We start from the raw sequence: 288,358 nt of genomic DNA on the forward strand, positions 1-288,358 counted from the left end.
TCAAAGTGTTCCTAGGTTCTCCACTATATGGTTACTCTTTTTTTCTTCCAACAAATAACACACAATCTATGGGAAGATACTTTAAAAACATGGAAGCATACTGCTTCTCATCAATCTCCCCCTCTAAATTTAGAATCCATTGACAATGTTTCCCCAAACCAATCTTTTTCATGATAATTGAAAAATGGTGATTTTCTAACTCTATTAGTTTCTTTGTATTTATCAGTGGTCAATCTCTTTTAAGAAATAGCTTTCCTGCCATCTGTCTTTCTCTTTAGTAGAGAATAGTGGATTCTTTTATTCAATGAATGCTAATTTACTACCATTTCTATTTTGGTACTCTAGTTACCCAAGATATGGCTAATGAGAGGCCCTTTAAGCTGGCCCCTGTTGACATGTGTCCATTTTATTCCCTGAGCACTTCCTTATTTCTGGCACAACAAGGTATTTCAGGTTATGTTGTAGCTTCCCTCCCTAGTCCTGAAATCAGCTGTTTCTCAAATAAGCCTAGACTGATTTTCATGGGGAAAGGTATATAGAAATCAAAATCTGGGTAGGGAGTCTTTAATTTTGAAGTTAATTTCAATCACGAAATCAAGAGGACTATACACCAATTTTTAAAAATCATCATATTGGCCCTGGCTGGTGTAGCTCAGTGCATTGAGCGCGGGCTGTGAACCAAAGCATCACAGGTTTGATTCCCAGTCAGGGCACATGCCTGGGTTGCGGGCCAGGTCCCCAGTGGGGGCCACATGAGAGGCAACCACACATTGATGCTTCTCTCTCTCTCTCTCTTTCTCCCTCCCTTCCCCTCTCTAAAAATAAATAAATAAAATCTTTAAACAATTTTTTAAAAGTAAAGTTTATTTAAAAATCATATTTATGATTGATTTATCTATTTCTTTTCCCCCCTTGTGTTAAGAAGGAAGGACATTTTAAGCTTGAGTTTTTATTTTTCTTAGTTACTTGAATATAAATAATAATAGCTACAATTAATAGCAAAGAACACCCACTGCAACACCCACTGGATCATAAATCTCTACGTTGCCACTTGTCATATAACATATCCTCAAAAGAAATTTGTGATGGAAGACTCCACAGGTTTTGAAATACTACTATAAGGTAATCTCTGGAACCCTAAAAATACATGTAATAAAATACAGGGCATCTCATTGAATTCATTTTAAAGAAATTGAATCAAATCTCTATAGAATAACACTTTTTGCAGTCACATGCTTGTTGAAAAAGATGTCTTGCTTTTTCTAGTGGTATAGTATATTGGAAACTGCTGTGGTAACATTTTGCATTATTATTTTTATGTGATAAAGGCAGATGTACTACAAAATGTTTTAAGTGAGTACATAAACTTCTATTTTAACTGAATGAAACTGAATATGTACTTTTCCTCCTGATAACACAGATTTTTCAATAATGATATACTTCTGAAATAATGAAGACGAAATAAAGAAATCATATTTCTTTATTGATAGTATGATAGTATGATAGTACTAGGGGCAAGGACCAAATCCATTTCCTTGTTCCATGTGCTTAGTATTCATGCCCAAACCCACCATTACATGGGAATCACCTGGGTCACTTTGTAAAATCCAAATATCTCAGTACCAACCTGGACCACTTAAATAGCACATCTCACAATCCAGGGATCTGTATTTTCAAGATCTCCCCAGATAATTCTGAGACATCTGATCATCAAACCAATTTGGGAATTACTGAACATGGCAAAAATATATTTATACCAGGGTGTAAGTCTCTTTACATATACAAGTTGCTCAAGGACAGGATTAGTGCTTATAAATTTTTATAAGCCCAGCACCTATTATGAGTCTTGGATATAGTAAGCATTGACTACATACATGTTTATGAAAAGATTTTTTACTTCAAATTTATGGGAGGCTTAATGTTAGTTTGTGTAGGGGATATAAAGCCACCTTAGTGTTATTATATACTCATGTGACAGGAACCACATTGCACAGCAGGCTGAAAGATGAAAATAATTGAATCGGTGGACTGGTTTCTAATGCCAAATGTTGTTTTCAGTTATGATTTTGAACTCTGTGGACTCTTTCTATGCTCCTGAAAAATGAAGAATGCTCACACTTATAAACTGTCTGTCTTCTTTCACTTTCTACTAAATGTTCTACTTGATGCCAAAATGACTAGACAAAAAAAATCCCATAATAGCCAACATGTGTATGGTTTGAGACACTGGTTCTTAACATGTGGTCCAATGATGCCTGGGGTTTCCCAGAAGCCCTTTCCAGTGATTCATAAGATCAAGGCCTTTCCCTAATCAGAATAAGCTGTTATTTACCTTTCTCATTCCCATTCTCTGAGTGTACAGTGGAGTTTTCCAAGGCTACCTGATGTGTGATATTGAAACAAATTAATGAAGAAAAGATAGAAGATTCAGCTGTCTTCTATAAGTAGACATTAATGAAATTTATAAGAATGTAAAACTGTGCTGTTCTATTTTTGGAAAATGTAGTTATTATTCATAAAATGTTATTTTTAAATGACTAAATTAAAAATTTTTATTAAATTAAAACATTTCACTTTTAATTTATAATGTAAGTATTTATAGATATAGCACACATAAACACAAGTTGTTTGGAGTCCTCAATAATTTTTAAGTGTAAAGGGTTCCTGAGACCAAAAAGTTTGAGAACCAGTGACTTGTATTTTTACATGTTATTTAAAAATTAACTCAACCGGTTATTTAGTTTTATATAGACAAATATTGCCTAAAATCAGGATTGAATTTCACCAATTCTATTCTTAAAAATAGAAGTTTTTCAAAACTTATATATTGAAAATTTTACTTTTTTTTCCTTGTTCTGAGAAACAGTTGACCCAGCTACTTCTTAAGGTTCCATGAGTCCCCAAAATGTTCCACAGTAATCTATGACACAATTTGAAGTTTCCATCATCAGAGCTAATGAACATGCTGCCTGGGAAGGATAACATGCTAAGTGCCTACTAATAGATGGGGAAAGATTTCTTTAGCAGATTTCTCATTTAACAGAGAACAGGCTCCAAATGGAAAGACAAAAGATACATTTTGATAGCTGAGAAGCCAATCATCAGAGATTTCTAACTCCTGAGACAGGTAGATCCAGAGGACAACAGATTGAAAAATAATACTGCCCAAGGGTACGGACCTTAGTGCCCTTCAGGTAATGTGTGTGTCCCAGCTAAATACAGCATTTACTGCATTATTTGGGGGGTCTTAGCCTGCATCCCCACCTGCAATTAAATAAAAACGGTATCTATCCACATAGCATGCTTGTAAGCAAACACTGGATTGGATGTAAAGTGCTAATGCAGTGAACACAATAATTTGTTGTTCTTAGGTTAGTGGGGAGGGACGATTCTTGAGAAAAAAATGAAAGTTATTTTGCTCACTTCACAATTTAACTGATTATAGTGCTGACTTCCTTCTTTTGTTTCCATAGTTGTAGAATTTTCTACAGCTGTGCTAAGAAAATTCTTCAAGATTTTTAAATTTGAAAGTTCTCTCATATCATTAACAAAATATTTTCCTTCCATTTCCGTAGTGAGAGGATCCTTCTCCATCCTCATTTCTCATTGCAATACTGGAGAAAAACATATGAGTAGTTTAGGACTAAACGCTCCACCATATTAGTTTGCAAAGAGAAAACTTGAAAAAACCATACAGTAGAGGAAATGGTGAGGTTTATAAATTTAAAAAACTCAAGGTCAGGAAATAGGGAAATTTTACTAGAAGCCTAAACGTAATGTAGTCCAAAAGCAACAATTCTCAACTCTCTGTGGTCCTGTTTTCTTCTCACTGACTCCTTTTTGCTTAGCCAACACGTAAACGGGTACCCACGAGGTGACAGAAGGCACTGCACTTGTCTTTGGCTCTTACTAACTTTTGTGTGTGTGACGCGGAAAACGCCAGAAGAAGATTCCGAGAGTTTTCCCGCCTAAACACTGAGGGGGCGGGGCTGGTGCCGGGGCGGGGCCCGAAGCCAAGGCGGGGCGAATTGTTTCCCTCCCCCACTTACTCCTTCTCCGTGCCCCTCCCACAAGCTTTTCGCCACGATCCCGACAGGCCCAGCGGCTCGGAGAGTCACAAGAAGGTGGGCGGCGGTGGAGGCTTGTCTCTGCTATTTCTTCGTCTCTATGGGTGTCAGAGGTGGGAGGACTTGACGCAGAAGCAGCTGGCGCTTCAGCGTGGACGGGTGAGTGCTGAACTCTGTAGAGTATCCGGAGATAGCCATTATTTAGGGAAGACAAAATGGGAGAGGGTGCAAAACAGCTGTAAGTACTTGATCTCCGGGGCCGGACGTTTGTGAGCTGTGGGATCTGGCGACTTCTCAGGTCGGGCGGCCGTAGCTACCTCTCCCTGATGGGCTCCGTTTAGGGGTTTGAGAGGAGTCTTTAGTCCTTTCTGCTCCCTGTCCTCCGCTCTTCTCCTAACCCCGTCCCTTCTCTCTGTCCCGGGAGAACTTCTCCCAGTGCCGAGTTCCTAGCCGATGGATTCACTCGGAAGCCGACGTCCGTCTCCGCACGGGCGACGAGGCGACACAGGTAGATTTGATTGGTTCCACTGGGATTTATGGATGTAGTTGGAAATGGGTAGGGGAGTTTACAGTTAGACCAATGATGGGGAGAATTATTAATCACTGAAACGAAACAAGAATGGAAAGTTAGTGCAGACCCGAAGGAGCAAAACAAAGTGGAGGCTTCTTGGACTGTTGAGTTTTTATCTTTTACAGTGTCTTCCCGTTCTCATTCTCTCATTCCATCCTGGCCCACCATACGATGTTTCAGAGAAGGAGTCAGGCGTTCTAGGCTCTATATGAATGTTGGGAAGAGAGTTTGAAACAGACTCTTCTATTAGTTGCTATCTCTGTAATCTTCATAGTTATGAATGCTTTATCTTCTCTTTCAGATGCCTAAAATATATCGTAGGCATTTGAAATATAAGTAGAATAACCATTTTAGCGACTAGAGTAAAATATTTTATTCTCCCTGTGATACCTGGAAAGACCCATTTTCTTTCTATGATTTTATAAATATGTGTCTACCACAGTTTTGCGGGGGAGGGTGGGTTTTTGGATATACCTTTGTTTATGTTAAAGCATCCCTTTGGGTCGTGTGTGCAAGTGATCTTGTAGTAGAAGAAAGGCATTTGAGGAGAAACTAAAATAGTTTGGGGTTGATAGCTGTAGGAGAGTTAGTTTTCATTGAACCATATGACAAATTAGTAAAGTGTGAGCAGCTTGAGACATAGGTGTTGGTCGGAATGATCAAACTGCTGTCTTTTTGGTGTTGGAAAAGGTAATGAGTTTGTTGAGTATCACCTCTTACTAAAAACTTTTTAGAACCTAATGCTACTTTGCAAGAAGGTGGCTCTGGCCTCCAGCTACTCTTTATTGTCCCTGATTACCTTTTCCACTTAACATCATTCTGGCTACATAATTATGTCAAGAAACTGTCATTGACATCTAAATGTCCACAATTACTGAGGATTATAAAACATAGCGTAATATTGACAGAAAGCAAAGTTTTGAGAGTGGGTTGTGTCTGGGGAGAAAGGGAAAGAAAGAGTGATAGAAACTAATAAGAAATTTATAAGAAATGAAAGGACAAAAGCCTGTATTGCTCTCTTTCTTTATAATCCATACATTTACTATATTAAGATTTTTTACATTCCCAAGGGGTACACCTTGAGACTGACTTTCTTATAGTATTTAAGAGCAAAACAATAGTATGTAATTTCTCCCCATAATGCAATATTATGTAAAATAATTATAACAAAGATTTAAACTGACCCTTCAGATCTTATATTATTTAATTATAGGACTAATGTAATTGATAGTTATTAAACCTAATTTGGCCACTTTTAATCTTTAGTTTTACCTCAAGCAATTTTTACAATGGCTATAGCACTGCTGAATGTTAACCATTTCCCCATATAGAATCCTTTAATATATACCATTTTAAAAGAGAACTAACTTTTTTTAAGTTTACTCACACTTTTCCCCCCACTCAGAATAAAAATAACGTGCTTTTGTGCCTAGGGGAAAAGTTAATTCTTTTAAGATAGATGTTCTACTCACTTTGGTAAATTATGAGAAAATTGAGACATTAAATATTGATATATGAGCATATTTGAGAGGAAAACACAGGGACAGTATTTTTCAATGTTTTATATTTCCTATTATAAAAGTAATAGGTGTTCATTTTGGAAAAATGGAAATAATATAGAAAATATAACATTGGAAGTCAAAATCCTAATTTGTCTTTTCCCCTACCACAGGTACCACTAGTTTCCTTGCGTGTTTGGGAATAGTGGGAAAAAATAGTCTGAAGTCAGACTCCATGGGAAAGATGGTACTAATAGCACTAGGCTTACATCCTACAGCCTTAGAAACCCCAGAAGAGAGAGAACTTACTTTTCTCTATGATTCCAGCAAACTACTGTATGTAAGTCTTATTGGCCTGACTTCTGTCCTTGCCCATCCTAGAGATAATCTCTATGGCCAGAGTGATGGAATGCTTTCTGTGGCCAGGATTGGCTCTTGTTCCTACCCTGAAGTGGCGTGTGGGGGCTATACAGTTTCAAATCACATGAATTAGCGTAAAGGGCATGTAATTCCTAAAGGAGAATTGTGGTATTTCCCAGAGAGGGGAAATGGTTGCTGGACAGGCAAAAACAACAGATGTTAACTAAAGTAATTTAGTGTATGTGTGTGTGTGTGTATTTGTTTTTTAATTAAGAGAACTTGCTTTCCTTTCCCAATACAAATTAATTATATTTTACAGTTTGTATATTGATTTTCCCTTTTTAAATGTCTACTATTTTATTATAGAACTTATATTTAAATGCTTCAAGTGCATATGTTTATACTGTTATTACGTATATAGTAACCTTACTCTGTAGTATTCAGATTTTCTAACTTTAATATTATGTATATTTGGCCAGTTTGTTAAAATTGATTTTTGATCAATATTTTTACTCCTGTGGGCAAACTTGATTAACAAACCAGTTTATAAATAGTAAATAAAAATGTTCTAAATATTTAAGCATATGTAGTTAATACAACTAAACGCTTGATTCTTTTAATTCACATTCAAAAATCTGTTAACATAGAAACCACTTTGTTTTGTGCATTATATGAAAAATAATTGTCACTAGTAGCTGTGACTGGGTGTTATCTTTAAAACTGTAGTTAACATTAATGTATGGGTTTGTATCTTAAGTATTAATCAGATTGATTCACTGTGTTTTTAGAGAAAGTATAATTGAAGCAATATTGTTTACTCCACTGTCTTGTCTGTGTTTAAAAGAAATGCTAATGGCCCTGGCTGGTGTGGTTGGAAACATGGTCTATCCGTGAACGCAAAGGTCGAAGGTTTGATCCCCAGTCAGGGCACATACCTGGGTTGTGATTTCAGTACATAGTCCAGGCATGTGCAGGAGGCAACAGATCAATGTTTCTTTCTCTCATATAGATGTTTCTCTCCCTGTCTCCCTCATTTCCCCTTCTCTGTAAAATCAGTAAGTATGTCCTCAGGTGAAGATAAAAAAATGTTAATGGTTCAATTCAATGGACATTGGAACTTTAATTGCTAACATTGGTGGCGCGTGCTTTAGTTTAGACAGATCTATATTCTAAACCCCAGGAACTTCACTTCTGGATGTTGAGCAACTTACTCAGTCTCTCCAAACTTAAGTTTATTCCATTCACATGTAAATGATAATACCTATCTCATAGGGGTCTTGTGAAGATTAACTTAATTAATGTATGCTAGGTGTCTTGAATACAGTAGTATCTCATTAAATTAATTGTTAATAATAACAATAACAAAAAGTAATATTTAAGAAGATTTTATTTTCCCAGTTTCAGAATGTTTAACTGTAGGGAGTTTAAAATATAAAGATATCTGAGGAATTAACTATATGGTCCATCTTTCAGTTTGTCTTGATTTTAGCAGGTTTTTAGATTACAGATTGTATATAAAGCAATAAGCTAGAAAACTCTGCTTAAACAAAATAATTATTAGTGGACTTCCCAGGTATTTGAAGATTGCCCAATTTAAGTATGATAACCGTCATGCTAGGGGAATGTGTTGAGAGAATTTTACACAAACTCTGAGCTCAGTAAAGTTTAATATTAAATGGAAGGTACACTGTACAAGGGGACCTAGGTGTGGCGCATGTTGGAAGTTCAGATTAGAATTTATGGTAACTTTTGTTAATAGGCAGAAATTATAAAAGTGGATTTGTTTTTATTTTTAAGGAAAAGTTCAGGGTTAAGCTCCTGTGAAGGAGAAGTAATGGTTTGAGACTGATATGCTAGATACCTGCAGGAAGAAGAGATAACCATTTAGAATGTTACTTGAAAAAACAAAAAAAGGCAATTGTGTAATTGACCAACTTGTGAGAAGTTATTGACGTTAACTATAATTAATGATCTGGCATTGGAAAGTTAAATATTGCTGCATTGGGAGGACAGGGGGTTTAGCCCTGTTTTTGAGAGAGTAAACAGCTAAAAATGGATTAATCTTCTTTTTCTTCAAACTAAGAGTAATCAGGGTTTTGTGGTGTTGTTTTGGGTTTTTGAGGTTTTTTTTGGCAAATTGTAAACATTTCCCAGGCTAACGAATAGTAAGTTCAAAGTGAGTTTTACTGACTATGAGAAAATTGAAACTTTAATGTAATCTTTGAGAAACAGATCCTCATTATTCATGTCAGCTGTATAAGTAACTGGCATTTTTCTTCAAAGTGATTTAATGTTGGTTATTTAAAACTTAAAATACCTATCCTAATAACATTGTTTGTTCAGACTTGGATAATTACGTGATGTCTATTTGTAAGCACCAAGTTCTGAAGTACAATTTGTTCTGATTTTTCAAGTTTGTTCCTTGAGTATTGGAATTAAATCAACAAGCTATTTTTTTTTTCTTAAAAAAATAAACATCAGTACTTTGTCTACTCTTCTACAGGATTAAGTGAGTACTCTATACCACAGCACATAAATGGCATTAGGATATAAGCTTTAAGACATCTGTCTGGTTTAGCTCTTATGTCTCTTCCTTGCCTCCCTATTCCATCCCCCATGGTCTAAACAGAGTGAACTACTTTTTGACCCCCACCCGCACAAGCTATGTCTTTTTGTGTCTTTATACCTTCACACAGGCTGTTTGTTGTACTTTTAATGCCTCTCCATCCTGCCATCCTCCAGGTGGTATGCTACCATTCGTCTTTAAACTAGGTTACTAAGTTTTTTAGTTCATAAAACTTCCCTCCACTATCAAGTGTTTGTTGCTTTGTGGTTCCCATAGCAATTATTTTTACCTTTAAAAAATATTCTCATTTTGTAGAGCAATTATATGTATTTTCTATGAAACTGAGTGATTCTTGATGCCAGGAACAAGTCTTATTCACCATCATATCCTGAGCACCAGTCATATAGACAAGCTCAGAACATGTTTGGTGAATAAATGAGTAAATATGATATTTCACCTGCTTTAAAAATCAGAAGAGAAACAGGATATAATCTAATAGATTAAGATTGTACTCTGTAACCTTTCTCAGTCTGATACATTTAAAGAACTTACTTGGATACATCTAGAAAATTCCATTTACATATTCTACCACACATTGATAAGCATGTTTTTTTCTGTGTAACAGGTACCAAGACCCTGGAGAAAGAGAAAAATCATACTCCATTCCTCAAGGAGCTCAGAGTCTAGTGGAGACAGACAGATGAATTGATAATTATAATTAAATTTATGCTAACTGAAATTTACAATGTAATTTATCAGTTTCACTAGATACATTCCAGGTACTTGCTCAGTAGCCACCTATAGCTGGTGGTTACTGTATTGAACAATGCAGATATAAAACTTTCTATCATTGCAGCCCACTCTATTTGACAGGGCTGTTGTAGAACATTTTGAGTAAACTTGAATCTGCATTCTCTAGTTTCACATGATAGTTAATTTTCATTTCAACCACATTCCTTTTTAAAATAAAACTTGCTTTTATATTTGGAAATTCTATTTTTTTAAAGATTTTATTTATTTATTTTTAGAGAGAGGGGAAGGGAGAGAAACATCAATGTGTGGTTGCCCTACTGGGGACCTGGCCTGCAACCCAGGAATGTGCCCTGACCAGGAATCGAACCAGTGACCTTTTGGTTCACAGGCCTGTGCTCAATCTGCTGAGCTACACCAGCCAGGGCTGGAAATTCTATTTTTTAAAATTATCAAGTAGATTCTATGGTAATATATTTTAAATAAAGCAGCATTGCTAATTTTCTCAAGTCTTTGTGATAGAATTTAAGTAGTTTCAGAATTTGACTTTCAACTTCAGCATTGATATCATCTAACTTTCTATTCTAATAATTCCTGAGATGATAATGAAACATGATGGTTAGAGCGATGACTTTGGGATTGTAGAAACTTTCCTCTGTCATCTGCTGGCTATAACTTTATGCAAATTTCTTAGAACTGTTGAGCTTTGGTGTCCTTCTCAGTTATGTAGGATTAATAATAATACTTACCTCAACAGTTATTGGGAATTAAATAAGGTAATGGATATCAGACACTTAGCATAGTACCCATCACATGCTAGTATTAAAGAGAAGTTGAACAACCAGTTGTTTAAAAGGAAAAAATAACATTTCTGAGACACTTAGGAAATTGGAATGTGGACTGCATATTAGATCTTACCAAGAAATTATTGTTAAATTTGTTAAGTGTAACAGTGACATGATCATGTACAAAGAAAGTCCAGATTTTTTGGAGATACATGCTAAATACTAAAATATATAGCAGTGAAATGATATGATGTCTGACGGTTACTTTAAAATAATTCACAAAGACAAAGAGGAATAAAAGGGACAGAAAAATTGGTCTTAATTTACATTTCTGGTGAAGAAGGAATAACAGGGGCCATATTTACCTTCCTACCTGAAACAGCTAAAAAGGTAGACAAAGTAAACAAAAACAATGGTTTCCTGGATTTTGGGCACTGTGCAACAAAGGAGAGTGATTCCTGAAAGATGGGAAACAAATCAGGTGAGCTTTATGACTGGTCTGGCTTGCAGCTTGGAAAGAATTCCCCATCTGCAGAGCAGAAAGGGGGGAGCCCAGGCAGACCACAGTGGTCTCCCAGAATTGAGGGAGTCTGGGGAGGCCAAGGCTGCTGGAGTTTTCAGTGAAGAATCCTGAAGATTAGAGAACTGAAAGGAGGGAGAACTCCCAAGATTTCCAAATGCTTTCCCTCAAATATTCACCTATGAGAACTGATCAGTGCATATATGTGAGGAAACCCAAGGCTAGGAAAAAAGAAAAAAAAACAAACAGTTGAAAAGATTAGAGACAATAGGAGTTCCTGTAGACAGGGGCAAGAATAGTGTTTTTTCCAATCAGCCAGAGTGGAAAATATCTTAACATGTCATTATGTAGAGTACTGGGAAGGGTTTTTTCTTAGTGGTGACATGAACTGGCCTTAAACTATGTGCTGCTGTAGCCAGCCCAAGATTAAAAACAAGACCTGAAGGGGTCATGCTGTTTCCAAGTTACTGAATTGTGTCCTGAAACAAAGCCCAAGAATAGTTACAGGAATACAAAAATATCCAGCACCCAACAAGGTAAAATTCAGTGCCTGGAATCCAATAAAAAATTACTAGACATACAAAAGTGCAGGAATATTTGACCCATAATGATGAGGAAAAAATCCATCAAAACTGAAACAGAAGTGACACCAGTGATAGAATTAGTAGAGAGGGATGTTAATCCATTGTTTATAATTTACAATTGTATTCCGTATGCTCAGGAAACTAGAAGATTGAATATGTTAAATAGAAACATGGAAGATACTTTAAAAAGACAAACCTGCAGAGACAGAAACTACTATGTCTGAGATTTAAAAAAAACAACATTGATGAGATTAATAGCAAATTAGACACTGAAGAATAAAATTTATACCAAGGGTCATGAAATACACAAAATAATCTCAAGAGTTCTTACTAAAAGTACTTAATTTGACTCCAATCAAGCTTTTAGATGTAACTTCCAGATTACAGGAAATGAAGAGATTAGAGGAACAATTTAAACCATGCTACAAAGAAGCAATTAGATAAATTTAGAATTTGAGAAATGCTGCAATACAGTTGCTATTTCTCTTCAAAAGTTAGGATTGTGCTGTCGTACAACATGGTGAGTATACTTAATGTAATTGAATTATATGCTTAAAAGTGGTTAAAATGATAAATTTTATGTATATTATACCACAATTTAAAAAATTCCTATTTTAACCATTTTTAAGTGTACATTTTAAGGTGTTAAGTACATCTACATTGTTGTACAACCATTACAACCATTCATTTTCAGAACTTTTACTTCCTTTTCAAACAGAAAATTCTATATCCGTTAAACAATAACTCTTACCCCTAGTCTGTGGTATCACCACTCTACTTCTATTTTTATGAATTTTACTACTGTAAGTACCTCATGTAAGTTGAATCATAAAGTATTTGTCTTTGCAACTGGCTTATTTTACTTAACATAATATCTTTAAGGTTCATTGATGTTGTAGTATGTACCAGAATTTCTTTGTTGCAATTTTTTTTATTGTGCTAAAATACAAATAACATAAAATTTACCGTCTTAAGCATTTTAAAGTGTATAGTTCAGTGGTATAAAGTACATTCAGATTCTTGTAAAGTGATCACATTCATCTGTCTCTAGAACTATTTTTATTGTGCAGAAGTGAAATTCTCTATTAAGTAACTCTTCATTACTCCTTTCCCCTAGGCCCTGGCAACTGCAATTCTACTTTACATCTCTATGAGTTAGAGCAGTGCTCCCCAACCTTTTCGGCACCGGCACCGGGCATTGGTTTTATGGAAGACAATTTTTCCACAGACTGGGTTGGGGGATGGTTTCGGGATGACTCAATCTCAATACATGCAAGCTCACCTCCTGCTGGTCCTAATAGGCCACTGAGCAGAATCAGTCTGTGGCCTGGCAGTTGGGAAGCCCTGATTTAGAGGAACTCTAGGTACGTCATGTAAGTAGAATCATATAGTGTTTGTCTTTTTGTGACTGACTTGTATCATTTGGTATAATGTCCTTAAGATTAGTCCGTGATGTAGCATGTGTTAGAATTTCCTCCTTTTACAGCTGAAAAATGTTTTGTATGGATAAACCACATTTTGTTTATCCATTCATCTGTTGATGAACACTCGGGTTGCTTCCACCTTTTGGCTACTGTGAATAGCATTGCTGTGAGCATGGGTGTTTTGTTTATTTATTTTTTAGATTTTTCAAAACAATCCCCACTCAAGCATATGTTTATTTTGAGAGAGAGAGAGAGAGAGAGAGAGAGAGAGAGAGAGAGAGAGAGAGAGAGAGAGAGGAAGCGGGAAGAGAGAGAGAGACAGAGACAGACAGACAGACAGACATAAATGTAAGAAACACTGTTTTTGCCTCCCATGCGTGCCCTGACTAGGGATCAAACCCTCAACCTAAGCACGTGCCCTGACCGAGGAGCACACCCGCAACCTTTTGGTGTGCGAGTTGGCGTCCAATTACTTGAGCCACCAAGCTCAGGGCTGAGCCTGGGTGTTTTAATAACTTGTTTACTGGTTAAGCTTTTGGACTAGACAGTTTTTTTTAACTGTGGTAAAATACACATAATGTAATATTTGCCATTTTAATCACTTTTAAGTGTGCCATTCAGAGGCACGAAATACTGTCACATTGTTGTGCAACCATTGCCGCTAACCATTTCCTGAACTTTTTTATCATGCCAAACAGAAACTCTGTAACTTAGTCTCTCCCTCCAGCCCCTGGGATCCTGGTAACCACTATTCTATTTTCTGTCTCAAAGAATTTGCCTATTTTAGATAACTCTTATAGGTAGAATCGTACAGTTTTGTTCTTTTGTGTTTGGTTTATTTCACTTAGTATAATGTCCTTAAGTTTCATCTTTGTTGTAGGATGTATCAACATTTTATTTTAAAAATCTGAGCACCTTATTCTTATTTTATTTTTAATTTAATTTATTGAGGTGACATTGGTGAATAAAATTATATAGGTTTCAAGTGTACATTTCTGTGATACATGACCTGCATATTTTATGTACCCACCACCCAAAGTCAAACCTTCTGTCACCATATATTTGGCCCCCTTCCCTCTTGTATCCACCATACTGTGGATACTGTCTGTGTCTATGAATTTTTATTTCTTTTTCTTATTTGTTTATTTGTTACTTTTAGTTTTATATCCCCCACATGAGTGAAGTCATACAGTTGTTAACTTTTTCTGACTTATTTCGCTTAGCATGATACTACCAAGGTCCATTCACGTTGTTGCAAATGGCAGTATTTTCATTTTTTCTTATGGCTGAGTCGTACTCCATTATGTATAGGTACCACATCTTATTTATCCAGCCATCTGTCAATGGATATCTGGGTTGTTTACACAGGGGTATATATAGCTTTGTAAATAAAGGTTTCAAATTTTTTGGGTAGATACCCAGAAGAGGGGTTGCTGGGTCATATGGTAACTCTAGTCTTAATTTTTTGAGGAATCTTCATACTGTTTTCCAGAGTGGCTGTGCCAGTTTACATTCCCACCAGCAGTGAATTTCCTTTTTAAGGCTGAATAATGTTTCATTATATGTATACACACATTTTGTTTATCAACTTCTCTATTGATGGACATTTAGGCTGCTTTAATTCTTTTGAGTATATACCTAGGAGTGGAATTGCTGGGTCATATGGTAATTCTATGTTTGACTGTTTTCCATAATGGCTGCACTATTTTACATTCCCACCAGCTGTACACAAGGGTCCAATATCTCCACATTTTCTCCAACACTTGTTATTTTCTGCTTTTTTTTTTATTTTTAAGTAATAGCCATCCTAATGGATGTTAAGTGGTATCTCATTGTGGTTTTGATTTATATTTCCTTAATGTTGAACATCTTTTCATGTGCTTATTTGTATATCTTCTTTGGAGAAATGGTTATTCAAACCTTTTGTCCATTTTTTAATTTAATTTTTATTGTATTGTTTCCACTACCATTTAGTCCCCTATACAATCCTCTCCACAGAAATCAACACACTCTTGTCCATGTTCATGAGTCCTATTTCCTTTATGCTCAGACCCTCTGCCTCCTCACTTCCCACCCCTCTAGCTCTGTCATCTGCTCTACATCTATGAATCTGTCCCATTTTCCCTGTTAGTTCACCTTGTTCATTAGATCCCACATATGAGAAAATCATACAGTATTTATCTTTCTCTGACTGGTTTATTTCACTTAGCATAATTTTCTCCAGGTCCATCCATACTGTTGCAAAGAGTAAAAATCTCTTCCTTTTTATGGCCAAGTAGTATTCAATTGTGTAAATGTCCCATAATTGTTTTATCCATTCATTTGCTGATGGACACTTGGGTTGCTTCCATATCTTGGTGATTGTAAATAGTGCTGCAGTGAACATAGAGGTGAGTGCATATGTTCTTTTGAATTAGTGTCTGGGTTCCTTTGGCTATATTCCTAGGAGTGGGATAGCTGGGTCAAAAGGCAGATCCATTCTCAATTTTTTGAGGTATCTCCATACTGCTCTCCATAGTGGCTGCACCAATCTACATTCCCACCAACAGTGCAAAAGGGTTCCCCTTTCTCTACCTCCTTGCCAGCACTTGTTTGTTGATTTGTTGCTGATTGCCATTCTGACAGGTGTGAGATGATATCTCATCATAGTCTTAATTTGAATTTCTCTGATGATTAGTGATGTTGAGCATCTTTTCTTGTCTGTTGGTCATCTGTATGTCCTCATAAGTTTTTTTAAAATTTTGTATATTAACCCCTTCTCATATGTTTCAGCAAATATGTTCTCCCATTCTGTAGTTTGTCTTTTTATTTTGTTGATGATTTCCTTTGCTGTGCAAAAACTTTTAGTTTGATGTAGTCCCATTTATTTATTTTTTCTTATGTTTTTCTTACCTGGGGAGATATATCCAATAAAATACTGCTATGAGCTTTGTCTGAGATTTGCTGCCTATGTTTGCCTCTACAATTTATATAGTTTTGGGTCTAACATTTAAGTCTTTGATCCATTTTATATGTATTCTTGTGTACAGTATAAAAGGTAGTCTAGTTTCTTTTTTTTTTTGTCTGCCCAATTTTCCCAACACCATTTATTGAGTAAACCATCTTTAGCCCATCATATGTGCTTCAAATAATTGGTTCTCTTTTTAATTTTAATGCTGTTTTCTCTAGGCATGCAGAAGCTTTATAATTTAATGAGGTCCCATTTGTTCATTCTTTCTTTTATGTCCCTTGCTCTAGGGAACATATTGGTGAAAATATTGCTGCATGGAATGTCTGAGATTTTCCTGCCTATGTTTTCCTCTAGGACTTTTATGGTGTCATGGCTTATATTTAAGTCTTTTATCCATCTTGAATTTATTTTTGTGTATGGTGGAAGTTGATGATCAAGTTTCATTTTTTTTGCATGTAGCTGTCCAGTCTCCCAACACCATTTGTTGAAGAGGCTGTTTTTACACCATTTTATGCTGTTTCTTCCTTTGTCAAATATTAATTGACCATACAGACTTGGGTTTATTTCTGGGCTCTCTATTCTGTTCCATTGGTCTGTGTGTCTGTTCTTATGCCAGTACCAGGCTGTTTTCATTATAGTGGCCTTGTAATACAGTTTGATATCAGGTATTGTGATCCCTCCTACTTTGTTCTTCTTTCTCAAAATTGCTTCAGCTATTCAGGGTCGTTTATGGTTCCATATAAATTTTTGCAGTGTTGTTCTATATCTGTGAAATATGTCATTGGTACTTTAATAGGGATTGCGTTGAATCTATAAACTGCTTTGGGTAATATGGACATTTTGATCATGTTAATTCTTCCAATCTATGAATGTAGTACATGCTTCCATTTGTTTGTGTCTTCCTTAATTTCTTTCTTCACTGTTGTATAGTTTTCTAAGTATAGGTCTTTTACCTCCTTGGTTAGGTTTACTCCTAGGTACTTTATTTTTCTTGTTGCTATATCAAATGAGATTTTTTTCTTGATTTCTGTTTCTGGTATTTTATTGTTGGTGTACAAAAATGCCTTCAGTTTCTGAATATTGACTTTGTATCCTGCTGTTTTGCCAAATTCACTTATTAGGTCAAGTAGTTTTTTGGTGGAGTCTATAGGGTGTTTGTTCTATGTATACTATCATGCCATCTGCAAACAATGACAGTTTTGCTTCCTCCTTTCCAATTTGAATGCCTTTTATTTCTTTTATGCTTCTTATTCCCTGTACTTCCCCCCCATTTCTGCCCTCCCCATCCCCACTGAAAACCCTTCATGTGATGTCCATTTCTCTGATTCTGTTCCTGTTCTGGTTGTTTGCTTAGTTTTTTTTTCATTGTTTTTCTTTTCTTTTAGGTTCATTTGTTGAGAGTTGTGAATTTATTTTCATTTTACTGTTCATATTTTTTATCTTCTTTTTCTTAGATAAGTCCCTGTAACATTTCATATAATAATGGCTTGGTGATGATGAACTCCTTTAACTTGACCTTATCTGGGAAGCACTTTATCTGCCCTTCCATTTTAAATGAGAGCTTTGCTGGGTAGAGTAATCTTGGATATAGGTCCTTGCCTTCCATGACTTCAAATACTTCTTTCCACCTCCTTCTTGCCTACAAAGTTTCTTTTGAGACATCAGCTGATAGTCTAATGGGAACTCCTTTATAGGTAACTCTTTCCTTTCTCCTTCTTTTAGGATTTGCTCTTTGTCTTTAATCTTGGGTAACGTAATAATGATGTACCTTGGTGTGTTTCTCTTTGGGTCCAACTTCTTTGGGACTCTCTGGGCTTCCTGGGCTTCCTGAAAGTCTGTTTCCTTTGCCAGATTGGAGAAGTTTTCCTTCATTATTTGTTCAAATAAGTTTTCAGTTTCTTGCTTTTGTTCTTCTCCTTTTGGCAGCCCTATAATTCACAAATTGGAAAGTTTAAAGTTTTTCCAGAGGTTCCTAAATTTCTCTTCATTTTTTTTTTTGAATTCTTGTTTTCTTAATTCTGTACTGGTTGGATGATTATTTCTTCCTTTTTTTCCAAATCATTGATTTGAGTTTTGGTTTCCTTCCTGCCACTGTTAGTTTCCTGAATATTTTACTTTATTTCACTTTGGGTATCTTTCATTTGCTCTTTCATTTTGCGACCAAGCTCAATCAGTTCTGTGAGCATTTTGATTTCCAGGGCTTTGAACTCTCCATCAGATAGGTTGGTTATCTCCTCATTGCTTAGCTCTTTTTCTGAAGCTTTGCTCTGTTCTTTCATTTGGGCCATATTTCTTTGCCTGGGCTCACCTGTTAAGTTGTAAGGGGATGGAGGTATTCACCAGGGCAGGGCAACCCTCCTTGCTGAACAGCAGGGCTGTCTGTGGGGGAGGGGTCAGAGAGGGAACAATGCAACTCCCCTGCTGGTTTCTAGCCCCACTTTCCAACAAACTCTTCTGTGAGCCTGGGAGTTTCTCCCTCTGTGACAACCCCAGCCTGGTCCAGTTAGCTTTGAGTCTCAGTTTACCATTCAGCTAGCTCTGCCCACATGGTCCACAGCCTAACCATGGGTTCTCTCCATCCACCTATCTTACCAGTCTGGTTGGTCTGGTTAACTGTTTAATTCCTTGGTTGTTGGAGTTCCAACAACCAAATGCAGTTTGATTTTCTGGCACTTCTGATGGTTTATTGATTTTGGATTGGTTGTTACCCTTTTGGTTGTGTGAGGAATCGAAGGGTTTCTACCTATGCCTCCATCTTGGCTGAAGTCTCATTTATTTCTCTTCATAGTTGTTTGTATTGTGTTATTATTCCTATTTTATGGAAGCACCAGGTTGCTAAGTCTGAGATCATAGGTCTGACTGACTTCAAAATTAATGGCCAGTAAGATCAAGTTAGTAAGGTCTGGTATCTAGTGTAAATTAACTAGATTACCTTAAATAAGACACTTAACTTTCTGGGCCTCAGTTTAATAAAACAAAATAAAAAAAAGTGAAGGGATTAGCCAAAGAACATATATGCATAACCCATAGACATAGAAACAGTGTAGTGGTGGCCAGAGGGTAGGGCAAAGGGGTGTGAGGAATGGGGACATTTGTAATAGTGTCAACAATAAAAATAAAGTTAACAATATAAATTTAAAATATATACAATAATATAAACTTTTCTACATGTTTAGTAGCACTTTAATTTGTGATGTTCTAATTTTGGCTTTAATTAAATCCTAAAGTTTAAAATATATATATTTTTAAAGATTCTATTTATTTATTTTTAGAGAGGGAAGGGAGGGAGAGAGAGAGAGAGAGAGAGAGAGAGAGAGAGAGAGAGAGAGAGAGAGAGGGAGAGAGAGAGAGAGAGGGAGAAACATCAATGTGTGGTTGCTGGGGGTTATGGCCTGCAACTCAGGCATGTACCCTGGCTGGGAATCGAACCTGCGACACTTTGGTTCGCAGCCCGCGCTCAATCCACTGAGCTATGCCAGCCAGGGCAGTTTAAAATATCTTAATGTAAGCAAGGGAAAATCTTTTTTAAAAAGTACCTGAGTATGTAGAAGTTGGAATAAAGGTTAGAAAGGAAATAAAATATACTATGAAATATATACAATTGCTGTCATCCTAGGAGGTTTGTTTCTAGAGAGGACATAAATATAGACAGATTGTTATAAAAGAGTGTAAAAATGTCTGTTGCTGTGAATGCCTACAAAATTCTACTGAAATTGTTATTTATGCAGAAAGAGACTTTGGCAGAAATATACATTAATTTTGCAGATTGGCTTGTAGTGCTAATCAGTTCTTTGCTGTTGAAGGAGACTCTGAGTAACATGTCAGAAATCCACACTTAAGTTTTGATGTGGAATTGTTACTATATTTTAATATAGGTGCCCCATTTTCCACATCTGGAAATTGAATATAATGCAAATGAGAGAGTATTCATTGCAGCACTTGTAAAGTACAGAAATACCTGCACATGGAAGGTGGCATCTTTATTAAATATTGATTCCTTTATTCTGTCTTCACATATCATTTCACATGTCACATATCACAGTAGGATTTAGAGGTTTTAATTTAATAAGGAAGCCCATAAAGTATACTAACTCTGTGTTCTACAGTGCATATAATGCATTATTGTTGATCAGTATATATTTTTTAATTTATTCTTTCTAGGATCATTCTCAGCCTTTTGTAGAGTTGACCTTTAGCTAGGTCAACCAGTACTTTTGCTATACATTTTCATGTTAAAGCTTTATTAACAAAGCCAACATATTTAGCAATGAGTGAACTAGCAAATTAGCAAATTACAAATGAGAATGTGGTAATAGGTTTATATAAGCCATTTAGGTTTATTCTGTTGTTTGATTAAATTAACTCAACTCAATAACAGCTTTTTGAATGGTTGGGTGTCATTAGAAAAGAATTTTATATGTGTACGAGGTCTGTCCGGAAAAATTCCAACTGTTGTTAATATAACAAGAATGGGTTTCATGACATGAATGTAACCTGGTGGCCAAGGAGAGTGAACTGGAATTTGCATAGGTGACAGTAGTGACTTCACAGTACTAGTCAGTGAAGCAGTAGACACTGTTGAGTAAGGATGTGTACTTTGTGGCTGTTGCATTCAAAATGACTGAGTGAGTAGACGACGAATCTGCATCAAATTTTGCATTAAGCTTAAGCATTCCTCTGTGGAAACTATTTTTGTGATTCAGAAGGCTGCAGCTATAGGCAACTGGTGATTGGCAGCTTCATCATGATAACGTGCCAGCTCACACATCATGTTTTGTGCAAGGTTTTTTAGTAAAATGTCAAATTACTCAGGTGATTCAGTACTTTTACAGCCCAGACTTAGCACCCTGCGACTTCTGGTTTTTCCCAAAACTAAAATCACTTTGAAAGGGAAGAGATTTCAGACCATCAGTGAGATTCAGGAAAATATGACAGGACACCTGATGGTAATTGGGAGAACTGTGTGAGATCCCAAGGTGCCTGCTTTGAAGGGGATTGAAGGGTCATTATCTTATGTACAGTGTTTCTTGTATCTTGTACCTTCTTCAGTAAATGTCTCTATTTTTCATGGTATGTGGCTGGATACTTTATAGACAGACCTCATATATTACATAAATACAGTATATATCATATAGAGATATAGCATAAAGAAGACTACATGGGATCTTTGTACACTTTAAAAAATAATTATAAAAGTGAACTATTTAGCTAACCATTACCCAGGATACAAAAGAACAGTTCATCACCCCAGAGTCTTCCAGGTTCCCCTTCCTGATCATAGCCATCTTCAACCTCAGGAGATTAAAGTACCATCTGAAATTTTGGTAATAATCATGATTATGTGTATCACTAAACAATTTATTTTCCCTGTTTTTGAGCTTTATATAGATGAAATCTAACCATATATATATATATATTTTATGATTTCCTTTTCACTCAACATCGTATTTGTGAGACTTATTGTATGTTACTTGTAAAGCATTTTTGGGGGGATGTAAATATTCCTAAAACTTATTTCATAATTTCCTATCTTATTTTTTAAATATTGTTTTATTTTGAAGTAAGAAATATATAAAAAAGAAATGTTCACTTTAAAGAATAATTATAAAGTAAACTTCTATTTATTCATTATCCAGATTAGGAATTTGGACATCGCCAGCCCCCAGATCCTTCCACTCCCGTGTGTTTTGTTCCTATGACAATTCTCTCCCTTTTTTCAGAGATAACCCCTATTTTGACTTTTACAATGATCAATTTCTTGGTGTTCCTTTAAGTTTTACATCCCTAAACATTATGGTTGAATATTATCTTTTTAAATGTCATAAAAACAGAATACAACTGTATTTTCTTTTGTGTCTATTTTATTTTCAATTTTGTTTTATTATTATTATTTGTAAGATTTATCTTTGTTGTGTATTTTGTAGTTCATCTTTTTGTTAACATATTGTATTCTATTACATGAATTACTTTTTTTTTTAACTATTTAAATGTTGATGGAGCCCTAGCTGGTGTGGCTCAGTTGGCTGGCATGTCATTGGGTAAACTGGAAGGTAGTGGGTTTGATTCCAGTCAGAGTGTGTACAAGAAGGTGTCAGATCCATGTTTCTCTCTCACATTGATGTTCCTTCTCCTCTCTCTCTCTCTCTCTCCCCTTCTCCCTCTTTCTTTCCCTCTCCCTCCACCCCCCTCTTTCTCTCAAAAGCAATGACAAAATGTGTTTAGATGAGAATAAAACAGATATTAATGGACGTTTGGGTTATTACTAGTTTTCATTACAAAGAGTATTGTTATGAATACTCCTGTACATATCTTTTGGAATATGTTTGAATTTTTCTACAGTGAAATTATAGTGTTAAAGATATTCATGTCTTTATTTATCAAGATAATGTCAACTTTTCTAAAGGGATTGAGCCAATTTATGCTCTCAACATCAAGCATGAGAGTTGTCATTGCTCCACATCTTTGTCAGTGTAGGGTATTGTGGCCTTTTTAATTTTACCAGACTGTAAGTTGTGAAATATTTGATGCAAATTTTCATTTTATTATCTTGAGAATACTGTTCAGCATCTTTATAGATGTTTAGTGGCCATTTGGATTTCTCTTTTGCCCATTTTCCTTTTGATTTTTTTTCTCATTTTGAGAAACTAATATTATAGTCTGGCTATTAGTCCTTTGATGGTAATATGAGGAAGAACTCTTTTGTACCTCTCTGGACTCAACTTTTTACTTTCTTTTTAGAGTCTTTTAATATTGTCTTTTATTTTGTCTTCTGTGGTATCTTTTACCATGACATGCATTTTTTACTGACACTTTTAATATAATATACCTTTCAGTCTTTTATATGTAATGTTTTTTGGTAGTGTTTGAAAAAACTTCTCCTACTCTTATGTCATAAAAATATTCTCATATCAGCTTTACATTTTTTCCTTTTTCACTCGTGTTTAATTCACTTACAGTTGACATTTGTTTATTGTTAATCTGTGTCTTTCTTTATGCACACCTAATATCCCAGCTCCATTTATTGAGAAATACTCCTTTTTCTGTTGATTTTCTACCCCACCTCTGTTGTACATGAAGTATCTGTATTTATGTGGATCTGTCTTGGGCCTTTTTAATTTTTTCCATTGTTCTGTTGTACTGTGTCAGTACCACATTGTTGTAAGTATTAAGACTTCTAATGAGTTTTAATGTTAGGGTAGCTTCCACTACTTTGTTTTTGTTTGTTTGTTTGTTTGTTTAGCATGTTTTAGCATTTCTTGGCCTTTTATACTTTTGACTTATTTTAGGGTAGTTTATCCAGGAACACTAAAATCTCATTGGGATTCATTGGGATTGCATTGATTTTGTAGTTTAGTTTGGAGGAGAATTGCTGTCTTTACAAAAAAAGTGTTTTTCAGTTTATTAGCATGCTGTATCTCTACATTTATTTAGGTCTTAGACCTTTAAAGAGGTCTTTCAATGAAGTCTTGTGATTTCCTCAATAAAATTTTACACATCTTTTATTAGACTCATTCCTAGAACCTTTATATTTCTGCTTTTTATTTCTTCTCTTTTTACTTTGTTTTTATTTTAATTGTTGAGATAGATACTTTATTTTGTTCTTTTTTTTAATAAGTATTTAAAGCTAAATATTTTCTTTTCAATAGCACATCCCACAGGTATATTTAAGAACCAACTGTATTTAGATTTATTGAAGTATAGTTTACTTACAATAAAGTTTATCCTTTTTTTGTATTCTCTATGTTTTGAGAAACACAGTAATATATTCACCACAATAATCAAGATACAAAGCAGTTCCTTCTCCCCAGAGGAGATTGCCTTATGCCCCTTTATTTCACCCTCTTCACCTTACCCCCAATCCCTGGCAACCATTGATCTGTTTTCTCATGTGATTGTTTTGCCTTTTCTATAATGTCATATAAATGGAATCATATAGTATATAACCTGGCTTTTAAAGCTGCTTTAAATTTATCATATAGTAAAACTGACTATTTTTCTTAGTTCTCTGAAATTTAGTGCATGAATTTTAGTAATATATGTTCAGTTTACTACCACTGTGATCAGGATACATTAAAGTTCTGAAATAACCCCTTTATGCTATCCTTTTGTAGTCATACCATCCTTTACCTCTATTCTCTGACAACCACTGATAAACTCTCCATCTCTAGTATAAATAGAATCATATAGTATGTAACCTTTGAGACTGGTTTCTTTCACTGCGTATAATACTTTGAAATTCATCCAAGTTATTGCATGTATCAACAGTTTATTCCTTTTACTGTAGTTATATTCCATTATATGGGTATGCCACAGTTTGTTTATTGTTTCAACTGTTGAAAGACATAGTTCTTAGCAATTATAGACCTTTGGTAACGTTCATACAGGTTTTATGAGAATGAAATTTTTATTTCTCCAAAGTAACTACTCAGGAGTGGATTGTTTGATCTCATGGTAAATGCATATTAAACTTTATGAGAAAATGTCAAACTGTTTTCCAGAGTGACTACCATTTTGCAGTCCCACCAGCAACATATAAAGGATTCACTTGTTTTGTATTCTTGCTGCACTTAATATCGTCATTAACTTTTTTTTTAGCCAAATAGGTGTGTAGTGGTATCTTATTGTGGTTTTAATTTGCATCTTGATAATGGGTAATGAGGTTGAACACTCTTTTATGTGCTTGTTTTTATGAATTGAGCTGCTGTGAACATTCATTTACTGGTTTTTGTGTGAACATGCTTTCATTTCTCTAGGATAATTACCTAAAATTCAACTAAAATTTTCATAAATTGCTAAAGACCAATTTGAGGTATTTTTAGAGTATAGAATCTCTAGAAACCATAGATACAAGGAGAGTTTATACCCACACACAGGCTCTTCTCACTGGATATCAACCAGGAGTTCACCAGAAAGACTGGGGAAAGGGTGAGACAGAGAAATCCCCTCCCATGGATTCAGCTCATTGTAGGGAAGCATCCACTGCAATGAGAAAAGCAAAAATGTTATTTCAGACTCTTTCCCCCTAAATAACAAAAAAAGCCCTTGGACACTCGGGAAGGATAGCAAACCCTGTCACCCCAGAGTACGGGTAAAAATTCACTGAGTCTAGGAAAGGGGGAAAGTCCTCCAACTTTGTTCTTTTTCAGTACTGTCCCTTGAGATTCAATGTGATTGGTCTGGCCAAGATGGAGGCATAGGTAGATAAACTTTGCCTCCTCACACAACCAAAAGAAGGACAACAAATTTAAAAACAAAAACAACCAGAACTGCCAGAAAGTCAGACTGTGTGGAAGTCTGACAACCGAGGAGTTAAAGTAGAAATATTCATCCAGACTGGTAGGAGGAGAGGAGGTAGGCAGTTGGGGTGGAGAGGATGCACAGGAAGGTGGCGGCTGGAGGACCTGGCAGTCCCACATTTGTGTGCTGATAAACCAGGAGGAACAACTGGGGAGCGAGACAGACCGCACAACCCAGGGTTCCAGCGCAGGGAAGTAAAGCCTCAGAACCTCTGACTGAAAGTACCTGTGGGGGTTAAGTGGCTGGAGAAACTCCAAGCCTCATAGTAGAGTTCGTTGGAGATACCCACAGGGTCCTAGAACATACATAAAACCACTCATCTGGGAATCAGCACCAAAAGGGCCCAATTAGCTTGTCGGTAGTGGAAGAAGTGACTGAAAGCCTGCAGAGAGACTAACAGATGGCATTGTTCCCTCTCGGACCCCTCCCCCACATACAGTGCCAAAACGAAGTGACATGGGTTGCCCCACCCTGGTGAATACCTAAGGCTCCACCCCTTACTACATAACAGGTGCACCAAGACACAAAAATATGGCCCAAATGAAAGAAGAGATCAAACCTGCCACCAAAATACAACGAATATGAAGAGATAGCCAGCCTATCAAATGTACAGTTCAAAACATTGGTAATCAGGATGTTTGCAGGCATGGTTGAGTATGGTCGAAAAATAGTAGAAAAAGTGAAGGCTATGCAAAGTAGAATAAAGGAAAATGTATAGGAAACCAACAGTGAAGGGAAGGAAACCAGGACTCAAATCAATGATTTGGAGCAAAAGGAAGACTAGACATTCAACTGGAACAGAATGAAGAAACAAGAATTCAAAACAGTGAGGAGAGGCTTAGGAACCTCCAGGACAACTTTAAACATTCCAACATCTGAATCATAGGGGTGCCAGAAGGAGAATAGTAAGAGCAAGAAATGGGAAACTTATTTAGAAACATAATGAAGAGAACTTCCCTAATCTAGCGAAGGAAATAGACCTCCAGGAAGTCCAGGAAGCTCAGAGAGCCCCAAAGAAGTTGGACCCAAGGAAGCACATGTGAAGGCACATCATAATTACATTACCCAAGATTAAAGATAAGGAATCTTAAAAGCAGCACGAGAAAAGGGTATAGTTACCTACAAAGGAGTTCCCATTGGACTATCAGCTGGTTTCTTGAAAAGAAATCTTGCAGGCAAAAAGGGGCTGGAAAGAATTCAGAGTCATGAAAGGCAAGGACCTACATCCAAGATTACTCTCTCCAACAAGGCTATCATTTAGAATGGAAGGGCAGATAAAGTACTTCCCAGATAAGGTCAAGTTAAAGTAGTTCATCATCACCAAGCCCTTATATGAAATGTTAAAGGAACTTATCCAAGAAAAAGAAGATAAAAAATGTGAACAATAAAATGACAACAAACTCACAACTATCAGCAACTGAACCTAAAAACAAAACAAAACAAAAACAAATGAACTGAGCAAACAACTGGAACAGGAACAGAATCACAGAAATAGAGATCACATGGAGGCTTATCAGCGGGAAGGAGGAGGGGGGAAAATGGGGGAAAAGGTACAGGGAATAAGAAGCGGAAATGGTAGGTACAAAATAGGGGGAGGATAAGAATAGTCTAAGTATAAGAAATGGAGAAGCCAAGGAACTCATTGTATGACCCATGGACATAAACTAAGCTGGGGCAATGCTGGTGGGAGGGGTGGTGCAGAGCAGAGGGGAATAAAGGGGAGAAAAAGATAGGACAATTGTAATAGCATAATCAATAAAATATATTTAAAAAATAAAATGAAAGGGTATAAATAAAAATGCATTTGTAGAACAGATAACCTAAATTAATAGATTACTATTTATCAGCCTTAGTAATCACATGAGGCTAGTTTTTAGCCATTTACATTAACCTTTTTGCCAAATGACTATTGAGTTACAGTACATGATCTCACTTAATAATTTTTAAAGGACAAAATATTTTTTGAATACGCATTCTTGTTTTGTAAAGAGGAGTCACATTCCCATGATCTTTCTTTCTGAATAAATAAATTTTGCTGGCCAAACAAAAAAGAAATTCAATATGATTTTTTTTTTTAAAAAAAGGCTTTATTCTTAAAGAGCTGTTCTATGTTCACAGCAAAATTTAGGGGAACCAGAAACAGATTTCCCATATATCCTCTTCCTTCGTATATGCATAGCCTCCCTTTTTATCAACATCCCCTACCAGAGTGGTACATTTGTTACAATTGATATACCTGCTGACACATCATAATAGTCCAAAGTCCATTGCTTACATTACACTGCTCTCTTGGTGTTGCATGGTCTATGGATTTGGACTAATGTATATTGACATATATCCATCATTATGGTATTACACAGAGTATTTTACTGTCCTAGAAATCCTTTGTGCTTCCTCTATCATCCTTCCCTCTACCCCAGCCCTTGGAAACCTCTGTTCTTTTTACTGTCTCCATAGTTTTGCCTCTTCCAGAATATCATATAGTTGGACTCAACAGAATATAGCCACATCAGATTGGCTTCTTTCATTAGTACTATGCAATTAAGGTTCTCCCATGTCTTTTCATAAATTGATAGCTCTGTTTTTTTAGTCCTGAATAATATTCCATTATCTGATGTACCATATTTTATTAACCCATTCAACTACAGAAGAATATGTTGGTTGCTTCCATGTTTTGGCTATTATGAATAAAACTGTTATAAACATAATATGTGTAATTTTTTTCCATTGACATATGTTTTCATCTCCTTTGAGGAAATATCAAGAATTGCAATGGCTGGATCATATGGTAAGAGTATGTTTGGCTTTGTAAGAAACCATCAAGCTGTCTTCCAGAGTGGCTACATTCTTATCAACAATGAATGAGAGTTCCCATTGCTCCACATCCTCAACTATTTGGTGGTGTTAGTGTTTTAGATGTTGGCCATTGTATTAGGTACATATTAGTATCTTGTTTTAGTTTGTATTTCTCTGATGCCATATGATGTGGACCATCTTCATTGGCGAGGTGTCAATTCCATATGAGTTTTAAGGTGGATTTTAGGGTTTCCTTTAAATGCTAGAAGTTGTTTATTTCATTTTTAAAGAAGCCACATACATCTCCATCTCCTAATTCTCTTCCTTATCTACATTAGGTAAATCTTTTGGTCCCTGTTCAAATTTTTTTAATTTTCTGCCAACTAATACCAATGTTTTAAGCCTCACCTGAGGATATTTTTTTCATTACCTTTAGAGAGAAAGAAAGGGGGAGAGAGAGAGAGAAACATCAATTGGTTGCCTCCTGTATGTACCCCAACCAGGGACCAAACCCACAACATAGGTGTGTGCCCTGGCCGGGAATCGAACCCGCAGTCTTTTGGTGTACAGGACAATGCTCCAACCAACAGAGCCCCACCAGCCTGGGCCAGTGTTTTAATGTTTTGATTTAAAAAAATTTTTATTCACACAGGCTATTTAATTTTGTAATGGATGTTTATTATATTGCTTGCCTTTATTGTCTTTTGTTAAAAGATAACAAAGCAGGAATTGCAAATTTCTAGAAAGGTGACTTTGTGGGAATTAATTGCCAGATTAAAGTATTTGGAGAGGATAATGAAATCTGACGAGTGCTTACTCGTATAGTCTTCTTATAAGGTGATAGTGAGGGGTCACTTGTTAAGGTTACTAGGCAAGCAAATTGAAGGTAAAAGGAAAAATAATGAAATGTCTTTCTTGTGCCCTAAATGTCAGGTGTTAAATTCAGAGTAAGGAATTTCTACTACCTTTAATATATGAAATTTCTTAACAAATGAAGAGAATGAAGAAGCATCATTGTATTGTGTGACTGATAGAGTAATTAAAGTGGAGTTGAAAATGTTTTAGGCAACAAAGAGTATAGACTTGGAAGATAGAAAATCCTGGTTTTTAATCCCAGTTTAGTTACTTATCAGGAAAATTATATGATCTGATTTACATTTTTATAAATGCTTTATTTTGAGCTATAACTCACCTACCATATAATTTACATATTTAAAGTTTACAGCTCAGTGGTTTTAGTATATTCAGAGAGGTATGAAACCATCACCAGAATTTTCATTGTCCCAAAAAGAACTTTACCAATCTACTTTCTGTCTCTGTAGATCTGCCTCTTCTGCAGTTTCTGATGTGTGTTTTTAAAAGATTACTCTAGCAAGTGTATAGAATGAAGCAAGGAGTCCACTTAGGAGAGACTGTTGGAGAAATCCATGCTTGATAGGATGGGCCTGGCTGCGTATAGTGGAGAGAGAAGTTTTTGGATTAGCCTACTGTTTAGAAAACTGTGACTTAAAAAATAGCTTTAAAATAGTCTCTTTTGATAGAATATTTAATTTCTATATAAAGATTATCATTATATATAATATACAAAGTAATGATTTTATTCTTAATGAAAGGCTTCAGATGCTACGAGGAAGACCAGAGAAGCTTCACATACAATATGTGAGGGAATGTTTATCAGTAGAATATTGGGTATTCAAACCTCTGAAGCTTACAGTGTAGTATGGCTTTACAAAGTTCATGTCAGATTGGTCCTGCTTTTGAGAAAGGCTAATGTGATTAACTTAATAGTTTTACTCCCCAGTAGATTAGACTATATATTTAGGTTTAACAACTGATATCACACTCTTTGGATTAAGCAAGGTGTAACTGACATTCAAGGTCAAAATAACAAATTTATGGTTAAGAAATACATAAAAATTGCCCCATTTGTGAGACTGCCTGGAAATAATTTGTATATTAGTTTTCTAAATGACATCTGCCTTTAAAAATAATAATAATAATAATAATTTTTGTTGTTCATAGGAGCATTATCTACAATAGCCAAGATCTGGAAACAGCCCAAGTGTCCATCAGTAGATGATTAGATAAAAAAGCTGTGGTACATTTACACTATAGAATACTATGCAGCTATAAAAAAGGGAATTCTTACCCTTGGCAAAAGCATGGATGGACCTGGAAATTATTATGCTAAGTAAAATAGCCAGTCAGAGAAATACAAATATCTAATGAACAAAATTACCATATTTTGCCATGTATAATACGCTTCTATGTACACCCACATTTTTGGCCCAAACTTTCATGAAAAAAGTTGTTTATTTTAATTTGTTACTCAACTATTTATTTATTTATTTATTTATTTATATTTAGATGTTTGTTTTTTGTATTATGAAGGAATTTTAACATTTTTTAACATATTATGGTACAAGAAATTTTATGTGACAAATAGTTACAAAACACAAGAACAGACACAAATATACTACCCACATATAATGCACATCCTTATTTTTCCCTCAAAAATTTTGGCAAAAAAGTGTGCATTATACACAGCAAAATACAGTAACCGATAAACAGAATAAAACCAGAGGCATGGATATATGGAACAGACTGACAGATCTCAGAGGGGAGGGATGTGAGAGGGACTGGATAAAAGAAGATGAAGGGATTAGTTAAACAACATATATGCATAGCCCTTAGACGGAGAGGACAGTGTGCTGAAGGCCAGGGGATGAGCAGTGGGGTTGGGTAGAGGTGGGCCAAGGTGTGGGGGGAATGGTTTCTATAATAGCATCAACAATAAAAAAATAAAATAAATAAATAAAGCATGGTAGGGGAGAGTAATGGGGAAAAATTGGGACCACTATAATAGAACAATTTAAATAAAAATAATAAAAAATGAAAAGGGTTTTAAACTTAGACACGCATGCCTATATTGTGCCTATATTGTGTATTCTTAGAGCTACTTTAACTTTTCTAACTATTCATACATTTTCATCACATGAAATGGGTAGAAGTAGAGAATTTAATCAAATACCATGGAGAAAACAGAAACATTTTTAACAGAATTGCCACTCAAAGAAAAAAAAAGTGATACATTAAATGGTTTAACAGGTGCAAAAAGAAAATGCTTTCACAGGTGCACTAAAGAAATAAATTATTTTTATACTATTTTAAACTATCTAGAGAATCAGTGTTTTACTACATTATTTAAATTTTAATTTAAGCCAAACTTGACAGAGATGGAAAAATAAGACTACAATCTATAATAAATACAGATGCAGAAATCTTTAATGAAATACGTAGTCAGAATCTTAAACTCATGTTTTAAGAAATTTATTTACCATAAAATTGACTTATTTTTTGCATTGCAGTTCTGTAAGTTTTAACATTTGTCCAGATTTTTGTGGCTATCATCACTGTCTGTGTATAGAATGTCACCCTAAAAATCTCTGTGTAGTTCCTTTGTAGTCAAACATTCTACCTACTGGTAACCTCTGGCAATCTGATCTTTTCTCCATCAGTATAGTTTTACTTTTCCAGAATGTCCTGTAACCTTTTGAAACTGGCTTCTTTCATCATCATAATACCTTCAAGATTCTTGTTAAGCATGTCAATAATTCATTCTTCATTCATTGATTGATTGCTGTGTGATATTCCATTATGTGGATCCATTAGACTTTGTTTATCCATTCAGCTGTTATTTCCGGTTTTGATGATCATGAATAAAATTGCTATAAACGTTTAGGTACAGGCTTTTATATGAACATAAGTTTTAATTTCTAGGGTAAATAGCTAGGAGTATACCAGCTTGCTTTCCCACCAACAATGTATGAGTGGTACAGTTGCTCTGTATCTTTGATATTAAGTATTGTTGGTTTTAGTATTGTTTTTGTTTTTTAGACATTGTAATAGATATATAGTGGTAACTAATTGTGGTTTTCATTTTCACTTCTCTAATAGCTAATGATGCTGAGCATTTTTTCATGTGCTCATTCACCACTTATATATATTCTTTGATGAAGTATCTATTCAAATCTTCTGCCCATTCTTTAATTGGTTTGTATATTACTATGATTATAGGAAATTCTAAAAAATGCACACTCATCTCTAGGGCAGTGGTAGTACTGGCACTGTGCAGGCACTTAAAACTCTGAGAAAGGGGAACTCTTCTTTCTGACCAAAGGACTGTGGTTTCAAAAATGTGGGGAGAATTCCTATTGATTTTTTTTTCTTGTCCTCTAGCACAGTAGTTTTCAACTAAACCAGATTATTATCCCTTTCCCCCAGGAATATTTGGCAATGTATGGACACATTTTTGGTTGTCATAACCAAAATGGGAGGGGGTGCTACTGGTTACTAGTAACACCAACCTAGATAAAGGGAGAAGAAACTTTGGGATAAAGAAGAAAGGAGAAGTAAGGGTAGGAGATCTGAAAATCTTTGAGAGTTTTTGGCTCTTGAGAACTTTTGGGAGATGAAGTGATACTTCTGTGAATCTTTAACTTTTCCATCACAGAATCACAGAATGTTAGATGGAAAAGAATCTGGGAGACCATGTAACGTGATTCCCCTAATTGAATAGATAAGAACACTGAGACCAGATAGCATCCAGAGTTTAAATTTGAGTACCTGGGATTTAAATTTAAGACTTCTAAGTCCAAAGTATTGGACTTTTTACACATTATTGCTTCCTTCTCTCTTTTTGTGTTTAGGAGTACTTTCTGTTTACAAGAAGGCCAGGTGAGAGCTGCAGGCTAGGGAAAGATGAATGGAGGCCTTTAGATTACCATCTATGTTGACTTCTTGTCCAGCAGAACCTCTGTATTGGGATAAAGACTGGGCATTTGTGTTCTCTTTGTGTTCTGACTTTGTGCTAAAAGTGCCTTGGGATGATTTGAAGCTTTCATATATTATAGAAGAAGAGAGAAAGGAAGAAAAACAATGGAGAAAAGAAACAGGGAATAGGGTTGTGTTTCATGGGTCTAGTAGAATGCTCTGAAACCATTGTTTCAGACCCTAACCTATTTACAAATAAATTTTGATGTGGTATTATTTTAATATTTCATTTTTAGGTGCTAACTTTTTTCAAATCTGGTCAGAATAGTTCTGGTCTTTTCTCATACCGGCCTCAGGATTTTAGTATACTTATTCACTCCTGTAATGATTATATACATAGGAGGAAAATATTAATGGTTATTCTCTGTTTATGGATGCATTTAACTGATCTGTAGAGTTTAGCGGAGCAGCTTAACAAGATATTTTGAGAGCTGAAGTATTTTCTTTACCATTCTTACCCAGTGTCACATGTATGTTTTTATTTTGTTAGCTCCTCTATTGTCTGTACAAAATAGAAATGTGATAACTGCTAGTATCAGCTCCTCAAAAGGCTATAACTTAGTTTTCCATGTCTCTGACAGTCTCAACCAGGGTTCCTTAGCTGAACCACAGAACAACAAAAATTATTTCAGTGATTACTTTCTCAATTCTCCTTCTGTTTGCACAGATCTACCATTCTAAAGGTGTAAGAGAACAATTAGTTCATTGCCCAGTGGATGTCTTTATTCTCTCATGGAACACCTGTTGAGAAAGCCTGCGAGAGTTCAGTAACTGTGTTTTGTCATTAACTCACCACCATTGTCACATAGGGAAAATGTGGGTTGCAACTGGTGAAAGAGTGCACTGAAGGAGGACTGCAGGGATTTTTATCTGTTTTATCCTTTTTGGAGACATATTGTGAGCAGTCATAGGTGTAATTGAGTATTTTCTCAAAGAATATGAAACTTGCATAGTGATTGTAATCGACTCTAGGCAAATTATTATTTACAAGTGGAAAATACCTTATAGAAGGAAATACTTTTTTAAATCCATAGACTTTTTTTTTAGCAGTTTTTGATTCAAAGAAGAAAGTTGGGTGAAAAATAAGAGTTCCCATATACGCCTTCACTCTGTCTTCCAGTTCCCTACTCTTCTTTTTTTAATACTCACCCAAGTATTTGTTTATTGATTTGAGAGAGAGAGAGAGAGAGAGAGAGAGAGAAACATCAGTGTGAGAGAGAAACATCAATTGGTTGCCTCCCGTACACGCCTTGACTAGGGATTGAACCTGCAACCTAGCTTTGTGCCCTGACCGGGTATTGAATCTGCAACCTTTTTGGTGTTTGGGATGATGTTCCAATCAACTGAGCCACCTGGCCAGGGCTCAGTTTCCCCTTTTTAACCTTTTGATTTCATGTAATGCATTTTTACAATTGATGAGCCAATGCTGATATATATATTTAGAGATTTTATTTGTTTATTTTCAGAGAGAGAGGAAGGGAGAGGGAAAGAGAGGGAGAGAACATCATTGTGCGAGAGAAACAGCAATCTGTTGCTCTTATACGCCCCCAACTGGGAACCTGGCCTGCAAGCCAGGCATGTGCCCTGCCTGACAGGGAATCAAACTGGTGACCCTCAATCCACGGAGCCACACCAGCCCTGGTTGGTATATTATAAGTGATGTACATAATTTACATTAGGGCTCACGCTTTGTGTTGCACATTTTGTAGGTATTTTTTTATTGTGGTGAAAAATACAGAACATTAAATTTATCATCTTAACCAAATGTACAGTTTAGTAGTGTTAAGGGTATTCACATCGTTATATAACAAATCTCTAGAACATTTTCCTTAGAAAATAACTTTTAAAAATGTACTGCAGGTATAATATATATGAGGCTGGTAAAATTATGGATTTATTTCATTTTCATTTTTCAAACTTTCTGTAACATTAAAAGAAAATACTTCTATACTGACCAGCAGCTTACCTGGGAACCAAGAGGCGGCCTGGGGTTGCAACGGTCAGGCATCACCTCATTGAAAAATATGACTCTTAATTTCGAACTTGGAAACCTCACCTTTGCCAAGATGAAAGGTTATCTTCATTGGCCAGCTTGAATACATGAAGTTCCTAATGGAGCTGTAAAACTGCCCACAAAGAACCCATTTTCTTTTTGGAACTCACGAGACTGCTTTTGTAGACCCAAAGGGTATATTCCCTTACTCAGAAAATGAAGTATGGGAAACCAAATAAATGAAAGAATTTAATGAAAGTTTATGGGAGATAGGTAACAATCTGAAAGTGAAATTTTCAGGTCAACAGGCATCAGCTAAACAATCAAATGTGTCATCTGATGTTGAAGTTAAGAAAAAGAAACTAGTGTTTCAAAAAAAGATACTGACCATGAGGGAAAACCCAGAATGAGGATGTGACTAAAGCAATTGTCACATTAACCACTCAGAGCTGCTAGAAGAGGGAGAAAGAGAAAGGTAGAAATCAAGGAGGGAGGAGTAGTGAAAACAGCAACCGCATCTATTAATCTAAAAGTGAGTCCTAAGCAAGGACACCCTGCAGCTACAGAGGGCAAGATTCCAAACCAAGGTTTGGAATTGTTTTACCATTCCAAAATGGTAAAACAGACCTGTCCTTCAGAGAGTGACACAGTAACTGAAGAAGACAAAAGTAAGAAAAGTGTCAAGAGTAAAAAAAACAGCTTTAAAAGAGTGAAGAGGGTCAGAGGAAGAAGATAAGCAAAGGAAACAGCCAGACAAATAAGGAGCGGAAGAAAAGAGCTAAATCAAAAGAGGAAGATGATTGAGAAGAGAAAAGGTGGAAGACATTTTCAGTCTGCTGTTAGAAGGAATGTGCTGAATGGCCAACATTTGAAAGAAGCAGCAGATAGAACATGCAAGCAAGAGGAACCAATGGAAAGTGAGCACCAAACAACATGTAAAACTACTATAAGAAAAATCTCTCACATCTTGGACTCAAAGCATTAATCTAGTTACTGAATAGAAAACACAACGGGAGCAAATGAGATGAAGATCTTGAGAGAGACTCATTAAACTCATTTCACCCTCCTCACCCCCTTTCCTGGAAGAGCATTCCATATTCTAAATTGAGAACTTCATTAATGGCATTATTACTGTGTTTTGATTGTTAAATATCTTGTAAGGTACAAACTACATCCTAAGGTCAGCAGCCATCATGCCTCTTAAATTTTTTTATTTCAAGCTTAAAATTAAGTTTTGTGTTTGAAGATTAGAATAAGCTCAGATGAAGATAGTGACTGTACTTATTTTGTTTAGAAAATATAAAAACTCAATTTTGTTTTGGAGTTAGGTATTAAACTGGAATAGCTGTTATACCCCAGAGAATGGGAACAGTTGTGCCCTTCCCTTGACATTGCTTTGTTAAGTGTTTAGAATCTTAATTGTTTTAACCCTGAGAAACATAGCCTTATCAAGAAAATAAAACTGAAACTATAACCAAATTTTTATTTTATTTATATTTATCCTCACCTGAGGAGACATGCTCATTGATTTTAGAGAGAGGGCAAGGAAGGGATGGCGGGGGGCGGACATCAATATGAGAGAGAAACATCAATGAGTTGCCTCTCGTACATGCCCCAAGGGCACTGAACCCGCAACCTAGGCATGTGCCCTGACTGGAAATTGAACTCACAACCTTTCGGTTTACAGGATGACATTCCAACCAATTGAGCCACACCAGCCTGACTAATTGACATAACATTATATTTATTTCGGATGTACAATATAATGATTTGATATTTGTATATATTGCAAAATGATTACCATAACATCTAGTTAACATCCATTAGCATGCATAGTTACAGATTTTTTTCTCCTGATGAGAACTTTTAAGGTCCACTGTCTTAGCAACTCTCTAATATACAGTACAGTATTATTAACTGTGCTGCACATTACATCCTCAGGACTTGCTTATGTTAAAACTGAATGTTTACACATTTTGATCACCTCCACCCATTTTGTCCATATCTCACCCCCCACCTCTGGCAACTACCAAGCTATTATCTGGCTTCTTTCTTTCTTTCTTCTTCTTTATTTAAGATTTTTCATAGAAGTGAATCTTATACTGTATGATATTTGCCTTTCTCTTAGCATAATGCCCTCAGGGTCTACCCACGTTGTCAGGAATGGCAAGATTCCTTTCTTCTTTATAGCTGAATAACATTCCATTGTATATATCAATGAAAATATACCATATTTTCCTATCCATTCATCCATTGCTGGACACTTAGGTTATGGACATGGCTTGGCTATTGTAAATAATGCTGCACTGAATATGGAGGTATCTCCATGATATCTCTTTAAGATAGTGATTTTGTTTCTTTTGGATCAACACCCAGAAATGAAATTGCAGATCTCAACACATTAGCTCATCCTGGAGGTTTTAGAAAATTTATAATGGTCATCATTGTTTCTGTAGCTTCCTGGGTGTTATTTTTTAAATAGACTGTTTCTTTGGTTGATTTACTTTTTTTTTCCTCCTCCACACTTTGCTTTCAGTGCAGTTATTCAGGAAAGGAAATTGCCACTCTTTGCTTATTCCTTCACCAGCCATAAGTTTCAGGTTTTATTATTGCAGTAAAAAAGCTGTATGGGGCGGGTGTGTGTGTGTGTGTGTGTGTGTGTGTGTGTGTGTGTGTGTGTGTGTTTTGAGAAAGTGAACCATGGAGGTGCTTGATAGATGAAGCAACGTTCAGAGTATCAGAAAGTTGAGTTCTGTAGAATATTGACATTTTCCGTAGCATCTTCATTTAGCATGAATATGTGCAAAAGTTCTGTGTCAAACTTAACATTTCTGTGAGATGATTCTTGTTCCTACAGTGATTATTTTTACTGTTAGAGACTTGTATGACTTAAATTAACTTTGCATTCTCACCCAGATTATTTAAAATAGTTCTTTGCTGAACAGAGTTAGCTGAAGTGTGAGCTTTCCTCATTTGTTGTCAGTAATATCACTCTGAGGTATGAAAATGCATCTTTTCTAGACGTGAATGTTAATCTCTACTGTATTTTGGCAGTCATGCTGGTGTCTTCAGTGCAGAACTTTCAAGCTGATTAATTTCATTTAAAGTAAATGTATGCAGATCTTTTAAAAATTATTTGGCATAATTAAAGCCTAAGATATTTCCAGTAGCATATTCCATTCCTCAGATGAAATGACAAAGCAAAAAAAAACCAAGTCTTCTAAGATAATACAATCAGCCAAACTCTTCTGTTTGGGTAGAAAATGCTTATCTTTTTTTCTACCCTAAGTAAATCATCTTCCTAGGAGACTTTCTTGAGACATTTCCAACTTTTAACCTATTGCAATATTTTCTTTCTTTGAATCCCTGTTAATAAGTTCTTGTAGCTCTTACTTTTTTTCCTGTCTTGCCTTATGATGTGAATAGGCCGTATAATCCCTACCAGATTATAAGGTGTTAGAAGGTAGAGTGTGTCTTGCTTATTTTTGTGCCTTTTGCAGTGCCCTCACAATGCCTTGCTCAATAAATAGCGAATGACTTAAATGAAGTAATGACAGTTGGACATTTTGGATTATGTGAAATTTGCTTAAACCAGTTAGGCTAATGTAGGATGCTATGTCATTAATAACCATTCAGGATGGTTTACTTCTAACAAAAAATACAAGATACTTTTACATTTGGTTTTTCTGAAATAAACTCTTAAAGCCAGAAAAAACATAGCAATAAGTACTGCCTGTGCTTTGTATCTTCCAGAATAGAGTCTTAGTTAAAGCTGGTTACTTAGTTGAACCTAAGTTTTTTTTGGTATCTGCTCTAGTGTAATTGATTTGTGATCTCCTTGGCAAGTTGACAAGTATACATTAAAACAATTTAATAAAAAGGTACCATAATAAGTGGTACAGTATTTTAATTGTATAGAAATTCAGAGGAAAGAAATGAAGAGTGATAATGATTTTCCCTAACTCTTATGGATGAGGTGGAATTTCATTTGAGCCTTAGGGAAAGTTGTCCAAGAAATAGAACAGAAATTGTTTGTCATGCTAAGACACTTAGAAACAATGATAAAAACAATTCAGAAAATTCATTATCTTCATTTCTAGTCTAATAGCCTATCTATTATATAGTCATTACATTTATCATTATTTGGTATTATTTAACTTAACATATTTCTATTTAAATCAATAAATATTTGAATGTGTTTAATGTCCAAATTATTGTATTGGGTTTCATATATTATATTAGACTCAGTATTCATGTTTAAGCTTTAAGGCAGATACATAAGCCCAGTTAGTGAGCTCTGTGGGGTTTTTAATTATGAATATGAAATCAATTATGAAAATGTGTTAATTATAATAGTTCTTGTAGTCTGTACAAGGAATAACTTGGCCAGCTAATCTGAAACAGCTTAAGCCTGCCCTCAGAAATCCATATATCTTAAATACAGCAATAGCAGATGCTCATATTTTTGTTTTTCTCCTATGTTCATGGAAACTGTTATTTTTGTACATTGCACATCACTTGGGGATATCACACACCCTTTGCAAAGAAGCATTGCAAATATCATTGAAATAATTATACTTGTTTATGTTTGTATTACTCCCCAGTATGTACTTAATAAGTTGTTCCAGGTTGTAGATTTAGTAAAATAGATTAAGAAAAGGTGTATTCATCTGTGTTGTGAAACAATGAGGTAATTATGTCATTATATTGCAGTTGAATTGGGCATACTGTCATTTTTCATATGAATTTTTGACATGTTTACCATTATAATTCATTTATAATTTCAGGGATTTTTTTTCTGTATTCAGAAGGGTAAATATGACAGAATGATGTGTAATCTTGTTCTCCAGTAGAGTGTGAAGATGAAACACTTCTGGGATATTTCTGAGAACTTTGTTGCTGTTTAAATTAAAAGATTCTTTTCTGTAATATAATGAATGAATAATGTATTTAAGTATTTTGAAAGTATAACCAATCATTAGAAAGCAAAATGTTGGGTAGAAAAAAAAACCTTCTCGGGCCTTGACTGGTATGGCTTAGTTGGTTGGGTGTCGTCCAGCAAAGCAAAAGGTCGCAGGTTTGATTCCCAGTCAGGTCACATGCCTGGGTTGTAGGTCCAGTCCATGGTCAGAGCGCATACAGGAAGCAACCCATCTATGTTTCTAGTCATTTCACCTACTTCTTATATGTAGCCAACACCCCTCTAGCTGTTGACCTGGTGGTGGTTCTCAGAGTAGGTCGGTTTGCATATGTTCCGTGGGGGCTCTTTATATGACCTCTTCCAAGAGACTGGCTGTTTCTTTCGTCACCCCGACCCCCACTGGTTTTTACAGCCAGAAGTTACGAGGCTTTATTTTCCCTGTGCTGGAACCCTAGGCTATGCTGTCTGGCCTGGAGCTGGGATCACTTGCTCCCTAAGAGTCCCTTCTGGTTTTTATCTGTCATGCATGATGTGGTACCTCCCTTTCCTCTGGCCACAGCCACCACTGCCCAGGAGTCCCTTCTGGTTTTTATCTGCCACGTGTGATGTGGGACTGTCCTTTCCACTGGCCGCCGCAACCACTGCCTCACTACTGCTGCCACACTATGTCCTCTCTGCCCCTCCTACCCGTCTGGGTGAATATCCTTTAAATACTCAGTTGTTGGACTTCCATACAGTTTGATTTTCTGGCAGTTCTGGTTGTTTTTTGCTCTGAGGTTAGTTGTGATCCTTCTTATGGTTGTGTGAGGAGGTGAAGCATGTCTACATAGGCCTCCATCTTGGCTGACTATACTTTTGGCTTTAAAGGGAAGCTCAGAGCCAAGTAGGGGAAGAAAACTTATATATGAACAAATATGTTAATGGCCATAGGAAGATATGTACAAGGTACGAGATAATTTAAATTAGGAAGCAGGGAACTAAAGGGGTAGAGCGTGGATACTTTGATTTGAAAGTCATGCAACCAGAAAGAAATACCTGTTTTTCTTTCATTCTGCTTAGTGAAATAAAAGAGTGAGGGATTCTACTCTGGCCTCAAGATCATCGTCTAAAGGAAAAATATCACCTTCTGTGAAATGGAATGAGGTACCAGAGATGATCCTAAGTCTTTTGGGATGCCCCTGATATTTCTGTCACTTGATCAAAATCTATACCATGCTGAGGTTCAATACTAAAGAAAAGTCTTTGCTGACTAACCTGGTCTTTCTTAATTATTTAATTCTCAAACATCTATATCCAATATATTTATATGTACTCAGAATGGAAATGTATCATTTCAGAAATGTTTCATGTGTATCTTGTCCAATTAGAATGTAAAGAAAAATTTTTGGCCTTTTAGGTCTCTTGTAGGGCTGAATAGTAGGAACTTAATTTTTGTTGAATGGGAACTTCCCATTAATTCTCTTAGATGCTGGATTAATGAACTTTTGCTGTGGCAGTAAATGCCCCCACAAATTTGGGGGCTTATAATAATAAACATTTATTTCTCACTAACATTAAGTAGGTTGGCTGTGCTCAGCTTGCTTACCTGGCTCGACATTACTTGCCTCTCTGCTGAGGTCTGTTCATTGTAGAACCCAGGACTACCTGGGGCATTATCTGCTCTTGGTAGAGTGCAGGGGCGCAAGATGTCCAACAGCAATAGCTCTTAAAAGAATTTCATGGAACTGGCCCACAGTTTATTGGTCAAAGCTAAGCATTGAGCAAGGTACACACCCAAAATAAAAAGAAAAGTATTATTTGCCTGTGGGGTGAGGGTGGGAGAGTGAATGTTCATTGAACAGTATGACCTAATTCAGATGTTTCTGAATTAAAACAAAAAATTAAAGAGGTGACGTTGTAAGTATGAAACAAAAGAAATCTGGTGGGGAGGAGGGCTTCCAAGGGCCTGCGCATGAGAAAAGATTTAATTACACTTGAATTACTTTAACAAGAGTCGTATCAGCATTACGAAGTGTAGGGGGCAGCAAAGTGTCCTAGTTAAAAACTGGGCGCGTGAGTGTGTGTACTCTTGGTTCAGATTCAGGATCTACCGCTTCTAGCTATACAGTCTTCAGCAAGTCACTGTATCTTAGTATCCACATCTGTAAAATGGATGTGCCACTTATCAAATTGTTGCTTTTAAGCTCTAAATTCATCTTTCATTGTCTTATTTGTTTTATTGGATATTTCTCCCTTGCCAGCTTTTGAGCTTTGTCAGTAGTGGGACCAGAGGGAGACTAGAGAAGGAAGAGGTGTTACTCCCTGATTCTAGTGTGATCTTTATTGCATGTAGTGGCCCGCAGCAGCATGTGGGACACCCAGTGGCACTCGACTCCTAGGGAGTTCTAGTGGCAACACTCCTACATGCAGTTTCTGAATGAGTTTCATACTATGGCATCTCCCCATGGGCACCTTCCTGAGTTCCACTGGCATGAGTTCCAGCAGATGGCTTTACAGTGAGTTCTTTTGGTGTGGCACTTATATTTCTCAGATTTCCACGCCTGTGTCCTCACCACAAGGTCTAGATCTCAGCTATGCTGGGAGTAACCCCTTTATAGATTTATTCTCTTGTTGGTCAGCATTGGTCCTCAAAGTAGTAGCTGCTCTCCATATCTGCTGTCTGTATACCTCTTAGTATTTAGTCCCCTATTGTAATTAATAATGCTGTATATTAATTTTTCCCTGTGAAAATTACTATGTGGTTTCTTGTCTTCTAATTGTACCTTGACTGATATATCAGGTTTGTAAATAGTTCTCATACAATTGTGCTGAGTACTAAATGGGATACTTGGTATTGCAAAGTGTTTAAAATACTGTCTGCCACTGAGTAAGTACTTACATTTGTTGGTGAAGTTGATACGGTCATCATCATCAATATCATCACCACTGTCCTACCACTAGTTAGGAGTAACATTTCTACTTTTTGTTCACAGGATGTTTCGTCTTAAATCACTTTCTGCACTGGCAGAACTGGCCCTGGGTTCTCGATGGTACCATGGAGGGTCACAGCCCACTCAGATCAGGCGGCGACTAATGGTGGTGGCTTTCCTGGGTGCGTCTGCAGTAACTGCAAGTACTGGTCTCTTGTGGAAGAGGTGAGTGTTATCTGAGCATCCTTTTCTTATAGGTACTCTGAGTCTTCTAGTTGTTTCTGTTATCTGAAAGGAATTGATTTCTGGCTTCCTTTTGTATCAAAACTTTGTTCAAATCATTTGGCATTGGTAGTATTTATCTATGAAATCAGATGTTTTAGAGAATTCAGCTATTATTTCTAAGCAACGAATAGGAAGTATTCTGCTTCTAGATCTGTCTGTCTCCTTTGCTGAACATTTTAACCTACTAAATTAAATTATTAATTTACCAATTTCATGATTTTAATCAATTTATGATAATATAATAAATTTAACAATTTAACATGTACAACTCAGTGGTTTTAAGTATATTCCCAAGGTTGTTCAGTCATCACCACTGTCTGATTCCCCACAATTTTTATTGCTTCATGAGAAACTCCATGCTGTTCATCAGTCACCTTCCACTTTCTCCATATTCCCTGGCCCCAGGCAACTGCCAGGCTACTTTCTGTCTATAGATTTGCCTGAGCTGGACACTTCATAAGAGTGGAATCTTATGTAGTCTTTTGTGACAGTCTTTGTTCTTGTTGCATAATGTTTTCAAAGTTCATCTGTGTGGTACCATGAATCAGTACTTCATTTCTTTTCATGGCAAATTTATATTCTGTTGTATGGAGTGTATACCACATCTTATTTATTCATTTATCTATTGATGGCTACTTAGGTTGGTTCTAATTTTTGGCTGTTGTGAGTGATATTGCTGTGAACATGTGTGTACATTTTGGGGGGTAGAATATGTTTTCACTTCTGAAGGGTATTTACGTAGGAGTAAAATTTCTGGATCATATGGTAACTCTGTCTTTAACTATTTGAGGAACTGATATACTTCCTTCTAGTCTGACTAGTAGTGTATGAGTATGTGTGCTTGTGTGTGTGTATTGGGTTAGATCTCCTCATATGTAAAATTGGGATACTGATAGTACCTATTTCACAGGGTTCTTATGAAGATTAAATAAGTTATTTTTGTTAAATGCTTAGAGCAGTGCTTGGCACTTAACTTTGTAAAATAAATATCTTGTGTAGAAAATATTTGGCACATAGTAAGTTATCAATAAATGTTAGTTATTATTATTGCATATAATATGAGGCTGAGGAATGGTGAAGAAAAGAAAGAGAATATTAGCGGAAAAGACTGGCTTCCCAAAAAGGGTCGCAGTCCTGACATAAAAGATCTTACATACTGTGCTAAGGTGTTGAGAGTTTAATGTCTAGGCAGTGGTGAGCTTAGAGGTTTTGAAGCAGGAGATTGTTAATAGACAAGTTTTAAGAGACATTAATGTAGCAACAATAGTGGGATAAACTGTAGTGGGGAAAAGCTACTGACAAACACTAATACTAGTTTAAGATGATGAAGAGGGTATGTAGGACCCTTAGCAAGGAGCGGCTGGGCTTAGAAATAATGCCAGGTAAAATGGACAAGAAGGCGCTCTGACAGAGACAGAGTTCGAGAGAGAGGGATCTAGACTGAGGAACAAAGAAGAGGATGAGAGGTAGGGAAGAAAGAAGGAAAAGAGGAGTAGAAAGGGTACTTTTTGTCCTTTGGCTATAATAAGTAGTAAATGCTTAGCAATTTCCTGAGGGATTTTTTAAATAATGGAACTGTAGGGTCCTACGCAGGTGCATTTACAAGGGGGGAGCCCACAAAAACTGGAATTATCTTCTGAAGGGTGGGCCCCTCGTAATACAATCTTCCCCCACTAGGTGAGTGTTCTAGGAACCCATCTGTATCAGTGCAGCAGCTGGCATTGCTGTGAAAGGCTGCATTCAGGTTCAGTGAATATTTTTGAAGATGTAAACACATCTCTCCATCTCATGATGTGTTAATTATGAGCACACCTGCCCACACTGTGCTGAGTGTTTGACCAAAAACAGCATGCCTCCCACCCCATGCCCCACGCTCCCTATTTATTCGATTTTGCCCTGGGCAACTTTATTGTTTCCTGGATGAATAAATCCTCAAAGGGAAATGTTTTTTGGATATGGAATGGTGAAACCAAAAATGGCAGAAGCACTAAAAGGCATCAAAATCAACAAGATCAAAAACTGTGTGGAGCAGTGGATAAAAATGTCTCAACTGCATCAAATAGAAAGTACTTTGAAGGTGACTGACGTCTAAACTGTAAGAATAAATACACAATTTTTATAAATAAATTCTGTGTGTATGTGTGTGTTCCCCCTTGTAAAATTGCCTTTTGGCTTAGTCTGACTTCAAAGAAGACAAAAGACTGTATTTGAAGAAGTTGAGAAGTTGTTTCATGGTTTGAATGTTTAAGAAGATATTATTCCTTTTCACCCTCAGAATCAATTATACTATTCAGGTTAAACATTGATGAGCAAGTTAGGTTTTTTCTTTAACTTGTGTTTTGCTACTTTTTGTAATCATGTTCCCCCCAAAAGACTAAGAAGATGATTTGGAGTATTATGTAAAAAAAACTTATATATTTTTATTGGTACAGTATTTGTAATTTTTGAGCCCCAATATATCTAAATCAAAAATTTACATGTTGACAGCATCTCCCCTATGCTAGGATTTTGCTTTTGTCACAGATTTTAATTTCATGACAATTTCAAAGTTATAAATGTACTAAGTGCCAGGATTTTAGTTCTGTAAAATTATTATTCTTATGCCTTTGCTGTTCCATATAAGGAGTATAATGAAATGATCTATAATTATTCTCAAGTTTGGAAACCAAAAATAAAAGTTATTGAACTTTTCTTGTTTATGCTGAGATCAGGATCAATAGCAATGACTATCTAAATTAATTATGAGTTATCTTGTCAGAGGATATAGGCATATGGCTTGCCATTTAATTTTTAAATATTTTTCTATCTTTTCTTTAATTGTTAAATGAGCAGAAATATTTTTCCCTAAGAAGTGAAATTTAAAGTTCTCTTAAAAAGAAGATACAATAAAATGAGGATTGTTTAAGGAGCCTCTGTTACAACTTAAAGACTACCAACATTTGCATCATGGGAATGCTGGAAGGAGAAGGGAGAGAGCAAGAAATTGGAAACCTATTTGAAACAATAATGACAGAAAACTTCCCTAACCTGGTGAATAGAAATACAAGTCTGGGAGACCCAGACTCCCAAACAACATGAACCCAAAGAGGCCCATACCAACATACATCATAATTAAAATGCCATAGATTAAAGGTAGAGAGAATTGTAAAAGCAGCAAGAGAAAGCAATTAGTTACCTACAAGGGAGCTCCAATTAGTCTGTCAGCTAATTTCTCAACAGAAACATTTCAAGCCAGAAGGGGTGGGCATAAAATATTCAGTGTGATGGAAAGCAAGGACCTACAACCAAGATTACTCTACCCAGAAAAGCTATCATTTAGAATTGAAGGACAAATACAGAACTTCCCAGACAAGAAAGAGCTAAAGAAATTCATCATCACCAAACCAGTATTACAAGAAATGTTAAAGAGTCATTTTTTAAAAGGAAGTGAAAAAAGGTAAAAAATATGAATAATAAAAGTCAATAAATACATAGCTGTAAACAATTACTTTAAATGAAAATGGGTAAATGCTCCAATCAAAACACATATGGTGGCTGAATGGATAAGAAAATAAGACCATTAGATATGCTGTTTACAAGTGACTCATTTTAGATTGAAAGACACAAACTGAAAGTAAAGGGATGGAAAAAGATAGTTCATAAAAACAAAAAACCTGGGGTAGTAATATTGATACCAGACAAAATAAACTTTAAAGCAAAGGCCATAAAATGAGATGAAGAAGGGCTCCACAATTCCACTTCTGGGTATTTATCTGAAGAAACCCAAAACACCAAATTTGAAAAGACAAATACATTCATATGTTCATTGCAGCATTATTTACAATAACCAAAATATGGAAGCAGCTTAGGTGCCCATCAATAAATGAATAGATAAGAAGTGGTGCATATGTACAATGAAATATGATTCAGCCATAAAAACAAATGAAATCTTGCCACCTGCAATACCATGGATGGATCCAGTAACAGGGCTGTCAAATTCATTTTCACCAGGGACCATATCAGCCTCATGGTTGCCTTCAAAGGGCTGAATGTAATTTTAGGACTGTATAAATGTAACTACAAGAGCAAGAACTTGGCACTGCCGCTGGGTAGAAAGGTGCTGGGCTGGATAAAACAAGGTGGAGGGCCTTGTGTTTGCCACCTGTGCGGTAGAGGATATTGTGCTGAGTGAAGTGGGTCAGACAAGTGGGTCAGACAGAGAAAGGCAAATGCCAGATGATTTCCCTTATATGTGGAATCTAAAAAACAAATAAGTGCAAGAGAAAAGACTCACAGATACAGAGAACATTTTGATGGTTGCTTGATAGGAGAGGGCTTGGTGGGATGGTGAAAAAGATGAAGCAATTAAGAAGTACAAATTTGTAGTTACAGAAAAATCATGGGGATGTAAAGTATAGCATAGGGAATATAGTCAGTAGTATTGTAATAATTATGTATGGCATCAAATGAGTATTATATGTATTGGGATTATCACTTTGTAAGTTATATAAATGTCTAATCACTGGGTTGTACATCTGAAACTAATGTAATATTGTATGTCAATGGTAATTTTAAAAAATTTTTTTAAAAAGAAAGAAATGTGCATGGGAGCATAGACTTTAAAAGGAATGAGACTGTACCTGACTGGGTGGCTCAGCTGGTTGGAGTGATGCCCTGTATACCAAAAGGTTGTGGGTTTGATCCCTGGTGAAGGCACATACTTAGGTTGCAGGTTGAATCCCCGATTGGGGTGTGTACAGGTGATAACCAGTTGATGTTCCTCTCTCACATTGATGTTTCCCTCTCTCTTTCTCTCTCTAAAAGTCAATACGCATATCCTCAGGTAAGGATAAAAAAATAGTTGAGACTATAGGCCAGAAAATAATTTTAATGCCAGTAGAAAGAACCAATTTGCTTTGTCATTTTTCTTGCTTTTGCTCTATAGACTTTTCCTTTCGGTAACTTTGAAAAGGTATGAGGAGCTGGCAGTATTTCTAGAGTGGTTGTCCATATAGGACAGAGTACCTCATTCATGGCTTGCTCCCAGATCTGGAGGAATGTGTGTCCTTTAGATCTGGGAGTAGCTGTGAAACAATAAAATAATGTATATGTGGCTTAAAAAAGAAGGTACTATATAATTGTTAATTAAAACTTAAAACTTTAAAATTCATAAATTTCAACTACAAAAGAGCAATATGTTTGATCTAAAAAAGTCTAATACAGAAAGTGAAAGGATTAGCCAAAAAGCATATATTCATAACCCATAGACAGAAACAACAGTGTGATCATGGCCAGAGGGAAGGGAGACAGGAGCTAGGTGGAGGCAGGCCAAGAGGGGGAAAATGGAGACATTTCTAATAGTGTCAACAATATAAATAAAGTTAAAAATATATCATTGTGTGTATATAATAAATGTATACTATTAAATTGGAACTATCTAAAAATGGTCAAGGACTTTAACATTTTAAACTTTACAAATATAATATCTAAATCATTTCTAGATACATGATTCAAATCAAATTGCAGTAATGGATGACTTTATGAGAAAAAAATCTGTATTTTTCATCCCCAGTTCTTTTCTTTAACAAAAAATAAATATACATTTAATGGGTGTCATGATAGATAGTTTTGAAATAGGTAAATAACAAACTATACAATTTGGAATATATGCTGGCAAACAAAAATGAATGTGTTCTGAGATATACAGTTAGGTCTTACATACTAGGTATACTACCTAAATTCAGTAACTTGAATTGACTTAAATATAATCTTTAGAAACCATACTGGAGTACTGTTAGAACAGGAACATTTGTCACAATCCCACTTTCTCAATCTCAAAAAAGATACTGAGATATAGTAGTAAGGATTTAGGATTTGGAATCTGAACACCTGGGGTCGACACTGGCTAAATCATTTACCTAATATCATACTTGTTCAGCCTGAAGTCCTTCATTTAGTAGGAGCTTATTTGCTGAGGTTGGATCCTGTCAGCTTTTGTCTAGAACTGTTTTTATTTTGCCTTCACTTTTGAAGGATATTTTCACTAATATAGAATTCTAGATGGACTTTTTTTCTTTCTAGAACTTTAAGGATGTTATTCAGGATAGAAGGGGGCAGCATGGTAGGTGGGAGCAGAACCTACTTGCTCATGCACCCAGCTGGGACACCTAGCCAATTTTCTGAAGAACACAGTGAACACACAACAGCATTCCAGCTTATATGAAGTTTGGAAGCCAAAGATTGCAGAGGATGTTTAAAAACAGACAATCATATATTTCTTGTCATAGTATTATTATTCCAATTCCCACACAGCACCCTTCCCTGATCTTGGTCCATTTCACTATTTTCCTGAGTGTTATTACTGTTGTGGTTAACTTTATTCTCTCGCACACTATGCCAAGTTTCTATCCCTTGCTCTTACTTATTTCACCATCTAACCTCGCATAAGCACTCTGCTTTCTGAAGTCAGCTCACATTCTTTTTCCCCTCTAATAAGAGTCTTATCTCTTTTTCACCTTTTATAAAAAGTGGCTAGTTGGGTGAAATGTCACAGTTATTGCTGTACTTCTCCAAAGCATCCCCTGTTTTCTTCTTGTTGGTACTTTAAATCCCATAAAATACTGTGCTGCTATCATAATCCATTTTGCCTTTGCCCAGCCCCTGATCACATACAAGATAAGGTGGGAGTTATAAATACTAGTAAACCTGCTGGAGGAGGTAACCCACCAACAAAGGAGCCACTAACAGGTAAAACCTAAGTACAACAGGAGAACCCACACAAATGGAGGAAAGAGCAACCCTAGAACATCCAGACAAGGAGATCAAAGAGACCACACCACTGAGTCCCACAGAACTCCTACCATAGAAGTTCATCCTATAAAGACAGCTAGCAAAGCAGAGCATCAGGAATCACAGAAACACCTAAAGAGTCACCTAAAATGGGGAGACAAGGAAAGAACCTGCAATCAAAAGGGATGGAAGACTCCCCACTAAAAGAGCTAAATGAAATGGAGGCAAGCAAACTATCAGATAAAGAATTCAAAAGAATCATTATAAAGATGCTCAAGGAATTCAGACAACTGTAAGAAACTGAGTGAAAACTACAACAATACGAAAAAGGAAATAGAAACTATAAACAAAAACTAGGAAGAAATGAAGAATACAATTTCTGAAATAAAAACATACTAGAAGGAATTACAAGCATGCTGGATAAAGCAGAGAACCAAATTAGTGAGCTGGAAGACAAGGTAGAAATACCCAGATAGAGAACCTGCACAAAAAAAGACTAAAAAAATATGAAGATAACTTAAGGGAACTGCAAGACAACATGAAATGCAACAACATTCAAATCATAGGAATACCAGAAGAAGAAAAGGAGCAAGGGATAGATACCCTGTTTAAAAAAAATGAGAGAAAGCTTTCTGAACTTGAAGGGAAAAACCACTCAAGTTTAGGAAGCGCAGAGGGTCCCAATCAAGATGAACCCAAAGAGGCCTACTCCAAGACACATCATAATTAAAATGCCAACTTTTAAAGACAAAGGGAGAATCTTAAAAGCAGCAAGGGAGAAACAGGAAGTAACATACAAGGGAGCCCTGATATGGCTTTCAGCTGATCTCTCAACAGACAGACTAAAGGCCAGGAGAGAATGGCAAGAAATATTCCAAGTAATGAAAAGCAAAGGACTGCAACCAAGACTACTCTGCCCAGCAGGGTTCTCAATTAAGATGGAAGGCAAAATAAGGAGTTTCCCAGACAAAAGAAAGCTGAAAGAAAACACCCCCACCAAACCAACACTAAAAGATAGGCAAAAGGGACTGCTACAAGAAGAGGAAGAAAAAAAGTAAGAGAGAGAGACACACACACAGGTACAAAGTGGGGGAAATGAATAAATACCTATCAGTAATAACATTAAATATGAATGGATTAAATGCTCCAATCAAAAGACATAGGGTAGCTGAATGGATAAGAAAACATGACCCTCACATATGCTACCTATAAGAGACCCACCTAAAAAAAAAAAAAAAAAGACCTACACAGACTGAAAGTGAAGGGTTGGAAATGAATATTCCAAACAAATGGACAGGAAAAAAAAGCTGGTGTAGCAATACTTACGTCAGACAAAATAGACTTCAAAACAAAGGCCATAAAAAGAGACGCTGAAGGACACTTCTTGATACTCAAGGGAAGAATCCATCAAGAAGACATAAACATTGTAAACATATATGTATCCATATATGCATAGGAGCACCCAAATATATAAGGAAAATCTTGGAGGATTTCAAGAAGGATATAGACAGCAACACACTTATTCTAGGGGATTTTAACAGCCCACTGTCAAAAATAGGTAGATCTTTCAAACAAAGTATCAACAAAGATATTGCGACATTGAACAATGCCCTAGATCAAATGGACTTCATTTTCATACCAAAGAAAAAAAGTACACGTTCTTTTCGAATGCACACGGGACGTTTTCAAACATAGACCACATAATAGAACACAAAACCAGCCTCAACAAATTCTTGAAAGTTGAAATCTTATCAAGCATTTTCTTGGACCACAGGGTCTGAAACTGGAAACCAACCTCAAGGAAAAACTCAAAAACACTCAAATTCATAGGGATTGAATCACATGCTATCAAACAGTGAGTGGGTTAATAATGAGATAAAGGAAGAAATGAAAAAGTTTCTGGAAACAAATGAAAATAAACACATAATAGTCCAAAACTTACAGGACACAGCAAAGGCAGTCCTGAGAGGGAAATTCATAGCCATACAGGCCTACTTAAAAAAGAAACATTTCAAATAAACAACCTAACCCTACATCTACAAGAACTGGAGGAACAATGACAAACAAAGCCCAGAGCGAGTAGAAGAAAGGAAATAACCAAGGTTAGAGCAGAATTAAATGACATAGAGACTAAAAGCATGATCCTAAGGATCAATAAATCTAGGATCTGGTTCTTTGAAAAGAGAAACAAAATCAACAAGCCTTTAAGCAGACTCATGAAGAAAAAAGAGAAAGGATTCAAATAAACAAAATCAGAAATGAAAGAGGAGAAATCACAACGGATACCACAGAGTACAAAGAACTGTGAGAAATTACTATGAAGAACTATATGCCAAGAAATTTGAAAACCAGGGTGAAACAGACAAATTTCTAGAAAAATATAATCTCCCAAAAATGAATGAAGAAGAAGCAGAAAGCCTCCCCAGACCAATAACAGTTGATGAAATCGATGCACTAATCAAAAAACTTCCAGTATACAAAAGCCCTGGACCGAATGGATTCACAGGAGAATTTTATAAAACATTTAAGGGAGAGCTAAGCCCTACCCTTCTCAGACTATTCTAAAAATCCAAGAAGAGGGAAGACTCCCAAACTTTTTATGAGGCCAGCATCATCCTAATCCCAAAGCCAGATAAAGACATAACAAAGAAAACTACAGGCTAGTATCGCTGAAGAACATAGACACTGAAATCCTCAACAAAATATTGGCAAACCACATCCAGCAATATATTAAAAAGATCATACACCATGATCAAGCGGGATTCATCTCAGGGATGCAAGGATGGTACATTATTCACAAATCAATAAATGTAATACATCACATAGACAAACAAAAGACAAAAATGACATGATTATATCAATAGATGCGGAAAAAGGATTTGATAAGGTACAGCACCCATTTATGATGAAACCACCCAGCAAAGTGGGAGTAGAAGGAGCATACCTCCACATACTAAAGGCCATAAATGAGAGACCTACAGCCAACATCATACTCAATGGGCAAAAACTAAAAGCTTTCCCACTAAGATCAGGAACAAGACAAGGATCGCTGCTTTCACCTCTTCTATTCAGCATAGTATTGGAAGTCCTAGCCACAGCAATCAGACAAGAAATAGAAATAAAAGGCATCCAAATTGAAAAGGAAGAAGCAAAACTGTCATTGTTTGCAGGTGATATGATAGTGTACATAGAACACTCTATAGACTCCACCAAAAAACTACTCGACCTAATAAGTGAATTTGGCAAAACAGCAGGATTAAAAGTCAGTATTCAAAAACTTAAGGCATTTTTGTATGCCAACAACAAAATATCAGAATCAGAAATAAGGGGGAAAATCCCATTTGCTATAGCATCAAGAAAAATAAAGTACCTAGGAATAAACCTAACCAAGGAGGTAAAAGATATGTACTCAGAAAACTACACAACACTGAAGAAAGAAATTAAGGAAGACACAAACAAATGGAAGCATGTACTACACTCATGGATTGAAAGAATTAACATCATCAAAATGTCCATATTACCCAAAGCAATTTATAGATTCAATGCAATCCCTATTAAAATACCAATGACATATTTTAGAGATATAGAAAAAACATTTCAAAAATTTATGTGGAACCATAAATGACCCTAAGAGCTGCAACAATTTTGAGAAAGAGGAACAAAGTAGGAGAGATCACAATACCTTATATAAAACTATATTATGAGGCCACAGTAATGAAAACAGTCTGGTACTAGCATAAAAACAGAAACATAGACCAATGCAATAAAATAGAGAGCCCAGAAATAACCCCAAGTCTGTATGGTCAATTAATATTCACCTAAGAGGGCAGAAGCACAAAATGGAGTAAAAACAGCCTCTTCAACAAATGGTGTTGGGAGATCTGGACAGCTACATGCAAAAAAATGAAACTCGACCACCAGCTTACACCATACACAAAAATAAACTCAAGATAGATAAAAGATTTAAATATAAATATAAGTAGCGACGGCATAAAAGTCCTGGAGGAGAACATAGGTAGGAAAATCTCAGATATTCCATGCAGCAACATTTTCACTGACCTATCCCCTAAAGCAAGGGACATAAGGAAAGAGTAAATAAATGGGACTTCATCAAAATAAAAAGCTCTGTGTGGCTAAAGAAAACTTCAGTAAAATGAAAAAGGAACCAACCGTATGGGAAAATATATTTGCAAATGATATACCTCAGGCAAGGGTTTTACTGATCTCCAAAATATGTATAGAACTCAAACAACTTCACTCCAGGAAGACAAACAACCCAATTTAAAAAATAGGCAAAGGACCTAAACAGACACTTCTCAAAGGAGGACATACAGAGGGCCCAGAGACATATGAAAGGATGCTCAGCTTCACTAGCCATCAGAGAGATGCAAATTAAAACCACAAGGAGATACCACTTCACACCAGTCAGAATAGCCATTATAAACAAATCAGCAAACAACAAATGCTGGAGAGGTTGTGGAGAAAAGTGCACCCTAGTTCACTGTTGGTGGGAATGCAGACTGGTCCAGCCACTATGGAAAACAGTACAGAATTTCCTCAGAAAACTAAAAATGGAACTGACTTTTGACCCAGGAATACCACTGCTGTGATTGTCCCCTAAGAATCCTGAAACACCAATTCAAAAGAACCTATGCACCCCAGTGTACACAGCAGCACCATTTACAATAGCCAAAAGCTGGAAGCAACCTAAGTGGCCACCAGTAAATGAGTGGTTAAAAAAACTATGGTACATTTACACAATGAAATACCATGCAGCAGAAACAAAGAAGGAGCTCCTACCTTTTACAACAGCATGGATGGAACTGGACAGCATTATGCTAAGTGAAATGAGCCAGGTGGTGAAAGACAAATACCATACGATCTCACCAATAAGTGGAACCTAATCGATAAAACAAACAAATAAGGAAAATGTAACCAGAGACATTGAAATAAAGAACAAACTAACAGTAACCAGAGGGGTGGAGGGAGAGGAAGAGTGGGGGGAAAATGAAGAAGAGCCATCAAGGAACATGTATAAAGGACACATGGACAAAGCTAAAAGGGGTAGGTTCAAGGGTAGGAGGCAGAGATGGGTGGGGCAAGTGGGCATGGTGGAGTGAAAATGGAGACAACTATACTTGAACAACAATAAAAAATAAATAAATGAAATATGAAATAAAAATACAGATTTTAAAAAGAATATCATTCAATTGCTTTTAGCTGTATTTTTGGTTTTACTTTTTTTTCAATTTAGTATCCTTATTATGACCAAGTATCCTTTTTTATTGTGAAATGTAAAATATACATAGCATAAAATATTACCACTTTAACCATTTTAAGTTCTGTGACATTAAGTACATTCACATTATTGTGCCACCATCATCAGCATCCATCTCCAGAACTTTGTCATCATCCCAAATTGAAACTCTATACCCAATAAATAATAATTTTTTACTTTCCTTCCCCCCAATCCCCTTGTATTCTACTTCTCCCTCATCCCTGGTATTTTAATCTATGAATTTGACTATTCTAGTACCTGTGTAATTGGGAGAATACAAGATCTTTTTGTTTCTGGCTTATTTCACTTATAATAATTTCGTGGTTCATCCATAGCATGTGCCAGAATTTCCTTCCTTTTAAAGATGAAATAATTTTCTGTTGTACATATATCATTTTGTTTATGCATTTGTTTGCCAATAGATACTTGGGTTGTTCTCATCTTTTGGTTTTAGTGAATAATGCTGTTGTGAATATTCATGAATCAATATTTCTTCAAGTCCTTGCTTTCACTTCTTGAGTATCTGACCAGAAGTGGAATTGCTGGATCATGTCTTCAGTTGTTTAATAAAAAGTAAATGGTAATTCTTATCTTTGTTTTTATGTATGATCTCTATCTTTTTCCCTGGCTTATTTTTATGATATTTATCACTTATTTTCAACTGCTTGATTATAATGTGTTTTGGTGCTGTTTAGTTTGTGTTTGTTTAGGATATATTACTTTTCTTGGACTTTGAGATTATAGTTTTCATGAAATTTGAACAATTTTTGTTCATTATGTCTTCATCAGACGTTTTTGCCTCCCTAGTCCCTTCATATACACTTTCTGGACTTTATTAAACCATCTGATTTTATCCCCCATATCAGCAAGGTAATGTTTATATGTTGTACAGCCTTTTTTCTCTCTGTGCTTCAGTTTTGGAAGTTCTTATTGTTTTCTCTTCAAGGTTATTGATTTGTTTTTCTTCAGTATCTTATCTGCTAAGTCTAGTTAGTGATTTTTTAAAAATATTGAGACATTGTATATTTAATCTCTAGAAGTACCATTTAAAAAGTATCATTTATTTTCTCTTCTTTATGTTCATGTTTTCCTTTAAATGTTTTAATGTTTATAATCATACTTTTAAAAAGTTTTTTTCTGTTTATTCCATCATTTCAGAGTCTATGATTCGGTTTCTCATTTGCTTGTCTCATTTTAATCTAATAAATTTTTAAGGGGCTACTGTGTGGTATGTGTCAGAATTTTCTTTTTATATTGTGTGTCCAGTAACTTATTTTTGTAGTTAAAGTATTTTTTATACTTGATCTTTTCAACATGTTACAAAATTTAAAGTGATTTACACATCACCATTATAACAGTATTCTGTGTTTGCTTGTTTATTTACCTTCACCAGCAAGCTTTATAAACTTTTGCATATTTTTATATAGTAGTATAGGGTTTTTTGTTTGTTTAGCATGTTTCATAATTCAGGTTTTGTACTGCTGAACTCTCAGTTTTTGTTTATCTCAGAATATTTTTATTTCTCCTTAATTTTTAAAGGATAGATTTTTTAAATTTTGTTTTGTTTTTTAATCAGTTATAGTATTGTTGGTTGGCATTTTTTTAATGAGCACTTTCTATATGTCATGCTATTCCTTTATTGTCTGGCAAGGTTTCTACCAAGAAATCTGATTATGGTCTTAAGGAGTCCTTTTGTGCATAATGAGCCGCTTTTTTCCTACTGCTTTTAAATTTCTCCCTTTGTCTTTGACTTTAAACAGTTTGATTATACGGTTTCTGCATGTGGATTTCCTTGGATTCCTCCTATAGGGAATCTGTTGGGATTCTTCAATTTGGATGTCCAATAACTTCCCTAAATTCAAGAACTTTTGGGCCATAATTTCTTTACATAAACTTTCTACCCATTTCTCTCTCTCCCTTCTTTTTCTGGATCTCCTACAATATATGTATTGGTCTTCTTGACTTTGTCCCATAAATCCCTTAGGCTTAAAAAGGCCTTGGTAGGGAAAGAGAAATAAGGGAGAAGGAAGAATATAAGAATATAACATTTGCATGATTGTCATTCCCAAAATAAAAGCCTAGAGTTCATGGGAAAAAAAATCCTTTAAGCTTTCTTCACTTTCTTCTGTGTTTGTTCCTCTGACTGGATAATTTCAAATGATCTGTGTTTGATTTAATGAATTCTTTATTCTGCTTGATCAAATCTGCTTTTGAATTTTTCAGGTCAGTAATTATATTCTTCAGTGCTAGAATTTCAGTATGCTTTTAAAAATATTTTTATCTCTTGGAATACTCATTTTTTAGTGCATTATTTTCTTGAGTTTATAGAGCATCTTTATGATGGGTATTTTGAACTATTTTTTAGATAATTAATATTCCTGGTTTTTAGCATCAGCTTCTGGAGATTTATTTTGTTCCTGTGCTTGGGCTGCATTTCTGTGTGCATGTGTGTGTCCGTCTGTCTTGTAACTTCATGTTGAGGTCTATGTTTTTGAAGAATCAGCCCCATATCCCAATGTTTACATACTGGTTTAATATAGGTGAATACCCTCAGCTCTCAGTCCAACTGTAGATTCTGGGTACCTCTGAAACCTTTTTCAGATAGATACAACTTCTCTGGCTCTGGGGGGCAATTTCCCAATTAGAGTCTTGCCATTTCCTTTTTCGGGAGTTTGTAATGTCTTGGTCTCTCTGGTGTTTGTCTGTGACACTGAAGATTCTCTGGTCTACAGCAAAACCCATCCCACTGTCTTATCAGCCATGAGGCATTCAAAATATGCCAGTTTCCCTTCAGCACCCAAAGTCAGGTGAGGTAGATACCAATCCTTCAGGCAGCCCCGTGAAGAGCTAGAATGCCAGATACACATTCTACTTCTTTCCTTCCCATCTGAGGGAGAAACACCTTTTCCCAGTTACTCCAGCAGTGGCAAACCACCTTCTGTTCTTCTTTGTTCTCAGTGGCCCCAGGCATGCAAATTGTGCCACTTCAGTTGGTGCTCTAAGTGAGGTGAGCAGAAACTAGTTCCTGGACAGCCTCTGAATAGTTGAAATGTTGGACACCCATTCCGTTCTCCTCTTACCTCCCTGTGGGAGGAGTCTGTGCTGTTCACTTTCAGTGGGCTGTGCTTTTTTGGGGGAGGGGCTGGCATAAGTAAAGTGAAATTGCTCCTCTTACTCATTTCAGTGTTTCTGTTCTTGGCATTGTGCTTGCTGGTGTACTACTACTTCTTAACTGGATTTAGGAAATTTCATAAAGGTATTTTGATCTATCAACATTAAACCAGTGTTTCTGTGGGTGAGAAAGACTGGGATTTCCTATTCCACCATTTTGCTGACATGTGTTTAATAATTATTTTATTGGTTATTTTACATTGTGAATACTACATTGTCAAGTGTCTGGATTTTGTTGTTTTCCTTTAGAAATACTGATCTTCATGTTGGCAGGGTGTTAATTTGAACATTTCCCACTTGTGAGTTCCAGAAGTTATTGGGCCTACAATTCCTTGGTAATTGTTATTTGCCCAATTTTGGATAATTTAATCCTAAAAATGCACTACTTAATTTTTAACTCAGGAGACCCCAGTGATTTGTGGAACGTTTTCTTTGTTAACTTCCTTTCTCTGGTCCTCTCCTCACCAACTCGAGTCACCTCATACTCTCCAAACTTTGACCTGTCTTCTCAACTTAGCATGATTACTCTGTTTTCTTGGAATCTTGTTCATGATCTGGAAAATAAAATGGCTTCCAACAGAACTTCATGGCAATTATATGCCTAACTTCTCTCAGAGTTGCTATATATTGTTCAGTATTTGAAGATGTTTGTTCCAAATATTTTGTTCAGTGTTCTGTAGTTTTTTTCTCTCTGTAGAAAGGCAAATCTAGTGCAGTTACTTCATTGTAGTTGGAAGAAGTCCTCTTTCTGTATTTTATAAGTTCTGTAATGTTTTATTATTATTATTATTATTATTATTATTATTATTATTATTATTATGTCATAGTGCAATGGCTTCAACTATCAGGAATAATATAGGAAAAAACAAAGTGATTCTTGTAAGCATGCAAGCCCTAAGGTGGTACAAGTTGTATGATGTAATAGGGTATAATCTGTCAACTATATGTGAGCTCATAGAGTATCATGGATATCAACCAGTAAGTTTTACAGAAGAAATTATAAATGCTGTTTAATTAATTGAACTGAATAAAACAATGTGGTTAGGGTAGTTTCTGTTATACCAGATGATAGTGAATGTCTATAGATTTTCTGTTTTAGAATTTTAGGTTTTTGAGAAGTCACCTCATAAATCACCCCTTCCAGGAGATTTTTCATGACCTTTTTCTGTGTTCTTACTTATTCTTTTATCGGTGTGTTTGTTTTCCCTATTGATTGTCTATGTTTTGAAGACAGAGACAGTCTTATTCATTTTCATCCTAGCAACTAGTATAGGCCTTAAGCATTTGAATGATGAATTGAACGAAAGCTGTCTCCTTCTGGATAGATAGCTTAGGTTTCCACTTTATCAGCCCATTATCTTTTAGTTATCAAGAGTTTTCTAAGGGAAATAAAGCATTGAAATGATCAGTATGTCATTTGGTCCAGGTTTAAAGAAAATTTGAGCTATGGTAAAAAGGTCTTTTGGACCAGGTTGGAGTAAAGTATTAGGTCAGTGTGGTAGTTTCTTGTTGCTTTTCAAAACTTCTTTATTTTTAGGCCTTTACAAACATTTTTTTATTTTTAGCCTTTAAAAATAAATTATTGTTCTTGCTTACAAGTTCAAATAATTCCTTGCCTTTGTTAGTATTTAGAAAATATTACTTGTAAGTAAATGAAATAAAAACTATTGATTCAAATTTCTGAATAGTCATGTGAAAGGAATACATTGAGAATGTTATCATAAGCTGTAGGGGGAGCTAGGTGGAGGTGTGAAGGGATTGAGTAAAATAGAAAAAACTTGTGGACAAGGATAACTGTAGGTGATCGCTGGGAGATGGTGATAGAAGGAAGTGCAGGAGGGTATGGGGGGATATAAATGGTGATGGGTGGAGACTTGACTTGGGACGGTCACACAATACAGTGTACAAATGATGTGTTATAGAGTTAGATACCTGAGACCTGTATAATTTTGTTAACCAGTGTCACTCCAATAAATTCAATAGAAAGGGGGGAAAAAGAATGTTCTTACATTACAGTATCTTAATCCCAATGTATTTTTTCCCAACCCCATTTCAGATCAACATAGTAGATGAGGATTTCCATTTGTTTTCTTTAATCAATAACAAACACATTGCATGCTTTCTCTATGTAAGGCACTGGGTTAGGAACTCTGGATACTTAAAAGAATGCAGTGTCCATTCTCTTTTTAATGACCTTGTCTTTTAGGTTGAACCATAGAACATTGCTTATATTTGACAGGTTTTTTTTTATAAGTAGGAAAGAAAAATATAGGGTTAAACATACCCTTTTAATTAAAAAAAGTACTTTTAAGGTTTAAAAGTGTTTAAAATTCATAATCCCTAGTAGGAAAAAATTCTCTGAGAGAATACCAAAATGGCAAACCACTGTAAAATGTTGCAGCTGCATTTGGGACAGAGGGGTAGGGATTCTCTTCAACACACCACAGCTTGCTTCATGAGAAGGTGAAAGGTATACTGGTTTGTATTATTGGGACATTCATTGGGCGATCCAAGTTGCTTTTCCTTCAGCAAGGGCTTTATCTGTTAGAAGGGCATTAAACTTGACCTCCAAATTTGGCTGACAATTTACTAATGAGATTCACAACCATTGGGTTGCTCTAGTATTTTGACATATTTATTGGGTTCTGAGCACATCCTGGAAGGCCACCATAATTTCTGGATTCTGCGTGGCTGGCTGGAAGAACCTCTAGGTCACTGAGAATTTCATTGAGCCCAGGCATTCCTCCCATTCCAGGCATTCCTCCAGGAAAATTACCAGGCTTTCCCCCAGGAAAGCCACCTGGAAAAGAGCCATACCAAGCTCCTGATTGTCTTCTGGCTTATTCCTTCCTCTGGGCTCTCTCATGGTCTTCCCATGGTCTTCTTAACTCTTTCCATTCTTTGATCTCTCATGTTTCACATTTCTGCTCATACTTTCTCCAATGTTCTGCAATTTTCTGGGCCCTTGGTTGAACTTTTCAGCATTGCATTAGCATCTTCATCATAATCCAATGTGCCTTCCAGGGCAAGATCATGGGCTGCTTCTTCCCATGGGTACAGAATTCTGTGTGCTTTCCCTCGCCATTTATAAGGCTGAGCTGAATCAGGCTTTTATTTCAATAGCTCTGTCGCAGTCTCAGATGGCAACATTTGGCTTCCGTAATTTGATGATGATACTGGCTCTCTTGGCATACAAAATCTCCAAGCAAGGATTCAGCTTGATGGCTTCTATGAACTAGTCAATGGATTTCTGTAGTTCACCATCACTTAGAACAGATACCTTCTTATCATGTGCCTGATCTATTATCTCCTTGGCTATCTCTACATTTTCTTTTTAAATGTTTTATTGATTATGCTATTATAGTTGTCCCATTTCCACCCCATTATTCCCCTCCACCCTGCACACCCCCTCTCACTCGCATTCCCCCCCTTTGGTTCATGTCCATGGGTCACATATATAAGTTCTTTGGCTTCTACATTTCCCATACTATTCTTAACCTCCCCCTGTCTATCTTCTACCTACCATTTATGCTACTTATTCTCTGTACATTTTCCCCCTCTCTCCACGTGATTTCCATTTCTGTGATTCTGTTCCTGTTCTACTTGTTTGCTTAGTTTGTTTTTGTTTTTATTTTTGTTTTAGGTTCAGTTGTTAATAACTGAGTTTGTTGTCATTTTACTGTTCATATTTTTTATCTTTGTTTTCCTAGATAAGTCCCTTTAACATTTCATAAAATAAGGGTTTGGTAATGATGAACTCCTTTAACTTGGCCTTATCCAAGAAGCACTTTATCTGCCCTTCCATTCTAAATGAAAGCTTTGCTGGATAGAGCAATCTTGGATGTAGGACCTTGCCTTTCATGACTTGGAATACTTCTTTCCAACCACTTCTTGCCTGCAAGGTCTCTTTTGAGAAATCAGCTGACAGTCTGATGGGAATTCCTTTGTAGGTAACTGTCTCCTTTTCTCTTGCTGCTTTTAAGATTCTCTCCTTATCTTTACTCTTGGCTAACGTAATTATGATGTGCCTTGGTGTGTGCTTCCTTGGGTCCAGCTTCTTTGGGACTCTGAGCTTCCTGGATTTCCTGGAAGTCTGTTTCCTTTGCCAGCTTGGGGAAGTTTTCCTTCATTATTTGTTCAAATAAGTTTTCAATTTGTTGCTCTTCCTCTTCTCCTTCTGGTACCCCTATAATTCGGATGTTGGAACATTTAAAGATGTCCTGAAGGTTACTAAGCATCTCCTCATTTTTTTTTAATTCTTGTTTCTTCATTCTTTTCTGGCTGAATGTTTCTTTCTTCCTTCTGGTCCACACTGTTGATTTGAGTCCCGGTTTCCTTCCTGTCACTGTTGGTTCCCTGTACATTTTCCTTTATTTCACTTAGCATAGCCTTCACTTTTTCATCTATTTTGCAACCATATTCAACCAAAGCTGTGAGCATCCTGATTACCAGTGTTTTGAACTGTTCATGTGCTAGGTTGGCTATCTCTTTATTGCTTAGTTGTATTTTTTCTGAAGCTTTGATCCATTCTTTCATTTGGGCAATTTTTTTTTTGGTGGGGGGGGCATCTCGGTGCACCTATTACTTAGTAAGGGGCAGAGTCTTAGGTGTTCACCAGGGCGGGTCAACTCACACCTCTGGGTTGTGATGCTATATGTGGGGGAGGGGTTTCGAGAGGGAACAGTGCCACTTGTTCCATTCTCTGCCGATTTTCAGTCACTTCCCCTGCTACCCACAGTCAAATTGGGCCCTTCTGGTTCTGATTCCTGGGTGGGTGGGCTTGCATACATTCTAGGACCCTGTTGGTCTCTTCAGTGGACTCTCCTGTGAGGCTGGGAGTTTCTCCCCCTCTGCCTCAACCCCCACTGGTGTTTTCAGTAGAGGTTTGAGGTTTTATTTCCCCGTGCTTGAACTCTGGGTTATGTGGTCTGTCTCGCTCCCCAGTTGTTCCTCCCAATTTATCTGCACACAAATACGGGACCGCCCAGTGCACAATCTGCCGCCTTGCCAGGTCTGGTCCACCAGCTGCCTGCCTTGCCTGCCCTGGTCCCCCAGCCACCACCCTGTCTCGAGTCCTCTCTGCCTGGATGCCTGTCTCTGCCCCTCGTACCAGTCTGTATGAATGTTTCTTCTTTAAGTCCTTGGTTGTCAGACTTCCATACAGTTTGATTTTCTGTCAGTTCTGGTTGGTTTTTGTTTTTAAATTTGTTGTCCTTCTTTTGGTTGTGCTAGGAGGCACAGTTTGTCTACCTACGCCTCCATCTTGGCTGGAATTCAGTCTTATCTCTACATTTTCATCTCCTGTTTCTCGAGGGGCATCAAAGTGTGCTTAAACCACACCCTTATTGTCAATTTCTAGATCACTTTCCTCACTTGATCATTCATCTGTCTTTATTTCTTCATCTTCTTACTGTCTGTTTTTTCTCCCTTATTTTCTTCTAATTTGGTTTTATGAATAGCAGGTAGTATTTTACCTCCCATGCTCTCCACCCACTCCCCCAGGAAGTGCATTTCCTCAGTATGCAGAATGCTCAGATCCTGCTGACATGTTTTCACAAAGGCCTGAAGCTCTCTCACTTTGTGAGGATCCATGGCCAGGAAGTGGCAGAAGGCAGTGGGGGCAGCTAAGGTTGCTAACTCAGCATGACTGTATGGAAGGGGACAAACAGTTTTTGATTTGTAAAAACAAGGATCATGTGAGTCTACCCAATAGTTAAAGAGTAAGATGGATTCTGGGAAAACATAAATAACCATACAGAACACTAAATTACATGTTATGATTCATTGAATAAATGGTGTAGGAGTTTAAAGAAATGGAGTCACTACCTTGGATAAGGAAGTTGGGAAAATCTTCATAAAATAGATTGTCAGTTTCAACTTGTTTTTTTTTTTTTTTTAGATTTTATTTATTTATATTTAGAGATGGGAAGGGATGGGGGAGAGAGGGAGGGAAACATCAATGTTTGGTTGCCTCTTGCTCACCCCCTCCTGGGGACCTGGCCCGAAACCCAGGCATGTGACCTTACTGGGAATAAAACCCACAACCCTTTGGTTCACAGGCCATACTCAGTCCGCTGAGCCATACCAGCCAGGGTAGTTTCAACTTCTAATCAGCTAGAGGGGCTTCTAGCTGATGTGGTCTGTGAACATTCAGTTTTTTATTGCATTTGATAATTGAATGAAACTGGAAAGCTTTCTTGTAGAATTTTACTTATGTACAAATTTTTATTTGAATACTTGTTTTTGATTCTTTTGGTCCCACATTTCTTCTTTCAGTGCATTTTTATTGTGGTGAAAAATAACCATAAGATTTATTATTTTAGTGACTTTTAAGCATACAGTTCATTAGTGTTAAGTGTGTTCACATGATGTCAAAACAAATCTCCACAACTTTTTCACCTTGTAAAATTGAAGCTGTATACCTATGAAACAACAGTTCCTTCCTCCCCTCTTGCTGCTGCTTCTAGCTACGGCCATTCTACCTTCTGTCTCTATGAGGTAGATGATATTAGCTACCTCACAGAAGCGGAATCTTACAGTATTTGTATTTTTGTGGCTGATTTATTTAATTTACCATAATGTCCTCAAGACTGACCCATGTTGTAACTTGTGACAGGATTTCCTTTCCTTTTTTGTATTTTTCAAACTTTTCTTTAAATTTTTTTATATTAAAAAAAGTTGTACATAATTAATACATACTCTTGATGAGTTGCAGATAAGTATATACCTGTGACCCATACCACACTCCATGTTATAAAATTCTCCCATGACTTCCAAAAGTTTCCTCCCACCCTCTTATTTTTATTATTATTACAGATTTTTTGGTAATAAAACAATGTAAGATCTGTCCTCTTACGAAATTTTAAGTGTACAACACAGTGTTGGTAGCTATAGGTACTATTCTAAACAGTAGATTTCTAGAACTTATTTATCTTGTTTTTTTATTTGTGCTATTACGATTGTCCCAAATTTTCCCCCTTTACCTCCTTCCACCCAGACCGCCCCCCACAACTTACTCAGATAATCTCCACACTGTTGTCCATACCCATGGATAATACAAGTATGTTCTTTGGCTACTCTATTTCCTATGCTGAACCATCCCCGTGACTATTCTGTAACTACAAACTTGTATTTGTTTATCCCTATACCTTTATCACCCACCCCCATAACCCCCTCCCATCTGGCAAACATCAAAACATTCTCTGTATCTATTTTGTTTCAGTTCTGCTTGTTCATTTATTTTGTTTTTAGATTCAATTATTGATAGGTAGGTATTTGTTACCATTTTATTGTTCACATTTTTGATCTGCTTAAAGACAACCCTTTAACATTTTATATAATATTGGTTCAGTGGTGGCAAACTCCTTTAGATTTTTCTTGTGTGGGAAACTCTTTATCTGTCCTTCAATTCTAAATGATAGCTCTGGTGAATAGAGTAATCTTGATTGTAGGTCCTTGCTTTTTATCACTTTGCATATTTTACGCCAATTGCTTCTAGCCTGTAAAGTTTCTTTTACAAAATCAGCTGACAGTCTAATGGCAACTCACTTGTAGGTAACTAACTGCTTTTCACTTGCTGCTTTTAAGATTCTCTGTCTTTAACCTTTGGCATTTTAATTATGATGTCTTGGTGTGGACCTCTTTGGGTTCATCTTACTTGGGACTTATTTGGGACTTGTATGTCTCTTTCGTTTACTGAGTTAGGGAAATTTTCTGTCATTATTTTTTCAAATAAGTTTTCAGTTTCTTGTTCTCTCTCTTCTCCTTCCAGCACTCCCATGATGCGAATGTTTGTATACTTGAAGTTTCCCAGAGGATCCTTAAACTATCCTCATTTTTTTCTTGGATTCTTTTCTCTTCTTCTTGTTCTGATTGGGATTTTTTTGTTTTTGTTTTTGTTTTGCTTTGTTATAGTCTAAATCTCTGATTTGATTCTCAGCTCTATCTCCTCTACAGTTGACTCACTGTAAATTGTTCTTCATTTCAGTTAGTGTGTCCTTCATTTCTGACTGGGTCTTTTTTATAGTTTCCATGCTCTTGTTTATGCTGTTGAGGTCATCACTAAATTCACTAAGCATTTTTATAACCAGTGTTTTGAGCTCTGCATCTAGCAGTTCACTTGTCTCCATTTTGTTTAGTTCTCCCTATAGAATTTTGCTCCATTCCTTCCCTTAGGCCATGTTTCTTTGTCTTCTTATTTTGGCAACCTCCCTGTGTTTGTTTCCACATATTAGTAGAGCTACTTCAAATCCCTGGTTCAGTAGTGTGGCCTAATGTAGTAAGCGTCCTGTAAGGTCCATGGCACAGCCTCCCCTGTCACACAAGCTGGGCATTTGAGGTGCGCCCACCATGTGGGCTGTGTATACCCTCCTTCTGCAGCTGAGCCTTGATTGCTGTTGGCCAATCAATGGGAGAGATTTACCTAGACCTACACTGTCATCTTGAAGTTCTGTGCCCCTATCTTATAATTTAACTGAAATTTTGTGCCCTTTGGCTAACACTTCCCTGTTTCCCCTGCCCCACCCCCTGGAAACCACCATTCCACTCTTCTTCCTCTTTGATTTTGACTGTTTTATATTCATCATTTAAATGGTATAATGTAGTATTTGTCCTTCTGTATCTGGCCTATTTTATCTAATATGATGTTCTCTAGATTCATCTGTGTTGCTGCAAATGCCAGGATTTCCTTCTTTGTTTAATGCTGAATAATATTCTATTGTATATGCATAGTACATCTTATTTATGTATTTGTCAATTGATAAACATGCCTTGGCTACTGTGAATAATGCAGCAATGAACATGGAAATATAGATCTCTTTGTGATGCTGATTTTTAGTTCCTTTGGGTACCTGTCCAGAAATGGGATTGCCAAATCATATGGTAGCTCCAGTGTTAGTTTTTAAGATCCTCCATACTGTTTTCCATAGTAGGTGTATTATCCCACCTATAGTATATCAGGGATTCCTTTTCTCTACAGTTTCACCTACGCTTATTATCTGTGTGTGTGTGTTTTTTTATAAAGCCTGTTCCACAAGGCATGAGGTAATACCTCATTACAGTTTTGCATTGTGTTTCTCTGATGATTATTGATGTTGAGCACCTCTTCACATAAATGTTGGCCAGTTGTATATCTTCTCTGGAGAAATTTCTAATGGCTTATTTGGGAGTTTCTTTGCTATCATGTTGTAAGAGTTCCTTATACATTTTTAATATTAACCCTTTATTAAATATATGGTTTGTAAATATTTTCCCCTATTCCATATGTTGCCTTTTCATCTTGTAAATTGTTTGCTTTGCTGTGCTGAAGCTCTTTAGTTTCACATAGTCCTGGCTGTCAATTTTTGCTTTTATTGCCTACACTTTTGGTGTCATATCCTTTGTTTTTATATATTTATTTTTAGAGAGAAGGGAAGGGAGGAAGAAAGAGAGGCAGAGAAACATCAATGTGTGGTTGCCTGTCATATGTCCCCCACTGGGGCCTGGCCTGCAACCCAGGCATGTGCCCTGACTAGAAATTGAACCAGCGACCCTCTGCTTCACAGGCCTGTGCCCAGTCCACTGAGCTACATCAGCCAGGGCTCATATCCTTTGTTTTTAAAGCTGAATACTATTCTATATATATGCCACATTTTCTTTATCCATTCATCTGTCAGTGGACATTTGGGTTGCTTCCACATTTTAGCTATTGTGAATCATGTTGCTATTAATGTGAGTGTGCAAATAAAAACATTTCTATATTATCCTGCTTTCAGTTCTTTTGGATATATAACCAGAATTGAGATTGCTAGATCATATGGTAGTTCTATCTTTTAATTTTTTTAGGAACTCTTCATGTACAACTTTTTACAAATTTCATTGCTATTGTTTCTGCTAAGCTGTATATGAAAATATCTATTTGATTAATATGATGGACCTTTTTGATTAATTTAGGATTTTGTCTGTATACCTAGAGCACTTGCAGAATCTCCACCATCTGCAAACAACCTGAAAAGTGAACTTGGTGACAAAGGAAAGAACAAAGACGAAGGGGAGGCTTATAGCCATGAAAAAACTGATGGAGGTATTTGTCCTGAGCCTTGTCCGGAAGAGAAAAAGAAGAAACGTTCTGGATTCAGAGACAGAAAAGTATGAAACACAGTTTTATAAATTAATCAGAACTATAGTTAATTCAAAATTCAGATAATGCAGTTTAATCTCTTTTATGATATATTTCAGATGGTTCATGTTTATCTTGAAATTATTTACCTCTGCACTATTTTCTGTCATGTTCTAAGGCAAGCATACTGTTGGAATCTAAAGTTACTGCAGTTAGGAAAAGGACCTAAGATTGGTAATCATGATTAGAATATGCTTTCTTCTTTCTTTCAGTTCAGCTACCCAACGTTGACTCTTTCTTTCTGGATCTTTCTGATGTTGAATGCTCTCATATATATTAATTGAGTCTGTGTGGTAATACAAATTTATGGTGCCAGGTTATAAAGGCAAAATAAAATCTCTTGGGAAATATACAGTTATTTCCAGAAAATCAACTAACTTTGAGGACAGCATAAACTTCAGATGACTTGAGCATTCTATGCTTTTAACATCAATTGCTGTTTTTCAGCTCTATGTCAGAAAAATTTTAGTTTCACTATAACAATGCCTATGACATTGGGCATTTGAATTCAGCAGACATGATTGGTGAGAAGTCAAAAGGCTGAATTTATTATTTTGCATTTTAACATTAAAATTCAGGGAATTGCTTTCATTTGCTAAAGTATAGCTAATCAATGCAAGAAGATAATTTGAGTTATTTCTGTATTGTGTGTTTGTGGTTTCTTTGAGATATTTGAATTTTCTGTTTGTCTTTTTATATGAAGTTATTACATAAGTTTTATCACTTTCTAAATTCATTTCTTATTGAGGTGAATTCAAACAAAAGTTAGGTATCACAAATTAATTGTTAACTACCCCAGTGTTTGAACAATAATACATTTATTTAAATCTTTTGCCGAGTCAATTCAAGAAAGTACAAATTTATCTTGCTCCAGCAGTTTCATTTACAGTCCAGCTTTTATAAAGTAACACTCAAATATCCCAAATAAACACCAATTTTTGAACCTTCCATTTTCCACTCCCACTCTCTGTTCAAAAGACAACCATATCTCTTATGTCACCGAAAAAATTAAAGCTATCAATATAAATTTGTAATTCTCACATCTATGAAACCTTTCTGGTCTATGTTTGAAATAGTTCTTATTTCTTTTTCCGAAGTCTCAGTGGAAGAGCTGTTTTTTCCTGTACAAGCATATCCATTCCACATGATATCCTGTCTCACCAAGAACTGATGTCAACACTTATTCTTTCTTTATGCTGTTTTATTTTCAGTTGCTCTTTGTCTGTTTTTCTTTTACAGAATCTACATAGGCATATTAAAGATTCTACTGTATTTAATTAAATAATAAACTGCATTTTTTATTGTGCATTTTTCCTAGCTTCTCTCCCATTTATTTACATTCTTTCCCTGCCATACCACACTGCTCCACTTTTTACATGCTGTTTTTGACATCCTCAGTTTTCATTTGAACTTTCTGCTTTTGTTCTTTTATGTTCTCTCTTAATTTTCATGTAATACTTCAAATACCTAAGAGAAAAAATAAAGACTACTCTATTGAACATACATGTACCCAACACTTGTTTTTATCAGGTTTTAACATTTTGCTATATTTGTTTCAGTTTTTTTAAAAGAAACAATGAAATTAATATGAAAATATGTTTCTATATATTGTTTTCAATGCCATTTTTCTCTTTTCCACTTTAGAGTGGAACTAAAGGTAAACTAGTGTCCTGAATATACTATTTATTATTTCTATGTATGGCCTGATTCTTTTGTGTGTTTTACTTTAACTTACAAAATTTATAGATGCAAAGAGTTAGGGCAGTCATATCACTTAGTTCATGGATACATTTTTTGTTAGTTTGTGCATGCCCTCTCTTTCATTTAGTTTTGCTTTAATTTTAATTTTTAAATTTTATTGTCCCTTCTGAAACCTTAAGTCAGGGGTGTCCAACCCACAGCCTGCAGGCTGCTTACAGCACAGGATGACTATGAATGTGGCCCAGCACAAAATTGTAAATTACTTAAAACATGAGATATTTTTTTTGTGATTACGTGTCACAGTGTCAAGTAAAATAAACATCCGTACATTCTCACTATTTGTACACATGTGTGGCTTCAGTTTAACAGTGGCATGCAGCTTCCAGTGTGTTATCTTCCAAGTGCAGACAGTAGAATTAACACCATCAGACGTTAGATGTGCTTATGGTGACTTAGCAAGGCCGTAATTATCAATATTTCAACCTACCATTACAACGTTAGGCATTTAATGTTATTTAGACATCAGGTGAGCATTCTTACTTGATTATTAAAGTTATTTCCACACCCATGTGGCACCTCACACATGGCCTGCCATGCTTTACAATCCGCCCTCCACCTTGCTCTGCATCGGCATCCGAGAGAGCTGTGGAAGGGTCCAAACCTTGCTTTCTAGTTCCTGTCAATTAATTTTCAAAATAAAAGTAAATAAATCTCCAAATCTATTATTATTTTTTTATTCTCAGCATGGCTTCTACAACATCTCAAAAGAAAAAGGAACCCTCAAAAAGAAAAATTACAGATAAAAGAAGATTGTTCAATGAAAATGAACAGCCACTTTTTTGTTGAGGCAGATATGTGCTTCAGTCTTTTTTTTTTAAGAAGAAATACAATTAATATAAAAAATACATTGCTGTATATTCTTTTCAATGCCATTTTTCTCTCTTCCACTTCAGAGTGGAACTAAAGGTAAACTAGTGGTAAACTAGTTTAGAGATAAACTAGTGTCCTGAATATACTATTTATTATTTCTATGTATGGCCTGGTTGTTTTGTGCACTCTGCTTAATTTGTACAGTTTGTGCAAGTTTTCAGAGACTATAATTTGAAAGGCATTATATGCAAAAACATGCTGTCAAATTCAATGAGTATGAAAGATTGCATCTCAAGGACAAAATAGCGGAACTGAAAAAAAGTCTGTCTTCTCAACAAAAAGTTTTTCAAAAAGTTACAACACGGGCAGATTCCATTGTAAAAGCTAGTTATGTGGTAGCATATTTAATAGCAAAAAAAATCAAAACCATTTACTGATGGTAAGTTTATTAAGCAATGTATAGAAAGCATAGCAGATACAATTTACCCTGAAAAAAAGGGAGATATTTCTAAAATGAGTTTGTTTCACCAGATTATAGCCAAGAGAATTGAAGAAATTGGAAAATCTATCAAAAGAAGTTTGGCGAGTAAAGCTGCTAATTTTAAATTTTATGCTTTGGTGATGGGTGGTAATGCTGATGCTACAGATACAGCTCAACTTGTGATTTTTATTAGAGGTATTGATGATGAATATAATGCCACTGAAGAAATGACTTTTTTAGTGCCATTAAAAGACACAACTAAATCAAGAAATTTGTAAGAAGCAGTAAAAAAATACATTAAAGTGGTTTTCTTTGTCCATTGTCAGCATATCTGGTATAGTCACTGACAGTGCCATGGTGACAATATGTGAAACAGAGGTTTCTGTAAAATTGATAGAAGACGATGCAATTGCTACCCAAAACTCACGTTTGATGAAGTATCATTGCATCGTACATCAAGAAAATTTATGCACAAAAGCTTTAAAAATGGATAACATCGTGCAAATTATCATCAAGACTCTGAATTTCATATGAGTCAAGGGATTGAATCATTGCCAGTTCCAGGAATTCATTAAAAGTATTGATGCTGACTATGGCAACATCATTTACTTTTCAGAAGTAAGATGGCTAAGTCGAGGCCAAATGTTGAAAAGATTTCATGATTTGCGACATGTTGTTGTTTATGGTATTAAAAGTGCCAGAACTTGACACTGAAAACTGGCTTACAGATTTAGCATTTTTAGTGGATTTAACCGCTCATTTAAATGAGTCAAACATGCATCTTCAAGGTGAAAACCAATTTATCAATACCATATTCCAAACCATAACAGCATTCCAAATGAAACAAATTGTGGTGAGGTCAAATTAAGGCAAACAATTTTATGCATTTTGACATGTTGGCTAAACACAGTCCTGTGAACAGCAAAAAGTATGTAGCCTTGCTTTTTGATTTGATAAAAGAATTTGAAAACAGATTTCAAGATTTTCAGGAAAATAATCAATATTTTACTATATTTGCAACTCCACTTTTGGTTGGCATAAATACATTACCTGCCAATTTTCAAATGGAATGTATAGAGCTGCAATCTGACATTCAACTAGGTCCTATCTTCCCAAATATCCCTTGCTTCACAATCACACCTTATTCATGTCATTCACTATTTGGCAGCACCTACATTTGCAAGCAACTATTTTCAAGAATGAAACACATTAAGAGTAAAATTGGAACCAAAATATCTGATGAACACCTTGAGAACTCACTGAGAATTGCAACTACTTCTATCAAACTAGATGTTAATGCACTAACTTCTCAAATACAATGTCAAACATCCCACTAGTTTTATGTTATCCTCTTTTCTTTTACTTTTATAATAAAAAATACTAAAAATCAATGACATTTTATTACTTAGATACATACATCTTCTGTGTTAGTGATCACAAACTTGGGACCTGCTCAACGATTTTAAAAGATTATCTAAAGGGCTACTGCATAATTAGGGTTATTATGTGAGGACTTTTTTGCTTATCTCTGGTGGCAAATATCACAAAAATTATGTGTGGACCTTTTTTGTTCATTGGAGTTTGTTAGTGTTTGTGTAGCCCAAGACAGTGCTTCTTCCAGTGTGGCCTAGAGATGCCAAAAGGCTGGCCACTCCTGCCTTAAGTCCTCAATTCTGAAGAATTCTTACACATTGTGTCAGTATTGCTTCACTGTCATTGCTTTTCTTTTGGAACTCCACGTGGACCCAAAAAATCTTATTCTGCAGAGCCTTAGGTATCTGCCAGGGTCCAATCACTGTGTTATAGCACTGTATGTGGGAGAAGGGTTCAAGAAGGAACGATGCTACTTATTGAACTCTGACTCTTGGCCAGCTTTCAGTCACTTCCCCTGCTACCCACAAGCAAATTGGGCCCTTATGGTGCTGATTCCCAAGTGGATGGGTTTGCGTACGTTCTAGGACCCGGTGTGTCTCTCCAACAAAGTCCCCTGTGAGGCCAGGAGTTTCTTCCCCTGCCTCAATCCCCACAGATTTTTATGGCCAGAGTTTTTGAGGCTTTCTTTTCCTGTGCTGGAACCCTAGGTTGCATGGTCTTTCTTGCTCCCTGATTGTTCCTCCTGGTTTATCTGCACACAAAGGTTGACTGCCCAGTCTGCCAGTCACCTCACCTGTCCAGTCCACCAGCTGCCACCTTGCGATGTGTCCTTTCAACCCCAAATGCCCATCTCTGCCCCTCCTATCAGTGTGAATGAATGTTTTTTCTTTTACTCCTTGGTTATCAGACTTCCATACAGTTTGATTTTCTGGCAATTGTGGTTATTTTTTGTTTATAAATTTGTTATCCTTCTTTTGGTTGTGCAAGGAAGCAAAATGTATCTACCTATGCCTCCATCTTGGCCGGAAGTCCAGTACTCACATTTTTTTGTGACTGGCTTATTGAGCTTAGTATAATGTTCTCAAGGTTCATCATGTAACATCAGTCTGAATTTTCTTCTTTTTTGAAGGCTTGAATAACATTCCATTGTACATGTATACCATATATTGCTCATCCATTTATCCATTGATAAATGGGTTGTTTCTACCTTTTAGCTATTGTTAATAATGCTGCTATGTACATGAGTATACAAATATATCTTTGAGATTCTACTTCCCATTCTGTTGTGTATTTACCCAGAAGTTAAATTGCTTCGTCATCGGTCATTCTATTTTTAATTTTGTTTATGGAAACAGAAGACTGTTTTCCACAATGCTGTTCCATTTTATTATCGTCACCAGCAAGGATTCCATTTTTTCCACATCTTTGCCAACACCTATTATTTTTTACTTTTTAATATTTGCCATGCTAACGGGTGTGAAAGGTATCTCAGTATACTATTCATTTGCATTTCCCTAGTGATCAGTCATGTTAAAATTCTTTTCATGTGTCTATTGGCCATTTGTATACAACCTTTGGAGAAATATCTATTCACATCCTATGCTCATTTTTTAACTTGTTTTTTGTTTTGCTTTTTTTATTGTTGAGTTTAGGAGTTCTCTATATAATCTGGTTGTTAATTCATTATCACATGTATGGTTTGCAATTTTTTACTCTCATTCTATTGATTGCCTTTTTACTCTGTTGACATTATCTCTTGATGGACAAAATTTTTATGACCTTAATTTGTTTATTCATCTTTCACTTGAATATTTCCTATGCTATGGAACTCTTCATCTCATTTCTTTCTGTCCCTTCTTTTCTCTAAAAAAGAAAAAAAAAAAGGCAGTGCCTTTAGAAGTTACCATTAGAAGTTCCATATTTGGCCAAAATCTTGTTTGTAACTTTTTTACCCATGAACCTAGTTCTGCTATTCAACATCATACAAAATATCTGAATTTTTATTTTTTTATTGTTGTTCTATTACAGTTGTCCCAATTTCCCCCATTGGTCTCCTCCACCCCCCCCACCCACCCCCACAGTCAATGCCCACCCTGTTGTCCATGTCCATGAGAATGTCTGAATTTTAAAAAAATAATTATTTTACTACAAAATAATACACAGATAGAGAACCCAATAAATTGATTTTTATAGGAATCATTCATTCTTTATAGTTTTATTACCCAAATGTGCATCCCTAGATATATGGTTTAATCTTTCTTGTTTTTTATCCTTGCCCAAGAAATATTTTTGCATTGCCTTTTTTTTTTTTTTAGAGACAGAAAGAAACATCAATGGGAGAGAAGCATTGATTGGTGGCCTCCCTTAGTTGCCTGGACTGAACTGCCCGGACTGGGGATTGTGTGCACACAGACTGGGGATTGAACCCACAACCTAGGCATGTACCCTGACCGGGAATAGAACCTACAACCTTTTGGTTACAGGATGATGCTCCAACCAACTGAGCCACACTTGTCAGGGTCCTATTTTGTTTTTGATGACATCTTTTAATCTAGCTGAACCCAGTCCATTTTATGAATAAGATTTTCTATTGTCAAGATTTTCCTAATGTTTATTCTCAGTGAAATTCAACATGTTCCTCTGTTCTCTGTATTACCTGAATATTGGCAACTGGATTCTGTGTCTTGATCAGACTGAGATTTTATCTTTGTGGCAGGACTATAGAATGTACTGTATTCTTTTATCAGGAGGCACCTGATGTCTAATGCTTATCTTTTTGTGATAGTAGCAGATATTGATGTTCAGTGGCTAGATCTGTTAATTCACTAGGGTTGCAAAATAGAATGCACTGCTTACATGCTAAGTAGATAAATATAGCCATAATAGTTGAAATGAAAAAAGTAATTGAAAATAAAAACAAATAAAACTAGAATAGATAGTAATGAAAAATAAAAATATTTTTATTTTTTTTTACTTTTTATAACTTTCTGGGGAGACATTGGTTAATAAAATTATATAGGTTTTCACCCTGGCTGGCGTAGCTCAGTGGATTGAGCTCGGGCTGCGAACCCAAGTGTTGTAGGTTTGATTCCCAATCAGGGCACATGCCTGGGTTGCAGGCCACAGCCCCCAGCAACCACACATTGATGTTTCTCTCTCTCTCTTTCTCCCTCCCTTCCCTCTCTAAAAATAAATAAATAAAACCTTAAAAAAAGATACATTAATAAAAAAATTATATAGGTTTTCTACATTGTCCCTCATCTGTTGTATAATTGCTACTACTACTTGGCTACTATTTGGTGCAGTTGGGAAATATAATACCTGCATTTTGATCCAATTAAAGTCCAGCAGTTTTATTGAAGACAACTGTCTTAACACCATGATGCTCAAGAATGTTTTAAGTAAATGATTGAACATAACTATTACAATTCTATTATTAAATTTTTTCCTCCTGGCTAAACATACAATATCCTTCAACAGTTTTTGATACATCTTAGTTTCCTAGCCTTCGTTATATTGGACCCTGTATTCTGAACCCTTTGTATAATAATTTGTTAGTGTTCCTTTTAACATGACCACTTAAAAGGAGGCAGCTCCATATCAATTGGTATGGAATGATCTCCAAGATACATTGCTAAGTGGGAAAAAATGCAAAATATATACTATACAATATGTCTGTATAAAACTCTACCAATGCAGGAATGCAAATTGTTTTACTTTCCTCGACCTATTGTTTTAAATTAATAATATTGAGCAGCATAAGTTAGTGATTCTTGTAACAACCAAGGAATCTGATTTCTAGTCTGAAAATCATTGACTTTTTTCTCTTTTATTTTTAAAGTATTTTTATTGATTATACTATTACAGTTTCCCCAATTTTCCCTGCTTTATCCTTTCTCTACCCTGTCCCCCCAACCCTCCAGCATCCCTTTCCCCATAGTTCATGTCCATGAGTTACACAAATAAGTTGTTTGAGTCCTCTGTTTCCTATACCATTTTTTATCTCTCCCGCCTATTTTTTGCCTACTAATTATGCTTCTTCTTCCCTGTACCTTTCCCTTCTATTCCTCCTTTCCCCTCCCCTCTGAAATCCTTCCATATGATGTCCATTTCTCTGATTCTGTTCCTGTTTTAGTTCTTTGCTTAGTTTTTGTTTTTGTTGTTTTTCTTTTCTTTTGGGTTCATTTATTGATAGTTGTGAGTTTGTTGTCATTTTATCATTCATATTTTTTATCTTCTTTTTCTTAGATAAGTCCCTTTAACATTTCATATAAGTGCTTGATGATGATGAACTCCTTTAACTTGACCTTATCTGGGAAGCACTTGATCCGGCTTTCCATTCTAAATGAAAGCTTTGTGGGATAGAGTAATCTTGGATGTAATCTTTCATGACTTGGAATACTTCTTTCTAGCCCCTTCTTGCCTTCACAGTTTCTTTTGAGAAATCAGATGATAGCCTTATGGGAACTCCTTTGTAGGTAACTCTCTTTTTTTCCTCTTGCTACTTTTAAGATTCTCTCCTTATCTTTAATCTTGGGTAACTTGATGATGATGTGCCTTGGTGTGTTCCTCCTTGGGTCCAACTTTTGGGGGACTCTCTGGGCTTCCTGGACTTCCTGGAATTCTGTTTCCTTCACCAAATTGGGGAGGTTTTTCTTCATTATTTGTTCAAATAAGTTTTCCATTTCTTACTCTTGTTCTTCTCCTTCTGGCAGCCCTATAATTTGGATATTGAAATGTTTCAAGTTGTCCCAGAGGTTCGTAAGTCTCTCTTCACTTTTTTGAATTCTTGTTTCTTCATTTTGCTCCAGTTGGATGTTTATTTCTTCCTTTTGTTCCAAATTGTTGCTTTGAATCGTGGTTTCCTTCCTGTCACTGTTGTTTCCCTGACTATTTTGCTGTATTTCACTTTGGGTATCCTTCATTTGTTTTTTCATTTTGCAACCAAGCTCAATCATTTCTGTGAGCATTTTGATTACCAGAGCTTTAAATTTTCCATCAGATAGGTTGGCTATCTCCTCATCACTTAGTTTTCTTACTGAGGTTTTGCTCTGTTCTTTCATTCAGGCCATATTTCTTTGTCTTGGTGCACCTGAGTTTAAGGGGGCGGGCCCTTAGGTATTGACAGGGCAGGGCAACCCTCTTTGCTACCCTGCAGCTCTGCCTGTTGGGAAGGGGCCAGAGAGGGAACAGTGCAGCTGGCCTGCTCGTCTCTAGCCCCACTTTCCAGCGAACTCTCATGTGAAACTGGGAATTTCTCCCACCACAGCACCCACTGTAGTCCACAGTCAACTCTGAGTCCAGTTTCCCCTTCAGCCAGCCCCGCCTGCGCGGTCCACCACCTTGCTCCAGATTTTTTGAGCCGGCCCGCATGATCCACTGCCTTACTGGTCTGGTTGTTCTGGTTGATTTTTTTCTGTAATTCCTTGGTTGTCAGAGTTCCAGGCAGTTTGATTGTCTGACACTTTTAGTTGTTTATTGATTTTAGATTGGTTGTTATCCTTCTTTTGGTTGTGCGAGGAGGTAAAGAGTTTCTACCTATGCCTCCATCTTGGCCGGAACTCAGTGAAAATCATTGACTTTTAAGTTATCTTTCTACCTTTGTCTTTTATGTGACTGAATCAACTGTTTTTATTTCACAAAGCCTTCTTTACTGTAGCTAACAGCTTATACTCTAAACATTGCAAACTGCTTGTTTTTGGTGGTTATTCAGAAGAACAAGCATATAGAGGGTCTAAAGAAAATCATTTTTTCTGAGCCAGTATTACCAGCAGATATTTGTAGTATGGTGTAAATGTCTTTGATTTAAGACTGTTGGTTAAGTCTCAGAACCGCTAAGGGGTTGAAAAGTTCCTTAGTGTGTTTGCCACATGACAAATCTTTTGATAAAATCTCTGAAATCATTATCCAGATTTTAATGCAAATTATCATTAGAAAGACTCCTGTCACGTATAGTTACCAGTTAGCAGGTCTTTCTTAGTTGCTGAAAGCATATCTGGTAGTGGAATTAAGACCACTGTTTAGTAGCTACTGTCAGTGACCTCAAAGTGATCATCTAGCTAGGGCTGAGATTGACAGTAATAGCTGTATTAATATGCAAATTTAAAAAGTCACAGTGTTTTTCTTAATATTATGGTTGCTTTATAGACATTGAACTGATGGGAGTTTAGATCATACTGCCCTTGACACATTTTCTAACCAATTACTTTTAAGATAGTATTTATTGTTGACTGTCTCAACATACAAAATTCAGGTATGAGAAAAATCTCTTCACCATAATATTATGTACTTGGTTTTTGGTGAAAAAGACTTCTTTCATACCTGAATTTGTAAAAGAATACTGTGCAGAAGATACAGTATTTTGTATGTTTCATGAACAGAGTAGGGGCTGGATCCCAGATGAGGAAATGGAATTTCATTTAATATTATACTCTCCTAGTTAAATGTATGTCCTATTTGATTTTGTTCCTACTCAAATATTTGCTGTGAACTTCCCAACTTTGCTCTTTTCTAAATAAGCTGTGTATAGAAAATCTCTGGCAGTTTGCTTAATTTTATAGAAAAAAGTACAAGTTTTATTGTTTGAGACCAATTAATAATTGAGTTTCCATGGTATATAATTTTATTTTTTTAATGTCTCATGTACTTGTATTTGAAAGACCATTAGCTGTTCATACCCATGTAATCCCAAGTCTGTTTTGTTTTAGGATTCAGGAAATTGCACAAAAGTAAAGTGTATAAAATCAATTCTTTTTTTTACAACTTGGTATTTAAGAATCTGTAGGCCATTATGTATATAGCTTTATACCCTGATGCTCTGTTACCAAGATGTTTTGAATTCTCATGACATTTTTCAATTTTGCTAGCTTTCACTGATTTCAGAAATAAGAAAATTCTGTTTTTAAAAATTTATTTGTATGTTTGTTTGTTTTCTAGAGAGGGAAATGGAGGGACAGAGAGGAAGAGAAACATCAGTGTGTGGTTGCCTCTCATATGCCCTCTGCTGGGGACCTGGCCTGCAACCCAGGCATGTGCCCTGACTGGAAGTGGAACCAGTGACCCTTTGGTTTGCAGGCTGGTACTCAATCCACTGAGCCATACCAACCAGGGCATTATTATTAGAAAATTCTTTTTAAAAAATTCTAAGCAGGTTAACACAAGCATTGCCTCAAATGGAGTATGAAAGGTATATTGGAAGAAAGAGGTTCAAGAGTTTTGAAATTCGAGTTTATATCTAATATAAAAAATATCCAGTAATAGAAAAAAGTGATGTAATCAAATTTCCCAAAAAAATAAGATACAAAATATTAAAAAATGAGAATTGCTTGATAGTAACACTCTGAATTTCTAATTTTAGGTAATGGAATATGAGAATAGGATTAGAGCATATTCCACACCAGACAAAATCTTCCGATATTTTGCCACCTTGAAAGTAATCAGTGAGCATGGTGAATCTGAAGTGTTTATGACTCCACAAGATTTTGTGCGATCCATTACACCCAATGAAAAACAACCAGAACGTAAGTTGCTATTGTGAAAAATAAGATTGTGATATTTATTTTGCTATATGCTACTTCGTTACTTTCCATGTATTGCCTAAACTTTATAGATCCATGCGATAATTATATTCACCACGTAGCTCCTATATGTCAGGCATCATGCTAGGCTTTGGGAGTACAGAAGAGGAGCCTACAGTCTAATGTGGCAATCTCCAACCAGGGTAAAGGATGGAGGGGAGTGTAGTCCTCCAGCTGAGATTCATTGCCTGTAATGAGAATGTTCCTAAAGGCAATATATTACATATGTGACTACCATCAAGTTACTCCTTAGTGAAGGAGACAGAGAAAGTAACAGGTAATTTCAGAAATGTTGTGAATTGTTAAAGAATGAAGATGCTGTAGCAGTATAAAGAAGAGGCACGTAGGTAAATCTGAAAGTTGGGAGAATGGTTTCTAAAGAATACCTCTAACTTTCGATAAAAGCCTATATAGGCATTGCACTTACTTTACAAAGAGTTTAAATAAACTATCTTAAATATGCTCAAAGAATAGTGGGAAAGAGGATGTAGCCTGAAAAATGAGGTGTGATGAAAGAAAATAAATGGCTTAATATTGTAAATTAAGCATAACAATTTACAGATGTTTATGGGATACATGCTGGGGAAAATAACAGAGCAGAGAGCTCTAACAATTAATCCTTCCAGTGAAGCATCCATTAAGATGCCAAAAATGTACAGAAGCAACTTTTTTGGAACTTTGGAATCTGATAAAAAACTTACAGCAACCAAGGAGGGCTTAATGAAGAAAGAGGTTGCCAAATTTTGGTAAGAAAGTATTGTGGCCTTTGCTTACTTGCCTACAATGTTCTATGTCCCAGCTTAGCAGCAGCCATGGTGATGGTAGCATACATTCCTACTGTGGCTTACTGGTAATGGAGAGTTAAAAAAACTACTACATAAGGCCACTGTACCAAGACCAGGAGATGTAGCAGCTCTACATAATACATAGAAACAAACACAGGGAGAGATCAAGAAAGATGACTGCAGAGTAGATGGAAGTTCAGTCCACTTGCTTCCAGACCTGGACTGGCTTTGCAGCTAAATTGAAGGCCAATCAACTTAAAAAAACAGTTAAGTGTAGCTTATCTAAAATGTTATAAGCCAGAGCATGGAGAGAGACAGAAGAGACAAGGACGGGGTGAGTCCCCTCACTCAGGTGCAACGACCGGGAAGCTGGAGGACGGTTGTGGCAGCAGACCTCCCTCCCCTCTGGAGCATGGGGTCTCAGCCCTAATCAGGGGTTCCTAATCCAGAGCAACAAGAGATGGGAAGGGGAGGCCATGTAGCATCAGGAGGTGGGAAGCAGTGGTAATTCGATCCACCTGGGAAACTCGGAGAGCACCATCCTAGTGAAGGAGTGAGCTCATTCTTACAACACCAGCTTGGGAAGTTCACTCCAAACTGCATCTGCTGGAGGAGCCACGTGGCAGTTGCAGGCCAGAAGATGGGTCTGCTTCGTACACCCAGCAGTGATTTTGAAGAGTCCTCTGTTCTCTAGATGGCCTTTGGGCAGAGAGCCAGCCTGACTGTTAAGGCTAGAGGAAGAAGACTGCTGTCACCCACTGGGCAGCATGGGTGGCACTCCTCCCCAGACCTGCAGAGATGCCAGGTCTGCCCCAAGACATAGGGGTAGGCACTAGGCTGGAAGTTTGGCCCCACCCCGCTCGGTCAGACTGCATGAAGGAGTGGGACATTTGGCCTTTTTGGAGCCCTGGAGAAGCTGGGAGGTTCAGCCCCATCCTGCTGTCACAGGCTACACAGAGATTTTTTTTTTTCTTGATGCTCTCCTGCTTGATTAGGCAGCAGGGACATGCCAGGGAGCCATGCTGAACTGAGCTGGGTTTTTGCAACTATGTCTTCTAAGTGGGCTACTGTCCAGGAGCAGGTGGATGTGTGCTGGGCTCTGTGGCTGCATTACCAGGGGCAGAGCTCAAGTTTAGGCAGTGTAGCCATGGGAAGAAGAAGAAGTGCCTGAGACACCCCACCACTACCTCCATAGAGAGTGAGTAACACCCCAGAGTCTATGTGAATCACCCTGCCAGGTCCTAGTTCCCCCTGCTGAGCTCATTTCTGTGGGAGAAGGGATAGCAGCCCAGACTGGGGGACATTCAAAAGATAAAACCCTAGGCATTAACACCGTCTGGGCTCCCAAGGCTCCACCCCCCTGGTCTACTAGAAGCTTCTCACTGACAGACTTGCCCAGGGCAAGGCAAGGTCAGAGTTTGAAATTGCTTTGCAACAGAGGACCTCTTGGGAGGCCCAAGAATGGCACAAGTGGCCAGCTTCGAAAAACATCGGAGAGGGGTTCAGGGGGCTCCACATCAGCATATCCAGATACTGACTACAATAGGCACAACTGCTGAGGCAACCACACTGTTTTTGTTTTTAATCTTTTCTTTATTTTCTCTTTTCTATTTCACTTTTTTCTTTCATATTTCTTATCCTATCTTTCCTATTCTTATTCTATTTTTTCTCTTTTCTTTTTCTATTTTTTCTCACTTTTCCTTTCCTATTCTTTATTTTTTCTCTATATATGTACTTATAATTTTTAAAATTATTATTACTGTTTTTCTTTCTTTTCTCTTCCTTACTTCCTTTCATATTCTCTTATCCATTTCTTTTTCATTCTCTAATTCTTTTTGGTTTTGTCTTTTATTTTCTTTCTAAAAATTTTTTTATTATTTTGTTGTTTTCGTCTCTTTTCTTTTCTGATTTTTTTTTTAGTGGTCGTTTTTATTCTTGTTGTTGGTTTGTTTTTGGTGTTTTTTTCCCAATTGTTTCCATTTTGTTTTGTCTACTTAGTGCCTGTACAACACTTTGTATGATGTGGTCAGGGCTAAGCCATATAGTCAACAGCCTGAAGGCCAAGTTCATCCATTAACAGGACAATAGCAATTAAGAACAAATTATAATTCAGGGACCCACATAACCCACACAAGGGTCATTCCTAAAGCACCCAACTCAGGTGATCTAGGAGACTGCACCACTAGCCCTCACAGGATGCCTGTGACAGAAGGCCACCCCACCAAATCTGGAAGTCATAGTAGTTCTATTTAATACATAAAACAAATGCAAAGAGATAGCAGAAATGGGAAAACAAAGGAACAGGCCCAAAATGAAAGAATAGGAGGAATTTTCAGAAAAAGAGCTAACTGAAATAGAGGTAAGTGATTTATCAGAACCAGAGTTCAAAGTAATGGTTATAAGGATGCTCAACAACATGGAAAATGACATAGAAACCATGAAAATAACAAGGTGGAAATGAGGAATAATACCTGAAATACAGAATACAGTCAGACCTTAGTTCTCAAGTGTCTCCCATCTTGAACAATTTGGTTCTTGACTCAGCAACACTTTTATGTTCAGTAGAACCTTGGTTCTGGAACTTAATTCAATTTGCAATTGAAGAGGTAGAAAAAGAGGGAAGAGTGGATATCCCTACTTCATTAATCAAGGATATGCTTGTGAAATGGGAAGAAATGCAAAGTTTTATTGAGAAATATCACCCTGACAAAGAAGTAGGAAACTATGTGATAAACTTGTTCAAGGACAGTGCAGTGTTTCACTTCAGGCAAGTATTAAAATGTAGGCAGAAACAAACATTGGATAGGTCTTTGGTGAGACAGAAGCCCAGGTATCCCAAAACAAGCTCTAGTGGAGCTAGAGACAAAACAGAGAAAGACCCCTAGAAAAATAGCTACCTGACGTTTTTATGGAAGGGGTTTCCCTTCCAAATAATAACATCCCTCCATCTCTCCTCTCCATGTCACTCATTAATGGCTCTCAACATTCCAAGTAAGTTCTAGTATGTACATAAATTTTCCTTTTTTTACTGTACACTTCATTTCCTTTTTTGTTAAATTTTCATTTACATTTCATGTTTTGTTTTTAAAGTGTTTATTTGTAGATCAAATATTACATTAGACACATACTGTATATAAGAAAGGTTCAAACGGAATCATTTGGGGGTCTGGAATGGATTGATTCAATTTACATTATTTGTAATGAGAAAAAAATGATGCAGTTTCTGAACAAATTGCTTTTCAAACAGCCTTCCAAAGCTAATTGATTATTCAAGAACTGAGGTTCCACTGTACACTAGAAGGAGAATAATCAGTAGGTTGGATGAGGCAGAGAATTGAATCAGCCAATTAGAAGACAAGGTAGTAAAAAACAATCAGAGCAGCAAAAGGGAAAAAAAGAATTAAAAAGCAGGAGGATAGTTTAAGGGATCTTTGGGACAACAAAACAGAACAACTTCCACATCATAGGGATACCAGAATGGGAAGAAAGAGCAAAGGATAGAGAACCTGATTGAAAAAATAATGACAGAAAACTTTCCTACCCTGGTGAAGGAAAAAGCCACACAAGTTCAGGAAGCACTGAGTCCTAATCAGGATGAACCCAAAGAGGTCCACACCAACACACACCATAATTAAAATGGCAAAGGTTAAAGACAAAGAGAGAATCCTAAAGGCAGCAAGAGAGAGGAAGTTAGTTACCCACAAGGGAGCTCTCATAAGGCTTTCAGCTGATTTTTCATCAGAAACACTACAGTCCAGAAGGGAATGGCATGAAGTAATGAAGTATTCAAAGTAATGAAAAGCAAGGATCTGAATGCAAGATTAATTATCCAGTGAAGTTATTTAAAATTGAACATGAAATAAAGACCTCAGACCAAAAAAAAAGCAAAAACCCTAAACTAAAGGAGTTTTTCACCACCAGACCAGCATTGCGAGAAATGTTAAAGTGCCTGCCCTAAGAAGAAAAAATATAGAGAAGAGGGAACATAGGTATCAAGAATTAAAATGGCAATAAATAAGTGCCTGTCAACATTAGCCTTAAATGTAAATGGATTAAATGCTCTATTCAAAAGACACAGGGTGGCTGAATGGATAAGAAAACAGGAATCATGCTGTCTACAAGAGACCCACCTCAGAACAAAAGATTTACACAGGCTAAAAGTAAGGGGATTGCAAAAATATTCCATGCAATGAAAATGAAGAAAAGCTGGTGGAGCAATACTTTTATCTGACAAAATAGTCTTCAAAACAAAGGCCATAGTAAGAGACAAAGGCTGCCACTAAATAGTGCTAAAGGGATTGATCCAACAAGAGGATATAACCCTGGTAATCATATATGCACCCACTATAGGAGCACCTAAATACATTTTAAAAAGAAAACTCTTGGTGGACTTTAAGAAAGAGATCACCCTGGCTGGCGTAGCTCAGTGGATTGAGCGTGGGCTGTGAACCAAAGTGTCACAGGTTTGATTCCCAGTCAGGCCACATGCCTGGGTTGCAGGCCAGGGCCCCCAGCAACCACACATTGATGTTTCTCTCTCTCTCTCTCTTTCTCCCTCACTTCCTTCTCTAAAAACTAAATAAATAAAATCTTTAAAAAAATTTTTTTTAAAGAGATCAACAGCAATAAGTCATAGTAGAGGACTTTAACACCCCACTGACATCAGTGGATACATCATCCAGACAAAAAGTCAACACAGAAACAGTGACCTTAAAAGAAACACTGTATCAGATGGAATTAATTGATATTTACAGAACATTTTATCCCAAAGCAGCAGAATATAATTTTTCTCTGGGCCCATGGAACATTTTTTAAGACAGACCACATGTTAAAACACATTATAAGTCTTAACAAATTCAAGAAGATTGAAATCATATCAAGCAACTTCTTGGATCAGAGTGGCATGAAACTAGAAATCAACTACAATTTTTAAAAACTCAGAAACATTCAAACACATATAGTCTAAATAGCATGGTATTAAATAATGAATGTGTTACTAAAGAAATGAAGGAAAAAATTAAAAACTACCAGGGGAAAAAAAATGAAAATAAACTTACAACAACCCAAAATCTACAGAACACAGCAAAAGCAACTGTGGGAGGGAAGTTCATAGTATTACTGGCCTACCTCAAAAACAAGAAAAACCTCAAATAAACAATCTACCTCTACATTTGAAAGATTTAGAAAGCAACAACAAGAAAAGCCCAGGGTAAGTAGAAGGAAGGCCATGATAAAGATGCAAGTGGAAATAAATGATATAGCAACTAAAGAAACAATATAAAAGATCAATGAAACCAAGAGCTGTTTGAAAAGATAAATAAGATTGATGAACCCACAGCCAGGCTCTTGATGAAACAAAGAGAGAAGAACCAAATAGAATCAGAAATGAGAGAAGCGAAATAAGGAGTATCACAGAAATACAAAGGCTTATAAGAAGATAGTATGGACAACTATATGCCTACAAATTGGACAGCCTGGGTGAAATGGACAAATTCCTAGAAATAATCTTTCAAAACTCAATTAGTAAGAATCAGAAAACCTGAATAGACAGAAATCAGCTAATGAAATTGAAGCAGTAATCAAAATCACCCAGCAAATAAAAGACCTGGACTGGATAGCTTCACAGGCAGATTTTGCCAAACATTCCTAAAGAACTAATACATATTCTTCTCAAAATGTTCCCAAAAATTCAAGAGGAGGAAGGACTCCCAAGCTCTTTTTAAGAGGTCAGCATTTATCCTAATTCCAAAACACTATAGATAAAGCCACTACAAAGAAAGAAAATTATAGGTCAATATCCCTGTTGAATGTAGATTCTAAGATCCTCAACAAAATATTAGCAAATTGGGTCCAGCAGTACATTAAAAAGATCTTACAACATGAATAAGTGGGATTTATTTTGGGGATGCAAGGTTGATACAATATTCACAAATCAGTAAATGTTATACATCACATAAAGAAATTGAAGGATAAAAATTGCATGATCATATCAATTGATGCAGAAAAAGCATTTGATAAAACACAACATCCATTTATAATGAAAACTCTCACTAAAGTGAGAAAAGAGGGATCATACCTCATCACAATTAAAAACCATATATGAAAACCCTGCAGCCAACATCATAGTCAGTGGACAAACACTGAAAGCATTTCCCTTAAGATCAAGAACAAGACAGGGATGTGAGCTTTACTACTCTATTCAACATAGTACTGGAAGTCCTAGCTATAGCAATCAGACAAGAAGATGAAATGATAAAAGGCATCCAAATTTGGAAAGGAGGGTATAAAACTGTCATTATTTGCAGATGACATGATACTGTACATAGAAAACCCTAAAGACTCCACCAAAAAGCTACTAGATTGAATAAATGAATTTGGCAAAGTAGAAGGATATAAAGTTTTTTAGTCGTTATTCTATAACAGTTCCAGTTTTTCCCCCATTGCCCTTTTCAGCCCAGCCCAGCCCCCAAACATCAATTTACGTGTGCAATCATTGGTTGTTTCTTTTATGTGCCTTTACTGGGTATCAAACCCATAACTGTGGCATAACAGGCAATGTGCTAACCAACTAAGCTACCTAGTCAGGGCTAGGATACAAAGTTAATATCTAGAATTAGTGGCACTTTTATACACCAGTAATGACCTTTCAGAAAGAGAAACTAAGAAAACAATCCCATTTACCATTTCAACAAAAAGAAAAAAAGTAAGGTACCTAGGGGTAAACTTAACCAAGGAGATAAAAAGACCTGTACTTGGAAAACCATAGGACATAAAGAAAGAAACAGAAGAGGACACAAATATGTGGAAGTATATACCATCTTCATGGATTGGAAGAGTTAACATCATTAAAATGTCCATGATCCCCAAAGCAATCTATAAATTAAATGCAATTCCTATGAAAATACTAAGGGCATATTTCACAGATCTAGAATAAATTTTATAAAAATTTATATGTAACCAATAAAGACCCTGGAGGGCCTCAGTAATCTTGAAAAAGAACAGAGTTGGAGGGATAACAATACCTGATATTTATAGGAGCAAATATCTGGAAACAGCACAAGTGCACATCAGTAGATGAGTGGATAAAAAAAGAACCACGTTACATTTACACAATGGAATACTACATGACTGTAAAAAAAAAAATAAGGAACTCTGACCCTTTGCAACAGCATGGGTGGACCTGGAGAATGTTATGTCAAGCAAAAGAAAAATATATGATCTCACCCATACGTGGAGTCTAATGAATAAAGTGAACTGATGAACCAAACAAAACTAGAGGCATGGATACATGGAACAGACTGATATATTTCAGAGGGTAGGGGTGAGGGGAACTATATGTATATGTGCCATTTCAGATATTTCCTAATAGTTTAATGATGGGTATTTACTACACATGCTTTATTTAAGGAAATCAAGCTCATTAGTAAAAAATTGTTTAGGGTGATATTGGTTATTGGTAGATTCTAAATAACACAATTTCTAGATATTAGTTTTAAGAGCATACTTAGCACTTGGCAAGTAAGTTCAGGGTATTCAAATTTGGACTAGATCTGCAAGTATAAAAGCCCACTGAGATACTTAGGTTATTTATTCATATACTGGGTAATGTTTGTATGTGTGAGGATTGGTGGTTAGGGAATAAACTCACATTTAAAGCCTTGGTTGAAAGAGAATCCTATTAATTGCTTTGGTATGATAGCAGCAATGGAGTTGTGTTGTAGAAATATATGTCCTTAGGAAGTACTGTCTATAGGAAATAGAGATATCCATGACAGTGACTTACATTTCTTAAAAAACAATGTAAGTATTCATTCCAAAGACTGCTTACATTAACTTGATGGAATTACTAAATATTTTATCTACCTGATACATTTGTTTCTGCTCCCACGTGGTGACATCACTGTCAAAATCCAAAATAATGTCCCTAAGGAATAATTTTTGTTCAAAACAAAAAAAGGACACTGGCAACAATGTGACGAAGGTAGGGGTGGTAGTGACTAGGTGGAAGGAGGCAAAGAGGGGGTATTGAGGACATCTGCAGTAGTGTGTCACCAATAAAAAATAACAAAGAAACAAACACAGAAAGGCAGCCAAAATGAGGAGACATAGAAACATGTCCCAAATGAAAGAACAGAACAAAACTCCAGAAAAAGAACTAAGCAAAATGGAGATGAGCAATCTAACAGATGCAGAGTTCAAAACACTGATTATAAGGATCCTCAGTGATCAGTGAAAACTTCAAGAAAGAGATAGGGACCAAATATAGAATTAGAAAATGTAAAAAAGAACTAGTCAGAAAATAAGAATACAATAACTGAAATAAAGAATATGTTACTGGGAATAAACAGTAGAGTAGATGAAGAGAGAATCAAATCAGCAATTTGGAATACAAGGAAGCAAAAAACACCCAAGCAGAACAACAAAAAGATAAAAGAATCCAAAATGAGGATAGTCTATGGAAGCACTGGGACAACATCAAGTATACCAACATTTGCATCATAGGGATGCCAGAAGGAGAAGAAAGAGAGCAAAGAATTGAAAACTTATTTGAAAAATAATGACAGAAAACTTCCTTGGTGTGGTGAAAGAAATAGACATACAGGCCCAGGAAGCTCAAAGATCCCCACACGAAGACATATCATTATTAAAATTTCAAAAGTTAAAAACACAATTTTAAAAACATCAAAAGAAAAGGAGTTACTTACAAGGGAGTTCCCATAAGACTGTCAGGTGATTTCTCAACAGAAATTTTGCAGTCCAATAGGGTTGGTACAAAATATTCAAAGTGGTGAAACCCAAGGACCTGCAACTAAGATTACTCTACCTAGCAAGACTATCATTTAGAATTGAAGAAAGATAAAGTGCTCCTTAGACAAAAGAAAGCTAAAGCTAGTTAAGTACCAAACTGGTATTATAAGAAATGTTATGGGAACATCTTGAAGAATAAGGAGAAGGAATTACAAAAATAAAATGGCAATAACTATATATCTATCACCAATTTATTTTTTGTGCACAGTCTGTTAATCATTTTTTTATTTTCCAATTACAGTAGACATAAAATACTATATTAGTCTCAGGTGTACAGCCCAGCGATTAAACCTTATGTAACTTACTAAGTGATCATCCCAATAAATCTCATACCCATCTGATAACATAACATTGTTATTAGAAGAGTATTGAGTATCTTCCCTATACTGTACTTTACATCCCCATTCTATTCTACAGTCATCCCTCACCTATTGCGGGAGCTATGTTCCAGAGCCCCCACAATAGGTGAAAATCCATGAAGTAGCGGCGTTCATTTATTTTATTATTTATATATATTTTAAAGCTTTATAAGCCCTTCCCACACTCCTATAAACCTTTCCCACTCTCCTTAACTGCATATAAAATTCTACATGGGTACAGTATACTGCAAAATCCCACAATATAGCAAAAACTCCGTGATACAGAATTAGAGATTTTTTTTAAAAAAACAAACCCATGATACAGTGAAGCTGCAATAAGTGCATCGAGATATAGCAAGGGATGACTGTACACACTATTCTACAAAGACCGATTTGTACTTCTTTTTTTTTATATTTTAAGATTTTTAAATTATTATTCTATTACATTTGTCCCAATTTTTCCCCTTTGCCCTCCTCCACCCATCCCACCCCCATTCCCACAGTCAATCCCCACAGTGTTGTCCATGTCCATGGGTTATTTGTACATAATCTTTAGCTAGAGCATTTGATGTTTTTTCTGATGTTCATCTACATGTATATTTTAACAAAATTTGAATAATAATGAATATAGCTTTTAATCTCTCATTTCCTATAGGTAATTACTACAAACCATTATTTTTTTTTAGTTTTCTTTTTCTATTTTAATCATTGTTCAAGTATAGTTTTCTCCCTTTTACTCCCAGTCCAGCCCAATTTATACTTCTTAATCCCGTTACACTTTTCATCCATCTTCCCTATACCCCTTCTATTTGGCAACTGTCAAAATGTTCTCTGTATCTATGAGTCTGTTTCTGCTTTGCTTGTTTATTTTTTAGATTCAATTCTTGATAGATATGTGTTTATTGTCATTTTATTCATATTTTTTATCTTTTTTTCTTCTTAATGAAAACCCTTTAACATTTCTTGTCATACTAACTTGGTGGTGATGAACTCCTTTAGCTTTTTCTTGTCTCAGAAGCTCTTTATCTGTCTTTTCATTCTAAATTATAGCTTTGCTGGGTGGAGCAGTTTTGGTTGTATGTGCTTGCTTTTTATCACTTTGAATATTTCTTGCCACTTCCTTCTAGCCTGTAAAATTTCTGTTGAGAAATCATCTGACAGTCTTATGGGAGCTCCCTTGTAGGTAACTAACTGCTTTTCTTTTGCCACTTTTAATATTCTCTTTTTCTTAAGCCAAGGGAAATAAGCCAGTCAGTGAAAGACAAATACCATGTGATCTCACTTATATATGGAATCTAATGAACAAAATAAACTATGTAACAAAATAGAAGTAAAGGCATAGATACATGGAACAGAGTGACATTGTGGAGTGGAGGGAGGAGGACAGGAATGTAGAAAAGAAGGTGAAGGGATTAGCCAAGGAACATATATGTATGACCAGTAAAGTAACTACATAGGGAAATATTAAGTCTGCTTTTGTTTCATTTTTGGTTTGTAACTTCTTTCTCTTCCTTACATGATTTAAATGACAAATTCATAAAACAGACTTCCGGCCAAGGTGGAGGCATAGGTAGACACACTGTGCCTCCTCGCACAACCAAGATAAAGATGACAACAATTTAGAAACAAAATAACAACCAAAACTGACAGAAAATTGATCTGAATGGAAGTCGGACAACCAAGAAAATAGACGCATTCATCCAGACCAGTAGTAAGGGCAGAGTTGGGCATCCGGGCCTGGGTCACAGCATGGAGAGCAGGGAGCATTGGGACCAGGTGTGTGAGGCATCTAGGGCGCACAAGACCACAGCAGGTGGACCCTGAACGTGCAAGCAGTAGCTGGCAGATCCCCACCGATGGGTCTGGCAAATGGCAGAGCCAGTGAGGCAGCGATTGTGAAGCAAGGCACTGTGCGCAACCCAGGATCACAGTGCTGGGAAATAGAGCCCTGGGGCACTGATTGAGGACACCCGTGGGGATTGAGGAGTAGGGAGGGACTCACAGCCTCTCAGGAGAGGTTCTTGGAGGGTCCCACAGTGTGCACAAACCCACCCACATGGGAATTGGCACCAGAGGAGTCCAGTTTGCTTGGGGGGTGCAGCAGAAGGGACTGAGGTTCCACAAAGAATGGAGCTACCGCCATTGTTCCCTCTTAGACCCCGCCCCCACATACAATGTCACAACCCAGTGACTCGGGTTGCCCTGCCATGGTGAACACCTAAGGTCCACCCCTCATGTAACAGGCAGAACCACACCAAAGGAAAAAAAAAAAAAAAAGATAGCTCAAACAGAATTGAAAGCCCCAGCGCCAGTTTTTTTAAGCGACTGAGAGATAGCCAACCTATCAGATGCACAGTTCAAAACACTGGTGATCAGGAAGCTCACAGAATTGGTTGATTTCGGTCGCAAATTAGATGAACAAATGAAGGCTACCCTAAGTGAAATGAAGAAAAATGCACAGGGAATTCCAGTAATGATGGAATGAAAGGTGGGTCTCACATAAATGGAGTGGACCAGAAGGAAGAGAAAAAAACAACCAGAAAAGAGTGAAGAAATAAAATTTCAAAAAAATGAAAGGCTTAGGAACCTCCAGGACATCTTTAAACATTCCAACATCCGAATTACAGGGGTACCAGAAGGAGAAGAGGAAGAGCAACAGATTGAAAACTTATTTGAACAAATAACAGAGGAGAACTTCCCCATTCTGGCAAAGGAAATAGACTTCCAGGAAGTCCAGGAAGCTCAGAGAGTCCCAAAGAAATTGGACCCAAGGAAGAACACACCAAGGCACATCATAATTATATTAGCCAAGGTAAAAATGAAGGAGAGAATCCTAGAAGCAGCAAGAGATAAGGGACGGTCACCTACAAAGGAGTTCCCATCAGACTGCCAGCTGATTTCTCAAAAGGGACCTTATAGGCAAGAAGGGGCTGGAAAAAAGTACTCCAAGTCATGAAAGACAAGGACCCAGATTGCTCTATCCAGCAAAGCTTTCAGTTAGCATGGAAGGGCAGATAAAGTGCTTCTCAGATAAGGTCAAGTTAAAGGAGTTCATCATCACCAAGCCCTTATTTTATGAAATGTTAAAGGGACTTATCCAAGAAAAAGAAGATAAAAAAATGTATAGTAAAATGACAGCAAACTCACAATTATTAACAACCACACCTAAAACAAAAACAAACTAAGCAAACAACTAGAACAGGAATGGAACCACAGAAATAGAGATCACATGGAGGGTTATCAACAGGGGAGTGGGAGGAGGAGAGGGGGGGAAGGTATGGAGAATAAGTAGCATAGATGGTAGGTAGAAAATAGACAGAGGGAAGGCAAGAATAGTATGGGAAATGTAGAAGTTAAAGAACTTATGACACATGGACATGAACTAAAGTGGGGGATGTGGGTGGGAGAGGGAATACAGGGCGGAGGGGAATGAAGGGGGGAAATGGGACAACTGTAATAGTATAATCAATAAAATATATTAAAAAACAACCATTATAAGCAATTAATGTCAATTCAAATTAGATTATCAATTTAAGATATTAATTATAATGTCTCAAGTTAATCCCTAAGAAAATAACCAAAAAACATACAGAAAAGGAAATGAGGTGAGAATAGAAATGTTACACTAGAAAATAAGTCAACCAAACACAAAAGACAGCAACTTCAGAGGCATCAAGGGACAAGAAAGATACAGCATACATAAAGCATATTATAATATTTTTGAAGGTAGTCCTTTCTTATCAGTAGTAACTTTAAATGTAAAGGAATTAAACTTACTAGTTAAAAGAGATTGACAGGAGAAAATCTATGATCTAATAGATAGTGTTTACAAAAGACTCAAATAGAAGATGAAGAGGGTAAAAATAGTAACCAAGAGAGCTAAGGTAACTATACTGATAGTAGACAAAATGGATTTTAAGTAAGCAATTGTTACAAGAGACAAAGAAGCATATTATATAATGATATAAGGGTCAATTCATCAAGAAGATATAACAGTGATATATACACACCAAATGACAGGATGCCCCCACAATATATAAAAGAAACATTGACAAAATTGATGGAAGAAATAAGTCAATAATTATAATTGGAGACTTCAATACCCCCATTTCAATAATGCATAGAACATCTAGACAGAATGCCAGTAAAAAAATAGAGGACTTAACACTGTAAAGGGATGCATGGGTCTTTCATGGTGCCCCATGCCAGAGTACGCTCTGCCCTTGATCTATTGCCTGGCCTCTGACAGTAGGCTACAGGCACTGAAGTGGGTTGCACAGTAGAAAAAAGAAAAAGGACAGTAAAAAACACTATAACTTGACTACACCTGACATATGTTAACACAACACTCCATTGAAGAGCAGCCAAGTACACATTCTTCTGAAGTGCACATCAAACACTCTGCAGAATATATGAGATAGACCAAATGTTAATCTACAAAACAAAGCTTAATTTTAAAAGATTAAAGTGATATAAAGTGTCTTTTTCTGCTAACAATAAAGTAAAGCTGTACATCAATAACAAAGAAAACTAGAAATTTAATAAATATGTGGAAATTAAACAACAGTTGAACACCAGTGATCAAATAAGAAACACAAGACAATTTAGAAGATAGTTGATGTGAATGAAGAGGAAAACAGAATTTACTGAAACTTATGTGATGCTACAAAAGCAGTGCTCAAAGAGAAACACAGCTGTAAATACCTACATTTAAAAAGAACTCAAATCAGTTTTTTCTTCAATTTATATCTTATGGAACTAAAAAAAGAGAAGAGCAAACAAAACCCAAAATAGTTGAAATAAGGAAATAGTAAAAGTTAAAGCAGAGATAAATGAATAGAAAATAGAAAAACAATAGAATCAATTAAGCACAATGTTGTTTCTTTGAAAAGTTTAACAAAATTGAGAAACTTCTATCTAGTCTGATTAAGAAAAAAAGAAGCAAATAGCTAAAATCAGAAGTGAAAGTGGGGACGTTTCTACCTACTGATGCAGACCCCAGCTCGTGGGGTCCGCGTCATTATGAATGAAATGAGACATTCACATGGATTACTGAATCTGGTGGAGGAAAAGGGACGTCATGGCTTTTCTCTCAAGGGGAGCAAAAGCCTCCACCCTTGCTCCAATGGGCTTTTATTGTCTTACTGGGCACATTACAAGAAGGTCCACATTAACTATGCACAGGCTCGCTCTAGGTGGTTACCTTTTACAGAAAACAAAGGAGCCAATGCTGCTAATCACATCACAGAAGAGGGATATTTGCAAATGAAAAGGCAAAAGTAGTTGGACCAGTTACACTCCTCCTTGGAAGGTTTAGCATGGATTTTAGGAAGTTCCTTTGCAGTAAATGTCCTCAATGCAGGGTGAGGGAGTTTTAGCAAAAAGCAAGACTCATAATGGCAAAGTACATTGCAGGCCTGATTCCCCACGGGAGAACCTATCCGTGGGTGTGGGTCCTGTGCATCTCTGAGTGGGAGCTGGGCCCACACCACGCAGAACAGTTTCCTACAACCTTCTTTATAGATATGAAAAAGATTGTGAGAGAGTACTATGAACAGTTGTATACCAATGAATTGGGTTACCTAGATGAAACTGAAAAATTCCTAGAAATGTAACCGGAAGACACCGGCGTTCGGCTGCCTGTCACTACCAAATCCAATAAGCAATTACAGCGATTGAATCTTTTACAGGCGCTTTATTCAGATGGCTGGCGATCCGAGAAGATGGCGGGCTCACACCCTAACAAACCATCTTGCTCTTTCTTTCCCAGCCAGATCTTTTATAAGGGGGCTGGGGGAAGGCAAACAAGGTGTCAGCAAAAGCCTTTGAAATTCAACAGTTGCCTCCAAGGGGGAAGAGTAGTCCTTGCTTCTTCCTGGTACAGACCTCTCCAGACTGAGGTAATCTCCAGCCAGTGCCCCAGGAGGTCAACTGCTTAATCTCAGGCACCAGGATGGGCCTTATCTGTAGTTACTGAAACAAAAACTTAACATACACATTACTTGCTAGACTTACGACTATTTACCTTAAGCTAAATTTTTCCAAGTCTTAAACCCCTATCAGAAACACACAAACTACCAGAAGTGAAAAAGAACTCTTTCAACTCAACAAAAGAACAACCCAAATAACATATGGGCAAAAGATTTGAATAAACATTTCCCCAAACAACATATACAGATTTTCAGTATGCACGTGAAAATATGAAATCATGTTCTACCATTATGTCTCTGATATCTTTTTGAATATCTGTGAGGTTTAAAGTTAGGGTTTGGTGTGTTTTTTTTTAAATTTCTATTTCTTGATTTATCTCTTTCTTTTGCAGTCCGAGGTTTGTTTTCTTGTGGCACGTTTCTAGAAAGTAAGCACATTTTAGATAAGGAGAATGTATAGAAGTCAGAAATGCAAAAAGCTTACTCTGGGAGGGATGATAATGTGATCATTATAATACCCTGGACATAGCAAGATAAGGGCCTACACTAGAATGAATACCGTAAGAACTGAAAAGAACTGAATAATTATAAACAAATACATGTAATTGGGAACTGATTTCTCCGGTCTAAAAAGCTGCACAACACGCTGTTATTAAGCTAATTGTATGCTTCTTTGTAACGTTAGTTATTATATGCGTATATCTTTGTTCAAGGCAGGGATTGTATCTTAGTCATTCTTAATAGACATTTATTGATCAAGCACTATTCTAAATGCTAGGATAAAGTGGTAGGCAAAGACAGGAAGTCCCTGCCCTCATGGGTACTTTACTTGTGTCTTTGTGCTTAGAATTCAGGGCTAGGTATTCTCAAGGTAAATATTTATTATTTAACCAAATTTTTAAAAGGTAATATTAATTGGTCTATTTGTATCTGTTTAAGTGTGTTACAAAAATTTCCTTTGATATTAAACTCATCTTTCTTTAACTTGATACAAATAATTACTTTTTATTGTATTTACTGATTACACTTTTACAGTTGTCCTGATTTTTCCCCCTTCACCCCGCCTCCACTAAGTCGTCGTCCGCTCCGCCCCCCCCCGCCCCCCCCCCCCTCCCCGCACCGCTCCCTCAGGCAGTCCTCACACCATTGTTCATGTCCATGGGCATGCATATAAGTCCTTGGCTACTCCTTTTCCTATACTGTACTTTAAATCCCTATGGCTATTCTGTAACTACCTATTTGTACTTCTTAATCCCCTCACCTCTTCACCCATGTCCTCATACTCCCCTCCCATTTGGAAATCATCAAAACACTCTTTGTATCCATGAGTCTGTCTCTGTTCTTGTTTGCTTAGTTTGTTTTCTAGATTCAATTGTTAATAGATATGTATTTTTGCCATTTTATCATTTATAGTTTTGATCTTCATTTTCTTAAATCCCTTTAACATTTCATATAATAATGGTTTGAAGATGATGAACTCCTTTAGTTCCTTCTTGTCTGGGAAGCTCTTTATCTACCCTTTGATGCTAAATGATAGCTTTGCTGGGTAGAGCAATCTTGGCTGTAGGTCCCTGCTTTTCATGACTCTGAATATTTCTTGCCAATCCCCTCTAGCCTGAAAAGTTTCTTTTGAGAAATCAGCTGAGAGTCCTATGGGAATTCCCCTGTAGGTATATACTTCATGTCTCTTGCTGTTTTTAAAATTCTCTCTTTATTTTTAGCCTATAGCATTTTAATTACATGTCTTGAATTGGGACTCTTTGCATCCATCTTGTTTAGGACTCTGTGCTTCCTGGACCTGCATGTCTATTTCCTTAACAAAATTAGGGATGTTTTATTTCATTATTATTTCAAATACACTGAAAATTTCTTGCTCTTTCTCTTTTCCTTCTGCCACCCCTATGATGTAAATGTTGAACCTCTTGAAGTTTTCACAGAAGCTGCTTATACTATCCTCATTATTTTGGATTCTTTTTTTCTTCTTATTCTGAATGGTTGTATTTTTCTTCCTTATGTTCCATATCATTAATTTGACTCTTGGCCTCATCAATGCTCTTGTTGTTTCCCTGTAAATTGTTCTTTATTTCAATTAGTGTATCCTTCATTTCCAAGTGGGTCTTTTTTATGTTGCTGAGGTCCTCACTAAGTTCCTTGAGCATCCTTTGAACTGGTGTTTTGAACTCTGCATCTGATAGATTGCTTGTATACATTTTGTTTAGTTCTTTTTCTGGAGTTTGACCTGTTCTTTCATTTGGGCCATGTTTCTTTGTTTCCTCATTTTGGCAGCAGCCTCCCTGTGTTTGTTTCTGTGTATTAGGTAGCGCTGCTTTTACTCCATATTTCGGTAGTGTGACCTAATGTAGTAGGTGTCCTACAGTACTAGTGTTACAGCTTCCTCTATCACCCAAGCTGAGTACTCGAGGTGTGCCCTTCATGTGGGCTGAGTACACCCTCCTCCTGTGTAGTTGAGCCTTGATTGCTGTTGGCCAGTCAGCTGTAAGGATTGGCTGTGAGCACTGACCACCAATCTCTACCCTCCGTGGATGATAAGCTATGCAGGGACAGGGTGCTGGTGCTCCATTGTGGTCTGTAGCTGTCCACTGGGTACACTAGCCCTAGGGTTTCCCAGGTGATGCAGACCAAGGTTAGCCCCCACCTGTGTTTTGCTCGGGGATACCCTATCTGAGCTATAAGCAATCTGAGATGGCTGCTACTCGTGCTGGGCTTAGAGATTCCCAGGTGAAGCCACGCTGTTAATCTAGGCTGGCTGCTGCTAGTGCTGGGCCTGGGACAAATTAGTAAGTGGTATGGGGTCTGGAGTTCACTAAGGCCAGCTGTTGCTTGTTTGAGAGGACTTAGGAAGTTGTGCAGCATGAGCCAAGACTAAACCATTCATATCGAAAAGCAGCTTGGGTAGGACTGCAAATTGGGTGTGGCGAATCCTCTGGGGATCTCCAAGGTGGGTCAAACAGTGTTAGCCAAGTTGATGGTCACAGATATGGCATCAGCTTGCCCGCTCTGTGGCTCTGTGGGGGGAGGGTTTAGAAAAGGGACAATAGCCTCTGCTTGCCTTAATACCAGTGAGTTCAGTTTCTCCCAGTATGCCACTGGTGCCTTTTACACTGCTATCCTGGTGCTGGAGCTCAGAGAAAGTAAGTCTGAGTAGGTAAGCCTGTGTGTGCGTTCTTTAAGAGGAACTGCTTGGGTCTCTGGAAGTTTCTTCCACCAACTCAATCCCTGCTGCTTTTTGCATCCAGAAGCTGTGGTGACTTATCTTCCTGGCACTGGAACCCTGGGCTGGGGGACCTGGTGTGGGTCTGGGACTCCTCACTCCTGAGATATCTCTCCTAAATTTCTATGTGGATGTTGGACCAGCATGTTCTGTGTCTACGCCCCTCCTACAAGTCCGGGTAGATGTGGTTTCTTTAATTCCATAATTGTCAGACTTCCATTCAACTGCATTTCTGATGGTTCTGAGTGATGGTTGTTCTATATTTTAGTTGTAATTTTGATGTGGTTGTGTGAAGAGGTGAGCCATGCCTGCCTATGACACCATCCTAAGTGGAAGTTGGAAGGCCTTTTTGATACAAGTAATTATTACATATTCAGATTAAATTAATATCCCTCTCCTTATTTAGAGGTAATTAGCACCCTGATGTAATGAAAAGAGCACCACCCCAGGGGGAATCCAGGATTCCAGTTGGCTCTACTGTTGAATATGCTCATGTATGAATTTTACCCTCTTTATCCTCTCAGAGCCTCCCTTCTATATGTAAAGTACAACATTAGTATCTTTTAGTATTTATACTTTTGAGTCTGAAAATGGGAAAAATTTTCATTCTTGTGGCCTTGAAATAATATTTGGCTAAACCATCTAGTACATTTAATTGTCAACATGTTTCATTTGAGATGAATCAGTGACTAATTTTTTTTTCTCTTTTACAGACTTGGGCCTGGATCAGTATATAATAAAACGCTTTGATGGAAAGGTAAGCAAATTATGACATGTGTATATCCTGTTTGCTAAGAATATTTTAAAGTTCCTCTAGAATTATTCGTGAGAGATTTCTGAATACATCTTATCATAAAAGTATGTTGTTTAGGTTGGGAGGCCTGTAAGAGCTTCAGAATCTTCTACAGAAAGAGTCAAATAGAAGTTTGTTCTATATTTATCCAGAAAAGATAACACTCACGGGTTGCCTGCTTTTTATATTAAGGACTAATTCAGTGTAAGTTGACACTTAACTTTTCATTCAAAAGCCTCAAAAGTTAACGAGCCCCCCAATATGACATTGCTCTTGACAGCAGCCATCCGATTTGACCTGACCCTCCTCAGATTTCAGTATTATGTAGAGGTCATCTTAACCAGAAAATTGGGGAAGTCCTTATTAGTGCTTCCATACTCATTATGAAAACCACTCCAAATTTACATGTTTGCATTTACTTACTTTCAATTCTTTATTTCATGCCTGAATAAATCACATAATAAATCATTCTTAAGTGTAGAAAATGAAACTTTCAATATTATTATGCCAAAGCAGTTAGTTAAACATGTTTTTTCTTTTCAGGCTGACTTCTTCAAAAAGAGAAAGAATGTATTGCATAGGGTCAGAAAAAAACCTAAAAGGTCAATTTCAAAGAGGAGGAAGAAAGAAGAAAGAGCTAGGAATGGCTCTATTAAGCCTGAAATGAAAGGACTCGGAAGGAAAATCATGAAGTGGCTGGAAAAGGCAGGATCACAAAAGATAGTTCAGATGAGTAGAGGTCAGGGTTAGCAGAAACTGATCTTGCAGGAATATGTCAATTCTGCATCATTATGTAAACTCCATATACTGATACAGTGAAGATATGAGTGCTAAGGTCTTTTGCGCAAGTGGAAAGAATGAGTGGCTGTCTTAAGAGCTGAGAGATCTTAGCCAAGGCGTCCAGCCTAAAAATTACCTTTCCTATTCAGGTGACACAGTACCTCCATCTGTGAGTGTCCTCTTTTTAAAGTTACATAATCTAAAAGAAACAATGATAGAAAATAAAAGGCACTGGACTTGATGTTAGGAGACCTAGGTCCAGAGTCCTAGCTCTGCTTCGGGACAGCCATTTCTTCCTCCTGATCCTTAGTGTCTCTGCTTCACATGATCAAGTACCATATACGTGTTAGAGGCTATTTGCAGACACTGGTGTCAGGGTTTGATTCAGAGTCTCTGGCAAGTCAGGCCCCTGTCCTAATCTGTTTTTGCGTCACTCAGAGTCCAGCATATGCCTGGCAAACGGGAGGTGACAGCATATATTTGACAACTTGGAAAAAATCAGATAGTCAATCACATATTCCTTGGAGGTATGACTCACTAAGTCAGTGACATCCTACAGCAAAATCAATTTAACAAATCACCTTTTTTGGTCACTAAAAGAATCCAGAGTAGCATGAGAATTTACTTCTCTGTGGCTGTATATGTGTAAATCTGAAAACAAGTGTGACTTGAACAGCAAATTTACCTAAGTGGCATTTCCATTTTTAGAGGTCCCCCAAATATAAAATCCCCAATGATTTCTCATATTTTATACATGCCTTTTAATTTTTTCCTGTTTCCACTAGACACTAAAAATTTGCAGCTTTTGACAAGACTGATGAGCTCCCCCTTTGTTTCAATTGCATTTAATGTATGAGGTCTACATTTCTTATCATTGGTGTCACTTGCACTTTTTGATATACACTTATTTTTATAAAATAGCAAGAGTGAGATGCAATAAAATGTTGAAGCATTTGAGTGCCCACCTTGATGTGGGGGCTTAAATGACAGTGCTTCTGCATTTGGAAGGCAGACTTTCCAGATTATAATTGCAGATGTTTGTGCACTAAAGCATAAAATTCTGGACTCAAAGTGGGAAAGGCAAGGTTCAGGTATATTAATGTACAGTGTTTGAAAGTATGATTTGTATGGTGGAAAACAGAGGAATAAGGAATATAAGGAAGTGTAGAATTAAGCCAGGGATCCCGAGATAACCAGCTTCTCCCCTAGCAAAAGTGCACACAGATTTCCTTTCCATCTTTGTTTTGATGTGCATACTTAATACCTTTGCCAGGTTCTTCATGTAAATCTTATTTTAATTCCCATCAAATATATTCTTAAGGTCTTGTTTTGTGACAAAGGTTATGCTTCTTAAGTAGGATTTTTAAACCAAGTTCACTACTCTTTCTGAATTGTCTTTTATTTCAAATGAAGCTTAAAAGATTAATTTTGACACTTTTTTTAAACCTTACTATAACAAAGAGTACAAAATTTCATTGTGTTTAATCAGTTTAGATATTTTTCCAGGGATTTTTACCATGTATAAAAGCCTTTACTTGATAACTATAAGGACCAACCCTTACTCAGCTATTAATCTTCTTGTTTCTCTTTGGATCTGCATGACTCTCTCGTTGCCTCAATCAGGAAGTCTTAATTCTTAAGTAAAGTTTCTAGTGTATATAAATCCTAAAACAATTATTGAATTGTCGAAAAATCAGATTTGTGTGGTAATTACAGAAAGTTTCATACATGATGGCCAGAAATTTAGTAGAAATCTAACAACCTAGGGGTATTTTCCTTTTAAACTTGCTTTGATTTTTAAATGGGTAATTTTCTCTTTCTTTTTTAACTTGGAAGATAAACTAGTTATGAACTGCTTAAAGAAAGAATATTGACTCTCATCTCCTCTTATGCCCCATTGTTTTAACTTTTAACACACTATTTAATAAAGTCTATTGTTTGAACAGTAAGAAACACTATCCTATTTTTATCGCTTTCTAATTGAATCGCACTTTATTCTTTTTGTCACTGAAAGCAAGAACAAACGTAGAAGTAGTATCACATCCTGGGGTCGTTTCTCTTGTACACTTGAATTTTGTGCAGTCTCCAGAAGCAAAGTAGAAAAGAATGGTCCAACTGATATTGACAAATAATTGGATAGTTTTTTTCTTGATTTGATACTTATCCTCTTTTCTCCTATTCTGTTTGACTAGAAAATTCCCTTAAGAAGTAAACGAAACATTCTTGTTTCAACTGATAGTCAGTAAAACTGAATTGGATTAAGCACGTTTTTAATTTTGGGGATGATCTTTTTCCAGAGCCCATCACTACCTTATGTTAATGTGCCTTACTCTAAGGATACTGGCAATTGCCTTTGTACCAAAGCCATGAAATGCATTATTATTGGCTCTTGCCTCATTTATGCATTTCCAAACGATCTACTAACACAGGCTGTGCATAAAGAGGCTATAGTCAACGGCCTTTGGTTTCAAGAATTTATTTGGTAGACAAGTGTTATTTTTAAAAATAATATATTCAGATTAAAGTTCAAAAATCTCAAAGCTGGAAAGAGTTCAGATTTTGTTAAAGGATATTTGAACTGTACATAGTACATAGTACATCACTGTACATAGTACATTAGCATTATACAGATGGTAATATAAATTATGGTCTGGCTTTTGTTTTAGTGAAACATGTCACAGATTAAACACACACACATACCAGCAATGTACAATATCTCTGCATTTTTCTTGTGACTTGTTATTTCTGGATTATTTCTTTAATAAAAGCTATGTTTTTCTGGATTTAATTTTATCATATAATAATTGGTCTATGAAACAAAGTATAACTTCTAAATGGATCCTTTCTGTTGTATAATTGTCAAATGTTTCTCTCATTTAATCATTTACTTGCTGTCTTTTATTGGTGGGGCCTACACCTTTCATTTCCCAGGTTTTCTTAACTCTCCCTTTTTTCTCAGCATAGCAAAGATTGAAATTAAGTTTTGTACTATCTGTTTCTATTGCATGTAATAAAAGATAATCCATATCAGATACCACCATGGTATTTTTTTAAGTTACAGTAGAAAACTTCATTATCTAGATAAAATTGTTTAAGCTAAGAATACCAATATTCTAGAGTTTTACTGTAATCATCTTCTCTCTTCTAAAAACTTTAAAAGTTCACATTCCTTTTTTTCAGGTAACAAGGAATTGCTCATTGAAACTAATTGCTCATTACTATCTTTACATCTTTTTTTTTCCCAGAAAAATAGATTTTTTAATTCTTTCCTCTTCATCAAGTTCCCTTTTCCCCCAGGCTCTCCTGAACATTTCAGAAATGGTGCCTCTGAATTGAGTTTATTCAATATTTGTAATTATAGCCCCCTTAGAATCAATTTGGAAAAAAGAATTAACAGTGTTTTATTTCCATCTCTTTGATGATGCATACCAGAATATTTGTTCACATGGAACAGGAGAACATTTTATATCAAATTAAAGTGAAAATTGTCCACATTTAGGTAAAAGAAATAAAAGTATAGTTAAAGGCTAGAAAGGGAAATACTGATTACAGTGTTTATAGCAGAAAAGATCATTAGCAGCAAAAAAGATGGGAGCCATAGTTAAAAATCAAAGTTTTAATATAATTCAATGTTTTTAATTGCTTACTAGGTTTAAAAGTTATTTTTAAAATATTAATAAATGAACTTTCTTTTTTTCTTTTCCTTTGTTAATTATATTTTTTTCCATTACCATTTAATCTCCTTATACCCACCTCCCTGCCAGCAATCACCACACTGTTGTCCATGCCATTCCCTTTAGTAGTGAGATTTACTTCCCCAGGGTGAGTGTGGGCACACATTTTCCTCTTACTGCTTTATTCAAGTTGTGGCTATTTACTTCATATCACAGATAAAATATGAGTCTGGAATAAAATGAAGTATAGTATCCTTTAACATATATAGTAGATTATATAAGAGATTTCCTGTCTTCTGAGAGTGAAATGTATTGCAGATCAAGAAAATATAAATTGGCCCTGGCTGGTGTGGCTTAGTGGATTGAGCATTGGCCTATAAACTCAAAGGCTGCTGGATCAATTCCTGGTTACGGCACATGCTTGGGTTATGGGTGTGTGAGAGGCAACCAGGCGATGTTTCTCACACATTGACATTTCTCTCCCTGTCTTTCTCCCTCTCTAACCTCTCTCTAAAAATAAATAAATAAAATATTTTTTAAAAGAAAATGTAAATTAGGAGAGGGTGGCCCGAAATTCTCATGGAGCAGAATTTGATAAATCTTTACATTTATTTGAACTGCTTTAATTCTCAAATTTGTATAGCACATTATGATACTCTTACGAATTCTGAATTGTTAATTAGGTGCATCTCTCCCCCGGCCTCCCTCTCTCTTCTTTAACTTCCAAAGAATTCAAACCAATCAAGTCTAAATTCTTGATGAATTGATATGTTCATTGAGGTTTTTCTACTGATCAGTATGAATGCATGGGCAGAATTTTATTGTTTTTGCTTCATATTTTTTTGATCCATGTTTTCATTTGCCCTATCAATCCCATCTTTAAAGGAGGGTATATCACTTGTGTTCTCTTTTTTATATATAATAGGAAAATTCTTGCTTAAAAACAAAAACTATAACAGATTCCAGGAGAATGCACAAAGTATTTAAATTACTTGAAGACTGAAGTTCTACACAATTAATTTCATAGTCACATATTATTTTAGAGGTAATGATTTAGCCCTTTTAGAAAAAAAATATTAGTGACTCACTGTTATAAGTGTTTTATGTTTCCAGTTTAAAGCAAATGCTCCAAATGACAGATGCTTGACTCTTTTTGCCTCTTGAGGTGATTATCACGACTAATAATATGAAAAAGAATAGCTTAGGCTTTTCAAGTGTTTATTCTGTGCCGAGCACCATTCTAAGTTCTTTTTTTTTAATATATTTTATTGATTATGCTATTACAGTACCCCATTTCCCCCCTTTATTCCCCTCCACCCTGCACATCCTCTCCCATCCACATTCCCCCCTTTAGTTCATGTCCATGTGTCATAAGTTCTTTAGCTTCTCCATTTCCCATACTATTCTTGCCCTCCCTCTGTCTATTTTCTACCAACCATCTATGCTACTTATTCTCTATACCTTTTCTCCCTCTTTCCTCCTCCCACTTCCCTGTTGCTAACCCTCCATGTGATCTCCACTTCTGTGGTTCTGTTCCTGATCTAGTTGTTTGCTTAGTTTCTTTTGGTTTTGTTTTAGGTGTGGTTGTTAATAATTGTGAGTTTGCTGTCCTTTTACTATACATGTTTTTTTTATCTTCTTTTCTTAGATAGGTCCCTTTAACATTTCATAAAATAAGGACTTGGTGATGATGAACTCCTTTAACTTGACCTTATCTGAGAAGCACTGTATCTGTCCATCCATTCTAAATGAAAGCTTTGCTGGATAGAGTAATCTTGGATGTAGGTCCTTGCCTTTCATGACTTGGAATACTTCTTTCCAGCCCCTTCTTGCCTGTAAGGCTTCTTTTGAGAAATCAGCTGATAGTCTGATGGGAACTCCTTTATAGGTTACTGTCCCCTTATCTCTTGCTGCTTCTAGGATTCTCTCCTTCATTTTTACCTTGGCTAATGTAATTATGATGTGCCTTGGTGTGTTTCTTCTTGAGTCCAAGTTCTTTGGGACTCTCTGAGCTTCCTGGACTTCCTGGAAGTTTATTTCCTTTGCCAGAATGGGGAAGTTCTTTTTATTATTTGTTCAAATAAGTTTTCAATCTGTTGCTCTTCCTCTTCTCCTTCTGGTACCCCTATAATTCAGATGTTGGAATGTTTAAGGATGTCCTGGAGGTTCCTAAGCTTCTCCTCATTTTTTTTTGAATTCTTATTTCTCCATTCTTTTCTGTTTGATTGTTTCTTTCTTCCTTCCGGTCCACTCCATTGATGTGAGACCCACCTTTCATTCCATCACTACTGGTTCCCTGTGCATTTTTCTTCATTTCACTTAGTGTAACCTTCATTTGTTCATCTAATTTGCAACCAAAATCAACCAATTCTTTGAGCTTCCCGTGATCACCAGCGTTTTGAATTGTGCATCTGATAGGTTGGCTATCTGTCTCTCGGTAGCTTAAAAGGATGGATTCTGGGGCTTTGATTTGTTCTTCTGTTTGAGCCATCTCTCTCTCTCTCTCTCTCTCTCTCTCTCTCTCTCTCTCTCTCTCTGGTCGGGTCCCACCTATTACAGTAAGGGGCGGAGCCTTAGGTGTTCACCAGGGTGGGGCATCCCAGTCACTGGGTTGTGACGTATGTAGGGGCGGGGTCCAAGAGGGAACAATGGCACTTGCTCCATTCTCTGTGGGTCATCAGTCCCTTCTGCTGCTTCCCCCAAGCAAAGTGGCCCCCTCTGGTGCCAATTTCCATGTGGGTGTGCTTGTACACTCCGTGGGACCCTCCAGGAACCTCTCCTGTGAGGCTGGGAGCCCCTCCCTGCTCCTCAACTCCCACAGATGTCCTCAATCAGTGTCCCGAGGCTCTATTTCCCAGCACTGGGGTCCTGGGTTGCGTGCAGTGCCTTGCTTTACAGTCGCCACCTCACTGGGTCTGCCAGTTGCCACCCCTCAGCCAAGGTCTGCCAGCTGCAGCTTGCACACTCAGGGTCCACTCGCTGTGGTCTTGCTCACTCCCGGATGCCTTACCGCCTGGTCCCAACTCGCTCTGCTCTCCACGCCGCAACCCGCACCTGGCTGCCCTACTCTGCCCCTCCTACTGGTCTGGATGAATGGGTCTATTTCAACTTCTTGGTTGTCCGACTCCAATTGAGATCAATTTTCTGTCAGTTATGGATGTTATTCTGTTTCTAAATTGTTGGTGTCCCTATCTTGGTTGTGCATGGAGGTACTGTGTGTCCACCTATGCCTCCATCTTGGTGGGAAGACAATTCTAAGTTCTTACACATAGTAACTCATTTAATCTGCACAACTACTCTTTTAGATAGCTTACTATTTTTATTATCATTTTACAAATAAAAAACTAAAGTACACAAAAGTTAAGTAACTTAATCCTTTTTTTTTTTTTAACTGAGCTCATACTGCTAGTAAGTGGTAGAGCCAGAGTTCCAAACTGGTAGTCTGGCTCCAGAGTTCACCACATTGAGTGCTGTGTGTGCCATACCATCTTTCATGTATCTAAGCTATTTGTTTATATGATCTCTTTGTAAATAGAAATTTCTCTGATTGTTTGCGTGTTAAATATAGCATCATTTGAATGGGGCCACTCATCTAGTCATTCTTTAGAGGAGCAAAAGTTTAGAATGCGATTCTATTGCCAAAGTGAACTCAGGAACTGATTCAGCATTTTCAAGAAGTCCTTTGACACCTGCTGCAATTTCCTCTGACTTTCAGTCTCAGATTTTTTCATCGTCTTTCTCACCCAAGGTCTTTAAATTATTTTAAAACCACTGTCTTGTTTTTCTCTCTTCTTATAAATTAGCAATTTTAGTTCTTTTGTACATACCACAGTCCTAAGAAAATATGGTTTTAGTGTTTGAAATATTTTTCTAGGGATTTCCATTTCGAGAGTCTCAGTATTTGACAACTATATGTAAAAGATTGATTGATATTATAGTATGCTGAATTGAGGATGAAAAATACATTATGGGTTGCTGAACTTCTTAGTGTATAATAATAGTTCAGGATGAAAAATGTGTGACTTTGCATATAGACGATCCTGTGTTCAATATGGACTCTGTCACATACTTGATGGGTAACCTTGGGCAAGAGACCACTTAACCTCTCTGTGTCAGTTACCTTCTCAGTAAAATCAGAAAAATAGGTAAAGTATCTGGCTGTACAAATTGCAACTATTTTGCATGACTTTGAGCATTTTACTCAATTTATGGAAGGAGTTAGCTATGATACATATTATCTTCTTTCTTGGTTTGTGTGAAATGCTACAGAATAGCATACCTGTGCATAATTACTCTCTCTGTGCTTCTTTCCTTCGCAGTTAGATAGTGCTCGTGAGTAAAGATCTACTCATGCTTGTAATGAGTAGTTGACTGGGATTAAATAGCTAAGCCCTGAACTGAAGAGAGAGCTCTATTTTGTTTTCTCATATCTGAGCTGTTCTGTGTTCACAGTGATTCATCTCACTCTTGTCACACCAATTCTAGCCTTAGGCTTGTAAATTGCTAAAAGCATTTTTTTAAAGATTTTATTTATTTATTTTTAGAGGGGGTGGGAGGGAGAAAGAGAGGGAAACATTTTTGGGTGAGGGAAACAGTGATGGGGAACCTGGCCCACAACCCAGGCATGTGCCCTAACAGGGAATCGAAAAGGGGACCTTTTGGTTTGCAGGATGACTCTGCTGAGGAGGGGGCCCTACTGGAATGATGATGATAATGAAGATCAGGGGCTGGATGACCAGCTGGAGTTGATCAAGGGTGATGAAAAAGAGGCTGAGGAAGGAGAGGATGACTGTTAAGCACATAGTGGGGTTTAGAAATCTTATCCCATTATTTCTTTACGTAGGCGCTTATCTAAGATCAAAATTTTCACCAGATCCTCTCCCCTAGCATCTTCAGCACATGCTCACAGTTCTCCCCATCCTTGTTCCTCCCATTCATTCATATTGTCCTGCACCTAGTCCGTTTTCACTTCCTTTGACGCTCCTAGTAGTTAAGCCTTACCCTGTAATTTTTGCTTTTAATTTTAATACTTCTTTATGACTTAATAATAAAAAGGAAGTATGGTTTTTATCACCTGTATTTAAAATAATCTCTTGTTATGCAGGGAGTATAGTTCTTTTCATTCATATATGAGTTGAGCAGTTGTTTCCCTAACTGCAAAGGCAGTGTCATCAATTGAGTAGCACCTGAGAGCAGCTTTGAGGTAGAGGTGTATGTGTTAACCTCTGTGACCTCTAAGATGTTATGTGGGGCTCTTTAACACAAACCTAGCAATGTATTTTTGTGATTGAGAGTTGGATGCATGGATGCATGTCAAGTGCATCCTTGAGGAAAATAATCAGTGTAATAGTCTTAAGGTTTGTTTTCTGAAGTTGATACTGTGGGTTATTTTTGTGAACAGCCTGATGTTTGGGACCTTTTTTCCCCCACAACAAACATGTCCCTAGTAAATCAGGATTTGGAGGAAAAACCCTGGTTTTTTCATTTTTATATTTTATAATTGTTTATTTCAAATTCTTTGTTTCACAGTAGGCTCTACAAAACCCCTAGAATGCACCAAATACATTTTTCTTTGAGTCCTAGTCATTATTATGTATACCAACACACACTACTCAAAGTATACTTCATTGGAGTGGGTATTGTATTACGGAGATAGGTAACTTTGATGTGGAGTGGAGAATCTTGCAAAACTGCTTTTATGTCCTAATGAAAAAAGTTGGGAAACACATTAACCCTTTTCATCAATACTTTGTGTCTAGTTGGTGCGCTTTTTTGAGCTTTTTGTTGTGTGCTAAATTGTTTTATCTTTAAACAGAAGAGGTTCAAACATGTCAAGATTTTAGGGAAATTGAAATAACTGGTGAATAAAATTTATTTTCTCCCATTTTGTCCTTTAAAAGAGATGAAATGTTTGCTTTCCCTTTAAGATACAGGTAATTATTTGTGTGCTTCCTTTTTATAGTCATATGGAGTTTTTCTACAATATAAGTTTCATTGTGGAGAGGTTAGATTGAGTTAGTTTTGGGGTTTTTGTACCTAGAAGATAATATATAAAACATATCTATTTAGTCCTCATTTTCTATTTCCAGGTGTTCAGTGATTTTATAACAGATTTTAATATGTCCTTTATATGTTATAATATTTTGTGATATTTATATATAGTCAGTTTGGAAGTTTTTGTTCATATAATGAATGTCAATTTTTTCCTTTTCTCACCTCTGATCAGGATTTCTGGCAGGTACTGACAGCATGTGCTTCAATTTAGTAATGTTCTGAAAGCCATAATAATGCTTTAGGGACAAAGGTTCAGCTCAGTGCATGCTCATGCCCTCTCCCTTCCCCCTTCAGAGAATGATTTTATTCCTTTCACTTTAAATTAACGTACTTTATCTTTAATATGACAATTCAAACACTGCACAAGTCCTTGAGAATATAGTACCTAGCATAATTTAAAAGAAAGGATTTTTTTAAAGTTTATTGTGTTCTTTATAAAATTGTTTACATTTATTATAATAAACTTTATCATGTCCATTTCACAGTATAGACTTACAACTATAAAAATTACGACATCACTCAAAATATTCACAACTCCTACCCATTAAAAAACCATGACAGGAAAATTTGGCTAGTGTATTTTAAGAAGGAAGTTTTAATATTATGTGTCACACAAAAGGTAAACAAACTGTTTTAATCACTGTATTGCATAAGGGATACTCAGTTAAATGGGCCATTTAAATAGTCTTAGTTCCTAATTAAACTGTAATAGTGGCTTCAGGTGAAAAATTAATATGAAGAAAATCATGAAAAAACAATTCATAGATTGTAGGCTGACAAAAGAGAATTTTAAGGACACACATAGGAAGTACTTTTTAAAAATTGATCTTTAAAACTTAGAGTCTTTAATTATAGCTTATAAATTATTAAAATTTCATTTTTTAAAAAACTTACTCTTACATTTCTTCATAAAAATATAAACTAAACTGAATTAGAACATCTTTTGGTTTAAAAGAATTAATTATATAATGAAAATCATAAGATGCTTCTTATTTTTATGGAACATTTTTCATGTGCTTCCTTGTTTTTAGAATGGGATATATTTTTAGTAGTACCAAATTCCAAACCAATCAACCTATTGTTGTTGCCATAGATTGTCTTATCTTTGTCTTTAACTGCATTGTGGAGCAAATCAACAAATAAGTAATTATATGAAAATAACGTATTGATAACCCCATTATCAATGTTTCTAATCCCTGAGATTCTAGTCTAGAATAGCTATGACACAAGCATAGTGCTAAAGAGCATAAAACAGATGAGATGCTGACACCTGTGTTGCAGAAAGCCACTTCCTGTTCTCTAATTAGAGCAAAACAGGTTGTAGGAGCAGCTAAAAACTTGTGTGATAATTGTATGGTTTAAGATTAAAGATTCAAAATGACTTGCTTCAGATAGGTGTCCTTCATAGAAAGTAAGAAGAGAAAAGAGGTAGAAACTGGTAAGGGTGTGGAAGTCTCTGGAATCTGCAGCACTGAGTAGTCAACCACCATTGCTGACAAAAGAGCACCAGTCTTCTTGAAACTCTGACTACCGAAAGTAATATTCTTCGATGAAAAAGGATTCAAAATCAAGTTTTACTGTATTCTTAAGGATACCTTATTAATACTCTTTATGTATTAAAAATAATGAACTTCTTTCTTTGAATAGGTAGTGGGGGATTGTTTATCTCTGTTGGGTTCTATAAATATCACACATTTTGGTGACTCTAGTATAAATCCTTTAAGCTTCCAAAGGTCAATGAGCAGAGCAGTTACTTTGTAGAAGAGGGCTTTCTTGCTTGCTTTTTAAATAAGGGTTTGTCCTTTGCATGCTAAGTTCCTATCACCTGTGGAAAGGCCTGATTCACTTCAGTTTTTTGTTAGCATAGAGTGCATCTTCAGATGCAGCTTATGAATGGTATCAGACACTTACTGTATTGCTTCCAGGAGTATGCATACTGTCTCTTTCCAGTCTCTGAGTTCCACCACTGAGTAAAGTCTGTTGTTACCACACATGTTTGACTATTCAGGTTGAAAAAAGAAACAATATAATAATTAACAATATAATAATTAAGAGCTCCCAAGAAGGGTATAATTATTTGGTTGTCCCAAATATTCAGACTTCTTTTATGAGGTTTTAAAATACATTTTTATTTGAGATTCTGTTTTGTTTGATTTAGGGTCAGCTGAACCCATTTGACTTCCATTGTTGATTTGAAAGCATGAACATGACTAACCATTACATTTTAACACCTTTATGTTTAACTTTTCACCATGAAACAAGATTCCAGACAAACTTCATTTTTCTTATTATTTTAGCCAAAACACTCTAGCATGTTTTAAGGTTACACAAATAAAGTTCTATGAAAACTACTCAAAACAGTTCTTTTCTGCCATTCTGGTTAAAATGGGTTCTCAGCCTAAACATCTACTGATGTGGTTTGGTTGCAGAGAATGTGTGAGGCAGTTCTTACTTTGCATATTTGTCTTTGCCATGATGCCTTTTTAAAAGTTTTAAACTTAAATAAAAAGCTTCTTCAGTTTTGTTAATTAAGAACAGTATAAAGAGCCATTACATTCTTAAACTGATACTCATTTTGAAAATTATTAAAATATGCATTTAAACAAGTCAAGATATAAAACTATGATATGCACCTCATACATCATTAGCTCATCTTTCTTTTCAAGATAAATGAGCTGATACAAACTAAGCCCCGAAGTAAATATTTTTCAATAGTGAACTGTGTTTTTTCTCCAAAAATACCCAATCCCATTAACAATTTAAGAAATTGTAAGCAGTGTAGATGCCTGGTGTATTTCTGTGATTTGATACAATATAACATGTAATGGTTCACCACATGGGTTCTAGAGTCAGAACATGACCTGTCATGCCATTCTGTAGCATCGTCACCTTGGGCTACTTATTGGGGCTACTTACTTATTTCATCGGTAAAGTGCTGGTAGTAGTATCACCTACCTCATAGGATTGCAGTGAGGCCTGAGAGAGATCATGCAAGTGCTTAGCACAGTGCCTGGCATAGAAATGCAAACGAATTTTAAAATTCTTGATATGTCTTAATGGTCAGTGGTGTTCAAAGAATACTTATAGATGTTTGATTTCAAAATGATTTACAAATTCTTCATCTAAAGGGTTTCCTCGTGGATAATAGTTACTAGAACAATATAAAACAAGTATATGACTGGTGATCCTCAGAGTGAAACTTTTTAATTTTTGTTCTTAAGATGCATTTTTATTATCTTTTTCCAAGTGGATGAAGGTGAAATACTATCTTAACATATTTTTCAAAATTTGTAGTGAGGTTGTTTTTACATGAAGTGATAGGGAAGCCTTTTGTAAACCATGTCACCAAAACCAAGACCGTTGCTGAGCTCAGAACAGTTCTTTCCAGCACTGATTGATTTGAGTGGCCAAAGTTCAAAACTAATTTTGAGATTTAGATAGCAGATAATTAATAACAGTAAAACATCAATATTTCAACCAGAGAAAGAATACACACAGTTTGAAGCAAGTGTGCAGATTTAATTTGGTAGAATGGGTGATTTTTCTCCTTCGTTTTTTAATAACACCTCATCAGTTATTGAGAACTAAAATAAATAATTTTAATAAAGTAGTATCATTTACTTGAAGTCAATGCTGTTCCAGTAGACTTCTGAATTTTTATCATTGCTTTAATCACCTCTTCTGCCACTGTTTTTTTAAGCATCTTCATTTGTATTCATTTTCCCTATAACCATGTAGTTATAGCCATGACATAGAAAAACATTTGCATTCTAGGCATTTGGAATAGTTCTCAGAGCTAAAGTGGTTAGAATTGGGACTGAAAAGAGAATGGCTTTCTGGCAGAATGAGGTTTATAGCATCTTAAACATTCACCTTCCACACTTTGTTGCACAGTAATTTATGTTTGCTTGCCTCAAGAACAACATTAGCTCTGAAAAGATTGGAAACGCTAAGTCAGGAGAAAAATAAATCATAAACTCCAAATTAGAAACATCTCACTTTAATTTTAATATGATATATCCCCAAATTCTACCTTTCTGCAAATTCATATATGTGATGAGGGAAGAAGAATAACACATTTTAACTGTGCAACATTTTCTTTTGACTTGGAACAGGGTGATTGTTTAAGATCAATATCTTACTAAGGCTTTGGCATCTATCTGTATGCCAACCAAATGATGATATATGAGCATTACTTGCATGGGGAAACTGCTGAATTTTCTCTTTCTTTCTAATACTCCAGCTCCTCCAACCCAACCCAACCCAACCTCAACCTTAGGTAGAAATACTATTTATCATCTAGAAATGATATGCCAAAATTGTATTTTCTAGAAGAAGCATATTATCTTTAATTTTTTTTGAAGTACAACTTCAAATATTTCTTGAGGGGTTTAGGTAGACTTTGAAATGTATTTTAGCAATATATAGAAATGTTAATATTAAATAATCCAATTATTTCAGCCTCATAAAGGCTGGCCTCGATTTAAATAGTAAAGGTGTGTTCTTTATGAAATTTTCTGTATACCAGGGATGTTTTGAGGTTCAGGATGATATGGTGTCATCTATTTTACTGTCACAGTCTCATCAACTTCTGTTTGACAGGAAACATTTATTTTGAACTGTAGAAGTTGAAAAGCGGGTATTTACTAGAATAAGTAATGAGATTAAACTCCTAGATACGATTTTTCTCTTTGACTTCAACCAGTTGAATCCTAGGAGTCAAAGTTATTGCCCCTATTTTGATCAATCTTGTAACACTTAGGATTCACTTTTGAGCACAGTGAGCAATAAGGAGTTTGAATCACATAGGAAATCCCAGTCCCAGAGCTCCTGATGGCACCTGCAACTTAAGCCACGTTTTATAAGTTTATGTGATAGATCAGAAACCAGAGTGTGAATGCCCTAGCAACAAAGCCATCCTGATAAAACAAATCAGGTTATAGACTCACTGAGAAGTGTGGCAATTACACTTGTATAAGGGAAGATTTGCTGTAAGTTTACTCTTAAGTCTTTCTGTTTATCTAAAAAATAAAAAGAGGATAGTATAATTAAGATCAATACCAGTACCCTTATGAGATTATTTATTTGCCTTTACTTGAGGTCAGTAATTAGAATGTTCTAGTGATATTGAGCCTATAGCTATGTTCTAAATTTTGAAACTGATAAGATGAAAGGCTAGGTCTTGTAAATGAATAATAAAATAGTTAAATTTCAACTTATTTAAGTCAGTGAGCACATTGCTTTTAAATATTTTGCATAATTTTGTTCTCCAAAAGGGAGTAACATTTGCCAGTAAATTGAATAGAAATATTATTCTGATCAGTTCACCGGCATTCTGTTCTCACAGCCTTATTTCAGGAATTCAAGTAATTGCAATAGAGTTTGATATGCAACTTCTAAGATGCATGTAAAAAGATAACTGTGTAAATTATCTTTAATTACAATCTCTTTTTAAAATACGCAGTTCTGTTTCATTTTCAGCATATACGCTGGCGTAGTGTTAGAATCTTTCCTCAGGAACTTTATTATGATACAAGTTCCTCATAGACCCTTACTATAATTTTTTTCTTGTTACTAAAATAATATCTTAATATATTACTTAATTTCACATTTTTGCCCTTACAGTAGAATTAGAATACATTTTGTTTTTATTTTTATATGCAGAAATTTCCTTTTAGTTTGTTATATTTGTTATTTATATTGAATTATGTATATTGAATTAAATACAAATCCTGTTGATAGATTTTCCTAGTAAAAATACATATTAATGTGAATGTTCATAACCACCTCTGAGACAGAGAAAGTGAACACCATCACCAATCCGTTAAGTAAGGAACATTGTTTTCTTTGGGCTGTGCCTCCATGTCCCCTCTGATATGTATACATGGTATTGGCTTAGGGGAAAACAACTTAAAACTTAGTCACAGATTAAGTTAAACATTACCCAAAAGATTAAATGAAGGGACATTGTACTTGACATTCCCAATTGCAGAGTACTGATGAGACTTTGGAGTAAGAAAATAAAAACCTAGAAACATCTCTCCACTTTCCTTTCTTGAATCTTGATTTTCCATTTTTACCATACTTCAGGACTTCAAGAAATTTATTCATTATCAAACTTTGGTTTTATGACAATTTTGGTGTTTGTGATTAATGTCATGAGTTTTATAAGATTCCTCATTGGAGTTTTATCACTTATAAATTGTTAGAGTTAATAAATCAGAAATATAGGGGTTGGCAAAGTAGGTTTATGGTTTTGAGTACATGAAACAGAGTTTAATCTTGTATTATTATTTATTATTTTACTATTATTATTATTAACCTGCTTTTGCCCACCTCTATATAACCCTAAATATAACTGAATCACTCTTTGACAAGTGGATATATTGGAAAGCATACATGTAACTCCTCTCCGTCTCCTTGTACCCCAATCCCAACTCCAAAAGCATGAAAGAGTAGTATAGACCTTTACTCTAAAGAATTAGAAGATTGTATTGCACAGGGCACATTGCAAAGCATGGCTAATTTTCAAGTCTTCTTTAAAGATCTGTTTTTTTACTCCTCATTTTTAAGGAGCAACTCTGAAACACACACATTCTTTGTTCTTCTCCTCAAGCACACATATGCACATATGTTTCCTCTTTCCTCAGTTTCCCCTGACTTTTGAAACCTTCTGTTCCCCTCTGGTCATGACTCATTCTCCTTTTCTGTTTACCTTTCTAGAGTCTTTTTTTCTTCTATATCTTTCCTTCCAGATGTCTTCTGTTTTTTCTTATAGACAGCAATTTGGCATTCTTTTGGCCTCTCTTGCTCCCTATCAATCTACTGAGCACAGCAGAGTTCTCATTCACAGTTACACAAACAAATATTTTCTCCTTTAGAGGACTGAGGGTTGCAAACATGGACATATCCCATTTCATGTAGTAGAGGCAGGTGCCTTTCTGGACAAAATCACACTAATTTAATTAGCGTTGTGAAGTGTCATTACAATGTAGCCCCTATAGAGATGTGTTCCAATAGCAACTCTGAATTAATACACAATCAAAGTTCTGTTCAGTGACATCTTTATTATCTCTGCAGACTTTATAATTGTCCTAATGGTGGGGGTGGCTAGGCCTAAACCAGGACTGCAAATGGGTCTTGTATAGTCTCTCAAGCAGCCTTTTAAAAAACCGTTTAAATAATTCCATGATTATTTATACTTTGAAGAAACAATCATATACGTTGCTAGTATTGAAAGACCCTGGAAAGAAAATGGGCTTTTCAAGTCAGAAAATATTATAGAAGAGTAGATCTATACTTACATGGTAAAATAATTTTTAACAAATGGCTTAGGAACAACTAACTGCATGTCCATAGTTTAAAAAAATAAACCTCACCCCTTATGTCTGTATACACAAAGTTGACTTGAAACGGACCATAGTCCTAAATGTAAAATCTGTAACTATAAGGCTTCTAAAAGAAAATATAAGAGACTATTTTTATGGACTGGAGAGAGGCAAAAATTTATTAGCATATAGAAAGCAATAACCATAAAGGAAAAAATTGATAAATTACACTTCATGAAAATTATAAATTCTGAATGTTAAAATAGAAATTTGTCAAAATAGACAAGCCACAGAGTAGCAGAAATATTTTAATAAGTATATTTAACTATATTTTTTTATGGCTGAGCAACAAATCTAAAGCTTAGTGGCTTAAAACAACATTAATCATTTCTTGTCTGTCATCTTTTCTGTGAATGAAAGGGAACAATTGGGAGCAACTGGACTAGATGGTTCTGACACAAGCTATCTCGTGAGGGTGAAGTCAAATGTTTGCTAGGACCTGAGTCATCCGGGCTACCTGAAAATGCAAGATTCATAAGTTATATACCCAAAATAATTGAAAACAGATAGTCAAACAAGCATTTGTGTGTGAATGTGCATTGTAGCGCTAGGTGGAAACAACCCAAACACCCTTCATTGGATGAATGGGTGAACAAACTGTGGTGTATATACAATGGAATATTATTTGGCAATAAAAGGAATACTGATTCATGCTACGACATGAATGAACATAGAAAACATTATGTTACTTGAAAGAAGCCACACCATCTTGTATAGTTGAAATGGTGAATTTTATTACAATCAAAAATAAACCTCCAAAGGGAAAAATAAAGGTAAAGAAAGCTGTTCTGGATTAATACATATTAACGAGATAGGACAACTAAATGCCATTTATGATTATATATTGCACCCTGAACTGGGGGAAACATAGATATAAAGGAAATTACTGAGAAAGTAGACTAAATTTGAAAGTAGACTGGATTAGGTAACAGCGTGTAGTAGTATTAAGTAGTCTGGTTTTCTTAAATTTATACTGTGATATGTAAAAGAATGTGTTTATATGAAATGTACACTGAAGTATTTAAGTATAAAATGTAAAATGTGTACAACTTTCAAAATAGTGCAAAAGAAAATATATATTGATATAAAATAAAACAAATAATGTGTAAGCTATTGGTGAATCTGAATAAAAAGTATATAAGAGCTCCTATATGAATCTTTACACTTTTCTGAGTTGAAAATATTTCAAAATTAAAAGTAACCAACAGACCTAGACTAGTCTTTCTGTTCATTGTCCAGATGACTATTAGGAAAATAATGGTAGGTATGCTTCTTTATCTTAGCTGCCGCTGCCACTGCCACTGCCCTGGCCACTGCCAGATTTTGTCTGGTTCTCAACTTCTGGATCCCAGTGTATTTATTTTATTAGCTTATACCATTGTCTCCATACAGTTATTACATAGTTAATACGAAGTACTCAGCTTCTCAACACATTTATTGTTCTGGCTAGTAATGGTATGACTTCGGGAACAGATTCTCATTTTGTGTATTTTTCTTTTTATTCATATGCCTTACTTTTGCAGTATCTTGGATGATTTTTTAAAATGTAACTACTTCTTTTACTTTGGGAAATTAAAATACTACCTTTCCCACTGAAGGGCTTTGCTGCTCCTGTTTTCATCCAGCAGCTTTTTCTGACTGAAATTTGTGTTTAATCTCTTGACAGAAGATCAAGTGTGGTATGAGATCTAACCTTAATTTGAATATATGGGGCTGTGTGCTCATTTTCTGTTGTCTCAAAGAAGTAATCTCTGAATGCAGTCCAGCAGGCCATGCTTTCTGTCCGTCATAAATGAATCTGAGAAGCCCTTTTCTAAGTAGAATCTGCCATATGGATTTTGACCTTTCTGTGGTTACTGTTTCATATGGACAAACAAATATTCAGTAAAGGCTATCAGTGGGTTTACTGAAAAGATCATGGTAATTCACTTGGTACTTGTGTTTTCAATTGGTTAACTAATTTTCTTTCCTTTGTGGTGTATGATGGGATCTTCACTAGACAGAGGTAACCTACTGGGTAGTTGTGTGCCTGGATGCTGGTGTGGTGGCGCTTGTTGGTTTAGTTTTCATGATATTCCTCCCAAGGTTATGATTGCAATGCTGCTTATTATTTGCGCTTGCATGACATTATCACTTTGATTGCGCTTTCTTGGTTTGGGTTCTTGATGCCTCCTCTTTCGTTTTTTTGGTACCCAGAATAATTTCTTGAATATCTTAGGTTGGCCCAAAACTTACAGAAATTAGTTTTAAGTCTAACTCTTTGGTGGATCCTTTTCCGTTTTTGAGAATATTTTCAATGTCACCACTAAATTTATAATTCATGAATTCAGAAATTGGGGTAGGTTTGCTTAAGCACCCAGGAAGAGACCACTTGCCAGACTATTACCGCACCTGATAATTAACTGTCTTTGCAAGCTTTATAGATTAAAGAAAAGGAATATACACTTAGAGTGAAATCTGACTTTGAGGAGAATTTCATCATACAGCTGAAATTTAGGAGCTTCCACCAAGGTGACAGTAATAATAAATTAAACCATGTCTGAAGCTTGGCGCGCATGTCTGATTTGCCATTATGTTTTAGAAATGCTGTTTACTCTACCAGCTCTTCTACATTCCAAAGCTGAGATTCTTGGGGGTCATGGGAAAAATCAAAATTAGTATTTCAGAAACTAGTTTCTGAGCATTTCTGTGGGCCTTGGAACTAGTTGCTTACTTCTTCATTTCTAATCACTAGTAGTATAGTTTTCATGGTCAATTGGAACTGACTTCATTTTAGTTTTTTCATTTGTTTGTTTTTATTTTTTTTCTCCCTTACAAACTTCTATAGAAGTAGGATTGTTTTTAAAACTGAAAAACAAAAATAGCCCTGAACTGGGCCTCTGTATGTTAAATGACAGGAGTTCATAAAATTGAAATTATTTTCCAATGTTCATATTAGTCCCGTGTTGAAACAAACAAAATTATCTTTTGTCTTACAATTTTAATCATCTTGAAAACTGTAAAGGATCCGTTAATTTGGAATGACCATCAGAGAAATGCTCGTGACAAATACCATAAAACTGTCAAATAAATGGTGGGTTATCTTTGACTATTTATGTTCTCATTCTGCTCTGTCTTCTTTTTATCTTTTGATGGGACCCATATATCTAATAGAAAATTGCCCAGGAACGAGAAAAATTTGCTGATGAAGGCAGTATATTTTACACCCTTGGAGAATGTGGGCTCATATCCTTTTCAGACTACATTTTCCTCACAACTGTTCTTTCTAGTAAGTATAAACTATTATTTTTATTTGTTTATGGGGAGCATATGGGACTATAAAAAGTTAAGTTGATTGGAGGGGGAAACAAGACATGTTCGTAGAGTTAATTGGTTATGTAACAAAATTTTGTGTGTCTTGAATTCTCTATAACTTGTATGTAGAACCACCTGAGAAAGAAAACTAAAGTATCAAGGTAAAGTTAAAAAAAAATTTAAAACATAGCCCTGGCCAGTTGGCTTGGTTGGTTGGAGCATCATCCCGAGCACCAGCAAGGCTGTGGGTGTGATCCCGGTCAAGGGCACATGCCTAGGTTGCAGGTTTGATCCCATACCTGAGGCAATGGATGGATGTTTATCTTTCACATCAATGTTTCTTTCTCTCTATCACTCTCCTTTCCTTCCCTCCTTCCCCCCTCTCTCTCTTCCTCTTTGTCTAAAATCAATAAAAATATGTTTGGGGGTAAGGATTAAAAAAACAATAATAGGACTTCTGGCCAAGATGGAGGCATAGGTAGACACACTGTGCCTCCTCACACAACCAAAATAAGGACAACAACAATTTAAAAATGAAAAACAACCAGTACTGACAGAAAATTGAACTATATGGAAGTCCAACAACCAAGGAGTTAAAGAAGACACACTCATCCAGACTGGTAGGAGGGGCAGAGTCAGGCAGCTGGGCAGAGAGGACAGGAGGCAGGGCCACTGGTGGACCCCAGTCTCGCAAGGCAGCAGCAGCAGCAGCAGCGGGCGGACCCAGCAAGGCGGCGAATTGTAGAGGGGCGTGGCCAAAAAAATTGTTTTGGCTACTGTCTGTGTAATTTTTACATCTAGGATTATCTGCCATTGCCTGATTGACATGAAGAGTAAAGACAAAGCAGATGAAAGGCTGATTTTATGCACTGTTATTTTAGCCTATGAGAGCTGCCTAGAGTATGGGGCCAGTGGCGCAGTGGATAACACGTCTGACTGTGGATCAGAAGAGGTGCCTAGAACTTCAGAAGTGTGTGTAGGCGTGTTGTGTGATGTTTCCATCGGTGATGGATCACATACACAACAGTGGAAAGCCATACGACTTAGGTGTGTAGTAGGCTACACCATCTAGATTTGTGTAAGTGCACTCCATGTTGTTCACACAGTGATGAAATCTCCTGACACATTTCTCAGACTGTTTCCCTGTTGCTAAGCAGCGCATCTGCATTTTCATGCTGTGAGGCCAAAAGTGTCTCATAAGTGTCTCGCCTTGTTTATCAATAACTTCTTTCTCTAGCATAACCTATTCTTATGGTTAATTCATTGATTTTATAGTAATGCAGCTTCTGACAAAATAATAAGATATTACTTAAATATATCAATAACTTATGATATTCACCCTGGCCTGGTAGCTCAGCTGGTTGGAGCGCTGACCCGTTATACCAAGGTTGCGGGTTCCATCCCCAGTCAGGGTACATACATGAATTATCCAATGAGTGCATGAATAAGTGAAACAACAAATTGATGTTTCTCTCTCTCTCCCTTCCTTTGTCTAAAATCAATAAAAAAGAAATTTAAAAAAATAAAATAATTTATGATGTTAAGTTCATTTTGAGCCAGATATATTTGAGAAACTATGCCATTTCAGTAGTTCCTGCTGTTACAGAAAATTGAGCATTTACTTTTTTTTTATCCTCACCTGAGAGCATTTTTTAATTGCTTTTAGAGAGAGGGGAGGGGGTGAAAAGAGAGAGAGAAACATCGATGTGAGAGAGAAACATTGATCAGCTGCCTTCTCATATACATCCCGACCAGGAATCAAACCCACAACCTGGGTATGTGCCCCAGCTGGGAATTGAACCCGTGACCCTTAGATCCAGGGGATGATGCTCCAACAGACTGAACCACACCAGCAGGGACAAGCATTTACATCTTTGTATCAACAACCACTCGAGAATTTTAATTTAGATGAGCCAGAACTAAGTAGTGTTTGTGTCTCTCTCAAATCTGCTTGTGGCTATACCAGAAGCTTTAAATATTTTTTTTTATTTACAGAAGAAAGTTAATCCTTTGGGAACAATTGCTTGAGATTTGTTCTGAGGGTTCAAAAGGCCAAAGAGAGAACATAAGACTAAAGAAGCAAATTATGGCTTCTAACAAAAATAACATCAAAGAGTATTCTGATGATATCTCAAGGAAGATTTCATAATTTTATTCCCATGATTGAACCCAGTCTCCTATTTGAACTGAAACACTTTTATATTTTGGAAAATTTTAAATTCTAGTAATTCTAATATTGACTTCAAATGTTACAGAAATCTGATTTCTGTAGCTTTATCCTTTCAATACAAATAGCTGAGATGGGGCTGTGCGCTAAAAAGGGTATCGAACGTGGTGGCTGGGAATGTTTTCTGTATGTTCTACAAGCTGGTGCTGCCACCAAAATTATGTCTGCATGCACATTTTCCTCTCGTGAATGGCCTGTGAAGCTTTCTGCTACTTTTTTGTGGATTTCTCTATGACACCTGAGATTCAGATAGGAACTCTAGAAAAGAGGAGGATGGCCCTTGGTCCTACTTCTCTGCTCCTTAGGCTCTCAAGTTGAAAGGCTAATTTATCAATGGGAGCAACTTGTGATGGACTTGGTGAAGCAAGAAAAATAAAATTTCAAAATAAGATAAATTTCATGCCTTCTAGAAAATATCCTAACCTATAAAATTATTTCTTTTTCTCCTTTCACTCTTCAAATCAAAACTGTCTTTCTCCTATCATACCTTAGCTAGGATTTTACTTTTTTTCAACAAACATCATAATTTAAATTTCATGTATTAAATTGCAAATGAATTATGGTACCTCATAACAGCTCTAGAGATATTTGCATGAAGATGTTTGTTAACTCAAAAGAATCTCTAATAATGAAAGTCTAAGCAGTTTATAGTGTCACCTAATAGTATCTTTTTTTAGTTTTTATTGAACTTATTGGGGTGATTAATATAATTATATAGGTTTCAGGTATATAATTCTACAATATATCATCTGTATATTGTATTGTGTGTTCACCATCCCAAGTCAAGTCTCCTTCCACCACCATTTGTTTCCCCTTCACCCTCTTCTTCCTCCCCACATCCCACTTTCCCTCTGGTATCACCATACTGTTGTCTGTGTCTGTGAGGTTTTATTTACTTATTTTTATTGCCTAATCCCTTCACCTTTTTCACCCACTCCCTAACCCTCTCCCCTCTGACAGCTGTCAGTTTGTTCTCTGTGTCTGTGAGTTTGTCTTTCTCTGATAGACTTATTTTACTTAACACTGTCCAGGTCAATCCATGCTGTCACAGAAGGTAAGATTTCCTTCCTTTTTAGGGCAGAGTAGTAGTCTGATACCATAGTTTTTTATCCACTCATCTACTGATGGGCACTTGGGCTGCTTTCACATGTTGACTGTTGTAAACAATGCTGCAGTGAACATAGGGGTGCGTATATTCTTTGGATTAGTGTTTCAGGTTTCTTTAGATCTATTCCCGGACGTGGGACTGCTGGGTCAAAAGGAAGTTTAAATTTTGGAGGAAACTTAATACTGTTTTCCACAGCGGCTGCACCAGTCTGCAGCTGCTCTAACAGTGCACTAGGGTTCCCTTTTCTCTCCACATCCTCTCCAACACTTGTCGTTTGTTGATTTATTGGTGATAATCATTCTAACAGGCATGAGGTAATATCTCATTGTGGTTTTAATTTTCTTTTCTCTGACGATTACTGGCATTGAGCATCTTTTCATATGCCTATTGACCATCTATACGTCCTCTTTGGAGAAATGTTTTTTCAGGTCTTTTGCCCATTTCGTAATTAGATTGCTTGGTTTTGGGGTTTGGGGTGTGTGTGTGTGTGTGTGTGTGTGTATGTTGAGTTTTATACATTTTCTAAAAATTTTGGACACTAATCCCTTATCAGATATATCATTGGTGAATATGTTCTCCCAGTCAGTAGGTTGTCTTTTGTTGAAAATGATGTTTCCATTCCTGTGCAAAAATGTTTTCCTTTCATGTAGTCCTATAGGTTTATTTTTTCTTTGTTTCCCTTGCCCAAGGCGACATGTCAGGGAAAATGTTGCTGTAAGAAATGTCTGACGTTTTACTGCCCATGTTTTCCTCTACAGTCTTTTTGGTTTCAAGTTTAATATTTAAGTGTTCAATCTATTTTGAGTTTATTCTTGTGTATAGTGTAAGAAGGTGGTCTAGTTTCCTTTTTTTGCACATTTGCCCAATTTTCCCAACACCATTTATTGAATAGACTATCTTTAACCCATTGTATGTTCCTGCCTCCTTTGTCAAATAGTAATTGACCATAAAGAAATGGGTTTATTTCTGGGCTCTCTATTCTGTTTCATTGGTGTATAGCCTGTTTTTATGACAGTGCCGTGCTGTTTTGATTACTATGGCCTTGTAGTATAGTTTGATATCAGTTAGTACAATTCCTCCAACTTTGTTCTTCTTTCTCAGGATTTCTGTAGCTATATGGGTTCTTTTGTGGTTCCATGTAAATTTCTGGAATATTTGTCCTAGTTCTATCAACTACATCATTAGTATCTGGATAGGAATTGCATTGAATCTTTAAATTGCTTTGGGTAGAATGGACATTTTAATGATGTTAATTCTTTCTATTCATGAACATGGTATATGCTTTCACTCATTTGTCTCTTCCTCAATTTCTTTTTTCAGTCTTACAATTTTCCAAGTACATGTCTTTTGCATCTTTGGTTAAATTTATTCTTAGGTATTTTATTCTTTTTGATGCAATTCCATTTGATGCAAATGGAATGTAGGTCCTTGCCTTTCATGACTTTGAATACTTCTTTCCAGGCCCTTTTTTCCTGTACGATTTCTTTTGAGAAATCAGCTGATAGTCTTATGGGAACTCCTTTGTATATAACTGTCTCCTTTTCTCTTCCTGCTTTTAAGATTCTCTTATCTTTAACCTAGTGTAATTTAATTATGATGTGCCTTGGTGTGTTCCTCCTTGGGTCCCACTTCTTTGGGACTCTGTGGCTTCCTAGACTTCCTGAAAGTATTTCCTTTGCCAGATTAGGCAAGTTCTCCTTCATTATTTTTTCAAATAAATTTTTAATTTTTTGCTCTCCCTCTTCTCCTTCTAGCACCCCTATGATTTGGATGTTGGAATGTTTAAAGATGCCCTGGAGGTTCCTAAGCCTCTCCTCAATTTTTTGAATTATTCTTTCTTATTTCTGTTCTAGTTGAATGTTTGTTTCTTCCTTTTGCTCCAAATCACTTATTTGAGTCCCAGTTTTCTTCCCTTTACTGTTGGTTCCCTGTATATTTTTCTTTATTTCACTTTGCATAGCTTTCACTTTTTCCTCTATTTTGTGACCATACTCAACCATTTCTGTAAGCATCCCAATTACTGGTGTTTTGAACTGTGCATGTGATAGGTTGGCTATCTCTTCATCACTTAGTTGTATTTTTTCTGGAGTTTTGATCTATTCTTCTGTTTGGGCCATATTGTTTTGTCTTGGTGTAGCTGCTATGTTGTAACAGGTGGAGCCTTAGGTATTCACCAGGATGGGGCAACCCACATTGCTGCATTGTCGCACTGTTATGTTGGGGAGGAGTCAGAGAGGTAACAGTGCCACTTACTTGGCTCTTGGAGGCTTTCAGTCACTTCCCCTACTACCCACAAGCTAATTGGGCCCTTCTGGTGCTGATTTCCAGATGGATGGGTTTATGTACATTCTAAGACCCTATGGGTCTCTCCAACTAACTCTCCTGTGAGGCTTGGCATTTCTTCCCCCACCACAAAACCAACAGGTTTTTACAGACAAAGGTTTTGAGGCTTTCTTTTCCTGAGCTGGACTCCTGTGTCATACAATCTGCCTTGCTCTCCAGTTGCTCTTCCTGGTTTATCTGCTCACAAATATGGGACTATCAGCCATCACCTTGGCCCCCCAGTCCTCCAGCTGCCACCTTGCCATGAGTCCTCTCTACCCTGACTGCCTGTCTCTGCCCCTCCTACCAGTCTGAATGAATGTTCTTTAATGCCTTGGTTGTCGGACTTCCATACAGTTTGATTTTCTGGCAGTTCTAGTTGTTTTTTGTTTTTAAATTTGTCCTTTTGGTTGTGCAAGGAGGCAGAGTGTATCTATTTACACCTCCATCTTGGCTGGAGCTCCTCTGTGTCCTTTTTCATGATGTAGCTCTCACTAACTTCCTTGAGTATCTTTATAACCTTTTTTTGCACTCTATATCTGATAAATTGCTTGCCTCCATTTCATGTAGCTCTTTTTTTTTTTTTGATTTTTTGTTCTTTCATTTGTGGCATGTTTCTTTTTCTTCCCATTGTGGCTGTCCCTTTGTGTTTGTTTGTTTGTTTGTTTGTTTGTATATATTAGATAGATCTGCTATGACTCCCAGTCTTGTTAGGGTAACCTTATGTAGTAGGTGTCCCTTGGGACTCAGTAGTACAGTCTCCTTGATTAATTGAGTTGGGTGTTCCAAGAATGTTCCTTGTGTGGGTAATGTGGGAGCTCCTGTTATAATTGAGTCTTGATTGCTATTGGTTCATTTATGCTTGGTGTCAACCTTCAGACTGGCTGGCTATGAGGATTAACCCCAACCACAGTGTACAAGCTGCTGTGGAGTTGGTGACCACATGAAGCAGAATTCATCTCAGCAGGATTTGGTGACTGCCAAGATCTCCCTTAGGACATGCTGCTTGTGGAGCTAATTGGATCCTGCTCTAATGTTGTCTGAAGCTCGCCACTGGGTGTGTTGGTTCTGGGGCCTCTTGAGAGGGACTCTGGTGCAGACTAATACCAGAAGCTGCCTGTGATTGGCCCTAGACAACCTGTTTTGTAGCTACAAAGCATACACATTTTGTGGCTACCTCCTTTGGGCCTGGGTGTGCATAGGAAGGATCAAGCTAAACACCAATGCTGGCTTTTACCAGCACCAGGCCCAAGTCCCAAGCAGGTCCCATAAAGTGCCAAGGCACCACAAGATCCACCTCCACCTGCCTTTGCCTGCCTGCTGCCTGTTATACTCAGTCATTGAAAGAGCCCCTGGTGGTACTCGATTTGTATGAGGTTGGTTCTCAGTGAGTTACCAGATAGGGGTGATTGGTATTTACCAGATTGACACAGGTTCAAACTTGGTGTCAGTGCTGGGTCTGAGACCACTCATCAAATGATACAGGATATAACAAGTCTAGCTGCCACTTGCTGGGTGTTCACGCAACTTTGTGGTGGCGTAGAGTCTCAGGGGGTTGTCATGGTGAGGTCAGCAGAGGTTATCAGGCCCAAACAGACCTAGATATGGTCATCTGAAGGGAGGGCTCTGCAAAATGGCCATAAAACTCAGTCAGTTCCAGATTCTGCCAGAAACCAGACCTCAGCAGGGTGGGGCCTCTGGGAATCAGAAGGATGGGGCCAGTAGATCTCCTGTGAGGGGGAGGGGCTGTTCAAGCTTGAGGGAAGATGGAGGTAGTAACACAACTGAATTTGTCCCAGATTCACCAGGAGTTGGGAAGGTAGGGCCACGGGAGTCCTCAGAGTACGGCTAGCAGATCCCCAATGAGGGAGGGACACCAGTCAGGTTCATGGGGAAAGTGAAAGGAATGACCCTCTCCCCAAAGCAACACAACTCAGTCACTGGCATCCCCTGAGTTTGCTCAGACCTCTGTACCCCGGCCCAAGCAGCTGACTCCTCAGCAGGGCACAGGTTCCACAAGGTGGGGCCACAGGGATTTGAGAGGGTAGGGCTATTGCATTTCTCCTGGCTAATGCCGTAAGGAGGGGAGTGCGCCACCTACAGCACAGGGATTTGGGTGGCTGTCCCTCCACCTCTCTCCCCAGAGTCACAAAGCCCAATCTCCCTTCACATGCCTCTAGTCAACTCTACCCTTCCTTTATGGGAGCCCAGGATGAGTGGCTGTGAATGGGATTTTGTGCATTGGCCCTTGAAGAGGGCACCTGTGTCTCTAGTAGACTCCTGTTTGTCCCTGATGGACAGAATCCCCACCAATTTTTACAGCCAGATGTTATGTGGATGCCTTTTTCCTGCTCTGGCTCTCCGGGCTGGGGAGCTGCCAGAGCAAGGGGGGCTTGGGGTTCCGACTCCTCCACTCTTCTCACAGGGAACCTTTGCAGCTGTGGTATCCCTCCAGAATCTCAGCCACTCCCCTTGGGATTAGGACCAGCACTATTTGTGTCTCCACCCTTTCTCTCAGTTTCAGAATGGCTTCTTTTGTAAATCCTTGGTTAGAAGACTTCTCTTCAACTAGTCTTCAGTTGGTTATTCGGGCTGATTGCTCTGTATTTTAGTTGTACTTCTAGTTTGGTCCTGGGAGGAGATGAGTTTAGCTTCCACCTACTCTGCCACCATCTTGAAACTCCTCTAAACAATATCTTGAAGTAGGAACTTTGTAATATGATTTTGTATCCCCAAAATACCTGACACCATATCCTACAAATAGTCATTCAAAAAGTATTTGAATGAAAGGATATTTGAGATGTGGCTTCTCTGAGTCTCTCTGAGGCAGGAAGGAGACCTAGTCCATCTCCATACTCCTGCCTACAGTGTCAAATGGGCCTCCGTCTAACTTGCTGCTGTAGCCTTTTCTTCACTGTTCTGGAACAGGCAATAGAAACTTTCCCGGATTCCAACCTCTTATAACTCTTCTAACTTCCGTCCTATCCTCAGGCTCTGCCGCATCCTGTTTTTGTTCTGCTGATGGTTGGGATGGCTTTGTAGGAATTCAGCCCTCACTAACTGATGATGTTTAAAGGTCTTTGCTTATGAACTATGAGCCCATTTTTTTACACTGTTTACCTCTTAGGCACTGGGCTGGAACCCAGTGTATTGGTCCATGTGTATAGCTCACCTGTGCCTAAAACCCTAACTTAATATATTGGGTTTGGTTATGCCTAGGCTTCATTATATGTTGCTATTCCTGGAACCACTTTAGAAAATTCATATTTGTTATGCTAGGGAATTTGAGAGTACAAAAGGAAATGAAGGCAAGAAATCATGGTTTTTAATGGAATGGTTTGCCCTGTCACTGTCCCTTCTGGAGAAGATATTCAGCACAGTGTCTGGCACGTGGTAACTATTCCATGCATATTTTTTTGCCAAATAAATATCCAAGAATTCTTCTGAATGGTTAGGTATTTTAGTATACATACTAAAATTTTGTGTTGCTCCAAATACCCTTTGCCTCCTGCCTGGTATTTTAAATGGTTTTAAAGTAGCATTCACTATGTATATACATGCATGATGAAAAATAGAAAATTAGAGGGCTGGGGGGTTGGCTGGGATGGGCCTAAAAGACAGAAAACTATACTTGAACAATTAAAATAAAAATTAAAAAATAGAAAATTATTGTAATAGCTAAATTTTTCTATTTGTACACTAAACTGAAAAAACAAATAAATTTTGGGTGAATGCCAAACCTAGTCACACGTAAAGAGCATTCTTCAGTTCAGCGTAGATTAACAAATACCCAGGCTCTTTATTAAAGCAGCTAATTCTAAGTATCTATGCAGTAAGTTGTGTCTTGGCAGAAGGTGTTGCTTGGGCTATAACTGAGCACATGGAGTGGAATGAAACCACTTAGAATGAAATGAAAGTCAAGCAGATGATTATTTTTTTTAGACCTGTGAAGATAGAGGTGGGGATATGTCACACAAGTATCTGTGATTTGGGCATAAAAATAGTAACATGCATTTGAAGAAAAGATATTGCTAAAGTTGAACGTGACCTTAATGCAAGGGTGAAGCACTGGCATTCCTTTTAGAATCTCTTAGGAACTCTTGGGGAATCTAAGCTTTTCGACATCTCTGGCACTGAATACTCTTCCTGTAGCACAGCTGTCGACAGCGGAAGGAAGGAAGAGCGATGTCAGTGCAACTGTCTGCAGCTCGCTGAAGGCCGCTAGTGTGTGGGGCTGTGAGCGAGCGCAAGACAGGCTATGCACTGCAAACTAGGCACGTTCGCTGTTTTCTTCAGATGTGAAATTGTAAGTCTATGTTTTAGAGTCAGGGCTGAAATGTATTTTCTGGAAAATGTAAATAAAATCAGCAGTCCTTAGAAGGAATAGTGTACAATGAAACCCTTGCTAAAGGAATTCAGAAAAATGTCAGTGTTCTTATGAAGTATTTAAACTCAGGTTCTTGACATGCAGTGTTTTATATTATTTAGAAAACTTTGCCAACTGACATTAAATAAATAAATCACACTGACAGACAGTAAACAATATAACCCTCTTTGTAGCCTTTGTAGAGTCTATATGTAATGATAATAAGCTTATAGTAACTGTCTCATGCAGTTTCTTTAAGCTTTTCAAGTAAAAGCAAGACTAAATCACTCTGAATTTTAAGTTCTAAGAATATACATTTAATTCCTCAATGTTTTTTTTCTAATAGTCAGAATGGTTAGGGTAGAAACATAGGTCTTCTAACCAGATCCTTCTAACAAGTGCTGTTAGGAATAGCAACTTAACTCCTTATTCCTCACTTCCCTCCTGTTTTAATGGAGTCCTGGCTACCCTGTGACCAATAAGTCACAGGTTATGGGTGTGTCTAGGCATCATGGCTGTACCTTGCATCTTGGGCAGCTTTACCCCTAGCTCTGCCTTACTGTTATACTGGCTTAGCTACAGTTAAACTTAGGCTTAGTCCTGAAAGCTATTAATACATAAGGTGAACAAAGACTTTCCTAAACTTAGATCACTCTCAAAGGTTTAAAGGACTCCAAGAAACTGGGATATTAGAGTTGACTAACTCTTTTAAAGGGGCAATTAGTTTTTCCTTCTCTCATTTAACTGCCAAATCTATAGTGTACTAAAACAGTTTGTGCATCAGAATTAACTATTGGAATGACACAAATTTAATTGCCTATGGAGTGTTGGTGAGAGCATGAATTATTGGCATAGCTCTAGAGTCTTGACGGTAGCTATCAAACACTTTCATGAGTGCTTAACCTTGACTCAGCAATTCTACTTCTACAATAGGCTAATAAATTGATTGTATGTATATAGATGTTAATAATCAAAAAATACATTCGAAAGAACTAAAATATCAAACAAATGGCTGAATAAATTATTGGGATGGCCAAAAAGTCTGTATTTTTTTTCTATAAAATAAAAGACACATTTTTCATTTTACCGTTAACTTTATCGATTTGGATATTTCAAATATGTTCACTATCTCCTGATGTTGGCTTCTAGTGGGTAGAGGCCAGGGGTGCTGCTAACCATCTTCCAATGCATAGGACAGCCCCACAGCAAAGAATTACTTGGCCAAAATGTCAACAGTACTAAGAAACTTTGCAGACAACTTTGGACACGTTTGAGTAGTCACAGCATCTTCTCCAAACACTGCACAAATCTTGTGTGTGTGTGTGTGTGTGTGTGTTTTAGTTGCAATAATATTGCAGTTCTTAAAATAATAAAGGATAATAACAGTGAAATGTTGCATATTTTCTTCCATCTTCAATATTAAAATAGCTACACAAAAATTCACCAATTTTGATAAGTTTTTTTAATATTTTATTTATTTATTTTTAGAGAGGGAGGGAGGGAGATAGAGAGAGAGAGAGAGAAACATCAATGTGTGGTTGCTGGGGGTTATAGCCTGCAACCCAGGCATGTACCCTGGCTGGGGATCGAACCTGCGACACTTTGGTTCTCAGCCCGAACTCAATCCACTGAGCTATGCCAACCAGGGCTTAAGTTTTTTTAAATGCACGCTGATAGGACAGCTGTCACAATACAGTGTAACAAAACTGTTTCAGATAAAATTAAAGACAACTAAGCACTGCTAGAGCCATGTACGGTAAAAGAAAAATGAACTTTTTAGTCAACCCAGTACAATAAACCTATGCAATGAAATTCAGTATAGTAATTAATGTATGCAATGCAGAGACTTCTTAGCATAGAAAAATGTTCACAGTGTATTCATGAGTCAAAACATATGTATTATATTATTTCACTTGGGGGAGGGGGCAATACGTATGTGTCAGTGTGTATATGTGTATTTAAGAAATAGTCTGGATATTTGTATTTTTGACCAGACTGCAAATCCTGTCAGCTCTACCTGGAAATAATTCAGGATACCACCATCTTTCACTCCATGTACTGCTACTACGCTTTTCTAAGAAACTCTCATATGTCACTTGGATTATTTTAGTACCTTCCTAACTCATTACCCTTCTTTCACACTTTCTTCACTGCAGTACAGTCTCAACACAGCAGCCAAATTTAATGATCTTACCAAATTTAAATAAGGTCATCCCTTCATGCTCTCCCCACCACTGTCCCTTTCAAGGAAAACATGAATGTCAGTGGGTACTAAATTCTCTACACTTACTATTTTATTTTTTCTTTTAGCCACAGTGGGGGAAAAAAGTAATTAACTACTCTAATTATTGCTAATTAATAATAATTAACAGTGTTTGTGCTGGTAGGCATAGTTTATTAAGCTTCTCTAATGATTTTGAAACTTTTTTTTACACTTCACAAAATTAATTATTTTTAGTGTTTGCAAAGCCTCTTTTTTAGTCATGTCTGTGTTCACTGGTACTATAGAATTCCAGAGGTCCATTTGACACCTTATTGTACAGAAATGTTTTTAAAAGATTTTAGATTCTTATAGTGAAGAACATAGAGGCTTAGAGTATAGTTAAATATATTTTTGTACCTAGAATACCACCAGGGGCTTGGGATATCTAATTCTATCTAGGACCAAATTAGGTACTTTAACTCAGAGTCCCCTAGACAATAATGAACTTGAGTCTTCCTACTCTATTCACATGTCATGGAGCTGATCTTAAGCTGGGTGGCTGTGGATCTGTGGGCGTGTACTTGATGCCTCACGTTAAGAAAAGCAATGATGCACCACCAACCCAACAAAAAGGCAACCAACGGAATGGGAGAAGACATTTGCAAACAATTCCAATAAAGGGTTAATATCTAAAATACATAAAGAACTAATACAACTCAACACCAAACAAATTAACAATCCAATTAACAAATGGGCAGAATTCCTGAACAGACATTTCTCCCAAGAAGACACAGAAATGGCCAGCAGATATATGAAAAGATACTCAACCTCACTAGTTATTAGAGAAATGCAAATCACAACTACAATGAGATAACCCCTCACACCTGTTAGAATGGCTGTTACCAATAAGTTTTAACAAGTTTTGGAGAGGTTATGGAGAAAAGAGAACCTGCATTCACTGCTGGTGGGAATGTAAACACAGCCACTATGGAAAACAGTATGGAGACTCCTCAAAAAATTAAGAATAGAGTTACCATATGATCCAGCAACCCCTCTTCTGGGTATCTACCTGAAAAATTCTAAAACATTTATTTGTAAAGATATATGCACTCCTATGTTTATTGCAGCATTATCCACAGTGGCCAAGACATGGAAACAACCAGCGCTCTTTGATAGATGATTATATAAAGAAGGTGTGGTGCATATATACAATAGAATACTACTCAGCCTTAAGAAAAGATGAAATGCCCCTGGCCAGGTAGCTCAGGTGGTTAGAGAGTCGTCCCTATACATCAAGGTTGTGGGTTCGATCTCTGGCCAGGGCACATACAAGAAGTAACCAGTGAAGGTGTAAGTTGATCAACAAATCGATCTCTTTCTCTCTCTCTCTCTCTCTCTCTCTCTACCCCCCCCCCACCCCCCATGCTAAGTGACATAAGACAGAAAAAATCAAGAACCATATGATTTTGCACACGTGGGATATACAACTGAAAGCAACAATTTGAACAAACAAGAAAAACAAAAATTCATAGACACATATAACAGTATGGTAGTTACCAGAGGAAGGGAGGATTGAATACATAGTAAAGGGTAATGGGGGTCACATATTCCCAATGTGTGGTGATAGAAGATGATTTGACTTTGAGTGGTAGGCATACAATGCAATATATAGATGATATATTATAGAATTCTGTAGTTGAAACCTATGTAATTTTATTAATCAATGTCACCCCAATAAATTTAAAATAATTTTTTATTTATTGATTTTAGGGAGAGAGGCATGGAGAGGGAGAGAGAGAGAAACGTCAATTTGTTCCACCTACTCATGCATTCACTGGTTGTTTCCCATATGTACTCTGACCAGGGATCGAACCCCCAGCCCTGGCATGTTGGGATGTGCTCTAACCAACTGAGTTACCTGCCAGGGCAATAAATTTAACTTTTTTAAAAAGCAAAGCAATGATGCAAAATCTAGGCTTATAAAGCAGATAAATAAAGGGTAATTATTTTCTCCACAGAAATCACTGCAGTGTTTCCTTAAGTAGTTTCTTTTCACGTGTAGGCTATATGCAAAGTAATATTTAACTGTTTTTTATTTTAATGAACATAAATTGTTTTCCAGACTTATGAGAATAGTAAGTCATGTGTTGGGACTTACTGCAAAACAGTACATAATTCAACTTGTTTCAGCACCTAGAGGTGAAAGCATTCAAAGCAGAGCACTGTTTTATTCTAATAGCATTGTTCTCACAGATGGGGTCATCAGTCGTCTTGTTTTATGCTCAATTCACCAGGGATCCTTCCCTGACCCTACTTGTAATTCTGTTTTGTGCTTGGCCCCCCAGGCCGTTCAGTAGTGGAGCGTTAGTTAGACACATAGGTCTTCCTTCTCGTCTTTCTTCCTTGAGCTCTTTTCGAAAATGGGGAGATGCCCTTAGATCGGTACCAAGACAGACTGAGGAGCAAAGACTGGTCTTTGGTGAAATGTCGAAGTAGAACAAGTTCTCCACCTTCTGGGAAATTCTTCATCCAAAAAAAGTATTATTTATTCCCCTTTGTTATGCAAAGGAGCACAGACACACATCTACTGCTACTACGTAGTCAAAATGTAACCTAAGGTAAGGTCTGGTGGGGAAACTCACAGAAAAGCAAAATTCCCTTGTCCCCATCCTTATGCCATTTAGCAGAGAAGTGAGCTTAGCTGGATCAGACAGCTGGAGCACATCATGGAAAGGGCTCAGGGAAAAAGACTCTGTCTGCCGTAATTCTCCCTGTAACTACAGGGACGGTAGGCAGGGAACATCCAGGAGGCTGTGTAACAGTGGGAGCTTCCTGGTTGACTGGGTATCCTTCTTAGAAAGAGGGATACTGCTCCATGGGTGGTACCATCTTCTATCATTGAGTGAGTTCAGATCTATGAAGTCAGCTTTTTGCTAAGCTACCAAATGGACATCTGTATTTGTCTTTTCTCACCCTTCATTCCAAAAAGCAAAATTATCTTTCACAACAAAACAAATTTATATTTGTTAAAAATGTAATCCTCAGTTTAAATGAATTCACACTAAATTATGAATGACCAATAAATCTCATAATAATTTGAAAACTATTTTAAAGAAGATTTTTACAAATCCCTAAGATTCCTTAAATGGTGAGGTTCATGCAGTGCACATACTGGTAGTGTAATAAAATCCTTGAAAATAGGACTGTGACTTACTATTCAAACCCCAGAAGCTTCTTTAAATATGAATGGAGACTGAGAAGCAGATTCACCAGAGCTATGGTCCCACTTATTGATGTCAACAAGATGACAGAGCAGGAGGCCCTGGCCTCCATTACCCCACAGCAATCAATAATTAGCTATCTGGGAACAAAAGCAGTTCCAAGAGATCTAGAGCTCACTTAAGAAACTTCAGCAACACAGTGGGACAAAAAAGAATAACCACACAAAAAGGGAAGTAAAAATAGTTCCATTTGCCTGCCATCATCCTATCCCCAAAGGCGTTATTACTCAGTACCAAGAGGGCACTCCACATCTTGAAAGAGTTCCCCTTGCTAGAAGAAGAGGGTGAGCAGCCAGCTTCTCCAGCCTTTCAGAGCACCACACAAAGGACTTGTTTCGGTTTCACCCCAGCAAAACTGCAACTTAACAGAGACAGCTAGGAATAAAGAAAAGCAGAGGATACCAATATTAGCCAAGCATTGGGTCAGCTGAGATTCCCAGTGACCTGCCCTATAGAAGGCCTCAGCAGCTTTTACCACTCAGGAAACCAAAGGCCAGCATAGCCACTGTTGACCCCCTGCAAATTTCACCTGTTTTTGCCCAAGGTATTTGTATTCATTCAACCACCCCCACCCCACCTGAGACCCAAACCGGTAGCCAGCCCAAGTTTCTGAGGCTGAACATATACAAGACTCCAGCCCAGACCGTGCTGCTGTCTCCCAGTGCTGTTCATGTGCTCAGGATTAACCCCTGTAGTTGTGCTCTTGCATGCCATTCACATGATGCCTGTCACTGGACTCCATTGCTGTGTGCATGCACCCATGGCAAGATCCTATAGCCGTGGAAGTGCATACCAGTATCCAGGACCCCCACAGCTAATCGTGGGCCCAGATTTGTCCCTGTCTCCTGTCACCGGCTTGTACTACTGGCACTGCAGCTACCATCTCTAGCTGTCCCCCTGCATGATGCTGGCCTGACCACCATCACCAGCCTCCACTACCTTGCACAACCCCTGTGGGGAAACTGTGCAACCACAGGAGGAAGCCAGATAAGGATACTACAAGAAAAAGACTACAGGCCAATGTCCCTGATGATATATTTGCAAAAATTCTCCACAAAATATTAAGCAAACCAAATTCAACAGCACATTAAAATGCACATACACCCCCCTGGCTGGTGTGGCTCAGTGTATTGAGCATCCATCTGCGTACTGAAAGGTCACTGGTTCAATTCCTAGTCAGGGCACATGTCTGGGTTGCAGGGGCTGGTCCCCAGTTTGGGGCGTGGAAGAGGCAACCAATCAATGTTTCTCTTGCACATAGGTGTTTTTCTCCTTCTATTTCTCCCTCCCTCCCTTCTTTCTAAAATAAATAAAATCTTTAAAAAATAAATAATTACAAGGCTCACACACCAGGATCAAATGGGAATTATTCCTGGGATGCAAGGATAGTTTAGCATATGCAAATCATTGTGATACACCGCATTAATAGAATGAAAGGCAAAAATTGTGATTATCTCAATAGACCAGAAAAATTATTTGACAAAATTCAGCATTCCTTTATGATAAAAAATGCAACAAATCAGGGATAGAAGGAACATAGCTCAACATAACAAAGGCCATCTATGACAAACTCGCTGCAAACATCTTAACCTTAGAAGGTTAGAAACATTTCCCAAAGATCAGGAACAAGACAAGGCTGCCCACTCTCACACACTTACCTAGCATAGTACTGAAAAGTATTAACCAGAGCAGTTATGAAATATTTACTTAAAGATTTATCCTTTCCTTTGGTTCTTTCATCTACATCTTGGTCAGCAAGTAACATTTAAGTAATATATAAAAACACATGTGTATATGTAGACGAGTTGCAGTCTATGTTGATGAAAATTGATCTGCTGTTGCTTAAGTGTGTTTAAAATAATTCTTATGTTTTCATTTTGTGTAGCACCCTTCTTCTGAAGCTAAGTCATCCCAAGGAAATGCTGCAGCACAACAACGCATTATACCATGGGAACTTTTCCCTGGAGGATATTTGGTCCTGTCCAGCACATCCCGGAGATACTTGTTCTGTGACAAATGGTCTTTGATATTCGGTCCTGTCTAGAATGTCCACACCCAGAATTATCCCTGGTTTCAAAGAGCCCATAATGCTTATTTCCACTTTTGGTTTATAGGATTTGTACGTAAAAAATACTGTTATGTTTCATTGGTCCCATAATTGTGTTGTGGCTGTATTGCCAATAACAACCCTTCTTGCTTTAGTTGCCTAGCTCATAATGGCACTTGGGGTAAGGCAGATGGGTCAGCCTGGACCAAATATCTCTGTGGATGTGTGGGACAGGATCAAATGTCTGCTGACTGAACTCTTCTTCTCCACACTGTGTAAAGGGCAGAAAGACTTCTTCCAGACTGTGCCTAGCTAATCATCCTTTGAAGTTCAGGAGAACTGAGAGAGGGGTACTTTTTGAAATCTAATCTTATAAGTCCCCCCAGCCTGTTCCCTAGGCCTAATGTTATGTAGAAAGCAATATACTGAGCCCTCATATAAGAATAATGCTACTACATTAGTCTGCAAAGAAGCAGCCCTGTTGTTTCTAGGAAGGAAAACTCATTCCAGAACGAACTATGTGGAGGATACTATACTTACAGTAGGCATTGGCCATCCAGAAGTGCCCCAGCAGAGGGCTATAAGGATGTTGAAGTTCTGGAAATCAGCTCCAAAAAACCTTAGTGGAGAAATGAGGATACTTTTTTTATGTATTTAGAGAGCTATCAGATAAGTGGGGGAGCAGATATGTTTTTTATTTCTCCAGGAAATTATAACAATGTGTAAGAGCTGCACAGGATTAGATTCGAGCTCTACATGAGAATAAAAAGCTCAATTAATATTGCGAGCCATGATTAGACTTCAGAAGTAGTGACCTTGCTTTCATAAATAATCAAAGGCTGTGTGATCATCCTTACAAATTCAGTAGTGAGGGTGATCATTGAATAGAAGTTCATTATATTCTGAAGTATTTTCCTAACTCAGAGTTCTCTGATATTGCATATTAATTACCTCATTTGTCCTACAGCATCATTTTAAAACAGATAAGATGTCGGTAGGAATTCTGTGGCGGGAGAAGCTAAACAATAGAAAATAAGAAGTTTGTCTGGAATCTAACCTGTTTAATTTTTTGTTCATTCCATCAGTACTACCAAAAATAGAATATAAGACAATTAGAGACCTAGTTTGTGCATTCTCTATTAAAGAACAATAACAGCCATGACAACCTTGAGAATGAGTATTTGCTGTCTGAGTATTTGACTTAACTACGTTTAGAAAAGGTTGCTTTTTTCTTTTTGTAAAGCAAAGTAGAAAAATCTGTGCTTCAAAGAATGATCTAGAGTTATTATTGTTAATGATAGAATAATATAAAAATGGATATTTAACTAGAACAGACCCTAATATATCTCCATTTCTGAGTAGCAAAGATTGTCATGGAATTCTGAGTAAAACCTGCATAATAATGAACTTTTCATAGAATCTTATTGTTTTAGTTCTAACATATGTTAAGGTAATTTTGGAAATTGTATAGAAGTAGATCATGCTGTTAACTTGAGTGAAGCTTTCCCTTCACTGTTCACTCTGTAAGTAGCCTGAGATTCAAAAGAATTCCTTTCTTAGTACCTTTCTGTGGAAATAGGTTGTGAGTTAGCATAAACACAAGACATCGTAGAGCTTTCTAGAACAGCTGGATTTCAAAATTATTCTGAAACCTACATTTAAGAGGAGATGGGGAAGTACGAGAGAATTGTCTGGCAGACATTCCTGGGTAGTATATGTCACTTAAAGCAAGCTGGTTTTGTGTTTGTTTACCTTAAATATTTTGACACGACCAGCAGATGAAGATTCAATAGGCGGAGAGGACTACAGTGGGAAGAAAGACCTTCCCTGATAGTCTGGCAAATCCTAAATGAGCATGTTCAAGGTAGCTACCTTGACTTGCCTTATCAGTGACCCTAGTGAATGCATGCAGATTCAGCCTCTAGAATGTCAGTATATGTACTTTAATAAACACTCTGAGCTCCACATAAAGCAAATACTCAGTTTGAAAGTAGCTAAACCACGCCCTGGCTGTTGTGGCTTAGTGGATTGAGTGCTGGCCTGTGAACCTAAGGGTCACAGGTTCGATTCCCAATCAGGGCACATGCCTGGGTTGCAGGCTAGGTCCCCAGTAGGGGTGGTGCAAGGAGCAACCACACATTGATGTTCCTCTCCCTCTCTTTCTACCTGCCTTCTGCTCTTTCTAAATAAATAAATAAAATCTTTTAAAAAAAAGCCAGAATAAAAAGATACAGAAACCTCAAGCAGTATAGGATGTGCTTTGTTTGGTAAATTGAATTTTATCTTCATTGTAAGAGGACATAGAACTATGATTTGCTAGAGTTACTCATTCAGTCATTGAAATGGTAACAGGCACATGCTTTCATGGAACTCACAGGACTGTAAGAATAAACAATTATGATAAAGCTAAAATTGTAAGCACTCTATGTAAGTTCTCTAATTGGTGGAGATAGGAGTGGAAGTGCTTCATTAATTCATGTGTGACAGCATATTGACTGGCTCTTACTGAGTTTTTCCCTATTTCTATTCATTTGGACTCTTCCTCCTGATGTGAAGCAACCTCGTCTTCCTGTTTTCTTTCAACTGCCTTCTACCCTTCCTTCTACCTTCTCCTCAACCCTCGGTCCTCCTTGGGCAACCTCATTTCAGGCTCTTTGCAGCTCACCACACTTGTGCCAAGGACTCGGAGCTTTTACCACTCTCTTCTAAGCTTAGATCCATATTTCCAACTATTTCCTGAGCATTTCATTTGAATATGCTATTGACCCCTTGAGTTGAGCAGATCTGATCTGAACTCATTTTATTTCTCAAACCTTTCATATCTATTGTATCTCTTGGTTGATGACATGCAAGCTACCCAGTAGCCCAAGCCATTCATGCTATCATCCTTCACTCTCAACTCATCACAGCTAATTAGTCATTAAGTTGTATAATTTCTAACTTGTTCTTTCAAATTTGTTTCCTCCTCTCCATTACCACTGCCATCACCTCAATTTGTATTTTTAACATTTATAAGATCTTCAGTGATCTGTGTAGCTGGTTCTTGTTTTCCAGCTTGTCCTTACACTCTAGCCAGAGAGGTCTTTTATCAACAATGCCTGTTTGACTATGTCACCCCTCTACTTAAAACTTTCAGTGGCTTCATACCGTTTGCAGTTGTTACAATCTCAAGTATCTACAAGGATTAAGCAAAAAGTGTTGGTGAGTGAAGTGGGTCAAGTGTGAGGCAGCAGGGGAGAATACGAGAGTGCATTCCTATTTTTTAAAAATTTATATTCAGAATTTTTAAAAACATTTGACAGTCCTATCTGAGAATCTAATGTTGCCTATAGGTCTCCAGTTAGTGCAGCCAAGTCTAAACTACTGAGCATGGCATATCCAGTGTTTCTTTGAAATCAGGTAGTTTTTGAGATGAGCAACTTGGAACTCTCAGCTGTTACAGAGACCAATATAACCAGTGAGTCATGTTTGTTGTTTAGTTTCTAGGTCAAAACATATCAGAGTAAAGAGTGTTTGTTATAGTGAGTATCACTGTCTCCATATTGGAGGCCATGGAGCATAATGAACAATTAATGGGCTTTGGAGTCAACATTGACCTATTCACTTGCCAGTTCTGTCATATATTTATTAGCTGTGTGATTTTGAGTTAGTCATTTAATGGCTTTGAGCCCGTTTCCTCCTCTAATTAAAAAATAAAGAAATAAAAACTTCCAGGGTTGAGAGTACAATAGCAGATAATCAACATCTTTAAATTTTCTAGCTCAGTGTTTGGCACATAGGAACTCTTTAGTGAAAGGTAGCATCTGGACAGGTAGGGAAAATGGAAGAGGTGGCAATAAACAATACAAAAGTTGAATTCCCCTAGCTGCATTCTTTTTAGCAATTGTACTTTGACCTGAAGAAGAACTAACAATCTGGAGGCCGTTTTCAAGTGAGGCAGGCAGTTGGAAGCACAGGCACACGACTTACCCACGCAAATAAAAACCAGGAGCTTGCCCACCTAGCTGGCCACCGAGTTGAAAGTGGAATTTAAGCCAGAAGTTCAGTTTGCTGTTGACAAATTCTTGAGCAAGATGGGAATATGGACTTTCTACAACTATGCATAATGTACCAAACCCTTTTTTACTTTCTTGGTCTACATGAAAACTTCGAGTTTTTTTTAGTAAAAGTTACTCTAGCTAAAATTTTAATTCAGTAGTATTAGGTTATTTATTTTGGTTTGTTCTCTACAGCTGTATAAATTTGAAGCACCAAAGGAAGAAAGTAAATTACTTAGTTTCCTTTACCAGAACATTTGGCATGGTAAGAAAGGAGGGCTGTTATATTTATGCACATATATTATTCTAATGCATAAGTATAATAATTATGTTTTGATTGATCTAAGAGCAATAAGAAAGTCAAAGAGCTTTCATCACTCACTTAAAAAAAAGAAAATATACCATCTTCTCAGGTTCTGCATTTTTTATTTTGCTTTTTTATTTTATTTTATTTATTTATTCCTAGAGAGGAGAAAAAGAGGAAGAGAAACATTAATCTGTGGCTGCCTCTCATGTGGCCCCCACTGGGTTTATCTTGCTTTTTAAATTTCAGTTTTATTTTACCATTTAAGTATACTTTACTCAGTAATTTGTATATCCAACTAACATGGTTGAAATAGGGAGCCAAACAACTAACAATATGCTGTTCTGCCTTACCTCGGGGCCATAGTCACAATGAGTAAACTAGTAAGGATAGTAACCTATTGGCAGAAGGATATCCACTAAACTGAGTGTACTTAAAATTGAGGAGACTAAAAAGAACAAAGTAGAAAGCCAGCTTGTATTTAAAAAAGCAAGACAGAGGCTTAAGAGTTTCAACTTCTGCTCTAGCTAGTGTGACTCAGTGGATTGAGTGCCAGCCTGAGAACCAAAGGGTCACTGGTTCAATTCCCAGTTGGGGCTTTGTGCCTGGGTTGCAGACCAGGTCTCCAGTAGGGGGTGCATGAGAGGCAACCACTCTCTCCCTCTCTTTTTCTCCCTTTCCTTCTCTTTCCCTTTCCTTCTCTCTGAAAATAAATAAACAAAATGTTTTTTTTTTTAAAGAGTTTCTGCCCTGGCTGGCGTAGCTCAGTGGATTGAGTGCGGGCTGTGAACCAAAGTGTCGCAGGTTCAATGCCTGGGTTGACATGACCCCCAGCAACCCCACATTGATATTTCTCTCTCTTTCTCTCTTTCTCCCTCCCTTCCCTCAATAAAATAAAATGAAATGAAATGAAATGAAATGAAATGAAATGAAATGAAATAGTAAAATAAAATATAAAATAAAATATAAAATAAAATAAAATAAAATATAAAAATAAATAATAAATAAATAAAATAAAATAGTTTCAAATTCTTTGCAGCAGTATGCCTCACCCAGCCAGACTTTTATGCTCAGGTTAACATTACTATATTTAAGTAACAGAGCAACAATACTAGTATTGTGCAGCTAAAGTGGATGGTGTCTAAGAAAGCAAAACAGAAGTATTTAAAAGATTACTGAAACACAAAGATAGACAAGTGCAATTTTTTTAATCCTCACCTGAGGATATGTCTTTGTTGATTGTAGAGAGGAAGGAAGGGGAGAGGGAGAGACAGAAACATTGGTATGAGAGAGAGACATTGATCGGTTGCCTCCTGTATGTGCCCCAACCAAGGATCGAAATCGAAACCTAGGTATGGTCCTGACCAGGGATCGAACCTGCAACATTTTGATATACTGGGACAATGCTCCCACCAACTGAGCCACCCAACCAGGGTGACAGATGCTGTCTTTACTGCCTATAGTAAAATTCTCTTTTGGTTTTATGGAGTATTGTAAAAAGGCTGATCTAGATAAATATGGTAGTATTCTGAGACTTGATATTACATTTTAGTGTTAATCTGTTTTTCTTAAAAAACTGGGTTTTTGTTGTTTTTTTTTTAAGTCAATGTCATCTAAATATTTTTTCCTTCCTCTCTCCCTTCTTCCTTTCCTGCTGTCCTTCCTTCCTTCCTTCCTATTTGCAGCTCCTCAGAGAAATTTTGAAATTGCCTTCAAGATGTTCGACTTGAATGGAGATGGAGAAGTAGACATGGAAGAGTTTGAACAGGCAAGTTGTCCTGGAGTGTTCTTTTAAATGCATTCATATTTAATCTGTTTTCATGTGCTTGGAGTTACTTTCACCTTGGTCAATATACTCAGATGCTGTCCAATTTTTAACTACCTAATGTGACATTTTTTAGTTATTCATTTTTAACATGTGGGGTTTTATTGTTTTCACTGTAAACATAAGGAGTTATTTTTAGCATATGATTAAGGTCAAGCTTGCCCTGATTTCTCATTATGAATTAAACTATAATGCTGAGAGGCTAAGTTATGGATATTCAATCACATATTCAGTCAACATTTATCAAACAGTTCCTTTGTGCCAAACATTTCAGAATACAAGGACGAATGATAAATAAGAAATGCACACAGATAAATATTTCAAAAGACCTAGAGACATTTACTCAAATTTGCACCCTGTGTCTATCAAACATTCTTAAATCTACAGTCTGCTTAGAACTTCTGTTATACTACTTCGCATAAAATGTAGAAACTTTGCAGTCACATAGTTCCATTTACTCCTCCATTCTTTCTGCTGTAGTTCTATGTATTACCTCTGCCACATATGATAGTCCTCCATTATCCATTGGAGAAATGTTCCAAGACCCCCAGTGAATGCCTGATACTTGGATGGTACCAAATATATACACTGTGTTATTTCCTAAACATACATACATATACTTTGCAGTTTTTTTGGCATATCCAAATTGTCAGCACCACTGTTTTTGTGCTAAGGGCCATCATTAAGTAAAATAAGAATTACCTGAGCACAAGTATTGTGATACTGTGACAGTCAATCTGATAACTGGCATGGCACTGAGTGACTAACAGGTGGGTATCAGATAGTGTGTGGACATGCTGGATAAAGGGATGATTCACATCCCAAGTGGGATGGAGCAAGATGGCGAGAGACTTCATCACACTACCCAGAATGTCACACAACTTAAAACTATGAATTGTTTGTTTCTGGAATTTTTCACTTAATATTTTTTGCCCATGATTGACTGAGTGTAACTGAAACCATGGAAAGCGAAACCATAGATAAGGAGGGACTACTGTACGTTATAAGCCCATAATACATTATAATTTTTGCTTTCATGCTCATATTTTTTAAAGAAAATAAGAACAATAATAGTCTGTTATGTTTACTCACATGTTTACCATTTCTGATGACTTTCATTCCTTCCTGAATAACCTGGTTTTCATATGATACCATTTCCCTTCAACTGGAAAAACTTTCTTTAGCATTTCTTCTAGTGCACATCTGTTGGTGATGAATGAATTTATATCATTATTACTTATGGAAGGAAATTCTAGATATAGAGTTGTAGCTATAGATGTAAAATTCTCAATTATTGTTTCACTACTTCTGATTCCTACTGATGAATAGTCACTGTTTATTTGAATCATTGTTTCCCTGTATGTAACATGTTGTTTTTCTCTCTCTGCTTTCCAGAGTTTTTTTTTACCTTTGTTTTCTAGAAATTTTATTATGATATGTTTCCATGTGGTTTCTTTCTCTTTTTTTCTTTCAATCCTTTCTCTCTACTTATCAGACTATATAATCTCTACTTATTTATCTTCATGATAGCTGATTCTTCAGTCATAGTATCTCTGCTGTTAAACAGTCCGATAGATTTTATTTCAGATGTCGCATTTTTTAATTCTAGAACTCCCATGTCATTTTTTGTATAGTTTCTTTCTCATATGAAATGCCCCATCTTTTCCTTACTATAAGCATATTTTATGTCCTGAGTACTATTATAATAACTGCTTTAAATTCCTTGTCTGCTAATTTCTGTCATCTAGCGAATGATCTCCATTGATTGCCTTTTCTCTGGAGAATGAGCCAAATTTTCCCATTTCCTCATACGTCAAGTAATTTTAGATTGTAGTCTGGATATTAGAAATGTCATGCCATAGACTATGTATTTGGATATATTCATCCAAAGAGAATTAGGGTTTTGTTTTGTTGTAACAGGCTATTAATCTTAACTGGATTTAGCTGGAGTTTATATCTAGAATTAGGGGCTCCCCTCTTTGGATTCCTCCTTTCCAGGATTTTCCCCCTTTCCAGTGGTTGTAGTTGCTGCAAAGTCTGTCCTCTGGTTTTTCAAGCCAGGACAACTGAGGACGCCAGTCCTCCTGATGCAGACTGGGACTTCCTTTAGGCTGAAACTCACATAAAGTGGGAAACTCACCCAGTGCTATTTACCTTCTTCTGAGTCTCAGCACCCCTCCAGTATCTGCCCATGGTCACTCCTAGCGCCTTCGATTAGTTGTTTGGCTTATTTTGTCCATAGTATATTATTGTCATCTGAGCAAGGATTGGCCCAAAAAGAGCTACTCAACCATTAACAGAAGCAGATGAAGGCCTGTTTGGTACTAAATGCCAAAAGAGGGCTTCAGGCAGGCCTAAGAAGCAGGAAGGAGAGAAATAAAAGTAGGAGAGGGGGAGAAGGAAGGGATGAAGAGAAAGAAAATAGAAAAAGGAAAAAAATATGGTTTTGAAATAGCTGAAGAAATTACTTAGGGTACCCCTCAGGAGCAAAATTGTCATAACTTCCCTACTCCTATTACAGACAGTAAACTTTAGGTTTCAGTTTAGGGCACACGGGTCTTACTTTTGGCATTGCTGCTGAATGACTTGGGGCAGTCACTTCACCATTCTGTTCCCTGGTCAGGGAAAGGATGCTAATTTCACCAAATGTGATCCCTTGATAGCTGCTAGCCTTATTAACCTCATGCACTTCACAGTGTTGATCACAGGAAAACTTGATGTAAAACTCTTTAGAAGAAAATTAAAAAGTAACTATAAGGTGGCTCATGAGTGAATGGCTCTCAGAAGTTTCTCTACTTCATCTTTCTACATTTTACTTTGTTGTGAAATATAATAATTTATTAAGTTGAAAATATACCAGCCTTTACTCTGATTTCCCAGGTAAACGGGTATTTCCTTGACAAGCTTATAAAAAAAGTTAAACAGAACCAAATGAGAATGTCTTACATTTCATCATCATGTGTCTTCAAAGTTAATGTGGCATGAGCAAGCTAATAGCTAATATTACTCTTTCATTCATCTTCCAGAATCACTTTGGTCATGCATAAGCACAAATTACTAAAAAGCATCTATCAACTGTAAATAGTCAGTGTGAGTTTTCTCTGACCTTGCTATCACAGTTTTTTTTAACCCATTTCATAGCAATCATAAAGCAGAATTAACCTAGCAAAAGATATTATTTGAGCTACATTCACCTAAGCTATGACAGAAATGTTTTTTAGTATGAAAGTATGAGAAGTGATAGCTATCAATTGTGAAACAAAAGAAAAGGAATGAAATTTTATTTCAGAGATCATGTTTTATATTTCTCTTCATTTTCTCCACAGCATATAGTAAGCATTCATGACTAGTTGATGTTTTGACAGATTCTTATGTTATACCATTAACAAGTTATCTAAATAAAAATATTTTAAGGAAATATTTCCCACCTGAGAAATACTAAGAAAACAGTCTCTCTCTGTCTCTCTGTCTCTGCCTCTCTCTCACACACAGAAAATCTAGTGATACATACTTTTTAAAAAAGTTTTTAATGAAAGAACACTGATCGTTAGCAACAGTTTACACATAAGTGCAACAGTATTTGTACTGTACTGTTATTAATCATTAATGAAAATGCTGTAGCATTAATGTTCCCTAAAAGCACTTTTTTCCTCAGTCACTTACACAGATACTCTCAGCACCACACTTTGAAGCTAGCATGCAGTTCCCACAGTGGGAAGGCTATAAGCTGTGCTATTTATAGCCACAGGCAAAATTTAAATCGTGGTAGGTCCTCACCATGCTGATGCTCAATACTGGTTCATATACTGCTAATTCATTACTGCTATTGAAATATCCTTCAGTTCTCACACATAAATAAAATGAATTATGAGCTTCCTTCAAATAGAAAAGGCATTTTTCTGATTGTCCCATATTTCAATTTATAGTCTAAAAAACTCAACTTAAATAGTTTTAAAATCCATTGTATACCTGGCTTTCAAGTCTCCATGTGCCTGAAACAAAGGTCAACCAATCTTATTTACGTGACAAAACATGAACCCAGAAAAAATCATAATCAAAAGCATTTATGATATTAACTTAGAGTTTCAAGGAGACCCAGTGATACTGAACTCTATGAAGTTTTCCAGTGAGAAGAGTGAGGCTCGAAGAGGTGAAAGGACTGGCATAAGTTCTGCTCTCTCCGCGGAGCAGCCCAAGCGGCCTCCGCAACTTCCGGCTCCCGGTCTGGTGTCCTTCTCTTGTACTGTCCCACCCTTTATAGAGCAGAGACTTTTAAATTGTCTTAAATAGGTCTTTTTTATGGTCATAGATATTAAGTAAAGTAAATAAAAAAAAATTTAACTAAGGTAAATTCATTGTTGCAAATCTTAAGTTTCTAAGTATTACACTTTTCTAATTTGGCAATTTAAACACCAAGGCTACATATATTTGTTTACGTAACAGGGATTTATTTATCCTTACATATCCCAATTTTAATTATTCTGAATAGCTGTGCGTTTGGCTGGTTGTTTGTTTTTTGGCTTGTAAAGAGGTAGAAAACACTGCAGGAACTCAGTGAAAAAAAAGGTGATAGCAGCCCGCCTCAAAAAGCTTTTATATGTATTGTTAGGCCATAGTTGCTAGTCCCAAAAGTTATCTTTTCTCAAAAAGTTCATTAAAACTTCTCAAAGATTGAACTAATTCCCCCATATTTTCTTGGAGAACTATTTCATACCAATTTTGTATTTCATGCGTCATTCTAATAAATGTTATCTCTCTTAGATGTTAAGTATTTGCCTATAGCTGTGCCGTCTCTCATCACAACTAGAGAGTCATAAGTAAAAACTGAACTTTTAAAAATTCTCCTGAGATATGGAAGGTATTACTGTGAGGTTGATGATTATTTATTGTGAGAGAGGTTTTGAGCCTCAAAACAAATGCAGACTCTTTTCTGAAAGATTTTGAAGAGGGTCCCAGTTTTAAAGGTATCAGTCACTTCTGTGAGAATCCTTGTTCTGCTGCTTGCTAGCTATTTGACCTTGAGCAAATTATTTAACTGTGTGTGCCTCGAATTTCTGACCTGTGAAATAAGGATAATCATAGGGCTTCTCTCATAGGATTGTTGTGAGCATTAAAAGAAAGAATTGTTACACATTGTAGGCAAATAAAAAATCAATAGATAGTTTTCTCTGTTTCCCTTTTGTAATATTTTTTTCTGGATGGGTATTTGCTTCTCTTTTAGGTTCAGAGCATCATTCGCTCCCAAACCAGTATGGGAATGCGTCACAGAGATCGTTCCACTACTGGTAACACCCTCAAGTCTGGCTTGTGTTCAGCCCTTACAACCTATTTTTTTGGAGCTGATCTCAAAGGGAAGCTGACAATCAAAAACTTCCTCGAATTTCAGCGCAAACTTCAGCATGATGTTCTGAAGCTAGAGGTAGGACTTCCTTTATTCATTGGACTTCAGAGGGTCATGGCACTGTCCATCACACATGCACATACAGCCACTGGGTTGGGAGGGCCTGCATTATTGCATTCTTTCAGCCTGCCTCCAGCTGTGAGCACTGATGACTTTGATCCTAATCAGTGATTTACAACAGGAAGCAGGTAGGAAGTAATATGTTCTGTGAAAATGTCTAGGAGTAGGATGATTCTGGGCCTGAAAGCAAAAATGCCTAAACTGAACCTCTTAATTGTCTTTGGATGTCCAGCTTGAGGAAAAAGAAACGCAGGGGCCAGAGTGGTTCTCAGTCTGCGCATGTATCCCCAGTTTTGTGTGCAGTGCATGGAAGGTACCAGGTGGTGGAGGTGAGGAGGGATCCCACTTAACGCAACTGAGACAGTTTGAAAAATCACAACTGAATTTCCCTTATTAATAAGAACTCTGTTGTGTGTCAACCATAGCTTTAAAATATTTTTTAAAAAAGAACTCTAGCTATTCATGCTATAGGAGAGAGGCAAAAGTAGGATAATACTAAAAATCAGATCAAACTTTGAAATGTGCTTTTGTATTGTACTTGTTTTCAAAAAAATAGTATAAGTGATTTTCAAAGAATTTACCTCACCTGGCTGGTGTAGCTCAGTGGATTGAGGGCAGGCTGCGAACCAAAGCATCGCAGGTTCAATTCCCAGTCAGGGTACATGCCTGGGTTGCAGGCCACAGCCCCCAGCAACCGCACATTGATGTTTCTCTCACTCTCTCTTTCTCCCTCCCTTCCCTCTCTAAAAAAAAATAAATACATACATACATAAAATCTTTAAAAAAAAAGAATTTACCTAAAAAAAACCCCCACAAAGTAATGTATCTCTGTAGTTCAGCCTCTTTGAGGAGGCTCTTATAGCCCCTATAATAAGTTTTATATATGTATGTATGTATGTGTATATATACATATATGTATATATGATTTTACATATAAATATATATATTTCACTTGTATATATAATTTATAAGTGATATATATACTACTTATATAATTTTTATGTATCACTTATATATAATTTTATAAATATATTTTTATATATTTTGTATATATCACTTGTATATATAATTTTATGTGATATGTATATCACTTATATCTATATAAAATTATATATACACATGAAATATATATATTTTTATATAAAATCAGATTTTTACACATACATGAGAATACCCATAAGAAAATGAAAGACCCAAGGAAGTGGCTAGGCCTAGTGTTTACACACTGGGTTCAACTAAGAGGGGCAACTTGTATTTATGAATTTTGCATTCTCATCACCAGAGAAGGTGAATCATAGTCAAGAGAAATCTATAAAACAGAACTTGTTAAAATAATTCTTATCATCCTTTAGTCTCCCCATATATGTTAGTTACTTTTCTGCAGTTGCCTTTCTGTGTTTCCTTCCTGCTGGCAGAGGGAGGCCGACTTTCACACAGGACTTCCATTTCCTACATTTAGGAGTTAACCAGTTTTGGTGTAAGAGTTGGTATGTATTAGATTCTAGACATATGCTTTGGCCCCTAGTATGCATACCTAGAGTAGCCTTCTTTAGAAACATTGTGACATAATCTGGGAATATAAATTATTTAACTTAGTGATTGTGTAATTACAATTTAACAGAGTATAGATCCATAAAATGTAGTTGGAGAATAAAGCACAAGCTAGTACTTCTAACAAACTTTAAATAACAATTCAGGGTCATTCAGAGCATGGAGCAGGTGCCAGTTCCATAGTCTAGCTTAACACTCATTCCCAGACATGCATGTGGGAGTCTCAAGAGACAGAGCATGGGACTTTTGTCTTTTGTCCTGCGGTGCTGTCCAGCTGACAGTCCACTAATATATTGTATAGGTTGCCAGTGAGGTAAAATATTAAAAGCAGATGAGGGGTTTCATACATGGATACCTACACGTAGCCTACATCCAAACGCAGAAGAAAAGAGATCTAATAGTATATAAGATAATTATTCTAGAAAACCTCCTTGTTTTTGACATTGACTTAGGATCATCTGTCGGCTTTGGGCCAAGATGTTCTAAGAATGGTACTGTTTGCCAATTAGCAATTCCTCATGTAAGGGAACCAATTGACTCTTTTGTAAAAGTACCCACCCTAACATGTAATATTCTATAAATGTTTGTTAATTCCAAGTCCATTCTTTCCATGTAGTAGTGCAAGTTTAGTGAATAAGAGGCTCCTTATCATTAACACCCCTATTTAAAGTTTTATGAATCAATATTTTTCCTTCCCAACTAGATTTGTAATTCTTTGAGAAGGTATGATAGCAGAAAGAGCACAGGTTTTGGTGCTCACATAATGAGACCTTGGTTAAAATGTTTTTCTACCACTTATATGACATTTGATGAGTTATTTTTCCTCTTAGAGCCTAGCTGCACAGAGCAGTGTTTAAGTGAGATAAGATTTCTCATGGGCTGATTTATATTCCCCCGTAATTCCTATGTTAAAGCCCTCACCCCCAGTACCTCAGAATGTGACTATACTTGGAAATAGGGCCTTTAAAGGGGTGGATTTCTGATCAAGATGGTGGCATAGGCAGACATGGGGGTTGTGCCCCCTTTGCACAACCACATCAAAATTACAACTGATATATAGAAAAACCATCACTCAGAATCATCAGAAATCAAGTCGAATGGAAGTCTGACAACTATGGAATTAAAGAAACCACACCAATCTAGACTGGTAGGGGTGTGGATGCGGAACAGTAGATAAAAATTCGGGAGGGATATCTCAGGAGTGTGGAGTCCCAGCCCCATCAGGGCCAGCCCATGGTGCCAGTGCCAGGAAGATAGGTCCCCACAACTTCTGGCTGAAAAAAAACAGAGGGGACTTAGTTGGTGGAAGAAACTTCTGGTACCCTAAGCAGTTCCCCTTAAAGAACCCACACATGGTCTCACCTACTCAGATTCACTCTCTCAGCTCCAGCACCAGGGTAGCAGCTTGAAAGGTACAGTGGTACACAGGGACAGACTGAAGTGTTTGGCACCAAGAGCAAGCAGAGGCCATTATCCCTTTGCTAAACCCTCCCCTCACAGATCTGGTAAGCTGGTGCCATGTCTGTGACTCCATCAACCTGGCTAACACTGTTTGACCTGCCTTGGAGATCCCCTTGACGCCGCCCCACCCAACTTATAGGCCCACCCAAGACACATCATAATTAAAATGCCAAAGGTTAAAGATAAGAAAAGAATCTTAAAAGCAGCAAGAGAAAAGCAGTTAGTTACCTACAGGGCTATTCCCATAAGACTGTTAGCTAATTTCACTAAAGAAACTTTGTAGACTAGAAGGGATTGGCAAGAAATATTCAAAGTCATTAAAAGCAGGGACCAATAGCCAAGATTGATTTACCCAGCAAAGTATCATTTAGAATCAAAGGGCAAGTAAAGAGCTTCCCAGACAAGAAAAAGACATCATCACCAATCCATTATATGAAATGTTAAAGGGACTTCTCTAAGAAAAAGGAGATAGAAAATATGAACCATAAAATGACAACAAATTCACAACAATCAACAACTGAACCTAAAAAACAGAAACAAAAACTAAGCAAACAACCAGACCAGGAACAGAATCATAGAAATGGAGATTACTTGGAGGATTAGCAGCAGGGGAGGGGGAGAAAGGGGGAAAAGGTACAGGAAAAAACTGATATAAATGGTAGGTAGAAAATAGAAAGGGGGTGGTTAAGAATAGTATAGGAAACGTTGAAGCCAACGTATCTGTATGACCTATGGACATTAACTAAAGGGTTAGGGAATACAGGTGGGAGGGGTTGTGCATGGCAGAGGGGAATAAAGGGAGGGTGGGACAACTGTAGTAGCATAATCAATAAAATATATATATAAAAAGAAAAAAATAAGAACATCAAAACTATGAAAAATAAAATGGCAAAAAATACAAATCTATCAACAATTTAATATAAAAACAAAGTAAACAAACAAGAAGAACAGAGGTAGAATCAGGGATACAGAGTGTGTTTTGATGGTTATCAGATGGGAGGGGGTTGTTGGGTAATGGATGAAGAGGTGAGGGGATTAAGAAGTACAAATAGGTAGTTACAGAATAGCCATGGGGATGTAAAGTACAGCATAGGAAATGGAGTAGCCAAAGAACTTATATGCATGCCTGCGGACATGAACGATGGTGTGGGGATGGCCTGAGGGGGTAGCAGTGCTGGGTAGAGGGGGGCAGAAAGGGAAAAATCTGGACAACTGTAATAGCATAATCAATACAATTTATTTTTTAAAATGTTGTTAAGTTAAAATGAGGTCTAGGGTGGGCCCTAGTCCAATCCTACTGGTGTTTTTATAAGAAGAGGAAACTTGGGCACAGGGGACACCGGAGATATGCATGCACAGGAGGACAGCTGTGTGAGGAGAGAGCACAAGGGCAGCCGATGGCAAGCCGAGGAGAGCGGCCTCGGTAGAAACCAACTGTGCTCGTACCTTGATCTTTGACTTCCAGCCTCCAGAACTGTGAAAAAGTAAATTTCTGTTGTTGAAGTCACCCATTTGGTGGTATTTTGTTATAGGAGCCCTAGCAAATATACCACCTGGCATGCACTTTGCCTTTAATAAGTATTCTTTCACCTTCTCTTGTATGTCCTCTGTCACTTAGTATGGCAGCTGGCACATAGTAGGCACTTAAACAGGTATTCCCAGATAAATGAGCAAAAGGCTTTACGTTCATTTTGAAAATGATTTTCTCATAAAACATCTGGAAAATGGAGCAATTTTTCTTTTTATGAAACACTTCATCTTACTTTTCAAAGTTTGGGTATTTCTCCCCTCATTAAGTATGAAATATGTCATCATCACAGCCAGGAGGAAAATGGAAATGATTAATAGTTCTTTCATATGAGTTTTATAATTTGGCCATTCTTTATATTTCTTACTGCTTTTATTTCTTTACTTATCTACTTTAAAATTTTAGGTCAAGGAGATTTACAACTTCATTTAGTTATTTCTTTTTTCCCCCTCATCACAGTAGCTTTGAGAGTGACAAGAACACTTCATCTGTCAAATTTAATTTCAGAGGGGCTGGGAAGAGGGAAATGTCCATGCCTGCTCCAAACCAGGCAATTTATATAGATCACACGCTTTCTTTGTTTTAATTCCCACCCACCCTTTTGGTTTTAGTGGTATCATACCCGTGTCACAGATGGAGAAACTGATATTCAGAAAGATAAAAGTCATGGTGCTATTAAATGGTTGAGTCAGGATTCCAATTCAGTGTTTCAGAATGAATTATGTTCTGTTCCTCCTCTAATTATTAGTACTTTTAGTCTGAGATGAGATTTCTGTATGTGACTTATTTGGAGCTCTAAAGAAAACAAAATATTCTGAAATTTAGGAACAGAAAAGGACCAGATATCTATAGACTTCTCTAGCACCATCTTTTCCTAGTTTCTTTGCCCCTCAGATTGAGTATTATGACTAAGGAGAATTACACTGTTCTTTTGTGTAAATTAAATGGCTACCTAAACTAGACATTTGATTTCTTTTTGTAAGAACCATTAGCTTGTTAGGTATTTTTATTTTTTTCAAGATTTTATTTATTTTTAGAGAGAGGGGAAGAGAAGCAGAAAAAGAGGGAAAGAAACATCAATGTGTGGTTGCCCCTTACACACCCACTACTGGGGACCTGGCCCACAACCCAGGCATGTACCCTGACTGGGAATCGAACCAGTGACCCTTTGGTCCAGAGGCCCACACCCAATCTACTGAGCTACACCAGCCAGGGCCTGTTAGGTATTTTTAAATGTTTGTATGCTCTTAATTCTGGTCAGATTTTTTTATTGTACTCTTATTTCTCTATTTGGAAACTCAACAAAAAAAAATAGGTTGGAAGGAATGACTTAAGAGTACACAGATTTTAAAAAATATCTTTTGAAAAAAATATTTCCATCTAAGGCCACCAAGAACTTGAGTCGAGTTCCTTGGAGACGGATGCCAAGTCTAATTCCAGTTAATATATTCATTGATTTCTTGAACTACCACAAGTAATATGTCAGTCAAAAATGAAAGGTAATTGAGAACTCTTTGAAAGATTATGATTAATTTTAATTTGGGGGAGAGAGAAATGACATAAAAACGTCATTATGTCAAAGGAAAGCAAAAATTAATTTATACAAAAATGAAGAAGCCAACTCTAGAATATAAAATAAGGAAGCTGAAAAAGTATTATCTAACAGAATTCTAGTCTGTAGCATGGTTTTTTCATTAGTTTGGGGGTTCATATGCCTATTGTATAACCAATCAGATTATCACATTTTAAAAAGGCATGACTATCAATTATCTGAAGGCAAATTATATATAGTTCAAAGGATAGCAGTGAAAGGATAGTCTTCCTTAAAGACTATCTTCCCAGTCTTTAAGAAAACAAATATTGGCATTAATTAGGTTTGTTCATTCAGGAAGAGAAGTAAAAGGGACACACAAAGAACTATGCTAATTATTCTCATCTGTCAATAAGAGTAGAGCAAAAAAAATAAGAGTGTTAATTTAAGTTAAATATCAAGGAACTTTAAAAGTATTATAATCACAGCTACATGATTAAAAGTGCCTATGGAAATCCAGAATCAGCTACCCTTTACATCATTAAGCTGATGTCTTCGTACTCATCTCTCTAAAGTGTTGAGGTAGAATTAAATCTTGTCCTGACACAGAGGACCATATTAAGAAACAACCTCAGCTCTTTTTCTGGCCAAAAGAATGTGGCAAAGGAGACCAGAAGACAAGAAGGCTTTCAATCACTTTCTGGAACTAGGACACTCTTGGCCAAACCAATTTCTTTTTATTTTAATAGCCAGTTGGATTTTTTTGAACTGGAAAACTGACTCATACGTTAACTAAAAGATGAGAGTTAACTGACTTGATTTAATTTAATCTGAAAAGCAAAATTAAGTTATGTTCAGCTTTAGATGTGTTCATTTTAGATTTCCTAAAAATCATCAAAAGGTTTTAAGAATACTTACCTCTTTTAAGTATTTATAACTTTAAGGAGCCAAATATGTGTGTGTGTGTGTGTGTGTGTGTGTGTGTGTGTGTGTGTGTGTGTGATCATTTCAGTATTTTATTTTTTTGTTTTTATCTTTTAAATATATTTTATTGATTATGCTATTACAGTTGCCTATTTCCCCCTTCATTCCCCTCCACCCTGCACACCCTCTCCCACCCACATTTCCCCCTTTAGTTCATGTCCATGGGTCATAAGTTCTTTAGCTTCTACATTTCCCATACTATTCTTGCCTCCCCACTGTCTATTTTCTACCTACCATCTATGCTACTTATTCTCTGTACCTTTTCCTCCTCTCTCCTCCTCCCACTCCCCTGTTGCTAAGCCTTCATGTGATCTCCATTTCTGTGGTTCTGTTCCTGTTCTAGTTGTTTGCTTAGTTTCTTTTTGTTTTTGTTTCAGTTGTGGTTGTTAATAACTGTGAGTTTGCTGTCATTTTACTATATATATTTTTTATCTTCTTTTTCTTAGATAAGTCCCTTTAACATTTCATAAAATAAGGGCTTGGTGATGATGAACTCCTTTAACTTGACCTTGTCTGAAAAGCACTTGATCTGCCCTTCCATTCTAAATTAAAGCTTTGCTGGATAAAGCAATCTTGGATGTAGGTCCTTGCCTTTCATGACTTAGAATACTTCTTTCCAGCCCCTTCTTGTCTGCAAGGTCTCTTGAGAAATCAGCCGACAGTCTGATGGGAACTCCTTTGTAGATAACTGTCTCCTTATCCCTCACTGTGTCTAGGATTCTCTCCTTCATTTTTATCTTGGGTAATGTAATTATGATGTGTCTTGGTGTGTTCCTCCTTGGGTCCAACTTCTATGGGACTCTCTGAGCTTCCTGGACTTCCTGGAAATCTATTTCCTTTGCCAGATTGGGGAAGTTCTCCTTTATTATTTGTTCAAATAAGTTTTCCACTTATTGCTCTTCCTCTTCCCCTTCTGGTACCCCTATAATTCAGATGTTGGAATATCTAAAGATGTCCTGGAGGTTCTTAAGCCTTTCCTCATTTTTTTGAATTCTTGTTTCTTCATTCTTTTCTGTTTAGTTGTTTCTTTGTTCCTTCTGGTCCACTCCATTGATTTGAGTCCCAGTTTTTTTCCCATCACTATTGATTCCCTGTGCATTTTTCTTCATTTCACTTATTATAGCCTGCATTTTTCCTCTAATTTGTGACCAAATTGAACCAATTCTGTGAGCATCCTTATCACCAGTGCTTTGAACTGTGCATCTGATAGGTTGGCTATCTCTTGGTCACTTAGTTGTATTTGCTGTGGAGCTTTAATCTGTTCTTCCATTTGGGCCATTTTTTTTTCTCAGCATGCCTATTACATAGTAAGGGGTGGAACCTTAGCTGTTCACCAGGGCGGGGCAACCCAATAGCTGGGTAGTGACACTGTCTGTGGAGGGCGGGGTCTGAGAGGGAACAACTGTTTGCTCCACTCTCTATCAGATTTAAGTCCCTTCTGCCACTTCCCCCAAGCAAACTGGGCCCTTCTGGTGCTGATTCCCATGTGGGTGGGCTTGTGTACATTCTAGGACCCTGTGGGTCTCTCCAATGAACTCTCCTGTGAGGCTGGTAGTCTGTCCCTGCACCTCAACCCCCACAGGTTTTTTCAATTGGTGTTTTGGGTTCTATTTCCCCAAACTGGGACCCTGGGTTGTGAGGTCTGTCTCACTCCCCACTTTCGCCTGGTTTATTCTGAGCATGAATGTGGGACCGCCCAGTCAGGCAGTCACCTTGCACACAGTGACTTGCTTCACAATTGCCACCTCGCTGGGTCCACCCATTGCCATCATGCGTGCCTGGGGTGCCTTGTGTGCCGGGTGCCACCGCTTTTTTTTTTGCCATGACCCCCTCTCCACCTGGCCACCCGACTCCACCCTGCCTACCAGTCTGGATGAATGTGTCTGTTTTAAATCCTTGGTTGTCGGACCTCCATACAGTTCAGTTTTCTGTCTGTTCTGGTGGTTATTTTGTTTCTGAATTGTTGTCCTTATTTTGGTTGTGCAAAGAGGCACAGTGTGTCTGCCTATGCCTCCATCTTGGCTGGAAGTCCAAGGAACCAAATATATATTTAAAGCTAAAAACTTTTAAGGTGACAGTCCTCAGTGTACAAAAATTGTAAGTTCAATATTTGGTTACAATAATAACATTACAAGTTCATTTTTTTCCTAAAAATATTGAAGTATTTAGTCAACATTAACTGTTTTATCCTTGTAAAATTCTAACAAGGAAAGGACCTAGCAAGCATTGTTTTCCCAAATGTAAAAAAGAAAATAAAAAAGGGAATCTGTTATTTTCACCATATAAAATATTTTTATTCTTTCAAGTTTTTGTTTTGATCCCTTATTTCTTTTTTAAATTTTTATTGTTTTTAGAGAGAGAGAGGAAGGAACGGGGAGAGGGAGACATCAGTTTGCTGTTCCATTTATTTATGCATTCATTGGTTGTTTCTTACATGTACCCTGACCGGAAATTGAACCTGTAACTTTGGTGTATCCGGATGATGCTGTAACCAACTGAGCTACCACGCCATGGCCCCTTTACTACTACTACTACTTGTTGTTGTTGTCGTTCTTCTTCTTCTTCCACCACCACCTCTTCTTCTTCTTCTTCTCCTTCTCCCTTCTCCCTTCTCCCTTCTCCCTTCTCCGTTCCTTCCCTCTCTCTTCCTTCTTTCTTCTTCTTTTTGGTATTTTTTTCCATTACCATTTACCCCCTTTATGTTCCCTGCCCCAGCCCCCACAATCACCTCACTATTGTCCATGTCCATGAGTCTTTTTTCTTTTTGTTCAATTCCTGTAGCCCAGGGATGTCAAACTCATTTTCACCGGGGGCCACATCAGCCTCATGGTTGCCTTCAAAGGGCCAAATGTAACTTTAGGACTGTATAAATGTAACTACTCCTTAACAGTTAAGTGAGAGCTTGGTGCTGCTGCTGGGTAGAAACAAGGTGCTGGGACGGATAAAACAAGGTGGAGGGCTGGATTCGGCCTGTGGGCCTTGTGTTGGCCACCTGCGCTCTAGCCCCTAACCCCATTCCCCCAACAGTTGTCAGCCTACTCTCCGTCTATGAGTCTGTTTCTATTTTGCTTGTTAGTTCAGTTTTTTTATTAGATTCCACATATGAGTGAAAGCATACAGTAATTGTCTTTCTCTGAGTGGTTTGTTTCACTTAGCATAATGTTCTCCAGGTCCATCCATGCTGTTCCAAAGGGTAAAACTTTCTTCTTTTTATGGCCAAGTAATATTTCATTGTGTAAGTGTCCCATTAGTTGTTTTATCCACTCACCTATTGATGGAACACTTGGGCTATTTCCATATCTTGGAGATTGTAAATAACATTGCAGTTCTTTTGAATTAGTATTTCAGGTTTCTTCAGATAAATTCTCAGAAGTAGAATCCCTGGGTCATAAGGCAAATTGATTTCTAATTTTTTGAGGTATCTCCATACTGCTTTCCACAGTGTATGTAGCAATCTACATTTCCAGCAACAGTACACAAGGGTTGCCCTTTCTCCACAGCCTCACCAGCACTTCTTGTTTGTTGATTTATTGATGATAGCCATTCTGACTGGTATGAGGTGATACCTCATTGTGGTTTTAATTTGCATTTCTCTGATGATTAGTGATGTTGAGCATCTTTTCTTATGTTTATTGGCCATCCTCTTTGAAGAAGTGTCTATTTCAGGTCCTTTTCCCATTTTTTAATGTGACTGTGTTTTGGTGTGGAGTTTTACAATTTTTTATAAATTTTGGATGTTAACCCCTTATCAGATGTATCAGCAAATATATTCTCCCATTCAGTGGATCATCTTTTTATTTTATTGATGGTTTCCCTTGCCGTGCAAAAATGTTTTAGTCTGATGTAATCCCATTTGCTCATTTTTTCTTTTTTTTCCTTTGCCTGAGAAGATATATCAGATAAAATATTGCTATGATCAGTGCCTAAGATTTTACTCCTATGTTTTCTACTAGGATTTTTATGGTTTCGGGTCTAACATTTAAGTCTTTAATCCATTTTGAAATTATTCTTGTGTGTAGCATGAGAAGGTGGTCTAATTTCATTTTTCTGCACATGTCTATCCAATTTTCCCAACACCATTTATTGAATAAACTGTCTTTAGCCCATTGTACGTGCTTGCTTCCTCTGTCAAATATTGACTGTAAATGTGTGGGTTTATTTCTGGCTACTTAGTCTTAAATCCATATATCTGTTTATCCTATAAAAAGTAACAAATTGAATCAGTAACATAATCCATCCAACCTAGTAGTCGTTCTTTGCCTGGGACACAAAGGGATGTTTTTAGAAATAATCATTACTTTTAAAAATAGGAATATATAAAAATAGTAGAATAAAAAATAATAGAATAAAAATGTTAATTTCTTCAACAGTTTCTTGTCAGTCACCCATGACTTTATGTCATTAGTTTTTACAGGTAATTATATTTCTCTCTGTACCACACATCGTGAGATAGGTCTAATATCTTGCCCTGGTGCAGGGACCAAGTTAGCTCTCAGGGTGAGTTAGTTTAACAAGGAGAAGTGTAAAATCCAAAGACAAACTTTGATTTAATTTCTTACAAATCTCTTTGTACCCTGTAGTTCAATTTGCTATCATTTGTGACTTTGAGAGTCTCTGGTTATACATTCATACTAAAAATACCATATATGGTAGAATTTGCATGGTGATAAAAAGCTCCTTTGATGTTGTAAATGCAACCTTAGTAATGACTGTGTAAAAAGTGTACAAAACAGTGCTTTTTTTCATATCTTTTGGAAAATGAATGAAAGAATTTTAAGAGTGATACTTTGTTTCTCAAAATATTGACCAAGGCATGGTTTTTAAAAGGTATCAAATCAGCTTTTCTGGATCTGACCTTCCAGATTGATCATGAAAATACAGAAAACTGTTAGAAGTTGATGTTTTTCTTTGATTTTCAGATGACTTTGCAATTCCAAAATCAACAATATGTTATTGATACCTTTGAAATACTTGAGCATCTTCAGGATTTTCCTATCATCAGATATCTTTAACTTTACATTCTAAGTTAATTTTAAACTGGCCACAAGAAAAAGGAAATCATGAATAAGTCATGATGATTTGATCTTCAGGGGAAATTTTTCCTCAATCTATCATTCACATAGTCTTATCAACCATTCTGTAATCGAACATAGGTGCTTCTCAACTTATGAATGAATTGTGTACCAATGTCTCAAAAATTCACAGGTCAATTTTTTGGAATTCAGAATGCAGCAATACTTTTTTATTCAAACACACAAGAGAATATTTAGTTTAGAATATAGTTAAATTCATTACAGTAAAATGAAAAGTATTATAAAAGAAGACAACTGTGGATTTATAGTTCAGTGTTCACACTATATCTACTCTTCCAGCTGCAGCAGTCTATGATACAGACCTCTACCAGTATCAAGTGTTTTAACACATGTTTGAATGTGCACTACATGGTAAAAAATGCAGTCCACATTTCTTGACAGTTGACCATGAGCCAGACACTATTCTAAGTGCTTTATATCCATCATTTCATTTAATCTTCACAATGCTAGGTGTTGGTATTATAATTATTCACATTCAACAAATGAGGAAACTAAGGCACAAAAAGGTTAAGTAACTTGCCCATGGTCTGACACATAATGGAGGTTTGATTCTGGGTTGCTGCTTCTAGATTCTACTCTTAACTATTAACTTACTCTAGCTTTCCAGGAGTTATGCAAAATGCTTAAGGTACAAAAATAAACAAAACATTGTCTTTGCTTCCAAGAAACTGATAAAAGTTAAATGAAGGAGCACCAATTCCTGTACAGTGTTATAAGTACATTACTAGAGATATTCTTCTGGTGCAGTGAGAGTGTCAAGGGGAGCCTGTAAATCAGTGCAGAGTAAGGGGCAAGAGACTGCTCAGGAAGTTCCCCCAGAGGTGGCAATATTCGAGTCTGCTGTAATTCTGATATTCATTCTATTTAAAGAATGTGGTGGTTAGTTTCTGTTCGTTCTTTGTTCTGATTGTAGGACAGATTAGAAGAGCAAGGGAGTAGTGAATAACACTGGGACCAGAGCCAGGAGAGGGTGACAGAGAAAATGACCTTTCTTATCAAGTGTGTCCCAAACCAGGCTTAAGTTAATATGTCACGTAGGTGTTCTCATATTGGTAAAGGGACCCCATCCTCTCAATTTTGGGCTGTGGAGATCATTTAGAAACAGACAAAGAACATAGGGCAGGATAAGAAAGAGAAACTTTCCCCAAATTTCTCTAAGAGCTAGCTGGGTCCATGGGCAGATCAAATTTGGCCTCTAAATCAGACTTAGAATAAAGGTTAATAAATAAATAGCATCTAGGGTATCCGAGTATGTCTTTTCACTTTTTTTAAAATTGTTGTTCAAATAGTTTTCTGCCTTTTACTCCCATCCCAGTCCACCCACCCCCAGCCCTCCCCACCTCCCTCTCGTTTCCACCCCACCTTGGTTTTGTCCATGTGTCCTTTATACTTGTTCCTGCAAACCCTTCCCCTTTTCCCCTGAAATTCCCTCCCCTCCCCCCTCTGGTCACTGTCAGCCTGTTTTCAATTTCAGTGTCTTTGGTTATATTCTGCTTGTTTGTTTTGTCGAGTAGGTTCCTATTAAAGGTGAGATCATATGGTATTTGTCTTTCACTGCCTAGCTTATTTTGCTTAGCATAATGCTTTCCAGTCACATCCATGCTGTTGAAAAGGGTCATACCACCCTGAATGCACCCGATGCCATCTTTTCATTTTTATCCCTCCTAAAGCTACCTTTAACTGCAGATGCCTTTCACAGTGATGGTCTTTGGAATTTATGGACATTTTACAATGAAGAAAGGGGGTTTTAAAGAATGACAGTTGTGCTGATGAGCAGAAAGAAGTTTGTCCTTTTCTTTTTTACCTTTTTTAAAACTAATTTGGCCTCAGTTAACTCTGGTGAACCTAATGTTCTGTTTGTTTCTAAAGAAACAGACATTTTTAAAATAGCTTTAGCCTCTAGCCTGCCATACAGCCTTATTAGTCTAGGGAGTCTAGACAATGTCTTAGGGACCAGAGCCAGCTTTGCACTAATTTGTGAATAAATAATGCATTACAGCCTGTTGGATTTAGACTCCAGGCAGATGCGGCTTTGGAGGGTCATGTATGACATCAAGCTAGTATCCTGTGAATTCAGTTAACAGCACATTAATGATTTGTTTGTCAAGTCGGTTTCATTTCTTATTATTTTTCTTATTATAATAGAATGCCTTTTCTCCTTCTCCACCCACATTCCATTAATTATTTTGTGTCAATCTACCACAATATTAACATAAATGTTTTCTCTTATTTAGACTATTTGGACTAATGAAATATAAACTACTTCATTGAATTTTTTAAGACTTTTTTATTGTATTTTTTTCATTACTGTTTTTCACCCTTACACCACCTTCACCTTCACCCACCCCTCTCCCCACCCCACAGTCACCACACTGTTGCCCGTGTCCATGAGTCCTTTTTGTTTTGGACTTGACCCCTCAATCCCCTAATCACCCCACCACCACCAGAGCTGTCATCCTGCTCTCCATCTATGAGTCTGTCTCATGCTGCTTGTTAGTTCAATTTGTTCATTAGATTCTACATATGAGTGAAATCATATGGGATTTGTCTTTCTCTGACTGGCTTGTTTCACTTAGCATAATGTTCTCCAGGTCCATCCATGCTGTCACAAAGGGTAAAATTTTCTTCTTGTTATGGCCAACTAGTATTCCATTCTGTAAATGTCCCATAGTTATTTTATCCACTCATGGATGGATGATGGACACTTGGGCTGCTTCCAAATCTTGGCGATTGTAAACAATGCTGCAATGAACATAAGGGTGCTTATGTTCTTTCAAATTAGAGTTTCAGGTTTCTTCAAATAAAATCCCTGAAGTGGAATCGCTTGGTCATAAGGCAGATCCATTTCTAATTTTCTGATGTACTTCCATACTGCTTTCGGCAGTGGCTGCACCAGTCTGCATTCCCACCAGCAATGCAAAAGGGTTCCCTTTCTCCACATCCTCACCAACACTTGTTTGTTGATTTATTGGTAATAGTCAGTCTGACTGGTATGAGGTATCAATCTACTACAACATTAGCATAAATGTTTTCTTATTCAAGCTACTTTGACTAGAGAAATATAAACTACTTCAATGAAATTTTTAGCATTAAAAAAAAAAGCCTCTTTTTGGCTCTGCCAGGTAGCTCAGATGGTAAGAATGTCATCCGGAAACACCAAGGTTGCAAGTTCAATACCCAGTCAGGGCACATGCAGGAATCAACCAATGAATGCATTAATAAGTGCAACAAATAACAAGAGAGACAAATGTTTCTCCCTCTCTACTGCCACCCTTCTCTCTCTCTAAAACCAATAATTTTTAAGTGTTTTGTAAAAAATAGCCTCTTTAAATAAAGTGATGCCAAAATTTTGGAGGGTACCCCCTTTTTTTATTAGTCTTTCCTTGAGACCTGGTAGCCTGTCTACTTAGCAGAAAAATAAAAGCCAAAAATGTAAAACTCATTCACTTTTTTGACTAATAAATTAATATTATCAGTGTTCGGTATGTGCCGAGCATTGTGCTGATACTGGGTTTACAAAAGCAAGGAGACCCTGGCTCCTGAATGTAGGGAGTTACACTCAGACCGAGAAGCTGGGCAGTGATTACAGCACAGAAGCAAAACTACAGTGATGGAGGCATGCACCAAATAGGTACACAGTAAATATTTGTCAAAAGAATAATTAGTATACAATACCGTTATTTGACTTTTTAAGAATCTAAATTTAAATTTTATTTCTGTGATCCTGAGAGCCTTAATTTCCGCATATGTACATTTGAGATAAATCTAGGTCTTCCTGACGTCAGAAAGTGCAGGGCCTGGTACCCATCACGCACCCCAGGAAGGTTTGTTCACTTAGTCACTTAGATCATCCATTTGTGGTTTCGGTGCTCAGCATCGGACTGCTGCACAGCGCGCCTTCCCAGAAACTGCGGGCGTCTCAGGCACTTGCTTTGTTATCAGAAGAGGAAGGAGGGGAAGAATCAGTGATCTGTGCTTCCTGACGTCTCTGCCCAGTGGCCCATCTTAATGTTTTTTGCAGCTTTGTAGCGTTTAATGTTTGAAAAGGTTTCAGAATGTTGGCAACCCTACAGTCAGTATGTTGATTAGCTTTTTAGTCCCAGATCAGTTATTTCTAGTACATCCAGCTAGTGAAGTAAGGGAGGCATATTGAATTCATTGTGCTACAAGATACCACTCAGTGAAATGTTTGATAATGTTTTTCATATTTCTGTGTAGCTGCATTTGTGGAGCATGATGCCAGTAATTAAGGAACTGAAGTAGTTTGCTTGACTGTAGGATGGGCCGCTTTCTCTTTATTGGGCATCATATACAGAATCATTAATAAAAGTTATCACTACCATAATCACTAAAAAATTACTATACTATCATTTTTCTCCTAATAGAGAATAGTTTTCATGGATTCTCTTGCTGTTAAGGTCAGTAGAGTGCAAACAGAGAAATTCTGGAATCTCACATGCTGTAGCGGGATTACCTTATCTCTCTGGTGGTTTTTATTGTGGCAGTGGTAATTGTTTCTCTCTCTCTCTCTCTCTCTCTCTCTCTCTAAATGACATTTGGGACAGATCAGTGTTAATAGGGTTGCTTGACAGTTGCTCTGTACAGGTTAATGTGCCTTACGCTGTGACTCTAGCTCTGGTGCTGGTGTTGCTGCCACTGCCAGTAAGGTTCCTGCTCAAGCTCTAGTGGCTCTTCAAAGTAGGAGGATAGCGCCTAACCCATCCCCTCCATATTAGTTAGCTATTATTGCATAAGAAATTACCCCAAAACTTAGCTTAAAACAACAAACATTGATTATATCACACAGTTTCTAAGGGACAGGAATCCAGGAGCAGCTAGCTGGGTGGTTTTGGCCGTCTCCTGTGAAGTCGTAGGCATGCTGTCAGCCAGAACTGCAGTCCTCTTAAAGCCTGACTGAGCTGGAGAATCCTCTTCAGGGCTCTCTCACATGGCTGGGCAGGAGGGTTCAGGTCCATACTCTCTGGACCTCATCACAGGACTCTTATGAGATGGCACTGCCTTCCCGTACAGCAGGCGATCCAAGAGAAACCGTGGGACCAGTATGGAAGCCACACTGTTTTTTATAACCTAATCTCAGACGTGACATGCCCTCACTTCTGCCATATTCTTCTGGTCACACAAACCAATCCTGGCCCATTGGGGGAGGAAACTGCACGTGAGTGTGGAAATATATATATGAATGAGACTGGGAATACCGGGGGCCATCTGTATATATGCTACCACATTATAAACTCACCACCTTACCAGGGTATGCGAGTTATCTTTGGAGGGCAGTATCAAGAATAGGTCCAGTGACTTGCTCTCTCCAGTAGTGCCGTCTCATGGACCCAGCACCGTCTCTCTCTCCCTTTCCCAGAAATTGTCTCACTGTAGAAGCCATCCCACCAGTTTATCCTTCTGCCCTGTGGTGATTTTATTTTATTTCAGATGCCTTGTTGCCTTTCTGTATCACCCAGCACTGCTTACAGTCTCCACAGTCCTCCCCACGTTTTAGTAGTTTCGAATCGAGAGAATACAGTTGCAGCCTCCTTCCCTCCCTTCCCAAAAGATGCTTGCTTTCTAACAGTAGTCAAGCCCTGTATGTCAGAAGTTTCTCTGTGCTTCACCAGACACCCAGCTATGAGTTCTTGTCATTCAAATCATGCAGCCTATTTCACCTCCAGAAAAGCATGGAGGTTTAGAGTCTTCTAAATCTCTAGGATTCCATTTATTTTTTGAGGGGTGGCCTTAGTCCCTTAGGCCTTTGTCTCTACACGCCATGCTTTATTGCTCCCAGTAGTGACGAAAGTATTGGGTATTTTAAACAAATGTCATTTTACAGCCAAAATAATGTGATGTGTTTGTTTACAAACTTGTAATTTGTTCTCTCAATTTAAGGGAAATGTCTGTTAAGATCCTTTGAAACTCAGTATCCATTATGTACTTTGTAGTTTTTTCTTGTAATATTTTATGATCAACTTGGGAAATTTCCACTGTGACAATCTTTTGTTAAAAACATAACAGATTACTTTTTAATCAAAATTTTTGGACTTTACTCTCACAATGCATAGAATAATAACACATGGATAATATATCACTTAGTGATGCCTTCTGGGCGTTTGAAAATTTTTATTTCTTTGGTCTAATGAACTTTGAGCCTTAAAGCAGAAAGTAGTTACTATTGGTTATCTTCTTACATAATTTCCAATTATTCATTTAGGTGTAAACTCGTATCTTACCCACCTGTGATATTAACTAAAGAAATGGGAACAAACTCTGCTGTCCATCAGGAATTCCCCTATCAGCTGAAATTACAACAGACTTTTCAGAGAGCTCCTAGCATTTCTTGTTAAGTAAATGTGTATCAGGTTGAATTTGTGTATCAGATAGTTCTTCAATTTGCATCTAAAGTTAACGCTGGTATTTTTGTATTGGTTTTACTGATTTTTGTCTCATTTTGGCTTCACAGATGACTTTTTCTCTTCTCTGCCAGCGGAGGTTAATTCAGACTCTCCTGGTATAATACTCCACAGCTTGTCTTAAAGAATATTGTTATATTTTCTGGTGCTAACTGTGGATTTGAATTGTTTTATGGTCGACTTTGAGTATACATCTTCATGTTCTGACAGGGTTATGATAGCTGGGGGAACAGTCTCTTTGGTTTTCTTCACTCTGGAGTATGAATAACCTCAAATGTGATGTTAATGTGGTTTCGCATTCAATTTGTGCCAAAGTAAATAATAAGTTGTACAGTTGGTTGATCCAGTGAGTGTACTTAAGGCCATTTATTTGAACACACAATCATTAGCTCCCCAAAGCTAGTCAGATTTTATAAACACTTTGTCAACTGTGCCCAGGAGCCTCTTCTGCCTGGCGAACACAATTAATTTCAAACTAGCATAATGGGGCATAGCCTTTCAGTCTCTTCTAAATCCAAGTTACAGAGGTCATCCAAAAGGAGATACCGTCCCACTCAGGCTTTTCAGTAGTCCCCGAGTCTGTCTGCCAGAGGGCTCAATGGGGCAGCCTGTCAGAGCAGAGTAACAGTTACGTGATTTTAATAAATGAATACTGCCGGGCTATAATTAGTATATGTCAAACCCTGGTTAATACATAACTTCAGATATTTGAAATACCTGCCTCTGTCAATATTTGCTGGCAAAGAGGTGCAGTTTTCCTCATTATGTTCACCATGGTGGCATAATTTTAGTGTATTCGGTTGATTGGCTGTGATCTGAAACACTGATTAACTTCCTCTTTCCCTCCATGCTGAAAACAGTGTGATGACCTGGCCTCATGTCTGCATGGCCATCTTCCCTGGTGTTGCAAAGGCACGGACAGCATGTGTCCTCCCTAGACAGTTTGAGGCTATTGTTTTCTCCTACTTGCATTACAGCCAGAGTGGAAAAGGTATTTGAGTTGTAGTAAAGGGACAGAAGTGAAAATAAACAACTGCTGTTAATGTCTTTGTCTCCTGTGTTACATCTAGCTCTTGAAATCAAGTACCCTTAAAGCAGAGAATCTGGACTGTCCTTGGGAGCCATAGGAGATTATGGGAGCAGCTTCTTTAATAGTTGACACTGCCACTCACATTGACATACCAGCTGTTGCAAGTCTAACAGGACCCCAACTTGTGAAGATATTAAAAGCAATTCAAAATCTAAGGAAGTATAATTTCAAACATAAAAACACTTTCCTAGTATCAGCAAGATGGAGGCCTGCCAGGCAGAAATGAGTTTCATTTCAGTAAAGGCTTAGGGTTAGCAATGAGAAAGCCCAGCAGCCACAGGCTTTGCAAGTAGCTAGAGTCACATTCAGAGAAATATGTGTGAAGCAGAAGTTGGTGAAAGACAAATACCATATGATTTTACCTATAAGAGGAATCTGATGAACAAAATAAACTAATGAGCAAAATAGAACCAGAGACATGGACCAGACTGACAGCAGACAGAGGGGCGGTGGGGGAGGTAATGATGGTGGAAAGAAGGGCAAGGGGCTAGTCAAAGAACATGTATGAATGACCCACGGATGTGAACAACAGTGTGGGGATTGACTGTGGGAGCAGGTGGTAGGCTGGGCAGAGGAGGACAAAGGGGGAAAAATTGGGACAACTGTAACAGAATAACAATTTTAAAAAAAAAGAACCAATTAAGTACAAATATCTTCATTACACCCATTCCCACAATCATTGTCAGTAACATCTGACCACTTTTGCCCATTTCTACCACCATTCTAGTCTAAATTAGTTATCTTTTGCCTAGATTACCTCATTTGCCTCCTAACTCGTCTGAATATAACCACTCTTTCCTCCTCATTGTTCTTAGAGTGAACACTTAAACCCATGCCCATAGGCTCTGTATAATTTCACCTCTGCTGCCTCCTCCAGATTCATCTCAAACCAGTCACTCTTCCCCCTAAGAGCCTTGCACTACTGTTCATTTGCCTGGAACACGTCCTCTTTTCTCTTCCCCTAGTTGTCATCTCCTCAACCCTCAGAGCTCAGTGAAACCTCACTTAATCAAGGGAGCCTTTCTGCTTCACCATCTCCCCACCCCAAATTAGACCACATTTTAATGTTATAGATTTCCAAACTACTCTGTACTTTTCTTCAAATCACTCAATTACACAGTTATCTGATTGTTAAATACCTGCCTCCAAACACTCCTTGAGAACTTTTGAGAGAGTGTATTGGGCTCATCATATTTTTCTGAGTGCCTGGTATAGTACCTGACACAAAACAGATGCTCAGGAGATAGTGTTGAATTAGTAAATATTTCATGAGATGCAGACAAAATCCATCATGATAAAGGTGCATACACCCTCTTTCTGTCTCGGTGGCATCATTACAAGTTAGTGTGTTAGACGCCTTTTGGGACATCTACTCAACGTCCAACCATCCCCCTTCCTCCAGGGTTTGCCCTGCTGTACCTCCCAAACACACAGAGGGGTGCGCTTCTGGAAGCCATGTTTGTACCCTGTGCCTCTCCTTTGCTTTCCCTCCCATCACCCTTTCCTTCCCCTCCCTTAGCCAGTTGGATCAGGAGTGGACACACCCACACCAGGATGGACCGGTCAGAATTTCTCTGTAGAAAACGTGAAATTTGAACTAGGGACAGTTGGTCTTTTCTGGTAGTTAAACTATAATGTGTAAACGCCAGAACTCCAGGGTAACCGTGTCTGCCCACTGTGTAGCCCCACGAAGCTCAGAGGAGGAAAGGCTACCAGAACTCAAGGACTGGGGCAGCTACAGAGAAATGCGAGCACTGGCAGCATGAACATCCCAGCTCCCAGTCTTTTCCCATCTATGAGCTGCCTCTGTGTCCTGGGATTCCTAAATTTCTTTTTTGCTGAAGCTAGCTTGAGGTGGTTTCCCTTATGTACAACCAAAAAGAAGCCTTAATACAACTAGAAAATCTGAAAACAACGTTCTCAAAACATGCCCAAATTTTGTGGACAAGACCCTGTGATCACTGAACCCATGTAGAAAATTAACAAACCTCACATGAATTTCATGTGCCTTTTAGAGTTTGATAGTTGGTTTAAACTATTCTAAATAATTGTCATGTTGTAGAGCCCATATGCTTAAGCATGAAGCATCTAATTAGCTCTTTTTAAAAACTGAAAGGTTACTACATAATTGAAAACTATCTTCTATGCCTCTTAACTCACTTTAAAAAATAAAACAAAATGAAAAACTAACATTTAAGAAAAATAACCTTAATGATCTCAGTAATTGAAAAACAAAAACCAAGAAAAAACATCAGTGCTAAGGGATTTAACACATAACCTCACTGATGGTTTCTCTTTGGTACTCTAAAGCACATGATCGGCCAGCCAAGAATAGCTATGCTTACTGCTAACCTTGAACACAGTAGAAATAGAAAGTATTTTCTCCTTTCATCCGTTTTTCACCATCATTATGAAAGAAGAACTTAATGTCTTTCTTTCATTTTCCTATACTCTGGGGAAAAACATATTTTCTTTCTTTTTTAATGAAATCAGGAAAGGAGAGTGATACCATATGGTCTCGCCTGTTAGGTAACTTTGCCATTCACCTGCCTGTGTTTGGACTCAACCTTTCTTCCCACTTTCTGTATTAAAGCTTCAGTGAGCTGCATTATTTCTAACCTTCAGTCCCCCAGTCCTTCCTGCATTTATCTTCTGCTTGTCAGTCATCTTAACCTAAATTCTAATTTCTGTGTCTTGTGTTTCATTCTCTAGCTCGCCATTTTCTGTTCTAAAAAATTGGCAGTGTCCAACGTAATTTTGGCCATATTAAAAAATATTAACCAGTTCCATAGTACCTAGTGTGCATGAGCTCATTGCCTATACAATGGCTTTCTGAATGTTCAGAAATAAAATGGGTGATAAAATTAAGCCTGTCAAAAAGGGGTCAGTCATTTCAAGTGAGATAAACTAAGATTTGAGGCCTGGAGACCAAAGAATAGAATGTTACTAATTTTAAAGATAGTGCCTGCAAACTGGGTTTTTTAGAGTTTTCTAAATAAGGTAGAGATTTAAGACTGTGCAGCTTCATTCTTAGTGTAGCTTATTTGAGTAAAAATAGATATAACCTTAATTGTTTTAGTGTAATAGACCTATGTTTCTCTTAAACTATCTAGCTTTTGTGGAGCATAATGTCATGATAGATTCCTTGAACAGGGCTTTTTTTCTAGCTGAGCCAAAATTGGCTTTTTCATATCTTGCATCTGTAACATTGTTCCTATAGAAAACATCAACCAGTAACTATTTTTAATGATGTTGTCTTCTCTTGGGTATAAACTAATAATGTAACTTATGATTACCTAACTATGTTTTCATATATATATATATATATATATATATATATATATATACTTAGTAGGATATGTAACAAAAATATATGATCACTTATATGACCTGTTCACTTATATGATCTTAAAGTCAGCCTCTAGTCATGGATTTGTTAAGTCACCCATTTGTAGAAACAATATTATGTGATTTTATCATGACTGTAATTATGCCAAGAGTACACATGTCACACCACCATTCTTCTGACATCGCTCTCCATGTCGAATAATTTTAAAACCCACCAGACTGTGCTGTGGTCTTGGCCTTGAGCCAGTAATTCTTCAAATCTCAGTCTGTATTGTGTGAATAAAAGCAAGAGCTGTTACACTGATGTCAAAGCTAATTATGAGGCTCCAATAAGACAGTGAACAGGGAACATTCTGCTTATTTGTGTCCCACATGTAGTAACTGGAGGGCTTAAAGTTTACTCTTGCAGCTCCCGTTTCCATACGTTTTTAAGTCCAGTTGTTATATGGAAAGAGTATATTATTCAACTCTCCTAACCCCAAGCATGGTTCCACAGTGGCCTCTTTTCCATCTCTTTTCTAAACATGCAAAATGTTCACATGAAGAGTAGAAAGGAGAGTTAACAAAATCACTTAGCTGTAGCTTTGCTTCCCTTTCTCAGTTTGTTTCTATGTTGTCTTGGTAGCGGACAGGCTCTTCTTAGGTATTCAAGAGTGTAGGCTGCACAAGACCCACGTAAAACGGTGTTTATGCTCCTACCAGATGATAAATACGGAATTATTAGTGAATCTTATAAATGAAACAGAGATTCCATCAGTCAACCAAAATTATTTATTGAGCACATACTGTGTGGCCCAGCTCTGGATACAACACAGTAAAAAATATAGGCATGTACTCTTCCTTCAAGAAGTACACAGGCAGACATCAGAGGTGCTTCAGGTGCAGTTCCAGACCACCACAGTGGAGCCTCACAACACAGCCAGTTGTAATGTGTTTCTGGTCTTGCCTTCAGACTGTAAGAAACACAGCATCCGTGAAGCACAGTAAAGCAAGGCACAGTCAGACAAGGTATGCCTGTATAATGTTATGAGATACAGGCACTTCCAGAAAAGAAAAGATAGTATAAAACTATGTAATGTAATACAGAGCATACTCTTCTAGGAGACCTAGACTTTACCTATTGTAAGAGCTCAGAAAAGTCAGAAAAGTTGAGTGTGTTTTGGAATAATCAGTAGGGCCATGAAGAGAAGTTAAGTTTAAGGAAGTCCAGGGTTTGTACAGGTAGGTAAGAAGGGGGACAACATCCCAGGCAGGAAAAATGACAATTAAAAAAAAAACAAATATTAGCAAACTGGATTCAGCAGTACATTAAGAAGATCAATACCATGATCTTTTGGTATTGGGATTTTTGGTAAGTGGGATTTATCCTGGGGATGCAAGGTTGGTACAATATTCACAAATCAATGAATGTGATACACCACATAAACAAAATGAAGGATAAAAACAAAACCCAAAAGCCTAGCATGAAACAAGCCTTTCTCTAGATCCACAAGGTATTCCAAGTCCTGTCACAGCCGCTGTAAGATTCCTTTGTAACACAGAATGTCTAAGATTGATTGGATTCCTCTTACTGTAGAAAGGCTTGTGTGTTTGTATTTCATTGCTATGAAAAAAAACACTAGGCCCATGATCAGCATGGCTTGGGAGAGTTTATATTACATATTTTAGTGAGTTGTTGGCTAATTTGCATTATGCTGGAGCCCTCTAAAAACGTGTATCTCCTTGCCTCTATCAGCCAGGTTTTGATACTCTAATCATTTGGCAATGATTACTCTCTACTGGCTTAGAAAGTTTTCTCCTGTTATGTAATGGGAGAAATTACCCATATTCTCTTAAGAAACTATTGCCTCTCTCCCTAAGATTGCTTTTGAGGGTTATTTGACTTGGCTTTTAATTTCTTCACTTTTTTGATTATGTAGTTTTTTTACTTTTATTCTACTGGTATGGTTGGTATATTACATTACCTGATTTTTGGAAGTTAAACCACCCTTTCATTTATGGGATAAATTCCACTTGGTCATGGTATATAATCCTCTTTTATATGTTGCTGGATTTGGTTGATGATATTTTGTTGAAACTTTTATTTTTCTATATGTAGTGACTCGCTATATGAGGAAGCAATCAACTATGAATACACTCAGCCCAAATAAATTGTATATCTTAATTATCATCATTTTCTTTAACAGCTTTTTCACTAACTGCTGTTTCCTTCCACAGTTTGCCACACCTTTAGGTAAAATCAGCACATCAAGGTCTAGCCGGGTAGCTCAGTTGGTTCGAATATCGTTCCAATAAGCCAAAGATGCCAGTTCATTCCCTAGTCAGGGCACATACAGGAATCAACCAGTGATTATGAGGATGATCACTTATTAAGTTATATAAATGTCTAATCACTGGGTTGTACACCTGAAACTATATAATGATGTATGTCAACTATAATTGAAAATTTAAAAATTATTAAAAAAAGAATCAACCAGTGAATGCATAATTAAGTGGAACAACAAATCTGCATTTCTCCCTCTCTCTGTCTCTCTCTCGCTTGCTCGCTCTCCCTTCCTCTCTCTCTGAAATAAATAAATAAATAAAACTTAAAAATCAGCACGTTGAGACTTGGATAGTGGTCATGAACTGCCAAGTAATGAATAAGCTAAATCTCCAGCTCTCGTGAGTGCTGACATGCTGTCAGCAGCACCAGCACAACAGCAGTGTGGCAGTGTGTTGTATTTTCACCCTGACGGTAGCTCTCAGAGGGCTGTCTGCAGAAGCAGTGAGGTCAGAGAGAAACAAACTGAACTCAGGTGAGAGGAGCACTTTGCTGTCCTACTGTGATGAGCCCTTGGTTCCTATCTTCTAAAATTGGAGCTTTTATATATATATATAACAGACAGTCTTTCTGTTCCCCAAACTCTTGTGATCTCATATGAAAGGAAGAATGCCCTTGAAATCTGAATCATGGCCTCAGGTCTCAAAGGAATATACAGTGTCAGGCTGTTTTTCATACTGCTGTAATTCAGAATAAAATGGTTATTGAAAGCAGAAATTGATTATGATAGTATCTACTGTTTGCTAAAAGACTTATCTTAAAGGAAAAAAATAGCTTAAGACTAACCCTATATAGCAATTCCATGTGGAAACATTAACTTCACGGATCAATTAGAATATTAAATAGCCGTTAATTTTGCCAGAGTTTAAGGCTTGTTCATATTGATCAAGGTCTTACAGAAAACAACCACAGTCATCTTGTATCATCCAAGATACTGTGTCATTGAACGTATGGGAAGTGCTCAGAGCAGGATCTGGCACAGAGGAAGTGCTAGATGGCAATGTTTGCTATTGTGGATGATTGAGTATGGATTGATTTTGGCAACTTAAGGAATTTCTCCAAGTAAGTAAAATAGCCCTTTTAGGCTTTCTTTGGAACTAAACTCTTCTCTTTTTTCCTGTTTTCTTTATTGCTTCATACTCAATTATCTACCTCTTAACAAAAAATAAAAAGGAAATTAACTGGACTGAATTTACTTGAGATTATTTCCTCAACAAAAGGAGGAATATCATGTTAAATTAGGCTTAAGTGATCCCATTTTAGTTTAAATTTTTGCAACTATTCAGACAAGTTAAAAAATTAGCACATTGGAAGTCTTTTTTTTTTAAACTTAGCTGATGACTTATTCTTTTGTTTTGAGGATTTAATCACTTTCATTAATTGATACTGAGGATTATGTTTTAATATTTTAAGTTATATTTCCTTTCTTTAAAATAAAGAAAAACCATAAGTCAGTACTTAAGTGCCCTCTTACCTAACAAGAAAACAATTGCTAGACATAAATCAGAGAAACACTTTACAAAGAAAAGGATTCATACATTTCACTACAATAAAAATTTAAAACTTCAAAACATAAAACAAACTTAAAATTAAAAGATGAGTAAACGAGGCAAAAATAATTTTGCACTATATTAATAAAGGCTCGGTATTTTTAATCTCATAATTGAGACAAATATCAACATTTCTATTTTTAAAAAGTTAAATAATATAAACAACTCAGAGGAAAAATAGAAACCAGCACACATGTTAAAAAATGGTCAGGTTCTCTAGTAATCACAGAAATATTAATTAAAGTAAGTTACCATTTTTCCTCTAGGGAAGGTATTTTTATTATCATACTAATGTTGTCAAAGGCACTGAGTAATGGGTATTGTCATATAGTATTGGGATTGTAAAGTGATACATCTTTCTGGAAATTAATTTGGTAATATATATCAAGAGTGTTAAAGAGTTTATACCTACCATTTTTAGGCACACTCACTAGAATGGCAAAAAATAAAAAGTCTGACAATGCCAAGTGTTGGTGAAGATGTGAAACAGTGGGAACTCTTACACATAGCTGGTAAAGGTGTTTGTGTGATTCTTCTGGAAAATAATTGCATATCACCATAATGAGCCAGCAGTTCCACTTCTAGACCTATCCCTAGACTTGGAGCTCTTGTTCCTGTTTCACTGGGACAGGGGTGCAGAAATGTTCATAACAACATTGTTCATAATGCAAAGGCTGACAGTAGTTCAGGTACTTATTTATGGGAGAACTGATAAGTAAGAAGTGATATTTTCAAACAACAGAAATCTATAACAGTAGAAATTAAAGAAACATGCTTAAATGTATCACCATGAATGAATCTTAGAAATACAAGCTCAATTAAAAAAAAAGCATATATCCAGCTTGATACGACTTTATAAAGTTCAAAAGCGAGCAGAAATAAACAATATTGTTTGGGGACACGAACTGTTTTAAACTAATAAATAAGCAAATAACAAGTTAATAGAAAAAGGAATCCAGATAGTTTTTCCCTCTTTGGGAATACAGGGATGTGAGCGTCAACCACTGGGAGGCTAATGCTCCCTCTTCCTGGTGAACTTGTGGGTTCATGGTGTTATTTTTGATGCTTCTTAACTTGTCTGTTGTGTATATTATTTTGTATATATCAAATATTTCATAATAATTTTAAAGAGCGTATAGATTTTTATTTTATTAGAGATTAATCCAGAAATAATGAGGAGAAAATAAGTACAGAAAAAGTTTATCCCAATGGTAGTATTTATTATAGCCAAAAATTGAAACAACAGATGTATAACACCATTTTTTAAAATTGTTCAATCACTGTTGTGCTGCCTTTTTCCTCCACTGCTCTCCCCTGCCCCCATCCCACAGTCAGTCCTCCCCATTGTCATGCCCGTGAGTCCTCTATCTATTCGTGATCCATGGCTTGTCCCTTCCCTTTCTTTCGCCCATTATCCCCCTTCCCCCTCCCCTCTGGTCATTGTCAGTTTTCTTCTTTATTCCCAAGTATCTGGTTCTATTTTGCTCATTTGTTTTGTTGAATAAATTCCACTTATAGATGAGATCATATGGTATTTGTCTTTCACTGCCTGACTTATTTCCATTAAATACTCTCCATTTCCACCCACGCTGTCGCTAAGGTAGAAGTCCCTTCTTTGTCTCTGCTGTGTAGTATTCCATTGTGTAAATGTACCATAGTTTTTTGATCCACTCAGTTACTGATGGGCACTTAGGCTGCTTCCGGCATTTGGCTATTGTAAATTGTGCTGCTATGAACACTGGGATGCATAGGTTCTTTTGAATTGCTGTTTCAGGGTTCTTAGGGAATAATCCTAACAATGGGTTCAGTGGATCGAAAGGCCTTTCCATCTTTAGTTTTCTGAGGAAATTCCATCCCTGTTTTCCACAGTGGCTACACCAGTCTGCATTCCCACCAACAGTGCACTAGGGTTCCCTTTTCCCTACAACCTCTCCAGTACTTGTTGTTTGTTGATTTATTAATGACAGCCATTCTGACTGGTGTGAAGTGGTATCTCATTGTGGTTTTAATTTACATCTCCCTAATGGATAGTGATGTTGAGCATTTTTTCATGTGTCTATGGGCCTTCTGTATGTCCTCCTTGGAGAAGTGTCTGTTCAGGTCCTTTGCCATTTTTCATTTTTTTTACTTTATTTTTTTTAATTGTTGTTCAAGTACAGTTGTCTCCATTTTCACCCCACCACAGCCCCACCACCCACCCTTGAACCTACCACCTTTAGTTTTGTCTGTGTGTCCTTTATACATATTTGGATTGTTTGTCTTCCTGGTATCTTTGTCCGAGATATCATTGGCAAATGTTTTCCCATACAGATGGTTCCCTTTTCATTTTGTTGATGTTTTCTTTAGCCATGCAGAAGCTTTTTATTTTGATGAGATCCCATTTGTTTATTCTTTCCTTTATATCCTTTGCCCTAGAGGATATATCGGTAAAAATATTAATACGTGAGATATCTGAAATTGTCCTGCCTATGTTTTCCTATAGAACTTTTATGTCACAACTTACATTTAAGTCTTTCATCCATCTTGAGTTTACTTTGGTGTATGTTATAAGTTAGTGGTCTGGTTTCATTTTTTTGCATATGCTTGTCCAGGTCTCCGAACACCATTTTTTGAAGAGGCTGTTTTTACTCCATTTTATGTTCCTGTCCCCTTTGTCAAATATTAACTGACCATATTAACATGGGTTTATTTCTAGGCTCTCTGTTTTGTTCCATTGGTCCATGTGTCTGTTCTTATGCCAATATCAGACTGTTTTCATTACAGTGGCCTTGTAATATAGTTTGTTTTCATGTATTGTGATCTCTCCTACTTCGTTCTTCTTTCTCAAAATTGCTGAGGCTATTCAGGGTTGTTTATACACCATTTTTTTTCATATCCTGCTTTGTTCAAGAAGGGATTTAAGAAACTCTTAAAAATACATTTAATGAGACAAAGTAAATTTTTTTTTCTTTTATTGATTCCAGACGGAGGGGAAGGGAAGGAGAGGGAGAGAAACATCAATGTGAGAGAGAAACATCAATTGGTTGCCTCTTGCACACGCCCTGACTGAGGACCAAACTGGAAACCCAGGCACATGCCCCAACCAGAAATCCAACCCCTGGACCTTTCAGTTTGTGGGTTGACGCCCAACCAACTGAGCCACACTGGCCAGGGCAAAAGTAAATTAAAACTTACTGAGAAAAGAAAGTTAAAAGAAGGAAAAAGGTAAAAGAAAGCCAGGAGAAGGTTATCATGAAAAAATTAAATCATAAAGTCTCCTGTTCTTATTACAAGTAGTCTATACTTGGCTCTAAGCTTCCAGTAACCGGGATAGAAAGGGGAACATGACTCATGGAGCCTTCAAGATAAAAACAATCAACTGTTATGATTTGGATGAGAGAGAAATGTCTCCCCAGATTAACTGTGTGGGCAAATTATTTAATTTTTCTCGGCCTGTTTCCTTGCCTGTAAAATAAAATAATAATAGTACCTTTTATAGAGCATTATGAGGATTACATAAAGTAAGATCCTAGGATAGCAAACAGCAAATAGTAAGCACTCAAATAGTTACTGATTAGCTGTAATAAATGACATTCTTAAGAGTATCCTTACAGAAATCAGTATTATGGAAATAGATATCATTAAGAAAGAAGTGGAAAGGTACCGTATTTTTTGGACCATAAGACGTACCTAAGTTTTAGAGGAGGAAAATAGGGAAAAATTTTTGAAGCAAAAAATGTGGTAAAATATTTAATAAAATAAATAACAATATTTTACCAATGCAAATATAAACAGAATTCAACAACAGCATTAGCAACCATTATTCCTCCCAAATGAGGGGAGGGGGTGGAATGCGTCTTATAGTCTGAAAAATACGGTGATTCTTGCCTCCGGTAGGAAACCGTCTCAACAATAGGACAGAGTGTTGTGAATTAATTTCCTGGTATTTTCTCTGCCTTCACTCAATCCACATTTATTAAGCACCTCCTTTATGTACGTTTCCTGTCTGATAATAGATGGCCAGATACAGGCCTTACTAAGTTGGTATTCTGATTCAGCCAACTCTAAGTAATTTAATCTTGAAATTATTCTCTGTTGAATAATAAATAAAATTAGTTGCATTTACTTTTTTCAGCTCTTCAAATGTGAAATTAGTGTTCTGTAAGCAAACATTTGGCAAAAGCAATGATGAAAAGAATGAGAAATAGTAATTGAACTTAATTAAGACCCACTAAGAATAATCAATTGAGGCTTTTAGCTTCCTAGGAAGTAATAGCATGGTGATAAAAATATTAATTGCTACATTTATTGACTGCTAACTAGGCACCAAATTGTCTCAGTTTCTTTACATATATTATCTCATTTAATCCTTACAACACTCAACACTTTGAGATTGTGAATATTATCTTCTTTTTTTTTTTTTTTTTTTTGGTGGGAAGATTTTGAAGCCTTTGAGTGAGTGAGCCACTTGCCTAGAATCATGGCTACAGGTATCGGTTTAAGCCAGAATTCAGACCCAGGCCTTGCTGATGCTAAAGCCGATATGCTTAGTCACTTCAATGTATTATTTTCTGTGTAATAGAACCAAAACTTACCAAACCTTGAGACCTTCTGTCCCAGTTCTGAAATGTTTTTCTCTGACACCCTTAGGCAAATACACCCTGATTTGTACTATCATGTAATAAGTCCATGCATCAGCCTTACCTTCCTGGCTTTGACGATCAGACTGAAAAGTTAACCATTTCCTGTTCTAACTAACTATGTGATTGGCAGTCATGTCACTTAGTAGCTTGATATGATCATCAGCCTGAACTCTCTTAAAAACAATTTTTAAATGGAAAATATCCCTGGATCTGAAGTAGAACAGTCTAGCCGCTTAGCTTGGTCACCTGTAACCTTATGGTCCTGGTCTGTAATGGATCGTTTTGGCCCTGAGAGCACTGAACCATGTTGTCTCAATCCCAAATTATGAGCCCATTTGCCTAGCTCACCAGTTAACCAAAAGACAACCTTACTAGTGTTGACAGTGAAGATACATCTGATATTTAAAAATCAAGAAAATTCAGGCTCCAGGCGAGTTGACCTGGGGCTCTCCGATTTCCCCTGATAATTGAAGACACGGATTCATATTCCAGCTATCGTGTGTATGTCATGCTCGCTGGATGGGTTTGCAGGAAAGAACTTTTCCTGTACCCGTTTTTCCTTTTGATGGACGTAACAGGCAGTTGTTCTGAGACTTCTGGAAATAGCAGCAGTGGCATGGTCAAGATCTCAAAAGCCAAGTACTGTCAGATTAAAAAATAAAGCTGTGTTCAGTGTCAGTAATCTCAGGTTTGAAATTGCTATGCGTTACTTGAATTGCACAGTTCAGAAACTAGAAAAAGCCTGTCTAGAAAATTACCATTCCGAAATACTTGTATAAGGGCAGGATTTACCCTGAGGGATAGACAAAGTCTCCTGAAAGAAAATCATATGAAAGAGGATACAGTTGAAGTTTATATTTGTTGGAATATGTTAACCTCAAAGGTCTGTAATAAATCAAGACCCATTTGTAGATACTGATTTCTTTTTCCTTTTACAATTTTTCTAATCTTATTTTGAGCTTCGTTCATAATTCATGTTTTCTTCCATTCCTGGCTTCCCATCTTCCTAAAGTCATTTCATCTAGATCAGTGATTTTCAACCTTTTTCACTTCATGGCACACAAACTAATTACTAAAATTCTATGACACACCCAAAAATACATCTTTGCCAATCTGACCAAAAGAAAAATAGGTATGATTTTTGAAAAATAGGTATGATTTTGATTCATTTACACTGGATGGCTGCTGTTGTCATTTTTTAAAAAGATTTTATTTATTTATTTTTAGAGAGAGAAGGGAAGGAGATAGAGAGAGAGAGAGAGAAACATCAATGTGCAGTTGCTGGGGGTCATGGCCTGCAACCCAGGCATGTACCCTGACTGGGAATTGAACCTGCGACACTTTGGTTCGCAGCCCGCGCTCAATCCACTGAGCTATGCCAGCCAGGGCTCTGTTGTCATTTTTTTTATCTGACAATCTAAGGGGAAAGAGGTCAGTGCCCCTGACTAAATAGTCAGGTACTGCACATTTTAAAAATTCTTGTAGCACACTGGTAGAAAACCACTGATCTAGATATATGTTGACCATCTGTCCTTCCAAAAGGCTATTTCTTTTCTCAACAAGGGGCAGAGGTGGAAACAAAAGGCACAATATGGACAGAAAGACAGGGAAAATCTTGTGGACAGTTTCTTGGCTCCTCTCCTCTGGCCCTCTTTGCCTGCCCTGCAGCCCCCTAGGGAACAACAGAGAGACAACAGCTTGTATATATTTGAGAAAGTGGCAGGGCTACAGAAGAGAAAATACTAGGCTGTTTAGCTCCCTCCTAGACACAGAAGAGCAAATCAAATGGTTAGTGGTGTACCAGAATGGAGAGTTTCTGTACCGTAGTATCAAGTAGAATGGAATCTCTTTAGTTGTCACTGAAGTGGAATATAAAGAGGCTTTATCAATGTTTGGGAAGGTAAAATAAAAGCCAGTCATTTGAATTGCTTCCAAATATAGAATTAGAAGCTATCTACATTGTGATAATTCTGTAATAACCTGTGTCTTTTCCCCAAAGACCCTCTCATGACCTTGGGGATTACCTGCATACGGTGCTCCAAGAATGCACCCACAGGATTGTGTAGGCTTTAGAAGCATGCTTCCCCTCTAGAGCCACATAATGTCTAGCTATTGTCCTTGAAAACTGAGGCCTAATGAAGGTCCTTGAGAAACTACCCTTGAAGTTCCCTAGCCTTAGTGTAGTAGTAGGTCTTCAGTTAATAAATGTTCAATGAATAGCACATTAGTTTGAGTCATTTCTCAATAGCAGCTTTGTAGGTAAAAAGAAAGAATGCTACCCATCTCTAGCCATGCTTAAGACCTCAGAAATAAGGCAGTCTTGCCTCAAAAGAACCTAAAAACCTGAAAGAAGAGGTGCTGCCCAAAATCAAGTTACAGAGGAGGCAGTGAACTTTGAAGTCAGCCATTGTACATGGAGATGAATTTAGTAGTCTGTAAGCCTTTTCAGGTTTCAATCATATCAAAATAATAATAATAATAATAATAATAATAACAACAACAACAACAACAGAAAAAGTCTGAGTTTTCAAAGAACATTAGTAAAAAATTCTAACTTGAGTATGGTATAGTTACATGGGGATCTCCTTTGCAAATTATCTTTTCTGTCTTTGAGATTTTATGCCCCTGTGGAGAACAGGAGAATACGGTCCTTTCATAAACCTTGAGCAAGCTTATTCGGCTGCTGCTGCCAACGATATAAACAAGAAACATTTCAACCTTGAATCTATCTTGTGGGATAGAGCTTAAAACACATCTAATTCAAATATATGGGATTTCTCCTCAACTGTGACATCTCCCGGATAAAGGCGAAAGGAGTGTCCTAAACTGTTAACACCTAGCCGAGTGCCACAGCCTTGTCACACTTGCCTTGAAGAAGCCCAGAGAAGAACTGTGCATCTCCAACTTTTGCCTGGGTATCACATTTTACTAAAATCTGATTTAAACATTAAAGAAAGTATACCTATTAGTGAAATTTGTATCAGTCTTCTGTTTTGTTTCAAGATGGTAAATTGAATCATAAATCAGACAAATTGAATCCTGAAAACTTTTGGTGCTGTCAAAAATTAATCAGGTCTTTAGAAGTGATGGTATGACAAATTTGTAATATTGAGTGACTGAGTTAAAAATGAGGTTTTCACTAAATGTTGATGTTGTTTTCTTTGAAAATTGTTTTGCTCCTCACTTTAAATAAGGCTAAGCCCCGTGACTATGTACGTTTTTCCAAAAACAACATAGTGCTATTCTGTAGGTTGAATATGTACTACTGCTTAGAAGGACGAAACAGCATGATATTGAGATGCAGCCCTTGGTTCTAGTCAGAGCCGAGTTTGAATCCCAGCTCTGCCACATGTAACTTCATGTTGTCTCAGTTTTCTCATCTGAAAAATGAAGCTGATAATATCCACTCCCTAGGGTTGTTTTAGTGATTAAGTGAAAGAATGCATAGGTGAAGAGCCTGGCCCACAGTACGTGCTCAGTGAATGGTTGCTGTTGTTAAAATGCAGTTCTTGTGTGTTGCTCACTGACTGTCTCACCAGTGAGGAGACAAATGCAGGTGTCTGTCAACTTACCGAGCTAACTGAGGAAATGAGAATTGAAAGAGAATTTTACTCTTGACTACATACTTCCTTACTTGGTGTCTCATATATGTCTTATCTCCCTACTAGATAGTGAGGTCCCTAAGAGCAGAAACTGAATCATCTTTCCTGTACCCCACAAGACTAACACCCACTAGTGCTAGACAACTAGTAGACACTCAGGAAATGTGTGTGGATATGACCTTACTTAGCAATGCCTTATGTATATGTATACATAGCCCTCTTATGAGAATAGGATTATGTCCCACCACATAGGAATTTGAACGTTTCCCGGTAACTGTTATTTTCCAATAAAACCATGGGGAAATTTTACCATTTTCAAATCATTTTGCTTTCTAATTTGTTTCTGGGCCCATCTTTAGCCATTTTATTCTATGCATTTATAAGTATCATTAACACTGCAGCTGGCACTGAGATAACATTCTGGTCTCCATTTTTTAATTAAAATCTTAGTTTTCTGATATTACTTAGATTAATAGAGGTCCTTTATACTTACCCTTTCCATCTGCATATTTAAATATATTTAATGATTTTTCAGTAGTTTTATGGTAAGCATGCCTAATCAAAATATCCTATACTGTATACATTTTTTTCAAGTTCTATTGATGTCTTAGCATTTGCTTACCATCTTGGGGAAAACTTGAAATCCTTAAAAATCTGAGTGTGTAACAATGTTAAGTACAGATTGAAGAACTGATGTGAATTTATATATTCATAATTAATCAAATATATGATAATTAACTTTTACGTCTTCTCTGAGTAGCAGGGATATGGATGGTCCAAAGGTTACTTATTACCAATAATATTATTCATGAATTAGACTGGAAATTTAAGATTGTTTTGATCCCATAAATATGCTTCTGATCTGTAAGGTATATGAGATGTTACAGCAGCTGTGTTTATTGGTAAGGAAATTGAGGCCCAGAGTGGTTGGGTTACTTTCCTGATTACATGCATATTCTGTGGCAGAGCTGGAGAAGAACCCAGATCTTCTCTTTCTGATTAATTTTTTTCAAATCTCGGTGAGAATTGTAGTTCAAAAATACAATCCTGGCCACCAACTGTTTTCTGCCATCCAGCACAGTTGATCATTCCACACTCCATGTCAAAATACTTTCCATTTTACTCCAAGAACACTCTTTCTGTTTCCCTCTCAGTTTGAACGCCACGACCCTGTGGATGGGAGAATTACTGAGAGGCAATTTGGTGGCATGCTGCTCGCCTACAGTGGTGTGCAATCCAAGAAGCTGACTGCCATGCAGAAACAGCTCAAGAAGCACTTCAAAGAGGGAAAGGTAGGTATCTTTGCCTAGAGGAAGAAAAAGAACCAAACCATGGAAACCTATTGCATCATGAACCAAAGATTGTGACTAATTCATCTCTGGTACCTGAAAAAAAGGAGTGGTGGATGAGGGGGTGAGGAGAGCCCAGAATGACCCTAGCTTTCTTACTTGGACAAAAGGTAGCACCATGAACTGAGAACGAGAATTTAAAAAGAGAGGCTGGTTTATAGGGGAAGATAAAGAGTTCATTTGTAGACATCCTGAGTTTGAAATGCCTATGGACATCCAAGAAATTGATTAGCAAGCAGTTGGATATTTAAATCTACTTTAGAGGATGAGGTAGATTTGGGAATCATCACCACTGTAAGAGTTAAAACAAGGAGAATGGATGAGATTACCCGAGGAGAGAATAATATAGAAAAGAACTGTGGGCAAGGACAAAATCCAAAGGAACACTAACATTTAAGCACCTCAGGAGGGAAATCTTGAGGAAGTGTTTAGAGAAATGCCTAGAGAAAGTAGTGAAATCAGAGCCAAGGAAGTAGAAGATTCAGGAACGGAGGAGCCTGCAGTGTCGCATTTGACAGAGATGACCCAGTAGAGTAAGGTGATAAACATCCCTGGTTTGGGTTAAATGCTATAATTCCTGGCCTTTGGGAGAGCTGTTTTATTAGAGTGGTCAATTGGAGTGTCTATTAGAATGCGGAGTGAGAGGAAGAGAAAGAGAAGAAGAAAAGGAAGAAGAGGGGAGTGGAGGCTCCAAACAGGAAATAGCATATGTTATAAACTCTTAAGCAGTGTGCAAGTTTGCTGGGGCTGCTGTAACAAAACACCACAGACTAGGTGGCTTAAATAACATAAATTTATTTTTCTCAGAGTTCTGGAGTCTAGAAGTCCATGAGCAAGATGCTGGCAAAGCAACTTTCTAATGAGGGCTCTTTCCTGGCCTGTAGACACCGTCTTCCTGCTGTGTCCTCACCTGGCCTTTCCTTGGTGTTTGTATAGAGAGATGAGGAGGAGGGGGGAGCACCCACACTGGCTCTCTTTCTTTTTTTCCAAATCCTCACCCAAAGGTATATTTACTGGTTTTAGAGAGAGGGGAAGGGAGAAAGGGAGAGAGAGACTTCAATGTGAGAAACATTGATCTATTGCCTCCTACATGTGACCTGACTGGGCATCAAAACCTAGGTGTGTACCCTGACCTGGGATCGAACTTGCAACCTTTTGGTATGTGGGACGATGCTCCAACCAACTGAGCCACCCTGCCAGGGCTGATGTATCTTCTTATAAGAACACTAATCATACCAGACCAGGGCTCTACCCTGGAACCTTATTTAACCTTAATTATTTACTTAGAGTCCTGCCTCCTAATAAAACCACACTAGGGGATAAGGCTTCAATATATAACTTTTAGGGGGATACAAACATTCATTCTGTAACAGGAAGAAAAGACAGATGTGGCATCTGTCAGGAAATGAGGAAGACTGTTGTGACTGGAGCGTACTGGAAAGGAGAGCAGACTGAGGTGAGGTCAGAGAGGGAGATGAGGGCCAGAACATGCAGGACCTTGTAGCATGGAATGCGTTTGGATTTTATGCATAGTGCAATGAGAAGCTATTAAAAAGGTGTGAGCAGTGAAATGGTGTGGTTGTATGTATATTTAAAGAGATGATTCTGGCTACTTATGAAAAACATTTTGAAAAGGAGCAAGCATAGAGGCAAAAAGAATGATACTAAGATTATTAGAGAATTTGGGAAGAGGTGGTTGAGCACTTTTAAGCAGCATTGAGATTGGAGATCATAGGTTTCTAGTGGCACTAATCAGTCCTACCCTCACACCTTTCAGCATTGGCTGCACCTGGTGCAAGAAGGGGCAGATGGTAGAACTGAGTCAGCATCTGGGGTTTCACCAGAGAGTGGGAAGGACAAACTGAAACAGAAATTAGTTAAGAAGCCAGACCTCTTAAAGATCTCACATACACACACACACAGAGAACAGAGCTAACAAACCCCCTGTCTTCTCATTCGAAACTCAGTCCCTTTCCACTGGACAATTTGGCCATGACCAGGAAACTGCCCTGGCATTAAAAATGTCCCATGAGAGATTGCCAGTGTAGTGTGGGGTGGGAGACATGAAGCTGGAAGACTTGGATTCAGGTCCTGCCTCGGAGGTTTCCATGGACTTTAGACAAATTGTTTAACCTTATGGGCCCCGTGAATTGAGAGAGTTGTCCTAGGTATGCACTATAAAGGCACTGTAGCTTTAAAGATTCAATAACTGACATTAAGAAATAGGATTGTGCCCTGGCTGGCGTAGCTCAGTGGATTGAGTGCGGACTGCGAACCAAAGCATCACAGGTTCGATTCCCAGTCAGGGCACATGCCTGGGTTGCAGGCCTCGGCCCCCAGCAACCACACATTGATGTTTCTCTCGCTCTCTCTCTTTCTCCCTCCCTTCCCTCTCTAAAAATAAATAAATAAAATCTTTAAAAAAATAATGTGAATTTTTTAAAAATTATAAAAAAAAGAAATAGGATTGCTAGTACTTGTTTTCTTACTTATTAGTCTTTGCGCAGGAAATCTTGCAAAGAGCAAATAGCATTATTCTAAGTTGGAAGAAAGCAATTCTTATCACCCAGACTTTTTCTTCCTTGCTTTGGATATCAGAAAGTTGAAAGGGCCTCTGAACGAGGCTGCAGACGACAACTGAGGACAGGTGGAGCTCTGAGACAAAGTGCCAGCTTCTCTGAATTCAGTCCAGCCTGTCCCTACAGCAGGTGTTCCCTTGACTGGGAGGGAAAGACTCGTCATTAATTGAAAGTGACAGAGGACAGAACTTCTACGCTATCCAATACCAGCTCTGATTTGTTGGAGATTATAATTTTAGAAAATTGATTGCATATGCTTGGCTGGATTTTTTAGTGCTGATGCTGGAAGCATAGTGTTTGCATTAGGAAACATTCCTTTCTTTTGACCAGACTTATTTTTAAAGTTTGGTACAGACACTGACTTGACCTTAAAGTAATTCTCTGTCATCTTAGACTAATTCATGTTTTATTATTAATTTATATTTTAAGAACAATAAATTGGGTGTTGGGGACATCTGCCTTGAAAGAATGGAGTATTTTAGCTTTAGCAGGAGCTCATTTAGGACCTGAAGACCTTTCAAAAAAGCTCTGAAGCGAAAGGACAAAGTTTGTCAGATGATGGAAATCTGTGTGCTAAATTACTTCTGGCCCAGAATCTCTAGCTGCTTCAGTAAGGAGATTGAGATTGATTGTCCCCTCACACTGGCTAAATAGTGTGTGAACATAGTAATTAAGTAGAATGAGAGCTAATGAAGGACCTTTGCTCCTCTAGTTACCTCTCCATCTCTCTAAGATCTTTTCCCAGTAGAGGGGAATCACCATCTTTTCTAATTGCCTCTTTATTTCACTTTGGATTGTTAACATGAAAATGTAAGTTTTCACTTGGCTCATGTTAACATTTTTTGTGGGGGGTGCGTTGTACAAAATATCAAAGCAGACCTAAAACATTGAAGGCCCTAGTGATGTATTAAATAAATATCTGTGTAATACTTAACAACCCTGCAGTGCTTCACAGCCATTTTTCTTTTTATGTGTTTCTAACAGCCTTGTTAGATCTCGTTTTGCCTTTGAAAATATAGAGGCATAGAGAAAGAGAAATTAATGAACCACCTAGAGTCTGGACTAAAAGCCAACACTTTCTGTTCCAGATCTTGTCCCTCCCACGGCAAAGTTCTATTTCTCCTAGTCATACTCTTCCTCTAAAGCGATGCTTCCCAACCCTGGTTGCCCAGTGGGCTCACTTGGGAAATTTTTAAGAACGGTGGTTGTTGGGGCTCTCTTCAGACTCATTAAATCAGAGCTCAGCCTGTCCCTACAGGCTGATCCAGGCATCAGTGTTTCTTAAAAGGCTTCCCATGTGATTCTGATGTGAAATTGGGCTTAGGAGCCACTGCTCTGGAGGGGCCATGTTTCATCGGTGGCTCTAGCTGTTCTGTCCCTGAGTAATAGATTGAACAGTTGGGGAACCTGCCGTTCCTGGAAAATTTACTGTGTTCATACCCTCAGTAAACACCATGTCTCTTATTTAACAGAGTTTTCTTTTTAAATAGGAGAACATTTTGTTTGTTTGTTTCTTGTCTGCTTGTTTGTTTGTTTGTTTGTTTGGGGGCGGGCTTTGTTTTAAAGATTAGTCCCTGTCCTCTACCAGGTTTTCCCTATTCCCCTCAATATTCTTTTTCCTGTGAATTCTTCTAGGCCAGATCTGACTCAGCTCTAAAATGTCCCTACTTTTCATCCTGTGAATTGTCTTCTCCTCATTAAAAGAAAGGCAGTCTTCTGAGACTTCATAAATTTAATTCACAGTGGTTGTTTTCTATGCTCAAGTGCAGAAGCTGCAAACTTTAATAGTTTAGTAGATCCACTTAAGGATGAATTGAAAATTTACAGTTCAGTTCAATGGCAGATATTGCTATGTGCAAGACTCTAAGCCAGGTGCTGTGAGAAAGGTGAGAGATGAGCAAAAACTATCACCTATCCTCAAGAAATAAATAGTCTGTAATACTCTAGTAAGAAAAATATATATATACAAAAAACTACATAATTTCTTATTCAGTATTTATTGAGCACCACTATATGCCAAACGTTCTTCTAAATTTTGGGAATACAATAATGAGAAAACTGAAGTCTCTGCTGTCATAGAACTTAACATTCCTAGAGAAGGGAGACAGACAATAAATAATTATAATATAAGGCAACTCACTCAAATTTGAGTCTCTTGAGAACAAAGTATTAACTCTGTTGTCCTCAATCTAGTGAGTATCTCATAGGCAAATGTTTGTCAAATGCATTGATCACTGTGTTAATTATCTAAATAATGATTTGAGTTCTTTTGGAGGCACCAGTCAGAAAGACTAGAACCAACTGAAGAGACTGAGTCAGAATTCTGGGAAGAGATACTGTTTGACCTTGGCCTTAAAGGCAGGGTAGGATTTTGACAAGCAGAGGATACTTTTAAACAGTTATAATAAAACTATTAAATTATTAATTTCATGCTGTCTGTGGATGATCTTTATGTGGGCTCTCCACTTATTCTTGCAGATATTTGAGAGTTGAACCACAATATGATCATCATGCACACCAGATTCTAGAAACGTTGCTAGCATAACTCTGGAAAACCTCAAGTGATAGATCGATTCCTGGCAGATGGATTGCTATAAGACAAGGCAGGAGAATCCATCCCTTACAGCGTGTCTGTACTTAACCATGCCCTGTCAGCACCAAACTTCGGGCTTGCCAGCTGACTTACCCATCTTATCTATTACAACTGCTTTTTTATTTCTTTAAAGCTTTATTGAGGTACAATTTTATACCATAAAATTCACCCATTTTAAGTGTATGGTTCAATGATTTTTAGTAAATTTAGATCTATGCAGTTGGCACTGCAACCCAGTTTTAGAATATTCCCATCACCCCAAAAAGATTCCTCATGCCAGTTTGCAGTCGATCCCTGTTGTCACCCAGCCAGCAACAACCATAAACCTTTGTTTCTATCTCTGTAGATTTGCCTTTTCTGAATATTTCATATAAATGCATCCATATAATGTAGTCTTTTGTGTCTGACTATTTTTACTTACATTTTTGAGGCTTACCCATATTGTTACTTATATTAATAGTTTGTTACTTCTTATTGCTGAATAGTAAGCAGTATTCCAATGTATAAATATACTGCATTTTGTTTATCCATTCACCAGTTTATAAACATTTGAATTGTTTCTACTTTGGGGTTATTATAAATAATACCTCTATGAGTATTTGCATACAAGTCTTAATGTGGACTTTACATTTTCATTTCTCTTAAGGAGATCCCTAGGAGTGGAATGGCTGTGTTGTATGGTAAAATTATATTTAACTTTTTTTTTTAAAGAAATTTTCAAACTGCCATTCAAAGTAGCTGTACTATGTTACATTTCCACAGCAGTGGATGAGAGTTCCAGTTTCTCCACATCCTCACAAAAAGTTGTTATTGTCTTTTTTATTACAATCATCCAATTAGGTATAGGGTGATGTCTCATTGTGTTCTTTTTTAATTAAATTTACTGGTGTGACATTGCTTAATAGGATTATATAGGTTTCTTATTGTGTTTTAATTTGCATTTCCCTAATGATTGATGATTCTGAGTATCATTTCATGTACTCATTAGACATTCATATATCTTTTTTGGTAACATGCCTATCCAAATCTTTTTTTAGGGAGTTTTTATTTTTTGTATTGTTGTTCCCCATTTTCGCCCCCTCACCCTCTCCCACCCCACCCACCCCCACCTCCCAAACTCAGTCCTACCCCCCTGTTGGCTTTGTCCATGGGTCCTTTATACATGCCCCTTGATGACCCTTCCCCTTCTTTCAATTATCCCTCTCCCCACTTCCCTCTGGTTACTGTCAGTTTGTTCTTTATTTCAAGATCTGGTTATATTTTGCTTGCTTGTTTGTTTTGTTGATTAGGTTCCACTTGTAGGTAAGATCATATGGTATTTGTCTTTCACCACCTGGCTTATTTCACTTAGCTCTCATTATTGCTCTCCACTTCCACCCATGCTGTCATGAAGGGTAGAAGCTCCTTCTTTCTTTCTGCTGCGTAGTATTCCATTGTGTAAATGTACCATAGTTTTTTGATCCTCTCATTTACTGATGGGCACTTAGGCTGCTTCCAGCACTTAGCTATTGTAAATTGTGCTGCTATGAACATTGGGGTGCATAGGTTCTTTTGGATTGGTGTTACAGGGTCCTTAGGGGATAATCCCAGCAGTGAAATCACTGAATCAAAAGGCAGTTCCATTTTTAGTTTTCTGAGGAAATTCCATCCTGTTTTCCACAGTGGCTGCACCAGTCTGCATTCCCACCAACAGTGCACTAGGATTCCCTTTTCTCCACAACCTCTCCAACACTTGTTGTTTGTTGCTTTGTTTATGATGGCCATTCTGACTGGTGTGAAGTGGTATCTCATTGTGGTTTTAATTTGCATCTCTCTGATGGCTAGTAATGCTGAGCATCCTTTCATATGTCTCTGGGCTCTCTCTATGTCCCCCTTGGAGAAGTGTCGGTTCAGGTCCTATGCCTGTTTTTTAATTGGATTGTTGTCTTCCTGGAGTAGAGTCGTGTGAGTTCTTTATATATTTTGGAGATCAAACTCTTGTCTGAGATATCATTCACAAATATATTGACTATATCTGTTCAAGTCACCTGCCAATAGATTGTGTATAAGCTATAGCCTTCTAATCTGAACAATTTAATTTGCAAAAAGCATATCCTTTCACTTTGCATCCACAAACTTCATGTTATAGTCTTATTCTAATAACTCTCTGGATTATTTACAGGGTAGTTACCAAGAAATAAGAATTTTGTGACTGGAATGATCTTTTCTTTATGGAGACCTATCTAAATTTTACCTCTATAAAATAAAGGCCAATGCAGTTTTATTTTCTTCACTATTCCTGGCATAGTCCTCAGTGGTTAGTAGCTGCTCAATGAATATTATTTTTTTATTATATCTATGTAATAAAAGGCAAAATGTACATATTTTAATTTAATAATCACAATATAATTTATATACCACTATTTTTCTAAATTATCACATTGAATACTCACTCAATTCAGATCATTCTTGCTGTCTGCCCACAAATAATTCTCAGCATAAACACTCTGGCCTTGAGTTATATTTTTTGATATTTCGTGATAAGTTAATTAACAAACATTAGAGTTTGTCAGAATGGGAGCATTTTCACTACCATGCCTGTTCTGTTTTTGGAATTTTATGTTAACCTTTTAGCCTTAAAAAAAAAAGAAAACCTTTTCAATAACTCAGACCCTTATCTTCCCCCTGCAATAGAAATTCATACCTTAATAAGAAAAGTAAAAAAGCTTTAGCAAGCCTTTTTTTAAATTGTGGTAAAAAAAAAACCACATAACAAGATTTACCATTTTTTTCTTTTTAAATATGTTTATTGGTTTTTTTAATTGATTATGCTATTACAGTTGTCCCATTTTCCCCTCTTCATTCCCCTCTCTGCACACCCTCTCCCACCCACATCCCCCCCTTTAGTTCATGTCCATGGGTCATAAGTTCTTTAGCTTCTACATTTCCCATACTATTCTTGCCCTCCCCCTGTCTATTTTCTACCTACCATCTATGCTACTTATTCTCTGTACCTTTCCCCCCTCTCTGCTCCTCCCACTCCCCTGTTGCTAACCCTCCATGTGATCTCCATTTCTGTGGTTCTGTTCCTGTTCTAGTTGTTTGCTTAGTTTGTTTCTGGTTTTGTTTTAGGGGTGGTTGTTAATAATTGTGAGTTTGCTGTCCTTTTACTATACATATTTTTTATCTTCTTTTTCTTAGATAAGTCCCTTTAACATTTCATAAAATCAGGGCTTGGTGATGATGAACTCTTTTAACTTGACCTTATCTGAGAAGCACTTTATCTGCCCTTCCATTCTAAATGAAAGCTTTGTTGGATAGAGCAATCTTGGATGTAGATCCTTGTCTTTCATGACTTGGAATACTCCTTTCCAGCCCCTTCTTGCCTGTAAGGTCTCTTGAGAAATCAGCTGACAGTCTGATGGGAACTCCTTTGTAGGTTACTCTCCCCTTATCTCTTGCTGCTTCTAGGATTCTCTCCTTCACTTTTACCTTGGGTAATGTAATTATGATGTGCCTTGGTGTGTTCCTCCTTGGGTCCAAGTTCTTTGGGACTCTCTGAGCTTCCTGGACTTCCTGAAAGTCTATTTCCTTTGCCAGATTAGGGAAGTTCTCCTTTATTATTTGTTCAAATAACTTTTCCACTTGTTGCTCTTCCTCTTCCCCTTCTGATACCCCTATAATTTAGATGTTGGAACATTTAAAGATGTCCTGGAGGTCCCTATGCCTCTCCTCATTTTTTTGAATTCTTGTTTCTTCATTCTTTCCTGTTTGGTTGTTTTTTTCTTCCTTCTGGTCCACTCCATTGATTTGAGTCCCAGTTTCCTTCCCATCACTGTTGGTTTCCTGTGGGTTTTTCTTCATTTCACTTAGTGTAGCCTTCACTTTTTCATCTAATTTGTGACCAAATTCAACCAGTTCTATGAGCATCCTGATCACCAGTGCTTTGAATTGTGCATCTGATAGGTTGGCTATCTCTTGGTGGCTTAAAAGTATTTGTTCTGAGGCTTTGATCTGTTCTTCTGTTTGGGCCATTTTTTTTTTGTCTTGACGCACCTGTTTCATAGTGAGGGGTGGAGCTTTAGGTGTTCACCAGGGCAGGTCAACCCACATTGCTGAGTTGTGACGCTGTCTATGGGGGCAGGGTCTGAGAGGGAACAGTGGCGCTTGCTGTGCTCTCTGTCAGATTTCAGTACCTTCCACTGCTTCCTTCAAGCAAACTGGGCCCTTCTGGTGCTGATTCCCAGGTGGGTGGGTTTGTGTACGTTCTAGGACCCTGTGGGTCTCTCCAGCAAACTCTCCTGTGAGGCTGGGAGTCTCTCCCGGCACCTCAACTCCCACAGGTGTTTTCAGTCAGTGTTTGAGACTTCATTTCCCCATGCTGGGGCCCTGGGGTGCATGGTCTGTCTTGTTTCCCAGTTTCACCTGGTTTTTCTGCACACGAATGTGGGACTGCACAGTCAGTCAGCTGCCCTGTGCGCCTCACTGGGTCTGCCCACTGCCACCCCATGCCCAGGGTCCGTCAGCCATTGCCTTGTGCACCGGGGTCCACAAGGCTTTGCTGGGACCCCTCTCTGCCTGGCTGCCTAACTCCGCCCCTCCTACCGGACCATATGAATGTGTCTAACTCCTTGGTTGTCGGACTTCTGTACAGTTCAATTTTCTGTCAGTTCTGGTTGGTTTTTTGTTTCTAAATTTTGTTGTCCTTAATCTGGTTGTGTGAGGAGGCACAGTGTGTCTACCTACACCTCCATCTTGGCCGCAAGTCTCAAGATTTACCATTTTTAAGTGTACAGTTCAATGGTATTTACACTGTTGTGCAACCATCCCCTCGATCTATCTCCCCCCAGGCCCCTGGCAACAACTCTTCTACTTTCTGCCTCTGTAAACTTAACTACTCACATATATGGGACCATATAATATTTGCTCTTTTGTAATTGGCTTATTTCACTTGGCATAATTTCTTCACGGTTCATCCATGTTATGTAGCATTTATCCACATTTCTTTCCTTTTAAAGAGTGAATAATTAATTATATCACATTTCATTTATCCTTTCATCCATTGATGGACACTTGGGTTGTTTTTACCTCTGCATATCTGTGTGTGTATGTATCTTTTGATGGGGAGGAAGAAAAGATGGTATTAGTCTACTCATCCATAAGCATGTGATACTGTTGAACCTGTAATTATCTATAAGGTTGGTTCTAGCCTAGTGCTTAGCTTAGATAGCATACTATGGCCTTTATAAAAGAATGAGGCCTCCATCTGGATGCAGTAAGTCAAGGCCAAGAGAATGACCTCAAGTTAGGGAAAAATTACTTAATATTAGCCTTCCATTTTACTGCCAAATATTATGGAGGTTGGTATGTAGTATATAGTCCATAAATGTTGGAATAAATGCTTAAATACAAATGTATGACTATTCACAATTGCCAAAAACTAGAAATGGCCCAAATAGAATGGAAAAATTGTAGTATATTTACACAATGAAATACTTATAGCAATAAAAATGAATGAACTACAGGTATACAAAAACTATGGCCAAATGTTGAGAAGCCATATATACTACAGTAATGTGCCTCTTAACAATACGAATACATTCTGAGAAATGATTGGTTAGGAGATTCATCATTATGCAAACAATATAGAGTGTACTTCACAAACTTAAAGCCTGCTACACAGCTAGATTATATGGGACATATTCTATTGCTTCTAACCTACCTGTATGGCATGTTATGTACTGAATACTGTAGGCAGTTGTAGCACAATGGTAAGTAGTTACGTATCAAAACATATATAAACAGAGATTTCTGGTCAAGATGGCAGCGTAGGCAAACATGGCTTCCACTTCGCACAATCACATCAAAATTACAATGAAAATAGAACAACCATTACTCGGAACCATCAGAAATCAGGTTGAATGGAAGTCTGACAACTATGGAATGAAAGAAAACACATCCATCTAGACTGGTAGGAAGGTCACAAATGCGGAATGGGCTGGTCTGTCCCCAAGTGTGGGAAATAAAAATTCTGAAGGGATGTGTCAGGAGCAAAGAGTCCCAGTCCCACACCAGACCCCCTAGCCCAGGGTTCTAGTGCCAGGAAGATGAGTCCCCACAACTTCTGACTACAAAAACCAGCAGAGATTGAGTTGGTGAGAGAAATTTCTGGAGCCCCAAGCAGTTCCTCTTAAAGAACCCACACATGGATTCACCTACCCAGACTCACTCCCTCTGAGCTCCAGCACCAATGTAGCAGTTTGAAAGGCACTAGTTAATACAGGCAGAAACTGAAAGCAGAGGTCATTGTCCCTTTTCTAAACCCTCCCTTCACAGATCCGGCAAGCTGGTGCCATATCTGAGACTCCATCAACCTGGCTAACACTGTTTGACTGCCTTGGAGATCCCCAGCGGCTCCACCACACCCAACTTACGCTCACTTAAGTTGCTTCTCTATATGAATGGCTGGTCTTGTCTCCTGTTTCACAACTTCCTAAACCCTAACAAACAAGCAACAGCTGGCCTCAGTGAGCCCCAGACCTGACTATAGCAGCAACCAGCCTAGATTCACAGTTTGGCTTCACCTGGGAATCTCCAAGCCCACAACAAGTAGCAGCCATCTCAGATTGTTTTATAGTTCAGGCACAGTGGCCCTGGGAAAAAACACAGGTAGGGGCTGACCTTGGCCTATACCACCCAGGAAACCCCAGGACCTGTACACCTAGTGGACAGCTACAGAACACACTGGAGCACTATCACCCTGCTCCTGCACAGCTGATCCTCCATGAAGGGTAGAGGTTGGTGCTAAGTGGTCACAGCCAATCCTTGCAGCTGACTGGCCTGGATAAATCCCTCCCATTGATCTGCCAATAGTGACCAAGACTCAACTACAAGAGGAAGCTGTACTTAGCCCACACAAAGGGCATACTCAAGTACCCAGGTTGGGTGATAGGGATGGCTGTGCCACTGGACTGTATAGGACACTTACTATATTAGGCCACACTACCAAGAGACAGTCAAAGCAGCTCTACCTGATACATAGAAACGAACACGAGGAGGCAAAGAAACATGACCCAAATGAAAGAACAGATCAAAACTCCAGAAAAAGAACTAAACAAAATGGAGATCAACAATCTGTCAGATGCAGAATCAGAAACACTGGTTATGAGGATGTTTTAAGAACTTAGTGAGGACCTCAACAGCATAAAAAAGAGTCAAAAACAAAGGATACATTAATTGAAATAAGAATTTACAGGGAAACAACAGTAGAGTTGATGAAACTGAGAATCAGATCTATGATTTTGAACGTAAGGAAGCAAAAAACAACCAGTCAGAACAAAAGAAGAAAAAAAAATGAGGATAGAATAAGCAGCCCATGGGACAACTTTAAGTGTTCCAACATTTGCATCATAGGGTGCCAGAAAGAAAAGAGAAAAAGCAAGAAATTACAAATCTATTTGAAAAACTAATGAAAGAAAACTTCCCTAATTTGGTGAAGGAAGTAGACATGCAAGTCTAGGAAGCACAGAGTCCCAAACCAGATGGATACAAAGAGGCCCACTCCAAAACATGTCATAATTAAAGTGCCAACGGTTAAAGTTAAAGAGAAAACCTTAAAAGCAGCAAGAGAAAAGCAGTTAGTTGCCTACAGGGAAATTTCCATAAGACTGTCAGCTGATTTCTCAAAAGAAACTTTTCTTTAGGTAAGAGAGATTGGCAAGAGATATTCAAAGTCATGAAAAGCAAGTACCTACAGCCAAGATTGCTCTACCAAGCAAAGCTATCATTTGGAATCAAAGGGCAGATAAAGAGCTTCCCAGACAAGAAAAAAAACTAAAGGAATGCATTATCACCAAACTATTACTATCTGAAATGTTAAGAGGACTTATTTAAGAAAAAGAAGAAGATCAAAACTATGAACATAAAATGGCAAAAATACATATCTGTCCACAATTAAATCTAAAAAAAAAAAACAAACTAAGCAAACAAGAAGAACAGAGACAGAATCATGGATATTCAGAATGTTTTGATGTTTGCCAGATAGGAGTGGGTTGTAGGGGAATGGGTGAAGACATAAGGAGATTAAAAAGTACAAATAGGTTGTTACAGAATAGCCATGGGGGTGTAAAGTACAATATAGGAAATGAAGAAGCCAAAAAACTTGTATACATGACCCATGGACATGAACAATGGTGTGGAGATGGCCTGAGGGAGTGTGGGCTGGCTGCTGCACAGCAGGGGGCAAAGGGGGAAAAATCAGGACAACTGTAATAGTATAATCAATAAAATATAATTTAAAAAACATATAAACATAGAAATATATAGTGTATGTGTTATGCTTTCATACAGCTGACCATTAGCAGCACGGTAGGTTTGTTTTTACCAGCATCACCACAGACATGTGAGTAATGCATAGAACTATGGTGTTACCACTGCTACCACGTCACTAGGGGATAGGAATTTTTCAGCTCCTTTGTAATCCTATGGGAACACTGTCACATAGGCAGTCTTCACTGGCTGAAACATCATTATGTGGTGTGTGACTATAGAATGCACGTTTCATGATTCATTTATAAAGTTCAAAAACACACATAATTATACTTGTTTCTGTTTAACAATGTGTAAATAGATAATAGTGCTATTTTTTTTTAAAGGCAAGGAAACTTATCCCTTAAAAATCAGAATAGTGAGCCCTATTCTGGCTGAGTGGCTCAATTGGTTGGAGTAGCATCCCATACACCAAGCGGTTGCAGGTTCAATCCCCAGTCAGGGCACATATGGGAGGAAACTAATTGATGTTTCTCTCTCACATCATTGTTTTTCTCTCTCTCCCTTCCCTCTCTCTGAAATCAATAAATATGAGGTCTGTCCAGAAGGTATCCAGCCATGTAATATGAAAAATAGAGACATTTATTTAAAAAGGTACAAGAAATATTGTACATAGACAATGACACCTCAATCCCCTTCAAAGTAAGCACTTGGGACCTCACATAGTTCTCCCAATCCCCATCAGCTGCCCCATCATATTTTCCTGGATCTCATCAAGGATCTGAAATCTCTTTCCTTTCAAAGGTGATTTTAGTTTTGGGAAAAGCCAGAAGTTGCAGGACACCAAATCTGGGCTGAAGGGGGGCTGAGTCACCTCAGTGATTTGATGTTTCACAAAAAAATTCTGTCTGAGAAGTGATGCATAAGCAGGTGTGTTGTCATGATGAAGCTGCCAATCACCAATTGCCCATAGCTACAGCCTTCTGAATCATCCTAATAGTTTCCACAGAGAAATGTTCAAACTTAACACATCATTGCTCTACTACTTCAGTCATTTTAAATGTGACAGCCACACAGTATACATGCTCACTCTACAGCATCTACCATCCCCACTGACTAGTACAGTGAAGTCATCATTGTTCACACATACGTGCATTCCAGTCCAGTCCACTCTCCTTGACTGCCAGGTTACATTGATGTTATGCAAACCATTCTCATTATATTAACAATGGCTGGACATTTTCTGGACAGACCTCATATATCCTTGGGTGAGGATTAAAAAACAAATCAGAATAGTGGCTACCACTGAGAAGAGAAGAGGCATATGGTTGGGAACGGCCATATTGGGGAGGGGGGAAGGTTTCTTCTAGGATGCTCATAATAGTCTGTTCCTTGACCTTAATGGAGGTTTTATGGGTGTTACTTTACAGTAGGTTGTTAAGTTGTACATTTATGTTTTCTGCACCTTTTTTTAAATTTTTAAGTATATTTTATTAATTATGCTATTACACTTGTCCCATTTTTTTCTCCCCATTGTTCCCCTCCACCCTGTACTCCCCTCTCACCAGCATTCCCTCCCCTTATTTCACGTCCATGGGTCATACATATAAGTTCTTTGGCTTCTCCATTTCCTATACTATTCTTAACCTCCTCTTGTCTATTTTGTACCTAACATTTATGCTTTTTACTCCCTGTACCTTTTCTCCCATTCTACCCTTCCCACTCCCCACTGATAACCTTCCATGTGATCTCTATTTCTGTGATTCTGTTCCTGTCCTAGTTGTTTGCTTTGTTTGTTTTTGGTTTTGTTTTAGGTTCAATTGTTGATAGTTATGAGTTTGTTATCATTTTACTGTTCATAGTTTTGATCTTCTTTTTCTTAGATAAGTCCCTTTACCATTTCGTATAATAAGGGCTTGGTGATGATGAACTCCTTTAACTTGACTTTATCTGGGAAACACTTTATCTGCTCTTCTAAATGATAGCTTTGCTGGATGGAGTAATCTTGGATGTAGGTCCTTGTTTTTCATGACTTAGAATACTCCTTTCCAGCCCCTTCTTGCCTGCAATGTTTCTTGTGAGAAATCAGCTGACAATCTGATGGGAACTCCTATGTAGGCAACTGTCTCCCTTTCTCTTGCAGCTTTTAAGATTGTCTCCTGATCTTTAATCTTGAGTAATGTAATTATGATGTGCCTTGGTGTGTGCTTCCTTGGGTCCAACTTCTTTGGGACTCTCTGTGCTTCCTGGACTTCCTGGAAGTCTATTTCCTTTGCCAGATTAGGGAAGTTCTCCTTCATTATTTTTTCAAATAAGTTTTCAGTTTCTTGGTCTTCCTCTTCTCCTTCTGGCACTGCTATGATTCGGGTGTTGGAACATTTAAAGATGTCTTGGAGGTTTCTAAGCCTCTCCTCATTTTTTTTTTTTGAATTCTTGTTTCTTCATTCTATTCTGGTTGAATGTTTATTTCTTCCTTCTGCTCCAAATCATTGATTTGAGTCCTGGTTTCCTTCCCATCACTGTTTGTTCCCTGTAAATTTTTATTTCACTTTGTATAGCCTTCACTTTTTCCTCTATTTTGCAACCATACTCAACCACTTCTGTGAGCATCCTGTGTACCAGTGTTTTGAACTGTGCATCTGATAAGTTGGCTATCTCTTCATCACTTAATTCTATCTTTGGAGTTTTGATCTGTTCTTTCATTTGGGCCATATTTCTTTGTCTCAGCACACCCGTTACATTGTAAGGTGTGGACCATTAGGTATTCGCCAAGGCAGGGCAACCCACATTGCGGCATTGTGAAGCTCTATCTGGTGGAGGGGTCCAAGAGGAAACAGTGCCACTTGCTCAGCTCTCAGCCAGCTTTCAGTCACTTCCCCCACTACCCACAAGCAGACTGGGCCCTTCTGGTGCTGATTCCTGGGTGGGTAGGTTTGTGTATGTTCTAGGATCCTGTGGGTCTCTCCAACAAAACTCTCTTGTGAGGCTGAGAGTTTCTCCCTCTGCTGCAACCCCAATAGGTTTTTACAGCCAGAGGTTTTGAGGCTTTATTTCCCCACACTGGAACCCTGGGTGGCTTAGTCTGTCTGGCTCCCCAGTTGTTCTTCCCAGTTATCCACACACAAATGTGGGACCACCTGATTCACCACCTGCCTTGCCTCAGCCCTCTCTGTCCAGGCTGCCCATCTCTGCCCCTCCTTCCAGTCTGAAGGAATATTTCTTCTTTAAATTCCTAGTTGTCAGACCTCCATACAGTTCAACTTTCTAGTTCTGGTTATTTTTTGTTTTTTAATTTGTTGTTCTTCCTTTGGTTATGCAAGGAGGGAAAGTGTATCTACCTATGCCTCCATCTTGGCCAGAAGTCCTGTGCCTTTCTATACGGTCATCATATTCCACAAGAAAAAGTTCAAGTTCTTTGATTGCTGGGGGAAAAAAACTATAAGATCATGTGATGTGATTATACATACAGTATTTTAGCTCTTAGTTTGATTGATAAAATAAGAAAGATACCATTGATCCAGTGTGAAGAATACCAGGAAAGTACTACAGATTGTCTATCTTCAGGTTTCCTTATTCCTGAGTTCTCATTGTGGACTCCTAGGCTCTGTAGTTTGGGGAAATGGAAACTGGAAGAGGAGTAGCACTAAGTGGAAGCCAGCTGACACCTGCAGTACATTAAGGACCTGATTTTTCATTAAAAGACATTAATCTCAGTGTCTCTTCAGTGTTATTTACTTCTTAGAAATTGTATTCATTTCCATCACAGCATGATGTGTGAGAAGTGGGAAACAGGCAAATAGGACAAACCTTCCTCCCTGTAAGGGAGCTCCCTGTGGCCCCTATTCATGTAACTTTTCTCTCTGGAGCCTTCATACAAGTAGAATTTGAGGTCAGCAGACCGTTGACTAGCTTTTGAAAAGAATTTCTTCATTGATAGAATTTTATCAGATTAAAATTAAGGGGCAAATTCCTTTAACAGCTTTAAAAGTGAGATAACAAACAGCTTTCCAAGTCCTTAGGTTCTGCTAAATTCTGAAACCATTCCAGTCTATATCACCAAGGTTGGCAATTCTTTAATTAGTTTAAGCTTTAAAAGGCTTAGCTAGCCTCTGAATAGATTATTTAAATGGAATCCTGACTCTGGTCTTTTTAAGATATAAGACAGAGCAAGTGGCTACAGCTCATTTAGGAAATGTCAAAATAGATACTATGACTAATTGCAGGGCACAGTTAGAAATATTTTCATTAAAGACATCCAGCCACCACTGTAAAAGCTTTATGTCAAATTTTACATGTGAGGGGAAAGCAATTAGCCAGCTTGCCTTTCTCAGGGTAAAAGTCTAGGGTTTTGTTCCCCTATTGTGTTCAAACTTGACATCCCTTAACTAATTTATTCAGTCTCTGTTCTAGACATAGACACATGTCTGATAGATAGACATAAATAGCAGCTTAGTTTTCTGCATTTTATGAGGCCTTTTGTTAGAGGTTCGGGCCTTACTCTGCTGTCTCTCTTCTTTCAGGGTCTGACATTTCAGGAAGTGGAGAACTTCTTTACTTTCTTAAAGAATATTAATGATGTGGACACTGCACTGAGCTTTTACCACATGGCGGGGGCATCTCTTGATAAAGGTAATGAAACCTAAAAGTTTTTTCTTGAGGGTATAAACATCGAATCTGTCTGTAATATATTATGTGACTATCTGTCTAATATGTGTGTCTTGACTTTTTTTTACTTGTTTTGTTTTGTTGACATTGCATGATCCTTCAGTTTCACCTTGAGACGCCAAGCTCAGCAAATATATTTTCTCATGCTAAAGACTCGAGACAGATGCCCATCTTTAAATCACTCTGCATTTTAATTCATTCTTTGGTGACAAGGAGTGTTTTGGTTTATTTTTTCCTGTTAAAGTGTGTTAGTTTTTTTAAAAGATAAAGTCATGACTCCAAAAATAGCATCCCCTGTTGGCTTACTTCATACAAATTCAGTTCCAATTTGTACAGGCAATGTGAGAGAGCAGAGGAATTGAAAACACAATTTTTTTCAAGATTTTATATATTTACTTTTAGAATGTGGTGGAGAAAGAGAGGGAGAGAAACATTGATCAGTTGTCTCTCATATGCCCCCAACGGAGGTGACCTGGCCAGCAACCCAGGCATGTGCCCTAATGGGGAATCGAACCAGTGACCTTTTGGTTTGCAGGACAGCACCCAACCATGAACCACACTGATCAGGGCTGAAAACACAATTTTTTCCCCAACATTTTCTTGTGAAAGGTTTCAAATATTAGAACAGTTGAAATAATTATTTAAAGAATATCTGTATGTATGGCTCAGCTAACATTTTGCTATATTTCCCTGATAGTGTATCTGTGCATTTGTTCATGCCTCTGTCAATCTTATTTTTTGATGCATTCAAAGGAAGTTACAAACTTAAGCACACTTTACTCCTAAGTACTTTATCATAAATATTAACTGAAATTCAGTATTTGTTTAAAGTTCCCTTCTGCCCCTTTCACCATCAGCTTCTGCCCCCACTCATGTAAAAAGGGAATTATACAATGTCCATTCTTTTTTATACATTTTTTTATCCCCACCTGAGGACATCCTTTGATTTTAGAGAAAGGGGAAGGAAGGAAGGAAGGAAGGAAGGAAGGAAGGAAGGAAGGAAGGAAGGAAGGAAGGAAGGAAGGAAGGAAGGAAGGAAGGGAAGGAGGAGGGAAAGGGAAGGAAGGAGAGAGAGAGAGAGAGAAACACATCGATTAGTTGCCTTTCACAGGCTCCCTGACCAGGGACTGAACCTGCAACCCAGGCATGTGCCCTGACTGGGAAACAAACCCACGACCTTTCAGTTTGCATGACACCCAACCCACTGAGCCACACCAGCCAGGGTACAATGTGCGCTCCTTATAAAGTTTCTCTCAGTGTATTTTTGAGCTTCGTTCATGTTATTGCATGTACAGTAGTTTGTTCCTTTTTTATAAATAGTAATCCATCTTACAAATACTCCCCAGTTCATCTGTTCTCCTGTTGGATACATTGGCTGTTTCCAGTTATTGGCTATCTTGAATACAGCTGGTATGAACATTGTTCTGTTACTTTTTTTCAAGACATACATCTTTATTTACCTTGCAGGGTCCAGGGGAAAGAATATTGCTTTATAAAAAACTGTCAGACTGTTTTGCACAGCATATCTTTTTACAGTCACCAGCAATGTACAACAGTTCAAGTTGTTCCGCATTCTTATAACAACTGCATTTTTAATTTAAATGATCCTGTAATGTATCTCATTGTGTTTCAGATTTATATTCCCCTGATGACTTCTGCTGTTGAGCATCTTTTTGTGTTATTACTCATATATCTTTTTTTTATTTTATTCATTTTTTTAGAGAGAGAGAAAGGGAGGGAGAAAGAGAGGGAAAGAAACATCCATGTGTGGTTGCCTCTCATGTGGCCCCCACTGGGGACCTGGCCCACAACTCCGGCATGTGCCCTAGACTGGGAATCGAACCAGCGACACTTTGGTTCTCAGCCTGAGCTCAATCCACTGAGCTACACCAGCTAGGGCTGTTATTCATATATCTTTTTTTGTGAAGTGTCAGTTCAAATCTTTTGCCCATTTTTATTAGGTTGCTCGCCTTATTATTGAATTGTAGGAGATCTTGATGTATTCTAGATAGAAGTCCTGTATCAGATATATATTTTCTGAATATTTTTCTAGCTTGTGGCTTGCCTGTTCACTTTCTGAATTGTGTCTTTTGATTAACAGAAACTTTTTTATTTTGATAAAGTGTAATGTATCCAATTTTGTATTTTGGTTTTTACTTTCTGGTCTCAGCAAACCTTTATCTACCACCAAACTATGAAAATATTCTCCTATATTTTTCTTCAAGAAGCATTAGTGTTTTAGCGCTAGTATTTCATATATAATTCATCTCAAATTGATTTCTATATATTGTGTGAAGTAGAAGTCAAGATTTTTTACCATGGACATCCAGTTGTACCAGCACCGTGTGTTGAAAAGGCCCTCCCTTGGTTTGCTTTGGCAGCTTTACCAAAAATCAAGGAACTGCTGTATGACCCAGCAATCCCACTTCTGGGAATATATCCTAAGAATTCCAAAACACCAATCAGAAAGAATAGATTTACGTCTATGTTCATAGCGGCATTATTTACAATAGCCAAGATCTGGAAATAGCCCAAGTGCCCGTCAGTGGATGAGTGGATAAAAAAGGACACATTCACACAGTGGACTACTACATGGTTGTAAAAAAGAAGGAACTCTTGCCCTGGCCAGGTGGCTCAGTCAGTTGGAGTGTCATCTCATACACCAGAAGGTTGTGGGTGTTGATCCCAAGTCAGAGCACTTACCTAGGTTGTGGGTTTGATCCACAGTTAGGGCATATGGGGGAAACAACCAATTGATGTTTCTCCCTTTCTTTCTCTCTAATATCAATTTAAAAAACATATCCTCAGGTGAGGATTTTAAAAAGTTCAAAAAAAAAGAAGAAGGAACCCATACCCTTTGTGACAGCATGGATGGAGCTGGAGATTATTGTGCTAACCAAAATAAGCCAGTCAGAGAAAAGACAAATACCACATGATCTTACTCACATGTGGAATCTAATGAACAAAATAAACTGACAAACAAAAGAGGACCAGAGGCATGGACACATGGAGCGGACAGATCTCAGAGACGGGTGGGGTCAGGGTCAGAGCAGGGAGGGAGTGATGGAAGAGATCAGCCAAAGAACACGTATACATAGCCCATGGACACAGACAGCATTATCGTGAAGGCGTGGAGCGGGGGAGGGGAGCAAAAGGGGGGAAATGGGAAACATTTGTAATAGTGTCAACAATAAAAAAAATAAAATGACCTTTTAAGTTAAGTAGATCCATTCTTAGCTCTCTATACTGTTACATTTATCTGTGTCTTTGTGCCCATATTCACTATCTTGATTACTATAGCTTTATAGAAAGTCTTGAAGTAGAAGGTATTATAAATCCTCCCAACTGATTCTTCTTTTTCAAAGTGCTTTACATATTTTAGGTCCTTTTTATTTCCATATAAATACTGGAATGAGCTTGTCACTTTCTATGTAAAAAAAGAGGTGGGATTGTGATTACAGTAACATTTTGCATGTACATTAATTTGGAGAGAATTGACATCTTGGTGATGAGTCTTCTTCCTTCATGAGCAAATTACATCTCTATTTTTTTGTCCTCTTCGATTTCTCTCAGCAGTAGTTTTTTAAATATGTAGGTTTTGCACATATTTTTTTAAATTAATGCCTAAATACTTTGTTTTTGATGCTATTGTAAATTGAATTTTTACTTCAATTTCCAACTGTTCGCTGCTGTTATTAAAATACAATTGATTTTTGTATATTAAGCTTGTATTCTACAGCTTGCTAAATTCTATTTTTCCAGTTGGAGGTGTCAGACTCATTTTCACCAGGGGCCACATCAGCCTTGCAGATGCCTTCAAAGCACCGAATGTAATTTTAGAACTGTATAAATATTAACTGCTTCTTAACTAGGGGCAAGGAGCTCTACATTCGGCCCTTTGAAGGCCACCACTATGCTGACGTGGCTCTCAGTGAAAATGAGTTTGAAACCCCTGTTCTAGTTGTTTTGTGGATTCCTTAGGTTTTTCTATGTAAGGAATCATGTCATCTGCATACAGAGATAGTTTCACTTCTTCTTTGATATTTATACCTTTTTTCTTGCCTTACTGCAAGAGTGGGCATCCTTGGCTTCTTCCTTGTTTTAGATGTAAAGCATTCACTATTTTGTCATTATGTTGAATATTATTTAGATTAAACTGTTAATAGATACCAATTATCAGATTAAGGAAATTTATCTTCCTAATTTAAAAAGGGTTTTTTATCATCAAATGATGTTGAGTTCCATCAGATAATTTTTCTTTATATATATACAAATTATTTTATTCGCCTTTATTTTTTTTTAAGATTTTATTTATTTTTTAGAGAGGGAAGGGAGGGAGAAAGAGAGAGGGAAACATCAATGTGCAGTTGCTGGGAGTCATGACCTGCAACCCAGGCATGTACCCTGACTGGGAATCGAACCTGCGACACTTTGGTTTGCAGCCCGCACTCAATCCACTGAGCTATGCCAGCCAGGGCCCTATTTTTTTTTAATATAGTAGATTACATTGATTATCTCTTATGTCCTGAATGAAACCCAATTTTGTAATGATGTATTAGGCTTTTTATATATTTCTGGCTTTGATTTGCTAACATTTTGTTAAATATTGAGGGATATTGATCTGTAATTTTCTCTTCTATAATGTCTTCAGGTCTTGTACCAGAGTATACTATCCATATAAACTGTATTTGGGGATTTTTTTTCTTTATTTTCAGAAAGATCTTATGTAAGATTGCTGTTCTTTCTTTCTGAATTGTCTTGACAGTTTCACCAGTAAAATTACCTGGGCCTGCAGTTTTCTTTGTGGGAAGGTTTTGATAATTAAATTTCCTTAGTAAATATATAAGTATTCAGAGTTTGTGTTTTTATCTTACATGAATTTTGATGAGTTGTATTTTTTAGGAATTGGCCCATTTCATCTAAGTTACTGAATTTATTTACATAAACTTGTTTATAGCACTCTGTTATTATATTTGATGCATGTAGAATCTGTAAAATCTGAAATCCCATCTTTTACTGGTAATATTGGTGAATTATATTTTTTTTCTTTTTTATTATTAAGTTTACCTAGGGGGTTAGCAACTTTGTTAAACTTTTCAAAGAACTACTTTTTTACTTTGTTAATTTTCTTTATTTTTTTATTGCATTGATTTCTGCTCATATCTTTGTTATTTTCTTCTACTTATTTTCAGTCTACATTGCTTTGCTTTTTCTAGCTTCTTAAAATGGAACTTTACCTACTTTTTCTAAGATAAACTTTTGAAGCTGCATCTAAATACTTCTTTATCCACATCCCACAGATTTTCACGTTGTATTTTCAATATCATCCTGCTTGAGATATTTGCTGATTTTCCTTCTGATTTCTTCGGTGACCCATGTGTTATTTAAAAGTATATCGTATATGTTGCTTAACTTCCAAATATTTTGTTTTTATTTCTTATTTAATTCCATTGTAGTCAGAGAATTCACTACAAAATTTCACTTCTTTAAAATTGATTGAGACTTGTTTTATGGTCCAGCCTATGGTCAGTTTTTTGATGAGTGTTTCATGTACACTTGAAAAGAATGTATTTTCTATACCTTTAAGTACAGTGTTGTAAAAATACCAGTTAGATCAAGGTGGTTGATAGTGTTCAGATCTTCTATGTCCTTACTGATTTTTTTGTCTAGTTAGTAGGAGAGGGATTTAAAATCTCCACATATGATGTGTGGACTTACCTATTTTTTCCTTTAAGTGGTGTCAGTCTTTGCTTCATGGATATTGAGCTCTGCTATTATGTGCATACACACTTAATGATGAAGATTGTTATGCAAATGATTGCAGGAGGAGGGAGGCGGATGGAGGTGGAAGAGGGTATGGAGGGATAAATGGTAATGGAAAAATAAGAAAAGAAAAAAGATTATTATGCTCTTTTGATGAATCGGTCCTTTAATCCTTGAGAATGTTTCCCCTTCATCTTCAGTAATAAGCCTTTTGTTGACATCTATTTTGTGTGATATCAATATAATATTCCAGCTTTTTTGTGCTTATTGTTTGCATGGTATGTCCTTTCTTTTATGTTCACCCTCCCTGTGTCTGCATCTCTTCTAGACATACAGTTGGGTCTCTACTGGCCTTTTAGCTATATTGCTTTGAATTGTTTTATTTTCGTGGTTTCTCTAGAAATTACAACTTTCATGGTTTACTGAAAGTTAATACTGTACCACTTCAAGCGAATGTAAGAACCTTGCAATCATATAGTTTCATTCACCATCACCCCATCCTTTATGCCATTACTTGTCATTTATATTTCATCTATGTGTGATATAATCCCTATAGTACAATATTAGAATTTTTGCTTTCAACAGGTATGTTTTTTAAGGAATTAAGAGGAAAAATAAGCTTGTAGACTTACCCTCATTTATCATTGACTCATATATATCATTTTGAGTGTTTTTCGTTTATTCCTGAATATCTACATTTTTATCTGGGATCACTTTCCGTGAGGCTGAAGAACTTCCTTTATCATTCTTTCCTTGTAGTACAGATCTGCTAGCAACAAATTCTGTTAGTTTTTGGGTTGTCTGACACTTCCTGTATTTCTCTTTTGGGTGCTGCAATGTGTGATTTCCAAAGCACAGACTAAGGTTCTATAAACATAGTCTTACTTGTTCAGCACTTTTTGGTGGATTCCTTAAGATTTTCTAATTTTATTTTCTTAATCTACACAACTTTTAAAAATAGCAGTTGTTCTCCTTAATTGACACCCTAATTCTGAGGGTTGAATTTATGGGCCTAAAAGTTGGTTGTGGAGAAATATTCAGGGTATGAGGACTGTCTCTGCTCATTGAATGAAGAGAGCTCCTTTTAGATTCATTTGGGTTTACGTGAACTAGTATCTTATTATCAGCCTAGAACATAGGAAGAAATTTCTCCAAGTTGATTTTCCTGTTTTAACTCTAAAGTTGACAAATATTTCAGGATTTGGGGGCGTTTTTCTGGTCAAGTAATGAGAAAAACCATGGCTTCAGGAAGGTGATTTGTTTCCACTTTAAATTAGCTCAATATGGAGAAAACAACAGATTATGCATTCAATCCAGAATCTGTTCACTCAGTTCTCAACACATATATGTATAGAAAGTCATAGGTATGCTCTGCTTGCTGCCTAGGAGGGAGAGCAGGGCACAAAATTCTGTAATTCCCTGTGCCTTTTCTTTACAGACAGGTCTGAATGGTAGATCCAATTTATATACAGTACGCAATGCGACCACTTCCCCAACTAACTACTTCAGGAACCTGGGAAGCTTCTCACTTACCCCTTTTTTAATTTGGGTAAATGATTAACCTGTCAGTTATAGCCAAATTACAGCAATAACGTATAATACATCTATCATATATATTCATACCTCTACATGTACATCTTCATTTACATCTATATGTATACACCAAGTGTTTTGTTCTGTACCTTTTAAAAAAAAATAACCATCTCCAAAACGTAATTTCAAGTAGCATGGTAGCTTTCTACCCTGAATATGATGCACCATGGTTTAATAATTGCTGTCTTTTTGACAATTATATTTTCCCATTGTTAATACTATAAACAACACTGCAATGTAGCTTTGGGTGTAGTTTTTCACAATTTTATCAATGTAATTAAATATCTGTTATAACAGCTTATTAAGAGTAAAATATCTCATTAAAACATCAACCATTGCAGTTTTTTGTTTGCTTGCTTAAAATAATACCACCTCTGACCTTTATAGAATCCTTTGGGAAAATTGATGATGATACGGAGGTGTGTGTGTGCATGTAACACCGCAGGGTCATTTCTCCAGAACAGCTTTGGTGACATTGCTCTATTTCACAAAACAGATGGACAGCATCTGAAAATCCAAAGATACCAGATTTAAAGTCACCACTTATTATAAAAATAAAATTATTAAACTCCTCTTTACATATGCATACCATTTTTTGAAAAGCCCAACTAAAGACAATAGAATTGCTTTAAAGAACAATGATACAGGACGAATCACTGTCCACGTTAAAATTATAGGGTGTCCAAAATAGAATGACTCAGGGTAGTGGTGGCAAAGGAAAGTGCAACCAGGCTGGTTAAAAAGGAAAAAAAAAAGAGAGAGAGAGAGAGAGACAAAGTGCTTCTTTCAAATAACTTCAGGTCATTTCCTGGGATGTTTAGTACCCATATATCCATGCCTCATTATCCTTGCTAATAGAGGCAGTGGTGCAAATTATACAGTCATATCTGATATCCAGAAATATGTTTGGCTTCGAGATATACGATGTTTGGCATTTGTTTTGACTTCTTAGTTTATCTGTGTAACTTTGAATTCCCTGAGTGTAGAATGATAGATATCTAGGGGAAACTGGCCCAGATGCACGCTCAGTAACAGGGAGAAGCCAAGTGTATTCATTTTGTAGGACTGCCATAACAAATTACACAAACTTGCTGATTTAAAACAACAGAAATGTATTCTGTCACAGTTCTAAAGGCCACAAATCCAATATCTACCAAGATGTTGGCAGAGCCATGGTCCCTCGAAAGGCCCTACGGAAAAACCCTCCTTTGCTTCTTGCAGCTTCTGGCGCTGCCGTCATCCGCCGGCTGGGGCTGCGCAACCCCATTCCCTGCTCTGGCTTCACAGGGCCTTCCCCTCCTTCTCCCTCTGTGTCTTTCCTCTGCACATCTCTTACAAGGACAGTTGTCATGGGATTTCGGGCCCAACTGGGTAATTTTTAACCCAGATTGCATCTCAAGATCCTTAACTTGATAACCTGCAAAGACCCATCTCTCAGAGTCACATTCCCAAGTTCCAGGTGCCAAGACGTAAACACATCTTTTGGGGGCCACGCTTGAACCCACTATAGCAACCGAGAAGTATCACTCACATGTAGTCCACAAAGGAAGGCAAACACAAAAATTTAAAAATCTGAGTTTAACTTACTATGAGAATATTTATACTGTCTATTTAAAAACTTAGTTTTCTTAGATACCTAGTTATAGTCTTTATCTGGTAACTTCTGTTTGTCTTTCAGGTCTCAATTCAAATGTCACTTCCTCAGAGAGGCCTCTAGCGTGTGTCCCACTGTCCCTTCCAGGCCCTTCAGCCTGCTGGGCGCACAGGCTCTCCTTGCATGCTCCCCTTCGCTTTTAAACCCTGCTGATCCTGACAGTCCCAGTGGTGGTTCTTCCATTGGTTCAAGTTCTGTACACGTTCTCCCGCAACAGGATCATGGAATGTTACTGCTGAGATGAGTTTTACAAGCGAGGAAGAGAAGTATATTTGTTAAGAACCCAGGTTCTGGAGTCATATTGTCTGGATTTGAATCTTGGCTCTATCATTTACTAGCTGAGTAGCTTTGGGCAATTTCTGGATTTAGTTACTATGTTTTTAAAATCAGGACAATAATATCTACCTCATAGGGTATTTACCTAGTGCCTATCATGCCCTGAATGTTTAATAAACGTCAGCTGCTTCCATTATGAATGTTTACTAGTAATGTCGATAAATCATATTTAGTGTGATTCACCCTTTTATTCAACCAGCAGGAAGGCACTGAGTTATAGCAGCTGGGCACAAGGTCCTGCCCTGCAGACACTCATGGTCTAACAGGGAAGAAAGATAAGTATACAGGCTGGTCAAGTGCTGGTCAAGAAGATTGAGAGTGGAGCCTCTGACCCATGTTAGGGGGTGAGGAAAGGGTGGGGCAGGGGCAGGGGCAGGAGGACTTTTGTCTGCCTTCTGTTCTAATCTCAGCTGCTCCTGGTCTCAGCTGTCTTTGTTTCTTCCCAGAAGGTTAGGACCTTCAGAAATTGGCACCTTTTCAGAGGCCCTGGCACTTTCTCCTTTGGTTGTTGTAGAGCTTGCCAAACTGTCTTTAGACATAATTTAGCATAGAATTTCCCAAAGAGCATTTTGAAGAATGGTATATACTGCAATATGATAATGGTTCTATGGGTTTAGGGAAAAAAAAAGTATTTCATGGTTCCAATAAGTTTGCAAAATGCCAGGTTATGCAGAATTTTTTCCTGTAGCACTACTTCTGCCAACTTTTTAATATGCTAATGTGCATTATTAATCTCCAAGAAAGCGATATAGTTCCCAAACTTGATTTGCCCTAAATGTCTTTTAACAACTTACAGAGCTCATGTTCCTCAGAACAGTTTGAGAACCCAGGCAGGTGGCAAATGCAGATTTCCCATATCACAGCATGATGCCGTCCCTCCAGAGTAAAATGCCAAATTTCGTTGAGGCTCTTTCTTTATTTCTGCATGGCCCATATGAGAGTAACAGCTGTCGGGCTAGAACAAAATGTCCTCAGTGAATTATGACCATTTAAAGGAAAAAAATCTTTCCATGAAATATTGTATGTTTCCACTATAGGTCATCTCTTGTTTAACATTGAAGCAAAATTGGTTTTACTGCTTATTACTTACACACTGGGCATAAAATTACATATATAACTTCTCGAGGGCTGTTGCGTGATTTACCTCATTGCTGAGGAAGGTAATAGAAAATTGAACATGTCTCGCTCCCCAATGGCATCCTGTGATGGAAAGTTAGGAATTATTTGAGTTGGAGCTCTAGAGTGAGCTGTGGCCTGTGTAAGTTAGAGTATTATTATTTCAGCTGAGAGGATAAAAGGTTTTCAGGTGTGGTAAACCCCATTACAAAGCACCTCGTGGTGTTACAAATTCGGTAAACTTGTAGGTCCCATGTGTCACCCATGTACTTTGAACTCTAATACAGGAAAATAATCACACCGATATGGCCTTTAGTCCTCATGTCCCCACACAAGCCTGCCTACATTGAAAATGGCCATTTATGACACAGTTTGGCCTCAATTCTTTATAGTCATTCTATATTTACAGCTTACCTTATTGTCAAACAAGCCAGACAATAAATAGTTAAACCTGTGTGGTAACTCCCACAATATGCCCTCTGCAACCCCAAGTGTTTCTGCTGAAGTGTCAGTTATACCCTCAAACGATTTCAGTTTCCTTTTTCTCTGAAGTGGCATTGATGACCTCTAAGAACCTTTGTGGCTTTCAAATTCTTTGAGTCTAATAATTTTGAATGAGTAAAGGAGTCTCAGGCTTTTGGTATTTAGGTTGCTACTGAGTTGTTGGGGGAGTCAGAAATTAGCAATGGAGTAATTTCTAGCACACAAAACCTCTTGTATTCTGACAGTCATCCCTGACAGAGAGGCTGCCCTACCCCCGCCCCCCACTCCTGAGCTCTGAGAATCCTGTAGCATTGCCCTTAGGAAGGCTGTGAGGCATCACACATCTGGAAAACTAATAGCAACTATTATTCCACCAAAGTTTCTATATGCCAGGCATAATACTTAAGTGCTTTATGGACAATATCTCTCATAATCCTTAAAATTTGAAAGGTATTATCCCCTGTCTATGGATGAGGAAATATAAAACAAAGCAACTTGCTCATGATTACCCAACTAAGCAAGCGGTAAGGCCAGGATTCAAGCTTAGGTCTCTCTAACCTCAAAGTCTAGCCTTTTCACACCGTTGTGTTGCCTCTCAGTATATCCCGAGATGCTGCTGGAATTTGAAAGTCTTTGCTGAAATACCATCCAGGAGGCAATGCCGGCTTGCCATTTTGAACCATGCTTCTCCGTAGCTTCAGAAAGATGGGCTGAAGGCTATTTCCTCCCATTTCCCTTTGCCTAAGAGTTGACCATTTGTAGGGAAAGAATAAAGGCTTTTTGTAAACTCTGACGTTTTAGAGTTAGTACCCTTCTCCTGAATATAAAATATGTATGACATTTTCCCCCTACAGTTGTCTCTCCCATTCACGACCAGGTCCCAAGACACACTCTGACACCTGCGGTGCACGCCTCACAGTGACGCAGACGCTCACAGCTGTTGTCTGACCCAGTGGCCCCCAACCTTTTTGGCACCACGGACCGGGGGTGTGGGGGTGGTTTCGAGATGATTCCAGCATATTACGTTTTAATCAGTGGGAGCCCTGAGCTTATTTTCCCACAACTAGACAGTCCCATCTGGGGGGGTGGGAAACAGTAACACCCGGAGTGTGTTGCTTCTGTCCTGTCAACTCTGTGATCTCATTTTGGTGCTGTCACCACAGAAAACCCTGCTTCACAAAGACAGGATGTTGGAAACGGCAGCGGGCGTTTCAGTGCTTTTGTGGCAATCTCCGGATATTCCGCCATGACTTTAGTCCAGGACGTATGGGGATTTGAAGTTGTCTCAAGCATACTTTTAAGGCCACTGTCATTTGCGATCTCAGGCAGTTGGTCCTCTTTTGCAAGGACAAAATCAGTTCACCTGGCTTATTCACAGATGGGTCGAGGATCCATTCCTTCCCGGTTCGGGGGTCTCTGTGGTTGGGAGTAATGCTCCAGCTCCTCTGAGAGCTGAGAGGTGATCACACGCCAGCTGGGAGAAGGAAGGCCCTGGCTCAGTCTCTTTCAAAATCTCTGCTAATGTTTGAAACATGTCAGAAATCCCATTGTTCGCCCATCGCCCCCATAATTCCAGTTTGGCTTTGAATGCAACCACTTTATCTGCCAACTTGAACACAGTTGTCATTCTCCTGTGAAGCGACAGACTGAGTTCATTGAGCAGGTTGAATATGTCACACAAGTAAGCAAGTTTTGCAACCCACTCTGTGTCACTGAAATGTGCTGCCAGTGGTGACTTTTTTCTAAAGGAGATTCCCAGAATGGCTCCCGCAACTCGAAACTCTGGCCAGTCATCTACCTTTAGAAAGCCATCTCACTTCTGTGTGTAAGAGAAGACGTCCATCTCCTCACAGAGCTGCAGGCATAGACGTGAGTTAAGGGCATGGACTTTAATGTGGTTGATAACTTTAATCACACCCTGTAAAATGTTGTTAAGTTCAGGTGACATTTTTCGGCTAGCCTGCACAGTGTGTAGACTCACATTCAGAAGCCAGCTCTTTGACCTGAGCAGTGAAACCAGAAAGCAGTCCAGTCACGGCAGCCACTCTGTCCGTGCATATACTGACACAAAATGACCAATTCAGTGTTCCTGATATGTAATCAAAGACTGAAACAGTTCAGCTGTGGTGTTGACTGGCAACAAAGGTGCACAACACATATCCTCATGCACATCCTCCTGAAAACACATGGCACAAAAACAAGCATTGTTGTTGCCTTGTTGTCAAGATCGGTAGACTAGTCAACCTGGCTTGGATACCATGGTGACTCATTAATCCTCTCTGACAATTGTGCCTCATTATCCTCTGCTCTTTCATCAGTTTGACTAGTTAGGGTACTAGCTGAAAGAGGAACACCTGCCACTTTTTGAACTGCAGCCTCTCCTAAAAGTTCATGACAAGTGTCCTTAGCAGCAGGCAGGATCAACTCTTCACCAATGTAAAGAGCTGCTTAGCTTTAGCAGTGCGTTTAGCCACTAAGGATGATGCACAAGTACAGTGTAAAAGCTGCACTTTTAAATGCAGCTTTCTTTTTGTTGGCAGTCTTAGAGTCTTCTGCTGTCTCATTATTGTGTCCTTCCCCCTTTTCAAAGAAGCTCTCCAGTGAGGTTTGTTTTTCACTCATTTTGGCTAAGGTCAGTTTGAGGGTTTATTGTGACTGAGACAAGTGTGCAGTGCAGGAAAGAGGCACGGACAGAAGTGGTAAATAAATAATGGGCGGGCCAGATGTGGACTGAAATAGGTGCATGATTCTGACTTAAAGCCTGCCGCCGATGCAGCTGTACAATTGAAGTACATCAACTTACTTGTCACTGTAAAGCCTGCCACCAGATGCAGCTTAATTGTCACTTGCCACTCACTGACAGGGTTTTGATATGAGTCTGCAAGCAGTTGATTTATTGTGGTCTCTGTGCAGTCAAACCTCTGTGCTAATGATGATCTGTATTTGCAGCCGCTCCCCAGCACTAGCATCACCGCCTCAGCTCCACCTCAGGTCATCAGGCATTAGATCCTCATAAGGAGTGCACAACCTGCGTCCCTCGGGTGCTCAGTTCACAGCTAGGTTTGCCCTCTGGTGAGAATCTAATGCCACTGCTGATCTGACAGGAGGCGGAGCTCAGGCGGCAGTGCTAGCAGTGGAGAGCCACACACCTCCTGCTGTGCGGCCTGCTTCCTAACAGTCCTCAGACCATACCAGTCTGTGGCCCCGGAGGCTGGGGACACCGGGTCTAATCTACCTTCTTTTGTATTTTAAAGATTTTATTTATTTTCTTTTAGAAAGAGAGGAAGGGAGGAAGAAAGGGAGAGAAACGCTGATGTGCTAAAGAAACATCAGTTGGTTCCCTTTCGCACACCCCCAACCAGGGACCTGGCCCGCAACCTAGGCATGTTTCAGTTTGCAGGACAATGCCTAGCCCACTGAGCCACACCAGCCTGGGCTGATCTAGCTTCTTATCCCATGTGAGAACACAATAGGTTCATCTGTATTCTTCACCTTTCTAACATATTACTCTTCAGTGAAGAAATCAATACACAATCCCAAATTTAAATAAAGTTATGTAGCACAGAAAGTTTGTATCTCTTTAAAAGATACTACAGAACAGAAAATACATATGTAATACTAAGCTGTCAGTTTCTCAACATCAAAATATACAGGTATGACGACTTAGCTTCTTAGCTAAATCAGGGTATTTTCACCACCTCTACTCACTGGTGTGGCAAGGATTTGTCACACTTTTAAATACTGTTCTAACATCTAGCATATATTGAGCATTAACTATATGCAAGAAACTTATAAGTGTAAATTTTGGTTTTAAACTCAAACCTGAGCCCTGGGAGGCTCAGTTGGTTAGAATATTATCCCGGTACACCACGGTTGCAGGTTTGATCCTGTCAGGGCATGTATAAGAAGCAGCCAAGATGGGGGCGTAGGTAGACACACGGTGCCTCCTCGCACAACCAAAAGAACAACAACAATTTAAAAACAAAAACAACCAGAACTGACAGAAAATTCAATTGTATAGAAGTCCGACAACCAAGGAGTTAAAGAAGAAACATCCATCCAGACCAGTAGGAGGGGCAGAAATGGGCAGCCGGGCAGACAGGACTCGCAGCAAAGCAGCAGTGGAGGACCTGGGGGGGAGAGGCAAGGTGGCAGCTGGTGGACCCAACAAAGTGGTGGATTGTGGAGCAGGGAAGGCAAGGCTGTAGCTGGTGGACCAGCAAGGCAGCAGCTGGTGGAGCGGGTGGTCCCACAATCACATGTGGAGAAACACTTGGGGAGCGAGACGGACCACACAATCGAGGGTCCCAGCACAGGGAAATAAACCCTCAAACCACTGAGTGAAAACACCTGCGGGGGTTGAGGTGGCAGCAGGAGAAACTTTCAGCCTCACAGGAGAGTTCGTTGGAGAGACCCACAGGGTCCTAGAATGTACACAAGCCCACCCACATGGGAATCAACACCAGGAGGTTCCAATTTGATTGTGGGAAGTGGGGGAAGTAACTGAAAACCAGAAGAGAGCGGAACAAGCAGCACTGTTCCCTCTCGGACCCCTCCTGCACATACAGCATCACAACGCAGCAGCAGCATGGGTTGCCCTGCCCTGGTGAACACCTAAGGCTCCACCCCTACATGTAGCAGGCGCACTGAGACAAAAAAAAAAAAAAAATGTCCCAAATGAAAGAACAGATCAAAGCTCCAGAAAAAAGACAACTAAGTGACAAAGAGGTAACCAACCTATCTGATGCACAGTTCAAAATACTTGTAATCAGAATGTTCACAGGATTGGTTGAATTTGGTCACAAATTATTTGAAAAAATGAAGGCAATGCTAAGTGAAATAAAGGAAGATATACAGGGAATCATTAGTGATGGGAAGGAAACTGAGACTCTAATCAACGGTATGTACCAAAAGGAAGAATCATTCAACCAGAAAAGAATGAAGAAACAACAATTCAAAAAAATGAGGAGAGGCTTAGGAACCTCCAGGACATCCTTAAACATTCCAACATCCAAATTATAGGGGTACCAGAAGGGGAAAAGGAACAGCAACAACTGGAAAAGTTATTTGAACAAAATAATAAAGGAGAACTTCCCCAATCTGGCAAAGGAAATAGACTTCCAGGAAGTCCAGGAAGCTCAGAGAGTCCCAAAGAACTTGGACCCAAGGAGGAACACACCAAGGCACATCATAATTACATTACCCAAGATTAAAAATAAGGAGAGAATCTTAGAAGCAGCAAGAGAAAAGAAGACACTTACCTACATAGGAGTTCCCATCAGACTGATGGGAACAGCTGATTTCTCAAAAGAGACCTTATAGGCAAGAAGGGGCTAGAAAGAAGTATTCCAAGTCATGAAAGGCAAGGACCTACATCTAAGATTGCTCTATCCAGCAAAGCTTTCATTTAGAATGGAAGGGCAGATAAAGCGTTTCTCAGATAAGGTCAAGTTAAAGGAGTTCATCATCACCAAGCCCTGATTTTATGAAATGTTAAAGGGACTTACCTAAGAAAAAGAAGATAGAAAATATGAACAGTAAAATGACAGCAAACTCACAGTTATTAACAACCACATCTAAAGCAAAAACAAACCAAGCAAACAACTAGAACAGGAACAGAACCACAGAAATGGAGATCACATGGAGGGTTAGCAACAGGGGAGTGGGAGGAGCAGAGAGGGGGGAAAGGTACAGAGAATAAGTAGCATAGATGGCAGGTAGAAAATAGACAGGGTGAGGGCGAGAATAGTATGGGAAATGTAGAAGCCAAAGAACTTATATGTATGACCCATGGACATGAACTAAAGTGGGGGAATGTGGGTGGGAGAGGGAGTGCAGGGTGAAGGGGAATAAAGGGGGGAAATGAGACAACTGTAATAGCATAATCAATAAAATATATTTTTAAAAAAGAATCAGCCAATAAATGCACAAATAAGTGGAACAACAAATCAGTGTTTCTCTCTCTTTCTCCCTGTCCCTTTCAAAACATCAATAATTTTTAAAAAATAAAATAAACTCAAACCTGAGCTTGAGGACCTGCGTCTTACTAGCTTTGTGACCTTTTCCTTGCCTGTTTATCTTATTAAAGAGCTAATAGCCTAGAAACAACCTGTCCCAATATACAAAAAGTGATGTTTTTTTAAATTTTTAAGTTATCGTAGGAGCTGATGAGGGTTACTTTTGTTCTCTTAGGAAGTAGTAGTATCTGTTGGGGTTTTTTTTTCATTCATTATTGAGATTGAAATGATTTTAGAAATTATGAGTTGTCTGTGCTTATTAATGAGAAGGATCAGAGCTTTTAGCTTTTCCTAAGTTTAATCATTTAGATATTCTTGGAATCATTGCTTTCAGAAGATGTTATCACTATCTAATTTCTCTGTTCCTAGGAATATCTAACCTTTGTTAGTATCTCTGATATCCTCAGCATGTAAGGCAAAATTTTCTACCAGACTGTAAACTCTTTGGGACCCGAACCAGGTATCCCCATCTTTGCATTCTCCTCTGAGCCTGGAACAGTTCTATATCTACAGTAGATGTTCGGTTAATGTTGAATACATGAGTGCATTAACTGTGAACACGATCCATCCTGGAAAGAGGGTGCAGTGCTCTAACAGAGGCCTAGGGACATGACAGGACTGTGATAGCCTCCCATGTCGTTAATTTTCTTGCCACCAAGAGCAAGCCACAGCTTCTCTGACCCTCAGGTTAGAGTCATATTAAATTATCTCCAAGAGTTCTTCTACATTTGAAATTCTGTGACTATAACCGAATCAGCTTCTTACAGAATGCACTGATGTTTTAAGGGACATGTTATAGCCTGAAGCTATATCCAAATCGGTGTGAAAATGAGCTAACTTAAAATTATCAGAGTATTTGAAATCAGAGCAAGGCTGTTGAATTCCCAAAAGAAGGATGGAAGTTTTAATTTATTTTCTTTTTCAAAAATTTAAAACTTAATTAGACCTTGGTTAGGACCTATGTAAGATCTAATTAATGGAGCTTGGTTTAGTAGTTGCAGAAGAGTGACGATTCTGTATAATGTGCCTGAAATGGGCACAGCTATGTATAAAGTATGGTTTGAGGAACCTCAAAAGGACATTCCCAACCATAAATACCTTCCCCACTTAGCCTTCTTGCTGCATAACAAGTTTCTACAAATTTAGCAGCTAAAAACACCACCTGTTCATTATCTCAGTCTCTATCAGTCAGAGTGTGGGCACAGCATAGCTGGGTTGTCTGCTCAGAGTCGTCACAAGGCTGAAATCAAGGGGGCAGAAGGGCTGCATTCTCGTGTGGAATTTAGGGTCCTCTTCCAAGCTCATGTGGGTTCTTGGCAGAATTCAGTTCCTTTTGGTTGTGGGACTGAGGTCCCCTTTCTCTCGCTGGCTGTGGACGAGGAATCACTCTCAGCCGGCCACGGGGGTTCTCTGCCACGCAGCCTCTCTCGGCCCTCTCCCAACATGGCAATTCATGTCTTCAAAGCCAGCTGTGGAGTCTCTTTCCCCAGTGTGCTGAGATGGATTCCTGTGTCATATAATCACAACCATGGGAGTGCTTATCCATGACCTTCCCCATATATAACCTAAATCACAGGAGTAGTATCCCATCATAGTCAGGCCCTGCCCCCATGCAAGGGGAGGAGATAACACAGGATGTGTGTACACCAGAGGGTGGGAAACGCTGGGGGCCATCTCAGAATTCTGCCCACCACCCCAGTCATAATTCCAGAAATTCCCCCCTGTAGATTTTCTTTGAGAACTTCCCAAGATATGGACATTTTAACTGATTTAAGCCATGCTATCTAAAAATAACAACATAGCAGTCATAAAATTTAGGGCTGAAATGGAGCTTAGAAATCATTTTATTTAAACCCTTACTATGTTATTTTTAACCTCTTCATTTACACATGAAGAAAATTACTTGCTCAAATCACAGCTAATGTGATGTGGACAGACCAGAGAGTGAGGGTCACAGACTCCCATACCACCGGTCTCTGTGGTGCCCGGTACCCGCTGCTGCTGGAAGGACCCAGAAAAGCATGTAGGGGACTCGGGGCTCGCGTGTGAAGGCAGGATATGGGGAAACTCCCTGTGAGACTGTGGGAGAGCATCCCGCAGACGGCCACAGCAGGAAGGCAGAGGCAGGGGTGCCACACAGACGTGGGGAAGAGGTTGTGGGGGAAGGAGCCCCATTTTATAAATTCTCTTGAAGTTTAGGGGAAGCAAGCCCCAGTGCCTCAGTTCATCGTTTCACTTTGTAAAAACATTTATATGTGAAGAAGAGTGTTTGTTGGCCAGGATTCCATTCACTTAAGACAAAGGCATCCATTTTAAAGGTAAAATTATTCATGATGTAGACAAGGAAGCGCAAATTGTGAAAGAAATACTTGTTTTATGAGGCACTTTCTCTCTAGAGACCTGGTTTATTTCCCCCAGTTTAAAGTCACTTAGCAATTCTAAAGATTGATTCTGACAACTACATTGCTTTGAATACATTGTGATTTAGTAAAATTTTATGAGCTATCTAGGAGAGAGTAAGAGAGCTGCTTTAGGGACTGGTGATCACCAGTGAGGGGGAGAGGAGGGTGAGGGTTGGACAAACCGTCAAAACATCTGCATAAACAGATAGGCAGGGACAAAGTCAGCCAACATGGCGTCCTACAGAGAAGAGGATCAGAAAGGAATCACACCAACTGGGGAAGTATAGTGACTTAGTATTTATTGCAAGCACTGCTTCTTTGGGGACTTTAAGGTTTACTATCCTTGGAAACTTCTGGAGCTTTCATAAGACACTTACAAATGTGAAGAGTACTTAGCCTTTCATGTAACTTCAGCAAACTGAATTTAAATATGTCAGTTGCTCTTACTTTAGCTATCAGAGATTCAGACTCTGTTGAAGCTAACTAGTACAGACCACAAAAGAAGTGATTTTGTAAAGGGGGTGGATAAATGCACCTGTTCCTGAAGATTGAGGTTAGAGTAAATTAGGAAATTGTGAAAGAAATAATGGTACATCCTGTTGGTGGAATGCTATGCAGCTGTTAAAAAGGAACTGTTTATGACCCAGCATGTTGTTAAGTATAAATGAGTAAAGCAAAACTGCATATTTTGGCATACTGTCATTTTTGTGAAAAGAGATAAAGTATAAATGCTTCACTTTATATCCATAAAATATTTCTGGGGGAACTGGGGATACTGGTTGCCTCTGGACAACTAGCTGACAACTGGAATATCAGGTAGGGAGAGAGACTGGAACCCTTTTTTGTACCGTGTGAATTTTGAAACAGGTGAACATATTAACTAATGAAAAATAACTTTTTTAATAAAAAGAATGAAATTTTAAAGAGTCTAAGAAGGAAGCAAGTTAATGTGGTAAATTGGTCTCCAAATAAGACCTGGCTTCGTAATAAGATTTCCGTGCAAGGAGATTTGACCAGCCCTCTGCAACATCTTTTCTGATGGCTGGTGGCCCTCTCCCTCCCTGCCCCGCCCCGCCCCGCCCCGCCCCCCCCCCTTCTGTTGTAGCTCTCCAGTCTGCACGAGCACCCCCTCCTGCTCTCAGCACTTTCCTCAAGCGGATTCCTCCATCCCCAACTGCACTTCACCCACGACCATATATGCATAAATCTGGAGAGGCCTCTTTAGCCCTTTAGAGTCCGGATCCCTAATGTACCTTCTACCAAATGCAGACTATTGCACTGTAGACTGAAGAAACCAGGACATCTGCCTCATAAGCCTTTCCAGGGCTGAAGCAGAAATGTCTCTCTTCATGTAATCTTGGCAGTCACAAGCCAGCTTTTGATCTCTCTACCGCAGTCCAGGGAGACAGGAGTAATCACATGGCCACACAGCTAGAGACTGCCAGCCCGACTCGGCTGTCACCTTTCCAAACACCTTTGCAGTCAGAGGAGCCAGGCAGCTCCAGACTGGTCCTCACTCTCCATAGCTGTGTCTGTGCTTCCGCGGCAGCTGTGGGGAGAAGCTCCCGGGGCCACCTTTGTTTCATATGCTTTTCATTGTGTTGCAGTTCAATAAACCTTTTAAGTTGTCCCTGTAATTTTCAGTACGCTCCAAGGGAATGCTCATATCTTCTATTGTATAGATCTGTGGTCAGACTGTAATGCTGCCTCCTCACCGCCCCAGCTGTTCTTCCCTCCACACAAGCACCGAGTGTTTCCCAGTTTGGCTTTTCTTTCGTCTGAGCCCTTTCTCTTGTCTAGGGTAATAGAGTCATGGAGGAGAATAGTATTGTCCATATGAGGGGTCAAGTGGACCCAGTGTGTACAGGGAAAGATCACTGGGCTGGAGGCCAGGAGAGCTAGTCTCTAGACCCAGCTGCGACCAGCTAGCTTTGCAACCCTGGGCAAGTAATTTAACTTCTCTGGATTTCACGTGTCCTCTGAGGTCTCTTCCAGTTCTAAGATTCTCCGATTCCATGTGGCCATTTCAGCTCTTGTCACTTCAGAACTCTCCCTCCTTCTGTTTGGCTGTTGTGGTAAATAGATAATTTTATGTAATATAGCTTCTGACATTATAGTCACAACTCAGCATGTGTTCCTTTCTGCTGATGAACTGTCCAGTCCCGGACCATGCCAGAGAGTAAATTGGGAACCTGGCACGACTCAGATTCTGCTTGGACTTTCCAAAAGGCCAGATGGCACCGCATTTTGGAGTGCCAGTTGGGCCTGCTTCTTCATATTCTTTCCTATCTGTCTGGTAGAAATCACCCAGTCTCAAGTCCACCTATTATTCAGGCAGCTGGACCAGATTTGTACAAAAGGAACGCATACTTCTTGGAAACCTAGGCCTTCTCCAAGGTGACCTGATGCTCCACGTAGACGTCTTTCAGATCAGAAACTAGAATTTCAGCCACCAATCAATTAGCATCATCAAATAGGAGAGGCCCACATTCCAGTACAACTGGTCTTCATGGGGAGGTCAATATCTGAAGGGAAGGAGGAGAGTTGTTCTGCTCGCTCTGATTTAATTATGACTTCGTGATTGATTCAGGGATGTGGACGCAAATATGAATGAGCCAGCTCTCAGGACCAGCTGTCAAGCAAGCACTTGGCTTGTAATCTGCTGTCATCCCCCTGGTTCCAAACACTCCCAGCTTGACAGCTCACCAGCTAGTTTAAGTGTTTGTCTCCTTCTGTGCTCTGATTCATATCCTGGGGGCCTGAGGATCTCCGACTGTGGAAGGGCACGCCCACTAGGCTCTTTGCTGGCTGGTAACATCCCAGTGATTTGAATTACAAATTACATTTGACTTAGCAGGCCCGATAGTTCCTCCTTTAGTACAAATAGTGTGAGAGCCCTCCACATGAGATGGAAAATCACCCGTAACTGTGCTGTCAAAAGTTGGCATTTGTAATGAGGCATTCCTGCTGGTTACCTCCAGAGGTCCCTGTTCTACAACCACTTAATACTACTTTCTTGAGTTTTCACTAACAATTCTCAAGAGCTCTCACTGACATCTTTGGATATTGTTTGAGTTAATGGTTTGTTTAGAGGAAAGGGCCTTCTTCTCTGGGGAGAAGAATGGGCACTTGGAGTATGGAGAACTGGCAACAGGCGTTCTGCCCTGAAAGAGTGGAAGAACTGGGAAAGAGAAAAAGAGGATAATGGGAAATGCAGAAAAAACAAATGGTTAACAGAAAGCATCTGTGGCTACCTAATGCACGAACCTAGAAGTCCTGATCTACTTCTCACAACTACTATGTCTTTCTGTAGCCGCAGAGGGTAACTGGGCGACCACAATTTGAGAGCATCCAGTTTCTTCTGATATGATTTGGTTTTCACTGCGCAACCCTCCGAGGTGAATTGGGTGTCCTCAGTGTATTTTCCAACTGAGAAATATAATAACCAGCTGTCACCATTTTAGTTCTCTAACTAGTTACCCTTTTCATTATAAATTTGCCTTCTGATTTCGGTTCCTTCCCTGGACAGTGCAGTTACCAGGAATCAGCCCTCCGTAGGCTGGCTGAGAAAATCAAGTGTCTAGACCCCTGAGACTGAGTTTCGAGCCCTGGAACTTCTGCAGGCTGTGTGCATGACCAGGTCCCCTCTCAGCAGTTAACCACATCTCACGAACATCCACCGAACAGTACTTTCTGCTTAAGTCTTGTTTCCCAAGGGACATGGATTCCTCCTTCACCCTAGCTCACCCCCCGGGAGGAAGGGGAGTATGAACAGTAAGTATCCCTAAGCTGCAGGCAAAGGAAACTGGCTCTTCCCGTCTTCCAGGAAGCCTCGTCCCCCTCCAGCCAGAGGCTTTGAACACCAAAGCATAGCCCAGTTTGTGGCCAGTGTTACTTTCTCTCCACCCTTTGCCATACAAGATCCTCAGCTATTTTTGCATACCTCCACCCCCATCCCCACCCTTAGATTCTAGAGAACACCAATAAACTGTTTTTGCACTACTGAACTGCATCAGCAGGTATCTTGTGGCATCCCCTCACTTGAATGAGAAAATTAAACCTAAAGAGATCAAGCTGCCCGGCCAGGCTCACACAGAGTATTGGTGGAGGAGCCAGAACTAGAGCTCGGGCCTCATGACTTCAAGCACGGCTTTCCTACTGCATCACCTTGCTCCTCCGCCTTGTTCTGGTATTTGTATCTGCCAACCTTGGGGGCACTGAATATATGCAGGTGAGAGAGGTGAAGTGAAAGATCCGATGTAGAAAAAAGAGACAGGAAAGAGCTGAAGTTATTTATAGGAATTAAATAAGCAGAGAAGGCACACAGACTCCAGTTTAAGTTCACATTGCTTCTGGATAAGTAGAAAGTACCTTTTCTTCTCTGAGTTTTACCTGACTTAAGAATGTGTCTGTAAGCAATAACATAATTTATAATTGTATACATATAAAATTATAAATTTTATCATTTACAACTTTAAAATGTAATATGGTCTTCTTTCAGTGACTATATATAAAACTTATAGGTATAGCTGGATAACAATAAATGGGAGAAAAGACAGTGGAAATTGCCTAGTCCTTCCTGGCTTATTTTTCCTGAGAACATGATTCTCACATGATTGCTAGTGTTTAACAGTAAATGTCAGAGAAAGAGAAAATGGCAAGAGGGAAGAGATTTTTTGCTGAGGACAGAAAAGACAAACAAAAATGGCTGCATCCCAAACCAGTAGGGTGGGGCCACTGCTCATCTCAAAGGGCGCAGATAGAGAGGACCAAGTGGCCGGTGGAAAACCTGTAGGGAGGAGGGGCAAGGCACTCACCCCTGCAGATGTTTAGCTGTCAATCAGTAACTGAAGGGTGAAGCCTTAGTGTACTAAGACGAGCCTCCTTATTCCTCACCTCCCATTCTTTCCGCTACATGGTTATTTCCTTTACTTTTTGTTGTCATGTTCTTTCCAGTGAGTTATGGATTAAAAACTAAGTTACCACTTTCTTAAATATGACTTAAATACAATTGAAAACTCTTTATTATGACTGAGTAGTTTTATCCCCCTCATTTAGAGAAAGCAAAATGCAAGTCCCTCTGCTGTACTAATTTAGTGTCTTTCTTTTTTCAGTGACCATGCAGCAGGTGGCCAGGACAGTGGCTAAAGTGGAACTTTCAGACCACGTGTGTGATGTGGTGTTTGCTCTCTTTGACTGCGATGGTGAGTGCGCCCCGAAGTTAGGCGGGAAACCCCACCTCACCTCCCTGGAAGCGGACCTCGTTTATACTGGAGCCTTGCAGGCAGCAGTGACGTAGCCCATACCTCTTCAGCCCGCCCCTTTCCCACATCAATAGCTCGGTCCTCAGCATCATGACATTGAGAAATGTAACCCCTGGCCTGATTTGTGTTTGCCATTTCTTCTTGTAATTTCAATTTGCCTGTAGGTCTGAATTAATTTACCACCATAAGGACTTTAAAAATGGAAACAACTCAACTATAGTCATGTTTTAAAGTTAAAGAAAGAAACTCAGATATAAAAGCTAAAGAAAAAAAAGGAAACAAAAATATTGGACCCAGCTTCCTGCTTAGTAGATCAGGAGCACTTGAGTATTTGAGTGTCTCCAGGAAGAAGACGCTGCTGCTGTCCGCCCCCAGGGCCCTCATGGGCTTTCGCACCCGCCAGGACATCTTGGTCCTGTCTGGCATTATTTCTCGGCTATGTCAGCTGACCTCATAATAATACTAATACTCACAATGGAGGCTCACACTTTTTTCAGTGGTTACTGTGCCAAGCTGCTCGTTTAGTCCTCTTACATAGACATTGTTTTTAACCACATTTTACAGATAAGGAAGCTGAGACTCAGAGAGTTGGTCATTTCCCCAGGATCATAAAGGCAGTAGCAGGTGGTAAACCGGGATCTGAGTGGAAGCTGTGCCTCCTCCCTCAGTGCTATAGTGCCCTCGCTCTGCTCACAGCCAGGGCTCACTGTTCATCTGCCTCCCGGAAGCGAGGCTCGGAAATTCAAGAACCAGCTCAAAATTTTCTGCTTATGTGAAACCTCCCGTCTTGGTCCCAGGAGAATGAATAACTCTGGGGGTTTTTTTGTTTTTTTTATTTCTTCACTTGGTTCAATGTGTCCACGTTACTACATGTTACACTCCACCTCTGTATATGCGGCCTCACTTCCCTACCAAATCCTAAGCTTCTTAAGGATAGTTACACACCCTGTTTACCTTTGGACACCCCTCCCCATAAACCTCGGATAGGACTTTGCACGTAACAGCCATTCATTAACTTAAGTTATTAAGCTGAACTTGAGTCATTTAAATCTGCCACCTGCACCCACAGGCAAGGTCTGTGAGTCAAAGAAAGCCCCAGGATTAGGACAAGGAAATGGCCTCGTCCTCAGGCAGGGGTAGCTCCTTCTGTGGGCTGCCCTGCCCATTATGACACATGGGGATACCACTAGTTATATGTCGATTTTTTAATTAAAATTAGCTAAAATTAAATAGACTTTAAGACTCAGTTCTTTGTTGTCTTTAGCCACATTTTAAGTGCTCAGTAGCCACATGTGGCCAATGGCTACTATATTGCTTAGCACAGATTTAAAAAAAAAAAACATTTTCCTCATCAAAGAGACTTCTGAGGAAAAATACTGCTATAGAGAGATTAACCGTCCCCAGATTTTTTTAATTTTAATTACATTTAGATGGTTTGAGTGTTTTCAAAAAAAAAAAAACATTTCTTTTTATCATTTTTGAAGCCAATATCCTAGATCTGGTCTGTGAAATGAATACGGGAATAAAGACCACCAGCCTCACAGTTCCCCTCTTCTCCTAGGAGGGCCTGGGAAATTATATTTGATTTTTCCAGGCTTTTAGAAGCAGGCTCTGTCAATATCTGCTTGAATCACCTTTAGAAAATCATTTAACATCTCTGGGGCTTATTTTCTGCAAATTATATAATTATCTAACCACTATGCTGTACACCCAAAACTAATATAAAATAATACTGAATATCAACTGCAATAGAAAAATAAAAAAGTAAAGTAAAAAGTCATCTTTATTTCCACTCTTAGGTTAAAACGTCAGAGGACAGAGAACTGTGACTTTCTTTTTTTTCTTTTTTTTTTTGGGGGGGGTGGTTGTAACAGTAGAATTTATTTAAAGTAAAATGGTACAGAGAGAACTGTGACTTTCAAACGGGCTTCTCCACCGCAGAGTTGAGAGTGGGGCTGCCGTTCACACAGGCACACACAGAACTCGCAGCCACACACCTGGGTCGCCGGTGACAGAAGCAGTTCAGGCCGGTCAGCTCTGGCCTTAGGGAAGCAGGACACAAACCCCACTGTAGTTTGAGTGAAATGACCTCAGGTTTTCCCCTGGTTGGTGTGGCTCAGCTGGAGCATCGTCCCAGACATTGAAAGGTCGCTGGTTCAGTGCCAGTCAGGGCACACACCTAGGTTGCAAGTTCACTCCCTGATACAAAAAGGCCACAAATAGATGTTTCTCTCTCCCTCCCTTTCTTTCTTTCTAAAAGCAATAAAAAAAAATGTCCTCAGTAAGGATAAAATAATAATAATAAATCAGTTTTACTCTTGTAAAAAAATGACCTCAGATTTTTTCACCTTAAGCTTCTTTTTATATACAAAATATTAAGAATCTTGTTTAGACTTTTTTGTCCTTTTAATTACATTTTTAGTAAGCCATATTATTGATTGCTTCAGCCCAGCCAGGCTACTTTTAAACTTTTTATATTGAAGTATAAATACATTCAGAAAACTGCAAATATCATAAGTATACACACTGATCATTTAGAAGCTGAGCGCACCTGTGTAACCACCATTATCCAGAAGCATCACATCACCTGGACCATGAGCCCCCTGGTGCTGCCCTCTAGTCGCTTGCACCCCCCAGGGCAGCCCCTTTCCTGACTGGTACCTCAGGCTAGTTTAACCTCTTTTTGTTTGTTTAGTCTTGCTGTGAGGTTTCTCTGAGGCTGCAGTTCTCTCCAGCCAGAAAGCATGGGCTAGTTTCAGGTTTCCAGGTACTGCCTACAAAAGTAAACCATTTATTTATTCCCTCTTTCCACTCTCCTTCCAGGCTGATTAATAGCGGAGAGGTCTGGTTTCTGGTCTCCCCTTGCCTTATCACCACCAGTAACGGTTGCCATTCAGTCAGCAGGCATTAGTCATGGGAATCTAGTCAAAGGGTAACTGCCTCCTACTATTATTTATTTTTGGAGTGAGGAGAAGGGAGGGAGGGAGAAAGGGAGAGAAACATCAATCAGTTGCCTTTTGCACACTCCCAATCTGGCACCTGGCCCACAACCCAGGCATGTGCCGTGACTGGGAATTGAACCAGCGGCCTTAGGTTTGCAGGATGATGCCCAACCCACTGAGCACACCAGTCAGGGCTGCCTTCTACTATTGGAATCGACACTGTTCCATGTGACTTGGAAGGTGACCTTGGGTTAAACCAGATGTTCTCTAAGTTCTCTTCCAGACCTGAGAGTCTGCCATCAAAGATAGTGGAATGGGAATCCATGTGGAAATGGGCTCAGTCCAGAGCCAGATTACAACTTTGGTTTTCACAGTGAAAAGCCCTCATCTCTCAGCCGGACTATCGTAGCAGTCTCCTCATTGGCTCCCATACTCTAGTCTTGCCGCTCTGTGGTCCCATCCCCATGTATCCATCCAGAGGAATCTGTCCAAATGGAAATCTAACCACATCTCGCTCTCCTGCTTCCAGTCTTTCCTGTTGCTCCACCACCTAGAAGATAAAGTGCAGACCCTTTAACGAGACCCTTGGGACCTGTCTCCTGCCTGCCTCATTAGTTCCCTTGCCACGCCCCTCCTCCATGAGTCCAGCAGTACTAACTACTTGTAGTTCTCCATCAGCAGTGCTGCCCCCTGCCAACACCTTTGCTGATGCTACTAGTGTAACCAGAAAAGACACCGGCATTCAGGCTGCCTGTCACTACCAAATCCAATAAGCAATGACAGTGATTGAATCTTTTATAGGCACTTTATTCAGACGGCCAGCTATCCGAGAAGATGGCGGGTTCATACCCTAACAAACCATCTTGCTCTTTCTTTCCCAGCCAAATCTTTTTTAAGGGGATTGGGGGAGGGCAAACAAGGTGTCAGCGAAAGCCTTTGAAATTCAACAGTTGCCTCCAAGGGGGAAGGGTAGTCCCTTGCTTCTTCTTGGTACAGACATCTCCAGACTGAGGTAATCTCCAGCCAGTGCCCCAGGAGGTCAACTGCTGAATCCCAGGCGCCAGGATGGGCCTTATCTGTAGTTACTGAAACAAAAACTTAACATACACATTACTTGCTAGATTTATGACTATTTACCTTAAGCTAAATTTTCCCAAGTCTTAAACCCCTATCACTACCACTACCTGGAATGTCTTCCATCTCACTCTCCTTCACTCTCCATCTTGTTCTTCCTTTAGAATTCAACTTCAGAGTCGCCCCCAGAAAACCTTGACTGCCCTGCTCCACCAGCTCCAGCCTGGGGTAGAGATTCTTCCTCCATGCCCCACGGCACTTCCCGTTCACCCACTGGCATGACCGCATGGCCGAGGGCATGGGCTCATCTCTCCCACAGCCTGGAAGTGTGTCAAGGGACAGAGCCTGATTTATCCCCTAATTCACAACACCTAGCACAGGACCTGACATATATTCTTGTTCAACTTTTGTCACACTGCACTGTCACAGTTGCACACAAACATAACAGAAGGAGCAAACCAGTTCATTTGAAGCCAAGAGAATCAAATTTGGCTGTGAGAGACCATTGGGCTTTACTACCCACATTGTGTGAACAGTGGGATTTTCTCAGTCTTTTGTTACAAGGCCTCCGCTTACCCTGTTGTATTTGCCTCTTCCTCTAGGCAATGGGGAGCTGAGCAACAAGGAATTTGTGTCCATCATGAAGCAGCGGCTGATGAGAGGCCTGGAGAAGCCCAAAGACATGGGCTTCACCCGCCTCATGCAGGCCATGTGGAAGTGTGCGCAGGAAACTGCCTGGGACTTCGCTCTGCCCAAACAGTAACCCGAAACAGCCAGAGGGGGCCACCTCCTTCACCCCAAACACCCTGGCCCCATGAGCAGAGCCTCTGCACAGCCCCTCCTGCTACTGCTTCTGGAAGTAGTGTCCCCCTCCTTTTGGGAGTGACCTCAGGATTCAGCCAGTTCCCCCCTCCATGTCCCCTGCCCGTGTTCCTCTAGGCTCCGATTCTGCCCCTTGATCACCCCCATCGGTTCTCAGAAACGTCAGTCCTGAACACTCACATCTGGCACCTTCAGCAGCACTACCCATTCAAGCACCGTACGGATGAAGAATGCAGGGACATTCTCAGATACCTACCAACCCGGGGGAACACCCAGTTCTCGAGTCATTTTCACTGTGGATTTATATTAATAAGAACATTCCTTGCTTTTTCTCCTGCTGGTGCTTTTAAGCTCTAAGTTGGGAAAGCCTCTGGCAGGCAAAAGGAAGTCTGTGATGAATGATAATGAGGATGACTGGGCCACCCTGAGCTGGCAGGAAGCCTGAGCCGCAGAAAGGCCCTGTGTCCTTCCCCAGGGAGGCCCTGAGGCCTGCTGATGTGCACAGCGGCAATGAAGCAAGATTTGGAATGGACAGCAGCTGCTCAGTGAGCAGCCTGATGGAGTCCACATCCCCTGCCAGCGCCATCTCCCCTCCAGGGACGGGCCTCTGAAGCTGGGGCCTGGCCCGGACCTGCCTGCCCTCTGTATTAAACACTTGTAAAATATCACTTTAAGTATAGCAGTTTCCAATAAATGCCCCCAAAAGTGTCTACTTTATTTGTCTCCTTTATTTTAGGATTCTCTGGGGCCCTTTTCATTTCAGTTCTCCACTGGGTTTGAGATCCTGCTAGGAAAAGACCTGTTTTCTTTCTACCAGAGTCTGATTCTTCCTGTTGAAAGGCAACTTTAGGCACAAACGAAAAGTGAAGTCATTTTGGAGGTTAGTGGTGGTGCAGCAACAAAAGCTGGCACAGGCATTCAGCAACCTCAGTACTGGAGTTCTGGCTAAGAAAGGATTCAGAGCCAAGATTTGGACTGTAACAGAAAGTTTACTTAGAAAGTCACAGAAGTAGAAGTGACCCATGGATGGCTCAGGAAACAAGTTACAGAGGCAAAAGAAGGGCCCTTGGAATTCAGGAGAGAGAGGCAAGGAAAACACGCCTAGGAGGAGGGGTGGGGAAAGGCAGAGGTGTGCTCCATGAAGTGAGCCTGCAGGGTCCTCCGCCCTAAAGGCTTTTAGGGGCTGTCCCAGGGGAGGATCTCAGTAGCACATGCATCAGCTTTCCAGGTGTGTCCTTTCGGAGTCATGGTCTCTACTGATTGGTCAGTGCATCTAGTCCTGTTGTCAGCCATGGGTTGCTTGTCTGGTTTTGCTTTTCTGAGGCCTAGATGTTACCTCTAGGGGTCGATGCTTAAGGGAGTGGACATTCAAAGGTCTGCGTGAGAGCCACATGAGGCCACTCTTCAGCACCTTGTACCACTTCCAAGGGGGTCTACCACATGACTTGCAACATGCCTGGAGAGGAAAAATCAGGGAGGGTCTGAACCACACAATCAGGAATATGAAAGTTCAGGGGGTCTAAACCGCAGACCAACGATACCATAGGGGAGAAAAGATTCCCCTTTGGGGGTGTTACAGGGTGCAGCCAAGAGGGGGGACCCCAAATGGGCATTTGAAATGGGGTCTAGAACTCAAGGTGTCCAGGAGATTTTAAAATGTCTTCACCCCTTCCCCCACAGATATGAGTTGGGGGAAGGGACACACAGAGCAAGAACATGCAGGGCTGTTTTGTACAGCAACAGCTTTGCAGCTAATCCATGGCATAGTCATTTAACATACCTATAGCCTTTGGCTGGTCACTTAGATATGCTAAATAGCTGTGGCCATGCTCTGGGCCAGGGGGATGGAAAGGGACTTTCCCACCCAAGATGTGACTGGGGGGCAGGTCCTTCAAGTTACAGCGCCTGCGCGAGAGCTCGGAGAAGATTGGCTCCATGACATGGGGCTGCACCTGCCCAGACCCACAATGGCAGCCCAGTAAAGCTGGAAGAATATAAGATTACTGGCAGGTGTAACTGAGTGTGGGAGGAGTCAGAAATGGGGCTGCAGAGGAAGATTGGCACAGGGATTTAAACCCAGACACGGCAGCCATTGAGGGAGAGAAGCACGCGGTTTGGGCTGAGTGGGGACTCCCGTGGCCCTGGAGGAGAGAGGACCATGTGGCTGGAGCAGTGGAGAGAGAACCTCGTGCATTTGCCAGAGTGGGAACCCCCGCAGCTTTAGTAGGGGGAACCACCACTCGGCTTTAGCAGAGATCCAGGCGACAGAGCTTAGGGTGCCAGGAATCCAGGGAGGTCTCCCATCCAAGACGGATTACTGGGAAGAACCAGGGGCTGCCTGAGCCAAGGACTTCTATTTCCTTTCCTGAGATATGGTACCCCAGACTGGGCAAAGGGGGAAGGAAGGACTGTGTATGTTTGTGGGTGTTTTAAGGGACTTGAGGATTTTGATGAAGACATTAGGTCACTATTTTAAGTCTGTATAGCATTAAATAAACATTTCCTTTCCTTTTCACACATCTCTGGCATTGAGAGACATCTTTCCTATAGACGGCAGACCTAACGGACCTGGGGGTTCCTTTCGGTAATAGTATATCGTCCCAGGCCCCCCTTGGTGTTCTGTAACAGGGGAAGGTCCTTGTTTTCCCAGTTTTGCCCATTGCTAGGCACGCAGGGCTTTCCGCCCTGGTGACCTTCTGTACCTGGCCCATCATTCTTGTTTTGCTCACCTGTGTCTAACTGCCCACCACAGTGGCATTGCCCCAGCTTAATTTGTACAGCTTTTCATCCTGGGCAAACATACACAGTCCTTGATTACTCATGCCCCACAATAAGGAACTAAGGTTGGGTGATAGAGTTTATGAGAAATTATCTGATATGGCGGACCTAAGTTTTAAGAACCATAGCAACCAAAACAAAAAGGGAAAAAATAAGAACCATAGCAACCAGTGTTTTATATGGGCTCAAGTCTGCCACCAGCTCAGTGTGGCCTTGAGGAAGCAAGTGATTTCCCATCTGTTTCCTCAACTGTAAAATGACAGATAGGGTTGAGCTCAGTGGGCTCTAAGATTCCTTGCAGGTATAAAAGCCTCCCCTTCAGTTTTCCAGAATTCCTGCAGCCTCCAGTACCCCCAGGTCGTGTCTCCTGGCATGACAGTGTCTCAAGGCAGAGCCACTGCACCAAAAAGCCAGTGCTTCCTGCAAAGGCTGCAAGTAGGTAGGGAGTGCTTACCAGGCAAAACAGAGCAGAGGCCTGAGTCTGCACTTGTGGCTCCACAAGGGTAGCACCAACCCCAGCGTTTTCTCCCGAGAAGTTCTACAACCTCACTTCCAACATCGGGAGCGGATTAGATTATCTCCCAAAGGAATGTGCCACTCGTCTTCCACTCTTCTTTTTCTTGGAGTATTCCTGATACTCAAGTGTAGCTTTTGCCTTACTCATTGCCCCAGGGCTGAGGCATCAGCAAAATGTGAGGTTTTCTTAAAATTCTTCCAGAATCACACCCTAACTGGTGTGGCTCAGTGGAGTGAGTGCTGCCCTGTGAACTGAAGGATTGCCAGTTCAGTTCCCAGTCAGGGCACATGCCTGGGTTTCGGGTCAGGTCCCCAGTAGGGGGCGCGTGAGAGGCAACCACGTATTGATGTTTCTTTCCCTCTCTTCTTCCTTTCCCCTCTCTCTAAAAATAAATTAATAAATAATCTTTAAAAGTTAAAAAGCAAAAATAAATTTTAAAAAATAATTTTAAAAAATTCTCCAATTCTTGCCCTTAGGCTTCAGGGAGGGGAGGAAACTCAGAGGGGATCTCTGCTCCTGGGCTTCCTTGACCTTGGACTCAGCATCATCCACAAGGACAAGCAGGAAGAATATGGAGAAAGAGTTGCTAAGGTAAGAGGGCTTAAAAACAAGCATGGTCCTCAAAAATCATCATTTTACTAGCTTTTTGTAACCCACCTACCTTTAGCTCTAGTTGGAGCATATGCACTTGAACAAAATTAGAGTCTAAGACAAAAGAGAAGTCCAGGCAACAGCTGCTGCCAGACAGGCAAGAGAGAGCAGCAGCGTGGAAACCAAGAGCCAGGTCCCTGCCACAGTATCCTCACCAACCAACTCAGAAAGGAAGGAGGGAGCGGACACTGTTCAGCTTCTGGGCTTCAGGTGCCACCTTCTGGCAAGAAGGCTTAGTGCAGGCACTCGCTGGTCTGGAGCAAGGCGAGTGCGGCGAGGCCCTGACTCTGCTCCTGAGAATAGGCCTCCCAGGGACCTGGTGGCATGGGATGGGGTGGGATGAACATCCAGAGATGGGACACAATCATGGAGAGAAATTCTATGGACATCACTATACTTGAGATGAAGAAAAGAGCGATGCCTAGTACTGTTGCTCTCAGTGACTCTAGAGTGGGAATTTTTACCAGCAAACAAAAGGGTATACGTCACTCTATTCTCTCTACAACTCTTTATTGATTACCTACTATGTGCCAGGCACTGAGCAAGATCTTCTGGGAGAAGCAGAAGGGCCGTGTAATCCACATGTGGGGGTTCAGGGGAGGCTTGTAGAGGAAATGACTTTTTTTTTCAAAGGAAACCTGAATGTTGCGCAGGAGTTAACGAAGCAGGGCGGAGGCGTGTCCAGGCAGAGGGTGCTGAGTGTGCAAAGGTCCAAAGGCCAAAAAGCATGTTCCTGGGAACTAAAGTTCTAAGGAGTGTCCAGGACAGATGGTGGTCATTTTGGAACCCAAGAACTAATTCAAATGGTGGTCACTCACAAAAAAATAAAATTAAAAATACATATGGACATTTTAAAACTCATGGGTCATGAAAAACTCACGAGGAGAATTTTAAAATGCTTAGAACTGAATATGGTCATGAAAATAGTTGTGGGACACAAATAAAGAGAAACTTAAAAACTTATTAACAAGTTCCATACTCACAGAAGATGGACTGGCAATTAATAAGCTAAGCATCTGCCTCAAGGAGCTGGAAAAAGATCAACCCATTAATTCCAGAGCCAAAGAAAAAGTAAAAATAAGTAATATAAGTGTTTAGATGTATATAACTAGAACAAAAGCAGTTTAAAATAACATTGGGACCAATTTTATGCTAATAAATTTTAAATGGATAGTTTCCTACAAAATATAATTTGCCAAACAGACACAAGAAAAATAAAAAATCTGAATAGACTGTAAGAAATTGAATCAGTAGTTAAAAATCTACTTATAACAAAAAAAAACACAGATGGCTTTCTATGAAGGAGACAAAAAAAAATAGAACCAGAGCCTATAGGACCCCAATAAAAACTCTGGATTTTTATCTTAATCATAATTAAAGGATTTTAAGCAGGAAGATGGCACAATGAGCTTTGCATTTTGGAATGAAGACCGCGCCTGCAGTGCCACAGGTGGACGGGACCCAGATGGGAGACTGCTGTAATAATCAAGACAGAAGCTGCTAGAAGCCTGGATTAAGGGGATGGCTGCAGAGCTGAAGAGCCACTGACAGGTTGGGATATGGTTAGGTCAGCCATAGGGGATGGGGGAGCATGTTAATTGGAGGTGGGTAAGGGACTGGGAATAATTAAGGGTGAAACCCAGGTTTCTGTTTAGATAACTGGGTGTATAGTAGTGCTTTGCAATGGCATTGGGAAGCTGAGTGAGTCAGGTTTGGATCGAGGATGTTTTTTAACATCCTGGTGGAACTATCTAGTAGATAGTTAGATATAAGAATCTGGACCCAAGAAGGGGGGTTAGGGTGAAGATAGGGTTTGGGAATTTCCTAAAAGCCTGAGTTTTCCCAATTTCAAGGCCAACTAACCATGAACACAGAGTCTGAATCAGTTTCCCAACTGTAAAATACTAATGCCAGCTCCATCTCTTTCCCAAGGGAAGCTGAAAATAGAGAGCAGCAAAGTGAAAGGACTTTGAATCAAAGAACTTGTACATGGCGGGATATCCATGAGACAGACAAGTTCGCTAGAAAGGGCTGCGAATACCCTGTGCCTTTATCTTTCCAGCCTCCAGCCTCTGCCCCTCCTCAGTATCAAGAGCTGCTTCTCTAGGGAGAAAAAGAGAGTAAAGGACTAAAATGAAGATCCAAAGATGCTATGGGGAAACACTCATGTGTTCATTCAACAAATTTATTGAAGCTCAAATTGAAAATTCAATTACCTATCAGTAATTCAAAGTTTTGAGTGAATTTTCTTTTTTTAATATATTTTATTGATTATGCTATTACAATTGTCCCATTACCCCCCTTCATTCCCTCCACCCTTCATACCCTCTCCCACCCACATTCCCCCCCTTTAGTTCATGTCCATGGGTCATAAGTTCTTTAGCTTCTACATTTCCCATACTATTCTTGCCCTCCCCCTGTCTATTTTCTACCTACCATCTATGCTACTTATTCTCTATACCTTTTCCCCCTCTCTCCTCTTCCCACTCCCCTGTTGCTAACCCTCCATGTGATCTTCATTTCTGTGGTTCTGTTCCTATTCTAGTTGTTTGCTTAGTTTGTTTTCTGGTTTTGCTTTAGGTGTGGTTGCTAATAATTGTGAGTTTGCCGTCCTTTTACTATACATGTTTTTTATCTTCTTTTTCTTAGATAAGTCCCTTTAACATTTCATAAAATAAGGGCTTGGTGATGATGAATTCCTTTAACTTGACCTTATCTGAGAAATGCTTTATCTGCCCTTCCATTCTAAATGAAAGCTTTGCTGGATAGAGCAATCTTGGATGTAGATCCTTGCTTTTCATGACTTGGAATACTTCTTTCCAGCCTCTTCTTGCCTGCAAGGTCCCTTTTGAGAAATCAGCTGACAGTCTCATGGGAACTCCTTTGTAGGTGACTGTCTCCTTATCCCTTGCTGCTTCTAGGATTCTCTCCTTCATTTTTACCTTGGCTAATGTAATTATGATGTGTCTTGGTGTGTTCCTCTTTGGGTCCAAGTTCTTTGGGACTCTCTGAGCTTCCTGGACTTCCTGGACTTCCCGGAAGTCTATTTCCTTTGCCAGATTGGGGAAGTTCTCCTTTATTATTTTGTTCAAATAACTTTTCCACTTGTTGCTCTTCCTCTTCTCCTTCTGGCACCCCTATAATTCAGATGTTGGAATGTTTAAAGATGTCCTGGAGGTTCCTAAGCCTCTCATTTTTTTTGAATTCTTGTTTCTTCCTTCTTTTCTGTTTGGTTGTTTCTTTCTTCCTTCTGGTCTACTCCATTAAGTCCCAGTTTTCTTCCCATCACTATTGGTTCCCTGTGCATTTTCCTTCATTTCACTTAGGATTGCCTTCATTTTTTCATCTAATTTGTGACCAAATTCAACCAATTCTGTGAGCATCCTGATCACGAGTGCTTTGAACTGTGCATCTGATAGGTTGGCTATCTCTTGGTTGCTTAGTTGTATTTGCTGCGGAGCTTTGATCTGTTCTTCCATGTGGGCCATTTTTTTTTGTCTTGTTGCTCCTGTTATGTATGAGGGGTGGAGCCTTAGGTGCTCACCAGGGTGGGACAACCCTAGTAGCTGCATTGTGACGCTGTATGTCGGGGCGGGGTCCGAGAGGGAACAGTGGTGCTTGCTCCGCTCCCCTTTGGACTTCAGTCCCTTCCTCCACTTCTCCCAAGCAAACTGTGCTTTTCTGGTGCTGATTCCCATGTGGGTGGGCTTGTGCATGCTCTAGGACCCTGTGGGTCTCTCCAACAACCTCTCCTGTGAGGCTGGGAGTCTCTCCCTGTGTCTCAACCCCCACAGGTGTTTTCAATCAGTGCCCTAAGGCTCTATTTCCCGGTGCTGGAACCCTGGGTTGCGCACAGTGCCTCGCTTCACAATGACCACCTCGCACCCAGGGTCTGCCTGCTGCGGTCTTGCCCACCCGGGATGCCTTACACTCTGGGTCCCACCGCTCTTTGTGCCACAACCCCTCTCCGCCCAGCTTCCTGATTGTTTCCCTCCTAGCAGTCTAGATGAACGTGTCTATTTTAACTCCTTGGTTGTCTGACTTCCATACAGTTCAATTTTCTATCAGTTCTGGTTGTTATTCTGTTTCTAAATTGCTGTTGTCCTTATCTTGGTTGCGCAAGGAGGTACAGTGTGTCTACCTACGTCTCCATCTTGGCTGGAGTTTGAATTTTTTGTTTTTTTTAAGATTTTGTTTATTTTTAGAGTGAAAAAAGGGAGGAAGAAAGACATCAACATGTGGCTGCCTCTCACACACCACCAACTGGCCCACAACCCAGGAAGCATATTCCATTACTGGGAAGTGAACCAGCAATCCTTTGGTTCACAGGCCAGCACTCAATCCACTGAGCCACAACAGCCAGGGCCAGCTGAATTTTCATCTTCATTGTGACATTTAGCTTTTCTGTTTGTTTGTTTGTTTGTTTTTAGAGAGAGGGGAAGGGAAGGAGAGAGAAAAACGTCAATGTGTGATTGCCTCTTGAGCACCCCCTCCTGGGGACCTGGCCCACAACCCACGCATGTGCCCTGATTGGGAATCAAACCAGCAACCCTTTGTTTCACAGGCCAGCACTCAGTTCACTGAGCCACACCAGCCAGGGCTCTTTTTTTTTTAATGGATAAACATTCACATGGTTCCAAAATCAAGTTCACATAAAAAAAGCATACATTGGAAAGCCTCCAACCATTCCCACAGCTGCATAGTGTTCCACTGTATACCATAATTTAATCAATAAGAGTAGTGTCTTCACAGAAGATTTTGGAGCCTGGAGCTCTCTGAAAGGAAGGTTTTGGTGGGTCACATTTGGAGGTAGCAAGAGACACTGGGAGCCAAGGAGCAAAAGAGCAAAGAACAAGAAGTGGGGAACACTCCCACTGACTGGCCTTCCTTTCTGAGGCCTTAGAGAGGCATGTATCCCTCAGGCTAGCTCAGGGACACTCCAGATAAAGTATCTGGAGAGAGAGAAACCTGTCTATGGGACCTAATTTAACAAATATATATTGAGCCCGTATTAGGTATCAGGCCCTCTGCTCGGCCACAGGGAACATGAAGGCAAGATCTCCATTTCAGTTTAGCTGGAGACAGATGTGCCACCTGTGCGGGGCAGTGAGGGTGGTGTCCATGGGGGAGCCAGGCTAACGTGCCCTGGGGAAGTCAGGGCAGGGAGAGCTCGTGGAGGCGGAGGCCCTTTCTCAGATGCCGACCCTGGCTCAGATGACCGACCGCCGAGCCTTTCTAACCCTGCATGCACAACTAGCAGCTCCCCACTCTGAGCCTCCTCTGGTTGCACACAATCCCACTGTGGCACTCAGCACACTGTCCTCCAGCCTCTCAACATCTGTCTCCCTTACAAGACTGTCAGGTTCCATCCTTTATTTGTGGTGCCTCTCTGAACCCTAAAGCTCTGCACAGTGCCTGACGTCCAGGACAGAGTGTTAAGCGAACTCTACTTCTTCACAGGGAAGACAGAGTTTAAGCCGAGTCCTGAAGAACAAGTCAGACTTGGACAGACGGAAAAGATGATGACGGAGGGCAGGCAGATAGGCAGGGGTGGGCTAGAATGTGTCTCAGCGGAGATGGGGAAAGGGCAATCGAAGATTAAAGCATGTTACAGTCAGCCTGTGAATTCTCAGTGTCTCCAGAAGAAATCCAGAAGCTAATGGTCACCTAATACAAGAGTGGTTTCAGCTCTAGGAGCAAAATGAGGGGATGCTGAGTTTCATATGAAGATTCATTTTCCCAGCGACTTCTCCTGAGTACCTGTGGAGGCATTTAAGGACTTTGTCTCTTTTTGAGCCTCGTCCTCCCACAAACGCCGTGATTCCAGCTAGTCAAATGAGAAGCTTCCAATGTTCTCCTCAGATCAAAATCACAACATCCCAACTTCAAGGGCTATCAAAGAGAAACTGTAATTTCATGTCATTGCGGGCATACCAGTCCCTTTGTTAAACAAAATCTATAAACCAAGGACCATGAACTGAGCAGGAGTGTGCCTCTCCTCCTGGCCTGTGGACTGAGAGGGACCACAGAAAGTCAAACCGCCTCAGAACAAAAACAATACACGCAGCGTGACTGAGATCTATGAAAAGGCAGGGAGTGATAACATGGAGGCTGGTCAGAGCAGCATTAAAATCCCCTCTGAAACAGCAAAGCCTTTCTGAACTGAGACAGTTCACAGGCCCAGCTCGGCAGCAGAGAGAAGACAAGACAGGCATGAAGAGGTCCAACCACACACACACTCAGCCCACCTCTCCAGATGCTTCGTGCTCCAGACCCTGCCAACCAAGTCAAGTTACTACAGACTCAAAATTTATTTTTTTAAGAATTTATTTATTTTTTAGAGAGAGGGGAAGGGAGGCAGAAAAAGAGGGAGAGAAACACATCAATGTGCAAGAGAAACATCGATGGTTGCTTCTCACATGCCCCCAACTGGGAACCTGGCCCACAGCCCAGACATGTGCCCTGACCGGGAATCGATCTGGCAACCTTTTGGTTCACCAGCAGGCGCTCAACCCACGGAGCCACAGCAGCCAGGGCCAGACTCGAAATTTAAATAAGATTTTGTCTTTTATATGCATTGAGGGAAGAGAGGAGGGCTTACCAGCCAGTAGCTGGGCAATCACAATCCAACTCCTTAACACAATGAAACTGCAGGCCTCCTTCGCACACAGGCACCTTCTTCACAGAGCGAAGTGTCTTCACAGAGAAGAGGGGCCTCGTGCCACTCAGAAAATGGGAGACCTCATGATACTTAGCAGTGTGGACAAAAAGGGGGCACAGTAATAAATCTAACTGAAGAAACCTCTCAAAAGGGATTGGATCAATAAATTCTTAACCAGGCAGGTAATGGCAGGTAGTCATGCATCAGGCCTATAACTTCCCTAGTAAAAGGTTATCTTTGCTGTAGGCAAGCCCTGTCCATTGTTTGTGTGCACCTAGGTGTACACGTCTGTGAAAGCCTCCTTTTCAGACCTCTAGGAACTTAACTACCCTCGAGAGAGCATGCAATCTTAACTATCTTGTCCCTGCCTTGCTTTCTCCCATCTTCATCTAATCTTCCTTATGTTCCAAATGCATAAAAAAAACTGCAGAACAATCATTCTCAAGAGCATTTGAGATCTGGCTCCCCAGCAATGTCTTCAGTTTGGCTCAAATAAACTCATAAAAATCCTCAGTAGTTTTGGGCATTTCTTACATCAACAGCAGGGGAGAGGAAGATGAACGGTACTGTCCTAAGTCAACAAACCCCAGACGGGCTATTTGAAAGGGTCCCAGTATGTATACATTAACACACACAAAGGACCTATCAGTTTTTGAAGAGCTTTACTTTCTCTAAGTGTAAGGCTCTCTTGTTAGGGAGGGCTGATTTCTTCACCACCCAGACACTCGGTCAGACCAGCGTGGAGTCGTGAGAGTTTGCACCGGGAAGGGGACAGTGGGAATGAAAAGAAGTGACATGTGTAGCCAAGGAGGCCATGGCCTGGCTTCTTACTACACTGAGAAAACAAAAACTACCCAGAGAGAGTTTCCTCGTGACCCCAGTTCCACACTTACCAGCTGCCCAGCAAGCGTACCCAGCTACACTCCCGTCCCTTCTGAAAGGCAGTGAGTTGTCCAGGCAGCTAAGACCATCCCCTCCCTTGTGCCCCAGATCCCACCTTCTCTGTCTACTGGAATTGTCTACTTTCTTTCCCACTCAAGTCTATCACAGAGCGCTATAACATATCCCAGCTTTAAAAAGGAGAACAAAACAAAGCTTCCCCACATTCCTCTCCACTCCCACTCCATTCCTCCCTCACTCTCTTGAATCCATTTCTGCAGGGTTTTCAGCTCAACCATCCATGGAGAGAAGTCTTGTCAAGGTGACCAGTGACCCCCATGTTGTCAAATCCGTCGGTCATTTCTCAGTCCTCATATTGCTTGGCCTCTGCATGGTTTGCCGAAGTTTGATTCCTCCCACTTGAAACATTTGTTTCACTTGGCTTCTGAAATAACTGATTTTCTTACCCCACAGAGCTGCTTCTTTGTGCTACCTTCCCGATTCTCCTCTTCTAGACCTCTAAACGACGTGCATCAAAGGGAGCAGGAATCAGACTCCTACTGCTCCCTATCCACACTCGCCTCCTGGATGCATTCGTTCCATAGCTTTAAATACCATTTATATTCCTTTGTCCATCTGGTCCCATAGCTTTAAATACCATTTATATATACTGATAAACTTCCAAAATTATATTTCCAGCCCCATCTTTTTCCTAAACCATGCATGTGTGCAATTCCCTACTCTATATTTTCACTGAATTCTAAAGGGCCTAGAATTTAAATTTAAATTACATTAAATTACATTAAAAATCTAATGTTTCCCCTACCAAGATGTGGCTCTCAGTTTTCCCCGTTTTGGTTCATGGAAACTCTGTTCTTCCACCTACTCAGGCCAAAAATCTTGGAATCATTCTGACTCCTTTCTTTCCCTTATATCCCACATCCAAGCCATTAGCAAAATCACTTGGATTCTGTCTTCAAAATATATCCAGAATTGAAGTACTTCTCACCATTGCCGTATCCAAGTTACCATTCATTCTCTCCTGAATTATAGAAGTAGCCTTCTAACCCTCACCTCTAATGGCCTCTTACCAAATCCTGCTTGAGAGGCCAAATAAATAAGGACTGAAAAAAAAAAAAAAAAACAGTGGATTTGGCAGTATGAGTCATTGGTAACCTGCATTGGCTGGAACAGTGGGCAGGAAAGCCTGATGGAACTGAATCCCCCTCTATAATGCTACTTGGACATGCCCCCTATAGTGTATTCTTGTTGATCTTGTCAGTTAACTCACCAGGCAAAGTTCCTGATTCAGAGCCTTTGCATTTGCTCTTTCTTCCTTCTGCCTGGACCACCCTTGTTCCTCCAGTCACATCTGGAACACCTGCTTTCTCTCCCGAATTCAGATTTCTATTCAAACAACAGCTTCTGAGAGATTTCTTATCGAGCTGTTTAAAATAGTACCTTTATACTCTCCATCCTTTTATTTTTCTTCATAGCATTTATCACTATTTGAATACATCTCTTTAGTGGATGTCTCCCCGCCCCCTTACACACACTAGAATGTAAGCTCCCTGAGGGCAGGGGCTCTGTTTCGTTCACCACTGGATTCGCACCACGGCAAACAGTGAGTTTTCATAAAGACCTGTTGAATGAATAAATAAATGACCTTCGTCTCAAACGCACGGAGTTACTACCAAGAATATGCAAGAACACTCAACTTTAAGACCTCGGGATATAATCCTTTGGCCTCCAAAAACGTGGACATGCAGTCTTAACACCGCTCTTAAATGTCGCACTCTTAGAAGACCTACGGTAGCGTTCCGCCCTCACTCAAATCTCGGAAAAGGAGGGGCAGCCGGTGTGTCATCATCCTGCGCCCGCCTGCCCAGCGACGCGCCGGCGGCTGGCGCAGCCCTTCGCTCGCCCGGCCTCCCCCTCCCTGGTTCCGCGCTCTGGTTCCGCCATGGAATCCAACAAGGATGAAGCCGAGCGCTGTATCAGCATTTCCCTCAAGGCCATCCAGAGTAACCAGCCCGACCGAGCGCTCCGCTTTCTGGAGAAGGCGCAGAGGCTGTACCCGACGCCGCGAGCTCGCTGTGAGTGTGAGGCGCCGGTGAGACAGAGGGGACATTAGATCTAATGGGGGGAATACGGGAACGGACCGACGGGAGCAGTTGGAGGAGGGGGAGGGGTGGCGAGGCGCGGCTACGCCTGCGCTCTGAGACGCGCAGTGGCTGCTGGGAGGTGCAGTCTGCCGCTCCCACGGCTCTCCGGGATGCTGCACACCTGATGACAGGGGCGACCGCGACTTCAGCTTTCCGGGTGTTTGCAGAACTCTCTGAGATTTGGAGTTCCCAAGAATGCGAGGCGCTGGCAAATGAGGCGAAGGGAACTTACCTAAAAGCGAAGTCAAACTACTTTTCCCAAGGGGCCGTTCGGTGGCCCAGGGCCAGTTGCCGGCCTGGGAAATACAGTTTAATAAACACAACTACTCTGACGAGGAAAATGGGTTCTAGGGAGGAAAGGGGACTTCCGATCTTCGGACTGCCTGCAAAGGCCTCTTCATATCTTCGCTCCCTTGCACGTTTCCAGGTGAAGGCCAGAGACCACCCTTCCAAAACTAGCACCTGCCATCTCCACCCCTCCCCGCGCCCCCCTTCCCGGCCCCACACCACCGCCTTGGAGGGTCTGGCCTGAGACCGACCTCCTCACTCCCTCCTGGAGCCTCTGCACCCGTTTGTGACATTCTGAAAAGACTGTCTTGTTGGAGACGCTAGCCCCGGCCACCCCCAATCCCACGTCCCTCGTTCCCAGGAATCCAGGCTGTCCTGCTCTGTGGCCCTGGTCTGAAAGAAGCCTAACAAAACAAGGAGGGAAAAGTGAGGTGGTCTCCACTGCTGAACATCTCACTGTACCCAGGAACCCTCTTTTTTTCTTGAACCTAAGTCTTTAAAGAAGTTTTTCTTAATACTGTAAGACAGAAATAGATAGTCCGTTAAAGATAACAGGGCTTGTGCCTGCAGTTACCAGTTAATAAACCGTCCAGCATAAACGCGTACTCAGAATCAGAAAACCTGCGTTCTCATCCTGACTGCTACCATGTGACTTTTCTGAGCTCAGGTTTACTCACCTAGAAAATTAAAGGGTTGGCACAGATCATGTAAATAACACTAAAACCCATAGGGCTTTTCAGTTTAGAAGGCTCTTTCGAATTCATTTTCTCACTTGAGCTTGCCCTATCAGGGAGGCAGAGCAAAGATGATTATCTTTGTTTTGTAGATGAACACATATCTCGGAGGCCAGGGACTTGCCCAGTATTGCACAGCTAGAAATTGGAAAGTTCTGTGACTCTATACATGGAATCTTTCTAAAGGAGTAAGATGGGAGTGGAGAGCAGCAGTCGGCCTCCAAATTGTCCTTGCCCGCGCTACGAAAATGAGAAGGAGGAACCCTGGCGGGAAAGGCAGCTTGGAATGCCTATGTTTTCCTGCCTCCTGACTGCATGTTGATCGTTTGCCCTGTCTGCCTTCTCTTGGAGAGGGTTTCAGTCTGTATGTGCCAGGAGTCCTGAGGTAGCCCGCTCAAGGAGCTTCTCTATGAATTAAGTCACACTATATAAGAGGAGAGCAGGATGGGGTAGGGGCCCTTCAGCCCTCAGAATTCTCTCTGACTTTGATGCCTCTGGGGCCTCCGGAGCAGGCGGCCAGGAGAGGATGGTAACGATACAGCCTGTGGAGATCTTCCTGTCAGCGGGCCTCCTGGGCTGGTTTGGGGGCTTTGAGGGATGTCCTTCCTAGGGCTCCAGCACTGGAATTTGCTCTGGCAGAAGAGTCACCTGCTGCATGTGTGTGATACTTAGGATATTCTGGAATGAGTACATGCCTCTCTGTAAACATCACCTTGTGCCATCTGTGACCTGTACTGCGCTGACAAGGACTTGGGTTTCACTTAGGCCTGAGATAGGGAAATCTTGGTTAGAAAAATACTAGGTAGTATTGTCCACACTCGATATGTGAGGTTTGAACTCATTCTAGATGCGCACTCAATGCAATGAACATTTTTGTTTTGTTTGTGAAGTCCTCTGCTTGGTTTTAAGTGCTGAGCAGGATCCATTGGTCAGGCATGATCCTTTGCCTTAAGTAGCTTATGATCTAGGGAGGGAGACAAATTACAGAAAAAAGTAGTATTGTAAGCCACAAAACAATAACAGTGAGTCAAACCCTGGCTGAGTGGCTCAGATTGTTGAAGTGTCATCCTATAGACCAAAAGTTGCAGGTTCAATCCCCGGTCAGGGCACATGCAGGAGGCAGCCAATCAATGTTTCTATCTCACATCAATGTTTTTCTTTCTCTCCCTCTCTAAGATCGATAAATTTATCATCAGGTGAAGACTAAAAAAATATAAAATTAAACACAGTGTCAGGTGCTGAGGGCTTAAGGATCTACCTGAAAAATTCAGTTCTTGCCTTCCATGAGTTCACAGTCTGGTGAGGTGGAGGGAAATACTGGGGGTGGGCGGCTTGGAGGACAATCTCCTGAAAATTAAATTGCGGGCAAGATAGCGCTCTAGCAAGGATGTAAAAATAACGGTAAATCACAGTGAGGAAAGAGTTCAGAAAGGTTTGGGAAGCAGCATTTGAATGGTATTTGGGAGGAAGGCAGGAAACTTAGAGAAGAGCTTCCTGGAAGAAAGACATGGAGGCCGGAAGCTGTAAGAGGTGTGAAGGGAGAGATGGAGTGTAGAAAGATGTGGAGGCTGTGGAGGTGGTAGTTTAAGTATAGAAAGGATTCAGTTTGGAAAGTGGAATGGAGTAGGATTTCCAGATTGTGGAAATCCCATCCTGCCAGGCCAGGATATTCACTTTATTCTATTGTTAGTGGAGAGGAAAATTGAAGTTTTAGGTGGCAGGAATAAGATGAGGGCATTTATCTTAAAAGAGAACAAGGTGAAGGGTTAATGAGAGGGAAGAGAGACTCAAGGCAGAAACTAGCTGGGAGACAGTTGCACTCAGTAGGTGAGGAGTTGGGAGGGCCCGAGATAAAGACAGTCTGGAGGAGGGTATGGTCAGCCTGGCAAGAGCAATGCCAAGGAGAAATGGGCATTCAGAATCCAAACCCGTGGGACTGAGAAGAAAGCAAGGCTGAGGAGCATGGGTGGGAAGAGATGGCCAGAGTGGGAGGTGCCAGTGGGTTGCTCCATAGGAGCTGTCAGCTTGGGGCTCAGGGGAGAGAGCTTCGGGTTCTAGCTGAAAGCCTGGCCTCCGTCTGATGGAGCTCACTGCAGTTATGCCTGGCGGAAGTCACTGTGGGCAGGTGTGGAACATGTAGAGGAGCTTGCTGCTGGCACAGCCTTATCCCTGTGCAGGGTGGGGCGGGGCAACAGCAGGAAGAGGCGGTCCCAGGACAGAGCAGCTGTCAGGTAGCCGAGGAGCAGTGTTTCAAGGTGGTGAGCATCACTGTCAGGTGCAGCAAAGGCCACGTGGGAAAAGGACAAGTTGAGGAATGAAAAGGAAGGATCCAGAGCATGGAAGGAGAAGTGGAAGGACAGATGGAACGGTTAGGGTGAGAGGAGGCTCAGGGCAATTTGAGGAGTTGAGGGGCCTCAAAGTGAAAAGATTTGAGGGGACTTGAAACGCATGCTTCAGGAAGTGGGACAAGGAGGCACCAAGGACCAGACAGTCCTACAGTGGAGCAGTAGCCATGCCCTAAGCTGGGGTGCCACAGAGCAGGGCTAGTGGAGCCAGTCAGTCCCTTTCTGGGAGTGTCTATCCAGTGCCTGGCAGCCTAGTAGACATTGGCTCTGCCTGAGGCTTAGCAACAATGGTGGAAGGTGCCAGGTTCCCCGGGGAGCTGATGCGAACACCTGTAGGCCTTACTTTCCCGGCATACAAAGGAAGGGTTGGCCTGAATGATCCTGCAGCTCAGGCTGCCTGAGGTGCTCTGAGCTCGAGGCTGTTGGTCCAGGCTGAGTCAGGAAGGCCAAGGTGGGAAGCCTTCGCAGGGAGAGGGGAGGATGTGTTGCCGAGAGATTCTGTCGCTCAGGGTCTGGGACTGAGAGGTGTTCTAGTACTGGTGAGGTTTGAGTGGGGCTGTCCGTTCAAGTCAGTCAGCCTTCGTGAGCCTCACTGTGTGCTCACCCCTTCGTTTACCTAATTTCACTGAATCTTTCCACCCTTCAGAGCAACCCTGTGAGGGCAAAGATCATATCTTCGCTGAGGAATTAGATGACCTGACAAGGCTCCATGACTGATTAGCAAAAAAACCAGACTGTCCAGCTCCACTCCCAGACTCCTTCCCTGCGCTGGCCTCCCTTTCCCGGCTCTCTCTGACACTGCAGGCATGCAGAGAGCGCCTGGAAATGAAAGTAATAGATAACGCTTAATATTCGCTAGAAGTTGTGCTGCTTCTTCATATGTGTTTACAGGAGATACAGTTCTGTATGGAGAAGCTAAGTTAATCTAGACGAACTCGCCAGCCTGCGGCAGAGCCAGGTTCGAACCCAGGCAGTCGGACTCTCCAGTCTCAGTTTGAGCTGGGGCCACTCGTGGTGTCTTTGGCTGTAGACGTGCTTTCCCCTCTGCCTGAGCTGCCCCCGTTCCCACCCCAGCCTTGGTTTCTTCTGCCAATTTTCTTCTTTTCAAATGCCTGCCAGCTTTACTGAGAAGGGGCAGAATTAGGGTTTGAACCCAGCCATGTCTGTGTAACTCCAGGGTCACATTAAGCTGTTCTATCTCCTACTCTTTTGTGACATTTGCCTACAAGCTACTAAGCCAGTAAGGAATGCAGTGGTGAGTCAGGACCAGCCAGTCACATCCCACGGGCCTAAGAGATGGGTGTCTGGGCCGCAGGAGAGGCCTGCGGGTCAGCAACCAGAGAACACTCATTGCCAGCTCAAGCAGGAACCTCCCGTCTGACCCAGAGCGCATCTCTTCCCCTTTGAGCTCTCTTGGCAGCACTGGGGAATTAGACGTCACGTAACTGCCCTGAAATGCTTCCAGAATCTTCCCTGAGAAGTGCTGGAGCGAGTGTTCCCTCTCCTGACTGATGTTCGGTGGCGATCGAATGGCTGGTCATGTTGTCCTCAAGATAAACCCGCTTGGCCTGGACCGCTGGGGCTTCCAGAGAAATCAAAATAAGGAACTTCTGTAAAAGCCCTTAAACACCTAGTAAAGCAAGCTTCCTCCCTCTGTCCATCTTGATTGGCATCTGTTGGTTTCCTCCTTTTCCATTTCCCCGGTGCCTGGCGTGGACCTGGCATGTGGGACAACCTACCATGTCACGGCTGCACCCGGGCCCGGAGCCTGCTGAGTGCTGAAATGTTGCCTTCCCAAGCTTTGGAGCTCCCCAGCCCCCCACCCCACCCCCGCCCACACACACACCTCAGGTCCCCTCATTTTCCTGGCCAGCTAGTTAGTTCATTGGCCCAGGTTGCAATATTAGCAGCTGCTCGTTTGGACTCGTACTCTGCATCGGTCTCCCTGCGTGTGCTGACGCACATTATCTCACTTCATCTTCCTGCCCCATCGTGAGGAAACCAAGACCTAGAGGTTTCTCAGATGAACCAGGGTCATGTCGTTAGGGTAAAGCTGAGATTTGAAACCTGGCTCTTTCAGACTTTCTCTCATCTCCTTGGAATGGCCGTGCTGGAAGGGACTCCCCCTGCCTGACTCGTGTGGTCGGGGTTAACATTGTAGCGAAGAGCAAGGGCCCATGAGCTGGACATCTTGGAGCTGGAGTGCTGCCTGCCCAGCTTGTCAGTCACGCACACGTTGTGCAGTCGTACATGGCTCCTCCTTACCATGGGGTGGTGGTAACGAGACTGACCTTTAGGGTCGTTGTGAGGACTGGGTGAGCTAACTCGAGCTGAGCCCCGTGTGCAGGCCTGCCAGGCACACACGGAGCACTCAGTGCCATCCCAGGATTTCCCACGGGAACCCATCCGCCTCCCTCGGGGCCAGGGGGCAGGCTCGGTCGGCAGCTCCTGTGTGTGCATTTCCCAGCTGCAGGCTCAGTGAGGTCCTGTGAGTTTGCTGCAACCAAGACGGCAGTGGCTCGGGGCACGCCAGTTCACTTGAGTATCCATGTGCTGCCCCCTGCCAGCCCTGCCCTAGTCCCCTGGTGAGACCCAGGTGTGCCGAGGCACAGAGCATCTGCCACTCAGCGCGGTGCTTGGGGAGCCTCGGGCTGTGCTGCTGTCCTTCAGCTCAGAGGTGTCCTGGGTCCCTGCACTAGTCTGGCGCGCAGTTTCCCAAGATGCTGCACCCCAGGCATAACTAGGGGTTCAGAACTGATTTGCACCTGAATAACTGGGCACAGGGGACTTCTTTCAGAGGTTTGAGCTTGCTCTTATTGAGTCAGCAGAAACCAAGGGCTTGAGTAGAAATGACCCTGACCCTGTCTAAGGGAGACAGCTAATGTTCTGTGTAGATTCTGCACATTGAAGTAGGGTGATCATCTGACATGGCCAGCCCTTGAAAAATGTAAAAACTCTTGAGTAGTGAACATGGCAGACGTGTATCCTGAGTCTCACACCACCCCTGGCCCTGTGGGGCAGGCTCATTGCCCCCACCCCTCTCCATGGCTAGGCAAAGGCCTCCAGGAAGCCATTCTGACCCCTGCCAGCTGAGTTGGGTGGTCCCTGCTAGTGGGTCCCCATTGCAAAGTACTTCACCCACCTCAGCTCTTCACAGGATGGCTGTTGAAAAATCTGAAGGATTGCCCTGGCTGTGTGGCTTAGTTGGTTGGAGCATTGTCCCGTCACCAAAAGGTTGTAATACGATTCCCAGTCAGGGTATATGCCTAGGTCACGGGTTCAGTCCCTGGTCGGGGCATGTATGGGAGGCAGCTCATTGGTGTTTCTCATGTCAATGTTTCTGTCTCCCTCTCCCTTCCTCTATCTCTAAACAAATCAATTGGAAAAATGTCTTTGGGTGAGGGTTAAAACAAAAAGTTGAAGGACTGATAGTTTATTTTTGGGAACCAGAAAAGAAGAAAAAAAATGTTTTTATGCTGAGTTTATTTTGGGGGCAGAGAGGGGTTATGCTGAGTTTTAAATGACCTGTATACACCCTGCCAACTCCGGAGGACTGTGGATCCTAAGAGCAGGCGACAGTCCCACTGGCCGCCACAGGCGACAGTCAGGCAAGAAGCTTTGCTGGGAGAGTAAGCAGGTGGGATGTGTGGGGCCCCCACCTCCCCAGGGCCATTTGGCCCCTCAGTCAGACGTGTGGCTTTGCCAGAGCAGGGCCCTGACTGGTTTCCTTGCTCTGCACAGCCCTGATCGAGTCCCTCAACCAGAAACCACAGTCTGCCAGTGACCAACCCCAACCCACAGACGCAACCCATGGGACCCATAGGAAAGCAGGTGGGTCTGACGCACCGTCGGCCAACGGTGAAGCCGGAGGAGGAGAGACCACCAAAGGCTACACCTCGGAACAAGTAGCAGCTGTGAAAAGGTAGAAGGCTGGGCCCGGCGGGCGGGGGCCAGGGTCTGGAGATGGTGGGGAGGTTTTAAGTCTTGAGAAGGCTTCCCCTCCTGCAGTGCATCCTCCACCACACATCTGCCTATGGTGTGTGGATGGGCCCTGGGAAGGTCTTAAAGAGAGAGAAGGTCCGAGTGGTCGGGCTCACCAGGCCCCCTCCTTATTTCCCACGAGACCCCAGAATGTAGTGTGGGAACCAGGTCTGCACGGTCCCCTCCCTCCAAGACAACCCACAGCAGTGGCTGGAAATGCTGACACCGCCGGCTTTCTCTGCTCTGCACACAGCTCTGTTTGTCAGGCAGAGACAGGCTTGGTCTCCCCCTCCGACTCTCCCCCAACCCACAACCCGCCCCCAGCAAAGACCCGTTCAGACAGAGCCTGTGCGGGTCGAGTGGAGACAGGAGGCAGCTATCCCTCCAAGGCCTGGGCGGGCCCTGCATGGAGCAGCTCACTGCCAGGCCAGGATAGCCCAGCCGAGGCTTCTCGGGCACTCGTTCCCCCCAGGCCTCCCCGCTCGCTAGCCTTGGGACCCCTTTGAGGTCGTTCCCATGTGGTTCAGCTTGCGTGTGACCCAGCATGATTGTAGTTTGCCATAAAAACATAAGCCAAATGTACATTTTTCTGACCAGACAGGCCTACCAGTTGCAGGCAGCAAAAACTGACTGTGGGGAGTTAGGAATGCCTGGAAAAGTCAGGGTCTCCAGGGACCCCAGGAGTCAGAATTGATGGGAGGGAAGCAGGGTCTCTTCAGAGCCCTGCGGTGGGGTGAGCAACACCTGCCAGGCCTTTTTTGGTGCCCAGTCAAGACTCAGATTGCAAGGAGAGGAGACAGCTGGCGGAGCTTGGGACACACCTGTCCCTGGGCACAGGCCCCGATGCGCAGTCCTTAGGTTGCCTGCGGTGAGAGTGCCGTTAGCAAAGGGGGGTGCTTCCCGGTCCGGCAGACACAGCAGCTGCCCCTCTTGTACCCTGAACATATCCCTGGTGTTCCTCTGGCCCCTGCCCAGATCTCCGCCCCTGTCCCCACAGTCTGACAGCGTGTGCCCGTGAGCCTGGCCAGAGCTGTGTGCTCATGCTGCTTGTTCCCCGCCCACCCACCCTGGGCCCTGGGCCCTGGGCCCATGGAGACCTCCCCCACCAACACTCGTTTCCCTCCCCCAGGGTCAAGCAGTGTAAAGATTACTATGAGATCCTGGGGGTGAGCAGAGGGGCCTCGGACGAGGACCTGAAGAAGGCCTACCGCAAACTGGCCCTCAAGTTCCACCCAGACAAGAACCACGCGCCTGGCGCCACGGAAGCTTTCAAAGGTAAGTTGGCCCTGATTTCCTGGTATTTTGGTGTTTTTATCTCCTGTCCTTAGAAGGGAATAAGGGGCTTTTCCAGGAAGCAGCCATGGACCCAAGTCCTATTGGCTCAGGAGCTGCTTCCTGGAAGAAGGCCCCAGTAGCCACCTGTAGCCACACAGAATCGGTCAGAGCTCGGATGGCGCCATCCTGCCTCCCTGTCCCCCTCATTCCCTGGAGGCTTTAGAAGGGGGCTGGGAGCAAGAGAACCAATGGCTTCTCCAGACCATACGGTGGCTGAGGGGCAGAAGCAGTCCTGCTGTGTTCACCCACCTTGAGGTCTCTGTACCAGCTGCTCTGTGCGGAGAAACCGGGTGGGCCGCTCCAGGCCAAAGGCCTCTGGCCTGGTGGCCTCCCCAAGCACCAGCAGCCACAGCCAGCCCACCCCCAGCTCCCTTTGCACATACATTCTGTCTCTCTCTACACCACACACACCCTGGGGCCTGCAGCGGGGGACCTGGCAGTCTCTCTGGCCTCGGGGCCTATTGGTTCTGGGACGGGTGTTTCCATTCTAGCTGGAAGCAGCAGCTGCTCTTTAATCGGTTATATTCTCATTGGACCCACACATGTGTACAGACACTGCCAGCACCGTGTCATTGGGCGCTGCTGGTTCACATCTCCCCCAGACGCCTCTTCTCTCATGCCCACCTTGTCCTCCGTGGGACCGTCAGGATCTTAGACTCACCTCCCTCGGGGAAATAGTGTGGTGACTAGCCTCTCCTAGCCCGGGCAGAGCGCTGCACTGCCCTGGGGCCATGACCGTGGCCAGGTGGGGATCCTGTGGCAGAGCAGGCCCCAAGACCTGGTATGCTGTCTCCAGGGCCCACCCCAGGTGCTCCTTGGGGCTGGTCCTGCATGGGTAGTCTGCAAGCATCATCGCCTGCTGCCTGTCAGTCAGCCCCAGAGGGAGAAGGAAAATGTGAGCAGGGAAGCAAGATGGCCAAGGGTAACGTTTCCCCAGCCCTGACCTCTGCCTACAGCCTTCCTGGCAGGCACTGAGAGGCCACACCTGGCCTGGGGGCCTTGTCAGAATGGGAGGTGGAGGGGCATCCACCTGATTCTCAGGGGCTGTGAGTTCCGAAGCAGATGCAGCTCTAACCCACTCTTGTGAAAGAGTGGGCCGCTCAACAGGGAGCAGGAGACTCGGGAGAGCCCAAGCTGGGGTCCTTTGGGGCCCAGGCTTCCCACCTCTACAGGGAAAGCCCCAGGGCAGGCAGAAAATTGGCAGCTGGGACCTGGACCCCAGAGAAGAGAAGGCTCCTCGCCCAGCCCACACTACCAGCAGTGGAGGAGCTGCAACTAGAACTGGGGATTTGGCCGCTCCCTGCCGTTCTGTTGCTTCCAGTTTCTGTTGCTTTCCAGCAGGCTGTCACATATCTGTTTGGCCCTCAGGTCACACTGTGACTTCACGATTACATAACCTCCAGAAAGGAATGGCCTCATCCACTGGATACTTCGAGAGAGAAATGGGGTTGGGGGTGGGGACTGGTGCTTTTTATAAAGTTGGGGACTGGACTTGAAGCAAGACACTCCTGGGTTTGGCTCCTGGCTCTGCCACATCAGAGCTCTATGAGCTTACACTCCCTGAGCCTCAGTTTTCTCATCAGTGAATGGAGATAGGGTTGCTGTTAGGAGTAAGTAAGATAATGTCCATAAAGGGCCTGGTATGTAGAAAAGGGTGGACTCGCATCGTGAGGTGGGGGGCTAGGAGCCTGAGTGTTAATCCTCTCCCCAGCCCAGGCGGCCCAGACTCCCCCAGGCATGCCCGCACCCCCCACCCCACCCCACCCCAAGACTTCCAGCTGGGCCAACGACTCCTGCCTCCTTAGCCCCACTTAAGGACCTGAAGGAGGTGAGCTGGTGGCAGCCGTGGGAGCCGTGTCCCGCACACCCCCAGCATGCCCAGGCCTGACCTTTCCACCTCCTTTCCAGCCATTGGCACAGCATATGCAGTGCTCAGCAACCCAGAGAAGAGGAAGCAGTATGACCAGTTTGGTGACGACAAGAGCCAGGCAGCCCGGCATGGCCATGGGCACGGGGACTTCCACCGCGGCTTCGAGGCTGACATCTCCCCCGAAGACCTCTTCAACATGTTCTTTGGCGGTGGCTTCCCATCTAGTAAGTCCCCCTACTCTCCCCACAGCTAAGTCTGGCCAGGGGCGATGGTGGGAGACTGGGTGCCAGCCTGTCCCTCTCCCAGCAGCCCCACTCCTGACTCAGTCCCTCTGACCCCCAGGTAACGTCCATGTCTACAGCAATGGCCGTATGCGCTATAACTACCAGCAAAGGCAGGACCGCAGGGAGAACCAGGGTGACGTGAGTGAAGAAGGTGCTGGGAGAGGAGGGGAGGGCCCCACCACAGGGTGTGGGGCCTCGAGGGGATAGTGACATGCCCAGCTATCTATCCTGGGATGGCAGTGTTCCCACAACTCTCAGCCCACGAGCCATCTCTGGCCTCCCTTGTCATTCTGCTGAGCACCACCAGAGGGAGCCACACTCCACACTGCCCACCGGGAGGAGCAGGGATTGGATGGCCTCTTTTGGAGAATGTCATGCAGAGTGTTTTCCAGCTACAGACAGGTTCGGGTGTGAATAGCCTTTGTGCAGCTCATTCGTTCGTAAGGCCAACATTTTCCAAGCAGTGGAAAGTTAGGCTCCACGGAAGAATTGTAAAGGACGACAGCATAGGTGCTACTCTAGTCTTTTCAGCGCTCAGAAAACGTGTGCAAAGGCTATAGCAGAACAGTGCTGCCGACACATTTTGACTGCCGCGAGAACAGCTAGCTAACTAAAGTCAAAGTCCCGTGGACAGTGGCGGAACATTTTACATTATAGCAGGCAGAGGTGTTCCCTTTTGCTCTGACAGTGGCCTTATGTTTTTATTTATTTATTTTTCAACTTTCATTTTGTGTATTATCTAATATACAGAGGAGTTTTTAAGTTACAAATTGTCACACAGTGAACAAATTTATTTGTATTTATTATTTTTAACTGGCAGTTTTTAAATTGATAATATATTTGTATGATTTGAAATTCAAAAAGTTACACGTAGTGAAAATCTCCCTCCAGCTCTGTCTCCCATTCTTCTGGAGGCAGCCACCTCTGCCCATTTTTTGTTATTCTCTCACAACGAAATGCATATGCCCACCTTCCTCCTGTATTTAATATCTGTTGCTGTTTTGTTCTTGTCAGGGGAAGGTGGCAGGTGGAGGGGGTTCTGTGTTTTGGGGAGCTGTGGGGGGAAGAGGGGGAGAGTGATATCATGGCCTATTTGCGTGGTAACTGCCTCCCAACACCTGGGCTGCACTGTACAGGGGAGCTGGTGGTGGCTGTGGCCGCAGCACACCCCCACCCAGGTCTGGCTTGGGTGACCATTGCTCTCCTCTGCAGGGCGGGCTGGGGGTGTTTGTCCAACTGATGCCCATCCTCATCCTGATCCTCGTGTCAGCTCTCAGCCAGCTCATGGTCTCCAGTCCCCCCTACAGTCTGAGCCTGAGGCCGTGAGTACTGGTAGCTGGGGGTGAGGCCAGGGTGGTGGGCAGATGGGGACTTTGGAGTTTCAGTCACCATTAGGGGTCTTCCTTCTCATCCTGCAGGTTCTTGGTCATAATGCAGAAAGCTGGCTTAGAATCGAGAAAATACACTTTCCTATTGAGCAGAAGTTCTTGATCTTTTTAGGATCATGCTCCCCTGAGAAAATGCAATGAAACCTGCAGATCTTTTCCCTAGAACCTTGCACATACACTTTTGCATATGGTTTCACCGGCTTCATGACCTGCTCCCCTCAATCTTATCTGTGGACCTTGAGATAAGAACCTCTGCTCTTATGTTCAGGGTGGGGGCCTCAGGACCATGGAAAGAGCAAGGCCTTTAGAGTCAGACAGACCAAGGGTGGCTTTGAATCCCAGCTCTTCTACTAACTGAGCAGCTGTGATCCTGGATAAGTTATATAACTTCTCTGAGCCTTGGTTTCCTCATCTGTAAAATGGGAACAACATTTACCTGCTTGTGGAAATTAAATGAGTAAAAATTTCAGACTGATTGGAAATGCTCAACATTTGTTGAATAAATATATGGTCTCAACTACCGGTAGTGAACTTGGGCAAGTTATTTGACCATTTAAGGTGTTGGCCCCCCTAATTTATTCCTAGCACCTGACAGTATCTGATACACAGTAGGGTGCTTAGCTTCTATTGGTGGAAGCTTTCAGGTCCCAAGTGGCTTGGCACTGGCTGGGAGCCTGGCAGCATCCTGCTTGGCCAGCAGGGGGCAGAGTCAGTCTACTGGGCCCACACCAGCCCTGCCACCTCTCCCTGGCCTGATGGCAGCCCTTCTCTCTACTGGAGAGAGGACAGGCAGCAGTGGGCAGGCAGGGACTGTCCTCACCCAAGCACTGACTACCATCTGTGTGTTGAGGCTCTTCCCACAGCCTCTGAGCCTGCGTTTAGAGCTGGAATATAGAATCCAAGAGCTGGAAAGATGAAGCTCTTTGGAACCCTTCTTGTTATTTTGTTCCTAAGCCTCTTAACCCTAGACTAGGAGCTCCTGGGTAGCTAGGCAGACCCTCAGCAAGGGTTGGCTTAGGAGTGGGGAAGCCGGAGGCACAGGGAGCTGAGGTCCCACAACTCACTGGAGACTGGGCCCAGACTCATCCCAGGTTCCCTACTTCCCTGACCAGGGCCTCTCAGAAAGGGGCATCTCCCCAGAGTTCCCTGAGTCAGCAGTGTGGTAAGCGTAGAACCTGAGGAAGGGCTTGCAACAGATAGCCTGGACCACTTGTGCTGGAGGGTCACCTGCCTTGCATCAGACCCTCACTTTGTGGGGAATGCAAGTTCCTGCTGTAGTTTGGGAGGGAGGTGCCCTAATCCTTTGGCCTTTGTGGCACTTCTTGTCAGGAGCCTCGTCACCTCTAGAGCCACCCTGGCCCCGGGCCCCAGGCCCACTTTGTTCCTTGTCTTTTGTTGACCAGGTCGGTGGGCCACGTTCACAGGCGAGTCACTGACCACCTGAACGTTGTCTACTACGTGGCAGACACCTTCTCTAAGGAGTACACGGGCCCCAGCCTGAAAACAGTAGAACGGAACGTGGAAGATGATTATATCGCCAACCTCCGAAACAACTGCTGGAAGGAGAAACAGCAGAGTGAGTGTACATGTGGCAGGGGCACAGAGCTTGAGAATGGGAAAGGAGAAAGCCCTGTTTGCCCAGGGGTCTGTGGGCCCAGCACCTGGCCCTGCCCTGCGCCAGCCATCTCCCAGCCACGAGCCGAGCTCCACCCCTGCGTTCCCTGGGGCCAGCAGCCCGGGCCCACCTGGAGGTTTTCTCCAGATTCCTTCTGCAAGTCGCTGCAGCCAGCCTGTCCTTTGGCTGCGGAGGTGACTATGTAGAGAGAGATTGGAGCAGATCTCTCGGTCACCCAGTGATTGGGCATCAGGCTCTAATTCCGGGACTCTGGGGAGGTGTGACCAGGATGACAGGTTCTCACCTCGCCTGGCCTCACCCCCACTCTACAGAAAGGGGCTTCTCCCCCTATCCCAAGATGGTCCCAGTGGGGCCATAGTCTTTGCTCCTTCAGAGTCCTTCCTAAGTCCTCTGCTCCAGCTCCTGGGCCGGTAACAGCCTTCCTCCTGTCCCCACAGGCCAGACAGGTTCTGGCAGGCTTCAGGGGGTACCAGCCGTGTCCTAACCCTGCCCCATTGCTTTGCAGAGGAAGGCTTGCTATACCGGGCCCGCTACTTTGGTGACGCAGACATGTACCACAAAGCACAGAGGATGAGCACCCCAAGCTGTAGCCGACTGTCAGAGGTGCAGGCCTCCCTGCATGGATAGCGCTGGGCCAGCTGCACTACCGAGGTCCAAGTATGAGCCAGGGCCTCCTCTGCCCTGCAAACACCCTGGCAGCTCTGGCCCTGCTCATGAGTCGGGGAGGGGTGGGGGGGAGCCTGGCAGTGATGGCACAGGCCCCTTGTCCCCAGCCTGACCTCCATCCAGCTTTCAGAGTTGGGGCAGCTCTGGGGTGTGCTTGGAAACTGAGGTCTGCTTCAGGCCTCCGCTCTTCACCCCAATCCCACCTCACCCTCTGGCTCAGGGGGTCATGCTGTGGGACCCAAGAGCCAAGCAAAAGAGGGAGCCCAAGGCTGGTGCTGAGAGCCCCTCCTGCCTCCTGGGTCTACCCTAGCCACCAAGTCAGCACCGCCCTCTCCCAAGTGCAGCAAACTATTGTCTGTAACCTGGTATTTAAGCCACCACATGTTACTGGTCCCAAGATAGCCCCCACGCAGGGAGAACTGCGTGGGAACAGTTGGGCCAAGAGCCCCTCCTCTTTTCCTGCTCTCCCAGGCAGTGGGACATGGAACAGATGGGAGGCCGACAGAGGGCAGAGGAGGGAGCTGACAGGCTAGGAGCAGGAGGGCCCTGGGCACCTACGTCTACCTCAGGTGGTACCAGAGGCTGGCTTTCTCTGTGTCTCTGTCTCTCACTGTTCCTCTTTCATGCTGTTGCACCCGCAGCCTGGAAGCCATAGGTATCTGGCCTGCCCGGCATCTCACCTGTGGTCTGAGGAAGGGAACAGCAGGTCATGAGTTCAGGGTCAAATGCAGAGCCCTCAACACAGAGAGGGGTTGCGGGGGAGGGGTGAATGTTGCTGGTATCAGGCTGTCTGCCTCCTTTACCCCTATGTGCGGGCAGCGAGCTCTGCTTCCAGCATTTGCCGGAGGGGACAACTTGGACCACGCCCAGAGGATTGTGGGCAGGGCTGGTGAAGGCTCTTTTTCCTGTTGGTACCCTGTCGGTCCCTCCGTGTCCCTTCAGTAGGGATCCAGGTGCAGGCTCTCTGCTTTGAGGCTGTTGGCTTGTGCCCCCAGGATAGTGAAGCAGGCTGCAGGAGGGCAGCTGGGTGCTGCAGCTCGGTTGTGCAGGATGAGGCAGGGAGGGTTACTTGTTCATGCAGGCAGAACCCGAGACTCCAGAGGTGTGACTGCCACACTAACTGTTCCCACTCTCCTCCCCAGACCATGAAATCCCTGGAGAATTTTTGGTGACGTGCACTGAGCCAAGGTGATGGACTGTATTTAAGGAAAGACATAAAAAGAAAAGAAAAAAAAACAAACATTAAAATGGATTGGAGGCCGACCACCACACAACTTGCCCAATCTCTCGTCCAGTAAATGCAGAAAGCTCTTAGGACAGACAGGAAAACCTGCCACAGGCGCTTCCCTCCCTCCCAGGGCTGGCCCAGGCTCAGGCTCCGCAGCGGCCCACTCCTAGGATACGGAAACCATGGCAACAAAAGCAGAATGTAAAACTTGCAGCAATTGTCTGTGGGAAGGGCTGGGGGAGGGGACACCCGACTGCCTTTCTTTTCCCTCCCAGGAGCCACCACCAGTCACCACAGTGGAATCCAGGCAGGTGCTGGCCAGGAGGAGGAAAGAGAACTTTCCAGAGAATGTAATTTACGGATGCGTGTATATGTATATATATCTATTTATATGTAAATAGCATATATAAAGATATATATAGATATATGGTCTACTTGTTAAACTATGCAGGGATTTGGAACATTGTTTCGATGACTTCTTCCCTGTTATAGAAAACAGACTGGTCGGGGAAGGCAGCCAGGTCCTCCGCAGACACTGGCCCCAGCACAGGGAGTTGGTCACAGCCTCCGGCGTTCCCCTGGACCCCGGCCCATTTTAGGCAGCAGCAATCATGGCAGGATAAATCTGTAGAAAGCGTTAGAAGGTTGCCAGGTTTATGGCTAAGCAGGGGGGGAGAACGTGCCCTTAGGGCCAGGTGCCAGCCCAGCACTGAGTCACAGTAGAGGCCCCAAGTGGCCTGGGGTGAGGCCACCCACCTCAAGCTTTGGCCAGCTCAGGCGTCCTGGTGCCTGGGAGCCCTCTGACCCCTAGCCAGGGAGATCAACAAGGTCAGAAGAGGGGCCAGGGTCTGCCCGACCGCCTTGCCCTGGTCCCTGAGTTTTGCCTTCCAGGTGCCACAAGGCACGGCTCCAGTGTTGCCACTGGTTCTTCCCAAGTTGTGCGCCAAGGACTCCCGTGGGCTCTTCCTCCCAGAGCCAGCCGGTGGCACCCAGGACCCCAGGGCAACAGCTGGCTCCCGAAGAAAGTCTGCCCTCTGCGGACACCATGCCACCCCGCCTTCTCTCACACTTTGGACAAAGGATGCATCTGAACCAGAAGGGTTTTCTTATCCTTACCTTCAAATGAGGATTTTTCTCAAAACAGCAGTTGCTGCCAGGAGAAGGGAGGGAAGTTTTCTTTGTTCCCACAGTTTCGACAGGGCCTTTTGGAATTACCGTGTTTTCCTGAACTTTCCTCTGGTGGTGGGGGTGCCGTTGAGCCTGCCATCTTCCGAGCCTTACTTCCCCACGCTGCCAGCTGAGAGGTGATACCCATCCTCCCAGAGTTACTCCTGGCTCTTTTTTTAAAAGTCCCCCAACAAACAGGATTCATACTGGGAAAGGAAGCTTGGTGAAGAAATGTCAAATCTGGATTTTGAACAAGATCCCGCCCTGGGATGAAGTGGCCGCCCAGGCCCAGAGAGATGCTGAGAACTGGACACGGGTGAGAGTGCCCACCGCAGTGGCCCTGGTGCTCTGCCCCCACCATCCGACCGGCTGGTCTTGGTAGATGTCCCTAGATGGCTGAGCCATGTGCAATAAGAACATAGATCCTAAAGGATCCCCTGAGAAGCTGTATTTCTTGAGTTAGAATTGAGATTGTACATCTATAAATATGTTTATTATGTGACTGGCTGTGGTGGGTTTGCACCGTGTGGGGGGGGGGGTGGAAGCTGAGGTTGGGGGGATCCCACAAGCACCTGTTACTACTGACATCCCACAAGGAGTTTGGGGTGACAGGCCTAAATGTCCCCCTTGCCCCAGCTGACAGCCACTTTAGTCACAATTGTTCAGGGCCGACTCCATACAGGCAAAGGGTAAGGGACTCAAACCAGGACTCTGGGACCCCTGATTCCAGGCCTGGGTTGGCAGCCGGACGTGAGTGCAACCCCTGCTCCCCGAGTTCCTGCTCTGGGCACCTCCCTTCTCTGCAGCCTGGAGTTCTGGCCCACTCTGGATGCAGGGCCAGGGAAAAGTTCTCCAAGTTTCCATCTCTGGCTGCACAGTCTTCCCAGCCATCATTCCCACACCGCCCCCACAGCCTGCCCTCCCCCAGGAGGCTGGAAAAGTTTAAACTGAAGCAGCCTGAGTGGGGCTTCCCGTGAATGAAGCGGCAGATCTGCCCGGGGCCTCCTAGAAACAGGGCCCAGCAGCCCTGACTGGCGGCCTGAGGCCCCTCCCACTGCCGCTCCAGCCAAAGACAGGCAGGCTGCCTGGTGGTGCCACTGCAGCCTGGGAGCTCATTGGCTGCCCCACTTGGGGTCACCACATCTGCCCTGCCTGGCCTGCGAGCCGCCACTTGTTAACTGCAGTTGGCAGGGGCGGTCCCCGCTCCCCCACTCTCACCAGCCCATCCCCCTGCCCTCAGCGTGCAGCTCAGTGAGCCAGAAGGGGCGGGACAGACTCCAACTGTTTGCTGCAAAAAAAGCCTTTGACAAGTGTCCCCACCCACTGTCAGGTGGCAAAACCTGTAGCCCATCCAAGCTCCTGGGATCTGCCAGCGTATCTCCTCATCCCAGGCTGCCCCAAGGAGGGAACTGCTCCAAGGAGCAAGGAATGTGCATCCCTGCTCAGCTGTAACACCATCCCCACCTGGCTTTCTATTGGAGACACACAGCAGTGCCAAGACCCAGGTAAATAGACTGGGACACTGTGTTAGTTCTGGAGCAGCTCGGAACACTCAGAGGATGTCACACCATGCAGTTTGGACTATTTGGACTCAGAACAGGCACTGAGGCTTGGGGAAGGGAAGGCCTTGACCAAGGGTCTTCGTGAAGCTGTGAGTGTCTTTGGGAGTGTATTTAGCAAAGCAAGCATTCTGCAAACATTGGCTGAACCCAGACTCACTGTTTTCAAGGAGCTCAACCCCATTTGTGCCAAACAGCAGTGAGAGACCCGAGTTCAAAAGGGGAGAAAGGCTGCACTAAGGGAAATGGGACTTAATCTGAGCCGGGTGGGCTGGGGCGAGCTGCCCGCAGAAGCAGGCACACCCTGTCTCCTGGCAGTGACGGTGGCGCCCACTTGGGTGTGCAGGGCGACTTCCCTGAGTTGTCATCGCCTACAAAAGGCAGCATAGTAGACCCGCTGGGCGTCATTGTGGATGCCACAGCCCCACTTCCCCGGGGCTGGATCCATCTGCACTGGCTGGCCTTGGGCATGTCACTTCACCTCCTGCCTCAGTGTCCTCGTCTTCACAATGGCAGTGGCAGAAACCACCTACCTCACTAGGTTATTGTGAGGAGAAAAACAGGTTATGACACAGACAGCACATGGTGTCTGGTACACAGACACTCTGTCGTCTTCCTCAACAATGATGAACTGATTCACCAAACAAGCGTCAGGTCCCATTGCAGGCACTGACACCAGAGGTGACCGAGACACAGGCTGCCCTGGCAGAGTTAGGGGGCACAGAAGAGGCCAGAGTTCAACAGACTCCAGGGCACGGAGGCCTGAGGACAACAACCTGGGAGCATGGCAGGTGCAAGGGCAGGCTGGGGACTCTGATAAAGGAACTGGCATCTGTGAAGGAAGTAGGAGTGAGGGCAGGGCTGGGGTGGGGTGGGCACTCTGGCTGGAGGGGACAGTGTGAGCAAAGTCCTAGAGCTGGGAAAGTACGGAAGTGACGGCATCCAGGGAACAATACACAGGCCAGGTCCCCAATCTATAATTGTCACCTTGCCTGTCACACCCAGTGGCCATGGGCCGAGAAAGAACTTCACTGTGAATGAATGAACAAGAGACCTTGTGCTCAGGAACCAGCAGTCCCGGCGAGCCGTGGGGGCATGGGCAGAGGGGATTGGCAAAGCTGGAGGCCTAGGTGTGGCCTTCACCCTGCCACCCCCACCCAGACCCTCATGGAGGACGTTTCCCTAAGAATAGGCCCAGGCCTCCTGATGCTTCCATAGCCCCACAGCCCTTTGAGTAAGAAGTAAGTGTCCAGGGCTGGGCAGGACGCGCAGTGTGGGGAGGCGCTCTCCAGGAGCCCCCATGGCCGAGCAGTCCTCCCAGAGCCCAAGAGTTGGGGGTTTGCTTGGGAGGCTTACTGCCACACCTTATCCCCTTTCCTTCCCTTCCCTGTGGACAGTTTGGCCTAAACGAAGTCTCAGGGAGAGTGGGGCTGCCTTTTATGGCTGTGACTCGCCGGCCTTTTCCCTGGGAGGAGAGGGTACAGTTCCCCAGCAGAGTTGGTGCTGTTAAGGGTAAGTGGTCCGGCTCGGGGCCTGCAGGGACTCTGGCAGGCAGCTCCACTTCCTTAACTGGATTGTTGCCATTTTTTAATGATGGACACAGTGAAGGGCCCAAGAGACAGATGTCAGAAGCACGCTGGTGGTCTCTTTCCACAGATGGGGAAAATGGAGGCCAGAGGGACAGAGTGAGATCCTTCTCCTGGGTCCAGGTGGCTGGCAGGGCCCTCACGCTCTGACCCCGCTGCCCGCTGGAGCCTCCTCCACCCACCCTTTCCTGACACGTTGCCCCAGTTCTTTCTGCCAGCAGCCTCCCTGCTGCTCCTCCACCCCCCTCCCCCATGTCCTCTGGGAGGCCTGCCCATGTTCCCACAGTCTAGGCCTGGCCCTGGCCTCAGCTTGGCCCCGCCTTCCAACAGTGTGATTCTGGAGAGTTTGTGCAGTTCTGAGACAGAGGCCTCACATCCTGGAGGGGCAAGGGCCTGCCTGGGGCCACCTGCCTGTCTTGTTCCGTGCTGCAGCCCCGGGGCCTTCACACAGTGCGGCCTCCATGGACACCGCTGAAGGAAGAACAGTGTCCACCCAGGTGTCCGCCCAGGCATCTTTCTAATGGCCACTTGTGGCTGTCCCCCTGCAGTTTCCTCCACCTCACCAGCCCTGCCCGAGGTAGCCCTGTAGATAGTTTTGCCGACATAAACTCACACACAGGACCGGCATCCAGCAGGACAGTGGGAGGAGGTTCAGTCTCCTGGGGGTTAAGTGAGCACTGAGTGGGGCCTTTTCTGTACCCCCTGGGGGAGGCAGAGTCCCTCTGGAAATGCCCACGTCTCCTCTCCCTGAATGAGGACAGGCGTGCCGGAGGCCAGTATGAGAACCATAAACAGTGCCCATTCTCCAGGGGACCTCTGATCCTGGTCCCGACACGGGCACCACCCAGGTGAGTAGAGGAGGATCCTCTCTCCAGCACTCAGGCCTCTGCTGGGTGACACCACCCACTCCTGCCCAGCTCAGACCCAGCTCTGTCCCTTGGTCGCCCTGGTGCTGCCCTGGCCACAGGCCTCAGGATCACTTCTGGCAGGCTTTGCTGCCTGCCGGCTACCAGCCTGTGGCCCTGGGTGCTGACCCCGTGTGTCAGTCGGCCTCCCACCTCCACCACCGGACTGCAGGGGCCGCGTGGGCAGCCCCTGCTGGGGGTGTCCTGGCAGAGCCCAGGCTCGGAGAGGCACACGGGCGTTGCTCTTTGGACGGCTGTGAGCCTCAATCCCCTCCAGGTCCCTTCTCAACACCGGAGCACCGGAAACAAAATCCTGGATCAGGTTTCAAGCCTCAGCTATAAAGGACATTATCATTTCTTTTGTTACAATTTTAAAGTTATACATAAGGAAGTAATTTTCATTTGTATCATTTAAAGTTTTTTATTATAATTGTCATCATCCTACAAAACTCACTGATTTAGTCCTTAATGTTGCCTCTCTATCGACCGTGGAGTGCACGGGCTGCTAGCCTGATCAGGGTGGGCTTTATACAGACGGCCCCTCCCACACCCAGCCTCACCCCCAGGACCCCAGGACCCCAGGACTGGAACCCCCCTGCACTGCCAGCCTGGGGTCATGTGGCGGGGCAGGATTCAGGCCACAGGATGGAGCTGCGTGACCCACATCTGTTCATATTATTAGCACTGGAGCTGGCAGTCAGGGCTGTAACACAATTTGAGGAACTGTTGACTCCTCTCGGCTCACGTTTCCAGCCTCTGGCTCCTCCCCGCGCCCTCGCCTGTTTGTGGTCAGGGGAGCCAGAGAAGACTGGGAGAAGACGGCCTGTCCCTTCAGGGCACTGATGACGTCAGTGCAGGCACTGGGGGCCTTTGGATGACCCAGGTCAGGTGCCCGGCCAGTGGCAGCCTCCCCTACCTGTTCCTGGGGTCCCGGCTTCTGAGGACCTGCCCTCCCTGGCCCTCCCGGCCCCCAGCCCCTCTCTGACTGAAGCAGGGGAAGGTGATGAGGTAGGGTGGTGAGGCAGCTGGGAAGAACACTGCTGCAGACCCCCAGGACAAGGAAGGAAGATTTTCCTCTTTCCTGCCTTCCTCATACACTCCTACCCCCTCTTTCTGCCTTTGGTGCCTGCAGGTGACAGCAGCAGGGATAAGCTGGGGAAAGTTTGGGCCGTGGCCGGGTGCCCCAGACGGTGGCTCCAGGAAAGGACCAGACTTCCTGGCTGGGCGCCCAGCTCTGTACCCACAAATGGGGGGATCTCGAGCCAGTCTCCTGAGATCACTTGACCCCTTTCCCTCATTTGTGAAGTGAGGTTCTCAGACCTGTCCTGCAGGCTGTTGGGGAGGTTGGGGGGCGCATGAGAAGAGGCATGTGGAAGTCCTTCACAAGCCCAGGCGTGCCTCACAAGGTCAGCTGTGGCCGAGCGTAACTTTAGTCCCGTGACTTGCACAAGGAGGGACAGGGGTCTGTAGCCCCAGTGAACTCTGTAACAAGGGCTGAGACAGACCTCAGTGTCAGTGGGAACCAGCATTTGGAAAATCCGAAGGCTTCCATACTTGGTAGAAGGTGCCAGGAGGTGCGGGGCTGGGGGACAGTCACTGGGCTCCCTGGAAAAGGAAACAAGGACATCCCTGCCCGTGAGCCACCAACGATAGTGTTAGAGATGGCAGGCACCCGAAGGGGGCTCTCAAACTGGGTCCCTGCGGGCCCTCGGGTGCCCTGGGTGTGAGGGGGAGGGGGGCATGTGGTCCAGTTTTTCAATCACCTACTGTTATCTCTTTTATTTAGTGTAATTAGAACCTTGACTGGAGAAGAGGTTCCAGTACTAAAAACAAATATTTAAAAACCAGAGACCTAATCTATCCCCACAGTTTTACCAATGAAAAAACTGAGGCCCCAAAAAGACAAGTGATTTGCCTGAGACCACCCAGCTAAGTAAGTGGTGTCAGGGCTGCTGCCTGGCCACTAACCCCTGGTCCACGGGAAAAGAGCCAACACCCTGAGGGTGAGGATAATGGTGGAAAAGGAAGGGGAGCCCCCCTTGAGGCCTGCGTCCCAGACACAGCTCTCCTTATATGGCCCCAGAGGTGGGGCTTGAGGGCCAGGAGCCATATTGCTGCAGAGAAGGCAGCCCTGGATGCTGATCTGGGACGGATAGGAAGGCAAGGGTTCCTCTGCCCACTTCCTTGACCAGCTGAGAGCTGGGCCTCAGCAAGGCTTCTCCAGCCAACAAACTACCCCGGCCCCAGCCGTCCAGCTTGCCACCCACTGGCCCAGGCGTCCTCAGATTCCTCACTGCAAGTGTCTGAGGCAGGTGAACAGGTACCTCTCTTCCCATTTTCCAGCCAAAGACACTGAAGCACCCAGCAGTAAGTGGGCCTGAACCAACACTTCCCTGATGCAAATCCTGTGCACTCATCATCATTCCCTGCTACTCCTGGTGTCTCTCCCCAGCACTCCCCAAAGCAGATAGCTGGCCTCTTTTCCCCCAGCTTAGCCCTTGCACCCGACCCCGTGCTAACTGGCCCACCCTACCCCTCATTGGCTTTCACAAGGAGAGATGCCCCAGACAAGGTGCTTCACAGGTATCTCAATCAGCCCAGAGCTCTGGGCCTTTTGCCTGGCCTTGGCACAGTCCTTCTCCTGTGCAGGTGAACAGAACATCCCCTGACCACAAACAGGCAGGACTAGGCCGCACCTGCCCTTTCCCTAAGATGCAGCCTGCAGCTCGGCACCAGGGTGGCCAACTGTTGCGGCTTGCCTAGGACTGTCCTGACCAGCACTGGAAGTCCCAGGTCCCAAGAAATTCCTCACACTTGGGCAAACGGGGGCAACTGGTCATTACTCAGCACACGTGTACCCGGGGCCATCACGCCACGCCATGCCCCACTGGACAGGGTCATTCTTTCTGCAGCCTCGGTCTGCACTGAGGCAAATGAACAGGACCACAGGCAGGCCCCTTGGCCTGTCTGCCCCCTCAGACTGGATTGAGGCCTACCACAGGCCCGGAGCAGCCAGAGGCCCAAGTCTGCTCAGAGGTGAGCAGAGGGCCTACAACCTGTTGGAGAGCCAGTTGTGCCCTACGTGCTGGGAGAGCAAGAGCAGATAGCAGAGAGAGTCTGAAAAAGGCCCAGGGAGATTCTGTGCCTTGCTCCCAACCCAACTTATCCTGAAGCAGGGAGGTAGGCCACCGAGGGGTGACCCCACGTCATCTGGGGCCTGGCAGGGCTGGCCTGGGACTGGCTGAGGCTGCCTCTACCTATCTGAGTTTGAGGTGAGTCATTTCCTTCCTCTGCTGGTCTGAGGCTGAGAGGGGAAGGGAGGGGAAAGAGTGTAAAAATAGCAGGGCCCAGACTTAGTGATACCTAAAGGGCTCCTCCTGGGCACGGGAGGAGGTAGCTCCTTGTCCCAGCTGACAGCAGGGATGGCCCCCCCAGACACAGGCCTGCATGAGGCCGAGGAGGAGGAGGATGCTGAGACCCCCTGCCCCTCCCCTTCCCAGGACCCACGTGGGGTGCTGAGATATGGAGGAGGCATCTTAAAGGCTGAGACACAAGGAGCAGTGCTGGGGTGAGGTGGGCTGGGGTGGGAGTTCAAAGAGAAGAGAGGCCTCCAGCAGACAGGGCCTGGGGAGGGGCAGGAGGTTATATAATTTGAAGGGTTTAGCCCTCATTGAGGCTGGTAGAGGGGGCAGGGGCAGGATCACCAGCCTGGATTTCCCTCCCACAGAATCTCCACCCCCACCCCCACACAGGGACACTTGGGGACACACAGACACGGCCCTCACACTCAGCCTGCTTGTGTGAATCATTTCCTCTTAGTAGGACTCATCTCCCTTGTAAGTAGAACGCAGTTTGCCTGGTCAGCAGCATAGACTGAGGCCCCACTGTGTGCTGGAGCCACACCCTGGAAGCCAAGGAAGCAATAACACGACTCCCCCGGCCTTGGGGACATCTCCAGAGGCCCACCCAGGAAAGGGCAAGACAACAGCCAGAAACACAAGAAGCAGGGAAGGCCCTGTGCAGTGGGACAACCTGGAATCATGCAGACTCGCACTGCCAATTCCTGGCCACGTGACCTGAGGCAAGTTATTTTGCCTCTCTCCTGCCTCAGTTTCCGCATCTATATAACGGGTGTCATATAAGGCCTTCACCACACATCAAAGACAGTAATCTCCCAAAGCAAATGGAGCCCCTTGCCTCAAAGCTCATGGTATGAAGCCACAACTCTTATTTTTAAAATTTGTTGATTGATTGGTTTTAGAGAGAGGAAGGGGAGGGAGAAACATTGATTTGTTGTTCCTCTTATTCATGCACTCATTGGCTGGGTGCGCGCTGACTGGAGGTCGAACCCGCAACCTTGCAGTATCAGGCCAGCGCTCTAACCAACTGAGCTATTCAGCCAGGGCTGAGGCTATCAACTTTTAAAAAGCAAAAGGACCCTGAAGATTTCAGTACACGTTTCTTCTTTTTTTTTTTTTTTCCCCAGTACACATCTCTATCCCAAAGACCCAAGACAATAACATTCTATTTGGCCCCCACCTATGACAGGGAGGAGTGAGCACTGGGGACAGGAGCTACATGTTACAACAGTGGCCACTGTTATGAACACTTCCTACTTACCTCATTTTTTCTTATCTTCACAGCAGCTCTTTTTAAATAAAGATTTTATTTATTTATTTTTAGACAGAGGGAATGGGTGGGAGAAAGAGGGAGAGAAACATCAATGTGTGGTTGCCTCTCATGCACCCTCTACTGGGGACCTGGCCCAAAACCCAGGCCTGTGCCCTGACTGGGATCAAACCGGTGACCCTTTGGTTCACAGGCTGGTGCTCAATCCACTGAACCACACCAGCCAGGGCTATGACAGCTTTATACAGCAAGCATTACTACCCTCATTTACATGTGGAACCACAGAGGCCAAAGACAATAAGTAACTTGCTCATCATATAGTTAGCATATGGTAGAGACCAAATTTGGACCCAAATCTGAGACATACTCCTGTGCATTATGGGACATAGGTGGTGGTCTCTTACATCTGAAGTTGGATGAGGGGACATTGATCTCTGACCCTTTCGAGGGCTGGCCTTTGGAGACTAGCCTTGGACGATGAGAACAGGCCAAGCCTTTGACTTAGGGCTGCATTTCTTCTGTCTCATCTGTCACCCTGGGGCCCCACCAGCCTTCACAGCCCCTTCTAGAAACACAGAATGTGGTACACTCTCTTCATTTGGGGTGGGTGGGGGCAGGTGTTGCTTTATAACAGCCCAGTGAGGGAAATGGCACGACCCCCACTTGACAGAAAAGGCAGACAGGCCGAGGAGATCACAAACCTGCTGGTGGTCACAGGGCTGGGGGAGGCAGAGCCTAGACCAGGCCCTGGCCTCTTAGACTCCGAGGCTGAGGCCAGGTCCGCACACCCCTGCTATCTGGCGTGTGTGTGTGCGTGGGCTGCCCCGGGCTCATCACGCTTTCCCTGAGCCATCCCTGCTCCCACTTGCTGGATTACTCGCAAAACCCAAACCTTGCATCAGCCAGACAGAGCTTTCTGCTTTTCTGGGCTTTCCCCACTGTTATCTGACTCATCCTCTGCCAGTCCCAAGAGACCAGAGAGAGCAGGCCTCTGATCCCTGTATACAGAGGGAGACACTGAGACAGGAAGTGACTTATTCCAATGAGTCAGCAGCCAAAGTTAGCAGGGGCACAGGCTGGGAGGCCATCGGTAATGTTCCTGGGGTGGCACATACTCAAAGAGTTTCTAATGCCACACAGCAGGCACTAACACCAAGATTTGTGTTGGATTCATGAATGAATGTTGCAGGCCATGGGTGAAGAGAGGGGGGATGGTACTGCAGAAAAGTTGAGTGTGGTATAGGAAAGGAAAAACATACCAGAAGCCCAATCTTGCCCCAGTCACAGGCTCTCAGAGCCCAGCTGGGGCTAGTACTGTAGCTCACTCTTCTCCCTGCTACGAGAATTATCACGGCTATCATTTATTGGGTGAGTGCTATGACCACTGAGGCTTAACAATTTATGACCATTATCTTGTTTAATCCCTACTATAACCCAATGAGATTGGTTTGTATTATCAGCATCCCCATTTGACAGATGATTTGTCTGAATACAAGAGAGGTTAATTAACTTCCTCCCAGGACACACAGCTCAGCCCTTGTTCCAACAGACCTGGGACAAATCCGGGAGCTGACTTAGAATAGCTCTCTGTATCCAACGGGGCAGACGGGCCCTGGCGTGTGTGGCACCCACGTGGGCTACCCAGGTGTGTCTGCACCAGAAACTCGTGTGTCTGTCAGCGCAGTGCAGGGGTGGAGAAACAGCCCAGAACAGAACGTCAATCCCCCGGGGGAAATGATCCAGGGCACCTGGACTGCACGGGGTCTTCAGGCAAGGGGAGCTGCTTGGGCAGTGTGCCCGCACGTGGCCACCAGCGTGCGCACAGCCGCGTTCCTGGCCATGCAGGCCCAGTGAGCCTCCAGTGCCGCGCCCTTCCTCCAAACCCAGCACAAGGAGCGAGGAAAGCTGGGGGAGGGGGTCAACTACTATGAGCCGGTCTGCCAGGGCTCCTCCACACCACCCCCAACACCAGCTCGGCGCCAGCAGATGCACCCCAGCTGCAGCACGTTGCCTGCGATTGCCCCATCCAGCCCCATCCAGCCGCATCCGCTTGCGTCGTCCAGCACGCAGCGCACACCGCGCACCCGGCGGGCGGGGCTGCCCAGGCTGCCCTCTGCCACGGCTCCCCGCCCGGTACCCTCTCCCTCCCCCGCCCAGGCCCAGGTCAGACTGAGTCCCCGGAGGCCCATTAACCCGGTAGAGGCCGGGGCCTCGTCCCAGACACCTTTGATGGTTGCCCTTTGCTCCCCCTGCTCAGAGCCCACAAATGAGGGAAATTGAGTAAACCAGTTTAGCAAGAAAGGAAACTCCTGGCCACTTTGTTACGATTTTCCGGCAACTTTTTTTTTTTTTGGCGGGGGCGGGGCGGGGCTGTGGGTAGGAGGAATGGGGGAGGAGACTCCTGGGGGGCGGGAATTTCTGTAGTTACTGAGATTCCTGGCCTCTGCCTATATCCCTGCTGAGGCACAGTGCTTGACCTTCCTTACGTGGGACACCAATTCTTGTTCAAATACATTTCCTCACCCTCCTCCTGCTTTTAGTGACTACCCCCCCTCCCACACACACACAAATTCCTCAGGTGAGAGAAGGGTTTAAGGTTGGAGATGAAGGCTGACATTTGGGGCCTTTGGCATTAATTTCCTGTTTCACCTGAGCAAAATCCCCAGATCTCTCCGAGCTGCATTTCTGTAGGGGAATCAGTAATGAGTAACCTGCCTAGTCCTAAGGCTCAGGACAGGCTTTGAACACCTACCATTTGAAGCAGAGTTTCCTCCCGAACATTAATTTTCTCCTGGGTCTTTTCAGGCTGGAGCCATGGTATTTGGTGTCTGGACTGAGTGTAATGAGTGGCTCTCTATCTCCTACGGGAGAAAGTCTGAATTCCTTGGCTTGGCATTCGGGGCTTTCTGACATCGAGTCTGCCCTGCCTCTTTAGCCTTGCCCCTAAATACACCCCTATACTGTAGCCTCAGGAGGAGTCTTCCCCAATGCACACCACACAGTGTTCATGCTTCTGTGCCCTTGCTCATGCTGTTCCCTCTGCCAAGATGCTTTTCCCTGTACTCCTCAAATGATTGGCTCCTTCTTATCTAGCTCTCCACTTAAATGTCACCACCTGTGACATTTAATACCTGAGCAGTCTTTTCCGAGTACCCAGTCTAACTCAGGGGCCTTCTCAGTCTTCCTCAAAGCTTCTTGTCCCTTCCCTCCTCAGCTCTTCTGGCATCTGGGGAGCAGTTAGTCCCTCTGGGGCTGGAAGGCCGGAGGGAGAAGCCATGTGCATTTTCTTCATGTCCGTGTCCCCAGAATGTACCAAGGTGCCTGGCATATAGAAAGAGCGTAATAAATATTTATGGAATGGAAGAAAGGATGGGTGACTGATAGCAAACACACTGAGCACAGCCCAAATGCCCATCAGTAGGGACTGCTGTTGTAAACGATGGTGCAGCTGGACAGTGGAATCCGGTGCAGCCATTAGATCGGTGTCCTGATGCCTGGTGAGAAAAGAAAGTTGGTCTCTAATTAAAAAAAAAAAAAGAATTGGGGGGGTCGGGTGGGCATACACACACACACACACACACATACACACACACACCTGTAAACATACGAAAAACTTAAGATGGTATACACCGACCTGAACACCCCTGAGGAGTAGGACACAGACCCAGTGGCGGTTTATAATGCGTCTAAAACCTTAATCAGACATCACCTCGTCCAGAACTCTTCTCCGATCCTGCCCTCGTGTCCTGCCCTCGTGTCAGAGGGGCTGCCTCTGAGCATGTAGCTGGTCATGGCCTGATGCTCCTTTCTCAGAGTCCAGCCCAGAGGCTGGGCATGCAAGGTGAGGCCCCCCCCCCACCATTGGCCGACAACAGTGCCTCCAGTTGTGTGAGTCCGTCACCTGGTGCAGGTAGAAACAGCTGGTGAAGGCAGTGATGGCAGCAGGACTGTCACCAGCCTTCCAGGCAGCCTAGCTCTGCCTCCTGGGTCATACCGCTGCAGGTGGCCTTGGTCTATCAGCAGAGCCAAAATGTGACAGGAAGCCCGGCCTTCGTGCAGAGCTGGGCCCAGCTGGCTCACTTTCAGATTCGGGACACTCAGGTCCTGCTGTGGGGGGCACACGAGGCAGTTTCTGACTGCCCTTGGGTCGCCTCAGAGTTCAGAAGAGTCGGATGCGACTTGGAGTAAGCAAAAGGCCTCCTGCCCCCCTACCTACTTGCTGTCTGCCCCACAAAGCTCCCAGGAGACCTGGAGCAACACGGTTCAGACCGACTGGGCCGGGAGAGTGGAAGGAAGAGTGGCCAAGGCTCAGGGTCAGCTGAGCCTTTCCATTCCCACGGGCACCTCCAACTATGCTTCTCGGGAACAGAAAAGTGCAAACCTGCGCCCTCACTGTGCTTTCACCCTGGTGTCCCGGAACAGGCTCCCCATCCGGGAAATCAGGAGCTGGTGCAGGGGCGGACCCTCCATTCTGGAGTCACCCAGACTCCAGTGGTTTCAGGTCCACACCTCTAGCCGTGACCTTGGACAACTGTCTTTGTCCCTCTGCACCTCAGTTTCCCTAGTAAATTAGTGCATGACAAGTGTTTAGAAGCAGGACTAATATAGTGAGTGTATCTGTTATCTGTATGTGTTAGCTATTATCCATATGGCTGGATAATAACAGTACCTGCCTCATCGAGCTGTTGTGAGGGTTAAGTTAAATAATGCATGTTAAGTGCTTGGCTGTGTTATGTGTTTACTTGTCTTCGTAAAGATAATAGTATGGGAGTACAGATCTTAGTCCCTGAGGTGCCTGGAGATTGGCATGGTGGCTGCTGGTGGCTTCCTGGAAATGGAGTGCAGGGTCTTGCGTGGCCCAGGCGGCCACATCGGTTCGATGGCGTTGCCATGCTGGGTGTCGCTGAGCTGTCTGGCTGGCCAACTGCTGCTCCCTTGAACCCATTTAAACTGGCTCTGTCTGGCTTGGCTTTCTCAACACACCACTCTGGCAGCTGTCACAGGCCCAGAGCACTGGGCAAAGTGTCAGGCCTGCTACAAAATACATTGGAACTTTATCTGACCCCTGGCTCCTGTCCCAACCAGAAATACATTGGCTGGAACTTGCAGCCTAGCTCGGGCAAGCCTGGGGGATGGAGGAGGAAGGCAGCCTTGGATGACAGACTAGATATTTGTCCCACACACTCCATCTTTGTTGTCCCCTCCCCACAGCCCTGTTTTACTTGTACAATTAACTAGAGAGAGTAGTACTAATTACTACTCTCTCTAGTTATGAAGTGGTTTTTAAAACCGTGGGCTCAATCTTGAGCCCTGGATTTGCAGAGAAAGAAGAAAAAGAGGATCATTCCCCCCAAACTCAATCAAGTTTACTGCATACCATTCCTCTTTTTCTTCCGTCATTGTTGATTTGTGGCAGGCTTTTGGAAGGCCAGGATAATTCTCTGTGTGGTGGCGCCGTCTGGAACTCCCCAGAAAACGCCCGTGACAATGGCAGCAGAGGCAGCCACGCCAGATTGGGATCTGGCGAGCTTTGCAGGGAGCATTGCTCAGTCTGAGAGAGTCTGCCCCAGTCAAGAGCGAGTCTGCCTCCCTGCCCTGCTCCCTTTCTCGACTCCCACAGGGAGGTTCCTGGAGCATAGCCGTCTCGGGGCAAACAGGTACCCCTCAAAGATCATTGTCTAAAATAAAAGGAATTCCAGGAGCACCCCACCCCAAGCACTCATTTGAGCATTCAATAGAGTTTGTTAGTGAAAAGAAACAATGTGTCGTGGTCTGAGAAAACTTTAGTCATTAGGTTACATTTTTTTAAAAAGATTTTATTTATTCATTTCTAGAGAGAGGGGAACAGAGGGAGAAAGAGAGGGAGAGAATTGTCTCTCACATGCCCCCAGCCAGGGACCTGGCCTGCAGCCCAGGGCATGTGGCCTGACTGGGAATCAAACCAGTGACTTTTCGGGTCACAGGCCCGCGTTCAACCAACTGAGCCACACCAGCCTGGGCAGGTTGCATTTTTAAGAGCTCTAAAGTTTCTCAATACACAGGTAATATCATCAAGATCCTAAACCTCACAGATTTGGAGTTCATTAGATTAAGAATATTTGAAAAGCCAGCCTGGTCATATTTGAGTATGGACTGGATAAAAGATGATATTACGGAACCATTGTGAGCTTTTCCCGATGTGAGAATCGCAATGTGATTATGTGGCAGAACAGCCTATTCCTAGAAAACTCATGTTGAAGTATTTGAGGGCAAAACATAATGCCTGCAACTTTTTTTTTCAAATGGTTCACACACACACACACACACACACACAAAAACAAGTTAAGAATTTAACAACTGTTGAGCTAGGTGGAGAGGATATCTAAGTGTTCATTGCAATTTTTGTATGTTTGAGGACTTTCTCAGTAAAACATTAAAGTAAACATTGAAGTAAAATAAGCCATTCACATGCAATACAACATAGCATTCAGCTTATCCCAGCTGCATCTGACTCTCTTCTCTGAGGACAGAATAACAGAAACAAGATGGTCTCCAGGCCTGCTGAGTTGAGCCAACCAAAGAGAACCATTTTTAAAGAGTTTATTAGATACTTGTCTGGAAGCAGTACTACTCATTAATCTTTCTTGTTCCTGACCAGGAGAGGACTCATCTTGGAAAGTGGGAGACTTGAGCTCTTTTAGCTGCTCAGAACCAGATTTAACACAAGCGGGGACCTATGAGGAACGAAGCCCTGAGACTTCACCAAAGATGTTCCCCCTGCCTGTAATCTGACACTGAGTACAAGGCACCCAGTTTTTTTACAGTGGTGTTTACATGTTGGATTATAACTCACCGCCCTGCCCTGCTAACTCGTAAACTGAAGTCCTAACCTCAGCATCTCTGAATGTGACCTTACCTGGGAATACAGATGTCATCAGTGAAGATGAGGCCAGTAGGGTGGACCCTAATTGAACCTGACTGGTATCCTTATAAAGAGGGGAAATTTGCTCACACAGAGAGACACACACAGGGGAAACGCCGTGTGCAGATAATGGCAGAGACTGGAGTGGTGCTTTCATGAGCAGGACGCCCCAGATTGCCAGCAGAGCACCAGACGCTGGGCGAGCCGCCTGGAATACGTTCTGCTCCCAGCCCTCGGAACCAATCCTACCGACACCTCAATTTTGGACTTCAGCCTCCAGAACGGGGACAGTAAACTTGTTTAGCCTGCCCAGTTTGTGGTAATTCATTATGGTGGCCCTAGCAGACCAGCACGGTAGAAAAATACACACACCATAAGTGTACCATTCTAACCATTTTAAAAGTGTATAGTTCACTGACACTAAGTACATTTGCATCGTGCAACTATTTTTTATTTTTAGCCAGGGCAAGCCCCGGGACCACGGCAGGCGGGAAGGCCGGGGTGCCTCTGCTCCTGCTCAGCTGAGGACCTGTTCCATCCGTGTGCGGTAAGGAGAGGGGCACACAACCTCCCGCCAAGGCCTCGCTGCCCCGTGTGGAGAAATGGTAATGGCATCATAGGTCGCAATTTACTGAGCAATTATTATGTTCCAGGGCCAGGCTAAGAGCTTTACAAGGATTATCTCTTTTAATAATCACAGTAACTTTATCAGGGAGGTATCATTAGTCCCATTTGACAGGCGGGGAAATTGAGCCTCAGAGAGATGGCTCCGTGTTGGTGGCCCTAGACGGTGCAGGGGTGCAGGTCTTAACCACTTTGCAATACTGCCTTCAATATCTTTTGGCCACACCGGCCTAGGAGAAAATAAAAAGCGTAAGATGTTGATCAGATTGAACATCTTTGTGCCGAATCGGACGGCCTCCCTGGAGCCCCCACTGCATGCACTGCTGCACCAATGCCCGCCCCCCCCCCAGCCCCCGTCCCACATCCCCGTGCTCTGGGGCGGGACTCCAAAGAGCCCAGGAATTCCCACTTTAAACTCAGCTTTCCAGGTCACTTTGAAGGTATATTTATGGAGGTAGGAAAATAAAACATTTTACTAGACAGCTTATCACCTTGACTTACACATTTTGACCATTTAAACTTGTGGTTATGGGTTTCCATCTGTATTCTTGCCCAGTGCCCCAGAGGGCAGGGGCAGGCCATGTACCATGGTTTCCTTGAGCCAACAGATTCCCAATGGCCTCCCAGTGGGAGCCAGAGCTTGAAAGTCCCTTGGAGTAAAAGGGAGAAGCCACAATCTCTCTGCATGGACCAGGCCCACTCTTCTCTCCAGCAACTTCGCCTATTTCCTTCAAGGGGCAGGAAGGCCATTGCAACAGTGGGGGGAGAAGTCCAGCGCACCCAGGCAGTCTGACCGGATGGTCCACCTCCTGCAGAACCTGCCTCTGCGTAACTGGCACTTACCCGCTCAGCCCAGATTTTCCTCAGTCCTCAAAGTACATTTGTTTTCTTTCTCTTCTACATACACCTCTCTGTTTCCCAGAGTAGAAAACGCTAAAGCAGGGTTGCTGCCCAAGAAGAGGGAAAGACTGGGTTGAAGAGGTAAGGCAGAAAGGGGCTCTTGCAGGGCGGGGTCTTGAGAAGCAGCCCCGGTGGACGGGAATGGGAATGCAGGGAGAAGGGTGAGCAGGAGAAGACAGGTAAACCAGAGGGCGTAGCTCTCAGGCTGGTCCTACTGGGAAGGGCTGCTCCATCTGAGGGTTGGCTAGGCGAGGCCCACTCAACCCCCATGCAGTTCTTGGGCCGGCCACAGTCCCACCGCAGGGTCGACCGGACACACTGACCCTGGCTGAGGACTGGCTGAGGGGATGAGGGAAGGTGGAAAGTGGCTAAATATGCCCAGGTCTGCCTGTTGCCTCATTCAAGTCCCTTTCTTCCACAGTGCCCTGAGCTGCAGCTGGGATGGTGGTGTGGGGGAGGGGGAAATGTGCTCTTGCCCTTCTAGGTTCTTTTGGCAGCCCCGAATGAAACTGACATGAAACAGAAAATCAAATTTCATTTCATGTGTACAATGCCAATAGGTAGTCAGGTAACTGAAGCACACAGAACCTCAGGGGGTAAGGAAAAGGGCAGGGTCTGGGGACACAAAATAGACTAGGGCCACGCCCAGGAAGGCAGAGGAGCTGTTTGGACAACAAAGGGTTGCCTGTCACTCAGATAAGTTTCTGGGGATGGGGTGGGGGGAGGGATCTGAAGGAATGAATGGCTCTGTTCCTGGTACAGGCCCCCTTTCCAATGTAAATGTAGGTAGTTGGGGGGAGAGAAAGAGCTCTTCCTGAATCTGCTGGATTTTTATTGTTTTTAGCTCAAAATAATTTTTATGCCGAAGTGGCACATTTCAGAGAGCCTGGCTCTCAGCCCCCTCAGCTGGCTTCCAGGGCTCCAGGGTGCGCTCTCCCCAGACCCTCGCAGCCACCGCGAGGGCTCAGCCGAGGGGTCCGTGGTCACACCCACATCCCCAGCGAGGGTGTGAGAAGCCAACAGGTGACTGACTTGCGCAAGGTCACCCAGCCAGGAAGGTGCGAGCACAAGATGTGATGTGGGCAACACTAGGCCTTGGGAAAGGGAAACCACCGGCCAGGTTCCAGAAAAGATACAATTCTCATCGTGACTACCCTCGCAGTACCTATTGATTTAGCACTTACTGGATGTTTCCCCTCTTGCCTAATCCCCTGAGCCTATGGGAAAGGCCCTATAAGGTCATTCGTGTCCCCATTGTGTAGAGGAGGCATCTGATGCCCAAAGGGGTTGAGTCAGTTGCCCAAGGTCACACCACAGCAAGATACAAAATTGACAGCCCAGGTCTGAGGGCAGAGCATGAGCCGGCCTGGTCCCCAAATGTGAGCCTCTGCCATGAGTTCACACACACACACACACCGAGAAAACCCCACGGAGAACACGTGTGTCATGGGCGAAGGAGAGCCCGGTCCCAGGCAGCGGGGAGCAGCTGTGCTGGCAGGAGCCGGGGAGAACGTGTGACCGAGCGCAGCTTTGACAGTGGCAAACAGCACGTGGGAGTGTGTTGACGGCGGGTGTGGGACGGCAGCACCGTGGCCGTGTGTGTTTCTGCTGGCAGTAGGGTGCTCTGGTCTGTGTTGATAAACAACAGTTTGGGCAGGCGAGAGGCTGGGACAGGCAAGGACAGAGGCAGAAGCGAAGCACTGGAGGAGGGGGTAACGGCAGGAAGGAGGGGACACGGCAGGAAGGAGGGGACACGGCAGGAGCTGAAGGCGGCCACAGGCGGCAGCAGCTCCGGAGTTCGGAGTTCGGGGCAGCAGCACGGCAGCTGTTGTTTTCTCAGCTGACCTCACTGGGTGTGGATCGCCCTGCGAACCACCTGATGCCCATAAACATGAAAAACAGGAGCGGGGACACCCTGTGAGGAAGAGAGTGTTCTTCCTGGGGTGCTAGTGGCACAGGTGGAGGCTTCGTCAACAGCTGGGGCTGGTGTAAACACGTCACCATTCCCACAGCCAGGCAGATTCCTCAAAAGCCAGCTTCTCGGAAGAGCTGCACCCTGAGACCCAGCCGGCTCCTGAGTGTAATCGGAGCCCCTGCGTCTCACGCTCGCTGCTTGGCAGCAGACACAGGTGCAAACCTGCAAAGGCATCTCAGACTGGAAGTCACCCCAAGGGAGACTAGCTGGGGCTCAGTCCCCACCCCATCACTCCCCCAGGAGGTTTGCACACCAGAATGTCTCTTTTACCTGCTTCCTCTCCATTGGCTGAACTGTATGCTATTTCCAAGACCCTGTGTATTTCTCACCACCTCCTGGAAGCCTTCCAGCGACCCGGGGAGGCCTTGGGACTGCCTCCTCAGAACTTCAGCTCCTCTTGTGGCTAGAGCCCCTCACACAGGCTCACCACGTGGGTACTGCCTGAACATCTGCTCTGCTTAGGGCACCAAATTGAGCAAAACAGGGACCTACGAAGACCCCTGAAGACCAGTAGTTGCCCTCGAGGATCTTATGTTGGGGTGCACAGAGGGCAAACACACCAGTGAGGGTGTGATGGGGCTGGACAAGACCTGGAGGGGTCATCCAGTCCATTCCCCTGCCTCCGGGCAGCACTAGAATTATCCCAACTGGGCGAGCCTTTATCTTGTTTTGAGGACTTCGGAAACTGGGTATTCCACGCCCTTCCCTGGTCGGTCATTTTCTTGCCTAAACATTTCTAGCCAGGAAGTCCTTCCTCATGTCTAATTCAACTCTCTGCACTGTGAGTTTTTATCCTGCGGCTCTGATGGGTCTGGATGGAGACAGGGGAATGACCCCTTCTTCCCAGCCTTCATCTTAAGTCAGAAGCCACCAGAGCTGCTGTGGGACCCCAGGTAAGTCACTGCTACTCTGAGCTTCAGTTGATCTTCAGCTTCATGTTAAAATGAGGCCAGTGATGCCCACAGCACAGGAATTAAGAGTATCAAATGTGAATGTGTGGAAAAGACCAAACTCACTACTAACAGGAGGCTATAATTATTATTAATAAGTAATAACCACCCATCCTGGCTGAACCATTAAATAAGGTAGTTTCCAATGTGGTGGTACACAAGATAATTTTAATTGATACAGAAATAAATATTTTAAGTTAAAGTTTAATTTGTGTTAATATTATTGCTTAAAACAAAGGCATGTTAAAAAAAAACACCAAAATTTAACATTGTTTTAAAGAAAAAATATTGAGTAAATAATACTCCAGGTAGCACAGAGCCAGGGTAGAAATCACAAAGGTGGTTTGAGAAAGGTTGGCTGAGTAAAGATGGCGAAGGAGAAAAGGGAGGATGGTTCTTAAGAGTGGGCAGGTGTGGCCGAGTCGGAGGAGAGAGGAGAAATGAAGGCCCAGAGGATGATGGGAGGAGCAACTGTTAAGCAGCTGTTGAGCCTCCTGCCCACAGATGCCCTCTCTGGGTTCTGGAATAGTCTGTCTCGCCCCAAAGTCGGGCTGTTAGCAGCTCTAGCAGGACCAGTGGGCAGACAGGGCTGGGATTTCCTGTCCATGTTCATGGGTCCCAGGGCCCCCCCACCGGGGGAGCTGGACAGCTTTGGCCCCACCTTGAACCCTCTTGCAGCCCTGCCCACTCATGGTTTATGAGACTGTGCTGTGGAACTCACACCGCCCAAGCAGTTCCCCTCCTCTCCTCCCCACGTGGGATTGGACAAAGAGGCCCTGACATGAAGGTCCCCTGAGACCCTCTGTGCAGCAGGTCCAGGGACCAGAGTGAATGAGAGAGAGACCCCCGCCCTCCAGGAGCTCATAGCTGAGCCAGGCCATCCCAGCTAAGGTGGAGCTGGGCCTGAGGCACAGGGCAGGCTGGAGGAAACGGTCCCCTCCCGCTGTGGGTCCTCAGCCTCCAAGGACCAGACATTCTATTGGACGAGGACATCACCTCCCCAGGTCCCAGGAAGGGGCTTCAGGCCCCTGATGACCCCCCAGCACTGAGCATTGTAATGCTTCCCCTTCAGCCCGGCTTTCCCAAACCTTGGTCTCTCCCGGGGTTCTCTGGAGTCTGAGAGATCTCTGCAAGGCTTTAAAATGTTTGTGTTTTCATTTTGGAATAATCTAAAAAAATCAACATAAACATATTCTACATCATCTGGCTGCTTGGCTTACAGCCTTATGCTGTGATCACAAACTTTTAATGTACATTTGCACTGGTATTTTTGAAAAGCGGTTTACTGGTTCTTTTTTTTTTTTAAGATTTTATTTACTTAGTTTTAGGGAGAGTGGAAGGGAGGAAGAAAGAGAGGGAGAGAAACATTGACATGTGAAACATTGATTGGGTTGCCTCTCAACTGTGTGCCCCCTGAACCCACAACCCCGGCATGTACCCTGACCCGGAATCAAGCTGGCCACCTTTCGCTTCGTGGAATGACATCCAACCAACTGAGCTACACCAGTCAGGATGAAAAACAGTTAATTTGTTTTAAGTAGAAGCTACATACAGAAAAACACACACACTTTAAGTACATAGCTGGATGAATTTTCAACAAAGAGAACACACATTTGTGAAACCAACACTCAAATCAAGAAACAATATTACTATCGTCCCCCGACCCAGACACCCACCCTCAAGACCCCCAAAGCCCTGAAGTTAACCACTATCCTGACTTCTCCCACTATAAACCAGTTCCTGGTTTTGAACCTGATGTAACTGGGTCACACAGAATAACTCTTTGGTCCCTGGCCCCTTTACCTCAACATTATGCCCATGAGATGTCTTACTGTTGTTGGCAGGTAGCTGAAGTTGACAGTGGCTGCCTTCTCATCCAGTGAATCCTCAGATACGGCTCTTGCGGTCCCATGAATCTAGTAGTTGGAGAAAAGCACATATGGGGGCCTGCTGGCTCAGAAGGGCGCTGGAAGCAGCCAGCTGCAGGCACTCAGTCGGGTCCTGCCTCTCCAGACTTGCAGTTTCCCCAGTGCACCCAGTGCAGCCAGGCCTCTCGGTCTTTGCAGACACTGCTCCTTCCCTTTGCCTGGAATGCCCTCCTCTTGCTTGTCTGCCTAGCAGAGGCCTGCGTCTTGTGTTCTCCAAAAGGCTGCCTCCTCTGTGAGGTCTCTCCTGGTTTCCCTAGGTGGACTCGGGCAGCCCTTCTCTTGTGCTTCCACTTATCAACCAGTGTGGTTGAGGCAGGCCTGCCTCCCCATTAGTCTGCAGGCTTTCGTGGGAGGGTGAGGGGACACTGGACGCTTTCTCCAAGCAACCCAGGAGGGAGTCTGGCTGCACCCCCCACCCAGGGCAATCAGAGGAAGGGGCAGGATTCTCTGTCCTGGTTCACCTGCCCTGTGTAACTTGGGGTTCAGTTGGCCCCAGCACCCCTGCACCATTGGCAAATGGGCCCAGCATCAGAACTGTGGCACAGTGCTCACCTAGACAAGCCACCACGCCAGGGAATTAAAGAGAGCCCTGCTGCAGGGCCCAAGGTTGGGATCCTTTACCAAGCAGGTATCAGTTTCCTGATCTGTGAAATGAGGACAATGAACCTGGCCACCTTCTTCTTTCCTGAGAAGAGTTCAAGGTTCATGAATGTCTAAGACAAGACGTAACCATACCTAAGACCGAGTGCAACTGCCTTGAGGCAAGGGAATAGACTTGGTGACCCTTGGTTGTCTCTTCCTGCCTGGGACTGAAGGACAGTATGAGACCCACAATTCAGCTGCAGCTGCTCATCTTGGTCCCCCACCCTGCTCTGGGTGGGTCTTGTCTTGGAAGCCCTAGTCTGCTGACTAAGCACCTACAGGACTCATTCCTACCTACATTTGCCCAACCCTGTGCCTTGCCCTGCAAGTGCTATGTCCACACCATTGTAATTTGGGTTTCTTTGTCTCCCTTCAGGGTGTCCCTCCTCTAGGTAGCAGCCTTCTCTAAACAGTCTCGCCC

At 40.5% G+C, this 288,358-nt stretch overlaps 2 protein-coding genes and 3 pseudogenes across 7 annotated transcripts; 4 read left to right on the forward strand and 1 right to left on the reverse strand.

Annotated features, from left to right (window-relative positions):
• The first annotated feature begins 4,090 nt into the window (after positions 1 to 4,090).
• MICU1 (mitochondrial calcium uptake 1) lies at positions 4,091 to 235,477 on the forward strand. Of its 4 annotated transcripts, none has more exons than XM_045842201.1 (14): positions 4,091 to 4,226; positions 42,889 to 43,050; positions 68,278 to 68,452; positions 80,267 to 80,429; positions 100,314 to 100,357; positions 111,074 to 111,085; positions 120,289 to 120,294; positions 121,443 to 121,557; positions 145,164 to 145,246; positions 150,525 to 150,722; positions 187,021 to 187,158; positions 205,155 to 205,263; positions 229,778 to 229,867; positions 234,546 to 235,477. In XM_045842201.1, exons 2-14 carry the CDS (start codon positions 42,890 to 42,892, stop codon positions 234,704 to 234,706), a joined length of 1,455 nt encoding a protein of 484 aa, XP_045698157.1. In that variant the 5' UTR covers positions 4,091 to 4,226; position 42,889; the 3' UTR covers positions 234,707 to 235,477. The 4 variants fall into 4 exon arrangements, with proteins under 4 accessions (XP_045698157.1, XP_045698154.1, XP_045698155.1 ...); XM_045842198.1 differs by lacking the exon at positions 4,091 to 4,226 and adding an exon at positions 4,238 to 4,305; XM_045842199.1 differs by lacking the exons at positions 4,091 to 4,226; positions 111,074 to 111,085 and adding an exon at positions 4,238 to 4,305.
• LOC123821102 lies at positions 35,027 to 35,980 on the forward strand (annotated as a pseudogene).
• LOC123821103 lies at positions 60,883 to 63,919 on the reverse strand (annotated as a pseudogene).
• On the forward strand, positions 94,618 to 94,720 carry LOC123821249 (annotated as a pseudogene).
• A 12,647-nt stretch (positions 235,478 to 248,124) lies between the features above and the next one.
• DNAJB12 (DnaJ heat shock protein family (Hsp40) member B12) lies at positions 248,125 to 265,840 on the forward strand. 3 transcript variants are annotated; one of them, XM_045842219.1, is made up of 9 exons: positions 248,125 to 248,347; positions 255,525 to 255,705; positions 256,894 to 257,039; positions 259,008 to 259,193; positions 259,312 to 259,391; positions 260,466 to 260,575; positions 262,045 to 262,217; positions 262,783 to 262,934; positions 264,086 to 265,840. In XM_045842219.1, exons 1-8 carry the CDS (start codon positions 248,215 to 248,217, stop codon positions 262,902 to 262,904), a joined length of 1,131 nt encoding a protein of 376 aa, XP_045698175.1. In that variant the 5' UTR covers positions 248,125 to 248,214; the 3' UTR covers positions 262,905 to 262,934; positions 264,086 to 265,840. The 3 variants fall into 3 exon arrangements, with proteins under 3 accessions (XP_045698175.1, XP_045698176.1, XP_045698174.1); XM_045842220.1 differs by having other exon boundaries at positions 262,783 to 262,928; XM_045842218.1 differs by having other exon boundaries at positions 262,783 to 262,880.
• The last annotated feature ends 22,518 nt before the right edge of the window (positions 265,841 to 288,358 follow it).

The sequence above is a fragment of the Phyllostomus hastatus genome, unplaced genomic scaffold (assembly GCF_019186645.2).
Source record: "Phyllostomus hastatus isolate PE091 unplaced genomic scaffold, TTU_PhHast_1.1 phas_contig_38, whole genome shotgun sequence".
NCBI classification, from domain to species: Eukaryota; Metazoa; Chordata; class Mammalia; order Chiroptera; family Phyllostomidae; genus Phyllostomus; species Phyllostomus hastatus.

Excerpts from the sequence above, each read along its gene's own strand:
- MICU1 (XM_045842198.1), top strand. The coding sequence starts at position 4,283 with ATGGGAGAGGGTGCAAAACAGCT. Across the intron at positions 4,306-42,888 it reads GGAGAGGGTGCAAAACAGCT|GATGTTTCGTCTTAAATCAC; the intron begins GTAAGTACTTGA and ends TTTTGTTCACAG. Across the intron at positions 68,453-80,266 it reads CTGGATTCAGAGACAGAAAA|GTAATGGAATATGAGAATAG; the intron begins GTATGAAACACA and ends TTCTAATTTTAG.
- DNAJB12 (XM_045842218.1), top strand. The coding sequence starts at position 248,215 with ATGGAATCCAACAAGGATGAAGCCGAGCGCTGTATCAGCATTTCCCTC. Across the intron at positions 257,040-259,007 it reads CGCCACGGAAGCTTTCAAAG|CCATTGGCACAGCATATGCA; the intron begins GTAAGTTGGCCC and ends CCTCCTTTCCAG. Across the intron at positions 259,194-259,311 it reads TGGCGGTGGCTTCCCATCTA|GTAACGTCCATGTCTACAGC; the intron begins GTAAGTCCCCCT and ends TCTGACCCCCAG.